The sequence below is a fragment of the Diabrotica virgifera genome, chromosome 7, assembly GCF_917563875.1.
Source record: "Diabrotica virgifera virgifera chromosome 7, PGI_DIABVI_V3a".
NCBI classification, from domain to species: domain Eukaryota; kingdom Metazoa; phylum Arthropoda; class Insecta; order Coleoptera; family Chrysomelidae; genus Diabrotica; species Diabrotica virgifera.
Window position 1 is genome coordinate 237,980,336 of NC_065449.1, and position 246,173 is coordinate 238,226,508.

Below are 246,173 nucleotides of genomic sequence, written 5' to 3' on the forward strand. Positions count from 1 at the left end.
CTCGGGCGTGAAAAACATAAGTTCAAAATAAGTCCGGAAATGGATAAATGGACTAAATTCTCATAACTTTCGTTCTACATATAGAGTTTTTTCACTAAATCAATACTTTTCGAATTATTTGGGAGTGAAAATGTTCATTTTTCAACAAAAAAACACGTTTTCAGACGGTTTTTCGCAAATAACTCAAAAAGTAATGAGTGTTTTATCGAAAAAATGTTCTTAACAAAAATGTAGCTAATAATAAAAAACAAATAAAAATGGTGCATTTATGAAATCTGTAGACTCAGTATATGCAGAGTTGTAGCTCATAAAAAGTAGGTTCTATAGCATATTACCTATGTATTTAGTTTTTAAACTATAAAATGCTTATAAAAAACCATTTTGTAGGTTTTTGAATGGCAATAAGATCATTTAAACTATTTTTTCAAACCCTTATATTTTTGAAAGGGTTTTGTACGTAGTTAAAAGAGCTGAACTGCTGAACACGAGTGTATAAAAACTTTTAACAGCCATATTATCTTAACCAATTTTTATATTACAGAAAAATTGAAACATCAAAAATATTCAAAAAAGCAAAACCTACATTTCTTACTCTTCGAGATTTTTCCGATCACTAATATCATCATTCTCTTTGCCTTATCCCTATGCGGGGTCGGCTTCCTTAATTGCATTTCTCCACACAATTCTATCTTGGGTCATATCAATGTTAATCCCCTTTACCAACATATCCTGCCTTATCGTCTCCCCCGCAGGTCTTTTGGTCTTCCTCTCCTACCCTTCCAGGAATCTGCACTTCAGCTATTCTTCGTATTGGGTGATTAACGTCTCGACGTTGAACATGACCACACCTAGACTTCCCCTAATATACTCATTTCTATAATTTTATCCTTCTTTGTCACTCCACTTATCCATCTAAGCATTCTCATTTCCTCCACGCCACATGCATTCGTTGTTCCTCTTTCTTTTTCACTGCCCAACATTCAGTTCCGTACATCATAGCCGGTCTTATGGCTGTTTTATAGAATTTTCCCTTCAGCTTCATTGGAATTTTTCTGTCACACACCACACCACTCGCTTCTTTCCACTTCATCCATCCAGCCCTAATTCTACTGCATGCATCTCCATCTATTTCTCCATTACTCTGTAATACCGATCCTAGGTACTTAAAACTATTGCTTTTCACAATCATTTCACCATCCAAAGATACCATTTTATTTGTAGTAGCTCCATCTTTAAATGAACATTCCAAATACTCTGTTTTTGTCCTACTAAGTTTCAAACCTTTTTTCTCCAGAGCTTGTCTCTACTATTCCAGTTTTTGTTCTAAATCTCTTTCACTATTTCCTACTAACACGACATCATCAGCATACATTAAGCACCATGGAATGTTACCCTGTAGTTTCGCTGTTATTTATCTGGTCCAAAACTAATGAGAATAAATACGGACTAAGCACAGAGCCTTGGTGCAATCCTACTTTCACATGAAATTTATCAGTCTCTCCCACACCTGTCCTAACGCTAGTCGTTACTCCCTCATACATATCCCTCACAATCTTTACATATTCACCAGGGACTCCTTTCTTATTGAGTGCCCACCACAGAATCTCTCGAGGAACTCTATCATATGCTTTCTTAAGATCAATGAATACCATATGAACGTTTGTTTCTTTACTCCTGTATTTTTCCATCCACTGCCTTATAATGAAAATTGAATCTCTTGTTGATCTACTCTGCATAAAGCCAAATTGATTCTCGGATATATTTCGGTCTCTTCACGTATCCGTCTATCAATTACTCTTTCTCATATTTTCATGGTGTGGCTAAGCAGTTTTATAGCCCTGTAGTTTGTACATTGTTGTATACCTATCTCCCTTGTTTTTGTAAACAGGTACCAGTATACTGCTTCTCCATGCGTCTGGCATTTGTCCGACTTCCATAATTCTATTAAATAGACCTGCTAGCCACCTTTGTTCCTGTCTCTCCCAATGCTCTCCATACTTCCCCAGGAATATCATCTGGTCCTACCGCTTTTCCTTTCTTTATTTTTTGAAGCGCTTGAGCCACTTCCTCGTTGGTTATTTTGGTGACCATTGCTGCTACTGTCTCCGTTGACTCTACAGGCTGTCTGTCAAATTCTTCATTTAATAAGCTGTCAAAGTACTTTCTCCATCTCTTTTTGACATCCCTTTCGTGAACTAGTATTTTATTAACTAAAAGGGAAGTTCCCTAGGTTGGCTGTATACCATATAGTTAAAAAACTCTAACAAGAAGTAAAACCACTTCTATGTAAATTGGTATATTTATTAAAACTTAAAAATTCCAATGGATTGAATAAAATATGTCCAATTCAGAACGTTTTCAGACCTATCGGTCCATCATCAGTGAATGTGCATACTTGCTAAATAGCCCCAGAACCAAACAATGGTTGAATTTAAAATTCGATTTACATTATTTAAAAATAATATTCAACAGGATAAACGCCGATGTTACAGGATATTGCCTATGGGAACATGGTGAAACCCTACCAAAACCTCAATCAACCATCTTAGGCCAACTTTGACTATAAAGTTACCAATTTACATAGAAGTGGTTTTACTTCTTGTTAGAGTTTTTTAGTATTTTATTATTTTCATCTCGGATACATCTAATCTGATTAAAATCTATTGCTTTCTTTGCTCACTGTTTGGCTATTTTATATATCTTTGTTTCGCCTTCCCTGGTATCAAGTTGATCGTATAGGTTTGAATACGCTTCTGCTTTGGCTTTTGCTACTGCTACTTTCGCTTCCTTTTTCGCCACCATATAGTTTTGAAGATCTGTGTCGGATCTGGTTTCTTGCCACTTTTTATATAATTTTCTCTTCTCTTTTATTTTTCCTTGTACTTCGTTTGACCACCACCAAGTCTCTTTATCCTCAAAATTTTTTCCTGACGTTTTCCCAAGTATTTCAATAGCAGTCTCTCTAATACTACTGGCCATTTTTCTCCAAATTGTATTAGGGCTTCCTTTCATGTTCCAACATATTTTTTCTACTATTCTTCTCCTGAATAGACCTTCTTTCTCATCTTTCAGCAGCCACCACTTGATTTTTTGTGGTCATCTCCGATATTTTTGTTTAGTTTCGCTTTTCACTTCGATGTCCAGAACAAGCAGCTTATGTTGTTGGCTTACTGTCTCACTAACTATTACTTTGCAGTCCTTGCATTCACGTATGTCTTCTTTCCTTATCATGAAGTAGTCTATTTGGGATTGATGTTGTCCACTTTTGTAGGTAATAAGTTGTTTCTCTCTTTTTAAAGAATGTGTTAACAATCGCCATATCCAATGCTGTTGCTAATTCAAGCATGTCATCTCCAGCTTCATTTCTAGTTCCAAAGCCTAATCCCCCATGTATTGTTTCATATCCTGTCTTGGTTTGGCCCACATGTGCATTGAAATCACCTCCTATTACAACTTTCTCCTCTGCTGGAATATCACTCAGTACGTCTCCTAATTGATCATAGAAAGCTCTTCTTTCATTCTCACCCAGACCTGTTTGGGGAGCATACACACACAACATTCAATACCTCTTTATCAATTACAAATTTCACTGCCATCATTCTATTACTCGTTCTTACAACTTCTACTACGTTATCTTTCATTTCACTATGAGCAATTATACCAACTCCGTTTCTAGTGTTACTACTCCCTACATACCACAATTTGTATCCTTCACCTAGTTCTTTCGCCCTTTGTCCTTTCCACCTTGTTTCTTGAATACAAGCAATTTGAACTCTTCTTCGATTGAGCGCATTCACTAACTCCAGACTCTTACCTGTAAGTCAATTTCTTTTCCAATTTCTTACCTGTAAGACTACCAAGATTCCACGACTCTATCCTGATTTTTCTAACCTGCAATGGTGTTCCCCCTGAAATAGTCCTCACCCGGAAATCCGAACGGAAGCTCATTTTACTTCCGGCACATTTTACCTCAGGAGATGCCATCATTTCAGTATAAGTTTTTTATATTATTGGAGAAGGTCTTTTCATTATTATGGCCTGAAAAGATTTTGTTTGGATATTTGATGCCTGAATGCCTTTTCTATCAGCACCATACCCTGCCCTGCACGTTTAGCCAATACACCACCAATGCAACCAAAGTGCAGTATTACCCCACACCCGCCTGCATTTTTCTATATAGGCCAGGATCCCTACTGTAAGGACTGCCCTATAAGCTAATGTATTGTTGCCCGTATCCCGCCACTAGGAGGCACGTACTTTATTCGGGATACCTTTATTCGGGATTCTACCAATCACTAATATCCAATCACTAATATGTTTTTGGTTATTTTGAAAAATAAACAAAAAGGCATAGTTTTCGAAATTAAAAAAAAATGTTTACTATAAAACCAATTTTTTCAAAAATAAGCACTTCGAACCGGTCAAACTTACAGATGATAATAAACAATACATCTTTAAAATAAATTGTAAAGCGGTAATGATTATTCATTTGGGGTGCTAATTAGGGGGAGATTTTCACGATTTTTTTTTAACAAAAAAAAAGGACTAACTTTATTTTGAGCTTAACTCGCTTAGTTTTTTTTAAGATTAAAATTAAATTATTAGAAGAATTTTTTTACTAAGCAACAACATTTTTATTTAATTTATTAATATTATGTATTTTGATAACGACGTCCGAAGTAGAAATCGAAACGTCAATAAAATCATTTTGCTTATTTCCCAATTAGAATAGTAAATTACATAAATGCCACAAAGAAATAGCTTCAGAACAATAGCTAGAAACTTATATAAAAAAATAAAAACAACGATTTTTTTAATTGCTTTAAAAATTTTTTGATTAGTTTTCCTCGAAAAGTTTTTCATCTTTTGGTAATTTCACGTTGAAATATTCGATATGGAATTTGACGAATAAGAACCTATTTTTCATGAGCTACAACTTTGATTCTGTTGGATCCAAATACTTCATAAATACACCATTTTTTTCGTTTTATAGGCTACATTTTTGCTAAGAATATTATTGTTTTAAGTGATTTTTTTATTGAAAAAAAACCTAAACATTTTCACTAGCAAATTATTCGAAAATAATTGACTTAAGTGAGGGAAAAACTTTATACAACAAAAGTTGCTCAAAATTCGTCAATTTATCCATTTCCGAACTTATCTTGAACGCATGTTTTTCACCCTAGGGAAGTGGTGACTTTCACCCGCCGAGTGAAAGCAACTTTGGGCTCAGGTGCAATAATGATGTAGAGAGGACCCTAAATCCAAATTTTCAAGTACATAAATCCATCGTGACACTGAAAATTACACTACAAACGACGATCATATACTGGGCTATAAACACAACTTCCAGAATTTTCGGGTTCGCTAAACGACAAGTATAAAAGCTAACAAGCGCGCAATAACGACATCAGTTTGAAAATATAAACAGTGTTGTTTAAGTAAACAAGAAAAATTTTAATATTTCGATAGTGAAAAACGTTTATTTTTCGACTTGTGTTGAAAAGTGAAAAAATCGTTTTGAAAAATGTCTCTTATTCCTTTTGATAACTGGAATCCCAAACCATTTTTGTTTGATCCAAATTGGGACCGGGAGTTCTTCATGCCTCTAATGTTGCCACCGAGAAATTTGATGTCATTTCCGGAAAACTTTGGAAACTTTTCCACAGATTTATCTGATGATGTATTCTACGATAAAAACAGATTTCAAGTAAACGTTTACGTTCAGCATTTTAAACCTGATGAGATCCAAGTGAAGTTTGCTGATAACACAGTTACCGTTGAAGCAGAACATGAAGAAAAACAAGATGAGCATGGTCAAATTTACAGACATTTTGTGAGAAAATACACGATCCCGGAGTCCTATGACGTCAAGCAGTTGCAGTCGAAGTTGTCTTCGGATGGAGTGTTGACCATAAGTGCGCCAAAAGCTGGGGATGAATTGGAGTATAGAACCATCCCTGTTATCCAGACAAATAAACCTGTTAAACAACTGAAACAAAAAAAGGAAAAGAAGATGCCTATTGAGAAATCTAAAATGTAATCTTTTTTATTAGTTGGTATAATTTTCACAGATTTTTTACGTTTTTGTATTTTTGGGTACCTATAATGGTAAAAATATAAGACTGTATTATGTAAGTTTAATGTTTAATTTCGTTTATTTTTTTTTAATAAAAACCGTTTCTCATTTCGTCTATTATTTTAATCCCAACAAATCAACCCCTAATATTCTTGTTATCTTGATTCACTAAAACTGTTTTCCTACTATTCTAAGAAATTTTCCTATAAATGATAAGTAAATATTTTTGTTTTTTTCTCGAGTGGAAATATTCTCAAAGTGAATCATACACACGATCATATAGTCCGCATGTGGTGAGACCGCTCCCGTCTGGAAAAATTTCTGATTCGGTTTGTTTCTGGATTCCTATTAGTCGAGAAAATGAAGCATTTTGCCTCACAATTTTTTCGTCCAGCATGGATTTACTTGAAATTTTCAAAGAAGGTGGGTAATAGTCCAAGGATCATTTTCTATATCATGCCGCTGTACGCTAAAACCTTGGGGGTGGTTGCCACCCCATCTCGGGGGTGGGAACTTTTTATAACATTCTAACCCTGTAAATCTATGTAACAAGTAATTCTAAGGAAAAAATGTTTTTTACATTTTCTTCGTAAAACTAATATTTTTCGAGTTATTCGTGGTTGAAAGTAACAGTTTTTCGACGGAAAAATCGACGTTTTTAGAGGATTTTTTGAGAATAACTCGAAAAATATGCATTGAATCAAAAAAACTGTAGATATAAAAATTGTATCTTTTAGTAACACAAACGAAACTGTTTTTCTATAATATTTTTACGACCAATACAAACCGAGATACGGCATGTTAAAAGTTAGCTTTTTTCGTCAAATGCATAATTTGAAATAATCAAAGGCAAACAACGGGAAAACTTTGCATTTTTCCAAGAAAACTTATATGATGTTTTTTCAAGCATACAATAAGTTCTTTCAAAAAAAATAATAAAAATTTTCTAGCATAAAAATTGAGCAGCTTATGATCAAAAAAAGTCGGTACCTGTTTTTCTCACGAAAAAAAAACAGTGAAAACAACCCCCTGACTACCCTTGTAATTAAAAATTGGTCTTTGCCTTTTTGTAATTCATTTTATATTTATATTAGCAATACACCCAAAAAGTTTGACCTCTTTAAAGGTCATAATTTTAGAAAAATTGGAGTTTAAAGAAAAATTGATTTTTGACAATTTCGCATTTTTTATCATTTTCTTCAAAATATCTCCGAAAATACTGGAGGTACAAAAAAAATGATACATTACTAAATTGTAGCTTTTTTAGATGTCTAAAATTTCCTTATACATAGATTTTCATTACAGTGAACAGTTAGCGAGATATAGTTGTATAAAACATCTATTTACGAGCAAACACCCCCTTATTCGAGCCCTTTAAACCCACCTCAATTAAAAATTAAGGTATCTTACGGAATTTAATTTACACAGTCTTATAACTCTTCAAAAATTCTACAAAAGCATTATTGAAAAACCTTTTTATCGCCGAAAATGAAGGAGCTATGTTTACAAAACTAATTTTTTTTTCGAAAAATTCGAATCGTCTCCTTATAGAGCATTTTCAATGTATATGTTATAGTCAAAGCCCGAATTTCAGGCACTCCTAGGTTTGACTAGGCAATCCTCAGATCTGACTAACGGTCTTAGTCAAAGCCCGAAACAAATTAGAGTTTCGGCCTTTGACTAGTCAAACCTAGGAGAGACTAACTTGGTCAGGCAAAGGTTGAAATTTAATTTTATGAAATCGGGGTTTGACTAGTCAAACCACGATCAGCTATTAATGTCGTAATTTGTTAGATTAGGTTTAATAAAACGTTTTTTGAATTTTAATGTTTATTATTTTTATATTGTCGCAATTAAAAAAATAGTGTTTATTCTCACATGTTGAGGCATTATGGCATTTAAAGTTGCACAATACGTTAGACCTTTTAGGTACACTTGCATAATTTTGAAGAGCATTTCTTATTATAGTAGCATTTTATAAAGCCTTGTCCTGCAAATTTAGAATTTGTTGTACTAATTTCTCTTAGAGACAGCTTTTGCAAACAATTTAGATTACTTCTTCAGATGTGGTTTGCTGTATTTGCCAAAAAGAGAGCTCTAACGCACAAACGTGCATAATTTGTAATCAGGTGGTTCTCCCAGGTTTGACTAGTCAAAGGCCGAAACTCTAATTTATTTCGGGCTTTGACTAAGACCGTGAGTCAGACCTGAGGATTGCCTAGTCAAACCTAGGAGTGCCTGAAATTCGGGCTTTGACTATAACATATATAATACCACAGAACCGGTTCGTGTACTGGATGATGACTCAAAAACTATTTGTATGTGTATTTTTACATATTTGTAAATTCGAATTTTTGTGTAAATAAATGTTTTTGTAATTCTTTGATTCTACTTTTTTTCTGTATAGATCTATTAAATTATCTACTTATAAAAGTTGCAATGTTATTAAGGGTGTGTTTTAAGGGTTGAAATGTTATGATATTATATCCTAAAGCATAAAACAATCATTACTTAACCAGTCAAAACCAAATTTTACCTATATTAAAGTTTACAATGTTTTTACATAATTTTTAACAATAAGGGGTAGTTTACACCCCTAAAAATAATCAACGCCTTTAAGCATGATATAGAGTATGAAGCACAGGGTAAGTTGATTCTAATTCCAAATTTTTATGTAAATTGATGCAAGCCGAAATTATTTTTTTAGGATAAGTAAACTTTTTATATATAGCACCAACAAGGGTGGTTTTAAGGGTTGAAATATTATGATATTATATTTTAAAGCATAAAACAATCATTATGTAACTAATAAGAAGCAAATGTTGACAATATTAAAGTTTAAAATGTTATTTTATAATTTTTTACAATTAGGGGTAGTTTTCACCCTTAAAAAACCAAAAGCGTACAATGGCTCAATATAGAAAATGAACTAGAGGATGAAATGAGCCTAATCCCAAATTTTTGTACAAATCGATGCTGGACGAAAAAATTGCGAGGTTTTGCCATTTTTCCAGCTTCATTTCCTCGACTATATTCAAAAATGTCCGCTTTAAACAAATCTGAAGGGTGTCGGTGCCGGGCGAAATTTTTGGGCAGAAATTGTTTAAACAATTTTTTTAAACAAATACAAAAGATCACTTTTTTTGCTCTGGAACATATATTTTTGAGTTTTGTGGGTAATTCTGAACAAGAAAGGTATCTTATAAATTTTCTCAGAAATTGATAGTTTTCGAGTTATAGGCGATTTAAAATTTGACAAATGCGAAAATACGCATTTTTGAGGCTTAAAAACTCTTATTCATATTAGTATTTTTAAGGTTGTCAGACACGTAAATTGAAGACTAAATATTCAGCTTCAAGATTCTGAAGAGTGATCGCGTCCAACTTTAATTTATACCGTTGTTTTTTAATTGTTAAATATGCGTGTTTATCCGATTTTTTTGCCGGTGCGGCGCGCTCCGTTTCAAAAATCTCCTATTTTCCTCCGAAAAATATTTTTTCTAGATTCTTTGGGACATTCTAAATAAAATAAGTTTCTTGATATTTTTCTCGAAAGTTAATAGTTTTAAAGTTATAAGCGATTTAAAATCCGAAAATGCGTCTTTTTGTCATTTTTCGGATTTTAAATCGCTTATAACTTAAAAACTATTAACTTTTGAGAAAAATGGCAAGAAACTTATTTTATTTAGAATATCACAAAATATCTAGAATAAATATTTTTCGGAGGAAAATAGGCGATTTTTTAAATAGAGCGCGCCGCACCCGCAAAAAATCGGATAAACACGCATATTTAACAATTAAAAAACAACGGTATAAATTAAAGTTGGACGCGATCACTCTTCAGAATCTTGAAGCTGAATGTTCAGTCTTCAATCTAAGTATCTGGCAACCTTAAAGATACTAATTTAAATATGAGTTTTTAAGCCTCGAAAATGCGTATTTTCCCATTTTTCAGATTTTAAATCGCCTATAACTCCAAAACTATCAATTTCTGACAAAAATTACAAGAAACCTTTCTTGTTTAGATTGGCCCAAAAAATTTAAAACAATATGTTCCAGAGCAAAAAAACATGATCTTTTGTATTTGTTTAAAAAAATTGTTTAAATAATTTCTGCCCAAAAATTCCTCCGGTACCCTTCTGATTTGTTTAAAGGGTACATTTTTTAATAGGAATCCACAAAGAAACCGAATCAGAAATTTTTTTCAGACGGGAGCGGTCTCACCACATGGACTAGTACCTAGCGTGAATTGAGTTTCGTGAATACACTTCCCATTTTAAGAAGTGCTTTCCCCTATCCATGATACCCTGCCTTAAACTCATTTTTCTTCCTTTCCATTATGGGGATGGGTACGTAGTTTCGGCTTCAATGCTGTTTAAATGAGATTAATTTTTTTCGAATCCTGAGAAAACTAATACGTATTTTAAAAAAATTTAAACTCAGAATGAAAGATTACGTTCTTACCGAGGGCCGAAAGTCCCTGAGAACTTCTGTAATGTTTATTTTAATAAGTTACACGGGTGAAAAACTAAGAGAAAATGTAGTGTGATTTTTAATTCCAAATATCTCATTCAAAAGAAACTTTTTATTTATTTTAAAGGGACTTTCGGCCCTCGATAATAATTTAGTATTTCATTCTGCGTTTAAAGTTTTTTAATGTATTTATTAGTTTTTCAGGATTTGAAAAAAAATGGACACCGTGTCCGTGGTGATATTTTCCAAATCGAACATAGGGCTTTTCATTCACAGTCATTTGTTTCGAGCTTCTGTCATATTTCGTATAATCCGTGTATATTAATTAATATTATACACAGATTATACAACATACAGAGTGAGTTTTATATAAGTATGGAAACCCTCAAATATCTCGGAAACGGCTTGCACGATTTTTATAGACTTTGGTGGGTAAAGGTAAACTAATGTGGCCGATATTATAGTGATAATTACATTGTTGTCAGATCTTCCGTTTTTCTGAAAATCTAATGAACTTTCTTATTTCAAATGGAACACCCTGTATATTTTTTGCATTTTGAAGTCCTTAAGAAATACTGATTATTTTTCATGTTATATTCCCTATACCTAAATGCCATAGTTTCGGAGTTATTGCTACATTTATTAAAAAATATTTTTTTAAACAAATTATAAAAATCAATTTTTTCTGCCCGGGTAGACATTATTTTACGTTCTTTGGGCCATTGGGAACAAAAAAGGTCTTTTGTAATTTTTCTCTAAAGTAAATCGTTTTTGAGTTATAAACAATTTAAAACTGAAAAAAATCGAATAATGGCGATGTACACAAATTCAAGTTCAAGCCTTATTTTATCAGTTACCAATAAGTAATTTGAGATTATTTTATTCTAAAATATTGTTTTTTAGTTGTTAATGCAGCCCAATCGCCCGTCCTCTGCTTACATGCGCTTCATTACCTAACAATTATTAAAAAGCAATGTTTTAGAAAAAAACGTGCCAAAAAATTTTATAGCGAGCCCCTAGAAGGGTTTAGCTTGAATTTGGGTACTCCGCAGTTTCAAAAATATTTATTTGTGTTTTTGAACCTTGAAAATCGTCATTATTCGATTTTTTTTTTCAGTTTTAAATTGTTTATAACTCGAAAACGATTAACTTTAGAGAAAAATTACAAAAGACCCTTCTTTTTGGTTCTCAATGATCCAAAGAACGTAAAATAATGTCTACACAGGCCGAAAAAATTGATTTTTATAATTTATTTAAAAATTTTTTTTTGAAGTTATACTTCTTTACCGGCGATAGAGGGTGATTTTTTTATATGTTAAAACCTATCAGCCCGGCGCATGCGCATTATAACTTTGTTCTGATTGGATGTTCAAATGACATGTCAAAAATTATCCGATATGGCAGCTGTGGTTTGGAGGTAAAGGTAAAGGTAAACAAATGTATAATATATTAGTTTTATTGTTGTGAGGACAGAAACAAAAAAGTTTATAATATTGTAGTGACTTTTAAATAGTTTTTAAAAGCAACAGGTACGTAATAATTGTTAATGTATCATGGGTATAAACCTACCTATTTGATCTGCCAAAATACATAGTGTGTAATACTTTTATTTATATAATTTGATTACCATCAAAATTTCTATCAATATTCACCTAATATATTGTTTTTTTACTCTATGTTTTGTTGTATTTTTTCAATTCTAAATCATTTACCTAAATTCAAAATTAAAATAATTTGATCAATTTTCAAAATATCAAAATATCACAAGTTTAATCCGTTTAGTTAGTCGATCTTCGTAAATAATGACACATAGTGTCTGTGGCTAAGCGGAGAAGGCGAATGAATTCCAATACCAACCGCTCTTATCAGCGATGGTTCGAGTCCCAATAAAAACTTTCTTTTTTGTTTTTTTTTAATACATTTTATGATTGTAAGTATATTTATTATATAATTGTATTTTCAGAAAATACGTATTTAGTTAAAAAAATTTTCGACAATTAATGTTCAGACATCATTTGTGGCTTGTTTAATGTGTTTGTGTGTGTTTTATTCTTTTATTATTTTAATTTTTGGCACTGTTCTAATAAAAATGTTTGAGAAGTAGTAAGTATAAATTAGTTTAATATTTAAACAAAATATAAATAAAAAGTATATTAATTTCGTTTAAATCATATAATAGAAGTATAACTTCTTACGTGCGTACAAAGTACACACACATTCTTTTTTTAATAAATGTAGCAATAACTCCGAAACTGTGGCATTTAGGTATAGGGAATATAACATGAAAAATAATCAGTATTTCTGAAGGACTTCAAAACGCAAAAAATATACAGGGTATTCTATTTGAAATAAGAAAGTTCATTAGATTTCCAGGAAAACGGAAGATCTGACAACAATGTAATTATCACTATAATATCGGCTGCATTAGAAAACCCCTACTCACCAAAATCTATAAAAATCGTGCAAGCCGTTTCCGAGATAATTGAGGGTTTCCATATATAAAACTCACTCTGTATATGATAGTAGCTCGAAAGAAATGGCAATCGATGAAAAGCCCTATTCGCTATTTTTGTCACACAACGCATTGAGTCGAATAGAATATGGTGACAATACAGTGACAATTTTAAATATTTGACATGGCATCGGGAGTATTTTGAGTTGTTGATTAAAAAATATTGATAGTGTATTTGATAAATAATCGATTTAAGACGTGAACTTAATAAAAATAATGTGTGTGTACTTTGTACGCACGTAAGAAGTTATATAGGTCTGGATCCCGCGTATGAAAAAAAAGTTGATTAATAGCAAGCTGAAAATTTGTTAATAGCTTAAGGGTGTCTAGTCGGATAAACTTTGATATATGGGAACACTGGAACAGGGGCAGTTTTAATCGTGGAACAGGTTAAAAATTTGGAACGGTCAGGCCACGAAAACGGCACATTTATTTTGTCCGACAAAATAGACTTACAACTCTCCGAATAGAGATTAAACTCTCATGCAAAAGTGTATTTATCACTGTCATAATTCCCGTCATTTGACATATTCTACATGTTCCACTCATTAAAACGCCCATTTGGTGATAAATAGCAGTCTGATTTTTGCATGAGGGTTTAATCTCTGTTCGGAGAGTTTAAGTCTATTCTGTCGGACAAAATAAATGTGCCGTATTGGTGGTCTGACCGTTCCAAATTTTTAACCTATTCCACGATTAAAACTGCCCCTGTTCCAGTGTTCCCATATATCAAAGTTTATTCGACTAGACACCCTTAAGCTATTAACAAATTTTCAGCTTGCTATTAATCAACTTTTTTTCATACGCGGGATCCACACCTAATAATTCTATTATATGATTTCAACGAAATAAATATACTTTCAACAGGTTATTTGTATTTAAAGATTAAACTAATTTTTACTTACTACTTTCCAAAATTTTTTATTAAAACAATACTAAAATAAAAAAAAGTTAGACAACACACGGATTCGAACCAGGGACCTCTCGATCTCCGGTCGAACACGCTACCACCGAGCTAAACTCCCTTTGCTTTGACAGCTTACAAGATTTCTCATACATACCGACAAATTTAATAGACCAAGTGAGGTATAAAAATACTTTAAAATTTAAAGTAAATATACTTACTATTATTAAAAAATATTTTATTCCCGAGGAAGACAAATCCAAAGACACAAAAATTATAATAAATAATACATTTACTAAAAACACTAATACATTCTTTTAATGACTTTATTTGCGCTGATACATACATAATTTGAAATATTAGCAACGAACTACATACTGTCTGTCTGCGCATGCGCCAGTGAAGTATAAAATTTCACCCTCGATCGTAAAGAAGTATAACTTCAAAAAGTTATTTATTGTTTATTATTTATGGAAGATCCAAGCATATAATACGGCAGGATATATTCTGCGATCCAAGTATTTTGTTGTTAAAGATGTTCAAAATTGTAAGCGTTCCGTAGTAACAATATGGGTATGATTAAAAATCACTTTATCACTTTTCCTCTTTTCTCGATTGAGAACTAGTTTTTGTTGTACAGTACCTATATAAATTATTACAATCACTGAATACATAGTTAGTGAAAAAATTATCATATTAATTAACTGAACTAATGATGCAATTTTACAAGTACATAACAGTTATTCAAGAACATTCAAAAGCCATCTCTTTAAAGTTAATGATGACATTTTTGTCAAGTAATGTTCACATATCCATACCAGTGAGAATTTTACTACACGTAATTTGCCGTGTAAAGACAGAAAAAGTAGGGATAGCCGTAAAATTTGCGCCCATGCAAGGTCATAAAATTGTGTACTTCAAAGACGCCTACCTGTGCATATAGCTCCGCTCTTTCGTCATTCAATTTACTTCACTGGAACACACAGCGCTGCTGGGATGCCTATTAAGCCAGATCATCCATTTCATAAGTCCATATTTGGAATAGTTTCATATTTTTTTGCTAATTTTTTGCTAATTTATTACCACAAAAACAAATTTTTTGCTCCACCCCTAACCGAGAAACAATGGTTGATGTAGCTTAATATTATGTCACATCATCGATAGCCATATCTCGCGAACCTAAAGAGCTAGAAAATCGTACGACGCGGCATATTTTTTTGCTAATTTATTGCTGTCGATCTGCATATGCAACATACCCCAAAACCACCCCTGCTTCCCTTACAGCTAAACAACATCCCCAAAAAACAACGAAAAATCCTAAAAAATGATTGTCATGATATGGTTGACAGTTGATGTTCAATAACAAATTTTTTTCTATGATAAGTTCTATCGATCCAAAGCTTATTTTAAATGTTTTTTAATGATACTTATGCACGTATTATAAAAATTGAGTTATCCATCGCATTTTTTCGGTATGTCAAAAAAAAAAGTGTTTCATTTTTTGTTTATTGCATTTTCTGTTATATGTATCTCGAAAACTGCTCGATGGATTTTAATGATCCTCATCTCTTTTTATTTTGTTAAACGTGCAAAAATATGAATTTTTCATTTTACCATATCAATGTATATCGAACCATATCTCCGAGATTTATCGATCGATTTTTGACTATTATTAAATATAAGTCACTTCGATACCACTCCGGCTACACTCATAAAAAAAGTAGTTACCGATCTTAGAAAAAGCGTTCTTGAACGAAGAAAGGCTGTTTTCTAGAGCCAAGAGTAAAATAAATTACAACCAAGAATTTTTTTTCAATATGAAGAATAAGTTCTTGGCTATAGTTTATTTTACTCTTTGCTGTAGAAAACAGCCTTTCTTCGTTCAAGAACGCTTTTTCTAAGATCGGTAACTACTTTTTTTATGAGTGTAGCCGGAGTGGTATCGAAGTGACTTATATTTAATAATAGTCAAAAATCGATCGATAAATCTCGGAGATATGGTTCGATATACATTGATATGGTAAAATGAAAAATTCATATTTTTGCACGTTTAACAAAATAAAAAGAGATGAGGATCATTAAAATCCATCGAGCAGTTTTCGAGATACATATAACAGAAAATGTAATAAACAAAAAATGAAACACTTTTTTTTTGACATACCGAAAAAATGCGATGGATAACTCAATTTTTATAATACGTGCATAAGTATCATTAAAAAACATTTAAAATAAGCTTTGGATCGATAGAACTTATCATAGAAAAAAATTTGTTATTGAACATCAACTGTCAACCATATCATGAGAATCATTTTTTAGGATTTTTCGTTGTTTTTTGGGGGTGTTGTTAAGCTGTAAGGGAAGCAGGGGTGGTTTTGGGGTATGTTGCATATGCAGATCGACCGCAATAAATTAGCAAAAAAATATGCCGCGTCGTACGATTTTCTAGCTCTTTAGGTTCGCGAGATATGGCTATCGATGATGTGACATAATATTAAGCTACATCAACCATTGTTTCTCGGTTAGGGGTGGAGCAAAAAATTTGTTTTTTACGGCTAATGACAGCAAAAAATTAGCAATTAAATATCAACCGTCAACTATATCACAAAAATCATTTTTCAAGATTTTTCGTTGTTTTTTGGGGGTGTTGTTTAGCTGTAAGGGAAGCAGGGGTGGTTTTGGGATATGTTGCATATGCAGATCGACAGCAATAAATTAGCAAAAAAATATGCCGCGTCGTACGATTTTCTAGCTCTTTAGGTTCGCGAGATATGGCTATCGATGATGTGACATAATATTAAGCTACATCAACCATTGTTTCTCGGTTAGGGGTGGAGCAAAAAATTTGTTTTTTACGGCTAATGACAGCAAAAAATTAGCAATTAAATATCAACCGTCAACTATATCACAAAAATCATTTTTCAAGATTTTTCGTTGTTTTTTGGGGGTGTTGTTTAGCTGTAAGGGAAGCAGGGGTGGTTTTGGGATATGTTGCATATGCAGATCGACAGCAATAAATTAGCAAAAAAATATGCCGCGTCGTACGATTTTCTAGCTCTTTAGGTTCGCGAGATATGGCTATCGATGATGTGACATAATATTAAGCTACATCAACCATTGTTTCTCGGTTAGGGGTGGAGCAAAAAATTTGTTTTTTACGGCTAATGACAGCAAAAAATTAGCAATTAAATATCAACCGTCAACTATATCACAAAAATCATTTTTCAAGATTTTTCGTTGTTTTTTGGGGGTGTTGTTTAGCTGTAAGGGAAGCAGGGGTGGTTTTGGGGTATGTTGAATATGCAGATCGACAGCAATAAATTAGCAAAAAAATATGCCGCGTCGTACGATTTTCTAGCTCTTTAGGTTCGCGAGATATGGCTATCGATGATGTGACATAATATTAAGCTACATCAACCATTGTTTCTCGGTTAGGGGTGGAGCAAAAAATTTGTTTTTTACGGCTAATGACAGCAAAAAATTAGCAATTAAATATCAACCGTCAACTATATCACAAAAATCATTTTTCAAGATTTTTCGTTGTTTTTTGGGGGTGTTGTTTAGCTGTAAGGGAAGCAGGGGTGGTTTTGGGATATGTTGCATATGCAGATCGACAGCAATAAATTAGCAAAAAAATATGCCGCGTCGTACGATTTTCTAGCTCTTTAGGTTCGCGAGATATGGCTATCGATGATGTGACATAATATTAAGCTACATCAACCATTGTTTCTCGGTTAGGGGTGGAGCAAAAAATTTGTTTTTTACGGCTAATGACAGCAAAAAATTAGCAATTAAATATCAACCGTCAACTATATCACAAAAATCATTTTTCAAGATTTTTCGTTGTTTTTTGGGGGTGTTGTTTAGCTGTAAGGGAAGCAGGGGTGGTTTTGGGATATGTTGCATATGCAGATCGACAGCAATAAATTAGCAAAAAAATATGCCGCGTCGTACGATTTTCTAGCTCTTTAGGTTCGCGAGATATGGCTATCGATGATGTGACATAATATTAAGCTACATCAACCATTGTTTCTCGGTTAGGGGTGGAGCAAAAAATTTGTTTTTTACGGCTAATGACAGCAAAAAATTAGCAATTAAATATCAACCGTCAACTATATCACAAAAATCATTTTTCAAGATTTTTCGTTGTTTTTTGGGGGTGTTGTTTAGCTGTAAGGGAAGCAGGGGTGGTTTTGGGGTATGTTGAATATGCAGATCGACAGCAATAAATTAGCAAAAAAATATGCCGCCTCGTACGATTTTCTAGCTCTTTAGGTTCGCGAGATATGGCTATCGATGATGTGACATAATATTAAGCTACATCAACCATTGTTTCTCGGTTAGGGGTGGAGCAAAAAATTTGTTTTTGTGGTAATAAATTAGCAAAAAAATATGAAACTATTCCAAATATGGACTTATGAAATGGATGATCTGGCTTAATAGACATGCTGCTGGGTTGCTTATTCCGCAGTCCACACAGCCTCACAGCCACCAACTATTGCCTTGCCTATCCTCTCACTTCAAATTTGCTGTGAATACTGTGAAGTACTATATTTTCGTATAGAATAAAAACATTCTTAGATTTTTTTTTTGAAATTAAAAGACTTATGCAACCGTTTAAGTTTCTCCAAGAAAAGGGAATCTCCAAGGAAATACTTTCCGAAAAAGTAACTCATGCAGTCAGCTAACCTGGTCTGGGAACACTCTTTTCTACCAACTAATCAATTCACGATTTTTTGCTCATGAAAATAACTAAAAACTTATAAAATTTGTTTTATTAAAAAAATTACATTTTTGTAAAATAAATAAGTTCAATAAAGATATATTTACAGAAATACTTAAATATACTTTCAATTTTTCTTTTAAAAACTAAAAATAGAAAATAATATGCCAATTATATTTTAAATACAGTGCAACTAAGTTTTTCAAAAGTAAAACTCGTAGGTTTCTTTTAAAATAATTTTAGTACCTATGCTTCTTTTCATGAGCATTTTTCAGTGCGTCACAAATGATAGAAAAAAAGGTAAGTCCGTAATAATATCAAAGATCTTATACACATAGATTTGGCCAACTCCGAAAAATAGCGTAACGCGGAGCAGTTCGGGTCGGTGGTCTATCTATCTCTCTCTACTGGCGCTTAGCTTTCTCTCTCTAGCATATGATGGCTGCCGCCTCTGTGTAACTGTCGTTCCATTACTCCCACCTCTTGGTAGATACGCTCACACTCGCACGACAGACAAAGATAGCTAGACCACCGTAATTGATATCGACGTTACACCCCGATGCATTGTTTAGCATCATATCCCTAGCCAGATCTATTCTTGACATATCTCTGGATAATATACATTTATAACATTTATTCTAACATGACATTTTAGTTAAATCTGACAGTTGTCACATTTTATTTGCAATTTGGCATAAAAACAAATCAATTGCGTTTATTGCATTTATAAAATGGTATTTTCTTTGATTTGTATAGTCTTATAAATTGTACAGATTATATTCGTAGATATATTATACAGGGTGTAACAAAAATACAGGTCATAAATTAAAATACGTATTCTGGGACCAAATATAGTTCGATTGAACCTAATTTACCTTAGTACAAATGTACACATAAAAAAGTTACAGCCCTTTGAAGTTACAAAATGAAAATCGATTTTTTCCAATATATCGAAAACTATTTGAGGTTTCTTATTGAAAACGGACATGTGGCATTCTTATGGCAGGAGGATCTTAAACAAAAATTACAGTGAAATTTGTGCACCCCATAAAAATTTTATGGGGGTTTTGTTTCCTTAAACCCCCCCAAACTTTTGTGTACGTTCCAATTAAATTATTATCGTGGTACCATTAGCTAAACTAAATGTTTCTAAAACTTTTTTACCTCTTAGTATTTTTTCGAAAAGCTAGTTTTTATCGAGATATTTTGAATAATTTTGTCAAATCCACCACATATTTGTATATGGTTAAGTGCGATTATAGACACCCTCGTAATTTATTTATAAATTACAGTTTGAGGTATATTTGGACCATATTAAAAAAGAAGCCACCTCTCGATAAATGGTGCCTTATCGGAAAAATACTAAGAGACAAACAAGGTTTAAAAACACTATGTTTAACTAATGATACCGCAAAAATAGTTTAATTGGAACGTACACAAACATTTGGGGTCTTTAAAGGCACAAAACCCTCATAAAAATTTTATGTAAACATATTAAAAAAGAAGCCGCATCTCGATTAAAACTGGTTTGTCGAAAAAATACTAAAAGGCAAAAAAGTTTTAAAAACATTGTGTTTAACTAATGAGACCATAATAAAGAATTAATTGGAACGTACACAAAAGTTTGGGGGGTTTAAGGGAACAAACCACCCATAAAATTGTTATGGGGTGGACAAATTACGCTATAATTCTGTTTTAAGATGTTCCTGGCATAAGAATGCCACATGTCCATTTTGATTAAAAACTCTCTAATAGTTTTCGATATATCGGAAAAAATCGATTTTCATTTTGTAACTTCAAAGGGCTATAACTTTTTTTGTGTGCATATTTGTACTAAGGTAAGTTAGGTTCAATCGAACTATTTTTGGTCCCAGAATATGTGATTTAATTTATGACCTGTATTTTTGTTACACCCTGTATAATTTGTAAATAATTTTTTTTTCGATTATAGCGCCATCTATAGACAACTAGAATAAATGTTATAAATGTCTGTAATCACAGACGTGCCTTTATTTCTGTCACATACAATTTAATGCGTTAGAAAGAAATCGAAAAACTGTGACGCACTGAAAGATGTCTATGAGAAAAAGAATTCCTCAAGTATTAAAAAATGTCTAGGAATAAACCACCATTATGAAACTATTTTCTTAAAAAATTGTATCTCCATATTTTTTTCAAAACAGAAATTAATATGTGTTGGTTTATTCCTGTCATATAATTAATAAAAATATGCAATCGCAAAATAATAGCTTCATGTCTTAATTTGTATAAAAAATAAAATTGATTCAGGATTTAAGACATGCACTAATAGTCCCAAATTTTTCTTTTATTCACATGAGAATTTCTGTTTTGTGTTTTAGTCATTTCAGTGCCACTCTTGTTTTACACAATAATCTTCAATGTACATGAATAGTTTAACAATTTTTGGTCTTAGATCAAAGATGGCGCTATTAGATGAGTCATTTCATTTTGTAATGTGGTATTACTATTTGATGAACACGATGAGGCTATATCCGTCATCATTCACTGTTTAGGGAGTTAAGTCAGTTTTATTTTTTAAATTCGGTTGTATTGTTTGATGAACACATTTCAGTTCTGATCAGGTTGTTGAAGTCGATCCTGTGAAGAACACACAACTAGGGCTTCATCAGCAGCAATCATAGCAAAAATACAGGATACGGTTTTGGAAGATCTTCATTTTATTGAGAAGCATTTATTAGAAGGTCTAAGGACTTTGCAGGCAGTGTGAGCAGTATTTTGACTTAAGTTTTGCGTCTCAGAAAGCTGCAACTGTGAAACGATGAAATAATCTATATTAATGTGTTATTGGTGTGGATCACAGATCCCTATCCCTATTATAAACATAAATGGTCCTCTATACTCTATACTATAGGATTGAAACTCACAATATCTCACTTAAAAAAAGCAGATAAAAGAATAAAATATAAAAACTGCTGTCTTAGTATGTAGTGGTAGTAGTAGTATGTAGGAAAGAAGCATAAATCCAGAAGATTGACCAAGAGTAATAGATACGCTAGGGTAGAGCTATGAAAGAAAAATAGTGACAAAACGCAGACTAAAATGGCTTGGTCATCTAGAAAGAATACAGGAGGGCAGACAAGTCAAGAATATTGGTTGGAGAGCACATGAGGCAAAAAAAAAGAGAGGAACACCAAGAAGGAAATGGAGAGATGCAGCACTGGAAGATGTCAGTGAGTTGGGAATAAGAGATTGGAAGCTGACAGCTAAGAACAGCAAACAATGAAAATTATCCATCCAGCAATTGGCCTAAAAGGCCTGTTAACGCTATACATAAATACACTGTTTGATGAACATAATGAGGCCATATCTGTTGTCATTCTCTGTTTAGGGAGTGCTAGCTGAGTCATTGTTGTATTTTTTTAAATGTGGTAGTATTGTTTGATGAACACAATTTAAATTCTAATCAGATTGTACAGGATTTATATTAGCATTCAAAAAATAAGAGTTATCCATATCGATTTAATTTTTAAAAGTCTCAAACAAATATTATTTACATGCATTGTTTTAATTTCGTAAATTAGGTGACATTGCTTCTGCAATATAGACCACTCATTTTGAAAAACAACGGAGTCAGCAATTATGTACTATTAGTATTTTATGGTCACATTCAGCTATGAAATCATAACAATTACGATTTATTTATAGATAGGGAGAAAGTAAAGCAGAAATCATTCATTATTCATCATTCATTATTTAGACATCAATGTAGTTAGAATATAGACTTCGTCCACCAACTCGTTACTAGCGTATATAGTGATTAAATAAACATAGTATGAGTATTTAATGTATTCCTGATATCTAACCCCTAAAAGAGGGACGTTTCATCCCCCTGACAACATATTTTATAATAAGATTTTTGAAATTTTGAAGTTGATCCATGTGAAGAACATATTTATAAAAAGTGTTTCAGCAACCATAGCAAAAGTACATGATATGGTTTTGGGATCTTCAATTTACTGAGAACCATTTATTAGAATGATAGATTAAGAATAACACAGAGGTTCACCGAATGAGCTATGTTGGGAGTATCTCTAAGAAAACATATACGAAAGAGGATGTGCGAAGCAGGACTAAGGTGGAGGATGTAATTGGAAGAATTGCGCAAATGAAATGGAACTGGGTCAGGCACGTGGTACGGCAAAACAACGACAGGTGGACGAGAAACATTGTACATTGGAGACCATGCGAACACAGTCGTAGTAGAGAAAACACAAAAACAATAGCTAGATGACACCCTAACAACACAAAACATTCCAGGAATGTACTATCAAAGTTCTATTAATGTTTGAATGTTCTGGACATTCAAGGAACATTCGGTGAACGTCTGATTAAATTATTGGTGGAATGTTACCACAAGGCATTCTATGAACATACTACCAATGTCCAATATTTTAAGAGAGGCCATTTACTATTCAATTTGCGTTCATTCTCAAATTTGCCGGGCGTGTATCTATGTATTAGGCAATCCAAACCACGTGATTTCTGGTTGGCATTGGCATACAAAAAGTTACAGAGGTTATGTTTGTAATATCTATTTTTCATTGTTTATCGTTGTATTTTGTCTATTTTGGATTCATTTGGATTTCGTTTGCTGTATTTTGTGAACTTTATAAACTTTACCACAATGCAAAGTGATTATTTAAGGAAATTATTATTGGAAACTCCAGATGTTGGAGAAAGGTAGGGGAAACAATTTTTATTCACTGTTCATTTTTCCCTGATATTTATCAATATTGATGAATTTTGCAAGCAATAACATTATTTCTTTTAGTGTTTTAGATATTTATTGAAGCTGAAAATAATTGGGGATTCAGATCCATATACAATTCAGTCAGAATTGGATTTTACAGTAAAGCGCATTCCACCAAATTACTATTATAGATATTTATACATATCTGGTGGACCTCGTACGATCATTCATATCGAGTACACGTATAATTACAGGTGCTTAAGTAGTGATTAAGACAAGTTTTTTGTGACAATTAATAATAAACTAATTTCATACCGGGCTAAATTAATAAAAAACCCAGTGTTGTGAAGTGTTTATTGTTTTTGTTTTGTGTTTTTTTGGTGGGAGTTTACAATAATGGATGAAAACTCTCCCCCTGATAAAGGGGGAACCCAAAACATGGACCAGGAGGAAGAACGCGAAAAGACCAAAGATCCAGAAAAAGAAATCAAGCTGTTCAATCTACAAAAAGGATATCTCTATACAGATAAGGTATATGTATTCATTGACAAAATAAATGAGGAGCAGATTGGAAAAATTCACCCTATGCAGGTAGGTCACCTTTTTCATAAAAAAAATAGGAATTAAAAACATTCTTAGCATCGACCGAGTAGGAAAAAATAGGGTAAGAGTACAACTTAAAAGCCCCAAAGATGCAAATTATCTAGTTAAGAATGAGAATTTAAAAGAGGAACAACTAAAAGCATACATTCCAAATAACCTGCTACAAAGAAAATCAATTATAAGAAACGTAGATACTGCTTTCAGTGAGGAATATCTTTTCGAAAATATAATATCCAATATATCAGTAACACAAATTACTCGACTCAAAAGGAAAGTTGATATAAACGGAGAAAAAGCATATATACCTAGACAAATGGTATTACTTACTTTTGAAGGCAATATTTTACCTAGAAATGTATATATAAACAGCGTGGCCTGTTCCGTAGAACCGTATGTGCATAGAGTTGTTCAATGTTACCGGTGCTTGCATCACGGACACATTTTTCGTAATTGCAACAGTACAAAAACGAGATGTATTAACTGCTCACAAGAGAAAAACGATGATCATAACTGTAGAGACCCGCAAGACAGTTATTGTATACACTGTAAAAACTTTGAGCACAAATCCATATCCAAACAGTGTCCAAAATTTAAAGAACAATACGAAATTAAAAGACACATGGCAGAAAACAATTTAACTTTTTTGGAAGCAAAGGACAGTCTTAAAAGATCATATACATCTGCTGTTACTACAACGAATAGGTTTGAAGCATTAGGTACGATAAATAATGAAAGTTTTCCACCCCTTCCAAGGCAAAACAATGTCAGACATAATATTTCCAAACCATCCACATTCAGTATCCAACAACAAACACAAAAAGTAATACCAAGTCAACCTGAAACTTCTTCTCAATATAAAAAGAGGAAAGCCCAATCTCCTTTAGCTGAAGAAATGTTCCCTTTTCAGTTTGGACCAAAAAACCCTCTGCCACCAAATGTTTTACACAGTTCCGATTCTGATCCTAACACAGATGAATTTATTAATATGTTTTTCAATTTTTTAAAAAGTGTACTCAAAGAGTTTGATTCTTTTAACGATTTAGAAAGATTAGATAGAGCTTACATATATGATAAAATTATTAAATATAACAAACTTAAATAATGGCTAATAAAATAAAAAATAAGATAAAGATTTTACAATGGAATGCGCAATCGGCTGTAGCTAATAAATTGAGTTTAGTTAAATGTTTAAATGAAAATATCATCGATATTGCCTTAATTTCAGAGACATGGTTTAAGCCAAATAAACAATATAATTTCAAAGGCTATAAAATTATACGTAAAGATCGCCATGATGGTTATGCTGGTGTCGCAATCCTTGTCAGAAATGTATTTCGTTTTGAAGAAATTACAATTACAAAAAATTTTAACAAAAATATTTTGATGTGTGGAATACAGATATTGGACAACAGTGAAATAACACTAACATGTTTCTCGATATATTGCCCACCAGATATACGAACAACAGTTGCAGACTGGGAGGCAATTCTTAACTGTACCAAGTCTAATAGCATTTTTGGAGGAGATTTCAATGCGCATCATCAAACATGGGGATCTTACAAAAATAACAGCAAAGGCACGCAAATAATAACCGCTTCAGACAACACAGAATTAGTACTTTTAAATACCGGAGACCCCACAAGGTTCACAAATAATGGGAATAATTCAGTCGTGGATTTAACTTTTGCAACTCCAGACATAGCAATTAATTGTGCATGGGAAACCTTTCCTGATGTACTGGGCTCAGACCATTTTCCAATTATTATAGAAATTAATAAAGGAATGGAAAGTAGAGACATCATAATACAACCTAAAACAAAATGGAACCTAAATAAAGCAGATTGGAGCTTATATCAAGAAATTGCGGATACATACTTCTCACAACACATTAAAAATAACAACAGCGTAGAACATAAGTACAACTTATTAGTTGAAGGGATAAATAAGGCAGCCAATGCCTCCATACCCATCTACCAACCTTTTAAAATGAGCAAAAAAACCTCTCTTCCACCATGGTGGCATCAAAGCTGCGAAGATGCTATTAAAAAAAGAAAACAAATGCTCAAAACATATAAGCAACAAAGCACCATGGAAAACTATATGAAATGTAAAAACGAAAATTCAAAAACCAAGAAGTTTTTAAAATATAAAGCCAAATTATATTGGCAGCACTGGTGTGAAAACTTAAATAAAAATACACCATTGACAACTATATGGACACAGGCCAGAAAAATGAATAGATCTGGGGAAGTTAATACATCGGGGAATTATGAATGGCAAGAACAATTTCTAGATAAAATTTCGCCAGCTAATGCCTTGAATGATACATCACACATTTTCACAAAACAAGAACAAAATAATACCAATCATAAAATATTCTGTGAACCTATCAGTCTGCCAGAATTAAACTATAACATAAAAAATAGAAAGAATACATCACCTGGTTATGATGATATTAGATATCCTATGATATACCAACTACCAAACAATGCCAAGATGTTTCTAATCAAAATCCTAAATGACATCTGGATTAATGGGGAATGTATAGAAGAATGGAAAAAGACTATTGTAATACCCATACACAAACCAAACAAAAACCCCCACTTATGCGATTCATATAGACCTATTGCACTTATGCCATGTATACTCAAGATTTTTGAAAGAATAATTAAAAACCGACTGGAATGGTGGTTAAATACAACTGGCTCTCTGCCAACCACACAATACGGTTTTAAAAAAGGGTTTGGCACCATTGATGCGGTGACACACTTAGTTACAGACATACAAATATGTTTAACTGAAAATGATTACAATGGCACGATGTTTCTAGATGTTAAAGGTGCATATGACAATGTCAACTGGTTCATTCTACGGGAAAAAATGATACAATTACAAATACCTCAAGAAGTTGCTAACACCATATGCAAATTGTATATAAACAGGCAAGTAGGACTCAGAGGATGTGATGGCTGTCAAGTGAAATACCAAACTGCAAATTTAGGGTTGCCACAAGGATCTGTTCTTGCACCACTACTCTTCAATATATATACCACTAATTTACACTCCTCCATATCTACAGCAACTATGATACAATATGCCGATGATTTTGTTGTTTATACACGTAGCAAACACCTCGATGAATGCATCAATCATTTAAACTCCAGCACAGAACTCTTTTTAAGATCCATAAATGATTTAGGACTACAAATCTCCGCTGAAAAATCCAAAGTCGTTATCTTCATCAGGCATAATGTGAAACCAATGCAGAAAATTAAAATAAATAAAATAGAATTTCCAGTGGATACCAATGCCAAATACTTAGGAGTTATATTAGACAGAAAACTGACCTGGAAACCACACATTGAACAAATAGAGATAAAATGCAACAAAGGACTAAACTTCCTAAAATCCATCATGCGAACTTGGTGGGGAGCAGAACCTCAAACAGCACTAATTTTCTATAGAGCTTACATAAGATCAATAATTGATTATGGTTGTACACTTTATGGAACGGCCAATAAAACCAATCTACGTAAGCTGGACATAATACAAAACAAAGCACTTAGAATATGTCTGGGAGCAATGAAATCTACACCAGTTGAACCATTAAGAGCTGAAGCAATCGAACCTCCATTAGAACTGAGAAGATCATTTTTAGCTGAAAAAATGATTATTAAATCACTAAAGAAAAATTCACCATTCATTAGTAGCATATACAAGTTAAACGAATACGACTTAACTAAGCCTTTTTGGATACATAAGAACTCTCCTCCTATTTGTGAAGCATTAAGAAACGTGACCCTACAACCACAAACAAAGGTAGAGATCGATTACTTTGTTCACTTTGTTGTATGTGATGTGAATATACCCCATTACTCTGAATTAGCATCATCTAATAACATAGTTATTAATCAAATTTTAGACCAACATCCAAACTATGTCACAATATACACTGATGGATCAAAAAACACTGACGGCACAGGTTGTGCCTTCGTAATACCTAAAAGTATACAAAATCACTATAAGCTACATAAAAATACATCTATCTACACAGCCGAGGCAATAGCAATTCTAAAAGCACTAGAATATGTACAACAGGAAGAGGAACAGAATGCCATTATCTTCTCCGATTCACTTTCAGTTCTTAAAATTCTAAAATCCAACTCAAACACAACAAATGATATTATCTTTAACATTCAAACAATTATTAAAAAATTACAAGATCAAAATAAATTTATAAAATTCTTCTGGGTTAAAGCACACGTAGGAATAACAAACAATGAAATTGCAGACAAAATTGCCAAAGAAAGCATAGAAATGGGGGAACAGATAAATTGCCAATTAACTACGGATGAACAAATAAACATATCAAAACATAAAATGATCAGAAAATGGTCCTACTTATGGCAAGAATACACATTTACAAATCCAACACGTTACACCAGAATAGAAACCAAATTCGAGGAAAAAAACCTTGGTACAATAAGTTCGATTACAATCGCAAAAGCATAACCACTATTAGTAGAATGAAGTTTGGTCATGCGTGTTATCCAGCACACTAACATAAAATCAAAATACTTGAGAGTGATCTTTGTGAATTTTGTAATAAAATCGGTGACCTGGACCACATATTTTTTGATTGCCAAAAATATAGGGCTCAATCCAATGAGCTGTTCAGAAAACTTCTAAAATTGAACATTGAAAGCCCATATAACATAATGCATCTTCTTGCTTTAAACAGAAAAGAAATTTAAGATTGTCTGTTATATTTCGTCAGAATAACAAAAATACAAATTTAATAATACCTTTTGCTGCTACCTTATGTCTTTCCTTAATGTATATATACCTTATCTATCCGAGGCCTACCTTTGATCGTTTATAAAATGCCCTGATCGGCCCCTGGGCGAGAAGAGTGTAATCCTTGTGTCAAATCCTTGCCCTCTCTTTTACAAAATTTGTATCTGGCTGTGTGGGTTTTACCTTAAAGCCAAAAAAAAAAAAAAAAATATCTGGTGGAGTCTCACAGTTACTACTCTCTAAGCAGCAGATGAAAGCATACAAAAGCCTTCAGGCACATAAATATTTTACAGCTGGATTTGTTTTTAAAGTTGGAAGTCACGAGCAACAACTTCATAAGTACCTACAAGAATATTGAGGAAATCCAGCTCCTCGATACTACTGGGCAAACTAGAAGATTGAAGAGGACAAAACCTTTTGAACTAGTTTAAGTGATAGGTGATAGTGAAAAGCAGAGCATAGTGCTTGTGTGCCTGTGTATGTTAGACTAGTACACGATCTTGTTAGATTAGATAAGAGACGCTTGGGATAAGCTCTTCATTTTAAGGAACAGTAGTAATTTAGGTTAAATTAAAATTACTCATTGGTCAGTTATGACCAGATTGTAATTGTAATGTACAATTCAATACAATGAATCATCATCGTAGTGATGATTATGGAAAAAAATATATGACAAGATTTTTTGCAATAAAAATGTTTATATTTATCAAGGATGTATTATTTGATATGGCCACATATACTTCTGGTATATCGTCGGTGATGTGACAATACCTCCTATCTGCTTTTTCATGAATTTTGTAGAAGACGAAAAACCATTTTTAGGGTCATCTCCTGTTTTCACATGTAAATTTTGACATGTTTTGTAGTAAATAGATAGTTGAATTTACTACAAAACATATCAAAAAATATTAGGTCTGGATCCCGCGTATAAAAAAAAAGTTGATTAATAGCAAGCTGAAAATTTGTTAATAGCTTAAGGGTGTCTAGTCGAATAAACTTTGATATGTGTGAACACTGGAACAGGGGTAGTTTTAATTGTGGAATAGGTTAAAAATTTGGAATGGTCACAGCACGAAAACGGCACATTTATTTTGTCCGACAGAACAGACTTAAACTCTTCGAACAGAGATTAAACTCTCATGCAAAAATCAGACTGCTATTTATCACCAAATGGGCGTTTTAATGAGTGGAACATGTAGAATATGTCAAATGACAGGAATTATGACAGGTAATAAATAGCAGTCTGATTTTTTCATGAGAGTTTAATCTCTGTTCGGAGAGTTTAAGTCTGTTCTGTCGGACAAAATAAATGTGCCGTTTTCGTGCTGTGACCATTCCAAATTTTTAACCTGTTCCACAATTAAAACTACCCCTGTTCCAGTGTTCACACATATCAAAGTTTATTCGACTAGACACCCTTAAGCTATTAACAAATTTTCAGCTTGCTATTAATCAACTTTTTTTTCACACGCGGGATCCAGACCTATATCAAGAAAACAGGAGGTGACTGTAAAAAAAGTTTTTAGTCTCTCTTACAAAACTCATGAAAAAACAAATCGGAGGTATTGTGTCACATCAGCGACTATATCCAGGGAATGTATATAAAATATACATACTGTGAATGTCCAAAGAACATTCGTAGACATTCATGGAATGTTCCAACAAGACATTCAAGGAATGTTTACAGAGGACAGAGGACTTTCCTAGGACATTTAGGGTACATTCTTGTGCTTTTGAGGACATTCCAGAAATGTTTTCAATATCCTGTGTGTACATTCAAGGAACATACATGGAATGTTTGGTGTTATTAGGGCATCAAAGCACAAGTGGGGAGAAACTGGCACTTAATAACACAAAACAGAAGAGAGGAGGACTCATGGGAAGGCCTTTGTCCAGGAGTGGATGTAAACAGGCTGAAGAAGAAAAAGATTTATTAGAGAAGACCCAAGGAACTTTGTAGGTAGTGAGAGCAGTATTTTGACTAAAGTTCTGTGTCTCAGAAAGCTGTAACCGACTTCATAGGAAATAATCTATATTAATGTGTTATTGGTGTGGATCGCAAATCCCCTGTTAATGTTCATATTCAAACAATTGTACAATGACCTCCAGTCTTAGAACCCAGTACATTTATATAATAATTTAAAATTTCCCCAAACAAGATTCGTCTTTTAGAATATCCGAAATTAACTGTTTATCTTTTAAAGCATTGGTGACTTCGTCTTGATCCCATACCATACTAACTTTATTTAGCCTCGGTTCCTTTTTCCCACTCACAGTTATTATACCCTTGGATTCTATTAACGCACACAATCCAACTAATTCAGTTTGATCCACAGAACCAATTTTTCGCTTTTTACAAACTCTACAATAAACCTCATGTAACTTTCCTATCGTAACATCTTTACTTTTGTTCTTTTTTAGCATTAGTAATAACGAGCAGATAATAATTTTTTGTTGAAGTGGAAAAGAGTCTTCAGTGTTGTCGTCCAGATTCTGGGAGGTGCCATATACGCTATTCAAAACAGTTAATACTTGTTTCAGGTCTACAGTCTTAGTTTCTTCATCAACCAATTGATTCGCAAGATTTTCCACTGATTTCAAAGCTCCAGTTTTCTTGCTTCGTTCTGCTAATTCTACAACTCTTCTTCCTATATCCAACGCCCTTCTGATATCTCCAGATACTGCTGCTACCTTACCGGCCAACATCTGCACTGCTGCCGGTGAGAAAATGTCTAACACGTTAGCTGCTCTAAGTCGTGAGGTAAAAATTTCTATAATTTGAGGTTTGGTATATGGAGCAAAATGCATTAGAGTAGGTTTAAGTTCACAGCGTGCTTGTAGTCTAGGCAGTATTCTATCAGTTAAATCGAGAGCATTTGCTATTCCTATTAACAGAATATGAGCATTTGGTTTCGAGGGCCATTCGAAAATTGTGTACAGGATTGACTGATTTTTGCTTTCCAATTGGTCAATTTCGTCCAGTACTAATAAACTGAAACAAAAAGTTTATTTTAACATTGTGGATTTATAATGGCGATCATATTGTACAAAAGTTTATTGATTAAAAGAGCTGTGGCAGCTGTAGTTCAGTGCCTATGGTACTGGCTTACCAAACCAGAAGACCTGGATTCTATCAGCAGCTCTTTTACAGTTTTCTCTGTACTAATCGTAAGATTGACTGATGAATCACACAAATATAAAAAAGGAAACCCCAACAACAAAATAATTTAGAAAACAGTGGCAGCCACTTATTTTATTGGATGTCCACTTGTCCACTTATTTGACATTTCTTGTTTTGTTTGTAAAATTTATTTATACACTAAGCATCAAAATTAACGCACCACCTTAAAAACGGGACATTTTTGATGTCTCGTATTTCCTAAACCTGTTGTCAGATTTGAGTAATGTTTTGAGTATATTATAGTTTTATTCTTCAAGAATATCGATGTAATAATATTCTTGCTAAAGAGGTAAGTGTCATTGTATACCTGGTGTAACAATGATAGTGTGTTTTTTCCTCAAAGTTTGGAACACCCTGTGGAATATTTTAGCGTATATAAAATACTGAAATAAAAACTCAACTGTAGCCTTAGGATTTCTTAACATTTTGCTTTTTGATTGATTTGCTTATGTTGGATAATAAAAAAGTTGGGTACTTTAACAACTAGCAATGTTATTCATCAATGCATGGTGTTTCTAATTAAGTGCGACAAACTGTAAGGGGTAATTCTGCATGAAAAATAATGACCGTTTGCTTTATAAACATAAATGTCCGCAAATGGTTAGTTTCCGAGATACGGGATGTTGATTTTTTTCTTACAAACTGACGATTTATGTATTGCTCTAAAACTGGTTGAGATATGCAAATGAAATTTGGTAGGTTTTAAGAATTAGTTATTGCGCATTTTTTAACATACATTTAAGAATTTTATATTCACCATTGGCGTGCATACGGGTATAAACATTTTAGATACATCCCGTATGCACGCCAATGGTGAATATAAAATTCTTAAATGTATGTTAAAACTGCGCAATAACTACTTCTTAAAACCTACCAAATTTCATTTGCATATCTCAACCAGTTTTAGAGCAATAAATAAATCGTCAGTTTGTAAGAAAAAATTTAACATCCCGTATCTCGGAAAGGAAGCATTTGTGGACATATGTTTATATGTAAAGCAAACGGTTATTATTTTTTCATGCAGAATTACTCCTTAAAGTTTGTTGCACTTATTTAGAAACACCCTGTATTGACGAATAACATGGCTCGTTATTAAAATACTCAACTTTTTTATTATCCCACATTAGCGAGTGAATCAAAAAGCGAAATATTAAAAAAGTCTAAGGCTACAGTTGAGTTTAAATTTCAATATATTATATGCGCCAGAATATTCCACAGCGTGTTCCAAACTTTGAGGAAAAAACACACTATCATTGTTACACCCGGTATACAATGACACTTACCTGCTTAGCCATAATGTTATTACATCGACGTTCTTGATAGTCCAGAAAGCCACTGCGCATCCGCTAGGAAAAATATTCTAATTCGGATTTTTTGCACAATCTTACTCAAAAAGGACTCCTTTTAACAAATTAGCATGTTGCCAGGACCAAAAGGTGGTCAAAAATTTTTTAAACGTTTTTTTTTTTTTTGTTTTTTTCCTAAAATTATTTTTTTTTGCATAGAAAAAGTTTTTTTAGGTTTTTTGGATCATTCCAAACAGAAAATGTCTTTAGTGACTTTTCTCTAAAAATGATAGTTTTTGACATATAAGCGATTAAAAATTGAAAAATTGCGAAATCGGCCATTTTTAACCCTCAAAAACTATGTGAAAACCTGAAAATTTGAATGTTGCCAAGGTAGGTAGATATTCTTTAAACATCGATTGATGAAATCCCGAAGAGTTTTTTGCAATACAATACTCAAAACTTCTTTGTTTTTTAATTGCTAATCAAGCGTGCGCGACACTATTTTCCACCGACACACAGTGGTTCCAAATGCCGAAAACGTGGTCATGAACCTTTAAAAGCGTTTAGTGTTGATACACTTCGGATACTTTCGTTCTTAAGGTTTTTTGGCATCGCTAATTACGAATCTGACATTATTTTTTCTGAAAAACAAAATGGCGGGTCCAACATGGCGGAAATAAATTGAGAATATCAATCAAAACGCAAATTTTTTTATCAACTTTGGTAGTTTAAGGTCGGTGATTACAAATATAACATTACTTTTTATTAAAACAAAATGGCGGTTTCAATATGGCCGGAAGAAATTCGAACATTTTATTTTAAACGCATATTGGTTTAGAAATTTATATGATGAGGGTCTTTTAAAGTGGCTGATTACCAATACATTTTGTTTATGAAGTACAATATTCAGAACCTATTACCTATGTACAACCGCCCATACATACTCAACAATCACCAGAATCATGTAATATACGTCATTTCCCACTTTTGTATTTAAACAACTGCCAGCAATGCATAGGCAGTTATAGGCAGCTAAACCAAAGTGATTCTGTATCTTCTTACTATATGCTTTAAGATTAATAAACATAAGTCGCAGAATTATGCAGAATTTTGTACTTTTTGAATGTATCTTTACAAAATTTTGATTATTTCAAGTATATTTTCACTATTTATGTATTAACAAATTTAAGGTATTTATTGTTACTAAATCTTAAGTTAACTTACATCTTACATTACTACATACTTAAAAAAGAAGAATCTTATTTACAGCGATAAAATTGATAAACAACAGAACGTTCTACAGCGTTTTCAATATACGCGTTCTTTTTCACTTTCTCTGCCGGCCAAAATAACCTCGTACATGGCTGACTTGTTCCTCAGCTATGAACCACAATACATCCAGTCTGATCCTTATACCTGCGTATTACGACTTTACGATAGTATGAGAAAACAACTGTAAACATGAAAATCCCTAGATAGGGACTTTTTTCTGCGCCTCGTGACCACGTTTTCAGCATTTGGAACCACTGTGCGACAGTATGGTGCAAATGAAAGGAATAAATTCGTTATTTCGTAAACCGGCGACTTTAAGGAAAAATCCCGAAACAGGTCGATTTTTATTTTTAAGTTATGATATTGTGGCATATATGGTATACTAGTGACGTCATCCATCTGGACGTGATGACGTAATCGATAATTTTTTTAAATAAGAATAGGGGTCGTGTGCTAGCTCATTTGAAAGGTACTTCAATTCTCTATTCAGTAATATAAACATTTACCTAATTAGTTATACAGGGTGTGAAAAAAATTTTTATTAAATTAAATTATTTGACAAAAAAAGAAGTAGAAGGACACCCTGTATAAATAATTATGTAAATGTTTACATTACTGAATAGAGAATTGAAATACCTTTCAAATGAACTAGTACACGACCCCTATTCTCATTTAAAAAAATCATCGATTACATCACGTCCAGATGGATGACGTCACTAGTATACCATATATGCCACAATATCATAACTTAAAAATAAAAATCGACCTGTTTCGGGATTTTTCCTTAAAGTCGCCGGTTTACAAAATAACGAATTTATTCTTTTCATTTGCACCATACTGTCGGTGGAAAATAGTGTCGCGCACGCTTGATTAGCAATTAAACAACAAAGGACTTTTGAATATTGTATTGCAAAAAACTCTTCGGGATTTCATCAAGCGATGTTTAAAGAATATCTACCTACCTTGGCAATATTCAAATTTTCAGTTGTTTACATAGTTTTTGAGGGTTAAAAATGGCCGATTTCGCAATTTTTCAATTTTTAATCGCTTATATGTCAAAAACTATCATTTTTAGAGAAAAGTCACTAAAGACCTTTTCTGTTTGGAATGATCCAAAAAACCTAAAAAAACTTTTTTCCATGCAAAAAAAAATTATAAGAAAAAAAACAAAAAAAAACGTTTAAAAAAATTTTTACCACCTTTTGGTCCTGGCAACATGCAAATTTGTTAAAAGGTAAGAAAATTTTTTTTTTGAGTAAGATTGTGCAAAGAATCCGAATTAGAATATTTTTCCTAGCGGATGCGCAGTGGCTTTCTGGACTATGAAGAATAAAGCTATAATATACTAAAAAAATCACTAAAATCGGACAACAGGTTTAGGAAATGCGAGACATCAAAAATGTCCCATTTTTAAGGTGGTGCGTTAATTTTGATGCTTAGTGTATATTATTTAATCTGTCGATTTATATAATATTTATATAAGTCAGCAGATACCAGTACACAAAATGGACTGAATACAAAAAGGCAGGAATTACAAAAGAAAGAATACCTCTTGGTTCAAAAACTGAAGACATTGGTATAGGTTACATGGCTGAGATTCTCAAATCGGAAAAGTGATTCTTAGGATTCTAATTATGGTGGAGCAATCCTCATCCAATCAACTCAATCAATGCCCACACTGACAGTATGTCGGCACACGGGATTCATCAAGGGTACTGACGATCCATGAATGTTACATTACTAAATGAACCGTTGCAAGCTTGGGCACCTTAGTTGAGGTCTGTTTATTGTATTAAACTATCGTCAAACATGGTAGAAGATGATAAAGATATAGGACCTCACCCACTCTTGAATAAGTCCATGCCCAGATTAACAACTAGACCATGGAAATGAAGCTCAGAACTGTTCAAATTATAGACATATCTATCTGCCACACTGGAGGAACAGTTTTAGAATGCAGGGTGCACTGTAGGTGTTATAAGTCTATGGATCAAATCAGGTTGCAAACCTAACCTAACATAACCATCATAATTGAAACTACTCTTTAATTGGTAATCAAGTACACATATTCGCAAAATTAAATTCCAACAGAGGGCGCTCAAAATTTCAAAGATGGACGACAACTCTAGGAAAACAATTCATTTTGTCATTTGAATTCACAGTTATAAAACGTTAAATTAAAATCATTTACAGGAGTGTTTTGCCAAAGTAACCACTAAGTTTTGCAACTAAGACATCTTATAAGTTAAAGACGACTCAAAATTATGTTTAATCTGTATGCATTCATTAAAATTTGATGCTAACTACTTATTTGTTTTTACCTTTTTTTCATAAAAAATATGGCCCCCCGATAATCACACAGCGTTCTAAAAATTATTAATCTATCTGACGATTTCTAATTTTGTTTTTAATTTAATTAATAGGTGCACTACAGTTTATTTTACACCAACAGATAACAATTTTTAATTAAATAAAAACTGGAAACTTGGAAACTAAGTAGGTGAATTTATTTTATAATAATTGTGTTCTGGAAATTACGAAGTGGTCGGGATATTTTGCATAACAATGTACATTTTATGTACAGAATATATACTACATTTTATTTATTTATTTAATTTTGCAGTCGCTTAAACATTAAAAAATACTACGTTTAATACAAACGTTAAATTAACAAAATGTGTGATTTGGCATTGGTTAATTTAGGTCATTACGTAGAGTATAATAGGAATGAATACTTGAATACTGAGGAACACTGCAATAGTTTTTTTAAGTCGAAATTATTGTTAATTACAACATAAACTGACCGCAAATATGTACACAAATTAATGGCAAAGTCAATGTTTTCCTTGAGTTGATGCTTTTCAAATTCGCCACCAGGCGTCGCCCACTTTGCGGTTCCTCGCCAATACTTACATTGTTTTGTGTTTTTTCTTCAAATATTTAACAATTTGAAGCAGATGCTCTTTTTCGCTTTTACCATCCACTTTGATATTTAATTCTTTGCAAATTCTTGAATAAATAGCTGTAGGGGATTTAATTGCAGTACAGTTGACATATACATGGCTTACACCAGACATCAACTAAAAAAAAAAAGAAAATTTAAAGTATTAGTCAAGTCAAATAGAACAGTAGAGCACATTTGATACTACTCCAGTGCTATGGTAAGTCAATGACAATGGCAAGAAGGTTATTATCACTTCTTACAGGTTTTGCCTTTTAAAAAAAGTCAAAAAAAAACATTCTCAAGTTTTTTTTATTTAAACTCCCAATTTATTTACAATCTGTAAAACAAGTTACAATAAGTAAATGTTTTAAACGCTAGTGTGGGTATCTTGAAGAAAATGATTCTTTAACCATTTTCTTTACATATATTTCACATAACTATAAAATTGTTTGACTCTGGAAATTAGGGCACATAATGAAAATCGTGATGGTAAATCACTGGGTATATTCCATCTAAGTCTGCGTCTAACTGGTTATCGCATCAGGTTTCTCGCTAATACGTTGGGATGTTGCATCAATCTGTCTTCGTATTTCTGAGCAAAGTTACTAAGTTCTTTACCGTTGCAATTTCTAGGTTGATGTTAATAATATTATTTTTTGTAACATACCATGGGGCATTTGTAATAATTCGAAGAAACTTTGAACAGAACCTCTTCAAGATTTCAATGTTGGAGTTTGATGCAGTACCTACCCCAAAACATTTTTTAGTAAAAACGATAATATCTATTGAAGAAAGATTTTTTATGTTTAAAAGTTATTAGCTCCCTCTTTTCAAAGATGACCCATTCGCAGTCATACGAAAAATAAATTATTCAAATAATACTATGAATGTAAAAAATTTGGAATAAAAGTAGTGTAGAGAGTAGAGACTCAAAATAAAGGACATCGCACACATCTTATGGAAAATATAATGTCACTCAAATTCAATAAAATTTATACGAATAGATTCGTTTTAAATTAACGGTCAAAAATCATTGCGCCAACTCTATATTTTCAATAATAAGAGAAGAAATTGATATAAATAAATCTGAAATCAAATGGATACGTACATAAGTTAGAGAGAGAAAAAATATTTTAAAACACCCAAATTGTCGGTACTCCATAAATCAGAGGATTAGTTTCACTAATTCGCTTAGGCCCAGCGGGGGGTTTAAGCTCTTTTGAATAGCACCCAGAGCAATAGTGATGGTAACTGACACTTTTACTGACTCAAAAAATGTGATTTCGATAAACTTTAATTGCAATTTGCGCCGTAATTAATCATAATTAAGAGTTGGCGCAATGATAAGATTTGACCGTTAATTTAAAACGAATCTATTCGTATAAATTTTATTGAATTTGAGTGACATTATATTTTCCATAAGATGTGTGCGATGTCCTTTACTAAGATTTAACAAAATTGATTATCACTAGATTCAAAAATTTTACTTTGCAAAATTTTCATAAATACTCACTTTTTTCTCTTTTAGAATAATATTTAGAGATGCTGTTTTCCCAGTTCCTGGAGGTCCACTTACATACAGCGAACCTGAAATTTGATCCTTGATGTGCCTGTCAATAAATTCCCTAAGATCCTTTAACTCCTTTTCTCTACCTGGCATTTCAGTAGGAGCTGTCCCATGCAGTGCCTGTCTAGCAGACTGATATGCATTTCTATTCTTTGGTATGTCTGTTGAAGATTCTTCATCATCACTAGTGCATTCAGAATCCGAGTTAGTTAAAATACGTTCTATTTTCTGGAAAAAAAAATAAGCTATAATTAATCTACAAAATACAGTGATGTGGCACGTTTAGATTTTTTTGACAGTTACTTCCCAACGGTACTTTTAAGTCTGCCTTATTTTTTCAGTCATAATTTTTTAAAATAAGCAAAAAGAAGTGTTGTTTTTTCTTAACGATCCTTTAGAGTACCTACAAATTTTACTGTGTATTTAATACCAAATCGTTTGAATGATTAAAGTATATTATGAAGTATTCAAGTATTAAAAATTAGCTGATAGCTAATAAATCGTCGGTATACTGCGAAAACCAGGTAACTGACAAATTTTAAAATACTGAGTTAAGTATTCCAAAATTCTCAGCTTTTTACGCTCTACATACAGGTAAAACCCAGTAAATGATACGACTTACCATTCAGCAGATAATTTGTGTGATAAACAAATAAGTTACACATAACCAACTTTTCATTGTCAAGTAAAACAATATATCGCTACTTACTTCCACAAAATTAAAGTTCTGTTGCATGTAAAACCAAGTAAGCGCACATTAAATTATTTTGCCGGACAACAATATATTTCTACTGCTGTATACCATATTCAGTAAAAACGTGATAAATGTCTTTAATACATTTTACATGTATATTTTATTAAAATTTCTCATTCCAAAATGTGTCCAAGAATATGTAAGCAAGTTAAATAAGTGTATTTTCTTATACCTGCGAAGGACAGTATCGTAACATAAATTTTTAGAGTCGGGACATTCTTGTATGGAAGTTGACTTTATATACATAGCAGCATCTAAACCGCTAGAAATCGGGTCTCTCTATGGTATGCCATATTACTTGTCTGTTTTTTCAAAATGCAAGGGAATCTAAAAATGTCAAGGTCAGTGATAAAAAAGTATGTATAGAACCATACAAGTGTAAAGATTTTAGATAATGTACTACGACTTTTATGATTTAAAAAAATTGTCACACACTCTAATTAAAAACCGAACAAAAGACCAAAACGGCGAAAAAATAATGTGATTATTGATAAAAAGATGAGATTCGTGAACGAAGAGACAAACATTTCAATTATGACGCGTCACCAAGCTTCATTTTCTTATTGATACTGCATGGCAGTTAATAAGAAAAAAGCAAGCTGGGTTATTAACTAACATAAGCATGCTTATGTTAGTCGATAAAAACTTAAGCAACTTTATGACAGAACTTCGCCAACTAGCATAGCAATGATAGAACTGCCTATCATTTATGTAAATAATATCCATATAACTACAAACAGCTCTGAATAAAATCTTCAGGGAAAACCAGTTAAATGTTATAATTATCGACTAATCCCTTAAAAACGTTGCTATTAACTAGTTAAAGCCTCATAATCCGATCACAAAAATACAAAATATTATATTTGGTTTATTATATTTGTTATAAATGTGTTATTTTAAGGGTAACTGATTAATGTAGATTTACAGGTAAAACCAGGTAAGTGACTGCATCTCCATCTTAAATTTAGGTTTAATCAGCTAGGTGTCTTAACTTTTTCAAACTAATGATAGAATATCATTTCTGATATATGCATCTTTCACTAGAATACCGAATATCAAACTCAAGTTGTCCTCTTAATTCAAAATAAAACACTAAACTTTAAAAACGTTTTTTCTCGGTTTCGGTATTTCGGCATTTACCTGGTTTTCGCAGTATACCGACGAAATTATATTTAACAGAACATTCTCAAATTAAATCTACTTCAACGCTTGGGGGGATACAAGGGTACCAGAATTTGGTGGTACTCAAAAGTACCGTGGAGTGACTAAGGGTTAAAAGAATGATTATGATCTAGAACAGTGGTTCCCAACCTTTTATTCGCGGCCCATCCCTCACCTCCATTGGTTGTAAGCCCGACACATTTGGACCAATTAGTTCCATTTTCACGAATAAAACTATCCAAGAAATCCAAAATGTCTTGGACAGTTGTAGTGGTGTTTAGTGTGTGGCAAAATAACATTTCTTCTTCAACTGACCCATTGAAATTAAAGATTACTAAGCATAACAATTTAACTTTGTCAGCAATATCTGTACTTTCGTCTAATTGTAAAGAATAAAAATCAGTTTCTTTCATAGCAGATATTAAACTCTCCTTTACGTTAACAGACATTTTCTTGATTCTATGTTTCACTGTAGTGTTGGATAGGGGTATTTTACATATCTGTTAATAAGTGACGAAATTATTTCTGCCCCGAGTAAAATAAGGTTCATTCTTGCCTGATGTGTGCAGAGCGCTATATTTTGATATTAGCAAAGCCAGCTGGTAAGAGGCCATAGTAATTTTGTTTATTACCTTGCCCAGATGCCACATTCTCCATATTTGACCGAGTCGAAGTCATTTTTTTGGACAAAACGACACCCCCATCGAACAAGGTTGTAACTCATTTTTAGCGATTTTACAAGAGAGGCAAAAAACGAAAACAAGAATTTTTAAAAATTTGTAGAGAAATGATTAGACCCTTTTACACTAATGTGATATGATATTTATAACATAATAAGGGATTACTGTGAGATGTATGCTTTGTAATTTTATTAGCTATGAAGAATCTTGAGTTTGATTGAGATACAACCTTGAGATTAAACATGAGTATTCGTAGAAAAAGGTTGTAACTCGCCTAACAACCATTTTACATTCTCCGTGTTAATTATTTTTCCTGTTTACTAGTAAAAGGTTGTATGTTTTGAGTTATTTGCAATATAGCTAGGAGAAAATTAGTTTTTATGGTATATTTAAACAAAATATCAGCTCACAGTTTACACAATTTTAATTGGAAATTATAAATTTTACAATAACAATAATATTCAACACAACTTCTATCACTATGAAAAAATCATGGTATAAAATATCTCAAATTTTTCGAATTTTTATTGCGTATCTGTAAATATTTAATTTTAAACCATTTTAGTTTATTACTTTACTCTTTTACTATTAATATCTACTTCAAAATTAACATGTGTGCCCTTAAATGGGTCAAAATTTAGAATTTGCTTCTGATTTATTTCATTTATGGATTTAGGCTTGCCTGATGCTTTGGCATATCATATCATGGTTAACCATTGGTGTGGAGCATAGATAACTCAATGTTTTTTCTGTTTTTCTATAAGGGCATGCATTGAATCACCCTCGTTTTGTGAATGTGCTATTTCTAAAAATACATGTGTAATGTTAATATTAAACTTTTTCACTACATATAAGTACGTAGCAAACACTATTCGATAATTATTTTGTCCACCGCAACTACCAAAAAGAAAAAAAAAACTCAGTAAATCCGTTTTTACTTTTATTTCGATAATTTGACTTATGAGATGCACCATATGTTTGAATACGTTATAAATTAAACATATGTGCAACAAAGTTGTAACTCATTTAAAAACCTTGTTGATCGTCAAGTATAAAGAAAGTAAAAATATTTTACATAGGAGTATCCAGTGTTACTGCCTTCTTCAAGCTAAAATGGAGTAAAATGGCATACGTAACTTAAAATACAACTTCTTATTAGCCAAACTATTGAGAATTAAACTATGTCGTTTATATTGACGTGTGCGCAATTTTTTGCTGAATTCGCCTGTGTTGAAATCTGAAAAAATATGTAACTTGAGTTACAACCTTGTTCGATGGGGGGTGTCGAAAACATCAATGGCTTATTTAAGGTTTCTGGATGTTTAGTTGAAATGTGGTTGAAATTAGGTTTTGAAGGCTTCATACTCTCGTTAGCCAAGGTTTCGAAACTAAGAAGTAGAGGTTCTTCTTCCGTACCTATGAATGTGAATCTATATTGAAGGTATGTAGGACAATATTTTCTTAACATTTTCTTTCCTTTCTTAACATTTGAAAATATTTGAGGCACTTTAGCGTCATTGCTAGTAGATGGACAATTAAGCTCACCTTCTCCAGTAGATTGCAGTTAACACAAGAACCACTTTTCAGCCAATTTCCATTGTTAATAGTTAAACACTACTTTTAAACGAAAACAACGCTAGAAAGAGTATGTCCACTGTCCTATGTTATTACTCGGGCAAATACCAGAGTTCAGAGTCAGACTGAGAACCAGAATTGAGTGTTTGGGTACTAGTAAGAAAGCGAGTGGGAGAAAACCGATCAGACTGGTGCCTGGGAAAAAACAATTCTGGTCGCTACTCAGCTACTGTAAGAGCCACCCCACGACCCACTAGTGGGTCGTGACCCACTGGTTGGGAAACGCTGATCTGTTTTTCTATTATTGAAAGCTCCTTTGTGTTCTGATATGTGTTTGTTAAAGGTTCTGTCAGTTTGACCAATAAAAGTTTTTGGTTTAAAAATATGTAATCTTGTAATCAAGCAAAAGGTACTGGGTTTTTTCTCCGGTGGTTTAGTGACTAGTCTTTCCACCACCAGGGGGATATCTGTTTATGAAAAATATTTGATATCATTTGATTACTTATATAATATGTATTATATTTACCTTATTTTCTGTAGTTTTCTTTGTAGTGTCATTTTCTTTAAAAAGGGTTTTTCTTGTTGACTTTGGTTTCTTTGGGCTTGTAATAGCTAACCTTTGAAGTGAAGGAGTATTCGTAGTGGACCTAACAGTAGATTTATTATTTGGAGTTCTGGCTTCTATTTTCTTTTGCTTTGGAGGTGTTCCACTATCTTCATACTTTGCTTTTGATTTGGTTTTTCTTGGAGTTGATATGGATTCATAATATAGATCACTATCATCGTCAGAACTGGAATCACTGGAATATTTTGAAAATTTTTGAAGATCTCTAAATGACTGTCCTCTATTTTTTGAACATAATCTTGCAGATGAGCGAGTATTCATATTTATGAATTAGTGTAAGACGTATACAAAAATTTAAGACACACGTATTAATTCATTTGACCTACAAAAATTATGTTTTGATGACACGAGATTTTTTAGTACCTTTCGCAATAAAGAAAATCTATTCTAATTTTACTTGTACTTGTTATGTTTTCCCGCCCGCTCATATGATTGACAGTTCAATGTCATGTTCACCACATGAAAAGAAAGGTCTCGATATTATTAGTTATTCAACAAGGATTATCCACATGTGTTTTAATAAATAAATTTACTATTATAATACTACATAGCTAATTAACTTTCCTAAAAAGGTATAAAAACATTTTCGTGATTTTTATTTTAGGATAGATCAAGTAGAAAATGGAAAATTTTTTGAAATAAACAAATTTTATAAGTTTGGTTGGTATTACTGTCAGTATTTTTTTGGGTTGGTGAATGTGCACTAGTTCACGTCAAAAAAAATTTTCCTCTGCCATTTTAGTTTTGTGTCGTACCCGTATAGCACGTACAAATTCGTTTTTATTAAAAGAATCATCTAGCTTTTTGAAGCTAGACCTCTTTTAATAGAACCAAAATGCGAGCGAAGGTAAGAACATCTTTATATTTTTATGCTCCCATTTCTTTATACTTTTATATCTTTGATACTTTTTGATGTTTATTGGAAATTTTTGTATTTCAATTTCGAAAACGTTTAACCTGTTTTTCTTTTAATTTTTAGTAATATTTTCTGTAAGTAGTAGATTGAAAAATGTTCAAGTAATATTCTGATTTCTGATAGAAACATTCGTTTTCCCATGACGTTTTTCAAAACGTGTTTAACCTCATTTCAGAACTGTTGTAAAACGTGTTTTGTATCATTGAATTATCTTATTGTTGCCATATTTTTTCTTACCATATTTTCTTAACTTATTGCTTTTAAGTATTCTGATATTTGTTTCGAAATAGTTCTTTTACCCTTGGAAGAATTTGATGTACATTTTATTTAGTATATTAATATTCAACTGAGGGATATATTATAGTAAGTTGTGTTTCCACCTGCTATGTGATACTCCTAGCATGAGCAGTCTAAGAGCACAATACAATTTTTCAATTCACTTAAACCTTATGGTTTCCTTCTAATTGCATTAAAATCCTTTTTCGTTTTCTTTGTATTAACCAAGTTTTCTTTTTTAGTGGCGTAAGAAGCGTATGCGAAGGCTAAAGCGTAAGCGCAGGAAGATGCGTGCAAGATCTAAGTAAATCATTGGTAAGTATAATTTAGTTTTCAATATAACTTCTTGTGTGCTTGTAGCCCAATTAAAATAATTGTATACCTAATTCATTAACATTTTGCCGCTTCCTTTGAAGTTAATATTAATTGTCAGAAAAGAAGATACTCAACACGTAAAGAGTGTAGTTCCTTAGTAATTTGCTGAATGTTTGTACCAAGTAGCACATGGTTTCAATTCATCCTTTCTACTTTTATCGCCAAGTATCTGATAGGTCCCTGAATAACCTTTTTTATTAGACTTTGTTTCATGAACCAGAACAGCATTTTGGTCCATTTTGATTACTGATTTCTAATACCTATGGAAGCATGGTTTTTACTCTGTAATTTTTGGATTTCTGTTCACTGAATTAATACTGTATAATCTTATTTTAACAATATATTTCCTTCTCGCCATAATTTTATCTGAAAACTTTACTGTAATGTCAAATTGCAATAGGCATACATAACTCTGTAGTGGCTATATCAATAGATCGGTTGTTAGCAATGCAGAATCCATAAATAAAATTTGTAAGAGCAGTGATTAAAGCCAGAATAAATGCCATAATTTTTATTTCTATTGCATTTTAATAGCAACTGTGACTCATTTATTAGTTACTCGGTATTGGTGTCACTTATATATTCAGTTATTTTAGTATGAATAAAATAGAACCTATATAATTCCAGTTTGTTACACTAAAAGGTAGCAGTGAATGTGTAAAATGGCAAATTTATTTTTTATTTGTGAAATAAGGGAAATTTTTAAGTAATCACATTGTTCCCATTGACGATATTAGTGTACGTTTCATTTTAGTGCATTAAAATATCTGAGGTGGGTATATTAAATTGTGTTTCCACCTGCACTGTGAACACCCTAACAGGGGCAGTCTAAGAGCACAAAACAAGATTATATGTCACAAAATATAGCTTTAGAATTTTTTGTCTTTAGAATTAGCTTTAGAATTATAATAGTTTCTCAAAAGAAATTCATGATACATTCACTGATTTTTTTAAAATCAATACAAAAATAGTCTTTCACACTTTTTTCTCAGTTTAAAATGTATCCTCATGTAGTCTATATATTGGTTTATTCCAAATTGTTCAAACATGTGGTTTTTTTATTCTAACCTCAATGTTCTGATTATATATCTTTCATCGTATCATCTCACCTTCATGAAAGAGTGACAACTCAAAATTTTTCAAGCGATTAAAGTTTGGATATCAAGAGTTTTATTAAATTTATTTTATTTCTTTAATAACATCCTACCGTGTGTCCACAGATGGGGTGCCAAAGAGGAAAAACTTTTATTTTCAATTTTAGCGAAAAATGTCATTCTTGATAAGTTTTGCTTGTTGTAAAACCCCATAAAACGAAAGTTTTTCAAAACCTGCTAAATTTTGTAGCCCTATTTTATGTAATTCCCTATAAATTTTTGCACCAAGTTCGAAATCACATTAATAATCTAGTGTTGCTAAGCTACAATGTACCTCATTAATTGTCAACTATGATAAATAATTTGCGAATTATCATTTTTTTTTTTCGACAATGTTAAGCGTTCAAAGAATTTACTGTTGGATGCTTAACATTGTCTTGCAAAAATTTATAGGGGTTTACATAAAATTGGCTACAAAATTAAGCAGGTTTTAAAAAACTTGAATTTTATTTCGTTTTATGGGGTTTTAGAACAAGCAAAACTTTTTATCAAGAATGACATTTTTCGCTAAAATTGAAAATGAAAAAGTTTTTCCTCTTGGGCACCCCATCCGTGGACACACTATACAGAAATAAAATAAATTTAATAAAACTAATGACTACCAAATTTTAAACTAAACAGTTTCTGAGTTGTGCCATTATTGCACTCAGCTGATCTATAGCACAGCATTTCAGTGTGTTATGACTTATAATCTGTAGCTTTAAGTGCTCATCCTAATCTATTTTATTTATTATTGTTTTTCTAATTATATTTTTTATTTTTCAGGAACTTCATCTCTACTAGTATTTTCTTTGAAGATTTAGAAGATGTGAAGTTGCATTCTATTGAAAAAACGGAAAATTGGATCATCAATCGCATTTTTTTTTATAAATTGACCTGTTGGTGTGAAAAAACCAAAAAAATATATAAAATATTAATATAATACTTTGTTTTATTTGTCTACAAATCAAAGTTTCCATGCTAACATGGGCTTCTATGAAGTGTATTCAGCAAACTATTTCCTGCTAATGCTTTGTTTTCAAGCCAGAATTTTCTGATTTCTTTTCCTTATTACCTATTCCAGCACTATTTTTTAATGTCTATTGAGGATTCCAGTGCAGTCTGGTTGTTGTAACCCAACAGGGTGTGTCGGTCCAGCCATCTCTTTTTTGTTCACCATCCTTAGTTCCAAAAATTTTGAGGTTTATGGAACGATTTACAAAACTTAATTGATGCCCAGTTAGTCTGTTATGCAGTACACATTCCATCACTCAATTTCCTGGTTGTTTATCACGATTTTCTTTGATTCTTATAGTTGCTTCTGCTAAGAGGCATATATCCGCGTAATCTTCCAGTCTGTTAACCCTTTTACTGAAAGATGCCCAGAAGCTGAGTTCCTACTGGCACTGAAAGTAAAAATGTGTCATGGATCCGTGCCATGCGCAGTGAAAGAGGCCCTAGTCAATTCTTAGTTTACCTTTGTTAGTAAGGAGTCCATCCAGTATACTGTAAAATAGTAGGTGGCTAAAAATAAAAACCCTGTTTTACTCCTTTGTCAGATCTTTGCTTTCTTTATCACTATTTCTATATTACGAGTTCCTTACCATTTCCTTAAGTACTTTCCATACAGTCATAGCGTGTCAAAGGCTTTCTTAAGGTCCACAAATCATTAATACTGTTATATGATTAGTTTTGTCAAAATTTAGTGTAAATCCATACTCATTGCTTCATGAGTTTTGTTTTTATAAAAGTTAAGCAGAGGGGATGAAAGTTTCTGCATAGGTATTTAGTTCAAAACTTAATATGTAAATAGTTATATTCATCAACAAAAAGACTTACAAAACACAGACCAACAAAAGTGTTATGTCACTTTTGTTGGTCTGTGTCCATTGAACTGGCAAGAACCACAAGTTCTTATCGAGCAGGGAACCATGTTGCCCTTTGAGCACTCCTAACACATTCAATCTTAACATCGACTTGGAGTCGTTATAAGTATCATGTAAACTTGTAAACCATATTTCTCGATGTTTTTTAAAACGTAAACCAATTTCATAAGGTTGTTAGTTTCATGTACTAAGCAGAACGCACTGAAGATGATCTGATCTAGATCGAAAACGTTTTGCGAATCCTTTTGAATGGCTTTTAATAAACTTTTTTATACCATTGTACAAACGAAGTTTTTACTTCTATATGATAAATAACTTTATTTATAGTATCATGGGAAATAGTGAAAGAGACAGAACAAAAACTGGAACAGTGGAGACAAGCTCTGGAGGAAAAAGGTTTAAAACTTAGTAAGAAAAAAACAGAGTATTTGGAATGTTAATTTAAAGATGGAGTTAATACAAATAAAATGGTATCGATGGATGGTAAAATGATTGTGAAAAGCAATAGTTTTAAGTACCTAGGATCGGTATTACAGAGTAATGGAGGTGTGACAGAAAAATTCCAATGAAGCTGAAGGGAAAATTCTATAAAACAGCCATAAGACCGGCTATGATGTACGGAACTGAATGTTGGGCAGTGAAAAAGAAAGAGGAACAACGAATGCATGTGGCGGAACTGAGAATGCTTAGATGGATGAGTGGAGTGACAAAGAAGGATAAAATTAGAAATGAGTATATTAGGGGAAGTCTAGGAGTCTAGGTACGTGTGGCACCAATTGATGCCAAAATGAGAGCATAGGTTAAGATGGTTTGGTCATGTTCAACGTCGAGACGCTACGAAGAATAGCTGAATGCAGATTTCTGGAAGGAGTAGGAGAGGAAGACCAAAGAAGACTGGGGTGAGACGATAAGGCAGGACATGTTGATAAAGGGGATTAACATTGATATGACCCAAGATAGAATTGTGTGGAGAAATGCAATTAGGGAAGCCGACCCCGCATAGGGATAAAGTATGGATAAGGTAAAGAGAATGATGATGATGCCTTGTCTACGGTTAACATGTCTCTGAAAAAGAAAATGGCTCCAGTACACGTTGGGCCAAGTAAGAACAGTGAATACATGGTGATTACACGTTGGTGGAGTTATCAGTCTGCATTAACCTTTCTTAGTGGATAAACAAAAAACAAACTCTGATTATGGATGTGGAGACTGTAGCAGCTGCCGCAATTAATTTGTACAATGCGTTCAATGCTTATAGAAAAGTGTACCAAACAAGAGTGATTAAAAAGCAATGGCGCAAACGACGGTGCTTTTACACCGAAAAAAGTATTCATATTAAAACACAACCTTAAAATTAATACTTATAAACAGTATCAGTATTGTGAGAAGAGAAAACAAATATTTTAAACTCAACGACAACAACGTGTTCAGTGTTCATAACCAAACAGCTGTTTGGCAGATCGCGCAAGTCCCAAAAATCCTTTGATTTGTGCACCAAATACCGACAAGATTCGGTTTGTAGACCAACGCTGACCGCCAATCGCAAACTCATGCCAAAGCCAAGTGGTCCTGTACACGTTGGTCCAACTCCTTGGCTCAACTGATTAGCCCAGCCCAACGTGTACTAGATTACTTCATGCGTGTACGCATTACTTCAAAATATAATGCAAGGAAAAATAGAAGGAAAACGGAATCCAGGCCGTAGAAGAATGTCGTGGATGCGGAATTTGAGAGAGTGGTTTGGCTGCACCACTAATGAACTTTTTAGGTCCGCTGTGTCTAGGTACACGCTAACGTGTACGCAAATAAAAAAGTTAGGTACACGCGAATTAAACTTCATCAAGCCAGTGACGTCATTATTTAGCGTGCGCAGTGACTTTATATTTTGGTACACGCTATTTTGATATGTTTAGGCGCGGTACTTTATGTCTCGATTAACAGCCGGTTATCTAACTGGGGTTTAATCGGGACCACTTTAGGGTCTCTTGCATTGTAATAAAGGCAATTACAAGTATTATTAAATATAATTATAAATAAGGATAATAATAATTAAAATTGCATTTATTACAACGCAAGAGACCCTAAAGCAGGTCCCGGTTAACTAACCGGCTGTTAATCGAGACATAAAGTACCGGGCCTTAGTGTTTTTTGTTTGATAAAAAATATTTTTATTAAGGGAAGGGGAAGGGAAGCAGAACTATTTAATTCAGATGTTTCAAACTTAATTGTAATAAAACAACTGTATATAAAAGTATATATTCAGCTTAGCAAAATAAATATTAGTTAACATGATATTATAAATACAAAATACGGCTAAAGTATTATTTATACGTAAGTTAATTATACCAGTTTATATTGGTGTTTATTTTTGCTGTGGTGTTTATTTTTATTTATACAGGGAGTTGAAGTTGTTACGATTTTCATAGAAAATTGGTTATAACTTTGTAAATACCCTGTATAACATAATAAACCTTTATATTTTTGTGATATGGAAGTTAAGAAGATTTCGAACATAAAATAAAATATAGGATGTTTCATTTCCATTTAAAAAACATAAGTTTGGCCTGCCACTATATTATCGAACGCCCTGTAACATTCTAATTTTAGTAATTTTGTAATATGAAGCTCAAAGTTTGCTAAAATTTTTGTTACTAACTTTTATTGCTATTTATTACTATAGCGGATCTACTGAGCTTTATCACACTAATCAATCACCCCGTATATTTTGTCTAATTACTTCTGCTACCCTTAATCTCGAATTTTTGTCTCTTATCTTTTTCATACTGTTTTAGAATGCTGTTAAACTCATTAAAAGAACTAAATAATTGTCCACACTCCATACTTAATTTAAAAAAAAAACACTAAACAATTAAAAATAAGGAAACTCTTTACAAATCAATATATTATACTGTAAACATAAGGCGATTAGACAAATTCTAACCAAACTCTGACATTCGCGATACTTACATATTACAGATACTTAATACCACAGCATACACGTAGCTCAAATTAGCGTGTACCAAAAAACCCAGTCATAGTACACGCTAAATAACGACGTCACTGACTTGATGACGTTTAAGCGTGTACCTAACTTTTTTATTTGCGTACACGTTAGCGTGTACCTAGACACAGCGTTCTACGCTAGCTGTAAACAAAATCAGGGTAGCCTTGATGATTTCCAATCTCCGATAGGAGTGGCACAAGAAGAAGAAGAACGTGTACTAGCCCCATAAAAAAGAAGAGTGTCATACGTCAATGTCACTCATTACCAAATGTCAATGTCACTCATTACTCATTACCAAATGTCAATGTCACTGTCAGGTAACGTGCAATGCAAATTGTCAATGTCAAACTTAAAAATATTTTCCTGCAACTGCATCAAATTGTAAATTTTATTTTTTTTAAATATGCCAGATACCAAGGATACCAATACCAAGGATGCTAATTTGAGTTCTCCTGAACGTAAAAGACGAAGAAAGAGTAGATCTAAATCTCCAGAACGAAAAGAGAAAAAGTCTTCCAAAAAGAAAGCCCACAATAGTAGAGACAGAGATTCATCAGAGGAAGGTTACAACCCTAAAGATTATCAGAGATACTATGGGGAAGATCGCCCAAACAGTGACAAATATTGGAATAAATATCCAAGGAAAGATACTACCAAAGTTGGCCAAAGGTATTTTATTTATACATATATTCTTTAAAAATAACTATTAGCTATTTTATGGTGGCACTGCTCTATTTTAGATACTATGATGCGGCTCCCGAAGAATCTGGCAAGAAGGGGCCAGATAGAAATTCAGAGGAGAAGGAGTTACCAAAGCCAATGGAGTCTGTTCCTGATAAATCAGTCATCAAACCAAGAGAAAGAAAAACTGTAGATATGTTAACATCGAGGACTGGTGGTGCTTATATTCCCCCAGCTAAGCTACGATTGTTACAAGCCAGTATTACAGACAAAACATCAGCAGCCTATCAGCGTATAGCATGGGAAGCCTTAAAGAAATCCGTTCATGGTTACATTAATAAAATTAACACCTCGAATATTGGCATCATCGCCAGAGAATTATTGCATGAAAATATAGTAAGAGGTAGAGGTTTGCTGTGCAAGTCAATAATACAAGCACAAGCAGCATCTCCTACTTTTACAAACGTTTACGCAGCCTTAGTAGCTGTTATTAATTCGAAGTTTCCAAGTATAGGAGAGCTTTTATTGAAGAGGTTGGTTTTGCAGTTCAAAAGAGGGTTTAAACAAAATAATAAGTCTATTTGCATATCGGCTACTACTTTCGTAGCTCATTTAGTAAATCAGAGAGTGGCACATGAAATTTTGGCTTTGGAGATACTTACATTGTTGGTGGAGACTCCTACAGATGATTCTGTGGAGGTGGCCATTTCATTTTTGAAGGAATGTGGACAAAAACTGACAGAAGTTTCAAGTAGAGGTATGTATTTGTCTTTGTGCCAATTATTTACGTTATTAGAGATGAAAATGTCTCTGAACCTTTAAGATACAAGTTGAATTTTGCTAAGACTGTCAATTCCGTTATGATGAATGATGATGATGCAATGAAAACATCAATTTACCAAGCATTTGTACTTCTTCTTCAGCCTTAGTAATCCAACTTTGGACATAGGCCTCCCCCAACTAAATTCAGTGTTTTATATTTTGCTCCACTTGCTTCCAGTTGTGTCCTCCAAACTTCTTAATATCACCAGTCCACAGTGCCGGTTTAACCTAACTTCGGGCACTGGATATTTAGGGGCCCCCTTAATTGCTATTCGTTGTCAGTTTTTTTAACAAGAAAACACATGTAATAACTATAAATGTTTATTGTAAAATCTATACATACAATATTTTTTTAAAACAAACAAGAAGAATAGCAAACGTAAAATATATTCGTAAAAATACATTTAAAAATACAAAAAAAAAACAGAAAGTTCTACAAAACAACACATGATGACAACAAAAAATATACCTATTCTAAAAAATACATAAGACAAAAATTAGTTCACTCTTTTTTCTTGACTACGCATTAGCAATCTGTCATATAAAACTAACAAAATTCATTTGCTTCAGGTCTTCATTTTCTGTAATACAATATTTATATGCGTCTAGATTTTCTTGACCCAAATTTGGCGTTAAATATATTTTTATTCTTTTTAAAGCCGAAAAATACCGCTCGCCTAATGCATTAGAAGTTGGTATAGTCAAATAAACTTGCAGTAAAGGTACAATATTGGGAAATGTTGCCTTTAATTGGATAGAGTTATTCTAAAAGGAACCAAGCGACAAATTCGAGAATATTAAGAAATTACCACCAACCGATTTCTACTAGAGTATATTGAATATTCTAAAAATATCTAAGCCCCAGAACGACTCCAACGACATCTATTAACAAGAACACCAAGTGCCAACAACAACGATTTATAATTTAAACTAAACTTATACTATAACTATTATATAACTTATTATTATATTATAACTTATTATTATAATAACTTATACTATAAACTAGGAGTAAACAATTAAAAAACCTATTTAATGAAGCTAAAAACTATAATAATAGTAACATCTGCAATGAGTATAAAGCTACCAAGAAGGAATACAATAATCTTATTGCTGAAAAAAAAAGGGAATTCAATTATCTTCAAATTGTAAGTAGTAATAATAAACAAAAAACTATGTGGAGTATAGTAAATAAAACTATAGGGAGAAAGCAAAGTACTAATAAAATTAAACTCAAAATTGAAGACAAACTAATATCAGATGATAAAAATTTAGCTCAATATTTTGCATGCCATTTCAATGACAGAAATAATGCACTAAAAAATAGGCTTGACAATAACCCTCAAAACTGTACTTTATCACATAGGTGGACTATAGACAGTTTTGTTTATTTTCCAGTAACATCTGATGAGGTTCTTGATATTATTTGTGGTCTTAAAAATAAACATTCTTTTGGAAATGATGAATTAAACACAAGAATGATCAAACACATCAAGGATGTTATATCAGAACCGCTGGCATATTTAATTAACCTAGTATACAACACAGGTGAATTTCCTGAAAACCTAAAATTAAGTAAAATTGTTCCAGTATATAAAAAATCCGATCACACTTGTATTGATAATTATAGACCTATTTCCTTGTTAAATGTAATTTCAAAAATTTTTGAACGAGCTTACTACACTAGGATCATACAGTTTTTGGACAAAAATAATGCACTGTGTTCAGAACAGCATGGCTTTCGATCCGGAAGATCAACAGAGGGGGCTACTGAAGTATTTATGGAATCTGTCTATAGGCACCTTGATGATGGTCTTCTTGTAGTGGGTATCTTCTTTGATCTTTCCAGAGCATTCGACAGTCTTAAATTTGAATTTGTCCTTAACAAATTGTATGTCCACGGAATAAGAGGTAACATGTTAAATTTATTGAACTCATATCTTCTGGAGAGGAAATTCTATGTTGAATTAAACAAGGAAAGGTCAGACATCTTCAGTGTAGATGTAGGAGTGCCGCAGGGATCTGTGTTGGGACCACTGCTATTTCTTATTTTTGTCAATGACCTACCCGATCATATTACTCATGACCACATTGTAATGTACGCAGATGACTCATCTGTGATTGTATCAGCACATACATACGTAGAGCTTCAAAATAGAGTGTCAAGGGTTATCAGATTATTCCAAACATGGTGTACACAAAACTTGCTACAACTGAATATTGATAAAACATCGTATATACATTTTAGATGCAAACGAAATATGCCAGTTGTGTCTATTCCTGAAATTGTAAATATTCCAAACATAAAATTTTTAGGTGTATTCTTGGACCAGTTTATGAGTTGGGATGTTCACGTTGAATATGTTAATAAGAAACTAAATTGTTCATTCTATGCTTTAGTACAGTTGAAGAGAACACTCAGTATTAAAACTCTCATTAATGTATATTATTCTTTGGTTTATTGTCACCTTACTTATAATGTTACGTTATGGGGTAATTCCACAAAATCAGACACAGTGTTTATTAAACAGAAGAGAATTATTAGACTTATCTTCAATATTCCTTTTGGGCATACTTGTAAGCAAGTTTTCATTAATAACAATATCTTACCGTTGCCTTCCATATATGTCTTGAAATCCATATTGTATATTAAGCATAATTTACATTCATTCAAGAGAAATTCTGATTTACATGCATACTCAACTAGGAATGCCAATCAGTTTGTTACTGTTGGTCACAAACTATCCAAATTTGAGAAGTCCACAGATTATGTGGGGGTCAGGCTATATAATCATCTTCCAAATGAAGTTAGATCTTTGCATCCGGTGAAATTCAAAAGAGTTGTGAAAAGTATACTATGTAAACATGCATTCTACAGTGTAGAAGAATACTTAGCAACTAGATTGCTGTTATGAGTTCTGTCTAATATTAATAATTTTCATATTTATCAATGTACATTATGTTAAATCTAAAATTTAAGTGTATGTATAGGTATTTGATTATGTGTCTGTGACTATATTGTGTTGTATATCTGACGTGTATATCCATCTTTATGATGGCAGCTGTAAAGCTATACCAATAAAGTATTCTATTCTATTCTATTCTATTCTATAACGTAATTTTCATTCGTGACAAATTCGAGAATATTTAAGAAATTACCCCCAACCGATTTCTACTGGAGTATATTGAATATTCTAAAAATATCTTAGTCCCAGAACGACTATAACGACATCTATTAACAAGAACACCAAGCGCCAACACCAACGATTTATTTTTTAAACTAAACTTCTAACGTAATTTTCTCCGAACTACTAAATAGGCGCTTGGTTCCTTTTCGAATAACTATCCAATTGATGGATGGCATCTAATTTTTCAAATATTTATTGAACTATTGGCATAACGTTATAGAATGAGTAATTTCATTATGCAACTTCTCTTTGGTTTCATTAACATCTTTTTTCTATTTTACGCATGAAGTATTAATTGACGTCTTTACTGCTAGCGTCTTTATCTAGAGTAGAAAATATCTAACAGTTGATGTAACATCTTTGTAGCATTTAAATCTCTTTGTAGCATATAAGATTAAATACCTACTTCAATTCTGAATCTTTCGTGTCCCTTGAAAATTGTTTCACTTTTATCTGCTTTATCAAAAAATGTTTTTCTCTTCTTTGTTCTTTGAAGATCAGTTGTATAGAATATGTTTGAGATATCCTCGTCTTCACAAAAAAATACTTTTGGTTCTAGTTCAATTTCGCTTAACATATTTCTTATGTCTCCAACAAATCTCAAAGTAGATGTCATTAATTCTACTCCAATTGACACATTTAAGTCCACAGTTTCTTCACATTCACATTTTGCTTCTTGCATTAACTCGTTCCAAAGTTTTTGTCCAAATCAATGTCAATAGAGATGTCTCAGGTATCCATTTTATTCTGCAGTGTCTCAGCTTTATTTTTAACTGCTGATTTTTTGTCTCTATTATTGCTTAACTGGAAAAATAGGTTTGATGGATCCCTAGTTATTAAGTAAAGCACTTACAGCGTCAAAAGTTTCTACAAATTTTGTTTTCATCACTTTCAAGAATTCATTGCAAATTTGGTGAGACAGATAACTAACTGAACCTTTTCATTTATTCGCATTCTGTTGTAAATGCTTAGCTAAGAAGTTGTCAAATTTAGCCTAGTATACAAGACAACTTCAGTAATTTCCTTAAACAATGACTCATTAAATCCTCATTGGATCAACAGAAAGCTAGTCCTTGAGAAGCAAGTAATCTAGTAGTGACAACTCTTCTTATGACGTTTATCCAATAGTTCTTCTCCAATAGTTCTTCTTCGTGTTCTACTTGTTCTTTCAAGCCAGCGTTTATAACTTCAAATATTAATGATGATCTTGTTATTAATGTAACCATAGAGTTCAGATGAAATTACTTTTTTCGTGAGATTCATCACTTCTTCGTAGAGCAAACTATTCAAATGTTTCCAGTGGGTCCATCCAAAATCAGTTAACTATTTTTTTCAATTGAAAATAATTTGCACGGGTACCAATAAACAGATATAACACTTGCGTCATATATTAGCCAATCTCTCTTTGCATCCATTGGGTTTTCCTCTATAAACGTTGCTTTCATTTAATCTTCTATAATAATATTTGTCTCCATCTTGATACATTTTTTACAATTTTCTAAGGAATCACTTTTTGGTTTAAAATTTACCACAGTTATTATAAAGTTATCGGTATTAAAATCAGACTATTTCGAAATCGCAGGTATTTCGTCGTATTTTCCTCTATTTACTTTTTTATTAATAAAAGGAATGGGTCCCTACGGGCCCCTCCGGGGCCCGGGCCTCTGCGCACCCACCCCAAGAGCCCAGTGCATAAACCGGCACTGCCAGTCCATCTCACTTGTGGCCTTCCTCTGCTTCTCCTTCCCAATTTATGTTCTCTATTGTTGTATTTCGTGATTCCATCTTTTATCATTCAGAAAGGCATTGTGTCCTGTGAAGCTCCATTTTAATTTGGCAGCATTTTCTCCTGTGTCTCTTATTTTGGTTTTGCTTCTAATCCATTTGTTTGTTTTTGTCTATAAGTCTCAGCCCAAGCAATTACAGAGTACAGGCATCTGTACGCTGTAGAAAAAAACAAGAAATGTAGCTGATATAATTTTGAACAAAAAAGTTTATTAGTACTTAATTCCGTTCCCCCTCCCCTATTAAGAGTCATTTTAGGGGGAAGTATGGGGGTAGGAGTGGCAAACTGTTTTGCATCTTTTTTGGGGACCCAAAATTGACATTCTCAGAAAAATTCAGCTTGTTCGTATGATTTTAGAGGTCAAATCTCTAAAACTGTACAAAATGGATTGTCCCTATTTAAGATTTTTATTTTATAGGTATTACTGCTATATTTGAGATGTTAAGAAACATTTTACATGAAGGCCAGCTAGAAAAAAGAATTCAGTACATGATTGAAGTTATGTTTCAAATAAGGAAAGACGGATTTAAGGATCATGCTGCTGTCGTAGAAGAATTAGATTTAGTAGAAGAGGAAGATCAATTCACTCATCTTATTATGTTAGATGATGTTAAAGAGGCTGATGCAGAGGATATATTGAGTAAGATATGAAGTATTTTTTCTATAGCATCCCATTTTTTAGTGTGTTATGTTAGTTTTTTCTTGAGTTTGTGTAATTTTTTTACTAATGTTTAAATATAATTGTAGATGTGTTCAAATTTGATGAGAGTTATGAAGAAAATGAAGATAAATACAAAACCCTTAGTAAAGAAATCTTAGGCAGTGATGGTGAGTCTGAATCAGGTTCCGAAGGTTCAGAAGAGGAATCTGATAATGAAAATGAGGACGAAGTCAAGGACCAGGGAACAATTATTGACAATACTGAAACGAATTTAATTTCTCTTAGAAGAACCATATATTTGACTATTCAGTCTAGTTTAGATTTTGAAGAATGTGCACATAAGCTACTGAAGATGGAGTTGAAACCTGGACAAGAAATAGAATTGTGTCACATGTTTCTTGGTTAGTATTTTTATTTGGTATAAAAGGTATTATCTCACAGTATTATTGTGTTAATGATAAAAACATCTCCTTAATATGTAACACTGGGGAATAGCAAATTTATTGTATTAATATAAACAAAATTGCGCAAAAGTGGGTGGGCACAAAATTTGCTTGCAATGCTTTCTATAATGCATTTATTTTTTTTTCGAATCTTGAATAAACTAGTATTACAGTTACAGGGGTAAACAGGGGTACAGTTAGTAGTTACAGGGGTAAAAGACAAAAATAATGAGATTAGGTCGGATGATATTAATCTGCACAAATAAGTTTGAGGAAGTGGAAAAGTTTAAATACCTTGGGGTAACGACTTCCAAAACAGGAGATAGAAGATCTGAAATCGAAGAGAAGATTATTACAGCTAACAGGGCTTTCCGTGCAAACAAAAAATTACTCAAAAGCGAAATAATTACGAAGAAGTCCAAAATTACCATTTCTAATGCAATAATTAGGCCTATATTATTGTATGCTGCGGAAACACTCACTATGGCAAAAAGAGAGGAGGATGACTTGAGAATATTGGAGAGAAAGTGATAAGAGCTGTACTGGGACCTGTTAGATCGTCTGAAACAGAATACAGGATTAGTACTAACAACGAAATAAAACAAAAGCTGAAAGATGGAGATATAATTATAAAAATTAAACATTACAGAGTTAGATGGTTGGAGCATATATGGAGAGCAGATAGCGCAACAATCATCCACTCGATTTTACAATGGGAACCCGGAGTTAGAAGAAGATATGGAAGACCTAGAATAAAATGGTTAAAGAGATGGAGAAGTATAGTTAATAGTATCGAGTAGCAGACTGAGACTGATCCCCCCAAAAAAGATGGATCTAGATAGCTTTTTAGCGCCTCAACCCCACCTGGGGTATTTAGCCATTTTACTGTTTATTATTTACAGGGGTAAAAAAAAAGGAGAAAATTGAGTGTAACTTTTAATTTCAAATATTTTATTCAAAAGAAACCTTTTGTTTATTCTAAGGGACTGTTAGCCCTCTGTAATAGAGTAATCTTTCAATCGGTGTTTAAATTTTTCAAAAATATTTTCGAAAGGATTCCCAAAAAAAAATGAATTCATTTAAAAAGCATTGCAAGCAAATTTTGCGCCTATGCTCTTAATAGTTCAAGAATACTGAAATTATTTTCCCTGTCTTATGTACGATTATGAAACCCTCTTACTTCTACTGAGTATAGATCCCATCCTGACAACAACTTGCAGATGTAACACTAGATGTTGAACATCAATATTCCTTTTCATATTTAAGCCCCCAACAGCCTTGGTAGCTTTCCTCTATCACCATAAAATCTTAAAAGCATTCCCAGTGATCATCATATGACCTAATTTGTGAATTTTCTGCTAAATTTTATACGTAAATATCAAATTCTTTATGTGATGTATTTTTACAATAGTGTAGGTACATTGTACGTACAACACATCTCATGTTGCCTATAGCCTATAGTAGATTAGCTTCGTTACCTATTAATTCTTTCCTTTACTACCTGTTCAGTCTTTGCTTCGTGTTTTTCTTTATTATTTTACCTATCTTTGCTCCCCCAAGTCTAGTATGTATCTGTTAAAAAATGTCTTAGTGGTTTCCTGGGCAAGAAGCATGTAACCCTGTTTTTCTTTTTTGTTGTTCTTCATCTGTTAATTCCATGTTTCTTATGTGGTTAAATTAGAGGAGATATTGAAGATAATTCATGTGACGTGTATTGTATTTATAGGAGGATAATAATTTCACATATTATGTAACTGGCTGTATGACCAATAATCCAGGCAGAAATAAAAAATAAAAATTAATTATGGTAGAATTATTTTATTTTTAAATTAAATAAACATTCAGTACAATTGAAACATTATTCAAAAAAAGAATGTGTGTGTACTTTGTACGCACGTAAGAAGTTATACTTCTATTATATGATTTCAACGAGATTAATACACTTTAAACAGTTTATTTATATTTTATTTAAATAATATTTTATTTTAATACTTACTACTTTTCAAAAAGTTTTATTAAAACAGTAGGTACCAAAAATTAAAAAAATAAAAGAATAAAACACACACAAACACATTGAAAAATGCCATAGATGATTTCTGAACAATAATTGTCGGAATTTTTTTTAACTAAATACGTATTTTCTGAAAAAAAAAATTATATAATAAATATACTTACAATCATAAAATGTATAAAAAAAAATAAAAAAGTAAAAGTTTCTCTTGGGGTTCGAACCCGCTTATGTTAGCGCACTTAGTATTGAAATTTAATCATCTTATACTTTTACCCACGGAGACACTTGCATCATGTAGGAAGATCGACTAACTAAACGCTTTAAACTTTTGACAGTTCTGAATTTAACCAAATTATTTTAATATTTTTATAGAATTGAAATATTAAAATACAACAAAACATAGAGTAAGAAAACAATATATTAAGTGAATATTGGTAGAAATTTTGATGGTAATCAAATTATGTAAATCAAAGCATTATATACTATTTTGGTAGGTTCATTTTAAATTTTCCAAATAGGTAGGACCTATTTTTCCAAATAGGTAGGTAGGTATTACCTATGTAATTTTTTATTAGGATACTGAAACATTTACAATAGGGATGTTCACAAAAAATTAAAAAGTCATTTCAAACATGTAAAACGATTAAGAAACACCCTAGGAATAATTGTCCAAAATTTCAACAAAATTGAAAAAGCCTTTCTATAAAAAATCTTTATTAGAAATCTAGCATTATTTTAAATTTCAAGAACACTTCTCTATTGGCCTGACGTCACTAGTTGCACATACCGCAAGCGCGCGCCATTCTCAGAGTGTTACTGTTTACCTGTTTGACGTTTCAGGTCATTTTATTTTGTTCTCTTCTTGTTTTATCATTGTTAAAGTGGAGTTTTATAGTGAATTTGTTTAGTTTAAAGTGGATAGACTGTTTGTAAGGACATATTTTGGGTTTTACAAAAGTAAACAAATAAAATGGAAGAAGGTTTTCAGAAAGCCGATTCGTATAAACTACCGACTGTAGTGTAGATGTAACAATGGTGTATGATTTATTGGCATCTTGTAAAAAAATAAATCTATCACAGCTTTACTGAGTGTATATTCCATATAATTTTCCATGTCTTCTTTAAGCTAAAAAAATAAATGCTTAATACTCCACAAAAAAAATAGAGAAAGTTGTATGCATGCATTGTACGCATGCATATTGTATACATACATTGGCTGGTTATTACTTTACCTTGGTTAGGTGTATTAAAAATATTTTTATTCTTCTTCATGTGCCTTGTCCGTTGTGGACGTTGGCTATCATCATGGCAATTTTAATTTCATTTGAGGCGTTTCTGAATAACTCGATCGATTTTTGTCCAAATCATTGGCGTAAGTTTATAAGTCATGAGTGTCTTTTCTTCCGGGTCCGCGTTTGCTCTCTATTTTACCTTGCGTTATCAGTTGGAGTATACGATATTTATCATGCCTCATGATATGACCGAAATATTTAAGATTTCGTTTCTTACTTGTAAAAGAGATTTCTGTTTGTTTTCCCATTCGACGCAATACCTGTACGTTGGTGTGGGTCTCCCAGGATATTTTGAGGATACGTGGGTACACCCACATCTCGAATGCCTCTAGCTTTTTCATTAATGTTTCCATTATTGTCCAGGCCTCTGCGCCATATAGCAAGACCGGAAATAATAACATTTTAGCAGCCGCATTTTTAGTGGGAGAGATATTATGTCGTAATGGGTGAAAATATTTCTCATGCATGTTGTTAAATGTTGCTATGTCCTTTTCAACTCTAGATCTTATTTCGGTTGTTTCGTATTTCGAGTTGACAACTGTTCCAAGGTAAAAAATATTTTTGAACTTGGGTATTATACATTTTCATTTCAACCAATCTTTTCACTAAATTATTAATGATTTTAATATAATATAAATTCATACCTACATCCACATGTAGTTATTTCAAGGTTTACTTTTACTGTATGTATTATTAGAATCCCGTTTTTAGGAATATCCCAGTTTAAGGAATACAAATTTGAGTTCCCGAAACTTTTTCATTTACTCTTTAAGGGGGTAGGTGTAAAATCTTGGTCCAATGCTATTTAAATTCATTCATTTTTTCGAATCCTGAGAAAACTAATAAGTATTTTTGAAAAATGTAAATGCAGAAAGAACAATTACATTATTACCAAGGGCCGAAAGTCTACGGAAAACTTCTATAATGTTTATTTTATTAAGTTAGTTCTTTAAGTTAGTTATTTTAAGTTCTAGCTGCAAAAAAAACCATTTCTTTTTCTGTTTTAAATTTGCTGGAACGGTAATAAAAATCTTGTCAGAACTGTTTTTTGATGTATTTACACACCCAGGAACAAAACACCACTTATTTGGCTTTATTTTTAATAATTAAATACGTAAAAAACTGCGCACATTCAAATACACTGAGTAAATAAGTATACAAAACTAGTCGTCGATCAAAGACGTTACGACTGCTGACGTCACAGACCGTAGCCTCGCTGCAGGGTACCGTTTTTCTAGCCTCCAAGAAAATCAACATTATGAACTCATTTATCTTAAAAAATATACATTTTTAAACAGTTTTATAATTGTTACGTTTTTATATACCTTGTAATCTATTGAATTTAACTATATTTAAAAATTAGTGAACATCCCTATTATTACGTATCTGTCGCTTTTAAAAACTATTTAAAAAGTCACTACAATTATAAACTTGCTTTTTCTCTGCCATCACAACAATAAAAACTAATATACACAAAATTTGTTTATCCATAATCTCCATATTGAACAATTATTGACAGATGTTTTTAACACCCAATCAGATCCCGTATAACGTTTGAGCGACTACCATACTGTCGGTGTGCGCATGCGCCCAGGAAAATAAAAATTCACCCTCGTGCCTAAAGAAGTATAACTTCAAAAATTTCAAAGCAAAATATTGAAAAATAAGCAAACAGTGGCAAGTTTTTACAGACACCTAAAATAAAATGGATTTTGGGGTGGACATCAGAACTCATCATCGGATCATGCAAAACAAAAAATTCAAAAAGATTTTATTAGCTTATGAGTTTTTCTATATTTTTCTATATTTTCACAACAAGCATATTATATAGCACAAGCACATTAATAAGCATAGCACAAGAAATAGCTTGACAGCGTTACCTTAAGAAATGTCTAAAGAAAATCTATGCAAAATTTCAGGTGGATCAGTTAAGTAGTTTTTGAGTTACAAAAAACTGCCTTTAAACAAAGCAGTTCTGAAAAAAAGCAGTTTTGAGAAAAACGCCTTTAAAGTTTTGACTTAGTTGTTAAACTTTTATTTTCAATTTCTTTTCAAAGTGATGTACACCGGAAGATGTTTTTGAAATGCGGAGTAATTTAGAATAGAGGAGGGGAACAGCTTTTGAATGTTTCTCACTTTCAAGCGCGCTGGCGCAAAGCTTGTCAAATGTTGGGATATTGAACATGCTGTATTTCCGGAAATTTTGCTCCGATCAAAATAATAAAAAAAAATGAAAATTTCAAAATTTTCAAACTATGCCGCCCTCTTCTGAAGAGAAAAAACAGTAATTCTAAATCGAATAAATACATTTTTTATTTGTAGACTGCTGCGCAGAACAAAGAACCTACGAAAAGTTTTATGGTCTTTTGGCTCAAAGATTTTGTCAAATCAACAAAGTGTATATCGAGCCTTTCCAACAAATTTTTAAAGATACCTATTCTACCACTCACAGACTAGATGCTAACAGGTTAAGAAACGTCAGCAAATTTTTTGCGCATTTACTTTTTACGGATGCCATTGGATGGGAAGTCCTTGACATCATGAAATTGAATGAAGAGGATACCAATAGTTCTAGTAGGATTTTCATAAAAATCTTGTTTCAAGAATTGGCTGAATATATGGGACTAGGAAAATTAAACGCAAGGCTAAAGGATGAGTAAGTTTCAACATATTTTTTATTCTTTTCATAATATATTTTTCTCAAGATTTTATTCTACTATTATATGTCGGTTTATAACGTTCTCCGCCGTTTTACAACTTCCAATACACTTCGTCGAGTTGTTCCTCTTCTATGTTTCTTTCCCTCAGCTCTTTATCTATTCCTTCATTCCAACTTTTTCTCGGTCTACCTCGTTTTCCCTTTCCTTTTGGTTGCCATTTTAGTATTTCCTTTGGTATTCGTTGTTCATCCATTTTTTGTATATTTCCGAACCAGATAAGTTGTTTTGTTGATAAGTCATCTGTGTTTGTTCGTTTGATTCCTATTATTTCTCTAATATCTTCATTGGCAATCCTTTCTCTTCTAGATCTTCCTGCTGCCCTTCTCCAAAAATCTATTTCTTGCTCGGAATAGATTTTAGCACAGCCATTTAGACATCGAAAGAGCCACCGTAGGGTTATTAGGGAACGCATCGGTGACGTTCGTTTCTATTAGGGATGGCATGATGGAACCGCAGCGGGTATGTCGGAATATGTTTCAATCGACTATTCCACGTATTACAAGTGACAAAACTTTGACGGCATCGGTCTCGATTCCATCGCCGGCCGTAGTTGAGTACACTTTCCGGAACGACCGGGCAAGAGATTTAAAATGAAACTTGAACTGATCTCTCGGAATAGGTACCAACCATAGAGAAACGCATCGGCGGCGTCTGTTTCGATTCCAACATCTCACATCTGTTTAATGTGATGGGTTCAAAAGAAATCGATTTATTTCAATATATCGAAAACTATTAGAGAGTTTTTATTGAAAATGGACATGTGGCATTCTTATGCCAGGAACATCTTAAAACAGAATTATAGCGTAATTTGTCCACCCCATAACAATTTTATGGGTGGTTTGTTCCCTTAAACCCCCCAAACTTTTGTGTACGTTCCAATTAATTCTTTATTATGGTCTCATTAGTTTAACACAACGTTTTTAAAACTTTTTTGCCTCCTAGTATTTTTTCGATAAGCCAGTTTTTATCGAGATGCGGCTTCTTTTTTAATATGTCCACATAAAAATTTTATGGGGGTTTTGTTCCTTTAAACACCCCAAATGTTTGGGTACGTTCCAATTAAACTATTATTGTAGTACCATTAGTTAAACACAGTGTTTTAAAACTTTTTTGCCGCCTATTCTTTTTTTGATAAGTCACCTTTTATCGAGATGTGGCTTCTTTTTCAAAATATACCTAAAAATGTAAGTTATAAATAAATTTTCAGATTATTAACAGGCCTCTATAATCGTACTTAACCATATACAAATATGTGGTGGATTCGAAAAATATTCAAAATATCTCGATAAACACAAGCTTATCGAAAAAGTACTAAGAAGCAAAAAAGTTTTAAAAATATCGTGTTTAATTAATGGTGCCACAATAATAACTTAATTGGAACGTACACAAAAGTTTGGGGGGGCTTAAGGGAACAAAGCCCCCATAAATTTTTTATGAGATGCACAAATTTTACTTTAATTTTTTTTAAGATGTTGCTGCCATAAGAATGTCCATTTTCAATAAAAAATCTCTAAGAGTTTTCGATATATGAAAAAAAATCGATTTTCATTTTGTAACTTCAAAGGGCTGTAACTTTTTTTGTGTGCAATATTGTATATAGGTAAGTGAGGTTCAATCAACCTATTTTTGGCCCTAGAATCTGTGGTATATGTTATGACCAATCTTTTCGGGACACCCTGTATAAAAAAAGAATGTGTGTGTACTTTGTACGCACGTAAGAAGTTATACTTCTATTATATGATTATATGATTATATGATTATAAACGAAATTAATATACTTTTTATTTATATTTTATTTAAATATTAAATTAATTTATACTTAATACTTCTCAAACATTTTTATTAAAACAGTGCCAAAAATTAAAATAATAAAAAAATAAAACACACACAAACACATTAAAAATGCCACAAATGATTTCTGAACATTAATTGTCGGAAAATTTTTTAACTAAATACGTATTTTCTGAAAATAAAATTATATAATAAATATACTTACAATCATAAAATGTATAAAAAAAAATAAAAAAATAAAAGTTTCTATTGGGATTCGAACCAACTTACCACGCGGCTGGTATTTGCGTTGTATTGGGATTCACCCGCATTAAAACTGCACCACAGAGGCAGCTTGTCATTATGTGCGAAGATCGTCTAACTAAACAGATTAACCTTTTGACATTTTTAACTTATGTAAATCAAATTATTTTGATTTTGAATTGAAATGATTTAGAATTGAAAAAATACAACAAAACATAGGGTAAGAAGACAATATATTAGGTGAATATTGATATAAATTTTGATGGTAATCAAATTATGTAAAAAAAAGTATTACATACTACTTATGTATTTTGGTAGGTTCAAGGTAGGTATCGGAGCCCGTATAACGACTAATACATTTCGCAATCACTTGCGTCGTGCAAAGTGGCTATGTTCAAATATCATAACAAAATTTGATCAACTATTTATAAAACACTTACCAGTGAAAGATTCTTTAGCTTTGAATAAGCGAGATCTGCGGCACTCATACTAGGCACAGTTTGATGAGCTTTCACATTGGCATGCAACAATCATCTCTTCTATGTAAATAAGTCCAAAAATATAATATGAAAACTATTTAAAAAGGCAGTATAACCATTAACTAACTTTTTGTTTGTTGTTTCTCTTCCTACAAATTTTAAAACGCAACAAGCATACATTATAACCAAACACAGTCCCACAGCTGTGCCACAGCTGCCATATTGGATAATTTTTGTCATGTCATTTGAACATCCAATCAGAACAAAGTTATAATGCGCATGCGCCCGGTCGCTAGGTTTTCCCATATAAAATTTCACCGTCATTACGCCCGTAAAGAAGTACTTCAAGTTACTTCAAAAATGTTACAACCTTTTCTAGAGGTCTGCAAAATAGGTTTCCGTGACGGCGATGACCTCCTCATTCGACTTAAATTTCTGCCCAGTGAGTGTCTTTTTCAAGTTTGGAAACAAATAGTAGTCGCACGGGGCCAAATCTGGAGAATACGGTGGATGGGGCAACAGTTCGTAGCCCAATTTGGCCATGGCGACGGCGGAGGTGTGAGCCGGTGTGTTGTCATGGTGGAAGGGCACTTTTTTCTTTGCCAAATGGGGTCGTTTTTTCTTCAATTCGGCGTCGAATCGGCCCAATAATTCGGCATAATAGGGCCCTGTGATCGTTTTGCCTTTCTCCAAGTAGTCGATGTAGATCACACCTTGTGAATCCCAGAAAATGCTGGCCATCACCTTTCCGGCCGATTGGACAGTCTTCACCTTCTTCGGAGCACGTTCGCCGGATGCTGTCCACTCTTTCGACTGTTCCTTGGTTTCTGGTTTATACCAGTGAATCTATGTTTCGTCGACGGTTATGAAACGACGTAAAAACTTCTTTGGATCACACTTAAATAGCGTCAAACAGTGCTCTGAAGTGGTCTCACGGTTGCGGTTATTGTCTGAAGTGAGCAAACGCGGCACCCATCGCGCCGATAGCTTTCTCATGTAGCCCAGTAAATGAACGGGAAATGCGACGATACCGTGTAATTTTCAGGGGCAACTCCGAATTGTATGAAAATTTGAATTTAGGTTCTACTTGCCCTCCACTTCAAAGTTGAAATTGTGCCGTTGGTTGCTTTTACTTAGGGGGTGACAGTCACCCCTTCTCGGGGGTGAAAAAACATACGTTCAAGATAAGACCGGAAATGGATAAATTTACTGATTTTAAGCAACTTTTGTTCTATAGAGTTTTTTACGTAAGTCAATACTTTTCGAGTTATTTGCCATTGAAAATGTTGATTTTTCGACAAAAAAACTACGTTTTCAGCGGGTTTTTGGCAAGTAACTCGAAAAGTAAATATTACTATCGAAGAAAATATCCTTAAAAAAAGTGTAGCTTATAAAAAACCGAAAAAAATGGTGTATCAGTAAAATCTATCAATTAAATAAAAACAAAGTTGTAGCTCATGAAAGATACGTTCTTAGTCGTCTAATTCCAAATCGAATATTTCAAGGTGAAATCACCGAAAAATTAAGCACTTTTCGGGAAAAACCCATTTAAACTTTTTTAAAGTGTTTATAAAGAGCTTTGTTTTAATTGTTAACAAAAGTTTTAGCATTAAAAATAAGCGAGTTACGCTCAAAAGAAAGTTGGCCCTCTTTTTTTTGTAAAAAATCATGAAAATCTCCCCGTGTTTAGCTCCCCAAGGGAAACTAATCGCTACCACTTTACAAAAAATTTCCACTGTCAGTCTCACTGGTTTAAAGTGTTTATTTTTGAAAGGGTTATAGTTGAAAAAGCTTGAATGGGTCACTAATCACGAGTGTATGCAAATTTTGAACAGCCATATCTTAACCAATTTTTGTCTTGCGGATAAACAAAATGAAACTAGCATATTTATAATAGCAAAACCTACATTTTTTATTGTTTAAGATTTTTCTTATCACTAATACTTTTTAAGTTATTTTGAAAAAATGAAATTTTTCATAAGCACTTCAAACCAATCAAACTTACAGATCATATAAACAATACACATACAATTAAAATAAATGGTAAAGCAAAACGATTAATTTCATTTAGAGTGCTAAATAGAGAGAGGTTTTCACGATTTTTTTTACCAAAAAAAAGGGGCCAACTTTTTTTTCAATGTAACTCGTTTATTTTTCATGTTGTAAACTTTTTTAGAAAACAAATAATAAGCTTTTTTTAGATACTTTAAAAGTGTTAATAAGTTTTTCCCGAAAAGTGCTTCTTTCTTCGGTGATTTCGCGTTGAATTATTCGATTTGGAATTAGACGAATAAGAACGTATTTTTCATGAGCTACAACTTTGCTTCTACTCAATTTGTAGACTTTGCTGGTACACCATTTTTTTTCGTTTTTTGATCAGCTACACTTTTGCTAAAAATATTTTTTTCGATAAAATATTTACTTTTTGAGTTATTTGGGAAAAACAGTCTGAAAACGTAGTTTTTTTTGTCGAAAAATCAACATTTTAAATCACGAATAACTCGAAAAGTATTGACTTACGTTAAAAACTTTATAGAACAAAAGGTGGTTAAAATAAGTCAATTTATCCATTTCCGGCCTTATTTTAAACACGCGTTTTTCACCCCCCAAGAAGGGGTAAATGTCACCCCCCAAGTAAAAGCAACCAACGGCACAAATTCAACTTTGAAGTGGAGGGTAAGTAGAACCTAAATCCAAATTTTCATGCAATTCGGAGTTGCCCCTGGAAATTACACTCCAAAACGGTCATTTATTGGGCTAATGCCCAAAATTTCATGCAGGATATGACCTACGGGGTCATTTGAGATGCCTACTGTGCCAGCTATCTCGCGCACCTTCAGTCGGCGGTCTGCCAATACAAGATCGTGGATTTTTGTCACGTTAATCTCCGTGGTAGCCATTTTCGGGGCACCTACGCGTGGCTCATCAAAAACCGACGTTCGTCCACGTTGAAACTCATTAAACCAATTTTTGACAGTTGCCATCGAAGGAGAAGAGTCACCGTACACAGCATTCAAATTCAAGCGCTTTTTGATTTCGCTGCGTAATTTCCCTTCCAAAAACAAGAATCGAATCACCGACCGATATTGCTTTTTTTCCATTTTATTAAAATCCGCGGACACGCTGACTTTCACACGCAGTCACAACAATACTATAATTTCGATTTGGCTGACATTTTGACATTAGCCGTCTACTAGAACGCATTAAATGACATTACACTTCATTTGCGATAGTGGCGCCATCGGGCGGAGAGGCTAAATACTTATCGGACTGTCCTAGTATATTATTTCCATTTTGCATTCTTGTACTGAAACTTACTTATTTTTTCAGGACCCTGCAGGCTTATTTTTCAGGACTGTTTCCTAGAGATAACCCAAAGAATACCAGATTTTCTATTAATTTTTTTACCTCTATCGGTTTGGGAGGATTAACTGATGAACTCAGAGAACATTTAAAAAATATTCCAAAAATGATGGAAATGAAGTTAGCCACTAAAGAAAAGGAAAGCAGTGGTAGTAGTAGTTCAGAAAGTAGTTCTGAGGAAGATAGTAGTGACGACAGCTCTGAAGGTAAGGATACCAATATTGGTCTTTTATGTTTTTTCGTTATGTGTTTTTTATTCCTAAATTAATTATGATGTGGTATATTATACCTTATTATACACCTAACCTAATATAACCTATACTGCCCATCTAACAATGATGAATTACTTAGAGAATTACTTATTCTGTATTTTGACTATATTTCAATTGGTTTAATAAGTATGTCTGTATTATGAGATTATTAGAATCTTTATAACTTTTCAACTACTTTAAACTTATAATGAATATTGATATTTTTAGATTCATCAAGTTCTGAAGACGATAGAGGCAAAAAGAAGAAAAAAACCAAAAAGCTAGAAGAAAAAAATTCGAAAGTAAATTCTAAGTCTAGACCTAGATCAAAAGAGAAAGAACACGCAGACAAACCTAGAGACAAACATAGAAAGGAAGATAGACATAAATCTGACAAAAATCCCGATAGATCCTCGTCCAAAAAATATTCTAAAGAAGATAACAAGAGGAAGAAAGACTACGAATGGATGAAGAGCAGATATGAAGATGATATTAAGCAATTAAAAAACGATAAAAGGGTATTTGAAAAGTCTTCCAAACGACGATCAAGATCTAGAGACAGGGTAAAAGTCAAGGAAGAGCGTAGACGTAGAAGCAGAGAAAGAAGAAGGAGCTAAGATAATTTTTTAATAAGGATCTATGTATATTTATGTAAACATTTATTTAATACATGTTTTTTAAAAATTCAGTTTTTACTTATCCTTCACTTCTTTTCCGATGTCTTTTAATTTGCTCCATGCGTGACTGTAGAGCTATGTATAGGTGAACCAGAATACGAATAGACTTAAATATACTGTGCGGACTGTGCGCACTAGTACACCATGTAAGATTAGTTGCAGCCAGTGGCGACTGAGCATGGTTCCGCGGAACTAGGGCCCGGACCCCGCAGGGGCCCGCTCTAAAGTGCTGTTTGCTTCTTTTGTTTCTAATTTGATGGGTAAATTTTGAACTACACAAGCTGTACACACTACGAAATGTAACTGCTTAATAAATTTTAATTTTTGTCTAGGTACTTATTAATAAAAACGAGGAATAACTATTCATCAAAAAATTTAAAATCAAAATTTATTAAGAAACACAGGGAACGCTTTTGTAAGGTACCTTGCTCGTTTTACCTGCTTGCCGAAGTCCTTGTTTAAAGGCTAACCGTCGGTGCCTGCCTAACTCAAACGCTTGTATTTTTTTATATTAGCACGATCCATGAATAAGTTGTAGGTAAACTACAAAGTTGCAGAAATTCGGAAACAGATATTCAATGCAAGTTTTATAGGGTAGGTCATAAAAATAATCCCAATTTACAATAGGCTAGATGCTCGATACTCGTGTTATACAATGTGAATTTTTATTGGGCAGGTGGGCCCGCATCCCAACTGGATCCAGGGCCCGCTGATCTATCGGTACGCCACTGGTTGCAGCAGTCCATATTATATCTCTCTGTTCCTCATTATGTGATCGAGGTATTCGATTTTGGCTATTTTTATTATGATTAACAGCTCTTTTCCTTTTTGATTTTTTAATAAAACACCCAGATTAATAACGTGGTCGGTGTAAGATATCTTCAGTACAACAGTATAGGAAAAATAGAACATCGTAGTAACCTGGTTTTTATGGGTATTGATAAATCATGACATTTGAACATGAAATGGTCCCAATTTTCATTGACGTTCATACCAAGGTAGGTGTATGTTTTTACTCTTTCTATTGGTTGACCTTTCACACTGATTCGTCCAAATTACTGTTTCTTCTTAGAGATCATCATACATTTTGTTTTCTTAACGTTTAGTGAAAGTTCATATCTGACTTCTTCTGTGATTCTATTCATTAACTCCTGGAGGACTTCATAACTTCATCGAATACCACCGTATCGTCTGCGTATCTTATGTTATTGATACATTCTCCGTTAATCCGAATTCCGGCTCCAACCTCATTCACTGCTTCTTAAAAGTTTCCCTCAGAGTATATGTTAAACAGCAGTGGTGATAGTATACATCCCTGATGGACCTCACGATAGACTATGTTTGATTCCAGTAAATATTGCTAATAATTCTTAGATCACAGGGGTTTAGTCCAACATTGGTTAATATCTCCATCAACTTACCATGCTTTACTGTATCGAACGCTTTATGGTAATCAATAAATACACGGATTAATTTAAACAAAAAATGTTTAATAATAAAATAAAAATATACAAATTTATTTACATAGGTATATGTATAGACTATTTTCAGCAGTCGGCTTCATCTACGCGGATTTTTTGAATAGGAGTGTATTTTTCCAGTAATTTTTTGAATGTATCTACACAAACTAAACCGGTTTCATCTTGTTCCACACCTTCTTTCCAGATTTTCTCAAATTTGTCTCCAGGAAAACAATATCCAACTTTCTCAAAGAGCGTTTTTAACACGTCAGGTTGCCTGGGCTAAAAAAAGTCCATGTAAATGTACTTTGTGTGTTAAATTACAAGTTGTAAGATGTTAACCATAATCAAGGATATATGAGGAAGAAAGGATGCCCATATAAAGGGATGAACATGCAGGACTAAGAACTTCTTCTTCATGTGCCTTGTCCGTTCCGAACGTTGACAATTAACATGGCTATTTTGACTTTGTTTATGGCAGATCTGAATAGTTCGGCAGATGACAATCCGCAAGTTTTGGAGCCACGAGTGTCTCCTCCTGTCTGGACCCCTTCTGCAAAAACTGTAAGAACTATATATAGAAACTCAATCCCACAAAAACCAAGGTATGCGCTTTCCACCTTAGATACAAGCATGCTCGAAGGCCGCTGGAGGTGGAATGGCGTGGTCAGATGCTGGAACACAACAAGACGCCAAAATACCTTGGCGTCCGTCTGGATAGAACTCTGTCTTACCGATACCACTGTCAAGATGTCGAGAAGAAAGTAAGTGCCAGAAATAATATCCGCAAGCTAACTAATACAAAATGGGGAGCACAACCACACACTCTCCGCACTTCTGCCTTAGCATTATGTTTTTCGGCCGCGGAGTTCGGAGCACCAGTATGGGCAAACTCTGCTCACGCAAAGAACGTCGACGTGGCTCTAAATGAAATGGTTCCTATAATATCGGGTTACCTGAAACCGACACCTATCGAAGAGGTATACCCCATAGCTGGGATTGCTCCACCACCCATCACGAGGAAGGTCACGTCAGAGGTAGAACGAAAAAAGCAGGAGACGGACCGAAGACTTATATGACGCGCGCGGTCTCCTGAATATATTTCATCAATATAATTGGTACGTTAATCAAGAGAAGTAGTATAGGTAGCAGGAAAAATTGTAACATTAACGGAAAAAAGTTATTTAGAAGAAAAGGCACATTTGGAGAAACCTTATTCAACGAATAACAGCAATAGCAACCATTAATTTTTGTCAAAGAACGGTCTATCCTTTTATGGTTCAACAACCAAATTATTTACAAAAGGAAATGACATATATGTATAGTTGTATAGTGTGTCGCATTTAAGACGAAGACAGCCATACATTTTGACTATCAAAATAAATACAAATGTGAACTTTTGTACAGTTATGCAGGTTGAATGTTCACATTTTTTAATATACTCAGCTGAAATTTAAATTTTAAACGCAGCCTACTGCGACTCCAAAAACGGTAAAATTTCGATATTTTACTTCCCGTTAGAAATATCGGAAAAAGTTATGTGAAAAAGATGTTCCAAATATTATTCTAACCCCACGTACGTACCAAATTTCATAACAAAATTCGCATTTTTAGTATTTTTCATTATTTGTAGTCAGGATCCTAAAACTTAAAATTGGTTGGCCTGAGATGCATCACGGGACAGACGAATTTTAGGGTCCTGACTACAAATACTGAAAAAACTAAAAGTTCGAATTTTGTCATGCAATTTGGTATGTGGGGTTAGAATAAGATTTGGAAGTATTTTTTCAAATAACTTTTTCCGATATCAAGCTAACGCGAAATAAAATAAGTATAGAAAAATTACCCTGTTTGTGTATTCGCAGTAGGTTGCGATTTAAATTTAAATTTCTGTTGAGTATCTTAAAAAATGCGAACCTTCAACCTGTATGACTGTAATAATAAACAACGTTTAATTGTTTTTAAATTTTATTTATTGTTAATAAAAATTTAAACTTATTTAAGATTAACATTTTTGTTACAAGTATATTTCTATTAAATAATTAATTTATTTAAAAAAGTTATTAATATTATTAAATCATATTTAGGGGCCCGAAAATTGTGTAGGGCCTCGGGCCTGATTTGAAGTAAAATAGGCTCTGTTTAGAATATCCAACATTAAAAGTGGATGTAGTTCTATTATGGTTGTTAATTTATGTATTGACAGTATAGACAGTTCTGAAGTAATGTCAAGAAAAATATAAAATAGATTGTCAATCAAGTTTAAGTAAAGTTTTATATTCTCCTACAGTTGAGAATAAATAAATTATAATTCTTGATGGTCAGTTCACCTAAATTAAATTATAAAAAAGAATATCAAATAAACTTATAATTATTACTGATAACATTGTATTGAGTAACTGATTGCTTATTTGGAAAATTTGGATCCAAATGACAGTTTATTGTTATAGGGCTTTTCATCGATTGTCATTTGTTTCGAGCTTCTGTCATGTGTCACATAATATTAATATATCTACGCCATACGTCTTTGGTTTGTATCATTGCTATATACCAATAACGTATGACGTAGATATATTAATATTATGTCACACATGACACAAGCTCGAAACAAATGACTGAGAATGAAAAGCCCTATTCTTAATGACTGATTTCCAACCTGAAATTAATGTCATTTTAATGTGTTTACACCCTCATTAAAATTTAGTATAAATTTTAAACTTAAAATTCGATTTGTTGATTTGATTTGTTGAAGTTCATTAATTGTTAGTTAGTTCAGTTATTTTTCGAAAAAAAAAATGTTTTAGAACCTCTGACAAAATCTCAATAATATTAATTCCTAAGTTATCCTATAGAAAAAAGTATATTTGCTTAAAACCTGTTTCTGATAAAATTTGGCATCAATGTTGGTCATAGGAACCTGTACGTGCCTGTACTGTAAAATCAAGGTGGGACACACATAGTAAACAGACGCCACAAGATCTGGAACAATTCAAAGGAGATTAAAAAAAGTGTGTCCAAAAGAAAGAAATAAAGAAAGGTGGCAAATCTAGGCCAATTATAAACCAAATCATTTATTATTTACTCTAAACTTACACTTTACTGAAAAATATATAAACAAATGTAAGAAAAGAGACAAAAGAGAGAAAATACTGGAATACACAACAGAAATATATGAAACAAAACTCAGAATTGGCTAACACTCGACATAATAAGTAATTTTAAGTGACGACATCTACAATTTCCACATAGGAACATTCAGTTTTCAGTTACATTACTTACCAAAAAGAAATCTCTGAAATTTAGTCCATAATTCGTGTATATACTTGGATTGAGCAAAGTTTTTATATTGGTTGAGTCGCCCAAACTTTCAAGATCAGCTAAACATGAACCTGCAGGTTGATATGGTGCTGGCAAATCTGTTCTATGAGTAGGAATGCCCGCAGTAGGCATATCTGCAAATTATTTTGTTTTAATATGCTTAAAAGTTAAAGTGCAGAGACTTATGGGATGGACACATTGCTAGGATGTCATATCACGAATAAACGAAGATATTAACATTTTCAAAACCAGAGGGCGCAAGAAGTAGAGGACGACCACGAAGAAGATGGATTGATGATACGGAAGAAGACCTAAATATTCTAAGGGTCAGAAGATGGAGGGAAGTTGCCAGAAATCGACAGGAGTGGTGACTTCTTATGATGATGATGTTTAAAAGTGATGAATTTCTTTATAAAAATCAGATTTGCAATAAGCAGAAAGAGGAGTAAGAGATAAACCAATAGCGATAATTTAATAGTAGTTTTAGAGTTTTCTATTTCAATTTTCTACTAATTCAACTCACCCATAATACCGTATGGAAGTGAGACGTGGACACTGAACCAGCGTGAAACAAGAAAACTATTAGACTTCAAATGGATGAAGATCCTCCGAACGATCTTTGGGCCTTAAGACATAACCAGGAACTCCGAGCATATATACTGAGATCGAATGATGAAAGACTACTGAATACAATCTTCTGGGAAATACCGGATAGTAGGATAGCTAGTCACCCAAGAAAAAGATGGAATGATGCAGTATCGAGTGATCTACAAAAGATGGGAGTGCAACAATGGGAAATTACAGCACAAAACCAGCAAGAGTGGAGGAAATAGTAAACGTGGTCAAGACTCTGGTATAGTAGTCTAAGAGCTAGTGAACCCTCCGCTCCGACTAACGGTCTTCCTGTAAGGCTATAAATTTGTATAGTGATAAGTGATAATTCATAGCACACCAAGACTAAAAACCATGACCTGGCAGGCATCAGCCCTGCACGTGTTTCTACCAGGTGAATCGAAAAGTGCATATATAGTTTAGGGGAAAAATAAACTTTCTCCTGTAAAGTTTAAATTTAAGTATGTGTTTGAGTAAGTCATTTAGAAGAAATGTGTAAATACAATGACAGGCGATTCTGAACAGCATAAGACCATGCCAGGCGAGGGGAAAGATTAGGGGTTTTTCCTAAAATTATTTTTTTTGCATCGAACAAAATTTTTTTAGGTTTTTTGAATCAGTCCAAACAGAAAAGGTCTTTAGTGATTTTTCTCTTAGGTTAATAGTTTTTGTTATATAAGCGATTAAAATTTTTGAAAATTGCGAAATCGGCCATTTTTAACCCTAAATCGGACATTTAACTAAAAATTTCAATATTGCCAAGGTAGGTAGATATTCTTTAAACATTGATTGATGAAATCCCGAAGAGTTTTTTGCAATACATTACCGGAAACCCCTTTGTTTTTTAATTGCTAATCAAGCGGGCGCGACACTGTAGTATAAGTGAGGACGTTTGAGTTGGCATAAATTCATTATCTCGAGAATGGGCAAATTTAAAGAGAAATCCTCAGACAGGTCGATTTTTATTTTTAAATTAGGACTTTTTGGAATATATATAATACTAGTGACGTCATCTATCTGGGCGTGATGACGTAATCGATGATTTTTTTAAATGGGAGTAGGGGTTGTGTGATAGCTTATTTGAAAGGTTATTTAATTCTCTATTCAGTAATATAAACATTAACATAATTATTTATACAGGGTGTACAAAAATTTTTTTTTAATTAAATTAACTTTGATTAAATTTGACAAAAAGAAGAAAAGATTTTCTGTATACCCTGTACAAATAATTATGTTAATGTTTATATTACCGAATAGATAATTAAATAACCTTTCAAATGAGCTATCACACAACCCCTACTCGTATTTAAAAAATCATCGATTACGTCATCACGCCCAGATGGATGACGTCACTAGTATTGTATAAATGCCAAGAAGTCCTAATTCAAAAATAAAAATCGACCTGTCTGAGGATTTGTCTTCAAACTTGGCCATTTTCGAGATACTGAATTTATGCAAACACAAACGTCCTCACTTATACTACAGTGTCGTGCCCGCTTGATTAGCAATTAAAAAAACAAAGGGGTTTTCGATATTTTATTGCAAAAAACTCTTCGGGATTTCATCAATCAATGTTTAAAGAATATCTACCTACCTTGGCAACATTGAAATTTTTAGCTAAATGTCCGATTTAGGGTTAAGAATGGCCGATTTCGCAATTTTCAAAAATTTTAATCGCTTATGCAGGGTGTCCAGAAACTCTACCGACAAACGAAGACAGGAGATTCCTCAGATAATTTTAGAACAATTTAACCCAATTCATCTTGTCCGAAAATGCTTCCCAAAGGAGCTAGAGCTAATTGAAGATGGCGTCTGGTAATTAGTTTTTCTTAAATATCTCCAGAACGATTCTATTTAGAAAAAAACGAAACTTGGTGCACATAATTATCTTTCAGAGTTAAATCGATTCCATCCATTGCAAATTTCTAGTACCGGTCATAGGCGTCCGTTTTGGGTAGGGCTACAGTTATATTATCACATAACTTTTTTGTTTTTAATTTCTAAGCATTCTTGAGCCTGGATTATTAAAATGTAAGGTATTATAGTATAGTACCAAAAGGTACTCTTACTTTAAGTCGATAGGATACACCGTTTTCTAGAAAAATCGATTTGAAAATTTTTCTTTTTTGAATATCAAAAGAAAATTTCAAAAAAAACTATTTAGAAAAACGAAAACTGGTACGTTTATTTATATTCCAGAGATGAATCGATTTCATTAATGGAAATCAGAGCCATAAGTGTTGAATTCGGGTACACTTGTCCCAATCAAGGAGGATGGGCTTCCTCCTCTCAAACGGTCTTTAGATCGTGTGCAAATGACTTCTTCTGGACGTAATGGTGTCATCCGTAGTGCAACTGAGGTCCATTTTTAACCCCCCCCCCCCCCCCCAAACAAACAAAAAGTACAGTTCTGCATTGGGTTGAATATAGTCTATCGATTTTCGAATGTTTTAGTTTAAAAACTTTAAGAATTTACTATTTACTTACTTGCATTGTTAATAAATAAATAATCACACCCTGCAGCTTGATTTGTTGTGATATAGTAAAGCTTTTCGGGAGGAATATCCTTAGTTGACATTAATTCTATTGTTGGAGCGTTAACGTTTATCATGTCGACAAATCTCTTGTAATTAATTTGATCGTCCGACATTATATTTAGTAGTTTTAAAAGTTGCTCCATATCTGTCATCGAAAACTTCACGTGGCTGCTAAGACAAACCTCGTAGAAAATATCTTTTGGCAGCATTCCGTTGCGTTCCTTAAAAACAATAGATAATATTAATACACAATTCGTATACTGTTGTACGTGTACGAAGTTGAGTTGTGGACTCTCACAGACGCCACCTGCAAAAAAATTTAGGCTTTTGAGATCTTTATCATCGAATCCTGAAGGTACCTCATACCATAAAAAGAGCTGTTAACTACAATAAAAAAACAGCCACAATCGAATACCTCGGTCATATTATCAGGAACAGCAATATGGACTGCTGCAACTAATTTTACATGGAAAAATAGAAGGCAAACGCGGACTAGGAAGTCGAAGTCGAAAACCACAAATATTTTCAGAGCAGCAGTGTGCAAAGTACAGATCATGGCAGATGGCACTATAAGAAGAAGAATACAAAATTGTTGCCTTTGCATTGCTTGGAAAGAAGAAGAAAAATCAATTGAAAAACAATCCTGCCCAATAAAGGGCATGACAGGTAAAATCAGCAGAGTGCTAAGGAAAAACAAAATAGAGACTATATTTTAACACCGACAGAAAAATCTCAACCATAAAACTATCCGCAAAAACAAAAATTGCATTGGAAAATCAAGGTATATGCAAGATCCCGTCTAAGGACTGCGCCAAAGAAATATCCCAAAATTCTCCAATAGTGAATAAGGAAGTCTTTGATCTGAAAGGATTAATGATACAATAAAAACAGTAACTTAATAATGTCAAGAGATTAGTCAAGATCATGAAGGAGATGAAAACAGATTGTACAGTAATAATAAAATACACAAAGAGATAAAAACAATAAATATACGCGTATCAAAAAAAGTTGATTAATAGCAAGCTGAAAATTTGTTAATAGCTTAACTGTATCTAGTCGGACAAACTTTGATGTATGGGAACACTGAAACAGGGAAAGTTTTAATTGTGGAACAGGTTAAACATTTGAAACGTTTGACTACGAAAACGTTCCATGTATTTTGTCGGACAGAACTTCCAATTGTTTTGTTACCATTTCATTAAACTCTCATGTAAAAATCAGACTGGTGTTTATCACCAACTGGGCAAATTAAAAAGTAGAACACGAAGAACATGTCAAATGTCAGGAATCGTGTTGGTTACTAATAGCAGTCTGATTTTTTTATGAGAGTTTAATGAAAGGGTAACAAATCAATTGGATGTTCTGTCCGACAAAATACATGGGACGTTTTCGTAATCTGACGTTCCAAATTTTTAAACTGTTCCACAATTAAAACTTCACCTGTTCCAGTGTTCTTATACATCAAAGTGTGTCCGACTAGACACCGTTAAGCTATTAACAAATTTTTAGCTTGCTATTAATTAACTTTTTTTGGTGCGCGGGATCCAGGCCTATTAGACAAAGCTTTGCCTTTGTTTTTCTCAGCAAGATGATATGGTATTTTGTAACAATATTAAAGGACTGTTATAGAAAAAAGTGGGTGTATCGGAGTATACACCAGATCACTGGCGTCTTTTTATTGACAGTTACAAACGAAGTTTAAAGTGTGTCCTTCCTTATACATAATGGCAACATAATATATGGAAGTATACCAATTGGGCATTCTATAAAAATGAAAGAAGAATATAAAACAATATCGCTGGTGCTAAAAAACATCAATTATTATCAACATCAGTGGGCGATCTGTGTTGATTTTAAGATGGTGAACTTTTTCCTGGGACAAAAAAGGTGGCTATACAAAATATCCTTGTTTCCTGTGTCTTTGTGATAGCAGGGCTAAGGACCAATACTGAACTATTTAAAAGAAAATTGAGTTCTAGAGATGCTTTAGTTCAAGGAAAAGCTACCGTAGGTAACGAAGCATTGGTCGACCGAGAGAAAATAATATTACCTCCGTTACATATTAAACTAGGGCTGATGAAACAATTTGTAAAGGCTCTAGACCAGAATCGTCCTTGTTTTGAACACTTGTCCAGCAAATTCCCTGCACTTAGTAAAGAAAAATTGAAAGCCGGAATATTTGATGGGCCTCAGATACAACTTATAAAATATTCGCATTTTACAGAATCGATGACTGAAATTGAATGTAATGCATGATGTTATTTTGTGAAAGTTGTGAAAAATTTTCTTGGAAACAATAAATCGAAAAATTACCGGGATATAGTGGAAGAAATGCTCAAAAATTTTAACAAAGACGGTTGTCATATGAGTATTAAAATTCATTACCTCCACAGCCACTTAGACCGTTTCCCAGAAAATCTTGGTGACCTTAGTGAGGAACAAGGGGAACGCTTCCACCAAGAAATCAAAACGATGGAAGAGAAGTATCAGGGGAGATGGGACACTCACATGATGGAGGATTACTGCTGGAGTCTTCAAAGGGACCGTCTTTTAAAGCCATTGCAAGAAAATCATAGAAAACGAAGTTTTTTGGTGACGCCGAATAACAGATTGTGCTGCGATTAGGTTACCCTAGGTTGGCCGGTTAGGTTAGATGAAAAGTTAAGTTTTTTGGCAGATATATGTCACAGAATTATTAACTATAGTTAATAATTCTGTGTATATGTAATGATTTTTGTAAGTATATTGTTATACAATAAATATCTTACTTTTTATTCGTGTTTTTGTTTATTTGATGGGTAGCAGCACTACACATATAGGTAGGTGGTGCTGCGTTAAATTACCCTATATGTTAGATAGGTATGTGATCTGTTTTCGAATTTTCTTATGGAACAAATCTGGTGGCATTTTTGGATTCAGCAGACCCAAATTACCTAGAAACAGTAAAAAAATTTCCGGCAGCAAATTGTGTGTTTACCGCAGTGTTGTAATTAATTTGGAAAATTTAAAAATTTCCAAAATGTTTTAGAAATTCTTAAGTAGAATTATAATCATTAAACTTAAATTAGTATATAGTCTGTAAGTCAAATTGATAAAATAACTCATTAATGTTTTTAGAAAAAAAAAGTATATAAGTAGGTAGGTACCTAAAAAGATTCTAAGTGACCATCAACACACTAAATGCTAATAGGTAAATCAGAATACAGAATAAAAACAACATACTTTTATTACTAGTTTTTATTAAAAAAAATTGACAAAATGTAAAAAATATTTGGATGAAATATGAAATCGGTCTTACACATATTTTATAATTTTACATGACCTGCAATATAATGACAATACAAACAAAAAACATTTTTTATAAAATGAACGTAACAAGATCAAGTTCAAATAATGCGAATAAACGAAATAAAATATTTGAATATTTTACTTTTTCGGAACAGCTCCTTTTTCTCCTTCTACTGCTTTAACTGGCTTACCAGTTTGTTCCACAGGAATACTCTTGTGTTCTTTGGATTCATCCTCAACTTTGGGGGCCATAATTGAAAGGACACCATCTGAAGACAGCTTGGACTCGATTTTACCCATATCATAATTTTTGGGCAAAACATATCTTCTGACAAAGTGTCTATAAACAGAACCATGTTCGTCCTCTTTTTCTTCGTGTTTGCCTTCGATGGTAACCTCCCGGTCTCCTGTTACTTTCACAGTAATTTCTTCGGGTTTGAACTGCTGGACATCTAGATTGGCTGAGAACTGGTCTTTACCGAAATTTACTGTGGAACCATCATCGTTTCTTGACGCTACAGACCTCCAGTTTCTCATGTAACCAGCAGGACATCTGAGGAAATTTCTGGACACCGGTTCAAACAGATCTTCCGGTTCCAAAACCATTCCAAAATGTTGATCGAAAAGCCTTGATGGTCTGTTGTAGGGTCCATCGCCAAACAAATATGGTAGAAGAGACATTTTTACACTCAACTGTTTTTTACAAAACAACTTTTACAACTTTTTTCAATCAAAATTCACTTCGCTGCTTTCGCGTTTTTAAATTTCTCGCTGAGATTTGAACTGATTGTGATTTTCCGCGCCATGCCATGCCACATTGTTTGATTTGCTTGTCTAGATAATGTTTAGAAGAAATGCGTTCAATGTGCTTCCCCGTTTAGGATTTTGTCCTCTTCAGGGTTTGAGGTGAATGTATTGTGTTGGCAGCAAAGCAAACAGTCCGAAAACCACACCGGGGCAAGCGCCGTGTCCTGGTGTTCTTGGGTCCTGGGTTATGCCAGACGGTGTTGTCCAGAAGGCCAGAAGTCAACAGAGAAGAAAGTTTGATGGATTGGTGTTGGTTCCATAGACATTTACGTGTACTGTCCGTGCTTTGCTTTCGACCAAGCTCCCTAGAAACCATTGTACAACGACAGGCGAACCTGCGTCCCTCGTCGGCGGTCAGGAGGTGGCTTTGAGCGCAGCGTGGACAGTGAGCGTTCGAGTGGAGAAAATAGTTGCGGCTATTTTCTTGGGACGAACAGGTATAATTGTGCAATGAAGTTGGGAAACCGCAAAAAACCAACTTCTCCCTGTTCGGGGTAAGGAAGAGGAAATGTTAGAGGTGGGTACGGAAGGCTAACGGGGTAGCCTCAAGGATGTTTTCGTACTCTACCGGGAGTTCGTCAATGCATGTTTGCATTAGAGCAGACGGTACGTGAATCTTTTTGCGTTTGGGCTTTCGGTAGAGTACGTGGCCGGAAGATGAACAGGAACATTTGAGAGATTCTTGTGTGTCGGAAGGGGGGCCGTTGATTACTTTGATTGTGAAGTTCCTGTTCAGAGAGTTTATTCTCTCGGTGATTTTGGGGATGTTCGAGATGTTATGGATTTCGTTTGAGGGATATCGCCAGTGCTCATAGTTACATCTACGCAAGACTCTGCGCTCCGTCCTCAACAACCTCTCTTGTTTTTGTCTTGAGCAAAGAGAGTAGATACATGATTTGTACTCCATGACGGGTCGAATAAAGGTCTTGTAAGTGTGAATGAGAGTCTTCTTGTGTGTCTTGCCAATTTTTCCCGAGAGAGCGTTGAGAAGTCTGGCCCTGTTCCTTACCCTATCTAAAGTTGCCTTTAGATCTGCGTCCCAGTTGAGAGTCCTGGTAAACAGTACTCCCAAATAGTTCACAGTCGGGCTAACAACAAGCCTTTCTCCCAACAAACTCAGAGGATATTGGTCGTCTTCATTGCGAATGATTCTATTTGACACAGTAGGGGCGCGAAACACAATTGTTGTTGTTTTGTTCGCGTTGAGCGTGACTCTCCACTTACAACACCATTCGCCGACACCGTCCAACAGAGCCTGTGCTCTTCTGAAGAGGAGTCTTGGGTTGTATCGAGAGGTAGTTGAGAGCAGAGTCGTGTCGTCTGCATAGAGAAACAGCCGAGCACCTGGGATATTTTGGTTAGTGATGTCGCTGTTGTAGATGATGTACAACAGCGGCGCTAGGACTGAACCCTGGGGAACTCCAGCTTGTGGAGTGAAGGGGGTGGACTTTTGATCGCATATTTTCACTCTGACAGTACGGTTGTGGAGGTAGGAGTGTACAATTTTGGTAAATTGCAATGGAAGCCCGATGTCCAGAAGTTTCCGAACAAGCCCGTCGTGCCAGACCTGGTCGAAAGCCTTCTGCACATCCAGAAATGTGGCTATGGCGATAGAACCATCGTTGATGGTTTGAGTGACTTTGGTAGTGAAATCTATTAATGCATGTTTGGTAGATTTACCTGACTGGAATCCATATTGGAATTTTGGTATGATATTGTGGTTTTCGAGAAAGTTATTGAGCCTCTCCTTTAGGATTAGCTCAAGAACCTTACCCAGAGTATTGATTAATGAAATTGGTCTGTAGGATTCCACGTCGGTTGGGGGTTTGCCTTTTTTCAAAAGCATGATGGTGTTGGCCACTTTCCAAGGAGTAGGAAAATGGCTGTTTTTGAGACATGCATTGAATATTTTAGTTAGAAGAGGGATGATACTCTCTGGAAGTTTTTTGAGGCACCTTCGGTTGATGCCATCAGGTCCGGGAGCGCTGTTTTTGCCGATTTGGCAAAAGCTCTCCGTTTCCCTGTCTGTGAGGGGGTCCATGATAGGATCATAGACTGGAATGTGGTGGTTGAGAGTAACATTTACAATGTATTCTGTGTTGAATTTAAATATGCGATCAAAGTTCGGGTTATCTGGCGTTTGAAAATTGTTTTGAAGCGAATTTTTGAATGCTTCGGCTTTCCCTTCTGGGGAATTGACTATGTGATTGTTGACCAACAGATGAGATGGTTGAGATAATTTTTGTTTTGTTAGGACTTTGAATTTTTGCCAGAATTTACCTCCGTCTCTGTAGTCCAGTTTTGAGGTAGTCTCTTCCCACCGGCGAGCCGTTAGGACAGATATCTCCCTCTTTATCCTGGCACAGATTCGGTTGTACTCTGTTTTGATTAGTGGGTTTCTGTTGGCCTTGTATTGACGTAGAAGACGTCGTTTTTGTTGAATTTTGGCAATGATGTATTGTGGAAGTGCCGGTGATGTATAAGTTATTTGTTTGAGTGGAATTGCGTGCGTGATCGCCTCAGTGATGAGGTTCTCGATATTGGTTGCACTGGTGTCGATACTATCGTTAGTATCGAGTTCGCCTAACATTGGGAGATTTTGTGTGATGAAGTTTTGGAATTCAGTCCAGTTAGCGTGACGATAGTCTCTTATAGATCTTGGAGGGTTTGGTTGTTTTGGAGTGAGAATGTCGGTGTCGACAAGAAGAGGTACGTGGTCTGACGTTATCGAATCGCCTATGTGGCATCTATCCCCGAACCGATCCAGAATGTTACTAGTAACTAGGATGTGGTCGATAATAGAGGCCCCATTGGCGTTCAAAAACGTGAATTCAGTGTTGGTGATTCTTGAAATGGGAAGGTCTAGTAGATAATCCGTGAGGCGGATGCCTTCTGGGTTTTGATGGTGATCACCAAACTGTGTATGTCTACAATTTAGGTCACCCATCAACACAGCCTTGCCGAGCCTCGAAAAGTACTCTAGCAAATGCCTGTTGAGTGGTTGACCCGGGTGTTTGTAGTAAGAGACTATCGTGAGGGTTTCGTTGTTGGGGATGTGCACGTCAATTGCCAGGAAGTCCACATCAGGTGGACGAAAATTTTGTGGGAATGTGTGTGTGTTGTGCGGTATTCCGTGTTTCACGAGAATACCATTCCCACGTGAAACCTGACAGCGGCTTCGATGGATGATCGAATATCCTGCGAAGTGTGGATCGTTTTTCGACAGAGTATCTGTGAGTGCGAGGATCTGGATGTTATGCTTCGACAGGATATTCTTGATGAGGGGTCTCTTTTTGGAGAGACCCTGACAGTTGACTGTGCCTAGGGTGAAATCCATAAAGGGAGGGTGTTTAGTGGTTGGAGCGGAATGTCACCGTGACATTGCTCCCGTACCCGTGGACCACTGTCGAGTGGTCGTAGACTTGGCTAATCAGATTAGCCGTGATTGCAGCGATATGCTCACGAAGTTCAGGCAACAAGTTAAGCAACAGAGCGGTCTGAATAGACAAGATGTTTTTTGTTTCTGTAGGGAGTTCGAAAGGGGGGAATGATCTTTCGATCGTAAGTGGCTGAATTTCATGTTGGGCGGAGGGGATGGTGTGTCTTTGAGGACACTTGTTGGAATATGCGGGGTGGTCACCGCCGCAATTCGGGCATTTTGGTTCCTGCTGTTTGGTGCAGGCGCTGGATTTATGGTTGCCGCCGCAGTGGGGGCAGACGAATGCTTTTTGTGGGCATTCGTCGATGGAATGTCCGTTGATGCAGCATTTGCTGCAATATTTTGGAGTGGGTATTGTAGGGTCGGAGCCATGAGGGAGTTCGGCATTGTAGATCTCGCCATCTAGAGTTATGCCTCGGCTCAGTGCTGACGTGAATTTTTCCAAGGATTTGGTCACCACCTTGATCACTTTGGAGTCCTTGCCTGTTTTATAGGATTTGACTCTCCACAGTCTTTCGACTGGGAATTGCTGTTCTGTGAGCAAGTCGGTGACCTCCTGCTCGGAGTAATCCACGTCGATTCCAGTTATGCAGAGGAGATAGGTGGGCTCTTTTGCGGAAGTGTTTGCATTTCTGCTACGGCTATGGACCGTAACCATGGTTTGGCCAGTTGCAGTGTGGATTGCTTTCTCGATATCCCCTGCATTTATAGGATTAAAAAGTCGAAGATGTGCGATTCCATGTGAGAGGACTTTGCAAGAGTGAATTTTGTTGGACAAAAGAGTGGTGGCATTTATTTGCCGAAAGAAGGTACGTTTGTTACAAAGATCTTTTGGGAGATCTTTGATTAGATATTCGGACAGTGTGGGATCGTTTATGGCGTTGATGACGTTTTGATTTCTGGCTTGGGTTTTGGGGCGTGGATTGGCTGCGGCATTGGCGTAAGACATTTGTCTTATTTGTCTTCTTTGGAAGACGAAATCGTTCGGTTCAGGATTGTTTTCAGTGCTGATGGTTGCTTGTGGTTGAGAAGAGGGTTGCTGTTGAGAAGATTGTTGTTTCGGTTGTTTGGGTGCTTGCTTAGACGGTTGAGTTGGGACTTTGGGTATGGCACCGTGAATATTCCGAGCGCTCTGTCGCTGAGGACCAGCCTGTGCTGGTGTTCTTAGAGGCGGAAAATCATTAGCATATCGCTGCAGAAGGGGGTTGGAGGCGTCGTCCTGCTCGATGCGAAGGTAGGCCTCGCGATACTTGTTGCGGACGATTTCCATCTCCGCGCTAAGCGTCTCGAGGTCTAGCTCCGCCGTGAGCCGGTTGTAACCTCTGGCTGGGGGTACAGTGCCTTCCTGATGTAAGGAAGAGAACTGGTTGGCAGTAGAGGTGGCTGTAGTGGTGGTGATGGTGGTGGCAACGCTTGTCGAGGCCGTCGTCCGAGGACGAAGCGACCGGGTGGAGCTGACTGACCTTACAGAAGAAGGCATTACAAATGGGTGAGGATGCAAGTCGAGCGATCGGAGGGCACCTCAGCCTCAAGGTGTTCTGGGGGGTAAACCCCAGGGATAAAGGTGGCTTGTCCACCCCTCCGTGCTTTTCCGGCGTAAGACAGTGACTATAATTACCTGATGGGTGCAGTTTACCCTGCTGCTGGTGGGTCCCTCGTTGAAAGCCTTTTTCGCAGTTAGTTTGGCCCCCTTACTCGCACTTGTTCTTGTAACCGTATGTGAACACTAGGTAGAGTTCGGGGCGAGCGAACTCGCTCGAGCCCAGGGCCAGAGTATTCCTCTGAAACCCAGTAATCCGTCTACCTTTTTGGTTTACACGGCCAAGCGTCGTTGGTTTTTCACGCTGGTTCCAAACTAATAGCTTAGGGCTAACCGTGCGCCGCTTCTTCAGCACTTGGTGCTCTCAGGCTTCTCGCTGTTCGTCGGTAAGAGTGGGGTGTGCACGCAGTGACCTTACTCTTCGACGTCCGGGACGAGAATCGGCTACAAATTTTCCGCGCCAGAGGAGGATCTTTTATACCCGCCTACACTGCCACTAGAATACTAGAATATTCCTGAACAATCGAGAAGCTACGTTCAGTATTCGATTCTAATAGGGTTCGCAACCGGTGCTGGCTACTAATCTGCTAGTCCGGACGGCAAGAAATATAATATAAAAACAATAAAATTAATATTGTTCTGAAGCTATTTTTATTGTTATGTTGTAGTTTATAGTTATCTTTATACTTAGTTATTGTTTTTTGTCTACTATTATACTATTTTACCTATTTGGACGTTTCTATTTACACTTCGGTATTTTGAAAACGATTTCCGAAGTGGACATCGAAACGTCAAGTAAACTTAATTTTAAAGTAAAATTGTGGCTTATTCGTAGTAAAACAAAATACTGATAAAGGTTTTTAATGTTACTACCTATTAATACATCTGATTTTAGCTCAAAAAACGCTAAAATTTGAATTTTTCGTCATTTTAACGGTTTATATGTATTTTACATTTTACATTTTCGGTTTACAAACTTTACGCAAGTTTTCAAAATGTTGGTTATGCATTTAAATTTTAAATGAACAACTGAAACTTCCTTGACCAATTCCCCAAACTTCAGCTCTTAATGTTTATAAACAATTGTACTGTGATTAAAAAAAAGAATGTGTGTGTACTTTGTACGCACGTAAGAAGTTATATGTACTTCTATTATATGATTTCAACGAAATAAATATACTTTCAACAGGTTATTTGTATTTAAAGATTAAACTAATTTTTACTTACTTCTTCTTCTTTAAGTACCGTGCCCAAATTTTTAGGCGTGGGTAGCTTCCATAACAATTTGCCGATATCGTTCTCGATCTTGTGCGGCATGTAACAATTGATCTGCTGATAAGCCAGTCCATTGACGAAGGTTTCGGAGCCATGAATATTTCTTTCGACCAATTCCTCTTTTTCCGTCGATCTTTCCATTGAGTATTAACTGCAGCATCCTGTATCTGCTACCTCTCATTATATGCCCCAGATATTCAAGTTTTCTCTTTTTTATCATCTTCATTAAGTCACCTTCGCCTTTTACTTACTACTTTCCAAAAAATGTTATTAAAACAATACTAAAATAAAAGAATAAAAGGTAGATAACACACGGATTCGAACCAGCAACCGCTCGATCTCCGGTCGAACACGCTACCACCGAGCTAAACTCCCTTTGCTTTGACAGCTTTCAAGATTTCTCATACATACTGACAAATTTAATAGACCAAGTGAGGTATAAAAAATACTTTAAAATTTAAAGTAAATATACATATATACTTACTATTATTATAAAATATTTTATTTCCGAGGAAGACAAATCTAAAGACACAAAAATTATAATAAATAATACATTTACTAAAAACACTAATATATTCTTTTAATGACTTATTTGCGCTGATACATACATAATTTAAAAGATTAGCAACGAACTACATACTGTCTGTCTGCGCATGCGCCAGGCAAGTATAAAATTTCACTTTCGATCGTAAAGAAGTATAACTTCAAAAATATATCTCCTGTTCAATGGGTCGTACAAACGTCGGGTTTTTTTATGTTTTTTTTTTATAACCTTTCAGATGATGTATTTTTCTGTTAAACAGCAGAAGTGTAAAACGGAGCAGACAATTTAATTGTTTTTAAGTCGAAAAATGGCACTTAAATCTGCAACAATTATTTGTAAGTAAATAATGAAAATGAATATAATAATATATTAATAAATGATGGTTTTGCTTGTTTTCGATTCAGAGGGTTGCACACCCGCTAGACAGGCTGTTTCTACCATTTCAGGCGTCCTCAGTAGCTTTTGTTAGCGTGCACACCTCTGAATCGAAAAATAGCTCCACCATCATTTTAAAGGGAATCTGAAAAATAATTCAAATTTCCCATTAGACGCGATACAGCGACATCTCATAACAAATTGAAGAGTCTCAGATGCAGAATCCACCAATTTAATAAAAATTAAAATGGTAAATAGTGATTTAAACCTGAGACTTTTTCAATTTGAAAATGAATATATTTATTAAGCTCAACAGGCCTTGCAGGCCTAGAACTAAAATGTTTACATTTATAATTACATTTTATTTTAATCTTATAAATTTCCTGCATCTCCTTCTGTCCAATGCTAGTTCTTTCCATCTCTCAATGTTACTTTTCTTCGGGTCTTCATACACACTGTCATTCCATCTTTTCCTTGGCCTGCATTTCCTCCTCTTTTGTATTGGTCTTCCTTAGAGTACCATTTTTGGCATTCTTTTACTTCCCATTCTCTCGATGTGCCCCAAAGATCTTATTCTCTGTGCTTTAATCTTTATCTTCCAATTATTTATTGGTTCTTCTTCTCCACTGACCCCCTTTCACATCTCCATATATTGCTCTTTGCATTTTTCTCTCCCATCTTTCTAAAAGGTCTGTTTCTGACTTTTTCAGCACCCATGTTTCGCATGCGTATCCCTAATAGCACAAGGACGTCCAATGGACGTCCATTGGACGTCCTTCACGGACTTTAGGGACGTCCATTGGACGTCCGTTTTCGTCCGAGGAACGTCCTTTATACGTCCTATTTTGGTCCAAATGTCGCGCTACCGAACGTCCATTGGACGTCCATCTAAGGTCCGAGGGGACGTATATTGGACCTTAATCGGACGTAATTTGGACCTTGATCGGACGTCCTAGGGGACGTAAATTGGACCTTAATCGGACGTAAATTGGACCTTAATCGGACATAAATTGGACCTTAATCGGACGTAAATTGGACCTTAATCGGACATAAATTGGACCTTAATCGGACGTAAATTGGACCTTAATCGGACGTAAATTGGACCTTAATAGGACGTAAATTGGACCTTAATGGGACCTTAATCGGACGTAAATTGGACCTTAACCGGACGTAAATTGGACTTTAATAGGACGTAAATTGGACCTTAATCGGACGTAAATGGGACCTTAATCGGACGTAAATTGGACCTTAATCGGACGTAAATTGGACCTTAATCGGACGTAAATTGGACCTTAATAGGACGTAAATTGGACCTTAATTGGACGTAAATGGGACCTTAATCGGAAGTAAATTGGACCTTAACCGGACGTTCTAGGGGACGTGAATTGGACCTTAACAGGACGTCCAATTTTGGTCCAAATGCCACGTTGCCAAACGCCCAATGGAGGTCCACTTAACATCCGAAGGGACGTTCGGTGGACGTCAATTGGGCCTTCATAGGACGTCCCAGTTTGGTCCAATGTCTTGCTGCCGAACATCCATCTAATGTCGTGGGAAATAAAAAATATATTTTTTAAGGAACTTATATTACATCTTATATTAAATTACAATTATTGGATATTACATTATTTACATTAAATTACAATACACTTCTCCAAGAAATTAACGCACCACCTTAAATATGGGGTATTTTTGATGTCTCATATTTCCTAAACCTGTTGTTTCATCTAAGTGATTTTTTTATAATATTATAGCCTAGGCTATAGGTTACCTCCTTAAGCTTGTCATGCACAGGGAGCTATGCTGTAATATATGTACATTATATCATATCGCTCTCTATAGTAATGAGTGAGCCTGCAGACAGAAAACAAATGGTTCCATATGTGCAGGCTCACTCATTACTATAGAGTGCGATGTGATATAATATATATAACAGTATAGCTCCCTGTGCATGACAAGCATAAGGAGGTACTTAAACTATAGCCTAGGGCCTAGGCTAGAATATTATAAAAAAATCACTTAGATGCAACAACAGGTTTAGGAAATTCGAGACATCAAAAATGCCCAATTTTTAAGGTGGTGCGTAATCGGCTGTATATACAGGGTGTAACAAAAATACACGTCATAAATTAAATCACATATTCTGGGACCAAAAATAGTTTGAATGAACCTAACTTACCTTAGTACAAATATGCACATAAAAAAAGTTACAGCCCTTTGAAATTACAAAATGAAAATCGATTTTTTCGATTATATCGAAAACTATTAGCGATTTTTTATTGAAAATGGACATGTGGCAGTATTATGTCAGGAATATCTTAAAGAAAAATTATGGTGAAATTTGTGCACCCCATAAAAATTTTATGGGGGTTTTGATCCCTTAGATCCTCCCAAACTTTTGTGTATGTTCCAATTCAATTTTATTATTGTGGTACCATTAGTTAAATTCAATATTTTTGTTTCTTAGTATTTTTCAGATAAGGCAGTTTTTATGGAGTTGTGACTTCTTTTTTAACATGTCTACATAAAAATTTTATGGGGGTTTTGTTCCTTTAAACCCCCCAAATGTTTGTGTACGTTCCAATTAAACTATTACTGAGGTACCATTAGTTAAACAGAATGTTTTTAAAACTTTTTTGCCTCTGTATTTTTTCGATAAGGCACATTTTATCGAGATCTGGCTTCTTTTTTAATATGGTTCAAAATATCCCTAAAAATGTAAAGCATAAATAAGTCTGCATATTATTACCAAGTCTCCATAATCGTACTTAACCATATACAAATATGTGGTGGATTTGACAAATATTCAAAATATTTCGATAAAAATTGACTTTTCGAAAAAACAATAAGAGGCAAAAAAGTTTTTAAAACGTTGTGTTTAAATGGTACTACAATAATAATTAAATTGAAACGTGCACAAAAGTTTGGGGGGGTTTAAAGGAACAAAACCCCCATAAAATTTTTATGGGGTGTCCAAATTTTACTATAGTTTTTTCGTAAGATACTGCTGCCATAATAATGCCACATGTCCATTTTCAATAAAAAATCTCTAATAGTTTTCGATATATTGGAAAAAATCACTTCATCTTGTAACTTCAAATGAGTGATAAAGGCACAGAGACTTAGATGGCGAGGTCACATTGAAAGGATGCCAAACACGAGGACTCCAAAAATGGTACTAAACTACACTACAGCTTCAAGAAAGAGAAGAGGAAGGCCGAAAAATAGATGGAAGCAAGAGGTCGAAAAAGATTTGGAAAGAATGGTGCTACAGGGTCAGAAAAGAAAAATGAATAACAGGAAGGAATGCAGAAAAATCACATATCAAGCCAGAGAAGATCTCAGTACATAAAGAAACGTGAAAATGAAGAAAAAAAACAAACTTTTCAAGCCATGGGCCTCTAAGACCCTTGGTGCTATTATATATATATAACTTCAAAGGGCTGTAACTTTTCTTGTGTGCACATTTGTACTAAGGTAAGTTAGGTCCAATCAAACTATTTTTGGTCCCAGAATATGTGATTAAATTTATGACCTGTATTTTTGTTACACCCTGTATATATCTACATACTTCGTCTAATTTACTAACTGTTGCGCGTCATCCACGTCGTAGCCTGTGAGGTCGCATGATACCAACACGAAATATTTAGGCGGTAGGTGTGTTCTTTTTTAGAATCACTTTGCCGAGTACACTGGAATTACAGCCACTAGACATATTTTATTATATACGCGTAGAAATAATATTTGAAGATTTCTATTAATGTTAACCTAAAGAAATACACAATAATATGTTTCATTTAATTTGTATAAATGGATTATAAAGCGTTTTTATGAAGCAGATTTGTTCGGATCACACTGTAACTGTAATCGAACGAAGGTGACATTTTAGAATAAATTGGTAACATTTATTTGACAGTTACGGTGATGACACTTCATATTTGTTTATATTCTTTACTATAAGTATCTGTTTTATTTATTATATTTACTGTTTTTATTATTTACTTTACTATAAAAAGATCCTCTACTATAAAAATATAAATTTCACCTAATTTTATAACGACTTGGAATAATCGAGGTATTTGACAACTTTTTTAGTTGTTATTGTAGACATACTTATACAAAGAAACCTACCGGCTTTTTGCCAAGAGTTCGGAGCCGTTTTTTAATTATTAACAATGCAGTGCAAAAACTCTTGCACTGCAAATCTTAAAAGATTATAACTTAATTCTTGTTCTCTATTTCTTAAGTTTTTACTTATTTACATTGAATATTAATTTGTTTTGTTGTATAATCCACGTTTACAATAATTATGTGACATATTTGATTTAAAATGGATTCAGGATCTTTTTATACTTTGGCAACTATGTCAACTTAGATCTCTGGCGTAGATAATGACGTGGAACAGTAAGTAAATTAGATGGACTGTAGGTTATATTTGGTTCTTGGGACATCAAAGTATATTTTTTAGACATTCTTAGTCACTGATGTGACATACCTCCAATTTGTTTTTTCATGAGTTTTGTAAGAGAGACTAAAAACTTTTTTTATAGTCACCTCCTGTTTTCATATATTTTTTGACATGTTTTGTAGTAAATTCAACTATCTATTTACTACAAAACATGTCAAAATTTACATGTGAAAGCAGATGATCCTAAAAATGGTTTTTCGTCTCCTACAAAATTCATGAAAAAGCAGATAGGAGAATTATTGTACATTACAATTCTCTGATGTTTGGGAAAAAGGGCTTAAGTCAGAATTTCACATCGATAATGTTTTGATGATTTCTACAGTACTGTACATTCTACTGTACATACAGTTTACATCTACAACAGTTTTTTTCTGGTCCAGAAATCATCAAAACATTATCAATGTGCAATTCTGACTTAAGTCCTTTTTGCCAAACATAAAAAAACAATCTGGTCATAACTGACCAATGAGCAATTTTAATTTAACCTAAATTACTACTGTTTCTTAAAATGAAGAGCTTACCCCATAGCGTCTCTTATCTAATCTAACAAGATCGTGCACTATTATTCTAACATACACAGGCACAGCACACAAGCACTATGCTCCGTTTTTCACTATCACCTATCACTCAAACTAGTTCAAAAGGATTTGTCCTCTTCAATCTTCTAGTTTGCCCAGTAGTATCGAGGAGCTGGATTTCCTCGATATTCTTGAACTTATGAAGTTGATGCTCGTGACCCTGCTATCTTCTTGATATTTGTTGATAAAGTAATAACTTATTATGCATGGACAATGTGGACTTTCTTCCAACTAGCCAATACACTTTTTATATCTCTCTTTTGCCTTTCATAGCCACAAGGCTATACATTTCCTTCTTGGTTTTTTTTTGTAGGCCACTTTCAGCTGATTCTAAAAAAAATTAAAATGAACGGTAATTTTTCTATTCTTTACAATTAAAAATCAAAAGAAATAGGTACCTATTTACAGGTAATAATATGCATGTATAAATGATTCGATTCATAAAGAATAAAGAAAATTGAAAACGGATTTTATAATACTTACAAAATTGTTTAAACAAGAGATCTAGCCAGAGCCCAGAGCAAAAACTAGCAGACAGTACAGCAAAAAAGCCACTAATTTCCATTTCCCACACCCCCTTATCGATGCACTTTTTTCCAATCAAAATTTTTACTTTACTAAATTTTTAGGTTATCGGTTATGTTATGAAAATGAAATGTGATGACCAATGACCACGAGACGCTACATAGATACTCGCGCGGCAAATTTGAAAATGAACGCAAATTGAACAGTACAATAAATGGCCTCTCTTAAAATCTTGTAATGGAAAATTTTACCCCTCCAGGAAGACATTGTACTATGTTCATAGAATATCTTGTGGTAACTTTCCACCCATAATTTAATCAGATAGATGTTCACGGAATAGAACGGTAGTACCTACATTCCTGGAATGTTTTGTGTTGTTAGGATTAAACTTTTATTTTATTTATTCTTGAATATTTCCTATTGTTAAACATTGTAACCAATAATTTACAAATAAGATTTTCATTACATTACATAAAATCAAAAACATTTTTTGGATATTAAACTATATAGTTTGTTTATAATTGTAATAATTGTATATACAATTTTGAATTAAGATTTAATCTTTTCGATTTAAACTACAGTAAAACCTGTGTTACCGGCCCCCTGCAAACACCGGCCACCTGTACTAACGGTCAGTTTAAAAATTCCCCAAACCAATTACAGTAAAACCTGTCAGTAACGGCCACTAAAAATGAAAAAGCTATTGGCCGATATAGAAAGGTGACCGGTATTGCCAGTTTTTGTAGTCTAGATATAATTGGTTTGGGGAATATTTAAACTGGCCGTTAGTACAGGTGGCCGATTTTATCAGGTGGCCAGTAACACAAGTTTTACTGTATATCTAGACTACAAAAACTGGCAATAACGGCCACCTTTCTATATCGGCCAATAGTTCTTTCATTTTAGTGGCCGTTACTGACAGGTTTGACTGTATTTCATTAACGTAAAGTTAACGCGTAAGTTAATATTTTATTGAATTATTTTGCTATTTGATCCCGTAATTGGTATAATGTGTCCAATATAATATATAAGCGTTCATAAAACGTCCGTATTTCGTCCAGTATGGACGTCCAAAGGACGTTCAACGTCGGACGTCCAAAGGACGTCCATATTTATTCCGTCCTAAGGACGTCCAACGTCGGACGTCCAAAGGACGTCCATATTTATTCCTTCCGAAGGACGTCCAAAATGGGACGTCCAAAGGACGTCCGTTTATAGTCCATGGACGTAAGGACCAAAAATGGACCTATTTTGGACGTCCAAAGGACGTCGTGTGCTATTAGGGATGTTACCGTAAGTCTGATAACTGTTATAAAAATTCTGATTTTTGTTTTGTTTTTTGTTTTGAAAATTGTTGTAAATGAATATATTTTTGAAGTTATACTTCTGTAGGCGTGATTGGGAGTGAATTTTTATTATTCTGCGCGCATGCGCACACAGACAGTATGGAGTTCGTTGCTAAATATTTTAAGTAATGTATGTATCAGTCCAAAATAGGCGTGGAAAGAATATATTAGTGTTTTTAGTAAATATATTTTATTATAATTTTTGTATCTTTGGATTTGTCTACCTCGGGAATAAGATAAAAAGTAATATTTAAAGTATTTTTATACTTCACTTGGTCTATTTGACACTATGTCTAAAAAATCTTGTAGTCTGCACCCGCACAAACAAAAGGTGTATAGCTCAGTGGTAGAGCGTTCGACTGGAGATCAAGAGGTCCCCGGTTCGAATCCGGGTGTTTTCTATTTTTTTTTGTATTGTTTTAATAAAAATTTTTGGAAAGTACTAAGTAAAAATTAGTTTAATCTTTAAATAAAATATAAATAAACTGTTCGAAAGTATATTTATTTCGTTGAAATCATATAATAGAAGTAGGTATAACTTCTTACGTGCGTACAAAGTGCACACACATTCTTTTTTTTAACATGAAAATACGAGACCTTAGGAAAATAATGAGACTAAAAAAGCCCTTTTAAATATTGACCAAGCACCTGTGCGCACGTTTGAAAATAGTCTTTTTTTTTTAAATTGGATAAACAAATAAATAATAATGTTTAAAAACTACTCGATCGATCGGGCCCATCTTTTGCACATATTATAGTAACTACATAAAAACTCATATTGTGAAATATGTTTGAAATATTTTTATTGTTTATTTTATTGATGATAAACAATTGAAAAATGGGTATTTTGGGTTTAATTTGCAATAACTTTTTTGTTTATAAACATTTTTTAGTTTAGAAAATTTCATTTTAAAGAATAAGTATTTTCAAGAAAGTCGTCATTTTCATCTACAATGCGTAGTTTTTTCATAACATTAAAACAAATGAAAAACGTTGCTTTTTTTCTTAAATGTTAATGAAAAACGGAACTCACTAAAAATTTCGATACCCACGAGATGGTACGCCTTTTCTAATGACTTCTCCTAGATATTCCAGTTAAAAATAGCGAAAAGTATTTTTTTGGTTGTATAAATGCTTCGTTTTCTTGTATAAAAATATAAACGTGGTCTTGTCTTTATTCCTTGAAGACACATTTTTATTATGTAATTTTTAGATAATTATTCGGTTTTTTACTCACATAAAATAAGTAAAATACATAGTTATGAAAAAATTTAGTTATTTTAACTAACATCCTTTGATATAGGCCACCCATAATTCGAAACATTCGATTAATCGTTCAAATTCGTCATTGTTCTCGAAAACACCAACAGATAATTCGCGAATATCGTTCAATACGTCAACCAATCAGCAGGAGTTCCAAACAAAATTCTAGTAAATTCTTGACATTTCTACTTTCAAAACAAGTTTGTATAAATACCGGTGGTATAAGTTTAATAATTATTAGTAAACTAGTAACAACGGTGTTGTAAACTATTCGTTAAATAAAAAAGTTCAGTGTTATTAAATTATTTTGAAGTGTACAATTATCCAAAATGGCATTTATTCCTGTAGTGTTTCGTGAAAACCAGTGGGCCCCTCATTGCCCTCGTCGTCAAGTTGCTGTGCCCAATCGAAATTTTGTTGAAGACATCACCCATGACGTCCTGAATTCCATTGCCTTAGCCCAGGCGTTATTTGGCCCAGAACAAGATAGAGGAGATACAGAGGTAATGAGACAGAATTCTAAATTATTGAATCAATCCAGATCATCTGTTACAATTGATGAACACAAATTCCAAGCCAATTTCGATGTACAGCATTTCAAACCGGAAGAAATTACTGTAAAGGTAAATGGTGACAGGTCCATTACTATTGAAGCCGAACATGAAGAGAAGCAAGATGAGCATGGTGGAATTTACAGGCATTTTGTTAGAAAGTATAAGTTGCCAGAAAATTGCGATATAGAAAAGGTAGATTCCAAATTGTCGTCTGATGGAGTCTTAAGTATTACAGCTCCTACCATTGGACAGAAATCTTCCAGTCATAGAACCATTCCGATTATTCAAACTGGGAAGCCAATTAAGCCAGCAGAAAAACCGCAGGTTGAACAGAAATCAGCTTAAATAGTAGGTTAATATTATTTAAAATATATTACATCAAATGTTCTTTAATTTCAAGACTGATTTTTGAATGTATTATTAATTCCATTTTTTTGTACTGTATAACATTTTTTTATTTAAATAAATACATTTGTGAATAATTAAAATTTTGATGTTTCATTTATACTAAAATTACAATAAAGATGCACTAGAAATTAACAAACTAATACATGTTGAATGTAACGAGGCACTTCTGAATCATGATTTACAATTTATAAACTTTGTAAATTATGATTTGGGGGGTGCTCCTTGTGTATTTCTAGTGCATCTTTATTGTGATTGTAGTATAGTTTCTAATATGTAGATCGTTTAAAAATCAAAAGGTTAGAACATTTTAAATTTGCATGAGTCTATTGCAGTTTTGTTTATTATTCTTAACCCTGGAAGCTCACACTTGGGTGTGAGATACCCATCGCAACACTTAACTGCATGTAGCTTGTGCAGCTGCATTTCAATGGTAATGCTGCTTTATGTAAATTCAGTCTCTAGTCTGCCAAGGACGGGTGTGTAGTTGCGGTCTCATTTGAGCAATATTTCCAATCACGAGAATTTATTGAATACAGGCTAGGGTATGTAGCACCCATGTGTGAGGTTTGCGATCAAGTGTGCGTTCAAGTTAATGACCTAACAACACAACATCCCACAAATTTAGTAAAGAAAACTAGGTGTTATTTCTGCAAAGGCAAAGATGGAAAAGCTAAGCGTGCATGCTCGGCTTGCTATAAAGCATAATGCATGGAGCATAGAGCCACACTGTCTTATGAGTGTAGGTACTAAAATGAGTGAAACTGAAATACCTGGCTAAGAATGAATATGAGTTCTATAATCAAAAGGTGTTATATTTTAGTTAGAAAGACCATTTTGTTGTTAAATTAAATTAAAATATTTTGAATTATGTTTCCGGTTTTTTAGAAAATGTGTTTTAATTATTTTTAGGTATTTTTAATATTTTGTTCTTTTGTGTTACTACAATTAAGAGAGGGAAAATAAATTTATTGATTTAATTATTTGTATGTATTCAATAGTGATTAGAGAGTCTCTGGAAATCATAAAATATTTACTTTTTTTTTATTTCTTCACAAAAAATCATTGGGTATCTGACACCCATGTGTGAGGTTTATGTAAAAAAAATAGGTGTGATCTTCCAGGGTTAGGTTATTTCCTACTATAGCTTATAAATCCTGCTAATAGAGCTAATTAACATTTTTTTTAACATGATCTATTAAAAATGAGTGAACAAGATAAGAATTAAATTCAATATAAATAAAAATGAACGGGAATTGTTAAAATATTAATCTTGAACTATATGGTGAAATAAAGTTAGGTCAAGGGTATATATACGAGTAGGGTACTACTGGTATATGGTATATACTATCTTTTAAAAATTATCATTAAAACTTTTTAACTTTTTTGGTTTTATTACAAAATCCCAAATCTTAGGGATGCCTCTGGGATAATACAAAAGGAGTATCAAACAAAATCCGCTCTTCGATTTTTTCGCAAAATTTTTTAAAGTTACAAGGAGAAAATACAACGCTTCTATTCACCCAGTATAATGCCATCTAAGCAAAAATTGTTTATTACCAGAATAATAATAAATTATGTCAAATTGCTTATTACTAGAGTAATAATAAACGATGTCAACACATGTACATACTAACTGATGCAAAAATCTTGAAAATCGGAATACAAATGAAAAAGTTATAAATTGTCAAACTTAATCAAAAATTTTTAGTGGCGGAATTTTGTGCCGTGCTAACACAACAAAGAAAGAATTATTGGCATTCTACATTTTAATTAATATGCATAAGAGGTGAAGAGAGCCAATACAAAATACGACATTACATATTCATCTACTACATCTTCCCTGAATTTTAATAATGATGTGAATATTGTTGAATCTATTGTAAGGTTTTGAGATAATAAATGGTTTTCCTTGGTGTTGGGAGGGGTGGGGGGAACTTCCAACGAAACACCAACAAACATTCATAAAAAGAACAAAAACTACATAAAAGATATATATTTATATTATATCTATATTAAATCTATTATATTATATATAATAGATTTTTGTTTCAATATTTTTTTTCTTTAATTTTTGACCTTGCTTGTGGCAAGGGAAATTTCCCCTATTTTTCCCTTCTGTGTTCTACCAATGATCCCAATGCAGTTAACAAAGAATCGATTTTCGCCTCTTGTGGTACATTTGTGGAAACATTTCACAGCGTATGTAAAAAAAACCAAAAAAGAAAAATAAACATTTTAATGAAAAACATCGAAAACTATAGTGTTTACCTTATCGAAATACAGTAGTCTCTTGTAGAACTCTGAGAAATTAAAGGCCCCTTGTCTAACCAGTTCTTTCATATTCGATCTTAACTTATTCCACATATGCATTAAGACGTAAAAGTCCCTTTTAAACAAACATGGCTCCAAATTTGGGTCTTTAAGCAAATCTTCTACTCCATATTTATCTCTGATATATCGCTTGCCGAAAGCATGGTTCTTTGGAACACAATCAATATTATGGTTTCTAAAAATTTTAAATTAAAAAGAATATATAATTATTATAGATCATGATGTGTTAATAGAAAAAAGAGAATAGGCATAATAGATAAGATATCTAGGAGGATGAGGAGGATCTAGTAGGAGAGCAGTATGCGACTCGGACCACTTTCTATTACAAATAAAATTTAGATGCCACATAAAGAGACAGGAGAAGAACAGACACACAAAGACCGAAAAATAAAACTTGGGCAACTTGAATAATACAGAACTAGAAAAACGATTGTGAGAAGAATTGAATAGAGCACTCTTAGAAGAGAACAGAGGGAGGAATAAATACCAGAAGAATGGAATAAGATTAAGAGGATAACATGGCTAAAAGAGTGATGGGAATTAAAAAACATCAAAGAAAAAAGCTTTGGTTTAATAAAGTATTTAAACAAGCAATAGACAAAATAAATGAACTATACATGTAGTACACTTCCATAGGTAGGTACCCAATGAAAATACGAGAGAGGCGCAAAAAATATGAAGAAGAAAGAAGCAAGGCAGAAAAAAGAAGAGGAGAAGCTGCAAGCTTACAGCAACATTAAAACACTGGATGTTGCAACATCGAAATACTTTGGTATTATTGGGCACTTTAAAAAATTTTTCGCCTGCTAATCCAAGCAAAAGCCAAAGAAAAGATAGAGGAAGGTCGCCAATTATGGAATACCATTTTGTTTTGGGGATATAAAATAATACCTTTATAGAAATGAAAACAATTTAATGTTATGACACATCAGTCATACATTTTATATAGTAATTAAAAAGCCTTCTATTAAATATCTTAATTAACAAAAAAAATCGAATAAAAAAACAAAATCCCAAATGACTAACCAAATATGGAATAGGTACCCATATAAATATAGAATATAGGCATAAACCAACATATCAATAACAAAAATAGACATAAACATCTGAGATCAAATAAATTTAAATAAGAAAATTGTGAAAAATAAAGAAGTAGCTTAATTCATTTGCAGACATCACAGATTCATGTATGAAACTCTGGACCAGCACAATCATAATGAGCCCACTTACACTTAATCCACTATTCCATAATTAGGCACCAACGACTGTCCATATTTGGATTTGTACATTAGTTCAAACTAGTATCAACATTTTTTCAAGTCGTAATGTTTTAATTACAGAAGGTCATAAAATATCAAAATAAAGGTACTATTGATATACGCAATAGCATAACAAGTCTGTATTCATGCATAATAACCAATAATACTCGTTGAATATATTTACCTTTGAAATTTTCTGCGAGACGATAAAACAAAACGCGCCTGTCAGACACGTATCGTTCGCGCATCTGACATAGAGGTGTGAATACGATAATAAAGAGAGCGACTGAAATAGAGGATGGTCTTTGTAGTGCGCTTCCAACTTATATTTTCGGAGAAATCAAGGAATTCCATATTAGGGCACTATTCCATATTCGGTTACTTTCCTCTATCAGTCCTTCAAGCAACTAAGTAGATGGCTTGGAAGGATTGGTATAAACAGAAATTGTTTAGGTTCGCAGTATTTTGTGTAGACCAAACAGAAGATGTACCTAAATGTATCAATAGAGAGAAGACTTTACTTTATACCTTATCACAGTGATTCTCAACCTGTGGGGTGCGCCCCACTAGGGGGGCGCGCTTTTAGCAATGGGGGGGGGGGCGTGAAAATATAAAAAAACACCAAAAACATTGACTAATTTACTAAAATCAAAGCAAAACAAAATTCTGACAAAATAAAAAATAAAATACACATGAACACTGATAAGGAGCTATACATAGTTTAATGTAAATTCGTAACTTCCTTGGACCTGTTTTGCAGAGCAAAGCTTATCGAAACAGGGTGTAATATTAGAAATAGACGCTCTCAGTTCTTTCTCTATATTTAGCTGCGATCTATATTTGGTCTTTAAGATAGCAGATATCGCGGAAAATCCTGTTTCGCAAAGGTAGGATGGTAAAAACGGTATTAGTATACGGAACGCTCTGGTTTTCAGTGCAGAAAACTCATCATTTACCCCTACCCAAAATTAAAAGAGAGATTTATTATTAAACTGTTTCTTGATTTCGGCATTTGTCGTGAAGTCTATGAAGGTTTCTTCTTCTGCAGTAGAGAGCCCTTCGGGAATAATTTGAAACGGATTCCTGACCCACTCATAACTATTAGGCACGTATTAATTGGTCGTCGGCAAAAAGTATCTTTTAAAATTTTTTGTCAGCATTGCTGAATGATTTTTAATTGTTACAAAAACAACTTTCACGTGTTATTCTTCAACCTGGTAAGTTTTAAAACATTTATCCACGTTTGCAAATATTTCTAGGTTTTTTTGCTTTAAATTTCTGCTCCACAATTTCAATTTTCTACAGAAAGCGTTAACTTTACCATTCGTATCAAATATATGTGTATTGGCCCCTTGAAGTTGTACGTAAGTTCAAAATATTTAGTTTCTCGAATATGTCAACAAGGTAAACTCAATTTCATCAAAAAAAAACCATCGTGAAACATCTTGGCTTCCGGTCCCTTTTCTTCTTCTAGAAAAATGGCGATTCCATGTCTTAATTCAAAACACGTTGTAAAAATTTCCCACGTGATAACCATCTTGCATCACAATAAAATAATAATGCTGAATGTACCGCATCCCTGTCTTTGCAAAATACAGAAAAGATTCTAGTTTTCAAAGGTCTCATTTTTATGTATCTAATTAACTATTATTACAACCTTAGTTAGCACAATATTCAAGCCAGAGCTTCTCTGTGGATCATACAATGTGTCCATATACACATTGGAGACTTTTGTTTCACAACCGGGTGTAGACTTACCGGACATTGCACGAGCACTATCGGACCATCGCATCGGTGTATATTCCGACGCAATTCTTCCACTCTATTTTTGCTTCATTTATATAATCATTTAAGACAGCAAATAATGCAAGCGCCATTGCTATCAATTCTATTGGTTTGCAGAAAAGTAGTTCTTCTACTGATCTGCCATCACAAAATCGAACGTAGGCAATAAAATGAGCATCTTTATTGCTACTGTTGCCTCATCAAGCTGAATCGAAAACAGTATCATTTGATAGAGGTATAAATTCCAATTTTTTGGCAAAATTAACTCCAAACACATTTTTTACAATCTTAATTGCAGTTGGCAATATAAGATCTTCACCAATAGTGTTAGGCTTTTTAGATCTGTCTATTTAATATGAGACTTTATAAGAAGCAAGCTATTTCCTTCACAGTCAAAGTTTTTATTAAAAATAATTTTTGCTTTTCACGTCTTTTTAATTTTAACTCGAAGAATTCTCGGGGTTTGTTAATGTACTCACTATGAAGCGTTTCCCTATGTCTTTTTAATTTATTAGGTTTCATGCTGCTCAAAGTATATTATTATTGCATAGATATATTGTTATTGAACGAAAAGGGGGGGGCGCGGGGAAAATAATTATGGAAAATTGGGTCGCAAATGGTAAAACGTTGAGAAACGCTGCCTTATCAAATTACAAAGATATTTAGGTATTGTTTGTATTTTTCTTACGGAGTAAGAGGTTTTCCAACAACTGGTTTGACTCTTTCCAGATGATCAGCTTGTATTTTATTAACTGAAGTAATTGGTTTTTGGATATGCCACTGGCAGCAACATTTTACCCAAACTCCTCGATAGTCGTACCAGGTCTTTTTTCCGAAGCACGCTTTTTCATCAAACGGCGGCGACACGTAACTGAAAATAATTGATTAGCATAATTAAATAAACTTGCGTGCCTAGAAATCGGCCCACTTAAAAATTTGGTCATTTTTTATGTCTCGAATTTCCTAAACCCGTTGTCCCATTTAAGCAATTTTTTAATATGTTATATCCTTATTCTTTAACAATACCGCTGTATTAATATTGTTGCTAAACAGGTATATTTTCATTGCATACCGGCAGGGCCGCTGGGAGGGATGAGCGGGCCCCGGTAAGAAATGAAGAGCGGGTCCCCGGCAAAAAGTGAAGAGCGAAAAAAATTGTTTAATTTTTATGGAAATAAAATTACCAATAATAAATAATAAGAAACATTTCAAATATAACTTTTATTAAATTTTGATTATATTTTTATAATAGTGAAAATATTTACAATACCGGTGCTTTTCGAGTTTTTTTATTGGCAAAGATGTCTATAATTTTCGAAAAATCCCATGATTTTACCAAATCATTCTCAATACACAAAGTTGCTAGGCCAGTTAACTGATCCTCTTTTATTTTAGATCTCATAGCATTTTTATGCGAGAAAGAAAACTAAAGGATCTTTTTCCTTTTTGCAACTTCCACCGGTAATGTGCAAAATATTCTTGGCGCTATAATGACGTTAGGAAATAATGATTCCAATTTGGGATGTTTAATTTTATTAAGTAAATCTATTGAAGAAAGTTGAGATTCACAAATATTCTCTTTGTATATCGCTCTATCGTCTTCTTTATAAACTCGCTCAATATATAATTTTTTTCTTTATATTGTCGTTATCTTCATCTTAGAATGTCCATAATATGTTAAATAGCGAATGAATTTCAATTATTGCTGCATTAAATCTTCTGGTTAAGTTGCTTATTATACAATCTATGATAATATTAAATATTTCACAGCGAAATATTGCGTCGGGCTCAAAATAATTATCAGTCGCCTCAATACTAGGCCCTATTTCAAAATAGAGGTAAAAATCATATTAAATATAGCTGAGTATTAACTAAACGCATTATGCACATAAAGTGAGGAGCAAAAAAACAAGAAGAATTACGTCTTTGGTCTGGTCAACGCCGGGCCCCGGTAAAATGTACCGGCTGTACCCCCCTCTCGGCGGGCCTGCATACCGGGTGTACGAATCAAACTGTGTTTTTTTCTCAAAGTTCGCATCACTCTGTGGAATATTCTAGCATTTATAAAATAGTGAAATAAAACCCAACTGTAGCATTATGTTTTCTGAACATTCTGTTTTTTGATTCATTCGCTTATGTTGGACCATAAAAAAGTTAGGTACTTTAACAACTAACTATGTTTTTCATCAATACAGGGTGTTTTTAAATAAGTATGACAAACTTTAAGGGGTTATTCTGCATGAAAAAATAATGACAGTTTGCTTTATAATCGTATGTTCGCAAATGCTTCGTTTCCGAGATAAGAGGTGTTGTAATATTACCGATTATATTACCCGTATGCACGCCAATGGTGAGTATAAAATTCTTAATGGTATGTCAAAAAATGTGCAATAACCACGTCTTAAAACCCACCAAATTTCATTTGCATATCTCAATCGGTTTTATAGCAATAAATAAATCGTCAGTTTGTAAGAAAAAATTCAACATCCCGTAAACCGGAAACGAAGTATTTGTAGACATACGATTATAAATCAAACTGTCATTATTTTTTCATGCAGAATTATCCCTTAAAGTTTGTCGCACTTATTTAGAAACACCCTGTACTGATTAAGAACATGGCTAGTTGTTAAAGTACCTAACTTTTTTATTATCCAACATAAGCGAATGAATAAAAAAACAGAATGTAAAAAAAATGAGGCTATAGTTGGGTTTTAATTTCAGTATTTTATAAATGCTAGAATATTGCACATGGTGATGCGAACTTTGAGAAAAAAACACAGTTCGTACCTACTGATTCGTACATCTGGTATACAATGGCAACTTACTTGTTTAGCAACAATATTATCACAGCGATATTGTTAAAGAATAACTGCCTTACTAATAAAACACTCGTATTCTAAGGTTATTCCGTATTTATATCTAGAATAGTTATCCTTAGTATAAGGTAGATATAATACGAAAATAATTTGTAACCAATAAACTCGGTATAAGTTAGTTATAAGTAGCCCACTTTATTCCGAAATAATAGTTTGGCAACGGCGCAATCTTCTACACAATTGCATAAAACAACGATATATTGGGTGAAATATGTCAATTTTGACTTTTCTCCATAACTGACAAGCCAAATTCCGTCATTTTTCGTACTTTGTATTTTCTGCTATATTTTAATAAATCGTTATTTCGTATGTTGTATGTTGAGTTTGAGTATTTCATAAAACGGCTTCAAATAAAAGAGAACGTTGCATTAAATGGGAAAGTGAAGAAAATTGGAATTAATGTAAATATGTTAATATCAGCATATTGTGAAGAATATTGTGAGAGATTTTCTACATATTATAGAAAATAAAGACCTTATTTTTCTTGTAGATTGGAGGATAAACCTCCGCTTGTTCACAATAAGTGAATCACCTAATAATTTTTCTAAAAACCTTACATCATCTTTATGAAACCGGATTTTTATTCTGCATTCTTTGAAAAGGAATTTATGCTTTCTTTGGAAATTTTCCTTTTTCGTGTATTTTACATGATGTTAATTAAGTTATCAACTTCCTCGTTAGCCGCAATACCTAAACACATTTTTTTATTATATGTCTACTCAAAAAACAAATCAAAAAATAATAAATTTTTGTCTCTGATGACTTTGGACATTCATAAAATAGGTTATACCAGACTTAAACAAGGGTGAATAGAATAGAATAGAATAGAATTTATTGAATCAAATATACAAAATTTCTTTTGTTTTTGACAAGTCAAAAGAGTACGTACATTATAAAACTTGGACAAAATTTAATAGATAAATATTATAAATTACAATGAAAAGATATACAAACAGGTACTAACAAATTTAAACAATTTAACGCACTATGTAAAAACGTAAAAACATTAAATACACATAAAAGCATGAAATTAATATCGTCATAATCGGCAAAAAAAACCCTGACCAAACTAGTACATACTATTATATTATATAAGCGGTGTGGGTCGGTATAAACTTGGACTAAATTCTTATACCAAGTATAACCTATACCGAAGTTATTCCATGTTTATTGGTAGTGATTTTGCCTATATTTGATTTATTCTCAGTATAACTTTTATACTTGGTTTATTAGTAACAGTGTAAGGCTATAACATGTTATAAAAATCACTTAAATCAAACAAAAGGTTTAGGAAATTCGAGACATCAAAAATGACCAAATTTTTAAGTGGGCCGATTTCTATGCACGCAAGTTTAGAATAGAAATCTAATATTAATATAACTAAAAGGTTTTTCTTTTCAATTCTGCAAAAAAATGTTGAAGGTTTAATTCTTTGTTTGAAATCCTGCAAGCATGTTGGTCGTCTAATGTAAATCTGAACACGGGATTTTAGAGAACTCCTAAGAAAAAAATGTAACGGATTGAGGTCCGGAGAACGAGCATAGGCACTTTATGAATCCTCTACGTCCAATCCATCGATTTGGAAAATTCACATTCAAAAAATCGCTAAGTGTCGATAGCAGTGGTGAGGTGTTTCATCTTGAAACCAAAAATTTTTGTTGTGCTGGCCATTCTACTGAAGAAAAGAAAAACGCTAGAAAATATCAAAATTGGGGAAATACACAGAAAACTTTATGGAAGAAACTAAGCTAAAAAGAGATAGTTAAACATAATCCAAGTGTAGACGAAAGAAATGATAGAACCCCAACTCTTGAAAGGCATATGAAAAAAGGTATCTGCTGGTACATCGTGGTCAATAATGTTAGTACCAATTAGTACCATTACCACAAATTAATACAAATGTGATAGTCATAGTCCTGTCGCCAGGGGGGCTACAACGGCCTCCTTAATTCAGATGGACTTACCCAAGTTTTTTTTTATTTATTTTGACCCGTAGAATACGAATTTTTTGGGTAACAGTTGATCCGGATGTCGATAAGATTGTTATAGACAAAGAACTTGAGGAATTACATAACAGTGATTTCTCGCAAAACAAAACATCTTTTTGTATTTTTTGGGTCATTCTAGGCAAAACATGTTCTGACAAGTTTTTTCGTAGGATCCATAGTTTTCGAGATAACTCCGGTTGAACTTTCAAAAAATCGAAAAATTGCAATTTTTGAACCCGAATAACTTTTGATTAAAAAATAAAGTAGCAATTCTGCTTATCGCATTTGAAAGTTTAAGTCAAATTATATCGGTTTTGATTATTTTCATTGCTAAAAATTTATTATTTTACACTAGAGCGTCGATTATCCGAACGTCGATCAACCGACCGACCGGTTATCCGCACTCCCGACTCCCGCGCCCCGCACTCGAGTACTGAGCAAGCGTTAGTAATTAACGCTTAAAATATCTTCAATTTTCTTCAATTGTGTATCCAAAAATATGTTGTTGCAAAGACTGCACTTTTCTGTTTAATTGCTATTTAAAAAAATTGAAGAAAATCTTCTGTGTAAAAGGTATATTTATTTAAAACCACAATAAAGGGCTACATTAAAAGACAGAACGTTTTCGCTCTAAAGCTCAACCACCCACATACACGTGGTATAGTCATATCATGCTTTGAGGTATATATTGTTTAAATTTCACCCATCGCCAGGGTATAATATACAATTTTAAGGGTTTTAACACGTGTATGGCTTAGCATGTAGAGCTTGCTTAGAACACTGATGATGCTCTCTTTAGAGCGAAAACGTTCTGTCTTTTAATGTAGCCCTTTATTGGGGTTTTAAATAAATATACCTTTTACATAGAAGTTTTTTCTTCAATTTTTGTAATTAATGGTATACAGCCAGTTACAGGAAATTTTTCCTTATGGATTTTAATTGCTATTTGTCATTATCAAGGTATAAACAAAATATACAGTTATATAAATATGGTTTTTATTCACTTGTGGATAAATATGTTTGACAATCTCAATATAGTTCGATTATCCGAACAAATCGGTTTTCCGAACACCCATGTCCCCCAATTAGCTCGGATAATCGACGCTCTACTGTATTGGTAAACAAAGCTATAAACACCTAGTGCGTGAGTGATGTTTTCAATGATTTCTCATTTAAAATCTAACGAGTAGGTAGAGTAGCTACAAGTGCAAGCGAGGCAATTTCTACGTAGCATGCGTTAAAACGCATGTATTAGGCACGGGAAACACGATGTGTTTATAGCTTTGTTCAGCAGTAAAAAAATTAATTTTTAGCAATACAAATAATCAAAATCGATATAATTTGACTTAAACTTTCAAATGCGGTAAGCAGAATTGCTACTTTATTTTTTAATCAAAAGTTATTCGGGTTCAAAAATTGCAATTTTTCGATTTTTTGGAAGTTCAACCGCGGTTATCTCGAAAACTATGCATTCTACGAAAAAACTTGTAGGAATATTTCTTGCTTAAAATGACCCAAAAAATACAAAAATATGTTTTGTTTTGCGAGAAATCGCTGTTATGTCATTCCTCAAGTTCTTTGTCTATAACAATCTTATCGACATCCGGATCAACTGTTACCCAAAAAATTCGTGTTCTGCGGGTCAAAATACATAAAAAAAACTTGGGTAAGTCCATCTGAATTAAGGAGGCCGTTGTACCCCCCTGGCGACAGGACTATCAGATTTGATGACCTTAAGAAACACGCTGGGTCAAAATGGATGCAAATTGCCAATATAGAGAGGCATATAATGGAAGAAGGAAGAGGAGGCCTATACCCAAGGATGGATATTTAGGGCTCATTAGATTAGAATATTATTACCTACATGTTATATTTTCAGTTCTCTTTTCCATTGTTTGAAACAAAAACTTTAAACTCTAAAACAAAAACTAAAAAAGTAGACATTAAGTACTTAAATACCTAGTTTATTTCTATAATTTTTTGCTTATTGAAATATAAACTAACGACATAAATATGTTACATATATAAATCTCATATAATATGATATATTTTCTGAAAATATTTAAAAAATAATATTTACCCTCTGTGCAATTTCTCACCGGGGTTGTAATCGTTATGGGTTTTTATGTATTTGTCGTGACCGATTTGACTGTTCCATAATACTTCGTATGGTGTTTTTGGAGGGTTTACAAGTTCTTTAACAGATGATTCTAAAAAGAATATATTTGTATGTTATTGGATCTGTACAACGAAAAAATTCTGTGGTTCTGTAAAGAGGTGAAAAATGCAAGGAACAGAAAAAGCTTATCTGAATTACATGTCAAACAAGACACAACAGGCGTACGAAGAATATAAGAGTAGGTATACTAATGGACAACGTTTGTTTGCGACCTACTCCTTTCCTGCCCTCAATCTTTCCTTGGATGATTAGTTGAGGGATTGCATATTTTTCCCCTCTCACGATATGGCCCAGGTATCCAATTTTTCGTGCCTTGATCAAGTTGAGCAATTCTCTCTCAGTATTTGCTCCTCTTAAGACTTCCTCCTTTCTCACCCTGCAACTGTCCATGGTAGGCGGAACATTATTCGCAAGGTCCACGTTTCGAAGGCCTCCAACTTATTAATGAAAAATATTTTCAAAGTCCATGTATCCATGCCGTATAACAATATGGACCATACATAGCACTTAACCATTCTGTAACGGAGATTGAAGGAAATATTGCGGTTACAAGTAGCGGTTTAAAGGGCCTAGCCGGGTAATATGATGAAAAATGCCCCCAACTCGATTCGAATTCCATATAGGTCACCGTTTAGCACATACAGGGTGGGGCATTAGTGTGACAAAGTCCAATTACTCGTTTGTCGTAAGAGATACAAAAAAAGTTATTTAGTTAAAAGTTGGGGCACACATAGTACCATAATTTAAAAATATTGTCAAATATACAGGGGTGTCCGTATTGACAGGGTGACACAAACTAATGTTTTTTTTAATGGAACACCCTGTATATTTTTACTATATTGGATTCTCCTCAATGTTTACTTTCTCAAAATATACGGATTTGTAATATTATACGAGGTAGTTTAAAAGTTAATTACGTTTTTTTGTTAATTTTGTAGCAACATCTACACCCTGTAGAATTGTAGTGATTTGACATCAGATTTTGATTTTATGTTCAAACGATTTTTAATATAGTCTACTATTGTTAAACATTAACAGTATAGCGAAAACTTTAGTATACAGGGTTGGTCGAAACTCGGAATGAGTATTTTCTGAGTTTTCTTAAATGGAACACCCTGTATTTTAGTATTTTAATGAAATGATATTTTATGCTACTTTTTTATTTCTTAAGCATTCCCTATACCTAAGTGCTTTAATTTGTAAGTTATTCGTGATTCTTTAAGCCAAACATTAATTGCAACAAAAATTACGTGAAATTTTATTAGGTGGCCGTGAAAATATCCAATCAAAAATAATTTTTCGAAAAAAAAAATACATAATAATCTAGCCTGATTCTTAATTTATTAATATTGGATGAGATATCCAAATACATTCGTAGTTAAGGTTTTTGGTGCTTAAAATATTAATCAAGCATACAAAATTCTGCCTAGTTGGCGGTGACACAAAATTTGCTTAAAAATTTGACATTATACTATTTATGTAGTTCCAGTTGATTTGCTACCATTACTAATAATAATTTTTCTAACGAGGAACTGATTAAAATGGCTTTGTGCTAGGAGAGTATAACAAAAATGAGCTACTTGCAATAAACATTTATCATCAGCAATTCCCTGATAGACGACAACCAAAAAGAGAAACTTTTGAAAGTATACTAAAACGGTTTCAAAAGACTAGATACTTAGATTGTAAGAATAGTTGTACTAATATGCAGATCCTCAGTGACACTAAGGATTACATTTAATTCCTGTTTTCCTCACTTACAATAGTTTTTGTTCGATCAGATTTATCATAATCTAAGTGTCCAGTCCGTTGAAACCGTTCTAGTATATTTTTAAACGTTGCTCTTCTTAGTTGTCGTCTATCAGGGAATTTCTGATGAAAAGTTCTTATTGCTAATAGCACATTTTTGTTATACTCCACTAGCACAAAAATCTTATTAATCAGGTGCTTATTAGAAAAAATCATATTAGTAATGGTAACAAAGCAAGTGGAACTATAAAAATGGTATAGTGTCAAATTTTTAAGGAAATTTAGTGTCATAGCCGACTAGGTAGAATATTGTATGTTTTTATTAATATTTTGCGCACCAACAATCTTAATTACGAGTTTATTTGGATACCTCATCCAATATTAATGAATTAAGAATCAGGCTAGATTATGATGTATTTTTTTTCGAAAAATTATTTTTGATTGAATATTTTCCCGGCCACCTAATAAAATTTCACCTAATTTTTCTTGCAATTAATGTTTGGCTTAAAGAATCACGAATAACTTACAAATTAAAGCACTTAGGTATAGGGAATGCTTAAGAAATAAAAAATTACCATAAAATATCATTTCAATAAAATACTAAAATACAGGGTGTTCCATTTAAGAAAACTCAGAAAATACTCATTCCGAGTTTCGACCAACCCTGTATACTAAAGTTTAACATTTCGCTATATTGTTAATGTTTAACAATAGCAGACTATATTAAAAATCGTTCGAACATAAAATAAAAATCTGATGTCAAATCACTACATTTCTACAGGGTGTAAATGTTGCTACGAAATTAACAGAAAAACGTAATTATCTTTTAAACTACCTTATATAATGTTACAAAACCATATATTTTAAGAATGGAAACATCGAGGAGAATCCAAAAATGTAAAAATATACAGGGTGTTCCATTTAAAAAAACATAAGTTTGAGTCACCCTGTCAATACGCACGCCCCTGTATATTTGAAAATATTTTTAAATTATGGTCCTATCAGTGCCCCAACTTTTATCTAAATAACTTTTTTTCGTATCTCTTACGACAAACGAGTAATTGGACTTTCTCACACTAATGCCCCACCCTGTATAGAGAAACTTACTTTCTGAAATTTTTAGCCCCCTAGGTGATCACGTGACCCACCTAGAGCCTAATTAGGCTTTTTATGTTTTTATTTTTTATCTCAGCCGCATCGAGAGCTAGCGAAAAACTTTAAATAAAAAAGTTGTAAGTTTCAAAAAGTTCTGTCCGAAATTTTTTTTTAATTTTTGGCGGGAAATTGTAATTTTAGGACGATTTTAAAATTTTAAATGAGTATAAAAAGTAACTAAGACATTCGTTTTCACGAAAAAAAAATTATAACATTTATTTTTGCATAATGTTTCACACTGAATTTTTTCAGATTTTTAAAATTGGTGAAACGTACTTTTAAAAATAAAAAATCGCATTTTTTGTGTTTTTTTCTTTGCTTTTTGATACAATTTTACACATGGTGTTTAAAAAAGGGTAACACCGTCACTAGAATAGATAAAAAACTGAAAAACAATTGGGGTTTGCTTAATAAAAAATTTTTGTAATGCCATCCATTTCCAAGATATAGGGCGTTGAAGAAAACAAAAGTTTACACATTTTTTATGATTTTGCCGAAACTACTGGCAACATTGTCATAAAATTTGACAGGTTTTAAGAGGTAGTTATTGTGTATTTTTTGACATACAATTAATAATTTTATATTCATCATTGGCGCGCATACGGCTAATGGTCTGAACTTTTTAAAGAAAAAAGATAATACGCCACTGACATATATCAAATTAACAATCATTTTTTAATTCCTCGTTCCATTTGTGACAAAAAATCTATCTTCCCATTTTTTCATACGAGGCACCATTTTTATGCAAGAAATAAAATATCTTAACCCTTACAAAGTATTTGAACTACTATGTCAAGTTTCTATACACATTATACTCGTAATATTGTCCTTTTCATGATCATTTTTCAGTGCGTAACAAATGATAGGAAAAAGGGTAAGTCCGTGATGATAATACACATTTATGTCATTTATTCTAACATGACATTTTAGTTAAATCTGACAGTTGTCACATTTTATTTTCAATTTGGAATAAAAACAAATCAAATGTGTTTCTTGCATTTATAAAATGGTATTTTCTTTGATTTGTATAGTCTTATAAATTATACAGATTATATTTGTAATATTATTAGATATCTAAAAAAAAAAAAATTATTTTTTTATTATGGCGCCATCTATCGACAACTAGAATAACTAGAATAAATGTTATAAAAATGTCACCGACGAAATGTAATCACCGACGTGCCTTTTTTTCTGTCACATACAATTTAATGCGTTAGAAAGAAATCGAAAAAATGTGACGCACTGAAAGATGATCATGAGAAATACTGTATAACTCGTACATCCATGCAAAAACTTAATTCCAATATTTTGGAAGTATTAAGCTATTTTATTTTTTGAATGAAAACGGCACGTCGCGTCGTATGAAAAAAAGGTAAGATAGATTTTTTGTCACAAATGCAACGAAGAATTCAAAAATGATTGTTAATTTGAAATATGTCAGTGGCGTACTATTTTTTTTTTCTATAAAAAGTTCAGACCATTACCCGTATGCGCGCCAATGATGAATATAACATTCTTAAGAGGATGGGTACGTATTTTTGGCTGAAATGCTATTCAAATGGGGATTCATTTTTTCGAATCCTGAGAAAATTAATAAGTATTTTTGAAAAATTTAAACGCACAATGAAAGATTACTTTATTAGTAAGGGCCGAAAGTCCCTGAGAACTTCTGTAATGTTTATTTTAATAAGTTACAGAAGTGAAAAACTAAGAGAAAATTTAGTGTAATTTTTAATTTCGACTATCTGGTCCAAAATAAACTTTTTATTTAATCTAAGGGACTTTCGGCCCTCGGTAATATTTTGGTCTTTCATTCTGCGTTTAAATTTTTTAAAAGTATTTATTAGTTTTTCAGGATTCGAAAAATTGGACACCATGTCCGTGGTAATATTTTCCAAATCTATCTTTGTCTTACAACGCACTCAGTCGAATAGAAATTGTCAGCCTATAGGGCTTTTCATCGATTGTCATTTGTTTCGAGCTTCTGTCATATGTTGTATAATCTGTGTATAATATTGATATAGGTACACGGATTATACGACATGACAGAAGCTCGAAACAAATGACTGTGAATGAAAAGCCCTATTGTCAGTCAGGCATTGACAATCAGTGACAATAATTTTAAATATTTGACATAGCATCGGGAATATTTTGAGTTATTGATTAAATAATATTGATATATAGTGTATTAGATAAATAATTGATTTAAGACGTGAACTTAATAAAAAGTTATTTATTGTGTATTATTTGTGGAAGATCCAAGCAGAGAATACATCAGGATAATATATTCTGTGATCCAAGTATTTTGTTGTTAAAGATGTTCAAAATTGTAAGCGTTCCATAGTAACAATATATTATTAAAAAATCACTTTAACACTTTTCCTCTTTTCTCGATTGAGTATTAGTTTTGTTGTACATATAAATTATTACAATCACTGAATACATAGTTAGTGAAAAAATTATCACATTTAGGTATTAACTGAATTAATAATTTGCAATTATACAAATAACAGTTATCCAAGAACATTCAAAGTCATCTCTTTAAGTTAATGACGACATTTTCAAGTAGAATGACATTCTAGTAATGTTTACATATCCATACCAGTGTGAATTTTACTACACGTAATTTGCCGTGTAAAGACGGAAAAAGTAGGGATAGCCGTAAATTATTTGCGAATTATGTACCCATGGCCTTAATTGTATGTCAAAAATGCACAATAACTAGCTCTTAAAATCTGCCAAATTTGATTACAATGTTGCCAGTAGTTTCGGCAAAATCGTAAAAAAATGTGTAAAATTTTGTTTTCTTCAACGCCCTGTATCTTGAAAATGGATCGCATTACAAAAAATTTTTATTAAGCAAACCCAAATTGTTTTTCAGTTTTTATCTATCCTAGTGACGGTGTTACCTTTTTTAAACACCATATATAAAATTTTATCAAAAAGCGAAAAAAAAACAAAAAAAAGCGGTTTTTTATTATTAAAAGTACGTTTCACCAATTTTAAAAATCTGAAAAAATTCAGGGTGAAAATTATGCAAAAATACACGTTATCAATTTTTTCGTGAAAACGAATGTCTTAGTTATTTTTTTATACTCATTTAAAATTTTAAAATCGTCCTAAAATTTAAATTTCAAGCCAAAAATTAAAAAAAAATTTCGAACAGAACTTTTTTGAAACTTACAACTTTTCTATTTAAAGTTTTTCGTTAGCTCTCGATGCGGCTGAGATAAAAAATAAAAACATAAAAAACCTAATTAGGCTCTAGGTGGGTCACGTGACCACCTAGGGAGCTAAAAGTTTTAGAAAGTGAGTTTCTCTATATGTGCTAAACGGTGACCTATGTAGAATTAGAATCGAGTTGGGGGCATTTTTTATCATCTTACTCGGCTAGGCTCTTTAATAAAAGCTTGTCTTGTTATTATCGGTACGGCATTTTATTTCTTGTTGAGGATCCCATTGGTCATTCACCATCATTCCCAAGTACATATTTGAATCTTTTGACTTGCTGGACTGGAGCATTATCTACCTACTTGCAGTTGTACTCTTAAAAGTGCGCCCTTTCTTATTGCCATGCATTTAGTTTATCCAAATTTAGTTTATTTAGATTTATCTTCAATCCATATGTTTTTCCTGCGGTATTTATTTTATTTAGCATCAACTGAAAATCATGTTCGGTATCTGTGATTGTCGCGGTGTCATCGGCGCAACGAATGTTATTTATCGCGTACCCGTTGACCTTTATACCAAAGTCAGTGCCTTCAAGTGCCTCTGAAAAAACATTCTCCATATAAAGGTTGAACAGCACAGGAGACAAAATACACCCCTGTCGCACCCCTCTTAAAATTTCAAATACCTCTGTGTTCGTTGATTTGTTCAGCTTGAGCTTCATTTATTGCAATAAAATTGAAACATGGACTAAACAATTCATTGATATTTTATTTTACTTTTAATTGTTAGTATGGTATAGTTAGACCCAAACCCAGACATCCAAAGTGAAAGTTATCCTCCAACACCAAATTGTTCTATATGGTCCACATAATGTTCAGAAAAAGTCACACCATTTTGAGCGTCGGGTTTGGGGGGGAGAGGGGGGAGAAATCTGCAAATTCGTAGTTTTTTAGGTTTTTCGTCAATATTTCTAAAACTAAGCGGTTTAGCATGAACAACCCTCTACACAAAATTGTTCTACATTAAATTTGAAATAAAAAAGGCCCTATGCATAACCCTTCTAAAATGAATGGTTTTAAAGTTACGGAGGTAGTATAGTATAATTGGTCCAAAAAAAGGCCTAACCCAGACATCCAAAGTAAAAGTTTTCCTTCAACACCAAATTGTTCTATATGGTCCACATATTGTTCAGTAAAAAGTTACACCATTTTGAGCGTCCGGTTTGGGGGGAGATGAGGGAGAAGTCGGTAAATTAGTATGTAGTGTTTTTACGTTTTTCGTCAATATTTCTAAAACTATGCTTTATCGTAAGGAATGTTCTATAGAAAAATGTTCTACATAAAATTTAAAACAAAAAAGTCTCTATACATAATTGTTATAAAATCAACGGTTCTAGAGTTACGGAGGGTGAACAGTGGAGGTTTTCGATACTTTTTATATTTACCGATTTCTCCCCCCTCTCCCCCCCCAAAACCCGACTCTCAAAATGGTGTGACTTTTTTTGAACATTACGTGGACCATATAGAGCAATTTGGTGTTGGAGGATAACTTTCACTTTGGAGGTCTGGGTTTTTGGTATAGTTATATCATAAATATTGCCCAAAAAATATAAAAAGTATCGAAAACCTCGACTTTTCACCCTCCATAACTCTGGAACCGTTGATTTTATAACAATTATGTATAGAACATTTTTTGTTTTAAATGTCATGTAGAATATTTTTGTATATAACATTGTTTACGCTAAAGCATAGTTTTAGAAATATTGACGAAAAACGTAAAAAAAACTACTAATTTACCGGCTTCTCTCCCATCTCCCTCCCAAACCGGACGCTCAAAATGGTGTAACTTTTTACTGAACAATATGTGGACCATATAGAACATTTTGGTGTGTGAGGAAAACTTTTACTTTGGATGTTTGGGTTAGGCCTTTTTTGGACCAGTTATACTATACTACCTCCGTAACTTTGGAACCATTCATTTTAGAAAGATTATGCATAGAGCCTTTTTTATTTCAAATTTAATGTAGAACAATTTTGTATAGAAGGTTGTTCATGCTAAACCGCATAGTTTTAGAAATATTGGCGAAAAACTTAAAAAACTACGAATTTACCGATTTCTCCCCCTCTCCCCCCCCAAACCCGACGCTCAAAATGGTGTGACTTTTTTCTGGACATTGTGTGGACCATATAGAACAATTTGGTGTTGAAGTATAACTTTCACTTTGGATGTCTGGGTTATGCCATCTTTTGGATCAACTATAACTATACTATGTAGGATTATAGTTTACTTTTACCTTTAATTGTAGGATTTCCATATGTTACCTCCGTAGGAATTGTTCCCTTAGGCAACCCTGGAACTGAATCCCTCGTCTTTCCAATTTCTTTGTTCCAGAAAGAGTCATATGTGGTCTCTTGCAAGTCTCGTAAAAGTGTCTGATATCTTGTTTCAACTGGTGGATTTAGTAAAGATGAAATCTAAAATATTCAGTGTAATAATAAAACAAAATTCTATGGTAGTAAAATGGTACTTAGGTACCTATATGAGAGGAAATAAGATAACTTTAACATACATACAAAAGTGAAAGAAATAACTCGAATAAGGAATAAGTAGTAGATCAGTACGCTAAATGATATAGAATAAAAAATTAAAAAATGGGTAAAATACATTACCCATTCGATGGTAATTTTACCCCGTAAAATTCGATGGTAATAGGTCCGAAGAAGCTCGACACCAGATGATAGAATAAGATTTGGTAGGGCTAGGCAAGGCACGACAAACTTGATCGAAATCTTAAGGAACAAATATATTGATGGCCAGGATAACAGAATAAATAAATAACGAAAATGGAAGTAATTATCGGAAAGAATAGAAATAAAATTACTAAAACCAAAGATGAAAAAGGATCAGTAGGAGAGTAGGGAACAATATTAAAGACGAAATTATGAAAGTAATTTCAAGCCTACTGTATCGAGTCATACAGAATAAAATAGCAGTCCGGAGAAGATTCAGCAACAGAAACAACAATATTAAGAAATAAAATAACTAAATAATTATAGGTACAGAAGACAAACTGGAGAGATGGAAAGAGTTACATTCAGACACTTTTTGACGACAGTACACTTTGTTCGACACCATCCACAGATTACAGCAAATAAATGAAAATGAAAAAGGTCCAGAAATATCCAAGGAAGAGGTTATTCATGCAGTAAAAACTCAGAAAGACAGAAAAGCCACCGGTCTAGACAATATCACTGTCGAAGTACTTAAATTAATTGCAGACAACGAATGTAAAAGCGTATACTTGATAAAGGTACCTAAATATTATTCAATAAGATATATGACACACGTAAAATACTATATAGGACTGGCTGAAATCAACATTCGTAATATTACCAAAACTATCCAATTCCTCACGATGCGATGATTACCGAATATTAGGTAAGCTTAATGTCTCATTTTCTTAAAATTTTTCTCAGAATCATCCATACACGAATTTACAAGAAGCGCGAGTTCCAGATGAGTGACACTTATTTCGAAGATGTGTATGCATGTTTTATTGATTAGCGAAAACATTTGACTGCGTTAACCATCAAATGATCGAAATTCTAAAAACAACTGGAATTGACGAACAAGACTTGCGAATTATCTCAGAACTATTTTGGCACCAAAGAGCAACAATTGAAATAGAGCACACAACATCCGAAGATATATCTACAAATCCGATGAGGAGTGCGACAGGGTTGCGTCTTATCGCCGCTTTTATTTAATCTGTATTCGGAATCTATAATCAGAGAATTGGACGAGGTCCAAGGTAAATCAAGATTAAAGGAACCAGCATAAACAACCTCAGGTACTCTGATGATACCGTCCTGATAGCAAACAACGCACAAAAACAAAATATAATAAATGCGGTAGCTCGTCATACGGAAATGTTTGGTTTACACCTAAACGTTTCTAAAAAAAATTAGTAATTTCAAAGATAACAATAAACGTACCGGGTGTCCCAAGAATGGCTCTCGGCCATATCTCAGGAACCGTTTATAGTACAGCCTTGAGAAAAAAATATTTATAACAAAAGTTGCCTCGGGAAAAGCCTGGAAATTATTTTCATAATTATAGGTCCACCGCTAGAGGGCGTAATTGAATATCAAAAATTTAAAAATCAAAATTTTACAAAATTTACCTAATGAAAGGGCACTGGAAATCCAATCATCGTATTCTTCATAAAATTCTGCGCATATTTGATTTCACAAGTTTAAGTTTACCTTTGCAAGTAAGAGGTGGGGTGAGTGGGAACATTTTTATGAAAAAAATGGCTGTAAGTCCGGTTCTGCTAAATCGAATTTTGCATACTTGGTCTTGTTGAAAACACCTCTTTTTCGTCAATGTAAGTGTCTTATTTTCGAAATAGCCTAATAAGTAATATGCAAGCTAGGAGACGTTATTTAATTATTTTTAGAAATTTAGTTTTCTTTGGAAAATATTAAATACAAGTATGCATTTTTAATCCTGTATTACAAAATTAGACCAAATTAGCAACATAATACCGAAAACCGCATGTCGATACCTTTTTTGTATCTTGACATATCTTAAGAAATGTGTAAATTTTAAACATAACTGTTACTTTCACCGGTAAACGAGGTTAAGGAAAAGTAGTGTGCTATGGAAAAAACAAATTAACATTTTCCAGATGTAAACGTATATAATTAATTAAAACAACAATAAGACAAACAACACTATAAAATATAACAAAGAAATAAAAGCAACTACTAATTACTTATTCTTAGCGACTGCCTAAATAGTCTAGGCGCCAAATAGAGGTCACCGTGTCATTTTCAATTCTAATGGACAAACTCAACGGTTTCTTATGGATTTTGGGCTGCTGATTACGAATTTCGAGGGGGGATTTCGATCCGAGTGGTCAAAAAATTGTTAAAAACAATTTAATTGTTTATAAATTGTTTATAAGGCTCTGGCTCATAAACTAAAAGAGATAAAAAAATGTTTCAAATAAAATTTGTTCCCTAATAAAAAACGAGGAAACAACCGTTTACTAAACTTAAATCCGACAATTAGAACTCAAGATATTGTAAAATTAGTGCACAATGCAAATTGCAAATTGCAAAATAAGTATTTTTCGAAGCTTAACCGATCGTAACTCGGCTTCTACGCATGCAAATTAGCCTTATAAGGTGTCCTTTTAAAGCTTAATTAAGAGGCTTCCAAACAAAGTTTGTTACATTATTTCATCTTCATTTGTTTTAAAGTTATACCCGTTTAAAGTTATAATTTTCTTAAAAAAATTGTACATTAATTTGTTTATAAAGGTTTCAAGCAAACTTGAGCTATAAACATTTATACTTTAATTAACAATAATGATAAAACAACTCAAAAGGAACAATTTGAGCTTACGAAAATGTTCGTAAGCTTATTTTTGGCTAAGATGTCGATATTTTAATAGCGCGCTATGAGGCGCAAGATTGGCTCACAGTCAAGTAAGTGTGTATTGTTTGACGCTTTATCGATCGTAACTCGGCTTCTACGCACGAAAATGAGCCAATATGTGATATCCATATAAAAATGGATCGAGTTCTTTTGCAGCATCATCATTGCATATAAAACGAGCATTTATGATGTGGCGGCATACACACAATTGACGGGCCTTGATGATGCTGCAAAAGAACTAGATCCACTTTATATGGATATCATATAGATAATTAGCAGTGGCGGCTCGTCAGAGGAGGCAAGGGAGGCTCAGCCTCCCCATAAATTTTTTACACACTATACTGTTTTGTTGATCATGAATCGCGAAAGCAACAATTACTCTCACTATTATACAACGTGTAAATTCCATATTATCACTAATTATCCATACGTACGGAGCATTAGCATTAGAACGCATGATCGCGTCTCAGTTTTATTACATTGTAGGCAGGACCCTGGGTTATCCCGAGATGCACGAACGGAGCCGAGAAGCCCAGCATTCTCCGTTGTTAATGCTCCGTGCAGCGCAGCAGGCGTTTAAGGAGACCCGGTCTCCTAACAGTGGAATCTACGGCGCCATCACACGCTGCTCGGAGATATACCAAGGGAGACAGAGTACCTTCTCAGCTCCGTTGGGTGGTTGGGTGCGTCTCGGGACAACGAATTTTAGGGTCCTGACTAAAAATAATGAAAAATCTAAAAGTGCGAATTTTGTTATGAAATTTGGTATGTGGGGTTATAATAATATTTGGAACAACTTGCTCAAATAACTTTTTTCGATATCACTAACTCAAAGCAAAATATCGGTAATTTATCGTGTTTTTGAATTCGCAGTAGGCCGCGTTTAGAATTTAAAAAATTCAGTTGAGTATCTTAAAAAAGTTGAAGCTTCATTATGTATGGACTGCAAAACTTCAAATCTGTATTTATTTTGATATGCATAGGTATCTATTTACAAATAGATGGAATTGTTAACAAATAAACGACACAAACTTTGGTATTAAACTTTTACTATTAGACTAACTATTTTTAAAATGATGATATCATGAAATTATGAATTAGGATGATATTATGAAATGTAAATAAAAAATAGTCAAAAGATGGGGCCTTAAATTACATTTTTTGGCGCATTTTTTTGCTAGTGCAAATTTGTCTAGATATTTTACAGTTAGGTATAGCCTCCCCTATTGTAAAAATCACGAGCCGCCACTGATAATTAGACTCTTAAGCCTCAAAAAGTTTTAGTTTTACTGCCTACAAGAACAGACTTGTACCACCATGTAACTGTTAAAATTTCGCTAAGAACTTATGCAGATGTAAAAAAGCTGATATTCCCTGTATATCTCTATGCAGATTTGCAGATGCATGAAGAAAATGTTTGTAAAAATAGTATTAATAAATAATATCAACTTACTTTTTAGTTATACTTCTGAAATATTAGTTTTTAATGTTTTTTTCTCATTTAGTGCAAAAAATAGAAGACAATGTAAATAGAATGAAAGGTGATACGAGGTACAGTATGATGATTTAATTATAAGAATTATATGATAACATTTTATTAGGATCTTCAAAAATGAAAAATGAAGATAACGTATGTATACATAGAAATTATAATTTGCATCGAGAAGTTAGCGCGTGAACCTTTACGCGGTGAGCCGATCTTGCGCCTCATAGCGCGCGCCATTATAATATCGACATCTTGGCCAAAAATACACTTATGAACATTTCCATAACCTCAAATTGTTTCTTTTGAGTTTTTCTATCATAATTGTTCATTAAAGTTTATAGCTCAAATTTGCATGAAACCCTTATAAACAAATGAATGTACAATATTTTTAAGAAAATTGTAACTTCAAACGGGTATAACTTTAAAACAAATGAAGATCAAGTAATTTAACAAACTTTGTTTGGAAGCCTGTTAATTAAGCTTTAAAACGACACCTTCTAAGACTTATTTGCATGCGTAGAAGCCGAGTTACGATCGATAAAGCATCGAAAAATACTTATTTTGCAATTTGCAATTTGCATTGTGCACTAATTTTACAATATTTTGAGTTCTAATTGCTAGATTTAAGTTTAGTAAACGGTTTTTTCTTCGTTTTTTATTAAGGAACAAATTTTATTTGAAACATTTTTTTTATATCTTTTAGTTTATGAGCCAGAGCCTTATAAACAATTTATAAACAATTAAATTGTTTATAACAATTTTTTGACCACTCGGATCGAAATCCCCCCTCGAAATTCGTAATCAGCAGCCAAAAATCCATAAGAAACCGTTGAGTTTGTCCATCAGAATTGAATATGACACGGTGACCCCTCTGGCGCCTAGACTAAAATGTTTAAATTGTTTTCCATCATTTTGGATGCAAGCATTTACTCTTTTAAGAGTACATTGAATAGCAACAGATTTAACTGTTTTAGACTTTTATTTATGGCGACGGATTAAAGACCTTTTTTTGCCGCTAGGCCCTCTACTCGAGAAAATATGATCTAGAATCTAGAGAATACGAAACGCCATTCAAAGCATTGCGACAGCAGAAATCGAGACTGCTGTTCAATCTACTCTTGAAAGAGTAAATGCTTGCATCGAAAATGATGGGCAACAATTTGAACATTTAGGTCGTCACTAAGTAAGTATGTAGTTGCTTTTATTTCTTTGTTATATTTTATTGTGTTGTTTGTCTTATTGTTGTTTTAATTAATTATATACGTTTACATCTGGAACATGTTCCTTTGTTTTTTCCATAGCACACTACTTTTCCTTAACTTCGTTTACCGGTGACATTAACAGTTATTTAAAATTTACACGTTTCTTAAAATATCTCGAGATAGAAAAAAGGTATCTACATGAGGTTTTCGGTATTATGTTGCTAATTTAGTCTAATTTTGTAATAAAGGATTAAAAATGCATACTTGTATTTAATATTTTCCAAAGAAAACTAGATTTCAGAAAATAATAAAATAACGCCTACTAGCTGGCATATTACTTATTAGGCTATTTCGAAAATAAGACTCTTACATTGACAAAAAAGAGCTTTTTTCAACAAGACCAAGTACGCAAAATTCGATTTAGCAGAATCGGACTTAAAGCCATTTTTTCATAAGAAGGTTCCCACTCACCCCCACCTCTTATTTGAAAAGTTAGACTTAAACTTGTGAAATCAAGTATGCGCAGAATTTTATGAAGAATATGATGATTTCATTTCCAGTGCCCTTTCATTAGGTAAATTTTGTAAAATTTTGATTATTTAATTTTTGATATTCAATTACGCCCTCTAGCGGTGGACCTACAATTATGAAAATAATTTCCAGGCTTTTCCCGAGGCAACTTTTGTTATAAATATTTTTTTTTCTCAAAGCTGTATTATAAACGGTTCCTGAGATATGGGCGAGAGCCACTCTTATTGGGACACCCGGTACATTTGTATGCCAAGGGAAAAATAATACAGGGTGAGGCAGATAAAGGGCCTATTAGAAATATCTCGAGAACTCAAGGTAAGAAAATTATGAAAATCGGACTACAGGGGTTTTGAGGTGTGAACTATTTAATGAAAATATTTTGGTCTCTTTGCTACTTCCGGTCATACCGGAAGTTGGTTCCAACTTCGTTTTTTAAATGGGACACCCTGTATATTTTTACATTTTTGGATTCTCCTTGGTTTTTTCTTTCTTAAAATATAAGTTTTTGTAATATTATACAGGGCAGGTTAAAAGATAATTACGTTTTTTTATTAATTTCGTAGCAGAATTCACACCCTGTAGAATTGTAGTAGTTTGACATAATAAACTCTGTTTATGTTTAAATGATTCTTAATATAGTCTACTATGTTAAGAATTATTGGTATAGTTAAATTTTTCCTTTTTTGTATACAGGGTTGGTCAAAACTCAAAATGAGTATTTTCTGAGTTTTCTTAAATGGAACACCCTCTATTTTAGTATTGCAATAAAATGTTATTTTAGGATACTTTTTAATTTTTTAAGCAATCCCTATACCTAACTGCTTCAATTTGTGAGTTATTGGTGATTCAAGCCAAACATTAATTGCAACACAAAATACCTGAAATTTTATTAGGTTGGCCGTAGAAATATTCAATCACAAATAATTTTTCGGAAATAAATACATACTAATCGAGACTGATACTTAAAATTGCCAATAATGGTTGAGCTATCAAAATATCTACGTAGTTAAGATTGTTGGTGCGATTAACAATTAAGCACAAATTAAAGCAGTTGGGTATAGGGAATGCTTAAGAAATTAAAAAGTGCCATAAAATACCATTTCAGTAGAATACTAAAATATGGTGTGTTCCATTTAAGAAAACAGAAAATACACATTCCGAGTTTCGACCCACCCTGTATACTAAAATTCAAAATTGAGCGATACTAATAATTGGTAACAATAGTAGACCATATTAAAAATCATTTGAGCATATAAAGGGATTTTGATGTAAAACTACTACAATTCTACAGGGTGTGAATTTTGCTACGAAATTAATAAAAAAACGTAATTATCTTTTAACCTACCCTGTATAATATTACAAAAACTTATATTTTAAAAAAGAAGAAATCAAGGAGAATCCGAAAATGTAAAAATATATAGGGTGTCCTATTTAAAAAAACGAAGTTACAATCAACTTCCGGTATAACCGGAAGTAGCAAAGAGACCAAAATATTTTCATTAAATAGTTCACACCCCAAAACCCCTATATTCCAATTTTCATAATTTTCTTTACTTTAGTTCTCGAGATATTTCTAATAGGCCCTTTATCTGCCTCACCCTATATAACAGGTTCCTAAAAGCTTGCAAACCGAAAATTTAATAAAGATATAGCGATGAAAAGTAAAGAGGGTTTTTAAAACTCAGGACTAACAGCTCGATGGGTATATGGAACTTTTCTGATGATTCTTTCTAGGTCGTAGATAACTCAAATATTATTTCTAAAGAGTTAATAATTTACCAACTTCTCTGTTTTGTCGAATGTAGCTATTTTGCACAAAGTTTGGAGCTTTTAGAGGAGGTTCAAATGCAGCTTCATCATGCCAAATGTTCGCAGTATGTTTCAGAGCATCTATTTTATCTTCGACTGTGTATTGACGTAGAGTATTAGCGACATTATTCGGATCTGTCGTTACCTTTCCAGCCTACAAAAATAAATACAGTGGATTTTATTTCAATACATTTTAAACGGTAGATATAATTACAGGGCAAATTATTGGAGATCTATCTACGAATCTTCCCTTATTCGATCCCATCTATTTGTGTGAAGGAATTTTGAAATTAAACATCAAAAGTTTTCCAAAACTGACAGGACATTATTGTCAGATTCTCCTGCCTGCCAATTGTTAGTGCTGTAATAAGTAAATTAAAAAAAAATTAAGAGCACACAGTAGCGATCAACAGGTAGCAACAAACAGGGCCGGCGATAACGGGCCTGCAAGGGATGCACTGCAGGCGGGCGCCCCTGTTTGGGGGGCGCCAGAATGAGCTTTTTTTCTGCTGGTGTTATGCAAATACTAAAATAGAAAAATTCATTTTTTTTAATGTGGTTTAAATTCGTCATAATACCCTTATCAGTGGTTGTTAGTTTTGCATATCACACCATGTAAAATATACAAAAATATGCAATGCATAGAATTCTTACCATGTAGTAATAATATAATTTATTGGTCAAAGATATTATATTTCAACCAAACAACTTTGCTCTAAATGAGAATGCTTTGTTTATTTTCTTCAAATTTCTTGCAAGTTGTTAAGTTTTGTATCAGCAGTTATGAGAGGAAATGAATGATTTCTAGTTAAATAAACACGATTGTGATACTGTTTTCTTGCCGCCATGCCAGTGTAATTTAAGTATTATGTACTTATTAATAGGTATTAGGTATGGAGTATTAATCCCATAAAAACATAATATTTAAAATATACATTTTACATAAAGTTTAGTTTAGAGATTTTTAGATTTAGATTTAGTATTATTTCATGTGATTATACCTATACTAATACAAAATAGTTTGTCAGTTGTACTTTGCAGTTAAAGAATCTAGTGTTGCATTCAATTAGTATAAAATTATATTTGTTTCACATTACTGCAGAAACATAATCTTGAGGATTCAAAGTTATTGAAGATATTCTTCTTTAGCGGCGAATCGATTGAGGGTAAAATTGTACATTTACCGCGCGCCTGCGCACACTGACAGTATGTAGTTCATTGCTAATCTTTCAAGATAGGTATGTATGTATCTGTAACCGTGCAAATAAGTCATTAAAAGAATATATTAGTGGTTTTAGGGAATGTATTATTTATTATAATTCTTGTGTTTTTGGATTAATAAAATATTATGTAAGCATAACATTTTTACACTATATGTCGCCGTGTTGTATAATTATATCCGAAACTTACATGTTCATTTCTAGTGCCTCGATGGAGTAGTTAGAAATGCGTTAGCACTGAGATTGGAAGGTTGCGGGTTCAATTCCCGGGGCGATTCATATTTTTTTTTATTTTTGGTTGTTTTAATAAAAATTTTTTGAAAGTGGTAGATAAGAAAGTTAGTTTGATTTTTAAATAAAATACAAATAACCTTTTAAGTATATTTACTTCGTTTAAATTACCTATTATATAATAGAAGAATATCTTCTTACGTGCGTACATAGTACACACACATTCTTTTTATTTTTATTTAGTTAAATAAAAATAGATTAAAAAAAAATTATCTGGGGCACGAATCGAAGAAGAAGAGCCGAAAAAGAAGAAATGACAAAAACAATCTTAGTTCTCTTAGCCAATTTCTTAAAAAAATTAAAATGAAGTTATTCTGTCAGATCATGGATCCAATAAAACTGTAACCGAACTTTATTTACCGGGGACATTTGCGGATAGGGGAACACCGACTAAGTCGATGCCTCGCTGCCTGGAACACACATTTTTAGGACACAAGTCCAAAATCAAGTCATTAATATGGAGGATAGCTCTTCTAGCTACCAATAAAATCAGGTGGTTTAACCACATAAAGTAATACAGAGGATGTCCCATTACCCAGGGCATCCAAGGAAACGTTCAGTACAAAGCCTCCTCATTCCCCAGGCAACCAAACGACGTTTTTATAACGTAGATAACGTCATAAAAATTACCAATTGACGTCTTTCTATGACGTAGTACTGACGTTGAAAATCACGTGTATTTGTCTCATCGATTTGACGTCATAATTGTGACGATTTTAAAACGTAATCGTATCTACGTTTTTTTCACGTCGGTAAAATCACGTCTTTAATACTTTCAAAAAGTGACCTCTTTCAGATGTTTCAAAGTAGTATAAAAAATAGGTACATAACATGAAACCTATAGGCCTACGTCCCATGTGTCGAAGATATAAGTACTATCACTTGTTTAAGATCGCTTGTGCGCTAGGCTAAAAGCATCATTAATTCTGCATGATTGTACCAGCCCTCACATTTTAGAATTGTCACTAGTTATATATACCTACTTACTGTGTCAAAACTGAAACAACATTATATATATGAAACTAATAAATAATTTATTAACAAGTTATCCAGCATACTAATATCTTAATTTAACGCTGTCTTAATATCTTCATTTAACGCTTAATTAAAAACAAATAAACATAACCTCAAATAGTTGTCAAGAAGAATATTATATTTATTAAGCGCAACAGGCCTTATCGTTATGTACTGCGATGGGGTGGGGTAGTGTTATAGCTTGGGGGTCAGATAGATACCACTCCAGGTTATTAGTCAGATAGGTAGGTCAGTGACCGGTTTGATCTTCGGAAATGTGGGTCTCAGTGTTTCATTAAAACACACATAATGTCCCCAAGGCTGGGGTTGTACGAGTATCTGCATGGGCGCCCATGCAGGCACGCTGTCAGGGAGGCCATGCCACCCCCTAGCTTTTCGGGTGCTTTAAACTATATATTTATTGTCATCCAAAGTATACAAAATGAAAATGTAATGTGCAACATCTTCACGTCTGGCCCCACCCTAAAAATTTTTATATGGGCGCCCATAAGAATGTGTGTGGGAGGGGGGCGCCTGTGCTAGTTTTGCAGGCGGGCACCTTATACCCTAGCGCCGGCACTGGGGACACAACAAACGCGGTCCAAGATTGCGAAAGTTCTGCGAACTTTCAAAAGTGAGGCAGCAGTGTGTCGGCAATTCGACACTGACAGTGACGTTTATACTATCAAAAACAATAATTTTTACACACAATAGGCGCGAAATGTTGCCAAGTCTTGACGTTCGATTTCTTGTTATAAAAAAATCGATTTTTAGTAGTTCCAATGTGACACAAAATCTAGGCACGGGATAAAAAAAGTTTATTTGAAGAAAGTGTATTTTTTGTCTTTATTAATTGCGGTACAGGCTCATTTTTTCAATATTTTATTTAGTTATAGAGTAATTTCCATATACTAACATATTCCTGAAATTGGGCTCTGTACCTCCATTCTTTATTATATTACGAATATGTGTGCCAAATATCTCGACATAATATATAAAATTAGAGCCGCAATCTTGGAACGCGTTTGTTGCTACCTGTTGATCGCTACTGTTTGCTCTTAATTAAAATCCTTTATAAAAGGTATATAATTTACAAGAATAAAAACCGCTAATCGCCGTAAAAATGAGTGGCGCATACAATATTCCAGCTACAAAAGATCTGATATGAATATTACGTGACGCGAAAATGTATTTTCATTTTGATGAAAAATAAAACTTTAGTTTTATTTTAAACGATTTTTCCATAATTTTTGCTAAATTTGAAGTAAAACGCGCCACAAAAGAGTAACTTTGATACAGTTTGAATTTTGAAACTCTTTTGTGGCGCGTTTACTTCAAATTTAACAAATATTATGGAAAAATCGTTTAAAATAAAACTAAAATTTTATTTTATATCAAAAGGAAAATACATTTTCGCGCCACGTATCTAATATTCATATCAGATCTTTTGTAGCTAGAATATTGTATGCGCCACTCATTTTTACGGCGTTTAGCGGTTTTTTATTCTTCTATCAGGAATTTTTCAAAGTTTTTTATAAATTAAATGTATGAAGTTGAATGCAATTTTTCTCGATTACACGTTAAGCTTTATAAATAGTCGCCTTTGTCGCATTATCTCCCAAATGATCTACTGTCCATCGAATGTTTTTTTTTCTATTCGAAATAGATTTAAAAAAATGTTGGGATGGAATGTTAATGAACTCGGATTGCCCGTTGCCAGATCAAATTTAGCGTCGTAACCACTCCAACTACATAAACCATTTCGGGAATAATCGTTAATTTTATTATACTTTTTAGTCCTGTCGCCAGGGGGGGTACAACGGCCTCCTGTATTCAGATGGACTTACCCAAGTTTTTGAAGTTATACTTCTTTACCGGCGATAGAGGGTGATTTTTTTATATGTTAAAACCTATCAGCCCGGCGCATGCGCATTATAACTTTGTTCTGATTGGATGTTCAAATGACATGTCAAAAATTATCCGATATGGCAGCTGTGGTTTGGAGGTAAAGGTAAAGGTAAACAAATGTATAATATATTAGTTTTATTGTTGTGAGGACAGAAACAAAAAAGTTTATAATATTGTAGTGACTTTTAAATAGTTTTTAAAAGCAACAGGTACGTAATAATTGTTAATGTATCATGGATATAAACCTACCTATTTGATCTGCCAAAATACATAGTATGTAATACTTTTATTTATATAATTTGATTACCATCAAAATTTCTATCAATATTCACCTAATATATTGTTTTTTTACTCTATGTTTTGTTGTATTTTTTCAATTCTAAATCATTTCAATTCAAAATTAAAATAATTTGATCAATTTTCAAAATATCAAAATATCACAAGTTTAATCCGTTTAGTTAGTTGATCTTCGTAAATAATGACACATAGTGTCCGTGGCTAAGCGGAGAAGGCGAATGAATTCCAATACCAACCGCTCTTATCAGCGCTGGGTCGAGTCCCAATAGAAACTTTCTTTTTTGTTTTTTTAATACATTTTATGATTGTAAGTATATTTATTATATAATTGTATTTTCAGAAAATTCGTATTTAGTTAAAAAAATTTTCGACAATTAATGTTCAGACATCATTTGTGGCTTGTTTAATGTGTTTGTGTGTGTTTTATTCTTTTATTATTTTAATTTTTGGCACTGTTCCAATAAAAATGTTTGAGAAGTAGTAAGTATAAATTAGTTTAATATTTAAACAAAATATAAATAAAGAGTATATTAATTTCGTTTAAATCATATAATAGAAGTATAACTTCTTACGTGCGTACAAAGTACACACACATTCTTTTTTTTTTATGTATTTTGACCTGTAGAATACGAATTTTTTGGGTAACAGTTGATCCGGATGTCGATAAGATTGTTATAAACCAAGAAGTTGAGGAATCACATAACAGCGATTTCTCGCAAAACAAAACTTTTTTTGTATTTTTTGGGCCATTCTAACCAAAAAATGTTCTTACAAATTTTTTCGTAGGATGCATAGTTTTCGAGATAAACGCGGTTGACCTTTCAAAAAATCGAAAAATTGCAATTTTTGAACCCGAATAACTTTTGATTAAAAAATAAACTAGCAATTCTGCTTATCGCATTTGAAAGTTCAAGTCAAATTATATCGGTTTGAATTATTTGTACTGCTAAAAATTTATTATTTTACTGTTAAAAAAAGCTATAAACACCTAGTGCTTGAGTGATGTTTTCAATGATTTCTCATTTAAAATCGAACGAGTGGGTAAAAGAGTTAAAAGTGCAAGCGGGGCTATTTCTACGTAGCATGCGTTAAAACGCATATATTAGGCACGGGAAACACTATGTGTTTATAGCTTTTTTTAACAATCAAAAAGTAAATTTTTAGCAATGCAAATATTCAAAACAGATATAATTTGACTCAAACTTTTAAAGGCGGTAAGCAGAATTGCTATTTTATTTTTTATTCAAAGGTTATTCTGGTTCAAAAATTGCAATTTTTCTATTTTTTGAAAGTTCAACCGCGTTTATCTCGAAAACTATGCATCCTACGAAAAAACTTGTAGGAACATTTTTTGGTTAGAATGACCCAAAAAATACAAAAAAATGTTTTGTTGTGCGAGAAATCGTTGTTATGTAATTCCTCAACTTCTTTGTTTATAACAATCTTATCGACATCCGGATCAACTGTTACCCAAAAAATTCGTGTTCTACGGGCCAAAATACATAAAAAAAACTTGGGTAAGTCCATCTAAATTAAGAAGGCCGTTGTACCCCCCCTGGCGACAGGACTATTTGTAGCTTAATAATTTCTAAACGGTTTAACTGATTTTGATCACTAAACATGGGTTTGAAACGTATTGACAAGTAGTGTCTGATGCATCTAAGGTCAAGTATGATAACTGAAGCTATTACAGGAATTATTGAGCTCGAAAAACCGTTTTTCCCATAGGAAATAGATTTGATCATACTTATGAAGCCTATAACTTAAAAATTCGAATTTCCCCGGATATCAGGTACCTATACATCGTCAGATTCGTCTAGAGTCCTTCTACAAACACTCAGTTATTGGCGCAATTCGTAGGTTGAAATTTTGAGTAATTGTCAAAAAACCAAAATTTTCAGTTTTTCAGCGATACTGAGCCGTGTGTATATCTGATCCTGACGGCTTAAACACCATTTGAAAGCTGATCTCAACACTATTGATTTGGTGTATTTGAGGTTCTCCTGTCCCTTCTTGAACCGAAGATATATACCACAAAATAATATGCCGTTTTGTACCTACCAAGTCCTATAGTTGGCTTATGGGTGGTCAATCAAAAGTCACAAACTACACCGGTTCTGAATCGGCCCTCACCCCCTCTTCAAACACAGAAAAAAAATTCAAATCGGTTTAACTTTTAAACACACATACATACATATCCACAAACATGTTCCATTTTTTAAATAGAAATTGAGTCATATTTCTGAGCTCGATAACTTTTGAATGGTATAATAGATTTTCAAAATTAGACATGCGTTGAAAAGGTATAATGATCAGTACTATTAGAAGCCGCAAAGGCGGGACTTAAATTTTCGAAGTTTTTGGGACGATAATGAAAAACAGGCCCTACCCACATAACAATTTCATGTTCTTAGTAGATTCATAGAACATACTTTTCAGAAAAAGTATATACTTAGAATATGCGTAATTACCATTGCGAATGTGCAGAGCATATACTGAGTATATACTACATTACAGTACTTAAACGTTCTATGTATATACTTAGAATGTACTACCGCACTTCTTTTCAGTATATACCAAGAACATACTTTTTAGAAGATTCTAAGGAGGTGCTATAAACCTTCTATTTATATACTTAGAATGTACTATCGCACATATTTTTAGTATATGGGAAGAATATTCCAAGGAAGTGTTATATACCTTCTAGTTACATACTTAGAATGTACTAGGGCACATATTTTTAGTATATGGGAAGAATATTCCAAGGAAGTGCTATATACCTTCTATGTATATACTTAGAATGTACTATCGCACATATTTTTAGTATATGGGAAGAATATTCCAAGGATGTGCTATATTTCTCAGAAGTATGTTTTCAACATCACCCAATCTCATCCTAGGTTCTACTAATATATTATATTTACATATTCTAATTGCATATGAGAATGTATAGTTATTGCATTCTACAATATTACGTAAAAAGTAAGTATAAAATGTATAAACTTTAGTTAGTTATATAGGTACCTATGTATAATAAATATTATATGGGTAAGTAGCCTATATATAAAATATAAGTAATATATTTAGTTATTATGTGCACATCAAAATAAAAATGCTGCTTATATAATTATATAATAGCCAAATATATAATATAATATGTATGTAAATTACTAAAATTTATAGGTATCTATATACATTATACATACTTTTACTTACTAGGTATTTAGGAAATATTGAAGTACCAATATGAATTTATTATTTTCAAGCTGCTTTTTATGTTCTTAAAATGTTTTAGTCCTTGTAGCTAGAAATACAGTCGCTTCTTCCTCACAGCGTAGACATAAATGCCTTAACTGTACTGGAAATTATTTTCATATTTTGCCTTTTTGTTACCTACCCCCTTCCCTTGTGCAGGTATAAAATATGCAATGCAAGGGTCAGAATAACAATGAATGGCTGTTTCCGGATTCCCGAAAATTATAGGTAAAAATATTTTTATGGTATAAACTCAAATCAAAATGGTGTATTCATTTCAATTGAAAACGAAACGAGAATTTCTCATTTTTCTTCAATAGAATTAAGTTTTAAACTTTTTTACCATACAATTAAAACGGTTTAAAAAAAATGATGAATTAGATAGTTCAGTAGTACCTACCAAAATACCTAAATTTGATTAATTATTCTTAACGCGAAGTTGATAATCTATAGGCTAACATTATTCTTCTTCCTATAGGTACATACAGTATATTCTTTTTAAGATATTTTAAAAGTATATACAAGTATGTGTTAAGCATATACTTTTGCATATACTTACGCATATACTAAGAATATTCGATTAAGGTATATTCTAAGAATAAACTTTTACGAACATTCCGAGATACTACGTACACGAATGTGCTCAGTATATTCGGTGCAAGAATATTCTTCGAAGCACATGCAAAGAACATGAAATTTAGAATGTTTTTTATGGTACATGCTATGCTTGTACTACGCATATACTAAAAAGGATATACTTCGACGAATGTTGGCAGGATATGCTTAGAACATGATGCGAACATCATTGTTATGTGGGTAAATAGGAAGGGCCGTAAAATCCACACCCTTGAACCAAAATGGATGGTTGACATATGAATGGGTGAGTCTTTTCCTTAACTTTAAAATGGGGGTTGGCACAATTTTCAATTCCGTCAGATTTAGAAAATCGAAAATTTCGTGTATTATTGTGTCGCGTGTAGGGGGGTGTGGGTGTGCGCCACTGGCGTGAACGGCCGTTCTCTGGTAATTAAAATTCTCTTAAAGGTCTACATCAAATATGCAGAACGTTTTCGATCTTAATACAGATCATCATTAGTGCTGAACAGGATGTTCATATGCTAAGCCACCAAACATCCTGTTCAGCACTGATGATGATCTGTATTAAGATCGAAACAGTTCTGCAATTGTGACGTAGTACTTTAAAATCCTTTATAAAAGGTATATAATTTATTAAAATTCCCTTAAAAATTAAATAAATTAAAATTCTTTATAAAAGGTAGATATATAATTTATTAAAATTCCCTTGCTTAATTTTTTGCGATATATGGTATACAGATACAGCCAGCTACAGGAGAAGTTTTTTCCTTGTGGATTTGTATAAGTAAATTGTTGTGCATAAGTAAAGTATGTAAGCGTAAAGTATGTAAGCATAAAGATATCTGTGGTCTGTGACACCCCGTAATGTAAGATATAGTAGGTACCAAATTTTACAGTTTTTTATTACTTACCGGTGCAGCATAGATCCTGCGTTAATGGCCAATATTGACAATTGAATATGCAGAAACATTTTTATTACAAGCGTTGATAGGAACATAAAGAGAAAATAAAATAGACCATTTGGTTTTTATTTAAGTTTTTAAAAGTTCTTTCTGTTTTTGTATGAGTATCAGTTAGATAGAGGAAGACCCCTTACCTACTCGTTGGACTGACGATCTCAAGAAAATGTCAAAAAATTGGATGCAAAGTGCTTAAAATAGAGCACAATGGACAAAAATGAGGGAGGCCTATGCCCAGCAGTGGACGCAAAGGGATGGGTGATCAGTGGCGCACCTAGAATTTTCCTCTGGAGTGGATTGGCTAGGGCACCGAAATTTTTTTATTTGTGAAAGACAAGATTTTTTCCTACTATTCTTTAAATATATTTCTATATGCTCTGAGAGGGGTTTTAACCCCCCCCCCCCCCTCAGTGCGCCACCGTGGGCGATGATGATGATGATGATGATCGGTTGGATGTACAATACATAATACATACATGAATGGCCAGCAAAATCCTCAGATTTGACACCTCTAGATTATTTTTATGGGGTTATTTAAAAAGTAAATAAGCCACAGACTATCCATGAACTCAACGACAGAAGTCTCCCGATTTCTTTGCAGTTTTAACGTGTTCCCTAAAAGAGATGGTCTAAAAATAGCTCCTTTAATACATTAGTAACTGGATTTTTAAAGTCACAATGAATTTTGTACATATTGATATCTCTGCGCCTCTAGACGGCAACCAACATTTCGTGCACGTAATGCTGATTGCATTTCATGTTTTGATAGAATAATGTAAATATCGATAAACGATTTTCAAATTCCAAATTTACATATAATTAGAGACACTTTATTGTAAAAAATAATGTTGGGATATAGTATAAATAAACTGTGATATTTTAGCACTACTTAAATATTCACATTTGTCATTTTTGTGATATTAATTTCCCATGCAAAAATGAGTTGGTAGTCAGATTTCACCAAATAGTTGATGACTCAAATATTGGCAGCCTTGTTGACGTCGTTTAGTAGAAGTGTCATTTTTGTCTGCTCTCGTTTTCATCTTTTGTGTATAAAATTGGTGCTAAGGTAGATAAACTATATTCGAATAGGCGTTTTTATGTCGCAAGAAAGTGTTTTGTATATTTGTGATACGTGATCTCGTAGAGGGAGTCCAGAAATTCATAATTTATAGGTGAGTTAGCCTTGTTCAATGTTTTTGGTCTTGTCAAAATGCGTCATTGGTATTCTACAAAATCCTCTTGGAGGGTCTACAAACTAGATTCCTGGTAGACCTGTTGATTAGAATCAATTACTAACAAAATGCAGACATTTTGTTATAACTGTCAGCTGATTTCTTAAATCTCTAACGCCCTTGAATTCCAGTTTAATCAGTGAGTTTGCAATACGCCCCCCTCTTTGTTGTTTCAATATTTCTTTATATAATTATAATCACATTGCTATACTCTAGTGAAATTAAGGTGAAGAACGCAGTTTTCATATTAGCGATATGATCAGTTCTGTTTTTTTGAACAGATCATTTGAACCCATCATTAATTTTGGATACCAGATAAATGTGTTGTGAACTTTAGATAATGTTCAGTTATCTGCTGATTTCAGGTCATAATGAGCTCGCTTTTTACACATAAATTAATTCTACAACATAATTAACGTTTGTCTTCTCTTGTTTCAAGCTATTTGTTACAATAGAAAGTACACATGCAGAATACAGAGCTTTTTAAGTTCTGACATTAGAATGACTGGTTGAAGGTTGTTGTTAATTCAACAAATATTTTGACAAATAATCATTCAGAATTCAGAGATAAGTCTGTAAGTTCAAGTATCCTAATTGTATTTTTCAAGTGCAAAATACAAGGAAATAATAAAAAATAATTATTGCTTTTGCTAAATAAGCAGTCATATTTATTGTATTTTGTTTATTTGGGTTTATATGACTGGGGACACTAAATCCATTCACCATTCATTGTATTTATTTATGTACCTAACCTTCCACAGAAATTAAATGAAAAACCTTAGTTTTTTTATAGAAATTCCTATATTATGTCAATTTAAAGTTAAATGTGTGTAGTCTATTATGTTTTAGAAAGTATCACAAGTTTTTTAACAGTACTTGAGTATTCACTAATATGTTCTGCTTTCTACCTCATACACATTGTTATTGATATAAGCTTGTTATCTTTGGTGCCTGTGAATTTGTTTGCTTGGTAACTTTTAGTTAACTCTAACTACATGAGAATATGCATTACAACATTATCATTCCACAAATAAGTGAATTTTAGCTGATATGAAGTGTTTGTTTAAATAGTAATGTCAGTATGCATGGATTCTTAATAAAATTCTAGTGTTGTAGTATTATTTTTTAATATTATTTTTCTAAAGGGCTTTGAATTTGTTCTTGACCTATGGAGTTCTTCTGTGATGTGAAGTGTTTTGTGTAGTAAATGATAATGTCAATACCTATACACCTTAAAATTACAACGTTGGGTTGTTATCCATTAACTCTCCAGCTGACGGGTGAGGCCTATTAGTCCACTGCCATGTGAAGTACAACAAAAACTTTGTAATTTTTAACAAATTAACAAAACTACATGAGAACAGCTTCACCCTGGGCACCAAGTAGGTCAAGAACCATTGTATGTTATCATAATCATCTTTAGCAACCTTAGCAACTCCAGAGTAATGACTATTGACTGATTTATAATGAAATTAATATGAAACTCCAGGAGATGAGGTCCACACTGGTCACCAGGTAGCTCGAGGACTATTGTTTTTACAATATTTGAGTTCAGCGACCTCAAAAACCCCCCAAGTAACAAAATTGAACTCATTCCTGTAGATATTTTCTGAGCTGCAAATTTTTTATTTTCACTTTGGAAATACATTTTCATTATGCACAAAATTATCATTTCAATATCCACAAAAGAAATTTTCGGGCAGAAAATTCCCGGTATGGTTCTCAGTTGAACTAAAAAATTGTATTATTCAAAAGAAAAAATTGCACAAAAGGTATAAACAAACACAGTCAGCTGATGACTATCGGGAGTTTTCTAGGTTGAGACAACTATGCAAAAATCTGACGCAGGAATGCTATGCTTAATAATATGTGCACTGTACTGAAACAGCTATTAGCTTTAACATAAAAAAATTTTGGTCATTTGTTAACAATAAAAGGAAAAGCAGTTCTTTTCCAAATACACTTAAATATTTGGATAAGACTAGTTGTTCTGGGGAGGAAATATCGAACATGTTTGCTGATTATTTTTTTGACAGTGTACTCACATGATAATGTTAATATTCTCGCTCATGAAATATCCACATCCAATAACCATATTCCACACCTTGATACTAAAATATCAGATATATTTAGTAAACTCTCTTCTTTGGATGTTAACAAAGGGCCTGGACCAGATGGGCTACCTACCTTATTCTTAAAAAAATGCTCCTTTATTCTTTCAAGACCTCTGTACCACATTTTCAAGCTCTCCCTCCAAACTGGAATCTTCCCCGACTACTGGAAAGACAGCTTTCTAAAGCCCATCTTTAAATTCGGTGACAAAACGTGTGTAACAAACTATCGTCCTATCAGTATAATCAGTGCAATCCCCAAGGTTTTTGAAAGTCTGGTATGTGACTTTCTAACCCCTCTATTTGAACCTCTACTAGTCCAACAACAGTTTGGGTTTAGACCACGAAAATCTACAGAATTAAATCTTCTTAGTCAGGTGGACTTCTTGCTGGACACCTTGGAGAAGGGGTATCAAGTGGATACGATATACACTGACTTTTCCAAGGCATTCGACAGGGTGCCACACAATATTTTGCTGCATAAGTTAAAACTGATTGGGATTGATGAGCCTTTATTGTCATGGTTCCAAAGCTACTTATCTGATCGTAGACTGATTGTTAAAATTGGCACTTTTCTTTCTAAAATTATCCAAGTTCCATCAGGAGTGCCTCAAGGCTCTCAGCTTGGGCCACTCTTGTTTAATACAGTAGAACCCCGCAAATCCGAACTAATTGGGGGGACAGCCTGTCCAGATTCCGAAAAGTTCGGATTATCCAAAATTTATCCCAAACTAATAATTCAAAGCTTTCATTGTCGTTGATTTTGAGTTGCAAAACATTCACGAAAGAGTGTGGACAATATTTTTGGACTGAAGTTGACTGCAAGAGAACTGAAGTAAGTTTGTATTTAACCTTTATAAGCACTACGTATAAAGTATTTATTTATTTTTAAGAAATTTTAAATGTCTAAAGTTCTATTAATCCTATATTGTTCAATTTTTTGGTTTTACTCTGTACATATAATAAACATGCTTTTAAGTTTTTGTCTTGAATTTTTAAATTTTTTTCACTTTCTATTGGTTCGGATTTGCTGAACGTTCGGATTAGCGGGGTTCGGATTTGCGGGGTTCTACTGTATTTACATAAGCGACATAAATGAATGCTTCGCAATCAGTTTATTTTTGCTCTTTGCTGATGATCTTAAATTAAGCTGTGTGATTAAATCCCCAGACGATTGTGAAAAACTACAGTACGATTTAAATAACTTGCTAGAGTGGTGTAAAAGAAATGGCATGGAACTTAATCCAACTAAATGTAAAACTATGACTTTTTCCCGTTCCAGAAATGCTATTGTTTTTGACTACAATATTGGTCACTATACTCTCAAAAGAACTTCCCTTTTTAAAGACTTGGGGGTCACCCTTGATACAAACTTACAGCTTTCTCATCATCTGGAGAATGTTGTTAATAAGGCTTTCCAGATGCTTGGTTTCATTAGAAGATGCACCCAGGACTTCACAAATATTACAGCTTTAAAAACCCTCTACTGTGCCTTGGTCCGTCCCCATCTTGAGTATGCCTCCTGTGTATGGTCTCCTTTTTATGGGGTGCATACTAATGCTCTTCAGTTAGTTGAACATAAATTTTTAAAGCAAATTGCTTATAGACTCAATATCTTGGACAACTACAATGATGCAGACATTCTTAATATCCTGGATATGGCACCGATCACTGCTCTTGATAAGAGAAGGGATCTCATCACTTTCCACAACATCCTACATGGAAAAACTGGAACTCCAGAACTTTTTAAAAAAATTAATATTCATGTCCCACTAAGAACAACCAGGGCTACAGTTAGTTTCCATTACCCAATCCACTGTACTTACTGTGGTCTTAACAACTTCCTCACTAGAACTGCCAGACTAGCAAACCAGCACCTTAACATTGACCTTTTTCAAACTTATAGCAAGTTCTTGAGTCAGGTTTTAGTAAACATTAACTAAGACTTATTGTGCTGTAAAAATAATAATAATAATAAACTCAAAAGTGACTTGGTCTGCTTATGTCCGCCGACCACACTAATTAATGTCCTTAGGTATGATTATTTGTGTAAGTTGTATTGGTAACATATTTTATTTATATTGATAATATGTATTTTTTGTTCTCTATATTGTATGTAATTTATATTTTAATCTATTGTTTTTTTTTCTGTAAATGGTTGTAACCATATATAAATAAAAAAAAATGCAATTTTCAAGTTACCTCGTAGAGGGAGTCCAGAAATTCATAATTTATAGGTGAGTTAGCCTTGTTCAATGTTTTTGGTCTTGGCAAAATGTTTCATTGGTATTGTACAAAATCCTCTTGGATGGTCTACAAACTTGATTCCTGGTAGACCTGTTGATTAGAGTCAATTACTAACAAAATGCAGACATTTCGTTATAACTGTCAGCTGATTCCTTAAATCTCTAACGCCCTTGAATTCCAGTTTAATCAGTGAGTTTGCAATATGCCCCCTCCTCATTGTTTCAATATTTCTTTATATAATTATAATCACATTGCTATATGCTAGTGAAATTAAGGTGAAGAACGCAGTTTTCATATTAGCGATATGATCAGTTCTGTTTTTTTGAACAGATATTGAACCCATCATTAATTTTGGATACCAGATAAATGTGTTGTGAACTTTAGATAATATTCAGTTATCTTCTGATTTCAGGTCATAATGAGCTCGCTTTTTACACATAAATTAATTCTACAACATAATTAATGTTTGTCTTCTCTTGTTTCAAGCTATTTGTTACAATAGAAAGTACACATGCAGAATACAGAGCTCTTTAAGTTCTGACATTAGAATGACTGGTTGAAGGTTGTTGTTAATGCTTTATTCAACAAATATTTTGACAAATAATCATTCAGAGATAAGTCTGTAAGTTCAAGTATCCTAATTGTATTTTTCAAATGCAAAATACAAGGAAATAATAAAAAATAATTATTGGTTTTGCTAAATAAGCAGTCCATATTTATTGTATTTTGTTTATTTGGGTTTATATGACTGGGGACACTAAATTCATTCACCATTCATTGTATTTATTTATGTACCTAACCTTCCACAGAAATTAAATGAAAAACCGTAGTTTTCTTGTAGAAATTCCTATATTATGTCAATTTAAAGTTAAATGTGTGTAGTCTATTATGTTTTAGAAAGTATCACAAGTTTTTTAACAGTACTTGAGTATTCACTAATATGTTCTGCTTTCTACCTCATACACATTGTTATTGATATAAGCTTGTTATCTTTGTTGCCTGTGAATTTGTTTGCTTGGTAACTTTTAGTTAACTCTAACTACATGAGAATATGCATTACAATTACAACATTATCATTCCACAAATAAGTGAATTTTAGCTGATATGAAGTGTTTGTTTAAATAGTAATGTCAGTATGCATGGATTCTTAATAAAATTCTAGTGTTGTAGTATTATTTTTTAATATCATTTTTCTAAAGGGCTAGTTTGAATTTGTTCTTGACCTATGGAGTTCTTCTGTGATGTGAAGTGTTTTGTGTAAATGACAATGTCAATATACACGGTAAAATTACAGCGTTCGGTTGTTATCCTTTAACTCTCCAGCTGACGGGTAGGGCCTATCAGTCCACTGCCATATGAAAGTACAACAAAAACTTTGTAATTTTTAACAAAATAACAAAACTCCGGAGAACAGCTTCACCCTGTGCACCAGGTCGCTCAGGAACCATTGTATGTTATCATAATCATCTTTAGTGACCTTAACAACTTCAGAAGAATGACTATTGAATGATTTATAATGAAATTAATATGAAACTCCAGGAGATGAGGTCCACACTGTTCACCAGGTAGCTCGAGGACTATTGTTTTTACCATATTTGTGTTCAGCAACCTCGAAAACCCCCCCCCCCCCAAGTAACAAAATTGAACTCATTCCTATCGATATTTTCTGAGATGCAAATTTTTCATTTTCTATGTACTTTGGAAATACATTTTCATTATGCACAAAATGCAATTTTCATGTTACCTCGTAGAGGGAGTCCAGAAATTCATGATTTATAGGTGAGTTAGCCTTGTTCAATGTTTCTGGTCTTGTCAAAATGCGTCATTGGTATTCTACAAAATCCTCTTGGATAGTCTACAATCTACAAACAAGATTCCAGGTAGACCTGTTGATTAGAATCAATTACTAACAAAATGCAGACATTTTGTTATAACTGTCAGCTGATTTCTTAAATCTCTAACGCCCTTGAATTCCAGTTTAATCAGTGAGTTTGCAATACGCCCCCCTCTTTGTTGTTTCAATATTTCTTTATATAATTATAATCACATCGCTATTCGCGGTGTGCAAGTACTTGGAAAGGGAAACGAGAAACGACCGTGCGCGAGTCGCGGAGAAATATTGCAACTATCTTAAATAATTCATATTGTCAATTGAAATTGTCAAATTGACGTATATTTCATACCTTCTGTCATTGACGCAGAAAAATTATATATTGCTCCACAATATTGATATGATATGCAATTATTATATAAAGGTAAATTTAATTAATTGTATTTTGCTTGCAGTAGTGCATTTTAATAACTGATTTTATTTACTACATACAATTGTTTACGTTTGCTAAACATAACCTGCATCTTATTTTTTCTTCTTATTATTTTTTTGGACTATGGTCTTGACAATTATCCAGCAACCAGGACTAATATAATTGGCCAATATAATTAAAAGTGCGAATAAAAGTACAGAGCGTAGAAATAGAGGTCGCTTTGCCGAACTTGCACGGTCCCAATACGCTAGAGAAATTAAGGTGAAGAACGCAGTTTTCATATTAGCGATATGATCAGTTCTGTTTTTTTGAACAGATATTGAACCCATCATTAATTTTGGATACCAGATAAATGTGTTGTGAACTTTAGATAATATTCAGTTATCTTCTGATTTCAGGTCATAATGAGCTCGCATTTTACACATAAATTAATTCTACAACATAATTAACGTTTGTCTTCTCTTGTTTCAAGCTATTTGTTACAATAGAAAGTACACATCAGAATACAGAGATCTTTAAGTTCTGACATTAGAATGACTGGTTGAAGGTTGTTGTTAATGCTTCAACAAATATTTTTGACAAATAATCATTCAGAGATAAGTCTGTAAGTTCAAGTATATTTATTGTTTTTGCTAAATAAGCACTCATAATCATTGTATTTATTGATGTACCTAAACTTCCATACAAATTAAACCAAAAACCTTAGTTTTTTTTTGTAAAAATTCTTATTATATGTCAATTTAAAGTTAAATATGTATATTCTATTATGTTTTAGGAAGTATCACAAGTTTTTTAACAGAACTTGAGTACATATTCAGTAATGTGTTCTGCTTTCTACTTCATACACATTGTTATTGATATAAGTTTGCTATCTTTGTTGTCTGTGAATTTGTTTGCTTGGTAACTTATAGTTAACTCTAACTACATGAGAATCTGCATTACAATATAATCATTCCACAAATAAGTGAATTTTAACTGATATGAAGTGTTTGTTTAAATATTAATGTCAGTATGCATGGATTCTTAATAAAATTCTAGTGTTATTGTGTTATTTTTTATGATTGTTTTTCTAAACGTCTAGGTTTTGAGTTTGTTCTTAATATATGGAAGTCTTCTTAGATATTACGTGTTTGTGTAAATAAAAATGTCAATATGCATGGAGTCTTATTAAAATTACAGTGTTTTGTTGGTACCCTTTATTTCTCCAGCTGACGGGTGAGGCCTAGCACTCCACTGCCATATGAAAGTACAACACATACTTTGTAATTTCTCATTGATAACATTGAAACCCTATATACCTTTTATACCGATAAAAATATAATTTTTTCTCCAAATTTTGTAATAATGGACCTCAGAGCTTTTGTAATAATGGGCCTCAGAGCTTTTGTAATAATGGACCTCAGAGCTCACTTGACAAAACATATACATAATTTTTTTTTAATAACTTTATGCTACATACGCTTGATATTTGATAGGAAAATACCTCTGTAGTTCACTAAAATTTAGTATAGTATATTTAGGGATTGCAATCCAGCAGCATTTTCAATCCAGCTGGATTTTTGCAAGATTGGCCTGAATTCAGCTGGATCCAGTGCGAATCCAGCAAAATGTGGAATCAAAATAAAGCACAATTTTAATGTTATCTGTATTCTAAATCTCTAAACAACAGAAACATGAATTATTTAGTTTTTTGGAAGTGGGGTCTTAAAAAACATAGGCCTAACTTATTTCGCACAGAACTGCATATAGCCGGTTCTATGATAGTCTGTTTTAAGGTTATCAAATAGTCATAGACCATGGATAAATGATCGCCTTTCACTCGTTCGGTCTCATAAACGGCCATTTCCTTTTCCAAAATCTTTTCGTAATCTTTTCAGGGTTGTTTTGTTTTAAACATTTTGTTTTAAACAACTGTTTTAAACATGTTTAAAACACTTAAATTAAACAAGCGTTTTTTTTCGTTTTTTTTTGTGAATAATATATAAATATGAATTAAGCTCTTTAAAAATTGAAACTAACTTAGCAGCTTTGACATTTCCTAGCCGGTTACATAGTTTGGAATTGACTAAAGCGTATGATGAGAAGAGTTTTTTTATGTTGTATGACCATAGAACGCCACCATGCCAATGGTTGTACATTAGATGTTTAGAAAATATATATGGATTAAAGGGTACACACTTTGCGTGGTAATTAATAATAATTGGCAATGCTTACTTACTTACTTAGTCCTAAGCCTTTCTACCTTTAGGTGTAAGGCTGGTGGAGTTGAGTTTGGCATTGTAGTCTCCATGCTTTCCGATCTTGCGCTAGGTTTCTTGCACTTTCCAATGTCAATCCCTTCTTCTCGACTTCTTTCCTGATTTCATCTACCCACATAACTCTTGGTCTCCCTCTTTTGTTTTTCCCCTGCACTCTCGTTTCGAACACTCGTTTTGTTAGCCTCTCGTTCGACATTCTACACACGTGCCCGAACCATCTAAGTTGTCCTTCTACTATTTTTTCATTGATTGGTTCTAGTTTTAGGTTTTGTCTAATTGTTTCGTTTCGTATTTTGTCTGTCCTTTTTCTGTTTGCTATTTTCCTCAGGAACCTCATTTCCATAGCATTGACTCTGGATTTTTGTCTCCCCGTCACTGTCCATGTCTCGCTGCTATACATGATTGTTGGTCTAACTACTGATTTAACGACTGCCGTTTTTACTTTTTCCGGTATCCCTTTTTTCCCAAAAAATGTTGTTTTCATAGTGTTAAATAAGCTTCCTGTTCGTCCCATTCTCTCGTTTATTTCCATGTCTTGTTTACCATTTGATTCGATTATTACTCCTAGGTATTTAAAATATTCCACTTGCTCTAGTTGTTTCCCGTCTAATTCTATTGCGTGTGTCTTCCTCGTATTTGAAATTATCATTGTTTTTGTTTTCTCTGTATTAATTTTCATATTTATGTTTGATAGTTCTTCTTCTAGGATTTCAAGATTGTTCTGTAAGTCTTCTCTGTTTTCTGCTATCAATACCATGTCGTCTGCAAATAGTAGCTCCGATAGTTGAGTCTGTTTCATTTGCCAGTATCCTAATGTTAGTTTTCTCATTCTTCTCTTGGCTTTCTTTATCGCTTCATCCAGTACCACTGAGAATAGCAGTGGACTCAGCACGCATCCCTGTTTGACGCCTTGACTTGTAGAAAATTCTCTGGATTCCTCGTTATTGGTTCTTACTGTATTTGTATTATTTTTGTACATATCCTTTATTACTTCTATTATGTGTCTGTCGACTCCCCTTTCTGTTAGTGTCTTCCAAACGTCCTTTCTTCGGATTCTGTCAAACGCCTTTTCCAGGTCAATGAAGCACATATGTATCTCTCTATTTTTCTTGATTACCTTCTCACTTACTTGTCTTAATGTGAATATTAGGTCTTGCGTGCTTCTGTCCTTCCTGAATCCACACTGTGTGTCTTCCATAGTTGTTTCTATTTGTGTTTTTATTCTTGTCTCTAGTATTCTTGCTAATACCTTCCCAGGGATACTTGATATGGTGATACCTCGGTAATTATTACAGTTTCTCTTGTCTCCCTTTTTGTGTATTGGTAATATAATGTCTTTCTTCCAGTCCTTTGGTAATTCTGCTCTATTTATGATATCATTCATTAGTTCTTTCATGCTATCCATTCCCTCTGTCCCCATGAATTTTATCATTTCCGGGGTGATATGATCCTTGCCTGGTGCTTTGCCCAGTTTTACTCTTTCTATTGCTTTCTCTAATTCCTCTCTTGTTATGGATTCCACTTGTTGTTCTTCATTCCTTTCTTGTATCTCCCCTATGTTGTCCTTGTCTACATGAGTTAGCTCTTTGAAATGTTCTCTCCATCTTTCCATTATTTGTTTTTCTTCTGTTAGTACGTTTCCATTCTTGTCTTTTATATTCGGCATCGTGTGCTCTTTCTTTTGTCTGAGTTGTTTTAATGCGCCGTAGAAGAGTTTTTGGTTTTCCCTATAATTTTTTGTCATTTTTTGTCCAAATATCTCCCATGACCTTTCCTTTCCTGCTTTCACCGCTATTTTAACCTCTTTCCTTTTTTCTTTATATGCTTCGTAATCTTCCGGGTGTTTTGTGCTTAGGTATCTTTTCCATTTGTCTTTTTTGTTCTTTATTTTCTCTCGTATTTCTTCCGTCCACCATTCTGTTCTCCTCATGTTAGTGTTTGCTATTTTTGCTTTCCCGCAAGTTTCCTCAGCTGCTTTGATTATGCTGGTTTTTAGATATTCCCATTTTTTTTCTATATTTGTATTTTTTGCCCTACCTTTCAAAGTATTATCTAATTTTTCTTGGAATTTCTTCTTATATATTTCCTCTTTTAATTTGTAACTTTTTATTTTTTCATTTACTACCTTTCTTCTCTTTTCTTCTTTTTCCTCTGTTGTTCTCATTCTCATTATTACTAGATGGTGGTCACTGCCAATCTCCGAGCCTCTTTTCACTTTCGTATCCTGTACTCTTTTCCATTTGTTGCTGCTTACCAAAAAGTAATCTATGATTGATTTTTCGTTTCTGCTGTCTTGTACTCTCGTGTATTTGTGTACTTCTTTATGTTTAAATTTTGTATTTGTTATAACTAGTTTATTCTCCATACATATTTCTATTATTCTTTCACCATTTCTGTTTAGCATTTCTTCTCCTTCTTTTCCCATGCCCTCCTCTATTCCGCTGTTGTTGTTTCCGACTCTACCGTTTAGATCTCCCATTACAATTATGTTTTCTTCCCCATTATCAATTTGCATTTGGAGCTCCTCGAAAAATTTATCTTTCTCTTCCTTTCTTGCATCTTCATTTACTCCGTAGGCTGTTATTATTGTCCATATTTCTTCGTCCATCAGTTTAATTTTCACCGATAATATTCTCTGGTTAACATATGTTTCTTCTATAACGTGTTGTAGTCTATTCGGTGCAATTATTATCCCGACTCCTTCTTTTGCTCTCTCTTTTGTATCCGCTCCTACCCAAAGTAACCAATATCCTTTGTGTATTTTCTTAAGACCTTTTCCTTTCATCTTCGTTTCTGTTATTCCTAGTATTTCTATTTTTTGTCTTATCATATCTTCTACCAGTTCTTCCTCTTTTCCATTGATGCTTCTCACATTCCATGTTCCCATTTTTATCTCTCCTTTTTTCTGCAATCTAGCTTTCCCCTTTTTCCTATTTTCATCCTTGTTTACCTTTGCATCATCTTTTTCCCTATCGCTTTTCCCATTCATTGCCTTGGTTGTCATTGTTGTGGGTCCGGTCTCATTATTTTCTTTTAGTTTTTTGAAGTCCCTTCCCCGATATTTCTGTGAGTTAGTATAAGTTTCTCTTTATTATGGTCCCATTTCCACTCCTTTCCATTAATCTCCAGTTTCATATATCCTATCTTCGTAGTATTACCTTTGTCTTTTTCTTCTTTTGCCATTTTCCTAATTTTTGCTTGTATTTCCCTTTCCTTTCTTGTTAAATCTGATTCTATATACACCTTTTGTCCCTGTAGATTTTTCAGTTTTCCTTTGTTTTTTAGTACACTCATCTTATCCGTTACGTTTTCCATTTCTGCTACAAAGATTTGGTCGCCGATCTTCACCGCTCCTCTCAGTCTGACCTCTAATTTCAGATTTCTTCCTATGAAGTGTTCTACTGACTCCTTTACAGGCTTTCCGTCGGTAGCATCTAGTGTTAGGCCTTTTAATACTATATTATTTCTCCGTCTATCTTTTTCCAATTGTTCTATTCTATTGTTTGCCATTTTTAAACCTTCTTCCAATTTTTCGTTTTTTTTCTTTCAGCTCCTTAATATATTCCATCGTTTCTTTTTGGTCTTTCCGTATGGTTCTTATTTCTGCCATCATTTCATCATTTTTCCACATAACTTCCCGCATCATTTTTATCATCTCTTCATTTGTGTCGTTGCTTTTATTCGGTGTTCGTCTCGTCAGGTTACTCTTTTCAAAATATAATTTATCTTCTTTATATTTTTTCTTCTTAGATTCTTCGTCGCCACTATCAGATAGTTCTTCATTCTTTCTATAGGTTTCCTTTCGGATTGTTCCTGTTCCGCCACTGGCCATTTTAAATTAAATGTTAACCTCAGCACTAATATAAATATTATTATTATACACTTAGAAGTTTATTTTTATTTCGCACAAGAACGCTTTTTAAGTTTAACGATTATCGATAACGATAGGTCTTTTAAAAAACCGGTGTTTTTATTGTGATAGGTTTCGAATTCGAAATTACCTTATCGCCAATACACCTGCCACACGACCTCTCGCCTCGCTTGCCAAACTCGAACCATTGGCAATGCTTCTGGATGTAAAGTGAAGTTTCTACATATTCCGTACCAGTTTTTATTTGCTCTTGACTAAATTTATTTCCACTAAAGCGATGAGCAAGCAAACTTGTCAAGAAATGAGTCAGGATCAAAGCCATTTTCATAAACTCCTTGACTTTGTTCGTATCATTTACCAAAAATTCGCCATTTGCGTGTTCAGTCTCGAATGCTTCCAGAAGTTCTAGCCATATCTCTGTAGCCTCTCATTTAGTGCAAGTATTTGTTTGGACTTTGTCCCTGCACTGCAATATACCTTAATTTTTGTATCATTTACAAGCTTTGTTACATCTTTATCAATACTTATTCTAAAAATCCACAACCTGTAGTTGGCTGTATACCATCAACCACAAAATTGGAAAAAAAACCTTTGTAAAAGGTATAATTTTTTTTTATTAAAATCCCTTAAAAGGGCTACATCACAACAAAACGTTTTCGATTTTTATAAAAAGTCATCATCAGTGTTAGATAAACTGGATGCTAGCTGAGCCACAAAAGAAAAATATCCGGATAAAAACCCTTTACATGTAATATAGATGCCTTAAAAGTGCATACTTCAATAAAAAGCCCTGTGATGGTCACATGACAACCAGGATAATGCCCTGAGGTAATGTATTGAAATTTCCCAACACGTGGGATCCAAATTGAGTTGTGGTTTTTTCAGAAACATCACTCATTTCGTATTCAGTTGCCATTAAGTCATTGAAATATAAACAACTCAATTTGGATCCCACGTGTTGGGAAATTTCAATACATTACCTCAGGGCATTATCCTGGTTGCCATGTGATGTAGCCCTTTTAAAAAATCTTAATAAAAAAAATTTATACCTTTTACAAAGGATTTTTTTCCAATTTTTTTAATACTTATTTTATTGTTTAGAGTTTTAGAGCAAATGTGAAATAATATTGGCCAGTTTTTCAACTAACTTTCTAAGCATTCCGATAAAGTATTCCAACGAACATCCTAATGCATTACAAGAGCAAAATCACCAGCTTCTCGCAATTTTGCGCTAGCAAAATGTACATTTCTGAAATATTTGCAATTTTTTGACACTGCTCTTTATTTCTGGCACTTCTATATCGAACAGATCCTTCTCATTTTAAGAAATATGATTTAAACAATGTTTTTTTCTACGTTTTATTTGTTTAAAACACGTAATATAAAAACGAAAAATAAAACATGTTTAAAACAAAAAAAAAACCGTTTAAAACAAAAAAAAACGTTTGTTTTGTATAAAATAAAAAAAACATGTTTTTTTTTCAACCCTGAATCTTTTTGAGAACCAGTTTTTTTGGTTATAAAAGTTTTCTCTTTCTCGTTTCAATTTAATCTCAAGTTGTTTTTCCAAAGTAAAATTCACGGTCTCCGGATTAGTTGGCCCATCTTCTTCTTGTACTGGTTCCATAATCACTTTTTTATTTATACGGCTCAACAAAATTTTCAAAACATTCTTTTTCGGATTGGGGAAATAACGAGGATTATTTAATTCCTCGTCATACTTTTTTGATTTTGTAAATACACTAATGTACCTGTAATTTCAGAGAGGTGCTGTTCCGCAATACTGTTGCGTAGTGCTTCCAATAGATCGTCACTAAGGCTAGAGTCCTGGCTATTTAGTTTGTCTAAATACAAATTTCATTGTTGTGTTGGCCGTTATCAAAGTGGACTCCCTTCTGCAAAGAGCTTCTACAGCCAGTTTCATCGGTTAAATGGTGGCAATCAACTCATTCATTATTGACCACTCGCTAGCAGAGAAATTTATCGCAGAATCAATGGCTTTCATCGCTTTATCGATGCAAAATTTTAGGCTGTAGAAACTTTCAAGCATACTGAGCTACTGCTAGTGCGATAGAATGTCAAGTTGCCGACTCACGGCTTTGAATAAAGAGGTAACAAAGACATTAAGTAACTTATTTTGAATGTGACACGTTTTGCGGATCCGCGCTGCTGGATGCAGCATGTAAAAAAAGCACTGGATCGAGCTGGATATATTACAAGAAACAGTGTTTTTTTTTAATCAAGAATTGTTAGATACAAGAGTAAAGTGTCCTATGTCCCTAAAAAGAGCAAAAATGTTGTTATAGCTTCCTAGTTCCACAGAATTCCTGGTAGAATAGGTCCCAAAGACACAGCAATTCTATAGGCGAGACAATGAATCAATAAATGAAGCACTAACCTACCAATTTTCTGCCGCAAAATGAATCACTATGCAACTTTTTTTATTCTTCAGGAAAGTGTCAGTAAAATTTGTGAACAAAATTCATGGTAGTAAAATGAAAATTACATTTTTTGTATACAGAAAATGCATTTCCAAAGTGCACAGAAAATGAAAAATCTGCAAATATTTGCAAAATTTGCAAGTGCAACTCATCTGTTGACAGTCCAACCCAAAATCCAAAACCCCGGAGTAATGATTTTTGATTGATTTTCAATGAAATACCATATAACTCCAGGAGATGAGGTCCACCATGGGCGCCAGGTAGCATGAGGACCATCGTTGTTCATATTATTTTGTTTTCAGCGACCTTAAAACATAAAAAATCAGTCTAAACCAAAAAATATCTCGGCAGGGTTGCCATGCAAAATTTCAAGTGGATCGGTCAAGTAGTTTTTGAGTTCAATGTCCACAGCTTCTTAAAAAAACCGGTATCGAGAAAAATGTATTTGAAATTTTGACAACTTTTATTTTCAATATTCAATTTGTCTGTCAAATTGTAAAGGGAAGAGTGATGCACACCGAAATATGTTTTTGAATCGCGCAGTAATCTACAGAAGAGAAGGATACAGCTATTTAAGGCCATGGGTACATAATTCGCAAATATTTTACGGCTATCCCTACGTTTTCTGTCTTTACACGGCAAATTACGTGTAGTAAAATTCACACTGGTATGGATATGTAAACATTACTAGAATGTCATTCTACTTGAAAATGTCATCATTAACTTAAAGAGATGGCTTTTGAATGTTCTTGGATAACTGTTATTTTTATAATTGCAAATTATTAATTCAGTTAATAAATGTGATTATTTCATTCATAGGAGATTCTGACCAATAGAAAGCTACATAAATCTAAATTAAATCGATAATTTTTGATAATTTCCTGTCGTCAAGTATATTATGTCAGATGCCCTTCGTTGCTACGAAAAAATACATTCAGTGACATTACTGACAATTAATGTTTTAAAAATTATAAAAGTGATGACTTTCAACCGTCAAATTAATATTTATAACAACTGTGTGTTTAATTGTACTAATTTGTACCTATAAATAAATTACAATAAAATTTTGGTGTTGAACAGTTTTATTCATGAAATAATCGCAACAAATTGCACTCGATCTCTAAAATTAATATAGAATTTTAGAGCTCTTGTGCAATTACTACTGATAATTTTTTCACTAACTATGTATTCAGTGATTGTAATAATTTATACAGTGCGGTGCAATAAGTGTTACCCCCCCCTGTTAACTTGTTTATTTTAAGAATATAAGCAAAACGCTCCGACAGGTCGATTTTTAAACTAATCATAGTATATTATTGCATCCACGTTTCGAACTTTACGCGATCCCTCTTCAGGTGACAGGCACAACTTTGATTTTTTTAAATGGTGAAGTACATCATGTGACACCTCATTTAACAGCTTTTGAAATACTGATTACAAAAATGTATAATACTTTAATCCTTTTTGAGAGCGTAGGCGCAAAATTTTGGTCGAACTCTTTTTAAGAGCTTTTATTTTTTTAGAATCCTGAGAAAACTAATAAATATTTTTGAAAAACTTAAACGCAGAATGAAAGATTAGATTATTACCGATGGCTGACAGTCCCTTAGAATAAAGAAAAAGTTTTTTTGAATGATATATTTGAAATTAAAAATCACACTAAATTTTCTCTTTTTTTCACCACTGGGACTTATTAAAATAAACATTATAAAAGTTCTCAGGGACTTTGGAACATCGAGAATAATGTAATATTTAATTCTGCGTTTAAATTTTTCAAAAATATTTATTAGTTTTTACAGGATTTGAAAAAAATGATTGCATTTAGAAAGAATTCGACCGAAATTTTGCGCCTACGCTCTCAAACAGGAATAAAGTATTATACATTTTTGAAATCAGTATTTTAAGAGCTTTTAAATGAGGTGTCACATAATGTACTTTCCCATATAAAAAAGCAAAGTTAGGGCTGTCACCTGAAGAGGGATCGCGTAAAGTTCGAAACGTTGATGCTATAATATACTATGGTTAGTTTAAAAATCAACCTGTCCGAGCGTTTTGCTTATATTCTTAAAATAAACAAGTTAACAGGCGGGTAACACTTATTCCACCGCACTGTATGTACAACAAAAACGAATACTCAATCGAGAAAAGAGGAAAAGTGTTAAAGTGATTTTTTAATACTATATTGTTACTATGGAACGCTTAAAATTTTGAACATATTTAACAACAAAATACTTGGATCATAGAATATATTATTATCCTGATGTATTCTCTGCTTGGATCTTCCACAAATAATACACAATAAGTAACTTTTTATTAAGTTCACGTCTTAAATCAATTATTTATCAAATACACTATAATATCAATAGTATTTAATCAACAACTCAAAATATTCCCGATGTCACGTCAAATATTTAAAATTGTCACTGATTGTCAGTGTCTGACTGACAATTAGTACATTCTTTGAAGGTAAAATATTGCAAAACCTCTAAATTTTAAAGAACCGCTTGGATTGACAAAATTTGGCATACACATAGCTAACAAATCAAAGAAAAAAAGTGATATTGTGCCGATGTGTGCTTTTGCCCTAGGGGTAAGTTTCACCCCCTTTTGTGGGTGAAAAATATATGTTCGAAATAAGCGCGGAAATGGATAAAATGACTAATTCTAAGCAACTTTTGTTCTATAAAGTTTTTTCATTAAGTTAATAATTTTCGAGTTATTTGGGAGTGAATATGTTAATTTTTCTACAAAATTACCACGTTTTCAGACGGTTTTTCGCAAATAACTCATAAAGTAAGTATTTGGTCGAAAAAAAAATTCTTATCAAAAATATAGCACGTAAAGAAGTGAAAAACATTGTGTATATATTAGGTCACTATACCTATTAGAAGCAGAGTTATAGCTAATTAAAAATAGGTTCATATTCGTCAAATTCCAAATCAAATATTTTAACGTGCCATAACCAAAAAACGAAGCACTTTTTTGGGGAAAACTCATTTTAACATTGTTAAAGTGTTTAAAAAATGCTTATTTTTGTTTTTTAATAAAATTTTTTAGCATCAAAAGTAAACAAGTTACGCTCAAAATAAAGTTGATCCTTCGGGAAAATCACCCCCTAATTAGCATTTCAAATGAACTTAATTGTTACCACTTCACAAGTTTTTTACACGCATATGTATTGATCATATTATGATTTGTAAGTTTCATCGGTTCAAAATCCTTATTTTTTAAAGAGCTGTAGTTAAAAGGGCTTGAACGAGTCACTTATCACGAGTGTATGCAAATTTATAAACACCGAATCTTAACCAATTTTTGTCTTACAGAAAAACAAAAAAATACAAAATATTCAGAAAAGTAAAGTCGACTTTTTTATTGTTTAAGATTTTTGGTATCTCTAAAAATTTTTTTAAAAAGTTATTTTGAAAAAAAGCATCTTTTTCAAAATTAAAATTTTTAAAAAAATTATTTTAAAACTAAATTTTTTAAAAAATAAGCACTTTTAATCGATGGAACTTACAGATCATATAAACACAACATAAGTAAAGTAACTTGTGAAGCGGTAACGATTAATTTCATTTAAGTTGCTAATTGGGGGGTGATCTTCCTGATTTTTTTTGCCAAAACAAAAGGGACAAACTTTTTTTTGAACGTAACTTGTTTACATTTGATGCTAGAAATTTTTTTTATAAAAACAAAAATAAAGCTTTTTAAAAAACACTTTAAAAAAGTTGTAATGTGTTTTCCCCAAAAATACTTAATTATTTGGATATTTCACATTGAATTATTCTATTTGGAATTTTTCGAATATGAACCTATTTTTCATTAGCTATAACTCTGGTTTTGCTAGGTATAGAGACCTAATATGTACACCATTTTTTTCACTTTTTTATAGGCTATAGTTTTGCTAAGAATATTTTTTTCGACAAAATGCTTACGTTTTGAGTTATTTGCGAAAAACCATCTAAAAACGTGGTTATTTTATTGAAAAATGAACACATTCACTTGCAAATAACTTGAAAAGTATTGATTTGGTGAAAAAACTCTATAGAAGAAAAGTTGCTGAAAATTAGTCAGTTTATCCATTTCGGAACTTATCTTGGACATATATTTTTTCACCCCCGAGATGGGGTGAAACTCACCCCCAGGGCAAAAGCACACATCGGCACCATATCACTTTTTATCTTTGACATGTTAGCTATGCGTATGCCAAATTGCATGTCAATCTATACGGTTTTTTTAAATTTTCGGCAAAAACCGTGAAAGAATGTACTAAATATGCTGACAATATTCTATTCGACTGGTGCGTTGTAAGACAAAGATAGATTTGGAAAGTATTACCACGGACATTGTGTTAATTTTTTTCGAATCCTGAAAAAACCAATAAATATTTTTGAAAAATTTAAACGCAGAATGAAAGTCTAAATTATTACCGAGGGCCGAAAGTCCCTTAAAATAAATAAAAAGTTTATTTTGAATCAGATTACTGAAATTAAAAATCACACTAAATTTTCTCTTAGTTTTTCACCCCTGTAACTTATTAAAATAAACATTATAGAAGTTCTCAGGGACTTTCGGCGCTCGCTAATAATGTAATCTTTCATCCTGCGTTTAAATTTTTCAAAAATACTTATTAGTTTTCTCAGGATTCGAAAAAATGAATCCCCATTTGAATAGCATTGCAGCCGAAAATACGTACCCATCCTCTTGTTTTTCACTATGCTCAAGCGTGCTGGCGCAAAGCCGCTGCAAAGTGAGTCGAAGATATTCAACATGTCTCTCCGGTAATTTTGCTCTAATCAATCTAAAATTTTCAGTGAGTATTTTTCACGTTATGTTGTTCTTTCGTTTAAAATAATAAGAAAATCAAAAATTTTAACCCCCGCCCTTTAAACGGACAGTCTGTTTTGCGAGAAAACCACAGCGTTTTTTCCTCAAAATATTTGCATACCAAGTGAACAATGTAAAAAAACAGAAGATAAACATATGATAAGAAGGTTATAATTTGTGTTAATTTCACCATTATCGTTTCACTTCTTTTATTGTGTGTGTGATCATTATTAGATTCGTTTCGAGAAAAACAGAACCTTTTAATAAGAAAATACGATTTTTATTATTTTTGTTTTTTATTTTCTAACCTTGCCTTCGTTTCTATTTTTCTTTTTTGGTAAGACGCTTTTTCAACGTTTTTAATCCTTCTTAAAATCATTTTTCTCAAGTTTTTAAAAATAATGTAATAAGTTTCAACAATGACCTCATAGTTTGTTGGAAAACAATGTCTTCTGACCCATTTTTTTTAATTGATGGATTCGACCGTTACTTGATGGAAGTTCATTTTATCTAACAATAAAACACTGAAAACGTTTGTTTTCTATACTTCCACAAAATTTATTATATCTAAGTGACTACAGCTGTTTCGGCGGAGTGCCTTTCTCAAGTAATATAGTTTACAATGTGTTTGCCTTTTTAATCTTCAACTGAAGAGGTTGAGGAGTGGGGAGCTATTTGTCTCGAGTTGGTCATTCAGAATTATATCTGTATTTTTCAGTTTATTAATTTCCATAGATTCTAAAAAAGATAGCTTAAGGCCTTTATTTTGAATATGTAGAATTTGAAACTCTTCATTGAAAGAATGATTATGATCTAGAAGGTGAAGTGCGTATGTAGAAGTGTCTGTTTTTCTATTGTTGAATGCCCTTTTGTGTTCTGCTATCCGTTTGTCAAAAGTTCTGCCAGTTTGACCGATGTACGTTTTCGGACAGTCACCACAAGTTAGTTTGTACACACCACTCTGTAGTTGCTTTCTCTTTCGGCTTTTATTGTTCTTAATATATTTGCTTAAGTTGTTGTTAGTTCTGAAAGCTGGTGTTATTCCTTTCTTTTTTATGTATCTGGCTATTGTTGTTGTTATCTTGCCAGTATAATTCACCGTAAAAAATACACTAGAACTAGTTAATAAAATACAACATTTTCAATTGCCCAAAAACTCCAGACTAATTTCATTTGACGTAAAAAATCTTTTCCCTAGTGTTCCTCCTACAGAAACTTTTGTTTTAGTTAAGAATCTTTTAGACCATAATAGTACAAATCCGATCATTGCATCTGAAATTTTACACCTTCTTGAAATTTGCATAAATCAAGACTATTTTGAATTCAATAATCAAATATACACAAACAACAGTGCAGGACTTATTATGGGTAATCCTCTAAGCCCATTGCTATCAGATATATTTATGAACCAACTTGAAACAACAATTTCTAAACATCCCGTATTTAAACAGTTCTTATATTGGTGGAGATACGTGGATGATATACTAGTATGCTTTACAGGAACTAACAGACAACTTGACCAATTTCTATCATATATTAATTCACTTCATAATAATATTGAGTTTACAGTAGAAACAGAACAGAATAATTCTATAAACTTTCTAGATGTAACGATTTCCAGACTACACAACAAACATGAGTTCTCCGTATATCATAAACCTACCCATACTGACACAACTATACACAATTCATCATCCCATCCTACACAACACAAATTAGCAGCCTACCATAGCATGATACATAGACTGACAGAAATTCCCATGACAAAAAATAACTTCGAAATAGAACTAAACATCATTAAACAAATAGCAGTAAACAACGGCTATAACGAACAAACAGTTAACAAAATTTTAAACCAAAAACTCCATAAGAAAGCCCTGAAATTAGTGTATCCATCACCACAGAAAGAACCCAGTACCTTCTGCTCTCTCACATATACTGGCAAGATAACAACAACAATAGCCAGATACATAAAAAAGAAAGGAATAACACCAGCTTTCAGAACTAACAACAACTTAAGCAAATATATTAAGAACAATAAAAGCCGAAAGAGAAAGCAACTACAGAGTGGTGTGTACAAACTAACTTGTGGTGACTGTCCGAAAACGTACATCGGTCAAACTGGCAGAACTTTTGACAAACGGATAGCAGAACACAAAAGGGCATTCAACAATAGAAAAACAGACACTTCTACATACGCACTTCACCTTCTAGATCATAATCATTTTTTTTAGTTTGTAGGTACCAATCACAATCGTCACATGTGGCCAAATCTGACGAATACGGTGGATGGTGGTCTAAGAAAGTATGGACATCTTGGATATTAAAGCACCCTAATATGTCTGTGTAGATTTTGGTGTTCGATCCGACCATCACTTGTGACATCGTTGCCGTATCCTCTATTTTTTCATATTATCACGTTACAATTTTTGTGATATTATACACGAGCGTGACACCCTCAAAAAAGCGTTTAGTTTTCGAGATACTGACCACAGAGGGATGAATGGCTAATTTTATTCATACTTTATATTTTCGAGGGTGCTGAAAACGAAAATGAAGTTTATTTTGAATTTTATGTGGGGGAACATTGTCAAAATCGCAATTTTAACCTAAAAATAAAAAAAAAGAAATCACGTTTTTTGCGTTTACCTCGCTACAACTCTGTTCGATTTTAATATTTTTTTTCTGAAATTTTTACACTATATAGCTGTAACATTTCTGAAGACAAAGGTATCTGCCTCAAGTTTTTATTCTTATCATGATAAAGGTTATGAATTTTTCAAAGAAAAAGGTGCGGATTTGTGCATTGCAAAGTTTAATCGTAAAAGTTGTGTGACGAAGTTTAAAATTTAGCTTCTCAATCACGTTTATTCTAAAGTAAAGAGTACAAAGAAGTTTTCTGGTAAGTTTTAGATCAAAATGTTTTATAGAAAAAAAAATAGTGCAACTTTTAATGTCAACATTAGAAATCCCCAATATACCGCTTATTTTTTGAGGGACAGACAATCTAGGTCTATAAGCTTTCATTTGACACCTTATTTGTCATTTTACCTAGTATAATGACGGAGAAGTAAACGTTATTATTCTATTATTCTTGTAGGTTCATTTAACATTGATTGAAATTATGAAAGAAATATATAGAAAACAGCATGGCAACACTGTGAAGCACAAACATAAAAATTCAGCCACATTCAGCTGTGCGTACATAGGGTGCTTTAATATCCAAGATGTCCGAAAGTATCATGTATAATTTTTGCTGTGCAGTGGCCGCTTGAGCGGATGCGTTATGTTGATAAAAGATGTTTTTGTTTTCTTAGATATTTTTAATTCAGATAGGCGCCGAAATGGGCGAAAAAATACTGGTACTCGTTTTTTATTGCCTGGTCTGTTTTCCAGTTTTTCAAGATACCTATCAATGTGAATTCGCGATTGAAACGGAATATAGAAGGCAGGTCGAATGCAAGAAAATGGCCGATACAAATGGTATAAACAAACATTCAATTAACGAATAGAACAATACCGATTTGATTTAAAATATTTTGATGTACTCATAATGCTGAAATTTACTAAAAATTTATTCCTACTTATAGTAGCTTAAATTTATTCCACCAGAGGTCAGCTACTTTGTTTTTTATCGCGAATATCTTTTCTGTTTAAAAAAGCTGAAGTTTTCAAAGAGTGTTATTGATACGGCGTGGGTTGTTGGTTTTGGTTTAGTTTAAGCTGCGGTTTTTACATTGCTTTAACTGCTAGTGTGTCTGTAGTGTGTATAATTGATCCTATGTTTTATCAACAGTCACGTATTGCCGACAACAATGTTTTGGTTTGTGTTTTATCATTATGAAAAGATTAGTTTATTCCACTCCCTTCAAAAGACAATAAATAAGAAATACACCAGGAATATTTGCATGAATACGACAACCAATGGCGGCACGGAACTTTTTGTTGAATTTGATAAAAATGTCACAATTTCTCAGTGGCACTCAATACGTCCTTACGTCCATTATTCACCATTGTTCGTATTGGTTTAATTTTGAACAACTTTTCTGTAGCCATATGTGTATGAAAAGTGCATATAATTCACCCTAATGTATAGAGTAACCAATTTAACCCTTTCTAAAAAAAACGCACCCCCTTAAATGGTAGCACTCAGCGGTTTTTTCATATTTGGGAGTCCCTTGAACATATGAAAACAATAAAACTCCTTTAACGTTGTAGTTCCCTTCCAAAGTACATAATCTATAGATTGTCTAGCCCTAGATGGAGATAAAATATTATTGTTTACATTTAAATCTACTTTAAAATTATCAGTAGTAATTGCACAAGAGCTCTAAAATTCTATATTAATTTTAGAGATCGAGTGCAATTTGTTGCGATTATTTCATGAATAAAACTGTTCAAATCCAAAATTTTATTGTAATTTATTTATGTAAGTACAAATTAGTACAATTAAACACAGAGTTGTTATAAATATTTTACGGTTAAAAGTTATCACTTTTATAATTTTTAAAATATTAATTGTCATTAATGTCACCGAATGCATTTTTTCGTAGCAACGAAGGGCATCTGACGTAATATACTTGACGACGGGCAATTATTAAAAAATATCGGGTATAATATCACAAGAGAGTGAGAATAAATTGAAAATAATGCGACAGTTTTTCGAAAATTTGTTGTCTCATTACAACAAATTTGAGTAAAAATGAAGCATTATTTTCTTATTTATTCTTACTGTCGTGTGATATTCGTATGATTATTTTTTAATACGTATATTATGGATATTTTCTTATATGTGACAGTTGTCAAAACTAGGAAACTGGTTGCCATTAAACAGAAACAATCTACTTAAAAAAATTCTATCGGTAATTTTCTACAGTAGATAATTCTCAGTATAATTTTAATCTGATTGGACAGAATTAAACACGTGATCAAATATCTTACTATACGATTGGAAGTTAAAACCATTAAAAAATAATCGGGTATAATATCACAAGAGAGTGAGAATAAATTGAAAATAATGCGACAGTTTTTCGAAAATTTGTTGTCTCATTACAACAAATTTGAGTAAAAATGAAGCATTATTTTCTTGTTTATTCTTACTGTTGTGTGATATTCGTAAGATTATTTTTTAATACGTATATTATGGATATTTTCTTAAATGTGACAGATGTCAAAACTAGGAAACTGGTTGCTATTAAACAGAAACAATCTATACGCCCTGAGCTTCGCTGGTGGCGCTCCTAGCGGATTACTAATTCAACTTTCACCGGTAATTTTTAAATTTATTATTTAATTGTTATCGCTTAATATTTACAACGCAAAAAAGTAATTAAATTGTAATCGATTTTTTTAAGATTTTACTAATTATTTTGACGTTATATTGATAAAATATGAATTTCTTACTTCGGATACTTTCACAATTATCGTGTAGATGGCGCTAAGAATTAATAGATTAATTTATAATTAGATATTACGGAACATTAAAAAAACTTAAATTCAGTATTTAAAACGTAAGTATATTTAAGGTAAAAATATATACCACAGCTTTGACCAACTAATATTTTTTATAATTAATGTTTTTAAGTTTAATTTTAAATTAATCACTTTGACATTTATGTCAAATTTCCGGTGAACGTTTACAGATTTGTCACTACTGGCGCTCGCGAATTTGTAAATATCCCCTCTACGTACGAGCTCACAGCGTATACCCTATACCACGAACATACGCCTGTTTTGGATCAGTGGCGGCTCGTGAGGTAGTGCCATAGAGCCATGGCACTACCTTACTAACTATGCAGAAGCATATTTTTATTTTTAAAATCTTTTAATGCCTGTTAATTTTTTGTGTGTATTTCTTTTTATCTTCATAAATTATATAAAATCTGGCAACTGTGCGCGTAGTACAATCGCTGCCACTTACAGCGGAGATTATTCGGCTGTAGAATCTCGAGCCAAAATTGGTATTACCACGGCTGAAAAGAGAAAGATTTTACGAGCATCCTATATAAGTGACAGAGAAAGAGCTATATTGGACTATTTAGTATACCTAGTGTGACCAACTAGTCCGAAAAATCCGGGACATGGTCCGAATTATGAACTCGTGTCCCGGCGTTCCGGTCAAGGCTTCCGGGCCATCCGAATTGTGAACGTTTTGCTAAAATTCTATTTTGAAAATTTTAAATAATTCACATTAAATTGAATTGGTGAGACGAAAAAAGTCGACAATTTCTAGAGTGTAATACTAATACCATTTCCAAAAGGCATACATTTTATATCGTATTGAGTTCTACGAAAATTCAAACTGTAGACTTTTTGTCGTTTAAGAGGATTCAAAAACAATAACAGTTCATGTATAACCTACATATGAATCAGCTGTCCGAGCCATATGCCGCATGCAACGATGTATGTAATGTTTGCTGACAAAGTTTTTTTTCGGTTTTTTCAACTATTTTCATCAGTTGATTTTCTAATTTTCCTTTTTGATAACGATTTCGGGATTGAAAGTCAAAACGTCAAAAACTAACAAAAATGTAATTATTACTACAACCAATTGTGGATTAACACCATCAAAAATATGATTATCAACATAAAAATGTTAAATGATCAATAAAAGGATGATCTTGAAGTTTCATATTAAAAAGAAAATGGCCTAATTTTCATTGAAATGTCCCGGATTTTAGGTATTTTTTTTAGCCTTGTCCCGAATTCGACTGAATTGGAGTTGGTCACACTAAGTATACCTTAAATGGGAATCTCGTGCCTGGCACAAGATTTTGAGTTTCTTTAAGTGCTGGCTTGTCGCTTTTGTTATGTATATTTTCTGTTAAAGTTTTTGTATTTATAATATTAATATTATTATTAAACTTTTAGTGCATCATGATCGTGGGTGTAGTATAAATAATATTTTGATTATTAGTTTAATTTATTAATTGACAATGAATCAGATTACTATCTTAAAAAAACTCTTTTGGTGGTTTTTCTTTACAAATTTTATAAGGTTTTGTGGAGCTTTCGAGTTAACTTAAAGAGGTCACGACGAAAAAAAATTCACAAAATAGAGGCATATTTAAGGAACTGATCAATTTTAGCGCCGAATTAGACAACGACTTAAAGGTTCATAATATTTAAAGTTCCAGATCTTTCAAAGGTCTACCGTCTCCTGACATGTAGTTGCTTCTAATTTATTTATGTCGGAGAAGTTTTCTGCTTACAAGCGTCGGTTCCCCGAATCATTTTTTAATGAAACATGGAGACAATTTTAATTTTTAAACAAAACTCAGTTTAAAACTGAATTAGAAGTACTGTATTAGTGAGACGAATTAAGTACTACCTCTGGGGCTATTCCGCTATGAGTTTTATTAAATGAGGAAGGTTTAAGAAGCACATTGGAAGAAACTATTTAACTTTTAAGCATTTTAATTACCATTCCTATATCAATATCTGAAGCAGAACGCTGTTTTTCGATGTTAAAACGAATTAAAACATTAGTTAAAAATACAATAAAAGAATAACGACTTAGGTATCTGCAGAAAAGCATTTTGTAAATGGTATTGATAATTTTAATAATAAAGTCATTGAAAACTTTGCAACCAAAAAAAAAACAAGAAGAATGTATCGTAAACTTTAAAAGTGGTATTAACACAACTTTGTGCATGTGTGTAAATAATGAAATAGTAGGTGCGTTCGCGGGTACAGTTGACAAATTGTCGCCGACAATTTCGAACCTCATTTAATATAAATAATATCGTTAATAGATAAATAAACGAGGTAAATTTACTTTTAATTAATATTAATAACTAATTATTAAATTATAATAGGTAAATATACCTTGATTATTTATCTATTAACGATATTATTTATATCATTTTAAAGTGCGCATGCGTTTTGCTGCTAATTTGTCGCCGACTAGTCGCCGACAGGCACCCGCGAACGCACTTAGTATTATTTTTATAATTTTGTAAATAGAAACTAAATCGTAATATGTACAAGCTAAGTAATATTAGTTTTTTAGTTGAGAGTTTTTTATTGTTAATGAATTTACGGAAATGTTTTGATAAATTTTGCACAATTTCTTGGCACCTCAGATAAATATACATAAGATACATAAGGTAAAAGTATCAGCGCCTATTATTTTTTAATTTTTGTTTTATAACTTTTTTGACAATATCGTGAACCCGTCACTAAAAATTTTGGCGGCTGGCCGAATTCTGGCACTACCTTCTTAAAGTGGTACGAGCCGCCACTGTTTTGGATTACTTCGACAACGAATATTTTACTGTGCAAAATAAGAAGAACGAAAGTAAATTGCAAATTACATTGTTGTTTATTGGAATAATTATTAGCGCCATTTACTTTCGTACTTCTTACGTTGCACAGTAATATATTCGTTGTCGAAGTAAACCAAAACAGGCGTATGTTCGTGGAATGGCCCATACTTAAAAAAATTCTATCGGTAATTTTCTACAGTCGATAATTCTCAGTATAATTTTGATCTGATTGGACAGAATTAAACACGTGATCAAATATCTTACTATAGGATTGGAAGTTAAAATCGTCAAAAAATAATCAGCTTAATTTAGATTTCTGTAGCTTTTTATTGGTCCGAATCTCCTATGAATGAAATAATCAATATTATTGAAAAAAATCTTCAGAATATTATATAGATATTAGTTTGTTTGGTCTATACATTACTCAATGCAATGTTATAATTTATCAAGGATATTTTATATTAACTACTTTAAAAAGCATTATTTAAATCTAAATCTCAAATTTATTGGAAATGAATAGATAATTGCATTTTAAAGTGCATAAAATGCTCCTCCAAAAGTTCATAAACATGCAAAATAAGCATAGGGATTTTTACCTAGTAGACTTTTTTCCTGACATCATTCTGAACACAATCCAAAAAGTTGCAAGTCTCTTAGGTCCTGTCTTATCGATTTATTTTGTGCTAAATGCCCTGGTCTAAATGAGTCTAATACACATATTTGAGAAGTCAAAAATAGTTGACCTGATATTGCATGTCAATAAAAATCGTGAGTCACTCCAGTTCTCCAGTAAAGATTATTTATTAGTTTTTCTGTAATTGAATTACATACGGACAATTTTTATTTTGCCTCAGGTATGTTGTCAAAAATAATAAGAATATAGGTGGGTTTACCTTTACATTGTGTACATGGTATCTGACATCATCATCGTAAAGTTTGAGGTTTTGTTTCTTTTTTTACTGTTTTAAAAATATCGGTATTCGATTTCAAACATCGTGTATTTACTGAAGTTAGCACCTATTGTTTTATTATAGTTATGGTACGGTCAAATGGTGTATTTGTTATGAGTTTTTAGCTTATTGTTAAAAGGTTGTATTTACAATTCAAGAAGACAATTTAAACACGTTAATTGGAAATATAAACGTACTTATTTACACGAAATGTTTACGGAAATAAAAAAATAGAAATGAACAATAGGTTGCAATGAAATATATACAATCTATTGTTCTCATAAGTATTGAGGACGTGGTATAGGGTCATTTCGCCTGTTCGCGTCCATCGCCCAATTCGCGTCCATTTTACGGCTCTTCTTTTGAAAATTCTCGAAAATAAGTATACTAACGCGCCAATAAAACGAAGAGTTATTACCGCTAATACCTCAATATATAAGACACATGCACACACAGACAAAACTTTCATACGCCCAACCAATCCTGTTTAAAATAATTTTTAGTTTTGTCTTGTCAAAAAGAAAGTGCGGATGTGCCTTATATTGAGAAAAAAATAGTGTGCAGCAGCACGGTTAACGGTAAGTATTTTATTTTTTTATGTGAATTTTACGATAAATAGCTGTTTTTAGACTTTAATAATTTTTTAATTTAATAACCAGTGCCAATAAAACATAAACACACACACAGACTTTAATAATTAAAAAAGGAGTAATATTAATTATGAATTTGCTTATATTTTTTATAGTTAACAGTTAAAATAAGGTGGACGCGAATTAGTACACCGAATTTCTAAAACTTACACTTTGCGTCCGCAATGGACGCAAACTATACCTACAAGGGATATCAAGAGAACAAATTGCGTCCTTTTTTCAACATACGACTAAATTCTTTGGAAATTTAAAATGTATTATATAGTTGATTGAAATGAATGATTTGAATGAAGTAAGTAATTTTTTTGATTCCAAATGTTCTGTTTAAGATCAGTTCTTCAGAGACAAGGAAAAATAAGGAAAAGAGAACATACATAGAAGAAGATTTAAAAAAAGCGTTAAATGAAATTCGAGAGAAGAAGAAATCGATAAGACAAATATGAAAAGGATATGCTATTCCCAAGACCACAATATTGGACAAAATCAGTGGGCGCAGACCAGATGGAGTAAAGAAACTGGACCGGAGCCAGCGCTAGGAGTAGATGAAAAAAGGTGCATGGCTAAAAAAACAGGAATTGTTAGATACTCTTACTAAGGAACAAAAGCCAGAACCGCTTTCGACTTCTTCGACTTATCAGCATCAATTGCATCGCTACCAACCTTTTTAGAAAAGTCTCCTCGAGTACGACCAGCTTCAGCTGTGTTGGAGAATTAACAAAAGAAAATCCCTGATCCATTTAAAAACCACCTGATGTTGCCTGAAATTTCTAACAAAGCAAGAAAAGAAAATCAAAGAACTCCAGCAGTCATATATTCTGCTGCTTGGAGAAAGTATTATGAAGATAAAGAGAAGATCAAGAACGAAAAGCAGGAAGCAATACAAAAAAAGAAAGTTAGAAGGAATAGAGAAACAAGAACAGAAAAAAACTTTAAAAGATTCTAACATGGTTCGTAAAACTGCTCCGAAACGAAAAAAGAAGATACATCCTCTTCAAGAAGTCACACAGGAAATGGTAGATATAGCATTTAAGAAAGAAAATTAACCAGTCGTGGAATGAGTAAAATGTCCTGAATGTGACGATGTACTAACTTCAGATGTAGAAGATGACGATGAGAAAAACATTGGCTGTGACAAGAAGTGTATTAAATGGTATCATCTAAAATGCACTCGATTTGTAGGATTAAGTTATTTAGAGGCCAAAGTCTTTTTAATGTGACTTGTGTCATTGATTAAAATTCTAAGGCCTTAATAATCATACCTTGTCTCATAGTTAATATGATTCAACATTTCTTGTGGTGGTAAGATTAGACAAAATTATTGTATTGTTTTGTGACTATGATATAGCCAAAAACATGATAATTTTGATTTTTAAATAACTATATATTCTTAAATAAAGAAATTGTTAAAATCCAGTCTTTCTTTACATGATCTTAAAAATATTAGCCTTACATTCCTATTCTAACCTGGTGGACGCCAAATGGTCTACTAGTGGACGCAATTTGGATTTTGTGGACGCAAAGTGGGTGAAACGCTTAATTCTGAAATTTGTTTATTTAAAAGAAAAACACAAGATGTTTTGAACTAAACTAAGAGTTAACCTTAAAATAGACTATATAATGAACACATTACATAAATCTTTCATTGAAATAAGTGCTGGGACATTTCTATTTTCTTCTTCAAACTTACCAACTGCACTAAATGGACGCGAACAGGCGAAATTACCCTAATAGTTAAAATAATTTTTTAAATTCCGAGCGTCTAAAGGAAAAATCTTGTAGGTGCATCAGGATTCGTTTTAGGGATGTTGCGGATGCAAATTTTTTCCATCTGCGCCAATAAAAATCTGCGCTCTATTGGAGACAATATTAAAGACAAAATGATACCACAAAACCTTCGTAACAAAGTGTTCGATTCTTGTATCTTTCCTGTTCTCCCTTACGGAGCTCAAACCTGCACATTGCACATTCACAAAAATGAACATGGACAAGATTCGAAAAACTCAATGGAACCAAAGTCATGGAACGACAGATGCTTGGTATTTCACTCATATGTAGATCGGCAAACAAACGAAGCAACCTGGAACAAAACTAGTGCTTTTTTAAAAATAGTGCTTTTCCTAATGGACTTACATATCTCGACAAATATTGTAGCTCAGGCAAAGATATTGCAAATTTGTTTGCTGATTATTTTTCCACAGTTTATTCTCAGAGTAATCTCAACATGCCCAATCATGAACTATCTTCATCCAATATTTATATCACTAATCATAAAATTTTAAGATCAGAAATATACACCAAGCTCTCTTCTCTCGATATCAATAAGGGCCCAGGCACTGACGGTATACCTCCTTTGTTCTTAAAGAAATGCAGTTTTAACCTATCCAGGCCATTGTATTACATATTTAATTGTTCCCTTCAAACTGGTGTTTTTCCAGATTACTGGAAAGAGTTTTATTAAGCCTATATTTAAAGACGGGGATAAATCTCTCGTTAGTAATTATCGTCCTATTAGCGTCCTTGGTGTGATACATAAAGTGTTTGAGAGTCTGGTTTGTGACTTTTTAACTCCTTTACTCGAGCCTAAACTTATCGATCAACAATTTGGGTTCAGACCCCATAGATCTACTGAGCTTAACCTACTAACTTGTGTAGATTTTTTGTTTGACTCCCTTGAGGGGGGGGGGTATCAAGTTGATACAATTTACACTGATTTCTCCAAGGCGTTCGACGGGGTGTCTCATAGTATGTTGGTCCATAAGCTCAGAATGATTGGTGTTGATGAACCAATGATTTATTGGTTTAGCAGCTATTTTTTTAATCCTAGACACATGGTAAAAATTTGTAATCTTCTTTCCAAATCAATTCTTGTTCCTTCAGTGGTTCCTCAAGGATCACATCTTGGGCCTCTTCTGTTTAACATTTTTATAAACGATATTCACGAATGTTTTTCTTCTTCCCTTTTTTGCTGTTTGCCGATGACTTAAAATTGAGCTGTCTGATAATGATAAATGTGATAAACTGTCTCCCAATGACTGTGATAAACGTTCAATATGAGTTAATCAATTTGTTGGACTGGTGTACAAGAAATGGGATGAGTCTGAATCCATCTACATGCAAAGCCATTACGTTTTCTCGATCTAGATCCCCAATCAATTTTGAATACAAGATTGGACAGCATTGCCTAGATACTGTACCTTTCATCAAGGATCTTGGTGTTAATTTGGATGCAACTATACAACTTTCTGATCACTTAAATAATGTAGTCAACAAGGCATTTCAGATGCTTGGCTTTATCAGAAGAAGCACACAGGATTTTACTGGGATTACTGCCTTAAAAACGCTTTATTGCTCTCTTGTCCGTCCCCACCTTGAGTATGCGTCCAGTGTATGGTCACCTTTTTATGGTGTGCATATTGAGGCCTTGTGTTGTGTTGAGCATAAATTCCTTAAACAGATTGCTTTCAAATTAAACATCTTGGACAACTACAATGATGCAGATTTACTTGCTACATTAAATATGCCACCCATTTCTATGCGTCATAAGAAGAGAGATTTTATCACCTTTTACAATATTCTGCATGGTAGAGCTGCTGCTTCTTCTTTGCTCAATAAAATTAATATACATGTTCCATCTAGACCTACCAGATCTAAATCTAGTTGCCGTTACCCTATACATCGCACTAACTATGGATTTAACAACTTCAATTCAAGAACTGCTAGACTAGCCAATTAATATGACAACATAGATTTCTTTGCAACCTTTGTCTCATTCTTGCGTCAGGTTTTGTGTACTCTTGGCTCGAGTAATAGAGATAGAGATAATAGATATAGACAACTTTTGGTATTGCATTATATAATAATACAGATTAGGGATACTGTGGAACAAGCAGCTAAATTAAAATGGAAATGAGAAATGAGCTGGACACAACGAACGTCTCGAAAATGATAGATAAAAACAAAGAAGTTGGAAACTGGCGACTGTACGAAGCGAAGAGACTAAGAGGAAACTGGAAAAACTCAAATGCGTTGGAGCGACGACATCAAAAGAGTCGCAGGACAAATGTGGAAATGGTTTACACACAAGGATGAAAGGCTATAAATGGGAGAGGCCTTTATTTGATAATTCGAATATAAAAAGGGCTATATAAAAATTGGAGACAGTATTTTTAATTCTTCTCGCTGAGGAGGCGTTCAAATATTACGTAACGCAAATCTAAAGCTGGCTACAGACTGTGCATGTATTAGCGATTCGTGATGCGCGATTCGCGGGCAGTTCACGAATGTAGGGTCTTGTTCGTTAAAAATCGATTCGATAACAACATGATTTAGTCTCGCCTGGGGGGGGGGGTTGGGGTGCAACGGCCTCCTTTATTCAGATGGACTTACCCAAGTTTTTTTTATGTATTTTGACCCGTAGAACACGAATTTTTTGGGTAACAGTCGATCCGGATGTCGATAAGATTGTTATAAACAAAGAACTTGAGGAATTACATAACAGCGATTTTTCGAAAAACAAAGTGATGTTTTCAATGCATTTCTCATTTAAATCGAACGACTAGGCGAGAGCCTACAAACAGGCAATTTCTACGTAGTGCATTAAAACGCATGCATTTGGCACGGGAAACACTAGTTGTTTATATTTTTGTTTGACAATAAAAAAATTAATTTTTAGCAATGCAAATAATCAAAACCGGTATAATTTGACTTGAACTTTCAAATGCGGTAAGCAGAATTGCTATTTTAATTTTTAATCAAGTTATTCGGGTTCAAAAATTGCAATTTTTCGATTTTTTGAAAGTTCAACCGCGTTTATCTGGAAACTATGCATCCTACGAAAAACTTATAACAACATTTTTTGCTTAGAATGACCCAAAAGATACAAAAAAATAAAACAAAAGTAAGGGATAAAATAATAATAAGGATAAACAAAATAAAATTTTATTTTTGGAAAAATCGCTGTTATGTAATTCCTCAAGTTCTTTGTTTATAACAATCTTATCGATATCCGGATCAACTGTTACCCAAAAAATTCGTGTTCTACGGGTCAAAATACATAAAAAAACTTGGGTAAGTCCATCTGAATAAAGGAGTCCGTTGTACCCCCCTGGCGACAGGACTAATTCGTGTGTGCACAATAATTCTCTCTTGTGAGCGGTAAATCAACGAACATCCTATACCTCATTCCCATTTGACGACCACGGATGGCAACGCACCGCAGACATAGCTCTTCCCATGGTCCGTGAGAATCTGTGTGTGTAGATCCGTCTATGTAGTGTTTGATTTAACCATTTAACTCACTCCTTTTTCAAACTCTTGAATGTAAACAGTACTATCCTTTAGTTAATTCTTTATACGGTTCCGTGCATCGTATCTATCGTTCCTGTTCTTATGCTCTGGCGTTGTAGAATTCCATAAAGTTGGTTCATTTTGATACAGATTTAAAAGATCAAAAATAAGTTGTCCATTCTATGTTTTTAGCAAAAAACTCATAAAAACAACTGCAACAAACTTTAGCAACACCACAGACAACTAAGAGTCGTGTCAGCGAATGAACAACTTACCGACTCTCAACGGAAACGCACCAGCATAGACGTATCGTATCAGTGCTACCACCGCTACCACGGACGAGACACTTTCCACGGTGCGCCGGTGCGAGCTGGTCCGCGTCCGTCCGCGATATTGCTGATCGTGGGAAGGCTGCGTAAGGCACCGTGCATACGAATCGTAAAAAACCCATAGTCTGTATGCTCCATTTGCGAATTACTACGAACTACAACATACTGGACGAATCATACATCGTGCAACACGAATCGATAATACATGCATAGTCTGCAGCCACCTTTAGAATTTAGTCCATTCTTTCACGGTTTTTGCTCTAAATTTTAAAGAACCGCTTGGATTGACATGAAATTTGGCATACGCATAGCTTACATGTCAAAGAAAAAAAGTGATATTGTGCCGATGTGTGCTTTTGCCCTGGGGGTGACTTTCACCCCCTCTTGGGGGTGAAAAAATATATGTGCAAAATAAGTCCGGAAATGGATAAACTGACTAATTTTAAGTAACTTTTGTTCTATAGAGCTTTTTCGCCAAGTCAACACTTTTCGAGTTATTTGCGAGTGAATATGTTCATTTTTCAACAAAATAACCACATTTTTAAACGGTTTTGTGCAAATAACTCAAAAAGTAAGTATTTTGTCGGAAAAAACGTTCTTAGCAAAAATCTAGCCTATAAAAAAGTAAAAAAAATGGTGCACGCGTTAGGTCTTTGGATCTCGTAGAACCAAAGTTATAGCCAATGAAAAATAGATTCATATTTACCAAATTTCAAATAGAATATTTCGACGTGAAATATCCAAAAAAGTAAGCACTTTTTGGGGAAAACCCATTATAACTTTTTTAAAGTGTTTAAAAAAAGCTTTATTTTTGTTTTTACAAAAAGTAGCTAGCATTAAATTTAAGCAAGTTACGCTCAAAATAAAGTTGGTCCCTTTTGTTTTTGCAAAAAAAAAATCGGGAAGATCACCCCCTACTTAGCAACTTAAATGAAATTAATCGTTACCGCTCCACAAATTATTTTACTTGTGTTGTGTTCATATGGTCTGTAAGTTTCATCGATTCAAAGTGCTTATTTTTGAAAAAATTTGGTTTCAAAATAAAATTTTTAAAAATTTTAATTCTGAAAAATATGCTTTTTTTTTCAAAATAACTTAAAAATTGTTAAAGATACCAAATATCTCGAAAAACAAAAAAAGTCAGATTTGATTTCTGAATATCATGTATTTTTTTGTTTTTCTGTTAGACAAAAATTGATTAAGATTTGGTGTTTCTAAATTTGCATACATTCGTGATCAGTGATTCGTTCAACCCCTTTTAACTACAGACCTTTCAATAATAAGGACTTTGAACCGATGAAACTTACAGATCATATAACAATATATACACGAGTCAAGAAACTTGTAAAGTCGTAACGATTAAGTTCATTTAAGATACTAATTAGGGGGCGATTTTCCCGATTTTTTTACCAAAAAAAAGGGACTAACTTTATTTTGAGCGTAACTTGTTTAATTTTGATGTTAGAATTTTTTTTTAAACAAAAATGAAGCTTTTTTTAAACACTTTAAATAAGTTCTAATGAGTTTTTTCCGAAATGTGCTTCATTTTTGGTTATTTCACGTTAAAGTATTCCATTTGGAATTTGACGAATAGGAACCTATTTTTCATTAGCTATAACTCTACTTCTACTAGGTGTAGAGATGAGAGATATACACCATTTTTTAAAATTTTTTACAGGCTATATTTTTGCCAAGAATGATTGTTCGACAAAATTTTTACTATTTGAGTTATTTGCGAAAAACCGTCTAAAAGCGTGGCTATTTTGTTGAAAAAAAATGAACATATTCACTGCCAAATAACTCGAAAAGTATTGACTTAGTTAAAAAACTCTATAGAACAAAAGTTACTTAAAATTAGCCAGTTTATCCATTTCCTGACTTTCTTTGGACGAATATTTTTTTACCCACAAAAGGGGGTGAAAACCACCCCCAGGGCAAAAGCACATATCGGCACAATATCACTTTTTTATTTGACTTATTAGCTATGTGTATGCCAAATTGCATGTTAATCCAAGCGGTTCTTTAAAATTTAGAGGTTTTGCAATATTTTACCGTTAAAAAACGGACTAATTACACACATCCAAACTAACAATGGAATCATCTGATATTTCTTATTATTTCGTGCGGATTTAAAAAAACGAACACACAAAGTCAAAGAATATTTATTTTAAAGCAGTTTAGTCACAAATACATAACAATTGAATAAAACAATAAAGTATTTAAAAAACAAATTAAAACAAATTAGTTGTTTTAACGTCAATAGCAAAATAAATTTCAATGTAAAACGAATAATGTTTATATTGTTTTTATTAATTTTTTTTTGTTTTTTTTGTAGTGTTATCACCTCTAGTCCTTATGCAAGCTTCAGTTTGCGGGGGCACGCTCCTAATCAAATTATCAACATTTTGTTGTGGTAGGTTGCTCCATTCTTCAAGAGCAGCTTGTACTAGCCGTGCGGTGTTTTGTGGATTTTCCCGGCGAGCTCTAATTTTTCTTTTAAGCATATCCCACAAATACTCAATAGGGTTAAGCTCGGGTGAGCAAGCAGGCCACTCCAAACAAGGGATACCTTCTGCTTCAATGTTGTCTCTAGTCACTCTAATGGTAGGTATGTAGAGGTCCATTATCATTAATGAAAATTAAATTTTCTCCTGTTGCATCTCTCCAGAGTCTAACTACAGGTTATCAACATACCTGTGAGCAGTTAACGTTGATTGGATGAAAATTAAAGGAGTTTTTTTACGGATCACAATTTCTCTCCAGAACATTACACTTCCCCTTTTATATTTGTAAACAGATCTGACAGTTTTTGTTCTTGCTTGTCTTCCTCGACCTCTAAGTACACGATTTCGTGGGTCATCTGATTTTACACAAATCCTGACTTTTTCTGAAAATAGCACATTTTGTCAATTGCCAATGTTCCAGTTTTGGTGGGGAAGACACCAATTTAGACGATCAATCGTGTGCTGCCTGGCTAACTCGGGAACCCGTAACTGTCTCCTGCTGTCTACTACTTGGCACGAACTCTTCTTCTTATCGTTTCAACTGAAACAGTTACACCTGTAGCTTCCAAAAGCTGCATTTGGAGCTGCTGGTGAGAAATGATCGGGTGTCTTCCAGCTGATTGGACAATTAAACAATCGTGGCGAGTTGTTATTACTTTTTGGCGACTTTCCCTTCATTTTTGAGCTTTCCTATTTCCTGTTACCTAACATAGATTGTAGACAGAACGCCCTGTGTTATACCTAGCTCTGCAGCCTGCAGCTATGTCCCTCGGAGAACATTACTTGCTCCACAAGACCAATAGTCTTTCCCCGTTGTAACATATAACCCCACATGAGGCATATTTTCGTTTTTGGACGCAAAAGTTAGTTTATCTATTTACAACTCAAGCAAATAACCTATCCGTACCGAGCTGTACTATCTGATTGTCTTATCGATTTGTTTATTTTCAATAAAAACCTTTATTCTTCGCAATAATAACAAGTTTTTTTAAAAGAAATAAATATTGTTTTGAAATACATGGTGATTCCATATAAGTTTGGGTGTGTGTATATTGTTTCCTGCATTGGTAAATATACGCACTCTACTTGATTAACGTATATCAGAAACCGGTCATTCGCTTCATATTTGAGGCAACCCCTTATCTCTGTGTCATCTATAGGTAATTGGGTTTGTTTAGAATAAAGATAAGCTTAAAAATTACTCAGACTAATCTAGCCCATAATTAAAATTATCTGGAAAAGTACAGTTGACGTTGAGGCTGTTGTTAGTGAATAACAGAAACGTGATATCGACAGGATATGTAAAGAGATTTAAATTCCGCATCATATAATATGTTAAATTCTTAAAATAGTTAATATGAAATCAGTTTCCTACTATACCAGGGCATTTAGGAAAAAATAAATTGATATTGACTAGCAACGTTTTTCATTGAGTATGGAGTTCCAGGATGACGTCAGGAAAAAAGGCTACAATAGACAAATGTAAGTTGCACAATTGCATTTGCAGCAGAGGTGTAACCAGGATGGTCATAGGGGGGGGGGGGGGTTACGTCTACTTGAAGGTCTCTGGGGGGTATTGAATAATAATGGTGTTAAGCGTATAGAGCTCAAAGTACATCCAAAAGGGGGGGTTATAACCCCCAAAACCACCCCCTGGTTACGCTTATAAATTTGCAGTGCATAAAATGCAGCCAAAAGTGTATAGTTATGGGTTATCAGGTCGCTGAACGTGAATACGACATACAGGGTGCGCCAAACCTCTGGTTTTCTTTGATTACGGCTAAACTATGAGATATACAAAAAAATGTTTATAACAAAACTAATGTGTATCAAAGACGTCTATAATTTAAAATTATTTTCGATTATACAGGGTGAGTCAGAACGACGGTATGAACCAAAGTTGTATTTTTTAAATGGAACATCCTGTATATTGAATTATTTTTGAATCTATTATTTAAAAATATGAAAAATTTGTATAAGGTCTTATAGGCCTAAAGTTAATAATTTTCGAAATATTTACATTTTTATTGAGAAAAATGGTAATATTTATAGGGTTGTGGATTATGTTTCCAAGGTAATAAAAATTTAAGTGGTATGTCAAAGTTTTTATAATATAGTGTTATTTTTAAATAATTTAATATCTTTTACTTTTAGCCATAAAATATACAGTGTGATCACTATTCGCAAATACAAAATTTTCTCATTTTTTTTTAAATGGGACACCCTGTCTATTAGTTTTGTATTTTGTAGTAAATATTACAACCTTTCTTTTGGTATAAGGTTGTATGTACCTAGCATGTTTCGTTTTGTAGATATTTTAAAAAAACTATAGATTTTATGTTTTTGCCGATTTTTTATTTAAAAAATGTTTACAAAAAAAATAATTATTATCTGGTTTTAGTAACATACACTAAAATATCAAATATGAAAATAAAAACGTAATTAAAGATTAAAATAAATCGTATGCTAGTATTTTTTGTAAAATTCAATTGAATTTAATAACTTTAAATTATTTTACAAAAACTATTTTACCATACTAATGAATGCACAAATTAGTTACTAAATTAAATAAATACCCAAATTTTAAATCTACCTTAGTAATTTTTCTACCACAGCAACTTTCCTGTACCAAATTAATTGTTAGTTATATTGTATTTACGAGTAAGATCAGTTAAACTTTTAATTTACCTTTTAAATTTACTTACATCTTGAGAACATAATAATTATAAAGTATGCTTTGAAACAAATTAATGTTAAATGTGTCAGCCAAATTATTTTTTATTAAATAGTATTTACTGGTGTCACAAAAGCTGGTAATACTTTTGTAGTTGAAATTTTTGTAACAATTTTTTATATTTTAAATTTTAATTTTTCACCCGAACAATTGGTGGATATGACATTTGTTTTTGGCGGAACCATTAGAAATTATTACCAGCTTTTGTGACACGAGTAGGTACATAGATACTATTTACTTCTTAATATACTTCTATAACGTTCATTTGTTTCAAAGCATACTTTATACGTTCTCAAGATGTAGGTAAATTAAAAAGTTATTAACTGATCTTACTCGTAAATACAATATAACTAACATTTAATTTGGTACAGGAAAGTTGCTGCGGTAGAAAAATTACTAGGGTAGATTTAAAATTTGGTTGTTTATTTAAGTTAGTAACTAATTTATGCATTCATTATTATGATGAAATATTTTTTGTAAAATAATTTAAAGTTATTAAATTCAATTGAATTGTACTAGCATACGATTTATTTTAATCTTTAATTACGTTTTTATTTTCATATTTTATATTTTAGTGTATGTTTCTAAAACCACATTATAATTATTATTTTTGCAAAAAAATTTTAAATAAAAAATCCGCAAAAACGTAAAATCTATAGTTTTTTAAAAATATCTACAAAACGAAACATGCTAGGTACATACAACCTTATAGCAAAAGAAAGGTTGTAATATTTACTACAAAATGCAAAACTAATATACAGGGTGTCCCATAAAAAAAAATAAGAAAATTTTGTATTTGCAAATAGTGATCACACTGTATATTTTATGGATAAAAGTAAGAGGCATTAAATTATTTAATAATAACACTATATTATAAAAACTTTGACTTATCACTTAAATTTTTATTACATTGGAAACACAATCCACAACCCTATAAATATTACCATTTTTCTCAATAAAAATGTAAATATTTCGAAAATTATTAACTTTAGGCCTATAAGACCTTATACAAATTTTTCATATTTTTAAAAAATATATTCAAAAATGATTTAATATACAGGGTGTTCCATTTAAAAAAATACAACTTTGGTTCATACCGTCGTTCTGACTCACCCTGTATAAGCGAAAATAATTTTAAATTATAGACGTCTTTGATACACATTAGTTTTGTTATAAACATTTTTTTTGTATATCTCACAGTTTAGCCGTAATCAAAGAAAACCAGAGGTTTGGCGCACCCTGTATATGGTGCACATGTTTACTGCTAAGGCACGTCATCTGGAATTTCGAGGGTTTTCGGTACTAAACTCATGCAAATTACTCGATAGTTCTTGGGGTCACTGTCACTGAATACGAATACACCATCAGAACCGACCCCCATAGCACCTGGTGTGGGTGGTCATTGCTAAGGCACGTTACCTTCTGTAGTTTCGAGGGTTTTCGGTACTAAATTTATGCAAACAGATTACTCAGGGATTTTTAGGTTGTTGAACGTGAATATGACATATACCGACCCTCGGAAATCTAGTGTCCAGGGGACTGCTATGCACGTCATCTGGAATTTCGAGGCTTTCCGACACTAAATTAATTCAAACAGAATACTCGGGGGTTTATTGGGTTGCTGAATACGATTATGACGTAGTTGAAGGCTTCTGGAGCATCTGGTGTTTAGGGCAGTTCCAAATAAAAAGAATATAATAATTAGTACAGTTTGTTCTTAAAAACCATCTGTTTATTTTTTTTAATCAAGAATTTGAATATTTTAGAGGACATTTTACATTTACAATTAATTGACATATTTATGATTTATCACATTCATTTTCATCTTCATCGAGAAATTCCTCTTCGTCTTCTCTAGTACCACTGTCATCAGCATTTAGAACGGTGGAATTTGAGGAATTGCTACCTAAACAATTTTTACATGCAACTGGACATGGCAGTCCGTGTTGTGAAAAATCCCCTAGTACTCTGTTTTGCATCAATCATTAATCTGTTTGATAATTTGTCAGAAAGTCTCGAAATTCCAGATGACGTGCATAGCAGTCGTCCTAGGTACTAGGTGCTCCGAGGGTCGGTTCTGGTGTCATACTCGTGTTTAGCAACCCCAAAACCCCCGAATAATCCCTCAAATAAAACCCTCGAAACTCCAGATGCCGTGCCTTAGAAGTAGCTTTGGGCACCAGGTGCCTGTGGGTCAGTTCTGATAACGTATTCATGTTTAACAACCCCAAAAACCCCCCGAGTAATCTGTTTGCATCAATTTAGTGTCGAAAACCCTCGAAACTGCCTTGGCAGTCAGTAACCCTGGGCACCAGGTGCTCGGGAATTCGGTTTGATGGCGTATTCATACACGGCGACCCCAAAAACCCCCCGAGTAACAAAATCCGGCCCCTAATATATGTACTTATTTTGACATGTTTATTCACTTTTGGATGCATTCTATGCACTGTAAATGTCGAAAGTCGATTTTTTCCTAAATGTCCTAGTCTAATTCTTGGAATAGTTGATATGAAATCAGTTTCATACATTCCGTAGTCTATAAAAAATGCATGAATCATATTCTTTTGCTTTTATGGCACATATAAGCAAACATTTGTATTTGTGACTTGAATTGTTTAAACTTATGTTTGCAAATTACATGGTTAAAATACAAATAGGCGCTGAATAATTTGTTTTTAAAGTAATGTTATCTGTCGACAACTGATATGAGAAACGTAATTTCAATTACACTGTTTTTAACTGTAGCTTAAATGACTTCTTTTACAGCTTGTCACACACGAGGAGCTACATTATAATGTATATTACCGACTTATTCGCGCAGCATGCCCGGACGTATGCTGAACTTACCCAGGGGGAGAACGCCTACGAATTAGATGTTCAGAGGGAAACATTCGACCTTATTTCGACCTTATTGGATGCTCAATTTTGTAATGCGCAGGCGTTCTCCCTCTGGGTAAGTTCAGGATACGTTCGGGGCATGCTGCGCGAATAAATCTATAAATATATTATAGTGTAGCTCCCCGTGCTCGACAAGCTTGAGTTAGTGCAGTTCTACAACGCATTTAAAATGCGGTTTTACACGACGAGTCAATTAAAAAATATGACGGGGTCTCCAGTGTTGTGACGTTCCAACGTTGGCTCATGCTCCATGTTCCATTCAGCATATTAGGTTTGACATCCACACGTCATGATAGGAAAGATGCACTGGTTGAACACTTTGCTCGTCAAGAATTGTGGTGTTTTGCGGTTCTAAGTATCCAACTGAGTTTTCCTGATTCTGCTTAGGATCCAAATTTGGTTTTCTTTGTTAAGTTGCAGAATTTGGCCTAGATAGATATATTCTTGAACTTGTTTTATCTCATTGTCATTTACAGTTACACACGTCTGGAGTAGCCTGTGTTTTTTTAATTGTTTTTGTATTTTTCATATTCGTTTTTAGGCCGACGTATTGAGAGTTGTCTGCGAGTTCCTCCGCCATAGTTTGTAATTCCTCGAATATGCTCTATAATCACGATGTCATCAGCGAATCTGAGATGGTTTAACTTGTTGCCAAACGTTGATATCATATGTTGATCAATTTGTAGTTTTGAAGACGCCTTGTAGGGTTAGATTCAACAGCTTTAGCGATATAACGTCGCCTTGTTGCAAGGCCACGTTAACGGACAATGAGAAAGGTGATTTTCTTCTGCGACTATCACTAGTGACATCTTTTTCGACTTTCCTTTTCTTTTTTTAAATTTCAACTAAAAACAACTACATTATAGGTTTTGTTTTGTTTCAGTTAAGTAAAAAATGGCGGCAAACAGAACTGGACCTGCTCAGAGACCAAATGGCGCTACCCAAGGAAAGATATGTCAGTTCAAACTGGTCCTACTAGGCGAAAGTGCCGTCGGTAAGTCGAGTTTGGTACTGAGGTTCGTCAAAGGACAGTTCCACGAATACCAGGAGAGTACCATAGGAGCAGCTTTCCTTACACAAACCATATGCCTCGACGATACAACTGTTAAATTTGAAATTTGGGACACAGCGGGTCAAGAAAGGTAAGTACTACCACAAGAGAATTGTTTTTAAAAAGGTAAAGTTTTCAATCCCAATAGCAACATTAATAATATTGAAAAATATTAAAAACATTACTAAAAGATTTTTAAATTGAAAACTTATTGGTCCATTTCCCTGGTGACACCTTCAAGGCTTCTAAAATTTGCAAGTCAAATGGATGCTGCAGTAAAGATTAAAGGAAGGAATTCTAAACGTTGCAATTCACAACCCCCGTCTGCAGCTTGGTAAAGTTCCAACGAAAAATGGACCTAGTTACTCTAAAGGAGTAATACTAATATAAAATAAAAATGTATACCATTTTTATTCAGTTGCAATGCGAATGCAAAACAATCTTATTTTTCACTTAGAATAGGGAGCGCAGTCCAACTCTCTGAATCGACGATTTTCGACTCTTATTGGAGTCATCATCGGAGAGGCCTAGGCCTGCTGCTCTCTACTCGAAGTGACCAACCATAAAAGCACATTGCAACTGACATGTATGGATTAGGTGATTAGCGTCATCTGGCAATTGAAAGGTAAAGTTTTCAATCCTAATAGCTTAATTAATATAATTGAAAAATGTTAAAAACATTACTAAAAGATTTTTAAATTGAAAACTTATTGGTCCATTTCCCTGGTGACACCTCCAAGGCTTCTAAAATTTGAAAGCGAATTATTCTAAGTGAAAAATAAGATTGCCTTCGCATTGCAACTGAATAAAAATGGTATACATTTTTATTTTATATTAGTATTACTCCTTTAGAGTAACTAGGTCCATTTTCCGTTGGAACTTTACCAAGCTGCAGACGGGAGTTGTGAATTGCAACATTTAGAATTCCTTCCTTTTATCTTTACTGCAGCATCCATTTGGCTTGCAAATTTTAGAAGCCTTGGAGGTGTCACCAGGGAAATGGACCTGTAAGTTTTCAATTTAAAAATCTTTTAGTAATGTTTTTAATATTTTTCAATATTATTAATGTTGCTATTAGAATTGAAAACTTTACCTTTCAATTGCCAGATGACGCTAGTCACACTGTCATAATTCATACACGTCAGTTGCAATGTGGATATAAGCTTTCATGGTTGGTCACTTCGAGTAGAGACAGGGTTTTTTTTGTTTTAAACATTTTGTTTTAATCAACTGTTTTAAACATGTTTAAAACACCTAAATTAAACAAGCGTTTTTTTCATTTTCTTTGTGAATATAGGCCTCTGAAGTTATAGGTACAGTGAGGACGTTTGAGTTGGAATAAATTCATTTTCTCGAGAATGAGCGACCGACTCTGGAGATAAATTACGAATCAGGTCGATTTTCATTTTTAAATTATAATTTTTTAGCATATATATCATACTAGTGACGTCATCCATCTGGGCGTGATCACGCAATCGATGATTTTTTTAAATAAAAATAGGAGTCATGTGACAGCTCATTTGAAAGGTTATTCAATTCTCTATTCACTGATATAAATATTAACATAATTATTTATACAGGGTGCCCAAAAAATTTTTTGAATAAAATTAGTTGAGACAAAAAGAAGAATCTATATAATTTATTTAATTCGAAATACATTTTACTGCTGTCAGAAAACGGAAAAAAATGTTAATTTGAAAAATAAACATTGCTTTTCGCTTAAATTAAATGCTCAAACTGCTAAGAGGCAGGTGGATGGCAGTTTTAATATTGAATTTAAGCGAAAAACAATATTTATTTATTAAATAAACATTTTTCCTGTTTGCGGACAACAGTAAAATGTATTTCGAGTTAAATAAATTACATATATACATTTTTCTTTTTGACTCAATTAATTTAATTAAAACAAAATTTTTGGGCAGCCTGTATAAATAATAATGTAGCAGTTTATATTAATGGATAGAGTTGAATAACCTTTCAAATGAGCTATCACACGACCCCTATTCTTATTTAAAAAAATCATCGATTGCGTCATCACGCCCAGATGGATGACGTCACTAGTATGATATATATGCCAAAAAATTGTAATTTAAAAATAAAAATCGATCTGATTCGTAATTTATCTCCAGAGTCACCAGTTCTCGAGAAAATGAATTTATTCCAACTTACACGTCCTTACTGTACCTATAACTTCAGAGGCTTGTATTTTGAAACCATGATTTATTGGAGCTACGCGCCCATTGAGACTTTTATTCTACACATCAAGGACTACCAGAACCCAAAGTTTCAGAGCATTTGACAGCGAGCCATTTCCCATAAGGTTTCTGCGGGGTCCTTTGTCAAAAAATGAACCGGGATCAATGCCATTTCCATAAGCTCCTTCACTTTATTCGTAACATTTACCAAAAAGTCGCCATTTGCATGTTCAGGCTGAAATGCTTCCAGAAGTTCTAGTCATGTATCTCTGTAGCCTCTCCTTTAGTGCAAGTATTTTTTACTTTGTTCCTGCAATATACTTTATTTTTATAAATACCTAGTCTTAGGCATTTGTCTTTAAATTTGTATCATTTACAAGCTTTATTACATCTTTATCAATACTGTTTGAGCAAACGTGAAATAATATTGGCCAGTTTTCCAACTAACTTTCTAAGCATTCCGATAAAGTATTCCAATGAACAACCTAGTGCAATACAAGAGCAGAATCACCAGCTTCTCGGCATTTTGTGCTAGCAAAATGTATTTTTCATGTACATTTCTGAAATATTTGCAATTTCTTTTACTACTCTTTATTCCTGGGACTTCTATATCATGGGCAAGTAAATTCAATATATGGGCCGAACAGTCATAAGTTATTATATGTATCTGTGCTGCCTAATTCCTCAAAAAGATCCTTCTAATTTTAAGAAAATATGATTTAAACAATGTTTTTTTCTACGTTTTATTTGTTTAAAACATGTAATATAAAAACAAAACAAAAACATGTTTAAAACAAAAAAAAAACCGTTTAAAACGAAAAAAACGTTTGTTTTGTATAAAATAAAAAAAACATGTTTTTTTTGCAACCCTGAGTAGAGAGCAGCAGGCCTAGGCCTCTCCGATGAGACTCCAATAAGAGTCGAAAATCGTCGATTCAGAGTGCTGGACTGCGCTCCGTATTCTAAGTGAAAAATAAGATTGTTTTGCCTTCGCACTGCAACTGAATAAAAATTGTATACATTTTTATTTTAGAATTGTTTTTATTTAAAATAATATTGAAGAAAGCCTTTATTCTACGAAAGGAATAATTAAAGACGTTGTATATAGAATCTTATCAAAGGGCTCATCTTGTTATGTTATAACATTTAACCATTGCTTTTGTCTCTCAGACAAAAGTTGTTTTATGCTTAAAATGTAGCACTGATGGTAACCGATAAAACTGCACTTTATCATGATTACGATATATTAACTGATGCATATTATCTTTTTAAATTAATTCTTCCAGTGAAAATGATGAATTAATCCTTGTACAAAACGAAATTACAAAGAAACGCAACTAAAATGATCTAAAACACATTAAGAACTGATAGGATAACATTTATGTTTGCCTCCCAGCCGCCATATTGATTTAATTTTGACAGCATGTTGGAATGCCCTATAACGAAACAAAATGATTAAATTTTAAAAGAAAATTATTAAGTTATGAACTATTGTAAAAGTATCAAACAAAAGCGTTTGAAGCGTTTATAAGGCACGTTTCCACGTTTTATATTCACCTTTACAATACATTCATTTTTAGAGATGAGATAAATATTTTTGTATTGGTTTAAAAAGTTAAGTAGAAACTCTCGTATTGACCTATACCTAGTGTAATCATTTTTAATTGATGAAGCCGACCGTGAATTATTTTGAATTAGAGTCTACTAACCTATAGTACTTGAAACGTACAATTACGAACAGCATGCATGTAAAAGAATGCAAGGTCGATGGATTGGATTACGACATACGAATTTAATTGATCAACTGCCGGGATTTCCAAATATTACATCTACATAAACCGAATGGAACTAAACGTAAATAGTTGACATCGGTTCAAACTTCAAACCACAAAATCTATTATGAATATAAAATTAAATATTTTCCAAATTTCTACTGCTGTAATTTTCAAGTTTACTTGGGTAAAGTCGATCTTCTTCTTCATGTGCCGTCTCCTTTAACCCTAGAAGGACATTTAACCCTAGAAGGTGGGTTAAAAAGTATCCACAACATCATTACATCTGATTTTATAAATACCTTTGCTCCTAAAAATCTCAAATAATTAGTAGTTGTCGGTGTACTACTGCCCTATTAGATGGCTTAATTAGCATTTCTATAATTTAATTCAGTTCCTCATACTTTTATAAAAACTTGACAGTGGACTATAAATAATTCCCTTGAATACCTTCAACACCATCCCAAAATGGAAAGGAACGATATCATTAATGTGTCAAATTATAGTCTAAGAGCTGGGAACGGATTTTGTGCGTGATAAGTAATATGGAAAAACTATACGGGGATATGTTGAATTAGTTGTGTACATTACTTTCACCAACGGCCGGAAACCAGAGTTGGGGCCGAGGGTAGTTATAAGGGGTCAAAGTCGCGGATTTTATTATTTTTTTTATGACGCTCATGATCGAGATAGCGCGCCAAAATTTGGGAATAAGTAGGTCATGACGTAACTAAGTAAAATCTCCAGGAGTGGAACGCTGCGTGGCCGACAAAGGGGTGGGGCAGGGGTGAATATAAAAAAATGTAAGGGGTTTTTTGCGACGTTCGTGATTGAGATAGTGCACCAAAATTTGGGAATTAGTAGACCATGACATAACTAAGTAATATCCCCAGAGGCGGAAACCAGAGTGGCGGACGAGGGTAGTTATAAGGGGTAAAAGTCGCGGTTTTTATTATTTTTTTTTGTGGCGCTCATGATGGAGATAGTGCACCAAAATTTGGGAGTAAGTAGGTTATGACGTAACTAAATAAAATCTTCAGGGGCGGAACGCTGCTTGGGGTACAAAGGGGTGGTAGGCGGGGGTGAGTATAAAAATATATGGGGTTTTTTTTTGCCGTTCGTGATCGAGATAGTGCACCAAAATTTGGGAGTAAGTAGATCATGACATTACTAAGTAAAATCTCCAGGGGCGGAACACTGCGTGGGAGACAAATGTTGTGCCGGGTCACAAAAAAAAATAATACACACTGCGACTTTGACCCCTTAAAACTACCCTCATCCCCAACTCTGGTTTCCGGCTCTGGGGCTTTTACTTAGCTAAGTCATGGTCTACTTATTCCCAAATTTTGGTGTACTATCTCAATCGAGCACGTCGCAAAAAACCCCTTATATTTTTTATATTCACATCTACCCCCACCCCTTTATCGACCACGCAGAGTTCCACCCCTGGAGATTGTACTTAGTTACCTCATGACCTACGTATTCCCAAATTTTGGTGCACTATCTCGATCATGAGCGTCACAAAAAAAATAATAAAAACGGCGATTTTGACCCCTTATAACTACCCTCATGCTCAACTCTGGTTTCCGGCTCTGAGCATTTTACTTAGTTATGTCATGGTCTACTTATTCCCAAATTTTGGTGAACTCCCTCAATCACGAACGTCGCAAAAAAACCCCTTATATTTTTTCTATTCACCCCTGCCCCACCCCTTTGTCGGCCACGCAGCGTGCCACCCCTGGAGATTTTACTTAGTTACGTCATGACCTACTTATTCCCAAATTTTGGTGCACTCTCTCGATCATGAGCGTCACAAAAAAAAAATAATAAAAACGGCGACTTTGACCCCTTATAACTACCCTCATCCCCAACTTTGGTTTCCGGCTCTGGGGATTTTACTTAGTAATGTCATGATCTGCTTATTCCCAAATTTTGGTCCACTATCTCAATCACGAACGTCGCAAAAAACCCTTTATATTTTTTATATTCACCCCTACCCCCACCCCTTTGTCGGCCACGCAGCGTTCCGCCCCTAGAGGTTTTACTTAGTTACGTCATGACCTACTTATTCCCAAATTTTGGTGCACTATCTCGATCATGAGCGTCATAAAAAAAATAATAAAATCCGCGACTTTGACCCCTTACAACTACCCTCGGCCCCAACTCTGGTTTCCGGCCGTTGGTGAAAGTCATGTACACAACTAATTCAACATATCCCCGTATAGTTTTTCCATATTACTTATCACGCACAAAATCCGCTTCTATCTCTCCGACTATTAGCAAAATCTAAAAGAAAAAAGGCCAATAAGTGGGCAAAAACAACCATAGTTTGTTAAAATGCAATTATGTATGCGGTAAGCACAGCAAGAAGTCAAAAATGTTTCTGTATCCTACGATGATGCCAATTCCTCTGAAGCCGAAGACTCCGGGTAAATTATAAATCCGTATCTTTTAACTGCTCCATTAACGTCTAGGAATAATATTATAAAACTGTTATTTTTAAATAAAGAAGCACGTTTTTGATTAATTTATGTTTTTTATGATTTTAAACTGTTACGTTTTAAATAAAGAAGCACGTTTTTGATTAATTTATGCGTGGACATTTATTGACCCTCCTTGGTCCTCGAAGTACGAAATTCATATACTATTTTTGGGAATTTCTAAAATAAAAATTACTGTACCAATTGTTTTGAAAATTTGCATGAGCATTTATTATAAAAAGAAGTAGATGTAAAACAATTTTCAAAAAAAATATTGAAAATTAAACGATTTATGCGCCATCTACTGGCACCGTGAAAATAAAAATAAGACCCCACTGCTGCAGTGATTGGGACTAATAGAGATCTTGAAACATAAAATTTCAAAGTGATTATTGAAATATAGGTAAGTTATTTCCTATACTCCTATTCGCTGTGTGCAAGTACTTGGAGGGGATATGAGTACATGAGAAACGATCGTGCGCGAATAGCGGAGAAATCTTGCAACTTTCTTAAATAATTCATATTGTCAATTGAAATTGTCAAATTGACGTATATTTTATACCTACTGTCATTAAAGAAGAAAAATTATATGTTGCTCACAATATTGATATGATATGCAGTACTGCATATCATATCAATGCAGTATGCAGTATTTTGCTTGCAGTACTGCATTTTAATAATTAATTTTATTTACTACATACAATTTGTTTACCTTTTAATAACATAACCTAAATTTTACTTTTTCTTCTTATATATTTTTTGGGCTACGGCCTTGACAATTATCCAGCAACCAGGACCAATATGATTGGCCAATATAATTAAAAGTGCGAAAAAAGTTGCTGAGCTCGAGCTATGAAACCAGGTATCGCTTTTCCAAACTTGCACGGTCCCAATACCATCAACTAGGTTTTATAAAAAATATTTAAATTTGGAAAAATGACGAAGTGTTGATTTTTTTTTTAAATTAGCTAAAACATTTTCAGTTTTAAAAACCGCCAAATTGACATTTTTATCCGTTCAAAAACCCCTAGTTGATGGTATAGAACCCCATTCTCGTTGGAACTTTACCACGCTGAGCAGATGGGACGTGAATTGTAAATTGTAGAATTCCCTCATCTTCCTTAGTCTCAGCATCCGTATGGCTTGCATATTGTAGAAGCCTCGGAGGTGTAACCAGAGAAGGTTTCCATTGTTTTCATTCTGGTGGGGTGTAGAAGAGCATTATGTTGTTTTATATGCCATTAGAGTGAAAACTTGGTCTTCTTAATAACTTTGAAATTTTATGTTTCAGGATCTCTATTAGTCCCAATCACTGCAGCAGTGGAGCTATGTTTTTATTTTCACGGTGCTATTTCCTTGTGGCATTTTTGTAATCAACTATTCTAAATGGGAACTAAGCCACAATTTAACTAAACAAATGATGTTATTAACGTTTTAACGTCTAAATCGGACGTCGTTGTCAAAATACAAAATATTATTAAATTAAACAAAAATGTTCTTGCTTAGTAAAAAATTTTTTCTAATAATTTATTTAATCTGACTAATTTTTGTATTTTGTATGTTAATAGTAGTGTATAGTGGTAATTTAGTTTTGTTGTTTATTTCCTTCTTTCTGTACATCGTTTTAATTTAGCGTATAGTAGATTTTGTTAGCTTTTTTCTGTTTTAACCTATCTCCAATCGAATTATTTGAAAAGATATATCATACATATTCAAATGTATAGATGGCGCATAAATCGTTTAATTTTCAATATTTTTTATGAAAATTGTTTTACATATACATACTTCTTTTTATAATAAAAATGCTCATGCAAATTTTCAAAACAATTGGTACAATACTTAGTTTTTAAATGCCTTTTGTCGCTTTAGAATATAATATCAACAAATAATTTTGATTTTCTCTACTCCTGCCCACTTACGGTAAAATTTGCTATAGCATTTCTTTCATTTTGAGTTAAATGACCTTGTTTATGAATTTTACTACATTACTGACAAATAACTCTCCTATTTATGTTACAAAAGTAACCGAAACGTGTTTTGGACTATTTTTAGTGGAGTCACTGAAGGTGGATATGAGCTATTACCTCCGATTTCGTTCAACCTCCATCGATTTGCATGAAAATTGGTGAGTGTTTAGAGGATATCTCAAGAAACAAAGGTGACATGGTGTCAACTTGCGCTTTTACCCTGGGGGTGGATGATACCCCTTCTCGGGGTGAAAATTATTTTATTAAAAATAACCCCATAATTAGATAGGAGGACAAATTCTAAGCAAAATGTGTTATATAAAGTTATTAAAGTAAATCAAAACTTTTTGAGTTATTAAAGATCAAAAATTTTAATTTTTCGTAAGAAAAATGCATGTTTTTAACCGATTTTTCATAGATAACTCAAAAACTATAAGTTTTTACAAAAAAGTTATAATTAGCAAAATTGAAGCTAATAAAAAATTAAATAAACTTCTTACTAAAAAGACCTTTTAATATTGACTAAAAGTGAGGTATAGGTAATTAAATGCATATTTTTCTCGGCGAGTACCCAAATCTAAGTATTCAAGCTTAAATTACGGGAAAATGATGTATTTTATAACATAAACTTATTAAACATTTGTGAAAGTACTTAGAAATATCTATCAAATGAGATACCGAACAAGTTAATAGCATTAAAATTTATGCTCCAAAAATTTTTCAAACTTTATCTTTTAAAAATGTTTCCAAAAAATATCGTTTTTTTTTTAATAACTCCGTTAATTTTTAAGATGTCAGATTCACCTAAAACCGGTTGGAAAGGTAATTCCAAAGGCTATTAAAACACGGTAAATTTAATCTTTTAAACTACTTACTTTTTTAAAAATCAAAGATTAAATGGCCACGGTTAGTTGGTTCTCGCAGCAAAATTTAAGCTTTAAACGTTTCTATCTCGGTTATTTTTCACGCTACAGTAATGGTAAAAAGGTGTAATATTTGACATAGAAAAAACTAAAATTTGGTTATATACCATTTTTTACGTATATTGAGCATTTTTATAGTTATTATCAAAAGAAAATGAAAATGACGATAATTTTAAAAATTCTGATTTTTTTAAATTATATCTTTTTTTCAAAAATACGCATTCTAAACCGGTGAAAATTGTTAAAATCATTACTTATGCTAATACAAAAAAATTTTTGTAAGGATTACTATAAATTTTAATTTTTGGTTGAAATGGCGTATGTTTTATTTTTCACTTTTTCCTAAAAAATTCGAAAGGGTTCTCTTAGTTTCATCATAACTTGCTTAATTTTTATGCTATTAACTTCTTCTGGATCTCATTTGTTGGGTATTCTAAAGTACTTTGATAAGTGTTTAGCAGGTATATTTTATAAAATGTATCGTTTTTCCGTTATTTAAGCTTGCATACTTAGATTTGAGTACCCATCGAAAAAAATATACATTCAATTACCCATAACTTACTTTTAATTAACATTAGTTTAGTACTTTGGGTGAACAGTGTATTCAGTTTTTTATTGTCTTCAATTTTGGTAAGAATAACTTTTTTGTAAAAGCTAATAGTTTTTGAGTTATACGTGAAAAACAACTTTAAAACATGAATTTTTTTACGAAAAAATAAAATATTTGATCTTTAATAACTCAAAAAGCATTGATTTATGTTAATATCTTAATATAACAAATTTTGCTTAGAATTTGTCTCTCTATCGATTTATGGTATTATTTTTAATAAAATAATTTGCACCCCAGAAAAGGGGTGGTATCCACCCTCGGAGTAAAAGCGCAAGTTGGCATCATGTCACCTTTGTTCCTTGACGTATCCTCTAACTACTCACCAATTTTCATGAAAATCGATGGAGGTTCAACGAAATCGGAGGTGAAAACCTTCAGTTACTGCACTATTTATATCCTTTTAAGATTCTGTTCGAAAGTAATCAGATAATCAGGTAAATAAAAGTTAGGCTATTTAGTATTTATTTATATTTATTATGATTGCCGTGCGTGAGAATGAGTAACCATCGAAAAAAAGGAATGCGTATTCCAAGACTTATTCAGGAAACCACCAATTAAAGATTAAACGTGCATTTACGTGTGGGAATTGGCAATGAATGATTATGAATCCAATCGCTGCGATATCAAATACCACAGGAACCTTTCAGCCGCACTTTAAATTGTTAAAATATCACTAATAAAAAAAATATATGAAAACAATTTTTTAAGAAACGCTTTTTTTTAGTTACGAGTGACTAAAATTAAAAATATAACAAAATCAACTAAAAATCAAAAAATAAAAAAAATCAAACTCGAAGGATTATTCGAAAAAAACTGTTAGGCAGATTAAATCGTACCATCAATGCAAGACTATCACAACCCAAAAATTACCAAAAATTATTTTTTGTTTTTTATGAATCTGTAATGGTAATGGGTAGTCTAACATACTGCAATTTTATATATTTAATATAATACATATTTAATCTGTATGAATTTTTTTTATAAAAATTATTTTTTGTTTTTTATGAATCTGTAATGGTAATGGGTAGTCTAACATAATACAATTTTACATATTTAATACATATTTAACCTCCGCTACCTGAATAAATATTTAAGTATAACCTGCCAAAGCAAGATATTTCTACTATCGTCAGATTAAAAACTCGACACGGAAAATATGAGGCACATCTGCACAAATTAGGAATAGTTAATTCATCAGTCTGTTTTTGTGATAATGTTTCGATTAGAGATTTGAACCATATTTTCTTTGAATGCAAAATTAACGAGAGATATATAAATCAATTGTATTACAATTTACGACAAACACAAGTTCATTTTCCAATTAGTATAGAATATCTACTAAGTTGTCATAAAATGGAAATATTTAAATTACTCATAAACTACTTGAAAGAAACAAATATAGTCATTTGAGTCAGATAGGTGGGAATATAAAAAAACTAATAAATTGAGGTAAAAATAAAATAAAAATCTGTGGCTAACGGACCCGCATCCAAGCCATTTTTTCACACACACACACATACAACATAATGCAAGAGTATTATAACTTAACATTAATATTGTTTAATAATGTCTTATATTAAATTTTGAGTTATAATACTCTTTCATTATGTTAGACTACCCATTACCATTACAAATTCATAAAAAACAAAAAATGGCAATTTTTGAGTTGTGATAGTCTTGCATTGATGGTGCGAAATATACAAAAATCTCACACATTCGTTAAAAAATTGAAAAAAAAACCTAACACATTCGTTAAAGAAAAGCGCGGGGCGCGAAAAGTACAAAAGTATCTATCCTCAAACCGTTTATTCAATGAAGACGCGCCCCACGCTTTTCTTTAACGAATGTGTTAGATTTTTTCAATTTTTTAACGAATGTGTAAGATTTTTGTATATTTAATCTGTCGTAACAGTTTTTTCGAATAATCCTTCGAGTTCGATTTTTTTTATTTTTTGCGTTTTAGTTGATTTTGTTATATTTTTAATTTTAATCACTCGTAACTAAAAAAAGCGTTTCTTAAAAAAAAATTTATATTTTTTATTTTTTACTTTTTAGTCTTACACTTTTCAAACATTAAAATATATCGTCATGTTTAAAAAAAGGATGTGTGTGATAAGACACATTTTTTGCATTTATTTCAACATTTGATACATACATTGTACATTTTCTGTAATTTCTTCCAAACATTTCTTAAATCCAAATCCAAGTCTTTCCATCTCTTCTAATGTTTTACTATTTCACGGTGTAGACCCTGTTAATTTCCACTCCATTCATTAAGGGTTCGTAACAAACTTTGAATTAATTAATACGCCAAAACGAATTCTAATGTTAATTGTAGCACGAAACGTCTCTACCGGTGGTTTTTCTAAGGCTACGTTAAAAACACGAATTTTTTGAATTCGAGTTTTGGTTGAAGTTTTGTTTCGTATCGTATTGAAATTTGACACGAATAAGCGCCGATGTTTATATAGACAAAGATATGAGCGTTCAAAATCGTCGCCGCTTAGGATGTTTATAAACATGATGTACAAACATGAAAAGTAGTCGGAATCGGCAAAAAATTCGAAACTTTATTGTTTATTTATGAAGAATAACGTAAACAATTAACGCAAAAAGTGAAATTATGTATAGTTCATATAATTATTTACAATCTGTAAAAGTTTTAAGTTTCTACATTGTAAAAACAAGAGAATTTAAGCATTTTCCATTAAAATCGTTTTTTTTTTATTTAAACAATAAACATAATTTTTTTTTTATTGACTATTCGTGTATTGTTCCCACGAATGCATCTGCAAATTTTCATTCATTTGCATTGAAGAAAAGGCAGTCAAATTAACGTCTAAAGATTTGACCCAAACGATTGAACTAAAGAAAAACGTTTAAAAATATCAACTGCTGTTATTTTACTTGCTAATTTAAATATTTATCTTGGTTGTAATTTTGTAATATCACTTACTAAAATCACCAATTGCGAATTCGAAGTATTGTTTATCGTGGGTACTTACCCCAAATTCAATTATGATTCACATCTTGGAGATATTACTGATATCTTTATTATCTATATTATATAGGACAATATTTATTTTTGTTTTTCTTTATAAAAGTCTATCACCAATCCTAAGGAAGTTATGACAAAAATAAGGTTGGTCCGTATTTTTTTCAGCGAACAAAAAAAACCACCTCCAAATTATCCTAATAATTAAAAATAATAATAAAAAATAAACTACTGCGGCTTAAAGTAAACTTTTGCGGCTAAGTTTATTTTTATGTTGGAGACTTGGAGTAGGTATACGTATATTATGTTTGTGTAAGGTATGTACAAGTGGTAATATAGCTGCAATCCGTAGATGTTATAGATGGAATTGTTGCAAAAGAAATTAACTATATTGTATTCTAATGATGCCATATTAAAAATAATTAAAACATTAAAATAAATGAATTAATTAAACAAAAAACCTTAATTTTTCATTACTAGATCGAGAAATTTTGGTGCTGCTCTCGTATTCAACATCCAGGCGAATCAATATTTCGAAACAATAATTATTCATGGACGTTCATTATTTTAAACGAAACTCGAACAGACGTGTTACATAACAGGGCCCCCGTACCCGGGCGTGCGACGCACGCGGGCGCTACCCCAAAAGGGCGCCAAACCGAAGGTTTGGCAAATAAGAAATATTTGCAAATTCATTTTTTATACAATTTTAATTTTACATTTTTAACGAACATCTGGAGAAATTTCAAAAATAAAAAAATATCGTGTTATTAGTGAAAAAATAATTATTAAAATATTATTTTATATTTGGTGTTAATAATTTACTACTATTATTGTATTTTTTTTAAACAGTATAATATCGGAATACTTATTTTGCAGTCCTTTTTCTTAATTCGTAAAAATTTGTTTACAGGTCAAAACTTGTTGGGATAGTAGATTTGATACGATGTCTTATTATGATAATGTTTTTGGTTTTTTCAATGATATTTTTACATTAAGTGACCATGATATTTTAAAATATTGTCTTGCTCTTCATAAAAGATAACTGATCCAGTAAAGACGGAGGAAGAAGTTGCAACTGATTTATTTAGTGAGATAAAAGCTTTATAATTAGGTACTTTAATTACCTAACTCATCAGATCCACTTGATATTCTTCAAAATATATTTGAAAATAATCTAACTTCATCTTTACCAAATATCACTGTTTCATGAAGAATCATCCTCACTTTACCGGTGTCTGTTGCTTCTGATGAGAGATCATTTTCAAAATTAAAGTTAATTAAAAATTGTTTGAGCTGTACTTTGGTAATGTTAACAATCGAGCAAGAGCGCGTCAATAAAATTGACTTTAAAGATATAAAAGAATTTGCTGCGGTCAAATTTAGAAAAAAACCCATTTAATTCAACTTAGATTTAAGATATCGATTTCTAGATTTAAGGACGTTGGCGCAAAATTTCGCGCCAATATATTTTCGCGCAATTTTTTTCGAGTCCTGAAGAAACTAATATGAAAGAATTTGTGAAAAATTTAAACGCAGAATGAAAGATTTCATTATTACCGAGGGCCCTGAAAACTTTTATAATGTTTATTTTAATTACAGGAGTGAAAAAAAAACAGAAAATTAAGTGTAATTTTTAATTTCAAATATCTAATTCAGAAAAACTTTTTGGTCATTTTAAGGGACTTTCGGACCTTGGTAATAATGTAATCTTTCATATATATATATATATATATATATATATATATATATATATATATATATATATATATATATAATCGATAACCCTTCTACCCTAAGGTGTTGGGCATAAAGTCTAAAATAAAGTCTGTTTTTATGCTTCGTACACAAACTTCCTCCAATCCTTCTTATTTCTTGCCATTTTCTTCGCTTGTTCTTTAGTGACTCCTCTTTTGTCTAGGATGGCAGCGATTTCATCGTCCCAGGTCTTCATGGGCCTGCCCCTCGGTCTTTTCAGGTTTCTTCTCGCTTCCCAAACTTGTTTTACTGGCCTTCCTTTATCCATCCTAACCATGTGGCCGTACCATCTTAACTGGGCTGCTTCGATTTTCTTCTCTATTGGTTGGACTTTAAGGCGTTCTCTTATTTCCTCATTCCGTATCCTGTCCATCCTGGTCACACCTAGTACTCTTATTAAATACTTCATTTCCATGCTTTGCAGTTTCTTCTTTAGTCTGGTGGTGAGCGTCCAGCTTTCACATCCAAATGTTAGGATAGGTACGAAAACTGTGTTGTAGATTGTTATCTTGGCTTTTTGGGATACTTCTTTTTTCGATAGAAATGTGCGCTTAATTGCATGGTATATGCGGGCTGCGCTTGCTATTCTGTTGTTTATCTCAGTATCGTGTGCACCCCTACTCTCTATTTGAACTCCCAGGTATTTGAAAGTTTCAACTTGTTCTAGGGTGTCGTTATTGATTTTAATTTTTGTACGTTTATCTGTTTTCCCACATATCATGACCTTAGTTTTACTTTCGTTAATCCTCAGATTACGTTTTTCAAGTTTATCCCTCCATATTTGGAGGTTTCTCTGTAGTGCGGCCTCATCTCTTCCAAACACAACGAGATCATCTGCAAATGCACATTCTGCTATCTGTATCATTTCGAGATTTCTATGTCCAACATATATTTTCGATGTTTCTTCTCTGGTTTCCTTCATTACATCATCTAGAACAATATTGAACAAGATGGGGCCTAGTACACCTCCTTGTCTTAAGCCATCATTAACTATAAACTCGTCCGATTCCATATTATCTGTTCTTACTCTATTTCTTGTGTTTTTGTATAGGCTCATAATAGCTTTTCTGAGTTTAGTGTCTACTTCCCTGTTCATTAGGCTTTTGTCGATTTCTATCCTTGGTGTTCTGTCAAATGCTTTTTCTAGATCTATAAAAGCTTGGTGTAGTTCTGTGCTTGTATTTCGCGTATTTTGTATTAGCTGCTTGAGTGTGAAAATATGGTCATGAATGCTTCTTCCCTTCCTGAATCCGCTTTGTGACTGTTCCAGTTTGTGGTCCACTTCTTGTAATAATTTTTTCTCTAGTACTCGTTCGTAGACTTTGGAAGGAATACTCAGGAGGGTTATACCTCTATAATTACTGCAGTCTCGTCTGTCTCCTTTTTTGAAAATGGGTAAAATAATCCCCACTTCCCAGTCTTTTGGGACCTTACTCTCATTCCATGCTTTATTGCAAACTTTTCTGAGCATTTCATTTCCATTTTCTCCCATATTTTTTAGCATTTCCGCGGATATCTTATCATAGCCAGCTGCCTTTCCTCTTTTAAGCTTACATATTATTTCTTTTATTTCATCTGTTGTTATTTCGGTTTGATTTTGGTTTTCAAGTGCATTTTCTTCGGTGTTATCTGATTTATTATTGGAGTCTTCTTGGGTCAAGAGGTTTTCAAAATATTCTCTCCATCTGTTTATGATTCTTTCGTTCTCGCAGAGAATGTGGCCATTTTCATTTTTAATTTGTTTTGGTGTTTGTTGTACCTTCTCTGCTCTTAGACTTCTCAGGGTTTTGTAAAATAATTTTTGATTAGTGTGGTAGTCTTTCTCCATTTTATTGCCAATGTCCTCCCAGCTCTTCTTTTTCGCTTCCATAACCATGTCTTTTACTTTTGCCCTCTGCTGTTTATATTTTTGATAGCTTTCTGGGCTCTGCTTCCCTAGGTATTTCTTCCACGCTAACTTTTTTAATTTGACCTCTTCTTTTATTTCATTACTCCACCAATTTGTGCACTTCTTGTTTTTATTAATTATAGTCATTCCGCAGACTTGCTTGCCTCCATCTAGGAGTGCTTCTTTAAGTTTTTGCCAAGTTTCTTCTAAGTCATAGTTCTGGTTTAAATGCTTTTGAAGACTATTGTTTACATAGTTTTTGTATTTCTGTGCTATTTTCTTATCTGTTAGCTTATATGACTTAATAGCTGCGTTTGTGAGATTTTTTGGGGTTTTGTCTCTTTTTTTCAGTTTCCTTTGAGTTAGTTTTTGTTCGTTTCCTATACTTGTTCGGGATACTACCAAGTAATGGTCGCTATATATTTCTGCTCCCCTTCGCACTCTGACATCTTTAATATATTGTCTTAGAGATCTGTTCACCAATACATAATCAATAATAGATCTTTCTCCTCTGCTTTTAACTTCTCTGGTGAATTTATGCACATCTTTATGCTGAAAAAACGAATTCATTATTAAAAGATCATTCTCTCTGCAAAAGTCTATAATACGTTCTCCATTATTATTTCTTGTTAGTTCTCCATATTGCCCTAGTACATCCGAGGAGTCGTTGTCTTTTATGCCTACTCTACCATTAAGATCTCCCATTACTATTGTGTTCCCTTCTGCGCTGTCTATAATCTCTGTCGCCTTTTCCCAAAAAATGTCCTTGGTCTTCGCTCTTTCGGTATCATTTGGTCCGTATATGACAAATATGTTAAGTAGCTTCTTCTCATCGGTTGTCATCCTTATTTTCAGGATCCTTTCGGTGATACATTCCCAATCCTTAATGCTGCTAGTCAAGTTTTTATTAATTAAACAACCAACCCCTTCACTTGCTCTTTCTAATTGCGATACTCCGCTGAGGATTAAAAAATGGCCATTTTCCAGAAACTGTGTGCTCTTGCCCTTTATTTTTGTCTCTGTTATACCTAGTATGTCTATTCGAGCCTTATCAAATTCTTCTGCAAGTTCTGTCTCCTTACCGTTGAGACCTCTTACGTTCCAAGTTCCTATTGTCCATCCTTCGGGTAATTTGGTCTTTTCAGTTGCAGTTGTTTCTATACTTTTGATCTTGTTGTTTGCAGCTGTTCTGTGTATTTGTAAGCATTTCTCATCATTCTTACAGTTTAAGTTTCTATCCTGATCGTTGCATATTGCTTTATTTCTACTCGTGTCCTTGTTCATTGCCTGTTCTATTATCGTTTGTCCATGGGCGCTTTTTATTAGTTTTTTGATTTTTCTATCTTATCTTCTTTATTATTCCATTTCCATTCTTCATTATTTACCCAGAGTTTATTTGTACCAATTTTTACCTCATTACCTTTATCTCTCTCTTCTCGTGCGATCATCCGGATAGTTTTTTGTATTTCTCTTTCTCTCATTGTGGTGTCATTGTTGATATATATTTTTTCTTCCTTGTAATTTTTTAGCTTGGACTTATTCTTCATGACTTTGATTTTGTCTTCCTGGTCTTCTAGTTCAATCAGACAGGTTTTTGTTCCCAACTTGTATGCATTTTTTATTTTGACCTCAATTTCCATATGTCCTTTGAACAAATTCAGCATCGCCTCTTTTATTGCTCCTTGTTCATAGGTGTCTATTGTTAATCCATTCATTACTACGTTGTTCTTCCTCCGTTGTTTTTCCATAAATTCCATATTTTCCTTTATTTCTTTCAATTCCTCTTTGATTTCCTTGTTTTCTTGTTTAAGGTGTTTGTTCTCGTTCTTCAACTTTCGGTTATCTTCAATGAGCTGTTCTATTGCTTCTTTACTGCTCTTTTGGTCTTTCTTTATCTCTGTGACATCGTTTGACAATTTACTCATCATTTCGATTATGGTATCTAGTTTTGATTCGTACTTTTTTGTGGTGAATTCGTTGAAAGCTTTCTGCTCTTCGCGTGCTCTTCTCTTTCCTCATTTTCGTTGTCCCCCTCTCTCATTTTTCTTTTTGTACCTTCGTCCGTTGTCGAGCTATCACTCTCATAACCTTTTCCTTTCTCCAAAAACTTTTTCATTATTATTCGGCGCCAAGCACTGCTTTCCACCTCAAAAGTGCGGAGAAAGCAGTGCCTACCGTTTATTTACTTTGTTACAATTAAATTAAAATTGAATTAAAAATTAAAATATGTCACCTGGGATATTTTGCTCACAGTGGCAACGTCGCAAATAAATCGGCCGAGACTTCGCTCTCTCGTTTGTCTGTTATCGCTCTTATCTGTTAACCTTATGGATTTGTTTTGGTTAATTTTGTATAGTTTTTTAGCCGACTCACCTTTTAGAATCCCAATTTTTTGCACTACTGATTAGTTTTTGACTTGGTTTTGCACTCCTTATACTTTGGTTATTTGTTTCTCGTTGAAATTCCCGATAAATCGGGTTAATTGCAGCCGAAAAATAACAAGGTATTTGTCTACTCGCTACCGTGTTGCCACCACCGTAATCTTTCATTCTGCGTTTAAATTTTTCAAAAATACTAATTAGTTTTCTCAGGATTCGAAAAAAAAAATGAATGCATATAGAACACAATGGCCCGAAATTTTACGCCTACGCCCTTTACTCATATAAATATTAACGTTTTATTTGTTTTTTGCCATTATCAGTAAATTAGTTATAAGAAAAATAAAATTTGAGTTCTTGCAATCTCTGTTGTTTTATTACGAGTAAAAAATTAAAAATTATACATAGATTTATTTCATAATTGGATATAGGTGGATTTAAAGGGCGCCAAAATATATCCAGCACGCGGGCGCCAAAATATATCCAGCACGCGGGCGCAGCTCAGCCTTGCGGGGGCCCTGCGTGTTAACATCAAAGTCAAAAATAATTCTACTCTACATAATTGAAAAAGGGATGCGACACAAACTAAACACATTTCCAAAACATTTAATGTTTTATCCCTGAATACACAATTAAGACAAGTGTACTCATTGAAGCTGATAAATAGCTTTTTATAATATAATATTTAAATACTTGTTCAAAGATCACTTGCTGCGCATATATTATTACCAGATGCGGAATTTTACTGAATCGCAATCTGAATTGCATATTAACTGTTAGCACCGTTAGAAAGTGGCTACGGTTGCTTCCGAATGGGGCTTACATACTATTTACTGATTACCGATGCACTGATTAAAATTAGAAATCAATTTAAAATCTGTAGACGTTGTAAGTAACGTTGGTTGATAATTTAAGCTATACAAACACGGTGGTTAACCCACTGCTAATGCCATGAATACTACAGAGTATTTCTACAACGTACCACCTCATAGTGGGAGGGAGCTCCCGATAATAATTGATGAATATTGATATGGGAACATGAACCTTACAGAGCTTAGTTCTGAGACATAGAGGGTTATAAGTTGGAAATAAAAATAAATAAATAAAAAAAATTGATAAAAAAGGTTTTAACTATTTACTGTATAGTTGCCATCAAATTACTGCAGGAAACCTTATCTTAAGCGTATTAAAAAGTCTTAAGCTTATTAAAAAGTCACTTGCTGCTTGTATTTTCGTGGTGTGGTTAGGTTTCTGGCACAGGTAGAAAGTAATAAATGTGAATCTATTGTACGTTAAATAATAATATACCTGCTATTCAGTATTTTTACCTCTAGAAACTTCGACACCACTCCAATACAGAAGACTTTGTATACATCTTTAATTTTTCAATTAAAATTTCTTGTCTTTTCTTTTTCGTATGTTGCGTCCTTCTACGGGGGTAGACATTCTGGCATTTATTCTGACTGGAATGTAATGGCACCTTGTATTGGTGAAATCAGTAAGAATGATGTTATAATTCATGAATTTGATTCTCTACCGCTTTTTACAGTTGCTAACCCTTGTCTTTGCGCAAGACTGATTCGCAAAGTTTTTTGTGTCCATTTTAATAAATAAAGAAGGAGTGAGACAAGGCTGTGTACTTTCGCCATTACTATTTAATACATATATTATTATACACCGAAGAGTTATTTACACAAGCACATAAAAACTGTACAGAAGGGATCAAGATAAAAAATAGTGAAAATATAAATAACATCTGTGTTGCTGACGATACAATCATTATCACTGAAAGTGAGAAAGACCTGCAGACGCTAGTAAACACAATTTGTGATACTGGGGAACAGTGAACAGTTTGGTTTAACAATAAACATAAAGAAAACAAAAACCATGGTTATCAGTAGGAGGAGTAAAGTCATAACAAGGATCCAGATAAAAAAAATGAAGATGAAAAACAAGTGGACAAAATGAAATATTTAGGAATCTGGATTATGGAAGATATAAATCTAGGGCAGTCAATGAGGTTATTTGCTCCATCCTACTACATCTATTTACTTGATATTTTCAAAGTAAGTAGAAAACAGCTCAATAAACAAAGTCTACCCTCTGCCGATGTGTGCTTTTATCTCGGGGGGTGTAAAATTTTTTGGTTAAAATAACCTCGGAAGTGGCTAGAGAACCCAATTCTAAGTAAAAACTGTTCGATAATGTTTTTTTTGAAAACGCAATACTTTTTGAGTTATTCGTGGTTGAAAATTGGCTGTTTTCATTGAAAAATGACACCTTTTCGGACGGTTTTTTGCGAATACCTTAAAAACTATGCATCTATCGAAAAAAAAAACTATTACTCTGGGCTAATTAGCAAAATTCATGGAAAAGTTATTTACCAGCAATTTTATTGCTGGAATCGAATTATAAGATCCTATATATTAATAATATAGGTATGCAAAGTCCGCAGATAGTTTGCTACTTTTTTTATAAACAAAATGGCGCCGACAAATCGTATTTTTTTCAATTATTGCTCTATAACTCCGAAGATTTTAACGTTACAACAAAAACACCCAAATAAAAATTCACCGCAATTAAATTCTGCATAGAGATATGTTTTTCACGATTTGCTCCGACGAAAATTTTCCTCGGAAAATGCGGGTTTTCCTAACAAAAACTCTAATTTTCAAATAAAGTTTTAGGTAAGTAATTATTAATCAATAATTAAATAACTTAGTGACATCAAAGCTTTCTTGGTATAGATTGTAATTCCAGAAGCCGGTGAAAATTAAACGAATATTTTAGCAACAATTCAATTGTTAATTAACAATTTATGATCGCAATAATAACCAAAATAATCATGATACATTGATCAAACTTATAAAGATTATAAAGATGAGATGCTTATTTAATATTTTATCGACAAAATATAAATTTTTCTTTTTTTTTTGCATAATCTTTAAATTTTGAAAAAAAATAGTTATAATACGCTGGTCTAATTAGTAAAGTACAAAGAAAGGTTATTTACCAGCAATTGTATTGCTGGAATCGAATTATAAGATCCTATATATTATTAATATAGGTATGCAAAGTCCGCAGATAGTGTGCTACTTTTTTTATAAACAAAATGGCGCCGACAAATCGTATTTTTTTTCAATTATTGCTCTATAACTCCGAAGATTTTAACTTTACACCAAAAACACTCAAATAAAAATTCACCCCAATTCATTTCTACATAGAGGCATGTTTTTCCCGATTTGCTCCGACGAAAATTTTCCTCGGAAAATGTGGGTTTTCCCAACAAAATCTCGAATTTTCAAATAATTTTTTTGGGCCAGTAATTATTTATCAATAATTATACAGCTTGGTGAAATAAAAGCTTTCTTGGTATAGATTATAAATTCAGAAGCCGGTGAAAATGAAACGAATACTTTAGCAACAATTCAATTGTTAATTAACAATTTACAGTCGCAATAACAACCAAAATAATCATGAGACATTGATCAAACTTAGAAAGATTATAAAGGTGTGATGCCTATTTAATATTTTGTCGACAAAATATAAATTTTTCATTAATCTTTAAATGTTTAAAAAAAATTGTTATAAACAAATTAACATTTCTCAGAAATTGTTTATTATATTCTAATTTTAAAAATACTTAAAATGCGTATTTCATAGGTCTTGAAAGTGAATGCTTTAAAAAAAATTTCCAACCATTTGCAAAACAGTTATGAAACAGCAAAGTAAATATACGATTTCTGCGTTGTTTATAATTTGTTTTAATTGTTTCAAAGCTTAAAAGTGAGTCTATGGTACAATCTAATTACTCACAAAAGAATGTCAAAAATTAGTGCAATGGTTATATTTTAATCAAAGAAAATACTTTTTTTTGTAATTTTTAGCGCAAAAGTAGGCCTGATACAGAGTCGGAGCTAAAATGTTCACTCGAAGCGACTGACACGCAGCATACATTATTTATTAAAAGTGTACATCGCGCGGCCGCCGGTCGTCGCTCCGAGTAAAAATTTTAGCTACAGTACTGTATTATTCTACTTTCGCGCGTGTAAATTACAAAAAAATATATTTATAATCTTTAATTAAAATATAACCGTTAAACTTATAATCGATATTTTTTTTTGTAAATAATTAGCTTGTACTTTAAACTCACTTCTACGCTTTGAAAGAATTAAAAAAAATTATAAACACCGTAGTAGTCGTATGTTTACTTTGCTGTTTCGTAACTTTTTTGCAAATGGTTGCAAAAAAGTTTTAAAGCATTCATTTTCAAGATATTTGAAATGCGCATTTTAGCTATTTTTTTAAATTATAATATAATAAAAACTTTTTGAGAAACGTTAATTTGTTGATAACTATTTTTTAAAACATTTAAAGATTATGCAAAAAATAAAAAATTTATATTTTGTCGACAAAGTGTTAAATAGGCATCTCATCTTTATAAGATTTCAAAGTTTAATCAGTGTATTATAATTATTTTGGTTATTATTGCGACCATAAATTATTAATTAACAATTGAATTGTGGCTAAAATATTCGTTTAATTTTCACCAGCTTCTGGAACTATAATCTAAACCAAGAAGGCTTTTAAGTCACCAAATTATTTAATTATTGGTAGATAATTACTTATCTAAAACTTTATTTGAAAATTAAAGATTTTGTTGGGAAAACCCGCATTTTCCGAAGAAAATTTTCGTCGGAGCAGATCGGGAAAAACACGTCTCTATGCAGAATTTAATCACGGTGAATTTTTATTTGAGTGTTTTTGTTGTAATGTTAAAATCTTCGGAGTTATAGGCAATAATTGAAAAAAACACGATTTTCGTGCGCCATTTTGTTTATAAAAAAAGTAGCACACTATCTGAGTACTTTGCATACCTATTATATTATTAATATATAGGATCTTATAATTCGATTCCAGCAATAAAATTGCTGGTAAATAACTTTTCCCAAAAATGGCCTATTCTCCGATAATCAGTCCAGACTATATATAAAATATTTTTGTAGCTTATAAAAAACAAAAAGATTCGTTCCCTCATAAATCTTCTAGTTATAATACAAAAAGAGATATGGTAGGTGAGAAGAGTTTGTTTGTTTGGTGCATGCTCAAATCGGTGTATTCGACTTAACCCTCGTAAGGCGGCGCTTAGATTCTTACGTAAACAACGGTGCGGGGTGCATTTGCACCCCATCTGTATATCCATTTTTTTATATGTGAACGTCGGGGAAATTGATTTGAAAGATAATTAGGACTTATTTAATATATTATGAAACATAATTTTCCAAACAAACTACTCATTTCTTCTTTAAAAAAAAATTATTATCGTTGCAAGACAAACACATGAAATTTTTGACAGAGTGAGCAACACCAAGTTTTTACACATACAGTTATGCCGGGACTTTCGGTCTTTTTTCTCTGGCATAAGTAACACCGACCTTGTCCCGTAGCTCTGTTAGCTCCAGGTGGAACATCAGAAACGTCCAATTCAGGATATGAAATTTTCATCATTTGCACCCTACAGTTATTTTTCCAAAAAAGCACGTAAACGCAAAGAGTTTTAAATGCTGTAATGGGTGGAATGCGTTTAGAATTGAATTTAATGCGAATAAAAAAATGGACAAAAATCAAAAAAAATCTTAAAAAAGATAGGTCAGAAAAACGAGGTCTGGGGTGCAGCTGCACCCCGCACCGCCTTACGAGGGTTAAAATAAAAGAGAAACAATCGATTTTAGGTGTATAATGCTACCAATACCTTTTGTAGTGCTTGAAAGGACCTTTAAAAGGGGCCATATTAAATGTCGATTATATTCAAACAAGGCCCGGTTTTTCAGTGAGCGGTTAACATTTTGGTTAGCTAACCTAGTTTAAATTTTAACCAATATTTTAACCCTCATAGCGTTTTTCAGTGCTTTAAATCAAGTTAAGAAAATCTCGGTTAGCTAACCACTTTTTTCTTCTGTTGGCAGTAACTGTACGTGCGTATGTGCAATTCGAGAAATAATGATCAATTTGATAGAAAAATAAATAAAAGACAATTTCATAACCAAATTAAAAAAATGATTAATGCAATGCAATTAGTCCAAGAAATGAAGCTTAAAATAGGACAAAACCTCGCAATTTTACAGAATGGATAGATTTGGTTGAAAATTTGAGAATAAGTAGTGGATAGTCCAAGGATCAAAATCTATAGGTATAATGCCAAAAGGCGCTTTTACCATGGGGGTGGTTGCCACCCCATGTAGGGATTATATTTTGACCGCAAAGTTTGTAAAAACATTCATTCTAAGCAAAAAATGTTCCATACATTTTTTTGATAAAATTAATAGTTTTCTATTTATTCGCTATCGAAAGTGTTAGTTTTATATTAAAAAAATTAATGTTTTTAATCAGTTTTCTGCAAATAACTCAAAAAGTTTTTGTTTTATCAAAACAACTTTGCTTAACAAAAATGTACCTTTTGAAAAAATCAACAAAACCGTTTTTTTTTTAATTTTCTTTAAGGCCAATAGTAATCGAGCTATACTTTATTATATGTTAGGTCTTCTTCGGCAAATGCTAAATATTGTAGTTTCAAAGTCAAAAGACGGGAAAACTATGCATTTTTCGAGGATCACTTGTTTAAACTAATTTGAAGTATTTAAAAATATCTATCTTCAGAAATAAAAAAAAAGTCTTTAGCTCAAAAATTAGGTGGCTTATAATGAAAAGAATGTCAGACCCTATATTTTTCAGCGAAAAAATGATCGAAAGCAAACCCCTAATCACCACCCTGATTAAAATTAGTCATTGACCTTATTTCGTCTTCTTTACTTATGTATTATTAATAGGTTCTAGAAGTTTAACTGGTTTAGAATGATTAGTTTTTAAAAAAATGGAGTCAAAAGCAAATATCGAATTTTTGAAGTTTGGTAAAAAATTCCTTTTTCTTCAGAATAGAAAGATTATCATCAGAGATACAAAAAATATTTGAATATATAATTGTAGCTTATTTAATTCCCAAGAACTTGGTTTGCAAAAATTTTCTCTACAGTAAAAATTGAGTGAGCTATTGACAATTAAAACTTGTAATAACATGCAAAAATCACCTTTACCAACCCTTTCAAAGTCACCACTTTTTGCGACTGAGGATTTTAAAAGGATTTGGTATTAATAGTCTTATAGATCTTGTAAAAACCTACAAAATTATTTTTTCACAAACTTTCTGAGATAAAAATTCAAAAGGGTACGGTTAAAAAATCAATATATTTTTTTCAAAAAAAAAAAGAAATCCAATTGGAAGCATAATAATGTAAGTTAGCTTTGCTTTTAGTCATTGGCCTTATTAATTCTTCTTTATTTATGTATTATTAATAGATTTTAAAAGTTTGACTGGTACTCCAGGGAAATAAGGAAAAAATATACCATGTTCGGGACACTTGAGCAGCCAGGTTGCTAATGGGTTTTTTGGGTACTATATACCTAATACATTATACATACAAAAATGCCCGTCACAGTTCGGACGAGAAATTTAGTTATTAACAAATTAGTGTCAAAAATGGCAGTTTTTTCGTTTAAATCGCTACGGGTAAAAATAGGGTAATTAAATATCTTATTTATACTGTTATTATCGTAGTAGATGAGCCAAGCTTTAAAATGGCAGATTTTGAATTTCGGTTCGATCATTTGTTGCTTCAGAAATTGCAAAATAAGACTAAAATTTCGAAATTAAAAAAATTGCTATAACTTTTGTGAAAATGACCTTAAGACTTTCATATTGCACGAAAAGTTGAGACAAACAGTCCATATAATGCATAAAAAATTTTAAGACGATTCGTCAATTAGTTTAAATTTTATTCAATTTGTTTATCCCAATGAGCTTTTTTTTCGCAATAATATTGTTCAGAAAATAGTAACGTAATAGCAATTCTGTGATAACCACATGAAAGAAGAAAAGTCATGATTTCAAAGTATTTAAAAAAAATCATTAAAAAGTCATTATTATCATTCCACAAACATTTTACTAAAGTAGGGTCATTTTTAGTTCATAAACAATTTGAATAACTTTGTTAATATTGACTGTAGATTAAAACTACTTTGAGATTTGAAAAGCTGGTATTTTTATACGAATTAAAAAAAAACACTTTTTGCCTAGGTTAATTACAGTCAAAGTTAGCCACTTTTTTTATTTAATTGACAGCTACTTTGTTTATAACAATTAAGCAACCCAACTAGCGCCATTTCGAAGTTGAAGGTATATAATTTATGTGTAAAAGTTTGAGTAAACTTTAAACTTCAACAGAGTTGTTAATAAAGCTTTAAAAATAACGTTCTAACGAAATCGATTTGTGGTCGGTGGAAATGAATTATTAAAATCCGTGCACTCAAAAAATGAAACTGATTCTTCAAACATATGCTGCGATTAATATCTCCAAAGCTTGTTGATGGATTTTGATCATAATTTTTTTAAACTGTATGTACTCGTAGTCTTGTAGAGTACGTTATGTACGTAAATCCCCACCTAACATTTCAAAATGTTAGAGGGAGTTCCTCTTATCACTCACGGATATGAAAAATAGATTACGACCGATTCTAAGACCTACCGAATATACATATATAATTTCATAAAAATCGGTCAAGCGGTCTCGGAGGAGTATGACAACTAACACTGTGACAGGATAATTTTATAGATGTAAATATATAGATGGGTATTAACAAATAGGGGTTGGTGATGGAAAAGTGTAAATTAAGGGTTGTATATACACTTGTAAAATTTCATAAAAATCGGCCAAGCCGTTTCGGAGTAGTATGGTAACTAACACTGTTACAGGAGAATTTTATGTATACAGTAGAACGTCAATAATCCGGACGTCAAAAATCCGGACCGTCAATAATCCGGATTTGTATCTAGCAAAAATATCTGATTCTTTTAAAATAAATTAAGAACTTCGCTGCGAAAAACGAACCTCTACCGCAGTTCAAAAATATTTTACACATTTTGTTAAAAGCCCAAATAGTGTCAGTTGTTTTTACTGTACACACGGTGCTATTATAAATTAATTACAATACGGGGTTTAAATATAAAAAAATGTTTTGAATAATTTCACATCTAGACACTTTACTGTACAAGAGAAAACATAAAATTTTAAAACGTTTGTTGTACTTTAATATGTATACTGGCCTTTTTTTGAGGTAATTTCAATAATCCGGATAATTTGATAATCCGGATGGGGTCCGGTCCCAATTAATCCGGATTATTGACGTTCTACTGTATTGAAGTAACTGTGAATTAAACATTAAAAGTGGCTAACTTTGACCGTAATTAACATAGGCGAAAAGTTTTTTTTGAAAATTTGTGTAAAAATACCAGCTTTTGAAATTCTAAGGTAAATTTACTCTACAGTCAATATTAACAAAGCTATTCAAATTGTTTTCAAGCCAAAAATGACTCTACTTTAGTAAAATGTTTTCGTAGTGACAAAAATTACTTTTTAATGATTTTTTTCAATAATTTGCAAACAAGATTATTGTTCTTTTATGTGGTTTTCACAGAATTTCTATATAATTGTTATTTTCTGAACAATAACATTACAAAAAAAACCTCTTCGGGATAAACAAATTGAATAAAATTTAAACTAATTAACGAATCGTCTTATAATATTTTGTGCAGTATATGGACTCTTTGACTCAACTTTTTGTGAAATATAAAAGTCGTAAGGCCACTTTTGCGAAAGTTATAGCAATTTTTTTATTTTCGAAATTTTAGTTTTATTTTGCAATTTTCGAAGCAACAAATGATCGGACCAAAATTAAAAAACTGCCGTTTTAAACATTGGCTCATCTACTAAAAGAAGAATACTATAAATAAGATATTTAATTATCCTATTTTTACCTGTAGCGATTTAAACGAAAAAACTGCCATTTTTGACCCTTATTTGTTAATAACTAAAATTCTCGTCCGAACTGTGACGGGCATTTTTGTATTTATAATGTATTAGGTATATAGTACCCAAAAAACCCATTTGAAACCTGGCTGCTCAAGTGTCCCGACAAGAACCTTATTTCCCTGGAGTATGGCTTAGAATGATTAGTTTTTAAAAAACTAGAGTTGAAAGCGAATAACGACTTTTTGTAGTTTGGTAAAAAATGCCATTTTCTTCAAGAAAGATTAGCATCAGATATACGAAAAAATGTTTTTATATAAGATTGCAGGTGATTTAATTCCCAAGAACTTGGTTTGAAAAAAATTTTTCTACGGCAAAAATTGAGTGAATGGTAAATGAGTATATATCGAAAAACATTGATTTTTTCTATATAAAACTAACACTTTCGATAGTGAATAAATCGAAAAGTATTAATTTTATCAAAAAAATGTATAGAACATTTTTTGCTTAGAATTAATGTTTTTATCAACTTTTGCAGTCAAAATATAATAAAAATTTCCACCCCTAAGATGGGGTGGCAACCGACCCCATGGTAAAAGCGCCTTTCGGCATCATATAGATTTTGATCCTTGAACTATCCACTACTTATTCTCAAATTTTCAAGCAAATCGATCCATTCTGTAAAAATTGCGAGGTGAAATGCTTCGGTTCCTGGACTAAATATCAAGTTCGGAATCTTTGTTTAGTTCATAACGTCTACCTCGGTTTCATAACAGAAGAGCATTAGAATTACTGGGACGATTTAGACTTTTTCAATTTTGTTTGTCAAAACCACCGTCTTGTCACTATTTGAACAGATTGACCAGGAAATAAGAAGTCAGACTCTTTGGTAAGTAATTAAGTATTTTGCTGTGTAGACAAATATAAAATAATCTTTTTAAAACATTACTAGGAATCATTCCTTAAATCCTGTTACAGTAAGTGTAAACATAGGTACCTGTTACAGTTATATTTAAATATATTTCCTTATAATAATTCCTTCCTATATAATAACGATAATAATTTATAATTTCAATAATAATAATTTCCTTATAATAATAAGGAAATATTAGAATACTTCCCGCGATGAAAGAAAATGACATAACCCAACTAATCCCTTCTGTCAGGCAGGTACTCAAAAAAATAAACATGTGAATTCACTGCACCAATGCGCAAGCGTAACCGCAAAATTCGGAGTTAAACCATCTAACGAGGATCGGTTAAAATCGTGGTTAACTTAAACAAGTTTAAGCTCTAACCTAGTACTGAAAAACTGAGTAAACATGAATATTTCGGTGACCAAAAAATAAATAGGTTAACCCAGCACTGAAAAACCGGCACTAAGCGAGATATGCTGCAAAAAAATTATGACTAATGTATTTTAAGAAAAAATCAGAAGTATATTTAACCCCTCATCCATCAGAATTTAAATGGATCGTTTTCCTTCTACAATACTTTTTACGGTAGTATTGTTTCTATGTTCAAAAAGTTGGACTGGTTTAAAATGAATGGTTTTTGAAAAAAAAAATAGGATCAAATTATTGAGCGCATTTTTAAATTTTTTTAAAAATCTTCCTTTTTCTCCATGTAACTTGAAAATGATAAGAGATACGAAAAAAAGATAACATACAAAAATGTAGGTTTTGTTTGACAAAAATTATGTTTTTATTTTCATTATTGTATCTCTTATCATTTTCAAGTTACATGTAGAAAAAGGAAGATTTAAAAAAAATTAAAAATTGCGCTCTATAAATTGATCTTATTTTTTTAAACCATTCATTTTAAACCCGTCCAACTTTTTGAACATAGAAATAACATCAATAAAACAAATCAATTGGAAATTCTGTCAGACAAAATACATGTGACGTTTTCGTGGCCTGACCGTTCCAAATTTTTAACCTGTTCCACAATTAAAACTTCCCCTGTTCCAGTGTTCTCATATATGAAAGTTTGTCCGACTAGACACCCTTAAGCTATTAACAAATTTTCAGCTTTCTATTAATCAACCTTTTTTTCATACGCGGGATCCAGACCTATAAATAACGACATATGATTTAATCCTAGGTATTTTGATTTACGTTTATAAAATAAGAATATAATTTTTATATGTTATGTATCGGTAGGTACACAAAATTTATTATTAAAAATCTGCAAAAACATAAAATTTATAGTTCTTCTCTAAATATCTACAAAACGAAAGAAGCTAGTTATGTACAACCTCATACCAAAAGAAAGTTTGTAATATTTTCTACAAAATACAATACTAATATACAGGGTGTTCCATTTAAAAATGAACAGATTTTGTAGGTATTTGCAAATAGTGATCACACGTATTATTGTATAGGTAGATGTAAAAGATATTAAATTATTTAAGAATTACAGTGCACTAGAAAAACTTTGACATGTCCACAGCCGTTTAAATATTACCATTTTTCTGAATAGAAGTGTAAATATCTCGAAAATTATTTAGTTTAGACCTGTAAAATCTTATATAGACTGTTCATATTTTTAAAAAAATAATATTCAAAAATTATTTAATATATAGGGTGTTCCATTTAAAAAACACAGCTTTAATCCGTTGTTCCAAGAGACCCTGTATAATCGAATATAATTTTAAATTATAGACGTCTTCGATTCATATTAGTTTTATTAAAAAAAAAAAGAATGTGTGTGTACTTTGTACGCACGTAAGAAGTTATACTTCTATTATATGATTTCAACGAAATAAATACACTTTAAACAGTATTTGTATTTTATTTAAATATTAAACTATGTAATTTTAATACTTACTACTTTCCAAAAGTATTTATTCAAACAATACCATAAATTAAAAAAAAAACGTAAAGCAAGTCAACAACATGAGGTGTTCCTAAAGCGGCCACCCATCGAAAATTAAGTGCAGTAAACACTGCTTGACTACGGTTATCGGGCGACAACCGTCTACCTCAATAATTACAATACGTAATAAATATATTTACTAAAAACACCAATATATTTTTTTCACACTTTATTTGCACTGATACATACATAACTTAAAAAATTTAGCAAATATTTAACTTCATACTGTCTCTGTGCGCGTAGTTCATACTGTCGTTTTTATAAAAATTTACTCTCAACATTTTTCCCAATCGCGCCAAAAGAAGTATAACTTCAAAAACATTGTTTTGTATACTCCATAGTTTAGCCGAATCAGAGCAAACTAGAGGTTTTTCGCACCCTGTATATATCTTAGTTAATTTTTAAGCAAATCAAATACATGCCATTGTTTTTGTTTCAGGTACCACAGTTTAGCTCCTATGTACTATAGGGGCGCACAGGCAGCTATAGTCGTCTACGACATAACCAATCAAGACACATTCGGCAGGGCGAAAACGTGGGTGAAGGAACTTCAAAGGCAGGCCAGTCCGACGATCGTGATAGCTTTGGCCGGCAACAAGCAAGATTTGGCCAACAAACGTATGGTAGAATACGAAGAGGCGCAGACGTATGCTGACGAAAACGGCTTACTTTTTATGGAAACTTCCGCAAAGACGGCAATGAACGTCAACGATATATTTTTAGCAATAGGTTAGTATTACCTAGATTCATCTTTAGTAAAGACATTATCGAGCCTTTGAACGTTTCAACCTCTTCGAAGCTGTATGTGTCTTTTGTTAGTTCTGTCATTTGTGTCTTCTTTGTCTTGCTTACATTTATGTTTTTTGTTTTATTTTTATTTGTTTCAAGTCCTCTCAGTTCGGCTCCGTTTTCTATTTCTTGGAACGTTTTCTTTAATGCCCTTTTATCTGTTGCTCCTATCGTTATATCGTCCACATATCCTATTATTTGTACTGCATTCTTGTTTATACTTCCTGCGTTTGACAGATTTTTTATTATCTTGTCTGTTGATAGAATAAATAGTACCGTTGAGAGCGCATCTCCTTGTCTTACTTCATTTATTTTTTTTTATTATTTCTGCTTTTTTCTATTCCGGTGTCTATTGTTGTTTGGACCTTTTTATGGAAACTTTCGCAAAGACGGCAATGGATCCCGTGTACCAAAAAAAAGTTGATTAATAGCAAGCTGAAAATTTGTTAATAGCTTAACGGTGTCTAGTCGGACAAACTTTGATATATGGGAACACTGGAACAGGGGAAGTTTTACTTGTGGAACAGGTTAAAAATTTGGAACGTCAGACTACGAAAACGTCCCATGTATTTTGTCGGAGAGAACTTCCAATTGATTTGTTACCCTTTCATTAAACTCTCATGCAAAAATCAGACTGCTATTACTAACCAACATGATTCATGTCATTTGACATGTTCTTCGTGTTCCACTCATTAAAATGCCCTGTTGGTGATAAACATCAGTCTGATTTTTGCATGAGAGTTTAATGAAATGGTAACAAATCAATTGGAAGTTCTGTCCGACAAAATACATGGAACGTTTTCGTAGTCTGACGTTCCAAATTTTTAACCTGTTCCACAATTAAAACTTCCCCTGTTCCAGTGTTCCCATACATCTAAGTTTGTCCGACTAGACACTGTTAAGCTATTAACAAATTTTCAGCTTGCTATTAATCAACTTTTTTTTGGTACCCGGGATCCGGATCTAGAACGTTAACGATATATTTTTAGCAATAGGTTAATATTAGATACATCTATAGTAAGTAGTTAATTTAAAAACTGCACCTATAACGCAATATTAATTAGTCAAATGTTTTAATACATTAAATGCAAGTCATCACATGATGCTGCAAGAAATCACACGATTTCTAAATAATGAAACGCGATGGATGTCTTTTAATATTTTTTATCGCCAACAGTCACTAAAGTCATTCATTATTGTACTCATTTGACGCCATTTGCGGCAGTAAAGTAACACTTTATTGTACTGAAAGAAGAATTTTACTTTACCTGCCGCGATTAATCAAATTAACCGAGATTGAATGTAAGTGGTCGATGGCAGTAATCGATTATTTATTTGAGTGAACTTAAAATTTATTTACTTTAATTATTGAAAATATTGTACACAATGTACGTTATTATTAGTTAAATTTATGCCAAAAAGTGAAATTCTGTAGTATTTTGCAATTATATTCATATAAAATTAATCAAAATTTTACCGATTTAGTAATTATTCAATATTGATAACTATCTATCGATTAAAAATCGAAAGCGGCATGCAGAAGTCACCTGTCATCACTGTCATATTTAAAAAATTTAAATTGAAAATTGTATTTATTGTAATAAAAGTGTTAAAACGAATATCAAATTATAGTACAGTAGTGCTGCTTTGGAAATGGAAGAAATTACATGAACGCCACCTGAAATACGCAAGAAATCATTAGAGGCAGTTTCAGAGCTTCTCCCAGCAAAATCCATCGAAAAATACAATAGGCAATATGACGTATTAAAGCATGGCGTGAAAAAAAATTGTATTACAAATTATAGTGAAAGTGTTTTACTAGCATATTTCTCTGAATTGCCTAAAGAATATTTTCCATCGACTATGTGGTCCTATTATTCAATGTTAAAGGCAACTTTGACCACAAATAAAGACATAGATATAAGCAATTATAAAAAAACTTACAGCTTTTTTGAAACAAAAAGGAAGGAATTACATTCCCAAAAAATCAAAAACCCTGCCGCAAGAAGAAGTGCTAAATTTCTTATTAAATGCACCTGATAACGATTATTTTTAATGATGAAGGTAATCCAACAAAAATAAAATTACTATTACATATTATATTATACGTAAAGTTCTTTTTCATCTCCTTGAATCTACCATGATTTATGTATAATGTCTTTTCATTTGATGTCAATTATTTTCTTTACATTTTTTACTTGCCTATTTGTTCATTTTATACCTAATATCGGGCCGTGTCTACCAAGTGGTTGCGTAGGCTAGCGGTATGTGTGTCTAGTTACGGACTTGTCAGTACTTGGTTCGAATCCCCCGTAAGGAAAACTTTTTTAATTAATATTAATGGTTATTGACATACTTAGACTATTATAAGGACTAAGTACACACACTCTTTTTTCATTAGAAGGATATAATTAAGTAAATGTTAAGTAAGTGTTCATGTTTTTTATGATTGGCGATAAAATTTTGTATGCACCACGTCAGTAAAGACTCTTTATCGAACTCATCTGTTATTCGCCTTGCTCGCTACACTCGCTCGGCTCATAATATCAAACTCGTTCGATAAAGAGTAACTTTACTGACTTGGTACATAAATAACTATTACACATTAGTGCAGTATAAAATAAGCTGAAAAATAAAAATTAATGCTCCCTTTATTACCGAATGAAACATTTTTTTATAAAATTTCATACACAGATAAATACGACTTCGTGGGTTAGGGTTGCTTATCAAAATACATATGATCATAACTATCCTTAAGGGGGGCGTAGGGTTTGAAAGCAACATTTCAAGTACATTTTTGTGAACTTTTTTTAAAGTATGGTGGAATTATTTTATTTTTAAATTAAATAATCATATTTAGTACAATTCAAAGAATATTAAAAACATTCAAGAACAAATATTGAAAAATAAGCCAATGGCGCCAAATTTTTAAAGACACCTCAAAAAACATGGGATTTGTGAAATAAAAAATTCAAAAAGATTTTATTAGCTTATGAGTTTCTCGAGGTAACGCTGTCGAGTTTTTTGTTTTGACGATTTTCGATTTTTTGGTATCACTCAGAAGTCAAAACAACGAAATTGTTTGCAAATAAAGGGTGAAAATAAACACCTTTATTATTGTTAAACAAAAAATAAGCAAAAAACAAAAAATATCTCGAGAGCGTTACTTCACGAAATTGAAAGGTAAAAGGTTGTAACCAACAAGTCAATTTTATTCGGGAAGTAGAAAAAACGTTCCATTTACGTAATTTTATGAGGGTGTTTTCATTAATTTGTAGATCAATAATTTATCTATAAATTAATGACCAATAGAAAACTACAGAAATAAAAATTACTTAATTTCTCATAAAATTACTTAAATTGAGCGTTTTTTCTACTTCCTGAAAAAAGTTGATTTGTGGGTTACAACCTTTTACCTTTCAACCGTCGATATGCAAAATTTTAGGTGGATCAGTCCAGTAGTTTTTGAGTTACAATGTCCACCGCCTTTGAAAGAAAGCAGTGTGAGAAAAAATGCGTTTAAAGTATTGTCAACTTTTATTTTCAATTTCTTTTTTGTCCGTTAAATCGTAAAGTGATTCTTACCGGAATATGCTCTTGGATCGCGGAGTAATGTACAAAAGAGAATGGTAACAGCTGTTTCTCACTAGGCACAAGCGCGCCGGCGCGAACCTGTTGCAAAGCGAGTCGAAGGTATGGATATTCAACATAAAGTATTTCCGGTAATTTTGCTCCAATCAATCTGAAATTTTCTGAGAGTGTTCTTGAAGTTATGTGTACTTTCATTTAAAATAAAATAAATCGGAAATTTCAAAATTTTTAAACCATCCCTTCCCCCTTAATTAAAAAGAACTTTGTATTTAAATTAGTATAATTTATACAATAAAGGGATAGTTTGGGGCCTCGAAGTATATCCTTGAAAAACTAAGAAAAATAGTATTCCTATCATCATTGACTATTCGTTCATTCCCCCTGTGTATCGATGTTAAAATACCTAATTATATTAACTTGGCAACGCCCACACACTCTTTACATGTTGTAATACACTATGTGTGGAGTCAAACGCTTCGCAAATGTGTTTCGTTTGTGTACCTCCCAGTCTCTTTACGTCAAGACAGAATATCCCTTAATAGGATTAATAAATGATTCTGTGAGAGTTCGTCTATAAATAGAACGAAACTTTCGTGAAAAACGGTAAAATAAGATAGTAAAATAGCTTTACAGATTAATAATTGTTCTCTGCTATTAAAATATTTTCTTAATTGCAACTGGAAGCTAGTGTGAAATATACCGGATGATGAATCGTCGAACGGACCATAGGAAACTCAATGGGAAATTCTAAACTGTTGAATTCCTGCTTCCCTAATTATTTTACATAAAAATTAATGGTATACTATTTGTAGAGGAATGAAATCTGTATAATTCCAAAAATTTTGCAAAAATATGACACAATATTTTGTTGCATAAGTTAACTTATTGGGATTGATGAGCCTTTACTCTCATTGTTTTAAAGCTACTGTTCTGAGTAGACTAATAGTACAAATTGGCACTTTTCTTTCTAAAATTATTCAAGTTCCGCCAGGCACTCACCTTGGGCCACCCTTCTTTAATATTTTCATAAACGATATAAATAAATGCTTCACGATCTGTTTATTCTTGCTCTTTGCTGATGACCTAAAGTTAGGCTGTGTAATTAAATCCCCTGAGAAATTAAAAAACTGCAATATGATTTAAATACCTTGCTGGAGTGGTGTAAAAGAAATGGCATGGAACTTAATTCAACTAAATGTAAAACCTTGACTTTTCCCGTTCCAGAAATGCGATTGTTTTTGTCTATAGTATTGGTCACTATACTCTTGAAAAAACTTCCATTGTTAAAGACAGCTTGGTACAGCCTCTTATCATCTAGATAATGTTGTTAATAAAGCATTCCAGATGCTTGGTTTTATTAGGAGATGTAACACAAGATTTCACAAATATTGCCTCTTTAAAAACCCTCTACTCTGCCTTGGTCCGTCCCCATCTTGAGTATGGCTCTTGTGTATGATCTGCTTTCTATGGAGTACATATTAACCCGGCACCTGCCACGTGGCTTTGCAAGGCGTCAAGCCACGTGGGGTGATCACAGCACCCCTTAAAAATTTTCTGTGATCTACTTGTTTATAAACAAAATAATGTGTTGAGTTACACAAGTATATAAAAAAAATATGTTTTATTAACTTATTAGCTACTGATATATTATAAAAGTTAAAAAATAAAATTAAAAAGGTGTTAAAAGCAAATTAGCGAGTACCAACCCATAATAAATGAAGTGAAGTAAAATATCTAAAAAAATTAAAATTTATTGAGCATAAAGACTATATTAATAATTTAAATCAGTTATTACAATAAAAAAATGTAAATCTGACCTGTTTATCAAAAACACAAAAAAAAATTTAAAACTTAAACTGGCAGATAATGACACCCCGATTCGACTTTAGAGCTACAAGTTCAGAATGATACTACAATATTCACTTCAAACGCAAACATATTTATGCTATATAATATTATAGAAAGCTACTATGACGCACAGCACGGTTAACAAACTTTTTTTTTTTATTTGTGACTTTAGCACTTAGCTATTTAGCCAGATACAACTTGATAATAATTAATACTAATACAAAAAAACTATTAAACCTAATACAAATTATTAAAAAGAAAAACATGGTTAACAAACTTGAAATACCAAATATTTGATGAAAACGTGTTATGGGGTGCTAGTAGCACCCCACGTGGCAGGTGCCGGGTTAATGCTCTTCATTAATGCAGATATTCTTAATATCCTAAATATGACACCAATCACCGCCCGTCATAGGAGAAGGGATCTCATCACTTTCTACAATATCCTACATTATGGAAAAGTTCGAACTACGGAGCTTCTTCAAAAAATTAATATTCATGTTCCACTAAGAACAACTAGGACTACATAGTTGTACTTTTAAACAATGGTACTAAATAACACTTAGGGTAAGAACAGAACAAGTGGGTCGAGGTGGAGGTGTAGGTCGCGGTGGATGCTACTAGTTGTCGCGGTCGATGTCGACAGCACATAGCAAGGAGGTTACCTGTGCTGTCAGCCGAGCTAGAACCACTATCAAGTGAAGTAGTTTAATGAAATTTGAAGAAATTCAAAAATAAACTGAATACAAAAAAGGGATTATATAAAAAATATCAACTCAGATAGCGCAGGTAATGACAACTTGGCTTCGAACGGAACAATTACAGGGAAGCATCCTTGTAGGCCGCGCAGTAGACATCCATATAAAACAAACTTATTTTATTTTCAAAATCATCGATGTAAACCTCCTGGGTGGCATCGCGCTAAACCTCCACCGCGGCTTACCTGCTCTCTTCTCTTCCATTCACTACAATGTGTTTGTTTTACATGGATATCGATATCGACCGCGACCTCCATCTCCACCGCGACCTACTTGTTCTGTTCTTACCCTTACGCCTGGTTGCACCAACAGATCTTAAGCTCCAGCTTAGCCCAGCTCAGCTTATACTTATACTTTAATGCAGGGGCCACACTAGCGTCTAATACCGTTAATTATCGCATTATTTGCATTAGAAATATGTCAAATAATGCAATAATTAACGGCATTAGACGCTAGTGTGGCCCTAGTATAAGGATTTACATTTATATTTAAGCTTTGACGTCACAAGTGTTCGCGCGCTTTTTCGATCGTTCGAAATTATTTAAATACACAGAAGATTTTCAATTTGTATTGCTAAGTTCTTTTTGAGGTATGAAAATTTGGAAATCTTATTTTTAAACGAAACTAAACATTATTATGTAATAAAACAAAAATATGCAAGTACCCTGCGTTTTTTTAGATTATTTGTTAGATAGTTTTGAAAACAAATATTTAATGTTTCAGCTAAGAAACTGCCCAAGAATGAACAAACCACAGGTCAAGGCGGCAGTGCCCAAGGCAGGCGGCTAGCGGAGGGCGATTCGGGCGCCAAGGCACCCGGAAATTGTTGCAAGTGATGGTATACGCCTGCAGGTCGAGTGTTGTTATTAAACCGTCACGAGAAAGGACTGGCAAGTGCAGCGGCACTCTAGTGATATCTATGTGTAATAAAGGTCCTTCTATTAACAAAAAAAAATTAATAAAAAAATATATTAAACTTCATATACACTGTCACATATTCCATTTAGATGATGAAAAACAAAAGAGCAGAAGCATTTTGGTCTCTAACGGTCATGTTGAGTTGGAATGTCTCGTGGGGCATTTAAATTTGTGATAATTGTACCTATATTTTGTTTTTTTTATATATATAATTAATATATCTGACAGTGTAAGTTAAGCGTAAACTGTTTATATCGATCGTATTAGCAGCACCAATTAAAAAATAAATAAAATTGAAGATCTTTTTTATTGTTTTTGTAATTTTAACTCTTTGGGGAAGGTTACAAAAGAATTGATAACGTTGTGTTGAAAACATTGCATTATAATAAAGTAATTCCACCCACTTACGAATTATTTTGAAAGGAGAATCTAAAATGTGTCAATTGTCACCTGTCATCTTATGATGACACTCTATGAGAGTGGGGGCAATTGCAGCGCGCGCATACTATTCAGTCTAGCTTCATTATGTCAATTAAATGTCGATGTTTAAAATTTCATCGATTAGTTTGACAGTTCCCAAATGAAAAAACAGTTACTTCCGCATAAAAATGTATTGCTTCAAAACTTACTTTCAGTGGCATTTCAGTGGGTTTTAGCCATCTTATGGAGAGTGGTCTAACACACTTTCTAGGTACAGCTGTGGTTTTTAAAAGGAAATATAATGAATCGCTTTTGTTTTCGAAATTTACATTGGGAATCCCTTAGTGTCCTTATATTTGCCCTACAGAGTTTCATTTAAACTGAAATTGGGTAATTTACATAGACCTAAAGCTTTCACGTCTATATAGCCTAATTAGACCACAAAATTGACTTGCTTTACGTGAAATGTATGTACCATTCAAACATATTTATATGACAACAATATAATATAATACAATATAATATAAATAACTGACAACATTTAGAATTAGAATTTTTACCCACAATTTTTCTCTGCCATGTGTCATCTAGTACAAGAAGTATGGCAATTTAGCCCTACTCCTCTTATTGTACATTTCTTGTAATTCCTCATTTTCTTTTTCAATTACTTCGATCTTTTAAACTTAATTCACCAAGTTTATTTGCAATATTCTTCTTGAAGTCTATAGTTTGAATTCCTTCAATATATTTGTAATGTTATTCTTCAGTGTCAATCCTTGCATTCCATGAAAGAACACGAAAAAGATGCAGCACGTTATTTGTCCATATTCCTGCTACATACTTATTTTTCGATTAACACATTCACTGCCAGCGTATTCGCGGTGTGCAAGTACTTGGAAAGGGAAACGAGAAACGACCCTGCGCGAGTCGCGGAGAAATATTGCAATTATCTTAAATAATTCATATTGTCAATTGAAATTGTCAAATTGACGTATATTTCATACCTTCTGTCAATGAAGCAGAAAAATTATATATTGCTCCACAATATTGATATGATATGCAATTATTATATAAAGGTAAATTTAATTAATTGTATTTTGCTTGCATTACTGCATTTAATAACTAATTTTATTTACTACATACAATTGTTGATGTTTTCATAACATAACCTGAATCTTATTTTTTCTTCTTATTATTTTTTTGGACTATGGCCTTGACAATTATCCAGTAACCAGGACTAATATAATTGGCCAATATAATTAAAAGTGCGAATAATAGTACAGAGCGTAGAAATAGGGGTCGCTTTGCCGAACTTGCACGGTCCCAATAGTAAACTGGCACTTTACTATACGCTAAACAAAAATTTGGCCTTGCATATTTTCCTAAAACACGTAGCAGCTACGCCACTGAATGGACTTAGGACCCCCTATCGTTTCGCTGGTTGCAATAGTCCGGTAACTAGAGACAAAAGTGGGTCATTTTGCACACTTCATATAATTCTCGTTTTCTGTACTTCACGAGTATTTTTTTTGTCGGATATGTATTGAATAGTATCGGTGACAACACACTGCCCTGCGTGACACCCCTTTCAAAACCTATGTGGGAACAATATGTATCTTTGGAGAACTTTTTGTACCCTTCCCCTAAAAACTAAATATTTTTTTCACTTAGTGCAATTTTAATATTAGTCTCACCTTATTTCTAGAATACGGTCGGTCTAAATGTATAATCTCAACTTTCAGCTTATACTTCGAAAACCGAGAAGTATAAACTGTAAGAATATTTAACGTTATATGTATTTTATTAGGATAATGATTGTTGAAAGTATGTTTCCCAACACGTGTAAGTTACATTTCGTACTCTTTCCATTTTTATTACAAACAAAAATGTTTATTTAGATAAACTGTTGCGGAACATACTTTCTCGATGCATGACTGAAAAGAACGTTAACATTTATACGTATTTGTTTTTATTTTGTGTCTGATGTGACAACCCAGATCTTAGCGAAAGCGTAGAGGACAAAAGATGAGTTTTTAAGTTTCCCATTGAACTTTTTCCGTCCTTAAATCAAATACAACAACTATTCACTTAAGTTTTCTAAACATTTTTGCTAATATGGGCCCCTGCACCATTCCCGACTTAACAGTCTTCATTTGTTTTTATTAGGTTTGTTCGTAGTACGATCCAAACGATCGGCAACCGTTGCCAACCATTAGACGCATGCGCAGTTAACAGTGAGTGATCGTAGACTACGAACACGAATGCGTCTAATGGTTGGCAACGGTTGCTGATCGTTCTACGAACAAACCTATTATAAACCGCCTCTTTTGTAGGTAAAGTAAACCTTATAATCATTTTCCGAGTCTACAATTTCTGTAGGACATCAAGCATTGTAAAGTTTAATGAAATATTTTTAATGGGAAATAAGCCACAATTTTACCAAAAAAATGAATTTATTAACGTTTCGACGTTATTTTTTAAAATATGTTTAAATTCATTTTTTTGGTAAAATTGTGGCTTATTTCCCATTAAAAATATTTCATTATAAAAATGCCACAAGGAAATAGCTTCAGAACAACATTGTAAAGTTTGTTTAGCAGTAAATGGTTGACTTCAATTAGTGCGGTCGTAAATATTATTAAATTTATCTGACTTGGCCAATTGTTAAGACAAGTCCGGAGCGATAAGCAAACGAGGTAGACAAAGTTGGTCTTTTGACAATTAACACTGACTACTGACTAGACGGTACTCCTATAATAAAGCAAAGGATCCACAAAATTTACAATAATTATGACGACAAAAACAAAAAACGGATGTAAAATATATTGCTTTGCCTTATATACTCGAAATTAATGTTTCAAATGAATTTTAAAATAAATCAATTTGAATTGCTAAGATTATAGAAAAATAAACATATAAACATATTTAAATTTTACCTGAAACCGGGCCTTTTATACTATTATCGGTTAACCCAGGATGTTTATAGTCGGTACCATATTTGAAGTCAACCATTTACTGCTAAACAAACTTTACACATTGTATATTTGGCTTACTATATCATTAAATCAAAGAATGGCATCGTGTATTATTTAAAGTCTGTTCTTAGATCCTAACCGACTTTGGTGCAGATGAGTAGATTCAAGAAACAGTAATCGTCCACAATGGTAGACATGTAGATTATGTAGTGACTCTTTGTTTATCTGTAGACTAATATCGTCTGAATATTGTGAAGACCAGGAGTGAATTGTTTTCTTCGACATTGGCTTTACATAATGAGGCATTCACTCATTACACATAACACACAAAACTCGAGTTCGAAAAGGCATAACAAATTGAGAAGGAAGAATTATCATCATCATGGTGCTACAGCCCTTAAAGGGCTGGACATTCTCAAGCTTTTTGCGCAACTTTGCTGTGTACCTTGCTTGGATTTTCCAATTGGCAACACCGATCTCAGCATCCTGTGTTACCCCCACCTTAGCTTTGGTCTATCCCATCTTCTCATTCTCACCCGTTGCGCTGTAAGAATCTTTTAGGTCAGTCTTCCTCATGTATGGCTCTATCTCGTTATTGCTCTGATTCTTTAGCTTCTCTATAATTTGTTGAACTACAAATATATTATCTTCTATTTCCTCATATTGGTTTTCGATTCGTTATTTATCAATCGACCATACGACCTCTCCATTAACATTTATTTTTGTCGCCTTCTTTTGTGAATAGAGCTCATACACGCCAGGCTCGAATCTTCTGGAATATAAGATCTCCAATAATTCTATAAGTCACAGAGAAAATTCTCTATAAGTCGGTAGGACCAAGGATACTGCACTCCAACTTATAGAGAATTTGCTCTGTGTCTAGATAGATGTCGCTAACGCCTCCGTACGCATTTAATATTTTACTTATATGCATACTTCGACAGCTTGGATTCAGTTCGCTTCGGGATACACCACAAAAGACGCTGAAAAGCAGAAACATTGGTCAGCCGATGGTGATGGCCCTAAATCGAATTTAATCTATGTCTTTCCTTAATTCTATTAGTATTGACGGTCCGAGTTTTATTAATTCATTGGGAATGTTTCCAGGTCCTGTGGCTTTCCGTTTTTCATTTCCTTTGAAGGTGAAGGTTGATAATGGACTTAGACAGCATGAGCTGCCGACCCTCACACTGTAATAAAACTCGGAGAAATGCCCACTGTTTCCCGACGAATATAGGACTCGGCTCTGCAAAAAACTCCACTCGAGTCTCCTCGGAACACATATTCGCGTAACCAATGTGGTTGTATGGCATACAATGGGTGTGTGTTATGCAGCAGAGTCTCTATCTATCTATCAGCCTTGCGACATCCAATATTGGACATAGGTCTTCCCTTCGCTCCTCCATCTTTCTCTATCCTGAGCCATGTGCATCCATTTTCAGCCAGCTTGGTGTTTCAGGTTATCTACCCATCTCATATGTGGTCTCCCTCTCTTTCGTTTGTATGTCCATGGTCTCCACTCTGTAATAATTTTATTCCATCTTTCGTCTTTTTGTCTAATAGTATGGCCGGCGAATTTCCATTTTAGATTAGCTGTTTGACGAGTAGCATCCTTAACTTTTGTGACATTTCTTACCCAGGAATTCCTTTTTCTATCTGCCAGTCTTATGCAGCAGAGTAGATAAGGTAAAAGGCTGGTTTCTGGTTCTTAAATCAGTTCGGCTAGGGGAAACCCCCGAATAAAAATTCTGATATTTCAAGTGTGAGGGTTGGATAACGCTTTAAATATGCTAAACATTTTGATAATTTGCCCAGGAATATTTGCACTACTTTAGTAATTTTACATATATACCAATTCCACTAGAATGTTTTACTTCATTACAAGTTTTTTGTCATGCAAATACACTCTGGGCCAAAATTTACCGACCACCTTAAAGAATGGTCATTTTTGATGTCTTATATCTCCTAAACCTGTTATCCGATTTAAGTGATTTTTTTAATATGTTGTACCCTTATTCTTTGACAGTATCGCTGTAATAATATTGTTGCTAAATAGGTAAATTTGCATTGTATAACGGTTGTACGAATCAAACTGTGTTTTTTTCCTAAAGTTTGCATCACCCTGTGGAATATTCTAGCATTTGTAGAATAATGAAATTAAAACATAACTATAGCCTCATACTTTCTCAACGTTTTGTTTTTTGATTGATTCGCTTATGTTGGATAATAAAAAAGTTAGGTGCTTTAACAACTAGACAAGTTTTTTATCAATACAATCAAGTTTGTCAGAAAAATTTCAACACCCTCTATCTCGAAAACGAAGCATTGCGGACATAAGTTTATAAAGCAAACTGTCATTATTTTTTCAAGCAGAATTACCCCTTAAACTTTGCCAAAATTTTTTAAAAACACCCTGTATTGATAAAAAACATGTCTCGTTGTTAAAGCACCTAACTTTTTATTATCCAACATAAGCGAATCAATAAAAAAACAAAATTTTGAGAAAGCATGAGGCTATAGTTAGGTTTTAATTTCAGTATACTACAAATGCTAGAATATTCCACAGGGTGATGCAAATTTTAAAAAAATTTGACAAATTTTAAGGAGTAATTCTGCATGCAAAAATAATGACAGTTTGCTTTATAAACTTATGTCCGCAAATGCTTCGTTTCCGAGATAGGGGCTGTTAATATTTTTCTGACAAACTGACGATTTATTTATTGCTTTAAAACCGGTTGAGAATAGCAAATGTAATTTGATGAGTTTTATGACGTAGTTATTGCACATTTTGTGGCATACAATTAAGCATTTAATATTCACCATTGGCGCGCATACGGGTAATATGATGGCTTATATTACCCGTATGCGCACCAATGGTGAATATTAAATTCTTAATTCTATGTCAAAAAATATGCAATAAGTACATCATAAAACCCACCAAATTGCATTTGCATATCTCAACCGGTTTTTGAAGCAAAAAATAAATCGTCAGTTTGTCAGAAAAATTTCAACACCCTCTATCTCGAAAACGAAGCATTGCGGACATAAGTTTATAAAGCAAACTGTCATTATTTTTTCAAGCCGAATTACCCCTTAAACTTTGCCAAAATTTTTTAAAAACACCCTGTATTGATAAAAAACATGTCTCGTTGTTAAAGCACCTAACTTTTTATTATTCAACATAAGCGAATCAATAAAAAAACAAAATGTTGAGAAAGCATGAGGCTATAGTTAGGTTTTAATTTCAGTATACTACAAATGCTAGAATATTCCACAGGGTGATGCAAACTTTAAGAAAATAACACAGTTTGATTCGTGCACCCGGTATACAATGAAAATTTACCTGTTTAGCAACAATATTATTATAACGATATTGTCAAGGAATAAGGCTATAACATTATTAAAAAAATCACTTAAATCAGACAACAGGTTTAGGAGATATAAGACATCAAAAATGACCCATTTTTAAGGTGGCCGGTTAATTTTGGCCCAGAGTGTATTTCTGGTGTCATTATGTCAGTTAGTGTCCTTTAGATTACGAAACAGAGACTGTAAATGTACTGTTACGAATAAATAATTTGTTTATATTGCAGAGTGCCAGAGCTAACATAACCGCAAGCCCGATTGAATATTATAGTCCTCTGTCCTTTTATATGTAGTTGAAACCTGGACAATTACGGACACAACTGAAAAAAGACTTGCAAGCTTTGATGTATGGTGTTATCGTAGAATGTGGAAAATATCTTGGACACAACACGGAAACATGAAAAGAGAAATACGCAACACTATGAAGGAAAAAAAATGAACTACTTTGCTCACATACTAAGAAATGAAAAATATGAGTTGGACGTGACTCATTATACAAGGGAAGGTAGAAGGAAGAATTGAACCGGGAGACGACGCACGTCTTGGTTGAAAAATTTAAGGCAGTGGCGTGGAAAAATAACAATGGAACTCTTCAGTGCCGCTGCAGACAAAGTAAAATGGACCGTGATGACCGCATCCATAGGTCGCTGACTCATATCCGGCTCGAAGGACCAGAATGTTAACGCATGGGGTTTAAATTTAATTCGTGGACTGTAATTTTAGGTCTGCTAATGTATTCTCATGCACTAACATACAAAATTGATATAGATAGAGATAAAATGACCGTTAACACACAACTGATATAAATGTATTAAAGTGTATTAATGCATTAACAAATTTAAGGCATTTATTGTTACTAAATCTTATGTTAACTTATATCTTACATAACTACATACTTAAAAAAGAAGAATCTGCTTTACAACGATAAAATTGATAAACTACAAAACGTTTTACAGCGTTTTCAAAATATGCGTTCTTTTTCACTTTCTCTGCCGGCCATAATAACCTCGGACATGGCTCACTTATTCCTGAGCTATGAACCAAAATACATCCAGTCTGATCCTTATACCTGCGTATTACGACTCTACGATAGTATGAGAAAACAACTGCAAACATGAAAATCCCTAGATAGGGACTTTTTTGCACACCATGGCCACGTTTTCAGCATTTGGAACCACTGTGGGACGGTGCGATGTTACTTGCTCGCCATTTTTCGAATGTCTCGCTTGGTACTCGTACTTCTAGCGCTTATGCGCAGCAACGGTTATTTCGTACCCTGCGTAGAAGTACCAGCTGTGTGTTTTTGAAGTTTTTAATTTTAAATATTTATCGGCAAAGTGTTGCGCTAATAGCCCAATGCTCTTAAAGGATGAGATACACGAAGAAGTCTATGTTCATCGTACTGGAGTCATCGTTTGATCAGTACTGGTTTATACATTAAGGTCATAGGTACTTTATGCCTTAAATAGTTCATGTATCAAGGTCAATAATTTTTTTTGTTTTTTTCGGCGGCTGTATAGGCTTTTAGCAACAGTTTACTTCTTGTTTTCTATTGAGGTGCGCAGATTTCGCTTCTATGGCCTCTACGCTTTCGAATTTTGCAAATAGACGATATGTCATGTGTCAAAACAGCTACTCGATGACATTTCGAACTAAACAAAGTCGTTCCGAATGTCGTCGAGGTGTGATCGTCATATTTTCAATTTTACATTGGTATATTAAATTCAGTAGAGGTACAGTGTAGAGGGGTGGTTGTACAGAAGCAAATTAAACGAGATATAAACTAATTGTATCTCCTACGGTAATTGCATTGTATACTGTTAATTTTATAAATGTTGTTTCTAGTTTAAAACCATCTGTAACTTACTGGATCAGTGTAATATCGAGGTAAACATTGTTAATAAAGCAATAAACACGTAATTTTGTAGATTGTAAATTGTGAAGAAGTTTCTGAAACTGTAATTCATACATATTTGTTGGTAAGATCAGGGTAGAATTTGTCAATTTTAATAAATTTATTAGTGTATTCTTTCTAAAATAAAGAAAATATCATATTTTATTCAAATTTGCGGCACCATGGCTCTTGTAGACGATAATATCAGTACCACGATGATGTTTAACATCATCAAGAACTTAATAGAATATTGGCGCCAAATTACCGTCCTAAATGTTGATGCCATGGTCATTGGTCGTTTTCTCTTGTCACTATGACTGGGTTTTTTGTACGCTAAATGGCGCCAAATGACTTTATAATGTCAGTTAACAAAAAATATAATGTGTTATAAATGAGATATTATGGACATACGTACACATAATGTTGGTACGCCGATGAAGGTGTGTAATAGACGATGTTACAGTAAGATTTACTATACTAATGGTAGATTAAATAGATAAAAGGCGCCAAACTCTCTGTCGTGAATGTTGATGGCAATGGTAGCGTCATTACATAGTTTTTCTTACGTCACAACAATGTAATACCCAGATAGATGTGGTTACTGTCGTCAATGTTCTGTTAATAAAAGCAAACACAATGGAAATGTCTTGTAATCGCTCGTGTTACTGTAAAATGCTTTTTATAAGACGCTTTATATAAGAAGTCATTCTCCCTGTCATTCTGCAGTAGTAGAATGCCAGTGGTGGTACCACGACAATCATTTTGTCGTCCCAACATATTTTCACTATCAAACTATATCAAATTAACAGTTAACACATCCGCTGCCATAGGTTTTGAAAAAATCAACAGAATACTGTCTCCGATCGGGCCGTGCGCAACTAGTAAAGCATCACACTGGCTCCGGTCGGAGTCATGCGCACGGAATGTGTTATTAATGGAATCTAAAAAGTTTTTTTGGTTTTAAATTGGTAACAACTCGTTATAGATTAATTCTTGTAGTGTGATAGAATATTTGTCTATTGCCCATGTTTTTTAAACTAAGGGATAATTCTCGTGAGGATGTCCGTTTATCTTTGTATTATAATTGAATATAATATTAATTTTATTATTTGCTTGCTTATCATCTATGGTTATAATTATTCTGTTTGCACAGAATCAGATTGTACAGGAAAAGTAAAACATACTCAATAAAGTTATGACATATAATTTAATATTGCTGTTTTAGTGTCCTTACGCTATATTTAATCCTAATTGTTTCCTTTTACGTCCACATATTCCTTTGTACGGTTATTCATGATGTAATCGAAAATAGGAAAAGATATCAGAAAACAAGAAGAGTATTAATCATTCGGAACGAGCAAATGGTTGCTCTAACAAACGAAAACACCAAAATTACAGACCGAAATGAAATAATACAATCTGACTAAATTCTGCAGCGATATATACAGGGTGATCAGTTAAGGGTAGCGAGCGGCCGTATCTCATAAGATATTGGTCGTATAGATTTGAGAAAAAAATCATGATAAAAGTCGCCAAGAGAAATTGCGGGAAATTATTTTCGAGTTTGTTAAACGTCCGCTAGAGGGCGCAACAACCAACACAAAGTAGAAAAATGGGATTTTTATAGAATTTTGTCTAATGAAAGTTTATCGATGATATAATTTTCATATTTACAGACCATTTCCCTACATTTTTTGTCTAAAACGTGTTTTACGTTTAAAACGTTTTTTTGTTCTATCAAAATAAAGCGGTGGGGGAAGTTTAATTGTTTTTTTAAACAAACCAAGATAAGAGGATAAATTTCTCTATAATTTAATGAAAATAATTTATTATCTACCTTTTTTTTGAACCGTTGATATTGACCAAAATATAATTTTATTACATTAAAAAATGGCACGCCACTGTTTTTTATCAAAATAAAAATCAGTTTTGTAATCTCTTATTAGTTGCTAACAAAAAGAACCTCTTGACTTTTTTTGTTAGACAAACGGTTTTGGATTGAAAAAATAAAATAGGTTTACATACTGATAATTGGACCCAGTTATGCAACAAGGAACCAACTAACATTTTTTCGAAAATGGAGCTATTGGTTCCTATAGACTGTAAATAATAATGATTCATGTTCTGCAATAACGAACCAAACGTTCTGGCACCTCAGCACCATCTAGTGGACGATAGAACCATATTGCAGATTAATAAATTCGGTTATACAGGTTTTCAATTTCGAACCAAGTCACTTTGGTTCCTTGTTGCAGGTATGTATCTGTAACATGCGACAGTTGGTTCCATGTTGAAGATTTATTTCAGTCAAATTTCAGTAGGTTCGGATTATCACTGGCAATCAATAATTTGTGAAAATGTTACCTAACCAAATAAATTTCCATCGCAAAGATTGCAAATAATTATGAGAATTGTAACGTTGATGTCGTCAACTTCCACTGAAGCTTATATTTGCAAGGTGCGAGAGGTATGTGTATTGTTTTATATTTTTTTTAACTTCTAACCTTAACAACATTTTTAAAATTGTATAGAATACATATCGTATTTTTTAGTTACTTCTATTTAATAGTATGTTAGTTGTCAATTTAAAAAAAAGTTCTTTTTGTTTATAATTTTTAAATCCCACTTTCATTTTTTTATAATATGTAAGTTGGTTCCTTATTGCAGAAATATTTTTTAGGTCCTGCCAATTAACAGCAAGGAAAAGCAGGGACCAAGTACACAGGAGGATTTTTTGAGTACCGCAAAATTAGAAAAAAGAATCACCAACAGAAAAAAATAAAACCAACCAAGCAATAAGTTGGTTACAAACTAAAGAAATTGAATTATGTAAGGAAAAGCCTTATAGCATATTTGCACAGTTTGCCACATATTTAGAACCATTGTGGCCTAAGGAAAAGCCAGTTTCAGAAGCAAAACTTAAAGATATACAAAGTTATCTGCATTTAATACTCTTAAGTTACCACAATGTTTATACAAATCTTATAGCAGATAGTACTATAGTTGAGGATATAGACGGATGTAGCGGAAATCCAGATTTCGAACCAGATGCAGACTGTTAATTTTATATTTAGCAACAAAAAACCACGTGATTTTTTTCTACCTTAGGAGTTAATTTTTTAGTTGTTAATTTGACTAGCATTAATACCCATAAGTTATAATAAATGTGTTTACTTTTGTGTCGTTTCTTATCATTTTTATATCCAAATAATTTCATCGAACATATAAAACGTTCTTCTTGATTTTCTCAAAACTACGTTAATGTCAGTTGGTTCCTTGTTGCATAACTGGGTCCAATTATAAGTTTAACAGAAGGTAGATAATCAATTCTTTTCATTAAATTATAGAGATCCTCTTTTAAAATATATAAAAATTAATATACCATTACATTTGTTTTTTTTGAAAAAAACTCAAAAATTTGCTACCATTTCAGTTACCGCCATCTAGCGGCGACAGCAAACGTCAAAAATTCAAAACCAAAAAAGCGTTTTGTAGTGCAAATTATGCTCTTTCATATGAGCCTAAGTTTGCTAAAATCGGTCAAAAGAAACGGAAGAAATCTTGGTTTGTTTAAAAAAACAATTGAACTTCTCCCACCGCTTTATTTTGATAGATAGAACAAAACGTTTTAGACAAAAAATGTAGGGAAATGGTCTGTAAATATGAAAATGATATCATCGATAAACTTTCATTAGACAAAATTCTATAAAAATTACATTTTTCTACTATGTGTTGGTTGTTACGCCCTCTAGCGGACGTTTGACAAACTCAAAAATAATTTCCCGATATTTCTCTTGGCGACTTTTATCATGATTTTTTTTTCTCAAATCTATACGACCAATATCTTATGAGATATGGCCGCTCGCTACCCTTAACTGATCACCCTGTACAAAGCCACTCAACCAGTAACCAAGAAGAAGTAGGTACCTGAAGTCGTTCCGGAAGAAGTAAAATCGAAATCACAAAAATAGAGAGTGGTAAAGCAGCTGGTATAACAGTAGAACTAATTGCAAGAGTACTGTTAACCCTAATAGCACACGACGTCCTTTGGACGTCCAAAATAGGTCCATTTTTGGTCCTTACGTCCATGGACTATAAACGGACGTCCTTTGGACGTCCCATTTTGGACGTCCTTCGGAAGGAATAAATATGGACGTCCTTTGGACGTCCGACGTTGGACGTCCTTAGGACGGAATAAATATGGACGTCCTTTGGACGTCCGACGTTGAACGTCCTTTGGACGTCCATACTGGACGAAATACGGACGTTTTATGAACGCTTATATATTATATTGGACACATTATACCAATTACGGGATCAAATAGCAAAATAATTCAATAAAATATTAACTTACGCGTTAACTTTACGTTAATGAAATACAGTCAAACCTGTCAGTAACGGCCACTAAAATGAAAGAACTATTGGCCGATATAGAAAGGTGGCCGTTATTGCCAGTTTTTGTAGTCTAGATATACAGTAAAACTTGTGTTACTGGCCACCTGATAAAATCGGCCACCTGTACTAACGGCCAGTTTAAATATTCCCCAAACCAATTATATCTAGACTACAAAAACTGGCAATACCGGTCACCTTTCTATATCGGCCAATAGCTTTTTCATTTTTAGTGGCCGTTACTGACAGGTTTTACTGTAATTGGTTTGGGGAATTTTTAAACTGACCGTTAGTACAGGTGGCCGGTGTTTGCAGGGGGCCGGTAACACAGGTTTTACTGTAGTTTAAATCGAAAAGATTAAATCTTAATTCAAAATTGTATATACAATTATTACAATTATAAACAAACTATATAGTTTAATATCCAAAAAATGTTTTTGATTTTATGTAATGTAATGAAAATCTTATTTGTAAATTATTGGTTACAATGTTTAACAATAGGAAATATTCAAGAATAAATAAAATAAAAGTTTAATCCTAACAACACAAAACATTCCAGGAATGTAGGTACTACCGTTCTATTCCGTGAACATCTATCTGATTAAATTATGGGTGGAAAGTTACCACAAGATATTCTATGAACATAGTACAATGTCTTCCTGGAGGGGTAAAATTTTCCATTACAAGATTTTAAGAGAGGCCATTTATTGTACTGTTCAATTTGCGTTCATTTTCAAATTTGCCGCGCGAGTATCTATGTAGCGTCTCGTGGTCATTGGTCATCACATTTCATTTTCATAACATAACCGATAACCTAAAAATTTAGTAAAGTAAAAATTTTGATTGGAAAAAAGTGCATCGATAAGGGGGTGTGGGAAATGGAAATTAGTGGCTTTTTTGCTGTACTGTCTGCTAGTTTTTGCTCTGGGCTCTGGCTAGATCTCTTGTTTAAACAATTTTGTAAGTATTATAAAATCCGTTTTCAATTTTCTTTATTCTTTATGAATCGAATCATTTATACATGCATATTATTACCTGTAAATAGGTACCTATTTCTTTTGATTTTTAATTGTAAAGAATAGAAAAATTACCGTTCATTTTAATTTTTTTTAGAATCAGCTGAAAGTGGCCTACAAAAAAAAACCAAGAAGGAAATGTATAGCCTTGTGGCTATGAAAGGCAAAAGAGAGATATAAAAAGTGTATTGGCTAGTTGGAAGAAAGTCCACATTGTCCATGCATAATAAGTTATTACTTTATCAACAAATATCAAGAAGATAGCAGGGTCACGAGCATCAACTTCATAAGTTCAAGAATATCGAGGAAATCCAGCTCCTCGATACTACTGGGCAAACTAGAAGATTGAAGAGGACAAATCCTTTTGAACTAGTTTGAGTGATAGGTGATAGTGAAAAACGGAGCATAGTGCTTGTGTGCTGTGCCTGTGTATGTTAGAATAATAGTGCACGATCTTGTTAGATTAGATAAGAGACGCTATGGGGTAAGCTCTTCATTTTAAGAAACAGTAGTAATTTAGGTTAAATTAAAATTGCTCATTGGTCAGTTATGACCAGATTGTTTTTTTATGTTTGGCAAAAAGGACTTAAGTCAGAATTGCACATTGATAATGTTTTGATGATTTCTGGACCAGAAAAAAACTGTTGTAGATGTAAACTGTATGTACAGTAGAATGTACAGTACTGTAGAAATCATCAAAACATTATCGATGTGAAATTCTGACTTAAGCCCTTTTTCCCAAACATCAGAGAATTGTAATGTACAATAATTCTCCTATCTGCTTTTTCATGAATTTTGTAGGAGACGAAAAACCATTTTTAGGATCATCTGCTTTCACATGTAAATTTTGACATGTTTTGTAGTAAATAGATAGTTGAATTTACTACAAAACATGTCAAAAAATATATGAAAACAGGAGGTGACTATAAAAAAAGTTTTTAGTCTCTCTTACAAAACTCATGAAAAAACAAATTGGAGGTATGTCACATCAGTGACTAAGAATGTCTAAAAAATATACTTTGATGTCCCAAGAACCAAATATAACCTACAGTCCATCTAATTTACTTACTGTTCCACGTCATTATCTACGCCAGAGATCTAAGTTGACATAGTTGCCAAAGTATAAAAAGATCCTGAATCCATTTTAAATCAAATATGTCACATAATTATTGTAAACGTGGATTATACAACAAAACAAATTAATATTCAATGTAAATAAGTAAAAACTTAAGAAATAGAGAACAAGAATTAAGTTATAATCTTTTAAGATTTGCAGTGCAAGAGTTTTTGCACTGCATTGTTAATAATTAAAAAACGGCTCCGAACTCTTGGCAAAAAGCCGGTAGGTTTCTTTGTATAAGTATGTCTACAATAACAACTAAAAAAGTTGTCAAATACCTCGATTATTCCAAGTCGTTATAAAATTAGGTGAAATTTATATTTTTATAGTAGAGGATCTTTTTATAGTAAAGTAAATAATAAAAACAGTAAATATAATAAATAAAACAGATACTTATAGTAAAGAATATAAACAAATATGAAGTGTCATCACCGTAACTGTCAAATAAATGTTACCAATTTATTCTAAAATGTCACCTTCGTTCGATTACAGTTACAGTGTGATCCGAACAAATCTGCTTCATAAAAACGCTTTATAATCCATTTATACAAATTAAATGAAACATATTATTGTGTATTTCTTTAGGTTAACATTAATAGAAATCTTCAAATATTATTTCTACGCGTATATAATAAAATATGTCTAGTGGTTGTAATTCCAGTGTACTCGGCAAAGTGATTCTAAAAAAGAACACACCTACCGCCTAAATATTTCGTGTTGGTATCATGCGACCTCACAGGCTACGACGTGGATGACGCGCAACAGTTAGTAAATTAGACGAAGTATGTAGATATATACAGGGTGTAACAAAAATACAGGTCATAAATTTAATCACATATTCTGGGACCAAAAATAGTTTGATTGGACCTAACTTACCTTAGTACAAATGTGCACACAAGAAAAGTTACAGCCCTTTGAAGTTATATATATATAATAGCACCAAGGGTCTTAGAGGCCCATGGCTTGAAAAGTTTGTTTTTTTTCTTCATTTTCACGTTTCTTTATGTACTGAGATCTTCTCTGGCTTGATATGTGATTTTTCTGCATTCCTTCCTGTTATTCATTTTTCTTTTCTGACCCTGTAGCACCATTCTTTCCAAATCTTTTTCGACCTCTTGCTTCCATCTATTTTTCGGCCTTCCTCTTCTCTTTCTTGAAGCTGTAGTGTAGTTTAGTACCATTTTTGGAGTCCTCGTGTTTGGCATCCTTTCAATGTGACCTCGCCATCTAAGTCTCTGTGCCTTTATCACTCATTTGAAGTTACAAGATGAAGTGATTTTTTCCAATATATCGAAAACTATTAGAGATTTTTTATTGAAAATGGACATGTGGCATTATTATGGCAGCAGTATCTTACGAAAAAACTATAGTAAAATTTGGACACCCCATAAAAATTTTATGGGGGTTTTGTTCCTTTAAACCCCCCCAAACTTTTGTGCACGTTTCAATTTAATTATTATTGTAGTACCATTTAAACACAACGTTTTAAAAACTTTTTTGCCTCTTATTGTTTTTTCGAAAAGTCAATTTTTATCGAAATATTTTGAATATTTGTCAAATCCACCACATATTTGTATATGGTTAAGTACGATTATGGAGACTTGGTAATAATATGCAGACTTATTTATGCTTTACATTTTTAGGGATATTTTGAACCATATTAAAAAAGAAGCCAGATCTCGATAAAATGTGCCTTATCGAAAAAATACAGAGGCAAAAAAGTTTTAAAAACATTCTGTTTAACTAATGGTACCTCAGTAATAGTTTAATTGGAACGTACACAAACATTTGGGGGGTTTAAAGGAACAAAACCCCCATAAAATTTTTATGTAGACATGTTAAAAAAGAAGTCACAACTCGATAAAAACTGCCTTATCTGAAAAATACTAAGAAACAAAAATATTGAATTTAACTAATGGTACCACAATAATAAAATTGAATTGGAACATACACAAAAGTTTGGGAGGATCTAAGGGATCAAAACCCCCATAAAATTTTTATGGGGTGCACAAATTTCACCATAATTTTTCTTTAAGATATTCCTGACATAATACTGCCACATGTCCATTTTCAATAAAAAATCGCTAATAGTTTTCGATATAATCGAAAAAATCGATTTTCATTTTGTAATTTCAAAGGGCTGTAACTTTTTTTATGTGCATATTTGTACTAAGGTAAGTTAGGTTCATTCAAACTATTTTTGGTCCCAGAATATGTGATTTAATTTATGACGTGTATTTTTGTTACACCCTGTATATACAGCCGATTACGCACCACCTTAAAAATTGGGCATTTTTGATGTCTCGAATTTCCTAAACCTGTTGTTGCATCTAAGTGATTTTTTTATAATATTCTAGCCTAGGCCCTAGGCTATAGTTTAAGTACCTCCTTATGCTTGTCATGCACAGGGAGCTATACTGTTATATATATTATATCACATCGCACTCTATAGTAATGAGTGAGCCTGCACATATGGAACCATTTGTTTTCTGTCTGCAGGCTCACTCATTACTATAGAGAGCGATATGATATAATGTACATATATTACAGCATAGCTCCCTGTGCATGACAAGCTTAAGGAGGTAACCTATAGCCTAGGCTATAATATTATAAAAAAATCACTTAGATGAAACAACAGGTTTAGGAAATATGAGACATCAAAAATACCCCATATTTAAGGTGGTGCGTTAATTTCTTGGAGAAGTGTATTGTAATTTAATGTAAATAATGTAATATCCAATAATTGTAATTTAATATAAGATGTAATATAAGTTCCTTAAAAAATATATTTTTTATTTCCCACGACATTAGATGGATGTTCGGCAGCAAGACATTGGACCAAACTGGGACGTCCTATGAAGGCCCAATTGACGTCCACCGAACGTCCCTTCGGATGTTAAGTGGACCTCCATTGGGCGTTTGGCAACGTGACATTTGGACCAAAATTGGACGTCCTGTTAAGGTCCAATTCACGTCCCCTAGAACGTCCGGTTAAGGTCCAATTTACTTCCGATTAAGGTCCCATTTACGTCCAATTAAGGTCCAATTTACGTCCTATTAAGGTCCAATTTACGTCCGATTAAGGTCCAATTTACGTCCGATTAAGGTCCAATTTACGTCCGATTAAGGTCCCATTTACGTCCGATTAAGGTCCAATTTACGTCCTATTAAAGTCCAATTTACGTCCGGTTAAGGTCCAATTTACGTCCGATTAAGGTCCCATTAAGGTCCAATTTACGTCCTATTAAGGTCCAATTTACGTCCGACTAAGGTCCAATTTACGTCCGATTAAGGTCCAATTTATGTCCGATTAAGGTCCAATTTACGTCCGATTAAGGTCCAATTTATGTCCGATTAAGGTCCAATTTACGTCCGATTAAGGTCCAATTTACGTCCCCTAGGACGTCCGATCAAGGTCCAAATTACGTCCGATTAAGGTCCAATATACGTCCCCTCGGACCTTAGATGGACGTCCAATGGACGTTCGGTAGCGCGACATTTGGACCAAAATAGGACGTATAAAGGACGTTCCTCGGACGAAAACGGACGTCCAATGGACGTCCCTAAAGTCCGTGAAGGACGTCCAATGGACGTCCATTGGACGTCCTTGTGCTATTAGGGAAGCTACTCGGCACCTACTCCTCCACCTAACAGCACTGCTGGAGGAGTTAGAACCTACGCGATAGTAGAGAGATATCGAAACCCTATTTAACATCGTCCTTTAAGGTGATACAGTAGCAATCAACAGGTAGCCAAAACGCGTTCCAAGATTGCGGCTGTAATTTTGAATATTTTTTCGAGATATTTGGCACACGTATTCGTAATATAATAAAGAATGGCGGTACAGAGCCCAATTTGAAAAATATATTAATATGTGGAAATTACTCTGTAATTAAATACAATATTAAAAAAGCGAGCCTGTACCGCCATTAAGAAGAATAAAAAAATACACTTTCTTCAAATAAACTTTTTTATCCGATGCCTAGATTTTGTGTCATTTTGGAACTACTAAAATTTTTTATTTCATTAGTAGTTCCAAAATGAGACAAAATCTAGGCATCGGATAAAAAAGTTTATTTGAAGAAAGTGTATTTATTTGTTCTTCTTAATGGCGGTACAGGCTCGTTTTTTTATTATTGTATTTAATTACAGAGTAATTTCCACATATTAATATATTTTTCAAATTGGGCTCTGTACCGCCATTCTTTATTATATTACGAATACGTGTTCCAAATATCTCGAAAAAATGTTCAAAATTACAGCCGCAATCTTGGAACGCGTTTTCGCTACCTGTTGATCGCTACTGTTTCCTCTTAATAAAAGATCCTTTATTTTGACATAAATAACCATGCTTATATGTCAAAAGTGTCAAAATAAAGGATCTTTTATTACCAAACGACGGTTTCGATATCTCTTTAGTAGCAGATAACATTGAAGATCTTAATGTCTAAATGATCTAACTCTTGCAAGTGAAGCTTTGGGTTTGAAATTAAATACAAAGAAGACAAGAACAATGATTATATAGGAGGAAGTAGAAATAATTACCCCAATGGAAAATATATAGGGTGACCAGAAACTCTACCGACAAACGAAGGCAGGAGATTCCTCAGATAAATTTAAGACATTTTAACCCAATTCTTCTAGTCCGAAAATGCTTCCTAAGGGAGCTAGAGCTCTTTGAAGATGGCGTCTTGTAATTAGTTTTTCTTAGATAACTCCAGAACGCGTTTATTTAGAAAAATGAAAATTGGTGCGCATATTTATCTTCTAGAGATACATCGATTACATTTATTGTGAATTTGTAGTACCGGTCATAGGCGTCCGTTTTGGGCAGGGCAACATAACATTATTTTATGGCATAACTTTTATATCTTTAACTTTTAAGCATTTTTGACACTGGATTATTAAATTAGGAGGTATGCTAGTACTAAGAGGTATTCTCGCTTTAAGTCGGTGGAACACACCGTTTTCTAGAAAAATCGATTTGAAAATTTTTCGTTTTTTGAATTTCCAAAAAAGTTTTCAAAAAGCACCATTTAGGAAAATGAAAACTGGTACGTTTATTTATATTCGAGAGACGAATCGATTTCATTAATTGCGAATTTCTAGTACCGGTCATATTCGTCCGTTTTGGGTAGGTCAAGGGTTATTTTATCTTTTTTTTTTAATGTTTATTAGGCAATCTGTTATAACATATAACAATAGGCACATTTTATCTGAGAAATAATGACATGAAGAGATTGTGACCAGCGCCACACATCTCTATAGAGATAATATTAAATTACTGTATTACATATATTAACTTAGCTACTGTAACAATATTAATGTCTGTGCGGTAAATCTAATGGTGTCTGTCTCTTTAACCGTTTTGTTTCCTGACTGTTGTCTAACAAATTAATTGCAAGCACATTCGCGTGGCTTTCAAGACGTACGATGTATTTTGCACTTAACTCCACTATCACTTCACTGACGGTTTTGGTTTCCAGATCATTGTAAATATCCCAGTTAGTAACAAACCACGGAGCATCGATTATTGAACGTAACACCTTGGACTGGAATCTCTCAATTATGGATACATTCGACTTGGATGCTGTTCCCCAAAGCTGCAGACCATATGCCCAGACTGATTTGAATATTGTGTTGTAGACTAGCAGTTTATTTCTTGTCGTGAGCTTAGACTTACGCCCTAGAAGCCAATAATGCTTACTAAATTTTATGCCCAGTTGTTTCCGTTTGTTCCATATATGGGTTCTCCAGGTTAATCCCCTGTCCAAGTGCATGCCCAGATATTTTACAGAGGTAACTGAGGGAATTACCTTATTATTTATTGTTACTGTAGGTGATTCACCGTGACATTTTGTAAAAACAATATGGTTTGATTTTTGTTCATTCAATTTAATTCTCCAATTTTGTGCCCATGTATTTATTTGATTTAATACTCTCTGGAGTTTTGCAGCAGCTTCGACGGGATTTTTGTGTACTGCTAGGATTGCAGTATCGTCTGCAAAGGTGGTGGTCGTTGTATCACGATTTGTGGGTAAGTCGGCTGTGTAAATCAGATACAGTTGCGGTCCTAGAACACTTCCTTGCGGTACCCCTGATCTGATGGGATATAGTTTTGTATAGGCTGACTCAAACGTCACTCGAAAGTATCTTTCTGATAAATACGACTTAAGGAGTGTATATAGTTCTTTTTCAGTTTATACAACAGTCCTTGATGCCAAACTTTATCAAAAGCCTGGCTAACATCGAGGAATGCTGCTGAACAGTAACTTTTTTCTTCAAATGTTTTATTTATAACGTTGACCACTCTGTGAACTTGTTCAACGGTGCCATGCTCTTTCCTAAAGCCAAATTGGTGGTCGGGTATCATATTTCTGTCGGTTAGTATTTGTAGAAGTCTTTTTTCTATTATTTTTTCCATGATCTTAGACATTACTGGCATTAAACTAATTGGCCGATATGAAGTGGGCTCATTTGGAGGTTTTCCTGATTTTTGTATAAGGATAATTTCCGCAATTTTCCATTGCATTGGGAAGTGTTTTAGCCTTAGTACCGCATTACACAATTGAGTTAGCATTTTAATTGCTTTGGTAGGTAGATTTTTAATTACCTCACCTGTGATTAAGTCATAGCCAGGTGCCTTCTTTTTTATTAGATTATTGTTGATTATGTTTTGAACTTCTTTGGGTGAAGCGTGTAGTGTGTTTTCTCCTGTCGGGGTTTGGTTCTGTAGGAAATTGTAGATTT

The 246,173-nt window shown here is 33.0% G+C and overlaps 7 protein-coding genes and 3 long non-coding RNA genes across 13 annotated transcripts; 6 read left to right on the forward strand and 4 right to left on the reverse strand.

The window, feature by feature from the left end:
* Nucleotides 1–5,397: 5,397 nt before the first annotated feature.
* On the forward strand, nucleotides 5,398–6,190 carry LOC114327845 (alpha-crystallin B chain). Its single transcript, XM_028276555.2, has one exon. It carries the CDS (start codon nucleotides 5,528–5,530, stop codon nucleotides 6,041–6,043), a length of 516 nt encoding a protein of 171 aa, XP_028132356.1. The 5' UTR covers nucleotides 5,398–5,527; the 3' UTR covers nucleotides 6,044–6,190.
* Nucleotides 6,191–18,722: 12,532 nt separating this feature from the next.
* Nucleotides 18,723–44,511, reverse strand: LOC114327851 (cell division control protein 6 homolog). The gene is made up of 4 exons (XM_028276567.2): nucleotides 43,770–44,511; nucleotides 39,020–39,301; nucleotides 37,476–37,642; nucleotides 18,723–31,812 (listed from the first exon to the last, which is right to left on the reverse strand). Exons 1-4 carry the CDS (start codon nucleotides 44,127–44,129, stop codon nucleotides 30,960–30,962), a joined length of 1,662 nt encoding a protein of 553 aa, XP_028132368.1. The 5' UTR covers nucleotides 44,130–44,511; the 3' UTR covers nucleotides 18,723–30,959.
* A 35-nt stretch (nucleotides 44,512–44,546) lies between these two features.
* On the forward strand, nucleotides 44,547–47,511 carry LOC114327861 (uncharacterized). The gene is made up of 3 exons (XR_003652061.2): nucleotides 44,547–44,715; nucleotides 45,303–45,375; nucleotides 47,355–47,511. It is a non-coding gene; the product is annotated as an uncharacterized LOC114327861 (long non-coding RNA).
* Nucleotides 47,512–51,778: 4,267 nt separating this feature from the next.
* Nucleotides 51,779–71,873, forward strand: LOC114327865 (pre-mRNA-splicing factor CWC22 homolog). Its single transcript, XM_028276581.2, has 7 exons — nucleotides 51,779–52,127; nucleotides 52,199–52,896; nucleotides 58,354–58,575; nucleotides 58,683–58,997; nucleotides 64,665–64,998; nucleotides 70,906–71,144; nucleotides 71,418–71,873. Exons 1-7 carry the CDS (start codon nucleotides 51,862–51,864, stop codon nucleotides 71,804–71,806), a joined length of 2,463 nt encoding a protein of 820 aa, XP_028132382.1. The 5' UTR covers nucleotides 51,779–51,861; the 3' UTR covers nucleotides 71,807–71,873.
* Nucleotides 71,874–73,335: 1,462 nt separating this feature from the next.
* On the reverse strand, nucleotides 73,336–129,524 carry LOC114328339 (EF-hand domain-containing family member B-like). Its single transcript, XM_050656357.1, has 9 exons — nucleotides 129,384–129,524; nucleotides 129,144–129,323; nucleotides 120,990–121,170; nucleotides 112,523–112,652; nucleotides 106,267–106,449; nucleotides 102,472–102,709; nucleotides 79,744–80,014; nucleotides 76,606–76,778; nucleotides 73,336–73,608 (listed from the first exon to the last, which is right to left on the reverse strand). Exons 1-9 carry the CDS (start codon nucleotides 129,432–129,434, stop codon nucleotides 73,414–73,416), a joined length of 1,602 nt encoding a protein of 533 aa, XP_050512314.1. The 5' UTR covers nucleotides 129,435–129,524; the 3' UTR covers nucleotides 73,336–73,413.
* Nucleotides 83,016–83,881, reverse strand: LOC114327901 (protein lethal(2)essential for life-like). Its single transcript, XM_028276616.2, has one exon. The coding sequence runs from the start codon at nucleotides 83,760–83,762 to the stop codon at nucleotides 83,220–83,222; it is 543 nt and encodes a 180-aa protein (XP_028132417.1). The 5' UTR covers nucleotides 83,763–83,881; the 3' UTR covers nucleotides 83,016–83,219.
* Nucleotides 99,390–100,283, forward strand: LOC114327890 (alpha-crystallin B chain). The gene has a single exon (XM_028276609.2). The coding sequence runs from the start codon at nucleotides 99,571–99,573 to the stop codon at nucleotides 100,138–100,140; it is 570 nt and encodes a 189-aa protein (XP_028132410.1). The 5' UTR covers nucleotides 99,390–99,570; the 3' UTR covers nucleotides 100,141–100,283.
* A 10,144-nt stretch (nucleotides 129,525–139,668) lies between the features above and the next one.
* On the forward strand, nucleotides 139,669–234,106 carry LOC114327875 (ras-related protein Rab-5B). Of its 4 annotated transcripts, none has more exons than XM_028276592.2 (4): nucleotides 139,669–139,885; nucleotides 184,466–184,724; nucleotides 216,776–217,065; nucleotides 224,046–234,106. In XM_028276592.2, the coding sequence occupies exons 2-4, from the start codon at nucleotides 184,477–184,479 to the stop codon at nucleotides 224,156–224,158; spliced, it is 651 nt and encodes a 216-aa protein (XP_028132393.1). In that variant the 5' UTR covers nucleotides 139,669–139,885; nucleotides 184,466–184,476; the 3' UTR covers nucleotides 224,159–234,106. The 4 variants fall into 4 exon arrangements, with proteins under 4 accessions (XP_028132393.1, XP_050512315.1, XP_028132401.1 ...); XM_050656358.1 differs by having other exon boundaries at nucleotides 139,695–139,889; nucleotides 184,471–184,724; XM_028276600.2 differs by lacking the exon at nucleotides 139,669–139,885 and adding an exon at nucleotides 144,252–144,293.
* Nucleotides 165,770–168,203, reverse strand: LOC114327918 (uncharacterized). Its single transcript, XR_003652069.2, has 2 exons — nucleotides 166,705–168,203; nucleotides 165,770–166,010 (listed from the first exon to the last, which is right to left on the reverse strand). It is a non-coding gene; the product is annotated as an uncharacterized LOC114327918 (long non-coding RNA).
* A 3,762-nt stretch (nucleotides 234,107–237,868) lies between the features above and the next one.
* Nucleotides 237,869–242,209, forward strand: LOC126888262 (uncharacterized). The gene is made up of 2 exons (XR_007699479.1): nucleotides 237,869–238,247; nucleotides 238,401–242,209. It is a non-coding gene; the product is annotated as an uncharacterized LOC126888262 (long non-coding RNA).
* Nucleotides 242,210–246,173: the final 3,964 nt, after the last annotated feature.

Bases quoted from the DNA above. Each gene is read 5' to 3' on its own strand.
- LOC114327845 (XM_028276555.2), top strand. From the start codon at position 5,528: ATGTCTCTTATTCCTTTTGATAACTGGAATCCCAAACCATTTTTGTTT.
- LOC114327851 (XM_028276567.2), bottom strand. From the start codon at position 44,129: ATGAATACTCGCTCATCTGCAAGATTATGTTCAAAAAATAGAGGACAG. The intron at 39,302-43,769 runs GTAAATATAATA...TTTTTTTTCCAG, and splicing joins AGAAAACTACAGAAAATAAG to AAAATAGAACGTATTTTAAC. The intron at 37,643-39,019 runs GTGAGTATTTAT...TTTTTTTTTTAG, and splicing joins TTATTCTAAAAGAGAAAAAA to TTGATGTCTGGTGTAAGCCA.
- LOC114327865 (XM_028276581.2), top strand. From the start codon at position 51,862: ATGCCAGATACCAAGGATACCAATACCAAGGATGCTAATTTGAGTTCT. The intron at 52,897-58,353 runs GTATGTATTTGT...TTTATTTTATAG, and splicing joins GACAGAAGTTTCAAGTAGAG to GTATTACTGCTATATTTGAG. The intron at 58,576-58,682 runs GTAAGATATGAA...ATATAATTGTAG, and splicing joins TGATGCAGAGGATATATTGA to ATGTGTTCAAATTTGATGAG.
- LOC114327901 (XM_028276616.2), bottom strand. From the start codon at position 83,762: ATGTCTCTTCTACCATATTTGTTTGGCGATGGACCCTACAACAGACCA.
- LOC114327890 (XM_028276609.2), top strand. From the start codon at position 99,571: ATGGCATTTATTCCTGTAGTGTTTCGTGAAAACCAGTGGGCCCCTCAT.
- LOC114328339 (XM_050656357.1), bottom strand. From the start codon at position 129,434: ATGGGATCGAATAAGGGAAGATTCGTAGATAGATCTCCAATAATTTGC. The intron at 121,171-129,143 runs GTTGGTAAATTA...TGAATATTTTAG, and splicing joins ACATTCGACAAAACAGAGAA to ATTTCATCTTTACTAAATCC. The intron at 106,450-112,522 runs GTAAATATTATT...AATTATTTTCAG, and splicing joins GGTGAGAAATTGCACAGAGG to TTACGTGTCGCCGCCGTTTG.
- LOC114327875 (XM_028276592.2), top strand. From the start codon at position 184,477: ATGGCGGCAAACAGAACTGGACCTGCTCAGAGACCAAATGGCGCTACC. The intron at 184,725-216,775 runs GTAAGTACTACC...TTTTTGTTTCAG, and splicing joins GACACAGCGGGTCAAGAAAG to GTACCACAGTTTAGCTCCTA. The intron at 217,066-224,045 runs GTTAGTATTACC...TTAATGTTTCAG, and splicing joins CGATATATTTTTAGCAATAG to CTAAGAAACTGCCCAAGAAT.